Genomic DNA, 288358 nt, shown 5'->3' with positions numbered 1-288358 from the left:
TTGCATCAAAATGCCGATGCGTTAAGCCGGAAAGTTAGAGTGATTGTTACCAGTGATGTGTCTATTGAAGAATTGAGGGAGACACAGCAAAGAGATGTTGAATGTCAGAAGTATGAAACTTTGCCAGAATTTTCTGTTGAAGATGGAATTTTGTATCGAAGACCCCCTTGGGTAAACAAGTGGTAATTCCAAAAGAACTACATCCCAAGACAATAGCACAATGTCACTGTGGTGTGCATACTGTAAGACCTTCGGTACATACACCATCAGATTATTTGACTTGTCGCTCTAACGAAGTAGGCGAGTGTCAGCAATATGTCTCGTGGTCTTATCGTGGCGTGTTTATCTTCTGCCGTTAGGTCAGATGATAGAAATGCCACTTGCACGCTTAGAGTAGCAGATTGATGGTGACCAGCTTTAAACAGAACTTGATTAATTTTCACACACATTTATTAAAATAATAACAAGAATAAAAATAACTTAACTTGGTTCTGGATGCTATTTACAATTGACAATCTGAAGTTCCTTTGGTCTTGGTACGTTAATCTTATTCTCACATATCTCTGATACTTGACAAAGTGTCTATACATTTCTCTTCATGGCTATGTACAGGAATATGATAATCTTATTAGGCGCAGACTGAAACTTGACTATAGACTAATGCAGACTAATGCAGACTGACTAATCGGAGGTCTGTACACTCGTTATAATACCTCGAGCGTTCAGGTATCACTGCGCAAGTGTGATCTGTGAGGAGAAAAGGTTCTACATTTGTAGCAATCTCATTGGCTGCGTTACATATTAATACGCGGATCGGGAGAAGCAGAATTTGGTCCGTCTTTATGGCAGCGCCATCTCATAGTGCGGAGACGGACAAGCGCTGTGCCTGCACTGTTGTGCTTAGCGGGGCGCGCTCTATTGAGAAAGTTGTGTATGCGCTGCCTACGCGGAACTATGTACACAACAGTCACAATAGCCTGCAAGCATGTCATAATGGTCTTTGTGCCACCAATTGTCAAATAGCTGCCCACTATTTCTGGGAAGGCAGATGGCGAGACGTACAAAAGTATATACAAAATTGCTTGCCCTGTGTTTGGAGGTCATTGCCGACTCGAACAAAGGTACCTTTACAGCAAATGCCAGGAGCCATTTCTTCTTGGGCTTCAGTAGCAGAAGATATCGTTGGTCCTTTCCCTTTGAGTCCACAAAATAACAGATATATATTGTCCATCATAGATCATTTTTCCAGGTTCTTAATTCTCATTCCCGCAGAAACTGTAGCTCATGCATTTGTCACCCACTTGGAACCCCTATGGAAGCCCTGAAGCTGTACTTACAGATCAAGGCATGAATTTTATGTCAGCATTGTTTACAGAAGTCTGTTGGTTGTTGTGAATCAAAAAGTGGAGAAGGACACCGTTTCACTCAAAAGCGAATGGACGCCTAGAACGAGTCCACCGCACCGTTACGTGCATGCTCTTTTACTATGTCAATAAAAATCACTCTGACTGGGACAGGTATGTCCAATACATCACATCAGCATATAATAGCTGTTTCCATGAAGCTACAGGATATTCCCCTTATGAAGCGGTATATGGCCGACCTATAAATTCACCTTTTGAGATTGACAAACTGCCCCCTGGAATTAAATGCAAAGACGTGAAAAGTTTGGCACAACATCTAAAAGCGATTTGGAAGAAAGTAAGAGGGAACAATGCAAAAGCCACTGCTCAACAGTTAAAGAGGGATATTCAGAAAGCAAAAATGCCTGAGTACAAGGTAGGAGATCTAGTTATGTTATGCAATCCAGTAGTAAAAAAGGGAAGAATAAAGAAGTTTACACCTACGTATGAAGGACTGTACTGTATCAAATGGCTTACTTCACCGGTAAATGCGGAAATTCAGTTAGCATAATGCACAGTGATTGTTCATTTTGACAGGTTGAAGTTGTATATGGGTTCCGAGCCACCCCCACTCGATAGCGAAACAGGAAGGCAAGAAAGAAGGTAGTACAACTGCCAAGACTGCAACATAAATATGCTCTAAGCTTAGAACACCCCTATGGGTTATGCTCCAGGTATTAGGTCCAATATGACATATAATCAGCTGGAAAAGTCCTGAGTGACGCAAGAGAATTAATTGCCAGAAGCTGCCGTCATTGCTATGTATTTATTTAAGTTGAGCATGGTAGTTGTAAGTATACATAAGAATTGGCAACCATTGGTAATATAATTTAGGATGTCACATGTTAATGGAAGTGATTGGAGTTTTTGTAATCATTTTGTCAGATATCGTTTAATGTCTCCAGTAATGTTGTCATAGCAGCAGAGAACTGGAAACACAAACACTCATTAGTAACAGAGTTAAAGGGAAAAGTTGTCCTTGTCAGTGGAACACGCAGAGATAGGAATCAATTAATCTTGTATATGTCAAATGGATTTACACTTCACCTGTTGACTCGGTGAATAGTAAACAGAAACAGCTGTTAAAGCTCTACCATAATAACATATTAGAAATACGTCTTTGTAACTGGCTTTAGATCAGCGACAACATGCTGCTATCTACCTACAGTTTGAAATACGCCATGGTACGTGTATGTTTATACTAAGCACTCACCAATAACAGTGTTAAAGAGGGAAAAAACAATTCGGATAACAAACCAGAGAGACAGTGGTTTCAATTAGCAAGAATACACCAAATGTGTTACTTTACAAGTGAAAGGAGTCCTCCCTAAGTGCTATTTTATTGCTTTCTTAAATAAGGCATTGAAAAGACGACAAGGTAAGTTTCATGATACTACGTGTTTCTGTATATTAAATGCCAACAAGGAAGTCGCATAGTTAATGTCAGGCACAGTCTGTTTACAAAGCGCAAGCCTCGTCCCTCCCTGCCAGCTGGCGACGCAACCTCCCCACCAAGTGAGTGGCCATTAGGATTTTGCCCCTTCCTGCCACTTTGTGAAAGCCCCCCCCCCCCCACATCAGATGGCCCCTCTACCACCCCGCTTCCAGCTGCCTAAGTCAACGTCTTGTCATGTCTTTCTTCTGCACAGAGATGGTCCTGATCACTCCTCTCCCATTCCCTGTCTTTGCCCTGCTGGCCACATGCCTTGGCCATGCTGAAGTAAGCCACCCAGCTGTGCTCCTGCATCTGCGATCTTACAGTTGCAGTGCAACCAGTAAGTATAAGAAGATAGTTATGACAATAAATCCATCTGCCTAATATGGCCCTATAGATTTCACTAGTTTTACCCAGGGATAGAAACCTATTCATGTCATCTATTTGAATTCTAAGCAAAAAATAAATAAATAAAGAGAGAGAGAGAGAGAGAGAGAGAGATAGAGAGAGAGAGAGAGAGAGAGAGACAGAGAGAGAGAGAGAGAGAGAGAGAGATAGTGTGAGAGAGAGAGAGAGAGAGAGAGGAGGAGGAGGAGAAGTGATATTTATTCTGTGAGCGACCACTGTGTGGGAACCACGTTAGCCAGAAGGAACAGGTTTGAGATGCCAACGTGTAATACAGTAAAGTACAGTAGAAACCAAGTTAATGTTAATTCAGAGTAACAGCCCTAACATTAGTGTCCAGTTCAGACGTTATTAGCTACTAGTTCCAAGTAAATGATATCTGAGAGAGTCAAGTCATCATTACAGTCCATGCAGAAGTATAAAAATCTATAAATTACATACATTTAAGAAGAACGGAGTATCTAAGTGAGTAAATGAATCGTGATAGTTTCAAGAACTTTAACAATCGAGTTATCTGAGTCCCTTGAAAAGAAGATCCTTTGTGAATAACTGTCATGACCACCCTCAGCTAGGTCTTAGTGACTGCCCAGAGGGACTTGACACCATCCAGCCTCCCCACATACAAAAGCTCTATTCTGCTGTCCACCCTTGCCACCCCCCATTGGGGCCAGACCATGCCACCTGCTTTGTATCTGGCCCCAGACAAAAGAAACAACTATTGAGAAAGACCACACCCTGTATTCCTGCAGCATCTGAGCCATGTCGCATAGTGCAGTATACAATGTTGGTGAAAGCAAAAATACCCAAAACATCTACACTTTATATGCAACCACTTCTACCTTTGCTAATATTACTACTACTGAAAATAATTTTTAATCTGTTGTCACAGCATCATTGAGAGTGTTTTATGCATGTACTAACCAGGGGTTGTAAGGAAGGGAAAGATTAAAGCCCCAATTGGACACCCTGCAAGTAACCTTCAACAGAGTAATAGTCAGAATAAAATCTAAAACTTCCACATACTTCCGTTTGGAAAGAGACAGCCTCTACTAGCATCAAACCCCTGACCTGCAAGGAGTCACTTGAGAAGTCATTCTCGCCTCTATCTGCGATATTAAGTACCCAAGTTACATTGATAATCACCGTTAGTGCTATAAAACAATCACTAGACCCTCCTTTCACAGAAAATTGTCCTGGAGTTCTTAACACTCAACACCCTGCTGTAGTGAGGTACAGTAGAACGGACGTACCTCGACGCAGACGTCAGCACTGCTGCCACTCTGGTTCAAGCCAGTCATATCTGTAACGTTAACCCTCTGCAATCATACGAGCACTTCACCTGCTGCATCTCCAGTGCTCCAAGCAGCACTGATTCTCAACACAGAATTCTTAACCACTATATGATGAATCCTTTGAATAACTTTACACACATTTTCAATTCTAAGGAACTTACTTTTGTCATATACCATCTATACATGACAAATGAACTCTAATTTTATGACAAACAAAAACACCAACAGGTAAGTTGTATCAGTGTCAGCAAGAGGCAACCAGTACTGATGTCAATGAGTACTAGGAACCAAGTAGGTGAGAAAGTTCACAAAAGAAACAACAAACAAAACACACCACAAAAGGCTAGGGGACTGCCAACAATCAACCTTACGTAGCTATGAGACCAGAAGTACAAATAACGCAGGAAATATTATACCAAATGTTTAATAATATTAAAGAAGGTAATGGCAATTATTGATCTGATAACTGAAGGAGACATAGAACCACTTAAAATTAAAACCCTGCCAAAACACTGTACTATTTCGCAGCATTACTAGTAACATTAGCATAACATATCGACAGCACACCTGTAGGTGGATATTCCAGAGACATATCATTCGGTATGGAGATGAAAACAAGAGCATACAAAGAATAACAGAGACCTTTTACACTTATTCTGCTAAGAAATGTAACTGGAGAATAAGGAAGTTTTGTATAAGGGAAATAATATTTTGTACTTTTGCTCCTGTCGTGGTTTTGCTCCCACTTGTGTCACTATGATGGGTTGCCAATTACTTATGTTTATGTATTGTTTCTTCTTGTCCAAACTAGTTTGGACAAGAAGAGAATAGAAGCTTTTGAAATGTGGTGCTACAGACGAATGCTGAGGATTAGATGGGTAGATCACATAACTAATGAGGAAGTATTGAGTAGGATTGGGGAGAAGAGAAGTTTGTGGCATAACTTGACTAGAAGAAGGGATCGGTTGCTAGGACATGTTCTGAGGCATCAAGGGATCACCAATTTAGTATTGGAGGGCAGCGTGGAGGGTAATAATCGTAGAGGGAGACCAAGAGATGAGTACACTAAGCAGATTCAGAAGGATGTAGGTTTCAGTAGTTACTGGGAGATGAAGAAGCTTGCACAGGATAGAGTAGCATGGAGAGCTGCATCAAACCAGTCTCAGGACTGAAGACCACAACAACAACATGTATTGTTTTTACTATTATTCATTTTGTCTATGTTTTATTATCAGTTATTGGAGAGTTTTGCTAGAACTTTACCAGAACCAGTATTTTAGTATTTGTGTCAATAAATCTAGTGTTTCCATGTGTCACTGTGTCACTAGAATGATGAGGATAATTATTTAACTCATAGGATTCCAAGTATGCCAGAGTAATTTCCCGAGCATTGCCCATTATTTAAGTGTTTATTAATAATGTTCTCGGTAAGAAACTATTTTGGAAGGGTAATTTAAGATGTAACCATGTCTTATTTCATTTGTATTTGGACGTTTATTTGGAGGGACATGCCACATGCCTCCCACCATGATAGTTAATGTAAACGGTGTGAATAATGCCCAAAGGACTATCAAATTTTGGCCATATACCTTGTCTGTTGGATGAACCAGAGAACCATGTCCACAAGGGCACGTACCTGGCTTGATGTGACCAGCTGTGGTGCAGATCCCGAGCCATCTATGTCATTCCTTCACTTTTCAGTTTTGCGACATAGTCCATTCTAACCACTTTCATCTTTCAATTTTCAACAGAACAACGCCTTTTGGAGTTTATTATCTGGGTGTATTCCAACACAAAACTATTCAGTTCAGGTGAACTAACACAGTTAGACTTTAACCTTTCATGTCGAAGAAGATTTCATGAGAACAGTGTTCCATGCTCTCTGACAACCGCTGATCAGGCACTATCAGATGAGAACCACGTCTAGCACACAGCTAACTGCCAGTAAGCAGAAAGCTCAGTTCAAAACTTGTGCATTCTTTGACATTATTCTTCCATTGTATTATCTGGAGGATCTCTGATTACTGAAGTAGTATTATTTAACTGTATGACATATCCCAGGACACTGCGATATACCCAAGGATATATGGAGTTTTAAGAAACTAGCTGGGCCCAATGAGGCCAGCACCTACAAGTTATAGAGATGGCGAGTTTAGTCACAAATGGTGTGAAGATGAAGACAGCGAATTTAGTGGCACAGTAAAGTTTCTTTTTTATGTGTGACATGTCGAGTTTGAAGAAGAAGTATGTAGCAGCTATCTTGGTATCGCAGCATTGTTGTATACACAGTTAAGTAGGCAATGCCTTCATGTCAACGATGCGCCATGCACTATACCTTCATAAAGGAAAAGTCCTTCAGTAATTACGCTCCATTTAGTCATTTCTAATTCGATTCCTTGTGCCTTCTGTTTCCTCTGTGGAAGTCTCTAGATTCTCATTGAGTTTTGTTTTTCTCCTCTTGTTATCAACAGCATTGACATCCAACAACACAATCTTTATATCCGAGAATAGGAACCCAAACCTAGCTTGTGAACCTATCTGTTCCAACAGAAAAAGTAATTCCTCCCGTGCCATGTACCTTGCACGTTGCGGTTAGCACCCACAGAGCACCCAGCTGATCAATTTACTCTTTCAGTTTTCAGTTTCATAAATCAATTGCCTATCTATCTCTTTCATCTATGTGTCAGTGCCTTTTATCTCTAAATTCGACTACTACAGTCTAGCAAACCGTTCTTATTGTGATGTTATCACGCCACTAATAACCTTTCATGCCACTATGGCTTACTCCCTTAGTATTCGTGCCCATTTACCCATGTTTTTCCTACTGGATAGCTCATTCGTGGTACCTCCATCAACTAATTTGCCTGCTTTGTCCAATATATCAAATGATTGCCTCTTAACATCAATTGATGACCTCTTAAAACATGAGGAAGGACAAATTTCTTACAATCGCCTGTTAACACACCTAAATGAATGGCAGACAGCCACTACATACCACCATTATGCCCAGTGCCATGGTAACCCTGGTCACTGCTATTTTTATTATTGTTCTGATATGGAACTTGTATAAAAAGGGATTTTGCAAATGGTTAAGACCGTACCCTCCAAGGGTTCCAGAACCCCAGCCTCAGGGTGAATATCGCCCATGACTCAAAGGAAAAACCTATCAGGCATGTGCCCTCCCTTAGTTTTAATAGTTCAACTGTGTTATCTACCAATTTGAAAACTTGTGCAGTATAGTGAAGTGCTCCCCCTAGTGCTAAGCCCCTTTTTAAATGTGTATGAAATGTGTGAACCTCCACTCATACCCCACTGCACTGAGTTCCGGTGAATGGGATTGGCCAGTGCCACACCCCCTTCTACCCAGCAGCTCATGCGCTGCCCGCTGAGGACAATACACTGCGCCGCATCGCGCCACTCGTCTCTGCAAGCAACTTCAGTGGATATGAACGTATTTCAAAATTATCTAAAAAACCAAAGACATTTGGCATGTTTGCCTGATTCAAACTATTTTAATATTTTATTCACATTTGTCAACTCATATAATTTTGTTTTGATGTGTTATAATGATCATACCTTGTTTGTGTATACACATAATGTTGTTGACATATGTAAGCCCCTTTGTGACCCCTAGGAGGTCTTAAAGTATCTATACCCACCCGTAGTTTAAGGTCCCTCCCGTCTTCTGTGGGAATCTTTAACAGTCAAATAACCACTTTGTTTTGCAAACTAAAATTGTTTACATTTATGTACCAATTACATTGAGCAAATTCACATACATTCTCCGCTCCACTGGAAGGGGGAGGAGTGTAAGGTTGAGCCAGATAGTAGGGGATTTTACTTTATTTTTATTTGCTTTCAAAAGTTACTTTATTCTCTGGCTATGGACAAGCAGTAGCTGGCAGCTTTGGCTGCCTGTAATTTTCCTATCTCACAGTCCAGCTACAGCAAGTCAGCACTGGGGTAGGCAATCTCCATCATGCACCTCCCTTGTGTACTGATGAGGTAACGCCGTCTATGTGACACCGAGTAGGTCACGCTCTGGAAATTTCCATGCTGCCCTCACACGGGTTCCTTGGCTTGTGACCACTCAGGGCGGAGGAGACCGCGTGGCCATGCTGGATGTACTCTGCCACCCTCCGCCAAGGCTCTCTCTCTCGATCATGCGCTCTGTAGCAGTAAACATATCCTGCCCTTCCCGGTGCTGCGGCACTGTGGACTTTGTTTTTCAGTAGCTGCCACGCCAGTCGGACTTGTCCAAATGGCAGACACTGTTTTCCTTAACTATGCAAACTACGTTTCCCCCCTGACTACACCCTGGCTCACCCTCGCCTCCTTAGGCCTGACTATGTGACCCATTTCAATACTGTTTTACTAATAAAAGACCTAGTAACTAAAACCAACCTAATGGTTTATTCCTGCCCACCATTTTCCACTCCGGCTATCCCATACAACAGTGTCTATTCAATATGTATTGCATTATTCTGCCATAACTGTGAATGGTGTGGTTCGGTTTTTATTGCTCATAGATATTCAACAGTAAACTATTGTAGCTGTTTGTTGTTTGCTTGCAACCTATTAATGAGGCTTATCAAAGTTAACCAGTAGTGGACAGGCCATATAATTTTGTATTATCAGGGGGTGTGGGGGTGGGGGTGATGTGAACAGTGAAAGCAAAGAACCATGAAATGCAAGTGTGCACCTGTTGGCTACACCATTTAAAGTAGCCAGTGCTGAACTTCACCCCCCAGCCCCTCCCCCCATTTTTCAGTCAGTATAGCAACGCAGTATGTTGACACCGAGGACAATCAATGAGGAAATAAAGCAGACGAATGTCACAACATGATCCAGCCAGTGCTACACCCACAATATTCCAGTCTTTTTTCAGGCATCAAGGGTGGCCCACATACCTTTGACGTCTCGATCAATATGAAAACAGTGACAGTCTCCATGCATAAGCTCAAACTGGCATTGGTCTTTCATGACCCTTGAGCTACATACACCATGAATCCAGGTGCCCCACTCTTCTATCAACACGTAATTGGCCAATCATGAAGTGGTGGTCTGGCAGTCATCACATTCACTGTCCATGACTTTGAGCCTGAAGATATCAAAGTGAACATACCAATGATGAACTCTTAGTAGATGCATGCTACAATGCCCTTGATACTCACACTCACTCACTCCACCAATCACTCACAGCCTCATCCATGCCTACCAACTGCCATCATATGTTGATCATGCAGCTTTTTGCTCATCTCTGTTGATAGATAGCATGCTTACCATCATTGCACTGGCACAGGCTTCCCACTAGCTGTTACCTCATACTGCACCATTGACTCTGCCTCCAACACTGCCTCCACTGTTGTGCTCACAGTCACCACCTGTTCCCAGTGTATCCTTCGTTGGCTGCCACCAGTGACCCCCCCCCCCCCCCTCCCCAATCACTTGACACTTTTATTTATTTATTTATTTATTTATTTATTCGTAATGTGAATATCTAGATTCCTAATCCATATAAGAGCCGTATCATCAGCTTTCATGAAGTCGCTCCAACTCCCCTGGTAGGAACACTAGGGGCAATCATCTCTAATGTGCTTGACTGTCTGGTTTGGAGCTCCACAGTCACAAACCAGAGACTCTGTAGCACCCCATTTGTAAAGAGAGTCTGTGCATCAGCCAAGCCCAGTGCGAACTCTGTTCAATTTGACCCACAGTTGCCTGTCGAATTCTGTGCCAGCAGTATCACAGCTATACTTTTGGGACCACTCACGCTCTTCAGGTTTTCAATAAGTTGACAGCTCTGGTCCCCCAGTATTACTGGCATCTTGCTGTTCTGGTTGTCATAATGGTGGGTTTCTTGAACAGGTTCATAAACTTGCTATATCTACCTGTATGGCTAATTCCAGGTTCTCCTGTAGCTTGTGGTATTCTTTAAGCAAGGCCTTGCTTCTGCAGATTGCAGAGGAAGCCAATAAACTGGTGTTGGCTGGATTGCCCCAGTTATCAACCACATAGTGTGGTTCAACTGGATGTCGATCAAGTTGGCGTGGCAACAGTTTAGCTGCACTGGGGCACAATACTCAACCACTGCAGTAGATGTGCGTGCAAGGTATCTGCTGAAGCTCCCCGTGTCATTCCACACAATTTTTGAATAATACTATTATGAGTTTTTATCTTGGCAGCAGTGTTTGAAAGATGTTTTCTACATGAAAGGGTGAGGTCAAGGGTGACATCAAGATACTTAGATACTTGTTATGGTACTTGGCTCTATATCATTTGTACAGCACCACCGCCAGTCCCTAGAAACAAAGAAACTGTCTGGCTATATACTGCATCACAGCCAGCCATGACATGACTGGTCACATACACCTGCATATGGTTTCTTTGTAAATACAGTTGCAGTCACGTAAATATAAAACTAAATAACTAAAGAAACAGGAGCAATCTTCGAAGTGACGGCTTTCCTACTAATTTAGTAGGCTATCTTTAGTCAATGTGAGGCATGGCAGTCATGTGTCTGTCCACTATGCACACTCACCACACTCTTCATGAATAAATCAAGAAATTAAAATAATGAAGGGGAGAAGTAATCAGGTGTAATCATATCTAGATGCAAAAAAGAGATTTGGTGAAAACAGCATTGGTATCTGATTGGAGACCCACAAGATATTTGAGTTTTAATTCAGCATAGTTATCTGAATTCATGAGGACTGGAGGTGAGTAGGGCCCACTACAGTTTAGTAGCAAGACAGTTTTGGCCCCAAAATGCAAGCCACCAGTGTTATGGACAGCCATGCCACCCTGAATGTTCAAATACTGGTGGGGCTATTTTAACTAAAAATACTGCATGGTTTGCAGAAGTGGATACTCCTCCAGGATGACCCGGTGGAAGAGTTCAAGATAGCATAGAAGGACAGAGGAAAAATAGGGCAGGCAAAAGTTACACATTGCCAAAGTAGGAGGCAGGAGATAACTTGTCAGATATCACTCTGAGACTGTCTCCTCTGAAGCAATTGATGTAAGTTAGCATAATATTAAAAGGATTAAGAAATCTTCAAGTGGATGGTGCAACATCACTGATGTCCAGGATGAGGAGCAGTGGAGACTGATGAGCCTTTGATAGGAAGGATGCAGCTTGATGTTGATAAAGTATATTTATATTGGTGGCAACTTCTGCAGACTTAGAAAATATCAAACAATGCACAACTCTTATGCCAGGCATGATACCATAATTTCAGTTCATTTCGGTAAGTTGGATGTTTTGACCATTCCAGGGTTTATTTTCTCTGTGTTGTGATTTTATCATCGCTGTTGACCACTTGGTTGTGACCATAAGATTATTCTATAGTTTTGTACATGGGAGAATATTGGATTTTTACATGACAGTAATTCCGAAACTATGCTGGTGTTGTAGTAGGATGTCCCACATGATAGGTAGCAACAAACATATGTCGCAAAGCATAGTAGAGATGTGACAGCTCAGCAGCATGATTTTGTGCATGAGTAACATTTTTTTAGAGTTGGTATTGTTAGTTCAAGCATAAGAAGTTATGCTCCTGTGAGCTCTGTGAATTCTGATCAAAACCTGTGTAATTTTGTACAATTGCTGTAACACTGCAGGTATGATCAGGTGAGTTTAACGACTCAATGATGTGCTATTGGACTTAGAAGCTGCAGAAACTAAAGGTAGGTCAGCTGTTCACTAGAGCCACACAACCCTGTTAAACTTCTGCTTTCTGATGCAGGCACTTTGTTGTAATAAGTCAAGACAAATCATTTTTCAGGTTTTTTGTTGAAAAGATAGTAAGACCAGTCACATAGAAGTAGCAGAATGTCAAAGTTGTGATGTCATAAAAGCAGCAATAATTTGGGAAAGCAAAATACAATTGACATAAAATGTGAGCATGTCACTAGTACATTATTACTGTAAAAGACTATCACAAGCAAACCGATGGCTCTAAACTCTAGTTGTACTGTACATAACAGACTGTAATGCCACAGCACTGTGAGCGCATGTTATTGTAACATTTTGTAGTCTTTATTAATATGTATAACAATGTGTTATTTGCTGTTTGTACATGCTCTGATTATTAATTTATGTATGTTAGTAGGGTTGCAAATAGGTTTTCTTAGGGTGACTGGTATGGACCCACAATTGTATGTCACTAGATGTAAGAAGCAGCCCTGCCTACGCTACAATGCAAAGCAGTAAATGGGCATGTTTTCCTGCTCCAGCTCTTGTGTCTTATTTGTCCACTCCCACAGTGGATCATTGATTCTGTGTCAAGTAGGAGAAGTGTTTGTCAGACTGTCAAACTCATCTGGCTCTCATCTTTTGTACCGGAAGGGGGTCTGTGGATGTTGTCAGTTGCAGTGATACTGAAGTACTGCTGGTATAGTTGACCGACCTGGCTACAAGTCATAGAATAGAAGGCTTTGTGCAGAAAAGGAGCAATGACCTGGTTGTGTACTGTCCGTGCCGTCCATGCAGGATGCACATTAGACTGGGTGACTATACTGCATACAAGAGGAAGTGGAAACTTCGAGGTTGAAGGAAACAGGGTTGTAGATATGTACAGTGGGAGACAGTGCAGACAACATACAACATGATATGATATGGAATAATATTATGTTATTACTCAAATGGTATGTAATAACAAGGCATGTCTGTGCAAGTCAAAACAATACATTTTATTAACTATACACAATCAGCACCAAAGATAGTCCATTGTGGAGAAAGATCGATTGTCCGATTGTCAGTGGGGTTAACATGGTGCAAGGGGAAACTACAGCCGTAATTTTTCCTGAGGGCATGCAGCTTTACTGCATAATTAAATGGTAATGGCATCCTCTTGGGTAAAATATTCTTGAGGTAAAATAGTCCCATATTTGGATCTCCGGGCGGGGACTACTCAAGAGGACATCGTTATCAGGAGAAAGAAAACTGGCATTCTACGGGTCGGAGCGTGGAATGTCAGATCCCTTAATTGGACAGGTAGGTTAGAAAATTTAAAAAGCGAAATGGATAGGTTAAAGTTAGATATAGTGGGAATTAGTGAAGTTCGGTGGCAGGAGGAACAAGACTTTTGGTCAGGTGATTGGTTTGTTTGGGGGAGGAGACCAGACAGCGAGGTCATCGGTCTTATCGGATTAGTGAAGGACGGGGAAGGAAGTTGGCCATGCCCTTTCAAAGGGACCATCCCGGCATTTGTCTGGAGTGATTTAGGGAAATCACGGAAAACCTAAATCAGGATGGCCGGATGCGGGATTGAACTGTCGTCCTCCCGAATGCGAGTCCGGCGTGCTAACCACTGCGCCACCTCGCTCGTTTGGTCAGGTGAATACAGGGTTATAAATACAAAATCAAATAGGGGTAATGCAGGAGTAGGTTTAATAATGAATAAAAAATAGGAGTGCGGGTAAGCTACTACAAACAGCATAGTGAATGCATTATTGTGGCCAAGATAGACATGAAGCCCGCCTACTACAGTTATACAAGTTTATATGCCAACTAGCTCTGCAGATGATGAAGAAATTGATGAAATGTATGATGAGGTAAAAGAAATTATTGAGGTAGTGAAGGGAGATGAAAATTTAATAGTCATGGGTGACTGGAATTCAACAGTAGGAAAAGGAAGAGAAGGAAACATAGTAGGTGAATATGGATTGGGGCTAAGAAATGAAAGGGGAAGCCAACTGGTAGAGTTTTGCACAGAGCATAACTTAATCATAGCTAACACTTTGTTCAAGAATCATGAAAGAAGGTTGTATACATGGAAGAACCCTGGAGATACTAAAAGGTTTCAGATAGATTATATAATGGTAAGACAGAGATTTAGGAACCAGGTTTTAAATTGTAAGACATTTCCAGGGGCAGATGTGGACTCTTACCACAATCTATTGGTTATGAACTGTAGATTAAAACTAAAGAAACTGCAAAAAGGTGGGAATTTAAGGATATGGGACCTGGATAAACTGAGTAAACCAGAGTTGTACAGAATTTCAGGGAGAGTATAAGGGAACAATTGACAGGAATGGGGGAAAGAAGTACAGAAGAAGAAGAATGGGAACCTCTGAGGGATGAAATAGTGAAGGCAGCAGAGGATCAAGTAGGTAAAAAGACAAGGGCTAGTAGAAATCCTTGGGTAACAGAAGAAGTACTGAATTTAATTGATGAAAGGAGAAAATATAAAAATGCAGTAAATGAAGCAGACAAAAAGGAATACAAACGTCTCAAAAAGGAGATCGACAGGAAGTGCAAAATGGCTAAGCAGGGATGGCTAGAGGACAAATGTAAGGATGTAGAGGCTTATCTCATGAGGCGTAAGATAGATACTGCCTACAGGAAAATTAAAGAGACCTTTGGAGAAAAGAAAACCACTTGCATGAATATCAAGAGCTCAGATGGAAACCCAGTTCTAAGCAAAGATAGGAAAGCAGAAAGGTGGAAGGAGTATATAGAGGGTCTATACTGGGGCAATGTTCCTGAGGACAATATTATGGAAATGGAAGAGGAGGTAGATGAAGATGAAATGGGAGATACGATATTGCATGAAGAGTTTGACAGAGCACTGAAAGACCTATGTCGGAACAAGACTGTGGGAGAAGACAACATTCCATTAGAACTACTGACGGCCTTTGGAGAGCCAGTCCTGACAAAACTCTACCATCTGGTGAGCAAGTTGTATGAGACAGGCGAAATACCCTCAGACTTCAAGAAGAATATAATAATTCCAATCCCAAAGAAAGTAGGTGTTAACAGATGTGAAAATTACTGAACTATCAGTTTAACAAGTCACAGCTGCAAAATACTAACGTAATTCTTTACAGACGAATGGAAAAACTGGCAGAAGCTGACCTTGGGGAAGATCAGTTTGGATTCCGAAGAAATGTTGGAACACATGAGGCAATACTGACCCTACGACTTACCTTAGAAGGAAGATTAAGGAAAGGCAAACCTACATTTCTAAATGATTTATGGAAAATCTCATATAAGATGTGAAACAAATACTAACAAAGAGATAGAGGGGCTCGCCAGTACTTACCTCAGCTCAGTACAGCCGATAGATACACATAAAACAGAACTGAAAATTTACATTCCTAGCTTTCGGAGCTTTGTTCCTTCATCAGGGAGGAGAGAGGGGAAAAAAGGGAAGAAGGGAAAGTGGATTCAGTTACTCACAACCCAGGTTATGAAGCAACAGGGAAAGGTAAACCGGGAGGGTAGCAAGGATGGAGGCATGGTTGTCAGAGGGAAGCCAAAGATATTCTACTCTAAGTACTGTGCCAGCTTCAAACCAAAGAGGATGCATACAGAAGTAAAGAGGTATATAGTATAAAGATAAACACAACTAGTAGGATGAAAAGATGCGTGAATGGCTAAAGAGGAAAGGGAAAGAGGAGAAGACTGAAGAGTGAATGGGAGTGAGGTTGTTTAACGTAGGTTCAGTCCAGGGGGATGGCGGGATGAAAGGATGTGTTGGAGTGCAAGTTCCCATCTCCGCAGTTCAGAGGGACTGGTGTTGGGTGGGAGAAGCCAAATGGCACATACGGTGTAGCAGGTTCCTAGGTCCCTAGAATTATGCTGAAGGGCATGCTCCGCTACTGGGTATTGGGCATCTCCTAGGCGGACAGTTCGTCTGTGTCCGTTCATGCGCTCAGCCAGTTTGGTTGTTGTCATGCCGATGTAAAAGGCTGTGCAGTGCAGGCATGTCAGTTGATAAATGGCATGTGTAGTTTCACACGTAGCCCTGCCTTGAATTGTGTATGTTTTACCAGTAGGGGGGCTGGAGTAGGTGGTTGTGGGGGGATGCATGGGGCAGGTTTTGCAGCGGGGTCGGTTACAGGAGTAGGAACCACTGGGTAGAGAAGGTAGTCTGGGAATATTGTAGGGTTTAACAAGGATGTTACGGAGGTTAGGGGGGCGACGAAAGGCAACTCTGGGTGGTGTGGTATGTATACATACATTCCTCCCCGTCCAACAACAATGTTCCTACCCCCAGACCACACAGAAGCATCCCCCTTGTCACCCAATATTATCCTGGTCTCGAAAACATCAACAAATTACTCTGCCAGGGATATGACTTTCTCAAGTCAGCCCCTGAAATGAGATCATCCCTTGACAAAATTCTCCCCACACCACCCAGAGTTGCCTTTCGTCGCCCCCCTAACCTCCGTAACATCCTTGTTAAACCCTACAATATTCCCAGACTACCTTCTCTACCCAGTGGTTCCTACCCCTGTAACCGACCCCGCTGCAAAACCTGCCCCATGCATCCCCCCACAACCACCTACTCCAGCCCCCCTACTGGTAAAACATACACAATTCAAGGCAGGGCTACGTGTGAAACTACACATGTCATTTATCAACTGACATGCCTGCACTGCACAGCCTTTTACATCGGCATGACAACAACCAAACTGGCTGAGCGCATGAACGGACACAGACGAACTGTCCGCCTAGGAGATGCCCAATACCCAGTAGCGGAGCATGCCCTTCAGCATAATTCTAGGGACCTAGGAACCTGCTACACCGTATGTGCCATTTGGCTTCTCCCACCCAACACCAGTCCCTCTGAACTGCGGAGATGGGAACTTGCACTCCAACACATCCTTTCATCCCGCCATCCCCCTGGACTGAACCTACGTTAAACAACCTCACTCCCATTCACTCTTCAGTCTTCTCCTCTTTCCCTTTCCTCTTTAGCCATTCACGCATCTTTTCATCCTACTAGTTGTGTTTATCTTTATACTATATACCTCTTTACTTCTGTATGCATCCTCTTTGGTTTGAAGCTGGCACAGTACTTAGAGTAGAATATCTTTGGCTTCCCTCTGACAACCATGCCTCCATCCTTGCTACCCTCCCGGTTTACCTTTCCCTGTTGCTTCATAACCTGGGTTGTGAGTAACTGAATCCACTTTCCCTTCTTCCCTTTTTTCCCCTCTCTCCTCCCTGATGAAGGAACAAAGCTCCGAAAGCTAGGAATGTAAATTTTCAGTTCTGTTTTATGTGTATCTATCGGCTGTACTGAGCTGAGGTAAGTACTGGCCAGCCCCTCTATCTCTTTGTTAGTATTTGTTTCAAACCTAAGTTTCTAGCATTTGTAGACTTAGAGAAAGCTTTTGACAATGGTGACTGGAATACTCTCTTTCAAATTCTAAAGGTGGCAGGGGTAAAATATAGGGAGCAAAAGGCTATTTACAATTTGTACAGAAACCAGATGGCAGTTGTAAGAATCAAGGGGCATGAAAGGGAAGCAGTGGTTGGGAAGGGAGTGAGACAGGGTTGTAGCCTCTCCCCGATGTTATTCAATCTGTATATTGAGCAAGCAGTAAAGCAAACGAAAGAAAAGTTCGGAGTAGGTATTATAATCCATGGAGAAGAAATAAAAACTTTGAGGTTCACCGATGACGTTGTAATTCTGTCAGAGACAGTAAAAGGACTTGGGAGTGCAATTGAATGGAATGGACATTGTCTTGAAAGGAGGATATAAGATGAACATCAATAAAAGCGAAATGAGGATAATGGAATGTAGTACAATTAAGTCGGGTGATGCTGAGGGAATTAGATTAGGAAATGAGACACTTCTGATGATGGTCGAGGTAGAGAGGACATAAAATGTAGACTGGCAATGGCAAGGAAAGCATTTCTGAAGAAGAGAAATTTGTTAACATTGTGTCAGGAAGTCGTTTCTGAAAGTATTTGTATGGAGTGTAGCCATGTATGGAAGTGAAACATGGACGATAACTAGTTTGAACAAAAAGAGAATAGAAGCTTTCGAAATGTGGTGCTACAGAAGAATGCTGAAGATTAGATGGGTAGATCACATAACTAATGAGGAGGTATTGAATAGAATTGGGGAGAAGAGGAGTTTGTGGCACAACTTGACTAGAAGAAGGGATCGGTTGGTAGGACATGTTCTGAGGCATCAAGTGATCACCAATTTAGTACTGGAGGGCAGCGTGGAGGGTAAAAATCGTAGAGGGAGACCAAGAGATGAATAGATGAATACACTAAGCAGATTCAGAAGGATGTAGGCTGCAGTAGGTACTGGGAGATGAAGAGACTTGCACAGGATAGAGTAGCATGGATAGCTGCATCAAACCAGTCTCAGGACTGAAGACCACAACAACACAACAGGGTGCAATAAGGTGATATCCGTCTATCTGTGCAATGGTGCACTAGTGAGTGATGTGCCATGGATGTCAAACAAGACAGCTAGATGTGTCAGAGGTGCAGTGTTCAGGCTCCCATTGCAGATAATCAAGGTGGTAATCTAGCAGGTATGCAGGTGGATGCTGAGTCTGGACATAGCAGGACCGGTGTGGAGTCTCGGTTTTCAAGGGCTTTCTGGGAGGATCAGCTTTCAGTTAGTTGTCCTCATGGTCCTTAACTGCAATGGTGGAGGGCTGTGATGTTCTAGGGACAGTGATTGTGGAGAAACCATTAGGGGATGGGTATAATGTGATAGCTGCCATGTCCCCATCATTGGGTAGTTCATAGGAGCGTGTGAAATGCTGCCTAATGAAACCATTCCCAGCACCGTATTCAGGATGTTGACCTCCAATGAGCAGGAACTTTTCAAAAAGTTTGATACTAAGGTCATTGGAACAGAAGGCTTTGATGTCAAGTTGTACTATGAAGTCATTGACAGCCATGGCGTGTCTGGTCCAGACCGCCTGTTGGATGGAGGAATTTGAAGTGTTGTCAATGGACGGGTCATCCTGAAACCTCCAAACAGGTTCTACCCTGTTATTATAGGTTATCTGGCTTGAGGTGATTGCAATCTGATTGAAAAGAATTACACCAGATGTGTTTTGCTCTTATTTTCAAAGCATCGTCTGTGGTTATTGGTGTTTCTTTCCACAATCTGCTCATTCCCTTCTTGCTAGCAGTAGTTGACTTCGACAGGCTTCATTTCACATCTGCACTTGGCAATGTTTGGCATTCTGCATTATTTACTGTGCTGCACTATCTACAATTGACTTTCTTAACTGTTCTTCATTCTTCACTGCCACAGTGTTTATGCCAGGAGTAGGCATAAACACAAGAATGAAAAACAGTTAAGAAAGTCAATCGTAAATAGTGCAGCACAAGAAATAATGCAGAATGACAAAAACTGCCGAGTGCACATGTGAACTGTAGTCTGTCAACACCAACCACTGCTAGCAAGAAGGGAATGAGCAGATTATATAAAGAAACACCAATAACCACAGCAGATGCTTTGTAAATGAAAGCAAAACATATCTGGTGTAATTCTTTTTAATTAGATTGCAGTCAGCTCAATACAGATAACCTATAACAACAGATGTTAAAAGATGCTGAGGAAGATGGCCACAAAAGCAAACATATTAGTTTTACTCTATTGATAGAAGCTATATTGCATCTTCCATTCATTAGTATTTCAAGCATATGTGTGTCACATTTTAGAACTTCATACAACCCTGTATAAGGAGGCTGTAAAGTGAACTGAATCATATCATTGCAAAGCATGTAGGTCATTTTTGTGGGCTGTGCTTATGCATAATGCTACCCACGGTAAAACTTGTGTTCAGCAACCACTATGCTACATAAGGGTAACATTTAGTGAGCAAGTCCATCATTCTACAAGGCTCTTGCTTTGAGAGTAATAAGCAGTAGTGCCACAAAGGTTACATAGTTTACTGAACAGGCCAGATTTAAATTGTCATCCTTGCTAGGTGGTCATGGACAGTAGACACCTGTACTAGGAAATCCAAGGCTCTGGCTGTTGACTCTGTTGCCATGTCTCAGAACTACCCATTACATTAAGTGGTCAATGATTGGAAGGATGTATTGGTAACCCTCAGATTCAGGGAGGGGTCTGACCATGTCAAGGTGCACATGTTGACGGTACAGCATTGTGACATACGTTGCTTGTAAATTGTGCAATGTAATCCACGTGGCAGAAACTTCTGGAGCACAAGTCTTTCAGTGGGTTACAGATTAAGTCTACTACTGGTCAGTTATTTCCTGAAGAAAGCTTTGGCCAGCACTCGAGTTTTGGGAATATCTGACTTTAATAAAAACTTCATGGTGCCAACTGTTGCATTGAATAGTGGTGTTGCTGCCATGTTGCTTCAGGGGGGAAAATGCAGGCCACTGGCATATGTGACATGGGGTCTATCAGAATCATAAAAAAAGATACAGGTCCTCACAGTCCTCTTTGCCTTGGAGAAGTTCATGTTTTACTTTGAGCATAAACAGCTTGAGCTAGTAACTGATAAACCAGGCTTTGAGCAGGATGCTGGTGAGGCTTCGGAAAATTGGTTGTATTGCTCATTGGGCAGTATGCATTTCTGCTTCCAAACTTCAGGTGAAACATAAATGTTGGTCTGAAAACCAGATCCCAGACACCTTGAATCAGATATTTCAGGAAGATGCATCCAGCTTCAATTCTGATAACCTGGAACAGCCTTCAGAAAGGACCACTGCTGTTTGTACTGAGATTGCATTGCTGTTTGGTAATTTGAAGCAGGAGCAGGGGCAAGGTCCTGAGATGGCAACATTTTGGAGCAACTGGACCAAGGAGGGATAGTTGATTGGTATTCCATTTCAAGGGGACTATTGGATTATTAGACTTGATATGATGACCAGATGAAGATCTGCTTCCCAAATTGTCTGATACTGGCGGTGTTCAATCATTTCCGTAGGCTGTGCAGAAAGCACTCAGAAGATTAAAGAATGCCTTATATGGAGTGGTCTTTTGAAGGATGTTAAAATATTGATCGGGCAATGTGATTTGTGCAAGACAGCAAACCTCAATTCCAATATCCACCAGGAGTTTTTAAGCTGCACCTGGGAAAGAAAATTTTTACTGGCTACATAGTATCCTTATCAAATTATATACATTCAGAAGACTTGTCTAGCTGATATCCCATAAGTGAGTCACTGCTGCTGTGACCACTTAATATCTTATGGGTATTTTCACCGGCTTTTGTCTGCCCATGCTCTTGCTCTCTGATAATGCAGCAGCATTTCTCCCATTTAAGAGATTTTGTTCTGATCATATAATCTCTCATGTGACTATGGTACCTTATTTACCACAGCAATCCTTTGCTGAACACATCAACTGGAATCTGAAGTGTGCATTAATTATTTACCACTCTCATAATCATTCAAGGTGGTATGGCTCACTCAGGTGGATGGCCTTCACTTTTAATACTGCAGTTTATGAGATGCATAAGACCAAACTGGCCAAGCTTGTGTTGGACTACCTCATCAATTCCCCAGCTGTTGCTGTCCCCCTCCGAGAGAAGAGCTACAGCAGGACGTATGGCGCTGCTGTAGCTGATGGGCATATAGCTGTTGTTTGATGGTTGATTCCATGCATTTTGGAGGTGACCAGCTGTGATAGAATATGATTGGCAAATACAGTGCACTAATATAAGTGTGATTTGTGTGTGACCAGGCAGATCAGATAGAGCTGTCAGGCACTGCCTCTATTAGTTGGGGACTTTGGATGCTTATCAGCACATGACTGATGCATTTTTATGGTGGAGAACAAGCAACACTTCAATGCATGAAATTGTGAGCACTATGTTTGCATGTAAATAGTTATGATTTGCATTGGGACAGGTGGCTCACTTATTTGCTTGATGTTGCTGTGTGTGACTTTGCCTTCAAGTTTTGTATTATTACTGGGCACAAGACACCCACATGATTAGGAATTTTGTGTATGTTTTAAGAATGACAGAAAAACAACTTCATGTTTCATTATATGGTTTGTTTAATGCAATGTTTTAAATTGAGGGGGTTGGAGCAACAGTGGTCTAACCGTCTCCAATACGGAAAATGAGATACTGGTGCCGTCTGTTGTCTAGTGAGGTGAACTACCTTTCTATCATGTGGCATAGACCAATATCACCTTGTACATGTTATTTAGAAGTCACTAATTTCTTCCGTCAAACAAACTTCCGTTTTGTTTGAGTGCAACATTGGTCCAACCTCAAACAGCCAATGAGAGGTCAGTATCTGGATCATGTGTAATAATATCAAGTATGTCTGACAACCAGGGCAAGAGTGATGTCTCAAGCAATGAAAATAATGAAGAAACAGTGGAAAACTGTGGAAGGAAAAGGGCAAGGTGTATACATTCCTGGGACAGGAATATAAAGAAGAGGAAAAAGAAATGTTTCAGTGAAGAACTATGCGAAACAGTGTTCAAAAGGTTTTGGAATATGTGTGACTTTAGTTTACAAAATGCGTATAGTAGTGGGTGTGTGAAAGTAAACCTAGGGAAGAAAATATATGGTGCAAGTGGAAATGAGATCAGGAGACAACACACCCATGAGTATTATATTTCGTTATATGGTAGTGATAAAAGAGTTTGCAAACAAGTATTCATATCTTTGATTGGAATCAGTAATGGTAGACTTTTGAGGGCAGTTTCACAGAAACAGACTGAGGGAACACCAAAACAAGATGGTCATGGAAGACATGGAAATAGACCCAATAAAACTAGTGATCATCAGTCCAATTTAGTTGTAAATCATATTAATAGTTTTCCATTGTGTGAAAGTCATTATTCGAGAGCTTCTGCTCCAAACAGAAAATATCTGCTTGAAGGTATGATGTGTAAACTTTATGTTACTTGGATGAAACAGGAACATAACCCTAAGATATTGATAGTGAGTATATTTACAGGGATATTTTAAATACAAAATTCAAATTCTCTTTTTTCTCAACATCTACTGACACATGCAAGGTGTGTGATTCATTGCGCATAAAACTTTCACACATGGAGGAAGATGTTGAAAAAGCTAACGTCCAAAAAGAGTTGGATTTGCATCAATTAAAAGTGCAACAGGCATATAATAATATAAAGACTGATACAGCTTATTCTAAAGACCACAGTTCTGTGAAAGTGATAGCATTTGATTTACAATAAACTCTGCTTACTCCCCATCTACACACTCGTGAAGTTTTCTGCAAGAGACAGTTGTGGACTTATAACTTTTGTGTGCATGATTGTACTTCAGATGATGTGAACATGTATGTATGGCCAGAACATATTGCAGGATGGGGTGCTGATGAAATAATACCATGAAATTACAATGAAATGAATAGCCTTAGCTGCATACAAGCGTTGATATAAGTCAACAGGGACAGTTAAAAATGTCTACCCTGACCAGGACTTGAACCGGAGATCTCCTGCTTACATGGCAGATCCTCTATCCATCTGAGCCACTGAGGACACAGAGGATAGTGTGACTGCAGGGACTTATCTCTGGCATGCCTCCCGTGAGACGCACATTTGCAACTTATTGTCCCGCACAATATTCATAGTGCCCCTGCCCATCATACTCATTACTCGTGGCCTTACTGCTGATTCCTGTAATAGTTCGGGCACTGTTTGTGCATCCACACAGAAGAAGATGGTCAAATGGCCGGTGAGCCTTAACTATATAGATATGAAGATGGTATCTAAATAATATCATGTTTAATTAAATATACATCCAACAATCTTCAAAATATTGATAAATTAATGGTGTATTCTGATAACTGTTTTGCTCAAAATAAAAATATATCCTTAGTATGTTTTTGGTTGCAACTTATTCACAAACAATATGCTAAGAAAGTAGTTCACAAGTATCTAGTATCAGGTCATAGCTACCTACCCTGTGATAGGGACTTTGGAGTCATAGAGAAGAAAAAGAGATTGAAAAATATGTGTATACACCTGCTAGGTGGGTAGATCCAAAAAATACTAGGAAAGATAAAAGAAAATTTAATGTAACTGAAATGCAACAGGTTGATTTCATAAGTTCAAAGCTTTAACTGACAAAATAACTAATCATAAATTTACTGAGGATAAAGAACCTGTTGCTTTCAGTCGCATTTCAATGCTGAAAATCTCTGCTGAACAACCATGTGTCAGGTACTGTTATTCAGATGGTATAGAGCAAGGTGCACATGTGAATATCGTTAAAGGACAAAGGAGACTGAATAAACACACCCTTGAACTACAACGTGTTCAGCTAGTACCAAAATATTCCAACCCAAGGCCAATAAACCCAAAGAAACTTAAAGATACTAATGACATTTTGAAATATGTTCCACCTATTCGCCATTCATTTTACAATAGTCTGGTATCTCAAAATAGAAGTGAGGAAGAGGAAAATATACAACATATTGTGGAGGATGACAGTGAAGACATTTTTGATATTCCTGATTATGTATAGTAGGCCTACTGTGTAATCTTGCAAAACACATACTGAAAAAGTATACTGAAAAAGAAAGCTCTTGCTTGTAATGATAAGCTTATAATCTTAATATTTTACTGACAGAACCACTTTGTGTAATGTGTTGTTACTTGAAATTCATATTAAAACTTGTAAAATAACTATTAGGATGAACATATGATTAATTACATTACATTTATTCAAATAACACTTTTTCTTCTTTCTCATATGCACAAAAATGTCAGTGCAACAGTGGTCTAACCAAGAAAACGAGTTGCAGGTGACTCATAAAAACTGCACTTTTTCTAAAACTAATTCACAAAAGACTTTATAACATTGTGGTTAAGTTAACCAATCATCATGGAATACACCACTATGAAAAAGTGGGATTTCCAAATTCCAAGAAAAACCACAATTGTATAACTTTGACCTTCTGTTTTTTTATTTCTTAAAAAAGTGTCTTAGACCACTGTTGCACTGACTCCATCAGTTGTTTATTTGCTGGCTCACCTATTCGAGTAGCATTGATTTTCCTGTAACCACCATTCAAATAAGTGATGAGAATTAAATTGTTTCTTCACGATTGTGATTTGAAGTAAGTCTTACTGAAAGATTCTAGCTAGGCTGTAATTTCTGATTAGTTTAGATTGGCTGATTATTGTGAGTCAAGGATAAGAGCTAATATGTTTTAAATTTGTTTAAGTTTAGTATTTTAGATCTGGTTTAAAGAAAGCTGCCTTAGGATTTTCCTGTTTAAAGCATTTTCTTTTTAAAATCCATGGCACTTATGACTGCAGTTCTTTTATTAAAGGTTATATGGTTCATTTACTGATTGCTAAGTTTTATTAATTATAGTTTTTTATTACAGAAAGATTGACCAAGTAAGTTTTGGTTCTTTTAAAGCAGATTTCTAGTTACTGTCGGCTTCATGTGTTAGTGCTATGTTCTGTAATGACTTCATAGGAAGTGGGTGAGGATAGTAATGAGACCAACAACACTGTGAACAATGTAACAACACTGTGTTGTTCCATTTCTGTAGACCGGTGCGTTCATCCCATCCAGATTCTCAGTCTGAGTTTCAGCTCCTTACAGCCATCTGGTGGGTTTTGAGAGCACCATCTGTGAACTTGTGTTTTTGTTGTGTGTAAGGAAGATGGAACAGCTGAATTCAGAGCAACATTATTCCATCAAATTTTGTGTTAAACTTGGGGAATCTGTGAGTGTGACCTTTGAAAAGATGAAACAAGCCTCTGAGGAGCATTCCTTATCAAAAGCACAAGTGTTTTTCTGGCACAAATCATTTTTGAAAGCCTGAGAGCATGCTGAAGATGAACCTTGCTCAGGGAGAACTTAAACTTAAAAAACTAATGAAAATGTCAAACTGATTTGCTTTTTTGACAGTAGGTATATCACACATTAAGAATTTGTTCCTTCAGAACATACAGAAAACCAAATGTTTTACAAAGATGTCCTTGAAAGGGTCTGGAAAAGTATGAATTGAGTGAGGCTAGACATTGCAGACAAGTGGATGTTGCTTCATGACACTCCATGTCAATGGTTACTTCCATCAGATTTTTGACCTCAAAAGGCATCCCTGTTGTTCCACAGCACCTCTATTCAGCTGATCTGAGTGCTTGTGGCTTTTTTATTTTCCCAAAATAGAAAAGTGTCTTAAAAGGACATCATTTTTGGACTCTGGAGAACATTCAAAAGAATGATACCGACAAGCCTTGAAGCCTTGAAGCCTTTTAGCACTTCTACCAAAACTGGGACCAACAACTCCACCAGTGTATAGCTGCCAAAGGGAATTTCTTTGAAGAGGACAATATTGTTGTATGAAAAAAATTAAATCTTTGGTAGATAAAAAAATCAGTCTCTCTACTTTTCTCACACACCTCATATAACAGTTTTAGATTTCTCATAAGCTTTGTATTTGTCAATTTATTTGTGAAGACAGCTGTCAGGAATGCAGTATGCGCTGTTTGATTGTGAACACTATGCCGTCCATTACATCTGCAATGCCAATGTTATTTGAATTTGTTGTAAATTGTGCAAGCTATAATATAGTATATTTGTTTGTTGTAATTTACAGATTTATTTGTAATTTATTGCAAAATAAATGTGTGGGTATTGTCCATTATCCTTTCAGACTGAGTGCAGTTGGCAATTTAGTTCAATGGTATTAAAGCTAAAGCTCAATATACAATCACTGACTTGACAAAAGATTCATACTTAAAGACTGGAAAGTTGCACAGGTCATTCCAATATTCAAGAAAGGAAACAGGAGTAACCTACTGAATTACAGACCCTTATTACTGATGTGGGTTTGTAGTAGGATTGTGTTTGAACATCATGAATTACTTCAAAGAAAATGATCTATTGACACATAGTTGGCATGGATTCAGGAAATATTGTTCTTGTGCAATGCAGCTAGCTCCTGTTTCTCATGAAGTAATGAATGCTATCAAACAGGGGCTCTCAAATTGACTTCATATCTCTACATTTCCAGAAAGCTTTCGGTACGATTCCTCACAAGCAAGCTCTATTCAAATTGTTTGCATATGGAGTATCCTCGCAGTTATATGATTGGAATCATGATTTACTGTCAGAAAGGTCACAATTCATAGTAACTGATGGAGAGTCATTGAGAAAAACATAAGCAATACCTGGCATTCCCGAAGAAAGTCTTATAGGCCCTTGCTGTTTCCCATCTACATAAATGATTTAGAAGACAACTGAACAGCCATCTTAGATAATTTCCAGATGATGCTGCCATTTACTGTTTTATAGAGTCAACAGAAGATTGAAAACTATTACAAAATGATTTAGGCAAAATATCTGTATGGAGTAGAAATTGACACTAAATAATAAAAAGTGTGAGGTCATCCACATGAAAACTAAAAGGAATCCATCAAATTGTGGGTTTATGATAAATCACACAAGTCTAAAGGCTGTCAATTAAACTGAATACCTAAGGATAACAATTACGAACAGCTTTAATTGGAATGAGCACATATATAATGTGTGGAAGGAGAGCTAATGGCTGTATTTTATTGGCAGAACACTTATAACATGCACCAAATCCACTAAAGAGACTGTCTGTCAGTCTTCTGCTAGAGTAATGCTGTGCAGTATGGGATCATTACCAGATAGGGTTGATTAAAGACATCAAAAACGTTCAAAGACGGGCAGGTCATTTTGTATTATTGTGAAACAGGGGAGAGAATGTCATGCATATGATAGATGATTTGGGGTAGCAATCATTAAAACAAAGGTAGTCTTCATTGCTGTGAGATTTTTTCACAAAATTTCAATCTCCAACTTTCTCCTCTATCTGCAGAAATAGTGTGAAAGTCATTCGATTTCCCCTCTGACACACACTTAAGTGTGAGTTGTAGTGTAGTCATGTTGATGTAGATGTAGATATACTTTTGATCATGGCCTGATTCCCAGGACACTGATATCACCAAGAAAATTGGTTACTAGGTTTAAAACATTCTCATTTTAATAGCTTTTAGGTGTATGTGTTTTGCTCCATAGAGTCTATGTCGACTTAGTCAGGTAACTATATTATCAGGAGCAGCTTGCACAGGCCTTGAATTTTTATATACTTTTACAATTTTGCAGTTAAATATCTTTGAGAATTTAAAAAATTGTCTTTGAGCTTCATGTTACATACTGATACCATCATTCCCTTGCCTGGCTGCAGGCTCCGCTGGTGGATTCCGCCGCAATTCCTGTTGGTCCGGTAGTTGTGCTAGCAAATCTTGTTAGGCTGTTCCATGCTGCATCAACTAATTCAGAGTGCAACTTCCCATTACTGGCAATAAATATTCATGTGACTTAGTTTAGTAAGGTAAGACTGGTCACAAAGCATCACACTACAACAAGAGTTGGGTCTCACATAGCGTTACAATAGACTTTGCATCAGGATCTATTCCAGGTTCAACCAAATTAGCGTGGCCTGTCATTAAAACTATTGAGTCTTTCAAAAGGTGCACAATGAAAGAGTGCTGTGGTGTCACCAGTTACTTGTTTGGGGGTAAGGTGGCACAGTTGTGCTGCAAAAGTGAGAGCAGACAGTTGGGACAGCCATTCCAAGGGATCACTTGCTGGATGATCTGGAATGGAGGGCACATTGGCAGAATGTAGGCAGCCAAAGTAAGAGAGAGGTGGCTAATTAGTTGTCCACAGATTTATCATCATCATCAGTTTCACTTCTGCTGCTGGATAAAAGCCTCCTCTAGACTTTTCCATGGATTATGGTCTTCAGTTTGAGCTTGTGCTTCATTTGTAACAACCTTATCATTCATGGGACATTAAACCTTATCTTCGTTACTTCCTTTCCATTAAGTTCTCCCTGTCATTGCTCTATTTATCTGTACTTGCGGCAAACAGTACAATATCATCAGCAAATGAAGATGATTCAGATATATTGCAGTAATACATATACCTTCTTTGTTTCCTGAAAACTACCTCTTGGGCTGCTGAGTGTAGTTTTGGTGACATGGAGTCTCCTTGCCTGACTCTTCTTTCATTTTTGAAGTTGTCACTGTCCTGTTTGGGTGTATAAAAGCTGTAATATTGGCTGAAAACAGTTCCTTGTTTCTCAAGGGCTGCCATTGGAAGCTAATCTAATCTATTGTTGTTACTGAGTCAAAACCTTTCTGAAAATCTACGAATTCCAGACAAAATAGTGGATCATACTCATTTTATTTATATTTCTAGTTCATGGCTTGAAAGTGGTCCATTGTGTTATATCAATTTCCAAATCCAGCTTCTTGCTTTGGCCAATTAAAATTTTTTTTTTGCTATAGCCAACGTATTCATCCTGAGAGATTCAGCAACTGTACTGATATTTAAAATAATTCTCATTTATTTTTTAGTCTCAGTTGCACATTTTTAATCACATTCCACATTCCATGTTTTGATCACTCTGGATCATCTTCAGATCTAAAACAAAGTAAAATCTAAATATGTACCATCCAACATTTCACAGTAAGTACAAAAGAATTGCACATATATGTAAAATTTACGTAAGTAGTTGTGTCAGCAACCCGTCTTGTTTGTTCACAATCTCACATCAGAGTACTGTGTTTTGCTGCTGTGGTTGATGTTTTACATAGATATCTGGTGGTGGTAGGGGAGAGGGGCGAGGGAAATGGGGAAAAAGGAATGGGGAAAAATGGAGTGAGGGTGATTGTGGAACTGGAAAGGAAGCAAGGAGGTAGAGCGGTAGAGAGGTCTTGCTAAAAAATTCAAAAAAGTATAATTATGTACAAATTCTTGTTGAAATGTTAACAGGGTAAATAATGAGTGTCTAGGTTTAGACACTCATTATTTACATAGCTTGAAATAGCACAATTATAAAATGGATTGAGGTGGCCTGAGAGTGGAGAAAGAAGGAGGGTGTTGGGGAGGAAGGGTGGGGGGTTATAATAGGAATGTTATGGACTTAACAAGAAAGGGTCTTATACTTCTACATCTACATTGATACTCCGCAAGCCACCCAACGGTGTGTGGCGGAGGGCACTTTACGTGCCACTGTCATTGCCTCCCTTTCCTGTTCCAGTCGCGTATGGTTCGCGGGAAGAACGACTGTCTGAAAGCCTCCGTGCGTGCTCTAATCTCTCTAATTTTACATTCGTGATCTCCTCGGGAGGTATAAGTAGGGGGAAGCAATATATTCGATACCTCATCCAGAAACGCACCCTCTCGAAACCTGGCGAGCAAGCTACACCGCGATGCAGAGCGCCTCTCTTGCAGAGTCTGCCACTTGAGTTTATTAAACATCTCCGTAACGCTATCACGGTTACCAAATAACCCGGTGACGAAACGCACCGCTCTTCTTTGGATCTTCTCTATCTCCTCCGTCAACCCGACCTGGTACGGATCCCACACTGATGAGCAATACTCAAGTATAGGTCGAACGAGTGTTTTGTAAGCCACCTCCTTTGTTGATGGACTACATTTTCTAAGCACTCTCCCAATGAATCTCAACCTGGTACCCGCCTTATGTCTTAACACCACTTAATTCAGTTCTAGCCACTCTTCGCAATTACATTTGTGTAATTTTATGATCTTTACCTCTTTTATTATTTATACATCCATTGCTCTACATATTTAATACATTGATGGAAAACAAATTGCAACACTAAGAAGGAGTTGCATGACATAAACATAAGATGGCAGACATGTTTCTACATCTGAAAGATGATGTCTATTCCAATTTCACACCAGTTGCATTACAATGGTGCCAGTAGTGCCACTATGGGAATGCAAATCAGGTTCACTTTAAACACACGCTGTACTAGTCATGAGCGTGTGATGAAGCAAACTAGGATAACTTTACTTCCCCTCTTGTTTTGCCATCTGCCTCCTTTGAACTCATTTTTTCAGTTTTAACTAATTACTATTAACATACGTGAGTAGTACAACAATATCATGTCAGCTGTTTCAAAAAGCTACCTAAGCTGCTTAAAGACAATCTGAAAATGCTGTTCACATTGGTAGACAGTACCCTGGATATACATGGCATCCACAATAATGACACCATATCCGTATGTCCAATAAGCCATCTACAAGAACATACAGACTTGGCCAGTGACTTGATTTGGATCCCTCCAGCCTCTCCAAAAATATGCCAATGCATGTGTAATTATCATCAAATACTTGTCTCATTTCCCCGAGGACACTTTATGGCACATCATCCATGACGAGCACCTGGGAGACAAATTCCCCTTTATAGCTCTGGTGGAGGTTACGTGCTCTTATGGACCCAGTGATGATGCCTTATATTGCTCTTGGACATTATGGTTGGTCAAACTGTCACCTGACCTCCAGCTGCAGCTACTATCACACGTCACAGAGCTGTTAGACACTTGACTCCAGCTTGATGATCACGCTTATCACATCATTTGCTATCATTAACTCCTGCCTGCAACAAGTTGCTCCCAGACAGACAAGTTTTGTAACTGGACTTCAACTCCCTCAATGCAAGTACAGCAGAGGTCCTGTGGGATATCATACAATGCCTTATAGCGCCATGCTGCCACCTGGGGGCCAGCCCTTGGCACTACTTGTTACCAATGCCCCCTCCCCTGCAGCCACTGATACACAATCTGCCACTGCTAGTCACCATCAGAGTACAACAGATGGTGCGGGTGACACCCAACTCACTCAGCACCCGGTCTACAATGTTTGGCTGGTTTCATGTGATGTTCAGTGATGCCATGAGAAACTGTTGACCTCTCTGCGCATAGCAACCATACCCATTACGCAGGCTGGTTTAGGTGCTTTGTTACATTTTGCTACAACAGAGTACTGTCTTCAGAGTCAGTCATCATCCTCAGTGCCTTCTTTCACCGGCAGACTTCGTGTGTTTGAGCGAGCAAATAATATACATTCCTCGTCAACATAGGCATAGATTTGAGTGTTGTCCCTCCCTCCTTCCCTACTTCAAACTTTCACCTGACATTGATGATTCTTCAAGCAGCAATATCACTGTCCACAATGCCACTGACTCTTGTCTTCAGCTAACACAGGATCTACAGTTCTCTTCAAGTTTCCATGTGGCTGATGTGGAGGATTCTGTCCTTGGGATTGATTTTTGTTGAACTTTTCAATCTCTACCCTGACCTACATTCTGCTGCCTTACTCCACCACGCATCAAGCATGTGCCTTCTCGGCTCCTTCACCTCTTACCTTCCCTCATCTGCAGTTCAGGGGTGCCCCCTAGTTTGGGCTACCTCTAAGTGCTCCCACCTGACAGCTAACCCCATCAGCTCATTGCAGGAGCTCATGACTCAGCATCAAGACACTGATGCCCTCCACATCAACAACAACATCCTCCATCAGCTGACTGCCGACATGTCAGCTAACCTGGTGCATGCTCTCCACATGGTTGATGACCTCACTGCTTCACAGCTGCTTCCTGTCGAGGGTTCCAGTTCCATATTCAGTGCTTCTTCACTGCTACCATCACTGCAGACACTTCATGTCAGTGACTCACAAACTGTTGCTGTTCCATGTGAAGATTCCCTCCTACGTTCTGTAGCTATGCACACAGCACTCCCAAGAATTACAAAGACCCTCACTGGCATCATATCTAATAGTATCTGCCATAGGTTATCCATGACAGAAGGTCCTCCCATCTGTTACAAAGCTAGGCATCTTATAGCTAAAAGGCTTTGACACGTGAAGGCTGCTGTGCAAGAACTTTGAGATGCAGGTATTATGCACCCATCTGACAGCAACTGGTCATCACCCATACACCTGTTTCCTAAGAAGGCTGGTACCTTAAGTTGTGCAGAGACTATTGCAAGCATAATGCATGTACTGTTATGGACAACCGTCCAATCACTCACATTCATGACTTTGTGCAGCAGCTAGACGGCATGCTGTTCTTTAATGTTATTTACTGACAGAAAGCCTACCACAAGATACGAATGCACAAAGATGATATTTCAACTACTACCATCACACTATTTGGCCTGTTTGAATACTGCTTTACCCCAATTGGTCTGAAGGTCATTGCCCAAACATGCCAACGGTTTATCAGTTCTGTACTGTCTTCATTACCTTTTTGCTACACTTACCTAGATGACATCCTCATCTTCTCTGCCTCTTCCGAAGAGCACAAGTGGCACTTATATCAGGTGGTGAAAATTTTCTCAGACTACGGTATAGAGATCAACCGCAACAAGTCACACTTTGATGCCATAGTGTTGCCTCCCTCGGCCACACCGTCACTTCCAAAGGAGTCTGTCTGACTTCCAACTGCATAGCTTTCATTAATGAACTACTTCTATCCAAAACTTTTCATGCCCTCAGATGGTTTCTTGGCATGGTGAACTTTTTCTGATTACTTTGCATCTTTTCAAAAATCTTCTCTCTTCACAACACAAATAGTTAGCATCTGATAGAGAATTGTTAGTGATCTACAAGTCTGTTCGTTACTTCTGTGTGGAAGTGCAAGAGTTCACAATGTTCACCGATCATCAACTGCTTGCTGCTGCTCTCCTTAACCTAGTGATGGATCTCCCACCACTCTGTTCCTGGAAGATGGACCTCATGTGCCAATGCTCCACAGACTTCTGCTACATTAAAGGAGCTGACAATGTCATGGCTGGTTATACGTAGCTTGTGCAAGTCATTTCCTCCCATTTTACTTAAATGAATTAGCTCTCCTGCAAATGCAAGACCGTGACATCCAAAACTTGTTAAATGATACCTCTTCCGCTTTGACACTGCAACCACATCACCTTCCAAGTTTTGTGCAACACATCTAAGGGTACACCTCCACCTGTGGTTCCCATATCTCTACAGCATAGGATTTTTTCCACTATACGTGAGCTGGTGAACCCTGGCATCAACACAAACATGTGCCTTGTAACCAAATGTCTTATCTGACCATGAATTAAAAGTGAATTTCGTGCTTTGGTTAAGGTGTGTTAACTCACCAACACAGCAAAGTTGGTCAACATGCCCAACCACCTCAGGGACACTGCTAAAGGTCAGTTTCATCATGTACATGTTGACTTCCTACATTTACATCTACATAGATACTCTACAAGTCACTGTACAGTGCGTGGTAGAGAGTACTCTGTACCACTACTAGTCATTTCATTTCCTGTTCCATTCACAAATAGACCGAGGGAAAAACAACTGTCCATATGCCTCCATATGAGCCCTAATTTCTTGTATCTAATCTTTGTGGTCCTTATGTGCAATGTATGTTGGCAGCAGTAGAATCATCCAGCCATCACTTTCAGATGTCAGTTCTCTAAATTTTCTCAATAGTATTTCTCAAAAAAATGTCACCTTCCCTCCAGGGAAGAGTTCCCGAAGCATCTCTGTAATACTTATGTGTTGTTTGAACTTACAGGTAACACCTCTGAACTGCTTTGATGTCTTCCTTCAATCTGTAACACCTCTGAACTGCTTTGATGTCTTCCTTCAATCTGACCTGAAATGGACTGCAAATGCTAGAACAGTACTCAAGAACAGCTTGCACCAGCACCTATATGCAGTCTCCTTTACAAGTAAACCACTCTTTCCTAAAATTCTCCCAAATAACTGAAGTCAACCATTCACCTTCCCTACTACAGTTCTCACATGCCCGTTCCAGTTCATATTACTTTGAAACATTATGCCCAGATATTTAAAATGGCTTTATTGCATCAAGTGGGACACTAGTAATGCTGTATCTGAACATCACAGGATTGTTCCTCCTAGTCAACTGCATGAACTTACATTTTTCCACATCAATGGGAAATTTTGTCCAAGTCATCTTGTATCTTCCCACAGTCACTCAACATCAACACCTTACCATACACTACAGCATTGTCAGCAAACAACTGCAGACTGCTGCCCAAGCTGGCTGCCAAATCATTTATGTATATAAACAACAACAGAGGTCCTATCACACTTCCCTGGGGCAGTCCCGATGATGACCTTGTCTCTGATGAACATTTGCTGTCAAGGACAACATACTGGGTTCTATTACATAAGTCTTTGAGCCACTCACATATCTGTTAACTTATTCCCTATGCTCATACCTCCATTAACAATCTGCAATGGGGCACTGTTTCAAATGCTTTCTGGATATCTAGAAATATGGAGTCTGCCTGTTGCCCTTCATCCATAGTTCACAGTACATCATGTGAGAAAAGGGCAAGCTGAGTTTTGAATAAGTTGTGTTTTCTAAAACCATGCTGATATTTGGCATAAGCTTCTCAGTCTCAAGTAAGTTTATTACATTCGAACTGAGAATATGTTCAAGGATTCTGCACCAAACCACAGTTAGGGATATTGGTCTGTAATTTGGAGAGTTCATTCTTTTATCCTTCTTATATACTAGAGTCACCAGCTCTTTTTTCCAATTGCTTGGGACTTTGTGCTGGGTGAGAGATTCACGATAAATGTAAGCTAGATAAGGGGTAATGCTGTAGAGTACTCTTTGTGAAATTGAATTGGGATTCCACCCAGACCTGGTGATTTATTTGCTTTCAAATCTTTCAGTTGTTTCTCTACACAAGGGATGCTTATCACTAAGTCATCCATATGGGAATCAGTTTGATGGGCGAATGATGGTATATTTGTACAACTCTCCTGCGTGAACATTTTTTTAAATGTTAAAACTTCATCTTCTGTTTTGCTATCTTCAACTGCCACAACAGACTGGTCAATGAGGAACTGAATGGAAGTCTTAGACTCACTTAGTGATTTAACATAAGACCTTATAGTTCCACTCCTCTCTTCTGATGGTTTTACATACATTCTCTCTATGAATGACTGTTCCAGTAGATGAGTGGAAGCAATGCCCCTGACAATATTCTGGCAGACTCAGTCACGTGAGCTTTCATTAATACATGGCTAGCCCACTTTGGCTGCCCCTCTTTCATCGTGATCCTTGTGCAGTGGCAACAAATTCCACACAATCTCATACCACCTTCAGAGCAATGAGTTGGTCAAGCATTGGCACCGCACTTTGAAAGCAGCCCTGATGTGTCATGGCAGATCCTGGTCCAAAGGGCTACCTTGGGTGTTGCTCAGTGTACGTACCACTTTCAAGGATGATCAAAACTCTTCATTGGCTGAGCTCCTGCTTGGTGAACCCTGTAATGTTATGTGAGCCTCACTGCCCTTTTTTTAACTAATTTGTGCCTGATTTTATTCTTGAAGCTCAGTAATTTATGTAAATGTAAATGTGATTCAAAAAGTACTTGAAGTGAAGTGAAGCACAGCTGGACAGCAAGCAACTCTGTAGAGTGCAAACCTCGCAATGACAGTAGTTGTGAATCTTTGAGTATGGACTAAAAATAAATAAATAAATAAAATTTTAAAAACCAATTGATGTAAAAAAAAAAAAAAAAAAAAAAAAAAAAAAAAAAAAAAAAAAAAAAAAAAAAGAGGAGGACTGTTAATCTGTATCTTGTGGAAAGGAGGTGAATGGCTCTGAGCACTATGAGACTTAACTTCTGAGTCATCAGTCTCCTAGAACTTAGAACTACTTAAACCTAACTAACCTAAGGACATCACACACATCCATGCCTGAGGCAGGATTCGAATCTGTGACCTTAGCAGTCGCGCGGTTCCAGACTGTAGCACCTAGATCTGCTCGGCCACCCCGGCTGCCAAAGGAGGTGAACTTCATTGTCATTGCCATCTATCAATCGACAGAATTGTAAGTGTACAAAGTTCACTAAAATACAGGAAAGGAAATGCATTCTCTATAGTTTTCATTCAATACCTCTCATAATTTCTTAATTACAGTATATGGATTGTGATCTTGTACAATAGTATGGTGCTGAACTCCACTGATCAATTTTGAAGTAGCAGGACGTGTAGTTTGAAGGAAGTTTGTGTGCTAAGCAATCACCTTTTCTCGCGAAAAGCAGATTGCTGTTTGATCGTATTTACTTACAACAGAGGTCCCTTAGGTATGATAAGCTATGAAAACTTGGGCTCAAAGCTATCCGCAATATGGCCAAGTAACCAACAGAGTCATACTTTAAATCTTAAAGAACAATAACTTCCTCCAAATTATAATACATCACCAACTGGTGCAGAAGCTGATCATTTAAGAAGGCAGCAACCAAAATTCAGGTACCACTTATGACTTAAAGTAAAGTCTCAATCAAAATCAATCTCTCTCCTCCTCTCCAAACAGGTATATAAATATTCATATTATTAAGATAAAAGTCATTTTATATTGGCACCTGAACAGGTACTATTTACCAAGGCATTCTTGATTGAATCAAAAGCTTGTTGACAATCGTCGGTCCAGTTACAATGGACATTTTTCTTTAGCAATGATAACAAAGGTGTACTATTTAAAATCTGTCGAGACAAAATTTTTGAAAAAATGAGCACATGTCAAGGAATCCTTGTAGCTGCCTTTTGGTAGTAAATCTTGGAAAATTTCTAATGGCAGTAATCTTTTGAGGATCAGGTTTTATTCCAGAGGGTGAAATAATGTGACCTAAAAATATGATTTCTGATCTTGCAAATCGCGACTTTTGAAGATTTGCAGTCACTCCAAATTCTCTGAATTTCTGAAATATATGCTGTATAAGGTGAAGATGCTCTTCCCAAGTATTTGTGGCAATGAAGAGATCATCAACGTAAATGGTAACTTGATCAACTAAGTCATCATCTAACACATGAGTCAAAGCGGATATGAATACACCTGAACTAACGTTCAATCCAAAGGGCATAACTCAGAACTGGTAAGAATGTCCTGCAAAGATAAATGCAGTATTTTTCTAGATTCTTTATGTAGTTGCATCTGCCAATCCCCCCCATGAACCATGGACCTTGCCGTTGGTGGGAAGGCTTGCGTGCCTCAGCGACACAGATGGCTGTACCGTAGGTGCAACCACAACGGAGGGGTATCTGTTGAGAGGAAAGACAAACGTGTGGTTCCTGAAGAGGGGCAGTAGCCTTTTCAGTAGTTCCAGGGGCAACAGTCTGGATGATTGACTGATCTGGCCTTGTAACACTAACCAAAACGGCCTTGCTGTGCTGGTACTGCGAATGGCTGAAAGCAAGGGGAAACTACGGCCACAATTTTTCCCTAGGGCATGCAGCTTTACTGTATGGTTAAATGATGATGGCGTCCTCTTGGGTAAAATATTCCGGAGGTAGAATAGTCCCCCATTTGGATCTCCAGGCGAGGACTACTCAAGAGGACGTCATTATCAGGAAAAAGAAAACTGGCATTCTACAGATCGGAGCGTGGAATGTCAGATCCCTTAATCGGACAGGTAGGTTAGAAAATTTAAAAAGCGAAATGGATAGGTTAGAGTTAGATATAGTGGGAATTAGTGAAGTTCGGTGGCAGGAGGAACAAGACTTTTGGTCAGGTGATTGGTTTGTTTGGGGGAGGAGACCAGACAGCGAGGTCATCAGTCTCATCAGATTAGTGAAGGACGGGGAAGGAAGTTGGCCATGCCCTTTCAAAGGGACCATCCCGGCATTTGCCTGGAGCGATTTAGGGAAATCACGGAAAACCTAAATCAGGATGGCCAGATGCGGGATTGAACTGTCATCCTCCCGAATGCGAGTCCGGCGTGCTAACCACTGCGCCACCTCGCTCGTTTGGTCAGGTGAATACAGGGTTATAAATACAAAATCAAATAGGGGTAATGCAGGAGTAGGTTTAATAATGAATAAAAAATAGGAGTGCGGGTAAGCTACTACAAACAGCATAGTGAATGCATTATTGTGGCCAAGATAGACATGAAGCCCACGCCTACTACAGTAGTACAAGTTTATATGCCAACTAGCTCTGCAAATGATGAAGAAATTGATGAAATGTATGATGAGATAAAAGAGATTATTCAGATAGTGAAGGGAGATGAAAATTTAATAGTCATGGGTGACTGGCATTCAAGAGTAGAAAAAGGGAGAGAAGGAAACATAGTAGGTGAATATGGATTGGGGCTAAGAAACGAAAGAGGAAGCCACCTGGTAGAGTTTTGCACAGAGCATAACTTAATCATAGCTAACACTTGGTTCAAGAATCAGGAAAGAAGGTTGTATACATGGAAGAATCCTGGAAATACTAGAAGGTATCAGATAGATTATATAATGGTAAGACAGAGATTTAGGAACCAGGTTTTAAATTGTAAGACATTTCCAGGGGCAGATGTGGACTCTTACCACAATCTATTGGTTATGAACTGTAGATTAAAACTGAAGAAACTGCAAAAAGGCGGGAATTTAAGGAGATGGGACCTGGATAAACTGAGTAAACCAGAGGTTGTACAGAGTTTCAGGGAGAGCATAAGGGAACAATTGACAGGAATGGGGCAAAGAAATACAGAAGAAGAAGAATGGGTAGCTCTGAGGGATGAAGTAGTGAAGGCAGCAGAGGACCAAGTAGGTAAAAAGATGAGGGCTAGTAGAAATCCTTGGGTAACAGAAGAAGTATTGAATTTAATTGATGAAAGGAGAAAGTATAAAACTGCAGTAAATGAAGCAGGCAAAAAGGAATACAAACGTCTCAAAAAGGAGATTGACAGGAAGTGCAAAATGGCTAAGCAGGGATGGCTAGAGGACAAATGTAAGGATGTAGATGCTTATCTCACTAGGGGTAAGATAGATACTGCCTACCGAAAAATTAAAGGGACCTTTGGAGAAAAGAGAACCACTTGTATGAATATCAAGAGCTCAGATGGAAACCCAGTTCTAAGTAAAGAAGGGAAACAGAAAGGTGGAAGGAGTATATAGAGGGTCTATACAAGGGCGATGTACTTGAGGACGATATTATGGAAATGGAAGAGGATGTAGATGAAGATGACATGTGAGATACAATACTTCATGAAGAGTTTGACAGAGCACTGAAAGACCTGGGTCGAAACAAGGCCCCGGGAGTAGACAACATTCCATTAGAACTACTGATGGCCATGAGAGAGCCATTCCTGACAAAACCCTACCATCTGGTGAGCAAGATGTATGAGACAGGCGAAATACCCTCAGACTTCAAGAAGAATATAATAATTTCAATCCCAAAGAAAGCAGGTGTTAACAGATGTGAAAATTACCAAACTATCAGTGTAATAAGTCACAGCTGCAAAATACTAACACAAATTCTTTCTTCGAAGTAGAGAAGATATAAAATGTCGACCGTGCAATGGCAAGGAAAGCATTTCTGAATAAGAGATATTTGTTAACATTGAGTATAGATTTAAGTGTCAGGAAGTTGTTTCTGAAAGTATTTGTATGGAGTGTAGCCATGTATGAAAGTGTAACGTGGATGATAAATAGTTTGGAAAAGAAAAGAATAGAAGCTTTTGAAATGTGGTGCTACAGAAGAATGCTGAAGATTAGATGGGTAGATCACATAACTAACGAGGTGGTATTGAATAGAACTGGGGAGAAGAGGAGTTTGTGGCACTGGTTAGTAGGACATGTTCTGAGGCATCAAGGGATCACAAATTTAGCTTTGGAGGGCAAGAGATGAATACACTAAGCAGATTCAGAAGGATGTAGGTTGCAGTAAGTACTGGGAGATGAAGAAGCTTGCACAGGATAGGGTAGCATGGAGAGCTGCATCAAACCAGTCTCAGGACTGAAGACCACAACAACAACAACCTGCCAATATGAAATTTTTAGGTCAATGCTGGTCAGATATCTTACATCATAAAATTTCTGTAGGTGTTCATCTATGGCCTCAGGACGAGTTCTGACTGGAACAATAATTTTGTTTATATTCGTAGCATCAAGAACTAATCGTACAGTATTATCAGTCTTGGGTATAGTTAGCAAGGGGCTACTATATGGTGAATTGGATGGTTCAATCACCTTCCATGATAACATTTTTCTAATTTCAGTTTTTGCAGCATACCTTCTCAAAAATGGTATCGAATAGGTGGTGTGACAGAAAGTGAGATGGGGTATAACCTCCATTCTGTGCTGAAAGACTCGAATTATTCCAGGTGTTGTCAAGAAAACAGGTCTGAAGTCAAAAAAGATTTGAAATAATTCTTGTTGAAGCATGACAACCCCTGGTACTTCTAACTGAGTTTGTCAAGGATTCTGCTCCCCTTTCTCTATCTGATAGTCCAACATTAGTCAAGCGTGCTGCACTAACATTGCCCACATATGCTCCCGCTTTTACGTACTCACCCTTGTAAGTTCATCCACAAGGAACTCAACTAGTATGAGTCTGCTATGCCCCATGATGACTTGGTTTGGGCATCTTTTCAGCACCCATACTTGGGAATGTACAGGGTACTTCATCGTACAGACAATATGGTGGACATTTACCTCAATGGACATGCCAAACTGTATCACTAAACAGAGTCAAACCAGCATGGACACACAACGAGGACCCCCTCCAGCCTCAGATCTGGATGAGCTTGTTCCTTGTGCTGCCCCCTCTGAGTGTGCCCTCAGGCTCAAGTGTTGCATATGTCTCCTCCTAGTGCTCTTTCTCCCAAGTTCCCCAATATAGAGGTTCCACTGACCCTCTTACTGTGAGTGCTAAAAGAGATGAGTGTTGTGTGTGTAAAATGCACTTCCCCACATCATTGCCACCCACTCTATCAAGTGAGGCCAAATTTAAGTCGAAGTTTCACCACCTGCATTGAGGGCCTCTCCCACCAATTACATGATGTCATGCTCTTTACGATCTATGCATCCTCGTGCTGTCTATGACTCAATCATTAGCCACATCACACTCCTCCCTTATCACCTTCCAGTGATGCCAATAATGAGAACTTTTTGGCTATGACTGACACCAGTGGCCATCTTACGGTTATCATACCCTTCATCTCATGCTCTCCCTGTAAGGCGAGCAATCAAATGATTCTACTTACCTGTGCAGAATGTCCCCTTCAGCATCGAGTCACCGCAACACTCCATGAGAAAGGGTCCAGTCATATCTCCCCCTAGGACCAGCTGTGACGTGACCAGTCAGGCAGACATTCAAGACTCTAACCAGACATTGCCTCTCCCCGCTGTCCACTTCACCAACACTTCTCGTCCTCCCCTGTGCTCCACACAGTTGGGGGAGGAGGGAGGAGCAGGGCTCTGTGGTGACTATCATTAGTTACGCCACTGATAATTTCTAGAGATTTAGCTGAAGTTCTTTGAGTGGACACTAGTAGGTTTCATCTTCTCTTGTTTACTGTTGTTTATGTCTCTTGCTTCAGTGTATCATGTAATAAAACCTCAATCTTACTATCAAGTGGTCAATCATTCCATTCTCCAGGAATATAAGACCTGATTTCCCACAGGGACATGTCTGATCCATTTTCATAGATCTTTCGTGAGGTATGGCTCGACTATGGGAGTGCAGTATACAGATTAGTGAGAATTTATTACCTGTCGATAACTGATACTACCCACCATGAGGGGGATCAGGCTGGCCACAGGTGCTTACAGGGCAAGTCCCATAATCTGTCTCTGCAGTGAGACTGGGGAACTGCTACTCACCGTCTGGTGGCATCTCCTCACAGTGCATCGAACTTGTAAGATCCTCGCTGCTCTCAATTCATGAGCATACCATATGGTTGCTTGTTCAATTATCAAACACATTTTTCTCAAATCATATGAGCAACAAGGCCACTAGGAATCCATCTGAGGCATGTGCTGTCACTTGTTGTGGGGCAAGTAGAAACTCAGATCCAATATTGGAAAAACTGCCCCCTTGGATACTGCTGTGACCCACAGCAGTTTTAGATTTATTGAGGTACAGGGATGGCTGCACTCCTGCATCCATTTTAAAACAATATTTTACATGAGTACCACAACTGTAATCTAAACAGGATAACTCCATTGGCTGCCCTGTTGTTTTCCCAAGATCCATCACTGTGTTCAGTGCCAAGTTATATGTTCTGAGTGCCTTAACTCCCTACTCACTGTTTTGCTTACTGATAATGATTCTGAATGCATATTGAAATCTTTGGTGAGTAAAGCACATTAATTGTGCATGTGGGAAAACTAGCCAGTGGCTTGCATCTCCTAGTATGGACTAGGACAAATTTTCAAGCACATATGTCTTAAGTTTGTATTTCAAGTTGATTTTATCATGTATTAGATGTTTCACATCAGTTGCCAAGAGGTCAAGGCTCTTTATGACTGATTACTTCACTATTTTCTGTGCCGCAAAAAGGCTAAGTGGTGAATAGTGAAAGTCTTGCTTGTCCTCGTATCAAATGAAGCAAACTCCAGTGTGGAATACCAACAACATGGAAAGGATGGATTGCTACTCAACACCTACATAAGACCTTCCACACATTTACATGGAATAACAACTCCTACATACTGTCACAAGGCACTAAGGCTGGAATGCGAGTGCTTCTGACTTGAGCAGCAATCTAATGGTGTAAACTGTAGGGGGTAAGCAAGATGCACAGGGCAGGGAGGGGGAAGGGGTAGGAGGGTAGGGGTGGGCAAAGGCGCTAGTGCTCCATGTGTGGGAGCATGCAGGACATGATAGGAGCAAGATAAAGTAGCTAGGTGCAGCATCGGGAAGCTGTGTGGGGGAGGGGTGGCAGCAAAGCGAGGGGAGAGAACCAGAGAACAGTAAAGGACTTGTTGGTGCACTGGTGGGGTAGAAAGTGTATGTGTAATGTATTGGGAACAGGGAAAGAAATAGACAGGTGGAGGACAGGGACTAGTGAAGGATGAAGCCAGGAGGTTATGGGAACAAAGGTTATGTTTTGGGGAGAGTCTCCACTTGTGCAGTTCAGAAAAGCTAGTGTTGGTGGGAAGGATCTAGATAGCACAGGCTGTGAAGTAGACATTAAAGTGAAGCAAATTATGTTTGGCAGCATGTTTAGATACTGCTTTGGCCAGCTGTCTTGTAGCCACAGTCTGGTGGTGGCCATTCATCCCATCTTTTTAGTTATGCCAACAAGGAAGGTGTCACTGTGGTTGCAGCTAAATCTGTCAACCACATCATCAGTTTCACAGGTGGCCCTGCCTTTGATGTGATAGGAGATGCCACTGATATGAATGAAGTAGTTGGTAGTGGGAGAATACCGGGTGATCAAAAAGTCAGTATAAATTTGAAAACTTAATAAACCACGGGGTAAAAATTGACACGCATGCTTGGAATGACATGGGGTTTTATTAGAAAAAAAAAAGTTCACAAAATGACCGACAGATGGAGCTAGACAGCAAAACATCAGTGACTGCAGATGACAATCATGTATAAAAGGAGCTGTAATGAGAGAGAGAATCAGATGCACCAGCAGTCGCAGCATATTGACGTTACCTGAAAAGGCACTTTTAGTGAAGCTGTATTATTAGAAAGGGGAATGTGCTAGTTCAGCGTTACGATCCTATCGCCATAGGAAGGGGATTCGAATCGGTAAAGGTCCGTTGAAAAATGCAGCTGTGGCGAGAATGATTTCGAAGTTCGAAGCCACGGGTTATTTAGACGATAGACCCCATAGTGGCCAACCAAGCACAAAGCATAATGCTGCTGAGACAGTTCAGGAAGAAATGGAGCCTGTAGCGGGTTCATCTATGTGTGGGGAAGTCAGCACTTGTGCAGTCGCACGTCGCATCGGCATTCCATACACTACTGTTTGGTTGGCACTTAGGCGTACCCTCCGATGCTATCTGTACAAAATCCATCGGCATCATGAACTGTTATCTGATGATTTAGTGAAGCAGAGGGCATTTGCGGTGTGGGCATTTCAAAAGATTGCAGAAGATGACGATTGGTTGAGTAACGTGTTGTGGATCGATGAAGCTCATTTCACGCTCCGAGGTTCTGTCAATGCCCACAACTGCAGAATTTGGGCCACCGAAAATCCTAGAACTGTCATGGAAACTCCATTGCATGACGAAAAAGTCATGGTATGGGTTGGACTTACCACATCTACCGTTATCGGGCCTTTTTTCTTCTTCAAGGAAATGCGTGATTCTGGTTTTGTAACTGCTACCGTGACGGGTGAGAGGTACGCTGATATGTTACAGAATCGCATCATCCCCAGTCTGGCTGATAAACACCTCCTGGAACGTGCAATGTTTATGCAGGATGGTGCTCCACCCATATTGCTAGATGCGTGAAAGATCTCTTGCGCGCGTCGTTTGGTGATGATTGTGTGCTCAGCCGCCACTTTGGTCATGCTTGGCCTCCCAGGTTCCCAGACCTCAGTCCGTGCAATTATTGGCTTTGGGGTTGCCTGAAGTCACAAGTGTATTGTGATCAACTGACATCTCTAGGGATGCTGAAAGACAACATCCGATGCCAATGCCTCACCATAACTCCGGACATGCTTTACAGTGCTGTTCACAACATTATTCCTCAACTACAGCTATTGCTGAGGAATGGTGGTGGACATATTGAGCATTTCCTGTAAAGATCATCATCTTTGCTTTGTCTTACTTTGTTCTGCTAATTATTGCTATTCTGATCAGATGAATCTGTTGGACATTTTTTGAACTTTTGTATTTTTTTGGTTCTAATAAAACCCCATGTCATTCAAAGCATGTGTGTCAATTTGTAACTCTCTATCTACATTATTCAATGATTTATTCAGTTTTCAAATTTATACTGACTTTTTGATCATCCGGTATACGGGACAGGTCTTACTTCCAGGTCTATTGCAAGGATATGAGCCATGAGGAAAGTGACGAGAATAGGGGTGGAGTGGGGACCAACAAGGATATTGTGTAAGTTGGGTGGTCAGCAGAATACCACTGTGGGAGGGTTTCTCACAAGACAGAATGAGAGATAGTCAAAACCTTGGCAGAGAGCGCGATTCATTTCTCCAGTCCTGGGTGTACTGAGTCTGGAAAGGAGTGCTCCTTTGTGGTCAGACTGTGGGTATGTGGTGATAGCACGTGGGTGGTGAGACAAGGCACAGGAGATCTGTTTCTGGACAAGGTTGGGAGAGTAATTTCAGTTTCTGAGTTCACGCTCATATATTTGGAGAGGGACTACTCATCACTACAGATGTGACAATCATGGGTGACTAGACTGTGTGGAAGAGACTTCTTGCTGTGGAATGGGCGACAGCTGTTGAAATAGAGGTGTTATTGGTAGCTGTTAGATTTGATGTGATGTGATGTGATGGTGGTTCTTGATGTAATCATCCTTGAGATGAGAGTCAATATCGAGAAAGGTAGCATGTTGTGCTGAGGAGGACCAGATGAAGCAAATGGGGGAGAAGGTGTTGAGCTACTGGGGGAATGTGGGTAGGATGTCCTCACCTCAGTCCAAGTCATGAAGATGTCATCAGTGAATTTGAAATAGGTGAGAGGTTTCGGATTTTGGGTGATTAGGAAGGAGTCCTCTAATGGCACACAAATGCATTACACAGGATGGTGCCATGCAGTTGACCATTGCTGAATCATGGATCTGTCAGTAACAGCTTCAAAGGTGAAGTTAATTCTGGGTGGAGTTATAGATTGTCATGGTGACCAGGAAGGAGATTGTAGGTTTAGAGTCATTTAAGGGTTGGAAAGGGTAGTATTCAATAGCAGCAAGGCCATAGGCATTTGGAGTGTTAGTGTAGAGGTAGGTGGTATCAACAGATAAGTGCTAGGTGCTGGATGGTAAAGGGACAGCAACTGTGGAGAGTCAGTGGAGGAAATGGTCATGTCTTTTATATGGGATGGTAGGTTATGGATAATAGGCTGGTGGCATTGGTCCACATGGGTAGAGATTTTCTCTACTGGGGCACAGTAACAAACCACAATGGGGAGTCATGGGTGGTTGGGTTTACAAACATGTAGAAGACAGGAGTTTGGGGGGTGGTGAGGGTGAGCAGAGATGTGGACTCTGGGGAGAGGTTCTGGGATGGACCTAAGGATTTAACAAAGGACAGGAGATTCTGCTAAATTTCTGGAATGGGCTCACTGTGGCAGGACTTATAGGTGGATGTACTGGAGAGATGGTGGAGGCCTTCTGACAGATGGCTTGCAGTTCATAGCCACAGTGGCAGAGCCTCTGTCAGCAGATAGAACTATAAGGTTGGTCTATGTTTTTAGATAGTGAATTGCTATTTCTTCAGCAGATATGTGGTTGGTTTCAATGTTGAGGGATTTGGGGAATGATGGGGAGGCAAGGTTCGAAATTAGGGAATTCTGGAAAGTTGATGGAGTGTGATTTTGGGTACTGCATGCACAGAACATTTATTAATGTAAATCAGTAATTATTATAAGAAACAAAATCTGTTTGTCATAATTGCTTGAGCCTGCTGATGAACTTTTGCATAACTGGTAGGGAGTATGCATACATGAATTAGAAGAAAGGAAGATTATGGTTAGAAACTCCCTTAAAACACTGAGTTCATTAGTGGCAATGTACAAACTCAGGATAGACAAGGATGGAGGGAGCAAACTAGCTCTGGTCATTTCAGAGGAATGATCCGAGCATTTACCTTAAATAATGTTAGGAAAAAAACTTTAAATTTATTCTCTCTCTCTCTCTCTTCGATATTCAGTTTACATAAGCAATTAATAGTCTTCATCTTATAGTTGTGTAATTTTTTTAATGCTAGCAACTTTATATTACAGTTCCCTGATACTTACAATATTTTAATATTGTGCCAGACAACTGTGATACAAAGATATACAGTAAAAAAATAAATGTTATCCACGTTGAAAGTCACTTAAAATGTACAAAAATACAAATCTGTGGCAAATTAACTTCATTAATGTAAATTTCTACCATTTTTTAAGAAAGACATTTATTGTATAGTACAAAATGATTTAAGTAAACTTGTAACAAACATGAGGCATTCTATGGCATTGCCTCTGAACACCTTCAAATACATACAAAACTAAAATATGTACTTTGTCATAAAATATGAACACGAACAACAAATAAGATGTAGCTGTTGTGTCTTTGCAACAATCTCTCAACAAATTTACAAGCATACAAATTAATCTGGATTCTCCAGAACTATTACTTAATATATAAAAACAAAATATTTCTCAAAACATTATCTCTCACAAAAGAGAGCCAACACTAATGACAGCTAAAAGTTGAATAATCTCTGGTATAATCACACATAGAGCTTTCAAGTCACATGCCCAAACAGTGGGCCACAAAAGAATTCAGTCTCATATCTGTGAAACCATTAATGAACCTACAATATTTATTTTCTCTTAGCATTCACACAATAGATATGGAATAATTGATATGTAGGTTTCTTTGAATAAGTGACTATGTTGGCGTTATTTTCCTTGAGAGACCCCGACGAAATACAGCAGTTTAAGAAAAACATTATTTGAATCACATTAAAAGTAAATTGTGCATTACACCTAATTTCTTTTGTTTTTGTGCCGACTTCTAGGGATAATGCTTTTTCAACACTATAATGTTAAATTAACAGTACATAAATGCATAAAAGCATCAGGCAATTTGTCAGTTGCATAAACAGCAGGAAATAAACATGCAGCCCACAAATGACTTCCCAGAACAATCAGTTGATTTTATATCAGGAAATAACAAGTGAAAAATTGTATGTTTTAAAAGAAAAATACAGTTCTGTAGTACAGTTTCTCCAAAATTGTTTTTTTATAATAATCATTTCATTGATTTCCATGAAAATGGCTTTTCTTTTATAAATTTGTATACTGAACAGATTATCTCTTCTAAGTAAGTTATGCCATGAACATCACAAATATTCTCAGGGCAACACAATGCCTCATTTTCTTTATTTGTTACTACTTACTTCTAAAAGCACCTAGAAAGAGATGCATCAGTCAGGTAATTAGAACAATCACAATTCAACATAGACTGTCAAGACTTTAACAACTTATCTTTGAGGACAACCGTGTATTGAAATTTGCCTGCATAGTTTTACAGTGACTATCATTCTTTGATTACTAGAAGTAAAAAAGCAACTGTAACAGAATGTCCTTGTTACACTTGTTTTGCCTATTAAAAGATGGTGTTTTGTATTCTAGGAACTTCTGAGCATACACCATTAATGCACTTTTGTGGATGTAAGTGGAAAGAAGCTAAAAAATAACAGTAAATATGTATGTGGAAAAAAAAAAGGATGAAGAAGAAGAATACTCCCATGAAACTTAATCTTAGTGGCTAATGGTAGGTGAGCATTCACATGAGATTGTTGTGTGCATGTACCCACACCGCATCACTGATCAATAGATGCTTCATGTGTAAAGACAATGTGAGAATTTATCGAGTACTACATGACAGAGTTCACTGTACTCCACTGTCATGAATAAGCCTTCATCTGATGATGTACTCTGAAGAATATGTAAACTCATAAAGGCATGTGCTTAATGCCTCAGTAGTTACAGTATTAAGAAGAATAAAGTATACACCAGTAGTTCCACTACATATCTTTCAAATTCTATAAAATTAATATACAGCAATAACATTGTGATATGCCCTTTATTTACTAGATTGCCCTCACATGTTCAAGACTTAGTTATACAAGGAAAGTGTTTCCAAAAGTAATGACACAAACTTTAAAAATAGTTGCTGTAGTTGGGAGCAAAACCCAGATAATCAGCCAATGTGGGGGATCTTATTAATTATGTAATGGAGATATGTATTAACAACTTGTGTGAATGACAGTTCACTCCTGGCACCTGAACTTTTCACAAAAAAATGCCTGTCACTAGTGATCAACATTAAACACCTTCTCCATCTAACACCTGTAACAGCACTATTACTGATTATGAGAGATCATCAAATTTTTCTTTTCTTTTCTCTTTTTCAAAAAATTCGATGAAATAAACAGCCATGCAGACATTTGTTCCAATAATTATTCTGAAAAAGCTTTTCACAATAATGCCTATCCTTGCTTTCATATGGTGACACTATACTACAGTGAAGTATAACAGTGATATGTAATATATACAGCAGTAGTATAAACAGTCACAAAATATCTCTCAAAAATAAAAGAAGCATTGTAATAAAAAGGAAAAGGATTACAAGGTAGTGAAAACTAATGACATAGAATTAAGATTACAACTGTGTCAGAAGCACAAGTGATTCACTTTACTTGCTGTCCCACCATTTGAGGTGAGTTTCAGAAATGGGCACCACTGCTGACTTTTGCCAGCAATCAGTAGCGTATTGGCACCCACTGTCCCGTGTTCTCGTCCCGTCGGTAGTACCGTGGCCTATTGTCCCTGAACACCGTGATTGCTGGGAAGGGATGCTCTTGGATGTACTTCAGTGTTGCACGTATCTTAACATTGAGAAAAACTCTGTCAGTTAAATGTTCATGAGGAACATCTTGGGTGAAACACAAAAATGTATGGAATAACAGTACACAACAACATTATATGTTTTAGTGTTGAGCAGTCATCAGGCACATAAATGACATTAAAATCAATGCTAAGCTACTGAGCAATGTCCTCATTTAGAACTATCTATTTAAGACACACATATACACACACTGCTACACTGTCCCGATGCATCAGCTCGACTGGGCTGAGGAGCTTTGTCAGCTGGAATGAGTGAAAGGAATAAGAAGGTGAAAGGAATAAAAAGGTGAAGGGGAAAGGAAGGGTTGAAAAGGAAGGTGGCAGACAGGGAAACGAATAGGAGTGTGGCACCAATGATTCAACCTTGGTGCAGGTACTCAACATTAAATGAGGCACATAATGAATTGGAGGAATGGGTTGAGGGGTGTGGGAGGAATGGATTGAGAGTTGTGGGAGGGGAGGTAGAAAAGGGATATGATCAGTGAGCAGGAGATTGGGAACAAGCATGGCATAATGATGGACCAGAATATTTTATAGATTGGGTTTTGGGGGAAGGGAGTGTATAACAACCTGGGAGAGGTGGCAGAAACATCTTTCTCATCTCTTCTAGAGTGGTATTCCACTACCTACCCAATCTCTGGAATATCCTGGTTCATCCTTATGTTATATGTACTCATAACTCCTTGCCAAATGGCTTGTATTCATGAGGAAAACCTATTCTATCCACCAACACTGTACATCCATTCCAGTCCATTAATACACACCCAGTGTTGACTCTGATGTTTCTCTTTTCTATCTCCCCCACCCCAAACATACTCCATCACATTCTTACCCTGGTCCCTTGTTGCCTCTCTCTCCTTTTGCTCCACCACTCCCTCCCCCTCCCATCTTCCTTCCGCCTCTCTCCCAGTCCATTTGGCAACCCTCTCACCCTCCAGGCCACATTGCTGGGAAAATGTAGCCAATGGGGACAATACTGACATGCATGTATATGCATGTTTTTGTTAGTTAGTTCTGAAGGACATTTTGTGAATGTTCCAAAATGATTTCAATCTTGTATGTGTGCCTGAAAACAGCCAAATGTCTTTGCTATCGGGTAATTTGTTGCTTTGCCTCTTATCATTGTTTATAAAAATATGAAAATGATCTGAAAATTACAAACAAAATCATATAAATACAAGGAAAATTGAAAGGATCCATTACTGAGAATGAGTGAAGCATGTTACAGAATGCTTTTTTACTCTCTTCAGAAGCTCCTTTATGACCACTTTAACTCTGCTGGGGACACTTTCAATGAGGTGCCTGAATGTCAGTGGGGAATGGCAGTGCATTTTTCCTCAAGAACTGGAACCAGAGAAGTTCATGATGTTGGAGTATGGAGTGAAGTTGATTTTCTGACTCATCCCACTGTCAGGTCAGGACTTTGCGCAGGACAGTCCATTTCAGAAATGTTATTGTCCACAATCCAGTGGCTCACAGATGTAGCTTTATGAACCAGTGCTTTGTCATCCTGACACAAACAATCATCATCTCTGGTGTGTTCCTTAACAGTATGAAGTACACAATGCTGTTAAATGTGTTCATATCCTTTTGCATTTAATGATTTCTTAAGAACAGTAAGAGGATCACACCCGGACCATGAAAAACATTCCCATTCTGTAACACCATCACCTCTGTACTTCATTGTTGTCACTACACAAAACATCAGGTTCTTCAGGCATTTGCCAAACTCAAACACTTCCAATAGACTGCCACATCTTATAGTGTGATTCATCACTACAAATCACTCATTTCTGGTCATCCACTGTCCAGTGGCATCACTCTTTACATCACTTCAAGCATCACTTAGCACTGACTGCAGAAGTGTGCAGCCTATGAGGAGTTTTGCAACTATTGTACCCCATTCTTTTTAACTCCCTATGCATGTCATTGTACCAACTATACTGCTGGTAGCACTTTGAAACTCAGAAACGATTCCTTTCACTGACTTCATGTGATTTTGTACAACTGACCTCCACAGTCCTTGATAGTCCTTGCCCATCAGTATATGAGGCATGCCTCGTCTTGGTTAAGCTGGGGTTGTTTCTTCACATTTCCGCTTCATAATCACATCACCAATCATCAGCTAGAGCAGATTTAAAAAAAAAAAAAAAATTGAAATGTCCCTGCTGCACCTGTCAATCAGATGACATCCAGTGAATAGTCCATATTCGAGGCCACTGAGCTATCCTGAAGGAGCCATTCTATTATTCTGGTTCTTTACTGACAACACGATTCTCCCTCTCACGACATCTAGTGGTCAATTCCAAATTTCATAGGGCTGTCCAGATACTTTTTACCAGGTAGTGTAAATCATGCAACACTAAATCAATTGTGACTCTCTTAAGAAAAAAAAAAATCCTATAGAACATTACTCTCAGGATTTACAATGAAAATATCCCAGCTAATAAACATCCGTCACATCTGTACTGTGATACAATGAGTGTGGTGGCACAGTAATGAAAGAGTGCACTCGTATTTGGGGGGAAGGCAGTTAAAATGCTCATCTGCCCATTCAAATTTAGTTTTTCTGTGATTTCTCTAGAGTGCTTAAGGTGAATGCCAGGCTGTATTTGGTTGGAGTCCAGGTAGTGAGTACACATAACCACAAAACTTGCAGCACCTGAAGAACATAGCTGGGTCAGTATATTGTGCATAAAATGGAAACAACAAATTAGCAGAACACGTGGAAACACATGATTAATTACACTATTAATTACCAGAACTTCAAAATTCACACTGCTGAATATTTGTTCATACATATACCCAGATATAAACTGCACAGCACTAATATGATAGTCAATGCAAAGAACTTAATAGAAGAATTAATTTGATGTTTTGATAGTAATGTTGAATCTATTGTAACAGCAAAACAACAGTTGTGCTGTAACTGTAAAAATGTCAAAGAAAGCATACTGAACAAGAAGATAATATGCAAATTTTTAGTTATGTAAACACAGATGATGTGACTTACCGAACGAAAGTTCTGGCAGGTCGATAGACACACAAACAAACACAAACATACACACAAAATTCAAGCTTTCGCAACAAACTGTTGCCTCTTCAGGAAAGTGGGAAGGAGAGGGAAAGACGAAAAGATGTGGGTTTTAAGGGAGAGGGTAAGGAGTCATTCCAATCCCGGGAGCGGAAAGACTTACCTTAGGGGGAAAAAAGGAAAAAAGGACAGGTATACACTCGCACACACACACACACACATATCCATCCGCACATACACAGACACAAGCAGACATTTGTAAAGGCCTTTGCAAATGTCTGCTTGTGTCTGTGTATGTGCGGATGGATATGTGTGTGTGTGCGAGTGTATACCTGTCCTTTTTTCCCCCTAAGGTAAGTCTTTCCGCTCCCGGGATTGGAATGACTCCTTACCCTCTCCCTTAAAACCCACATCTTTTTGTCTTTCCCTCTCCTTCCCTCTTTCCTGATGAGGCAACAGTTTGTTGCGAAAGCTTGAACTTTGTGTATATGTTTGTGTGTCTTTCGACCTGCCAGCGCTTTCGTTTGGTAAGTCACATCATCTTTGTTTTTCGATAAATTTTTCCCACGTGGAATGTTTCCCTCTATTTTTTTATATATAGTGTCGATATTAATTAGAGATTTAAATTATTCTTTAGTATTTTATTCATCATCAGCAACTGTAATTGTATTTATCAAAATAATCAGCAACGAGTTGCACAAAAGAACTTTTATTTCCCTAACCAGTTTCAGGCACTTAGTGCCCTTCTTCAGAAGGCTATAACTATTGCATTATTTGTGAGTGTCAACAAGATGCACACAGCATACTGCTGTTGTCATGTTGTTCATATTTGCCTGTACAAAAATGGTACAAAGAATCCAAACAAGTGCAGACACTATACCAGAACTTCACTTGTTGTTTCACTTCCTTATACAATCTTTGTACAGGCACAATGAACCACATGACCATAGCAATGTGCTGTATGCACCTTACTGTTGAAACTCACAAATAATTTGATAGTTATAACCTTCTGAAGAAGGGCACTAAGTGCCTGAACCTGGTTCTCTCTCCCCTTGGAAGGTCCAATGGTACCGACAAGCTGCTGTATCATCCTCAGCCCACAGGCGTCACTGGATGTGGATATGGAGAGTATTGTGGTCAGCACATCACTCTCCCAGCTGTAAGTCAGTTTACGAGACCGGAGCTGCTACTTCTCAATCAGGCAGCTCCTCAGTTTGCCTCACAAGGGCTGAGTGCACCTCACTTGCCAACAGCCCTCGGCCGACTGCATAGTCACCCATCCAAGCGCTAGCCCAACCTGACAGTGCTTAACTTTGGCGATCTGATGGGAACTGGTGTTACCACTGCAGCAAGGCCATTGGCTGAACCTGGCTAGGGAAATAAAATTTATTTTGCACAGCTGGTTGCTAATTATTCTGATGAATAATATTATTCTGCATATACTGAAAATTCTGTGCACTTGTTTTGCATAGTATGTACACATTATGTCCATATATAGAAATATTTTCTTGTTTCTTCCTTTCTATGTCATGAAACATGTAGCTATTTCACATATATTAGACAATATTTATAAAATGTCAATTGTCTATGAATGAATAATGAAATTCGATTAAATAAATTGTTGTTAACAAGAGGCAGAAAGTGACTACCAGAAGTAACTGCTGATAACTATGGCAATTTTAAGAAAAATTTAAGTATTATACCAATAGCTAAAAAGTGAGCTGCTTCTGAAACCTAATAAATTGAAAACATACAGTAGGTAGTTAAGTCCCATGAAGTAAATAGAGAGCATCAGCATCTTTTTATCAAAGGTATTTGAATGACTATTCTCTGAAACAATGACTTTTTCAACAACTTAAAATATTTGGGATAGCCTACTGCATTGGAGCTGAGGCTGCGAGATTTGTTACCTACTGATGAGTCATACAAAGGCTGAGTGTTATGTTAAAATGGTAAACATTAGAGTTTTTTGCACTATTTAAAGTTTCAAAATTATATCTCTTGAGGCAAAAGCAACTAGAAGCGTGTTGCTCATACACCACCAAACTGCATAATTCTCTGTTTCACTGTTCCAGTGAGATTCACTGTTCTAGGTGGAAGAGGTGGCGAGGGGATGGGAGGGTTGGAAAAAAAAACTTTCCATTTGTCCATTTGTCAGGTTTTGTTCCTTCTACCTTACAACTCCAGTTGCTTTTGTAGATGAAATAGCTCTTATGCAAAATCTCTAATAACAATCAAACAACTGCTAGTGCAGCCTGCTATTAATTCAGCTTTACAAGTCAAAAACAAATAGGAAAATGTTGATTTATGATCAAATATGTTGAATTTGTTCTACCACTTCTTTCCATATCCTATGCTTTTTGGGTTGCCCAATGCGTAACACAATATAAATATTTGCTGGGAATTTTTAGTTTCTCCCAGCATACTCAATAATCTATGGTTGACAGCAAGACAAAATTTCACTGATCATTGAATTTTTGTACATACACATAGCATAATGACAAACCTGCATTACAAAGTGTGGTGGCTCTACTTCAGGTGATGTGCTTAAATGTTGCAGTATAAGTTCATCCGGTTGTTCGAGCCACAAGTCAACTCCACGCAGAGGGTCATAATTGAATGGTCCAATTCTTAACAGACCCAGATTGGAGTCATAAATATCCAGCACCTGCAAATTAATATCACTACATTAGGATACGTTCACTGCAACCTTTATTACTTTCTGTAAATGAAATATCTCATCTGTTATAACAAGTAATAAATTCTGGCGGAATGATTTTCAGAGCACTAAACATATTTACTTGCAGAGACAAGTGATATCTTTGACTTTTTTCAAAAAATGGTTCAAATGGCTCTAAGCACTATGCGACTTAATATCTGAGGTCATCAGTTGCCTAGACTTAGAACTACTTAAACCTAACTAACCTAAGGACAGCACACAACACCCAGCCATCACGAGGCAGAGAAAATCCCTGACCCCGCCAGGAATCAAACCCGGGAACCCGGGTATCTAAATGTCAATGTATGCCTTACAGCAATGACAAAAGGAACTGAAATCATAGCATATTATAATAAAGTGTTTAATTTTGACAAATTAAAGGGAAAAAAGAAGGAAAAGAAAGTTTGCAAGAGTGTGTTAATAAAAAAAAATAATTAAAACAACATAAAGGGTAAAACATTTAGGATCCTGTATCAAGAGAGAGATGCTGAAGGGAAAGAACTGAACAAGAAGTTTGTTCTCCAGCACAGAAGGCTCAAAGCCAACACAGATGGTAACAACCGATAAAAGAAATACTAATGGTTATGAGACTGATATGCTAGATAATTAATAAGTTCTTTTTTTTTTTAGAGAAACAGATGAGAAAAGGAAAATCAGATAGGAAAAAGTCTAAGGATTAGATAAGGCAAAAGATGAAAAAAAAGAAGGAAGATAAGTGCCTAATTCTTCATGGATGATCATGTCAGTAGTGACAAAGAACACACTTTTTTCAGACAAGAATGAGGAAAGAAATCTGCCGTGTCATTTTCATATGAACCATTGTATGAAATTATGTAAGCAGGCCACAAATCACATGTACCAGGATTTCCAGACTTGGATTTGAAGCTCATTGTCCTTGAACGCATGTCTAATCTGCTAACTGTGCTTCCTCACTCGATAAGAATGAGCAGAAGACCTAAAATGAGACAGAAATGAAAGAAAGAAAGAAAACCAAAATGGTAAAACAAAGACCACACCATTCAGACTAGAGAGAGGAGAAATCACTGAGCAAACAATGATGCATCCAAGGCAGAATATAGAATCGACTAGAATTAAAGTTTTTTATTTTCCTGGTTAATTTATCTAACACTAAAATAGAGGAATTCTTCCTAAGTGTAGATGAAAACACTGGGAAAATGGACCATTAATATGAAATCCATTTTATTTACTTGGACTGGAATTGCACCAAGTCACAGAACAGCAGTAATTTCTATGGTTATGATGGTATGGAAACATTAAATATGGCATGCCAGAAGGTTTGGTGCTTGGCTCCCTCCTATTCTTGGCGTACATGAACAATTTATAAATGATATTGGAGTACCCTTAAGAAACTGTCACGTTTGTTGATGACACAGGTACACTGATAATGGGTGTAAACACATTCATATCTGTCAAAGCAAAAGAATAATGGAACAGGTCTATAACTGGTTCACTGCAGATAACTCACCTTCACCTTATGTAGACTCATTGTGGAATTTCAGACTAATTAAAATTACTATCAGGTATCAGGAGTAGAAATCAATGGGCAACACTTTTTTTTTTTAATGTGTATGAAATTTCTAGGCATCCAAATACACAATGAACTGAGATGCAGCAATGTCTGGATAAGTTGACTAAAAAGCTCAATCCTGTAGGACTGCATTTTAAATTATTGTATTGACCTGCAAATGAAATTGCTAGAACATTTTGCAGAAGCCTCTTCAGAGCTCTAAAGATTCTTCCACTCATGTGCAAAATATATTTACCCTCTGAATGTATTTATAATCAATCAGAAAAGTGCATTTAAAATGAAACGTGAAATTCACCAACACAATTCTGTAAGTAAAAATAATTTCCAAATAGACCATGCACCCTTGTGTAGGGTACATGATGTCATTTTATATTCTGGCACAAAAGCTGGTAGACATCAAACAAGGAAACATAAAATCCTCAGATATTCAAAAAGAAAGTAAAAGACTGTATCTTATTAGCTCCTCCTCCTCCTATAATTTAGTACAATATTTGGAGTTGAGGCACCAAGATGCAAAATTCTGTTAATACTAATGTACACATTATGCAGGTTTTAACTTTTCCAATATTAGACAGCTGACAATGGTCCCTGAAATCAGTAAAGTTATATGAATGCATAGTATGGAGTACACATAAAAAAGGGGAGTAGACTATTTCAGAGTAACTCTTCTTGGGAAGAGAGAGAGAGAGAGAGAGAGAGAGAGAGAGAGAGAGAGAGAGAGTTTGTGTAAGTAATCTGCACAAAATTGCTGATGTAAGCAGTGCAGCATTGGTCATAATTTGTTGTATGGCTTCTTTCTGTTTCATTTATGTTTAGAGTATGGGAAGAATCATGGCTTAAACACATCTGCATGTGTTATAATTAATCTAATCTTGCCCTTGTGATTTCTACACAGAAGTGATACATAGGAGACAGTATGAGTCAAATTACAGTCAAATTACATTAGCTCCATGGCATGTAGCTATTGTCAGTTGTCCAAGGAGGTGGTTGCGTCAAATACATCCATCATGTATGAACAACAAAGTGTAATTTGTTTTCTATGGAGCAAGGGGTGAATGCCCATGAAAATTCACAGGGAAGTGCAGCCTACCTGTGGGCAAAATGTCTTGCTTTGTGAAGTGTGAGGTGGTGGTGTTGTGAATTTGCATGACAATGAGCATTTGGCAAGGCTGCATTTGTTGCAGACTGATGACAATACTGGATGCAATGTTGAAAGTAGAGTGCTGTGTATACCTCAATGGTGTTTCCTAGAAGCTTGACATTTTGTATGAGAATGTTTACAAAACCATTCATGGGTCCTTAGGGTACAAGAAATTTTCATATCAGTGGGTGCTTAAGTAGTTGGATGACATGATGAAATGCAAGTGAATGGTTGTTTCACTGAATCATCTGCAATGGTATGCCGAGTTGGGTGACCATTTCTTGGACCTCTTTGTCACTTCCAATGAAATGTGAGTACTGAATTCAGTGCTGGTATTAAAGCAGCAGAGCACCAGGAGGAAACATTCGGGTTCAATAGAAACAAAAAAATAAAATTCTGTTCAGTGCCATCTGCTGGGAAGGTGACGTTAATGATCTTGTGGAATCACTGAGGACCACTCTCCAGTATTTCATGACACTACATGCCACCATCAATGTCAACAGTTATTGTTCCACAGTATCACACACACGGGCTGCCATCAGGATTAAGTGCTGAGATATTCTCAATGTGCACAATGAGCTTAATCCTCCATGACAATGCAAGGCCACACGTGGCAAACAAAATGGCCGACAAACTCCAGTCATTTCACTAGGAGAGTATCGACTAGTCTGGACTACCCACTACACAATCTGGACCTCATCCCTAGTGATTTACATGTTTTCCTGGCAGGGCAGTGATTAATATGCAACAGTGAAGCCAAGATAGCAGTCTGACAGTGGTTCCACAGTCAGACAGATGAATTCTGGCACAGGGGCATATCAAATTTAGTGCTGTGATGGGGCAAATGTTTGAACTGGTGTGGGGAATATGCAGAAAATAGTATAAGATAAACAGAATAGTACATGCATTTGTAATTACCTGTATGTACCTTATTTTGGCTAATGAAAAATTAAGGCAAAGACTTTCTGATTCAACCCTGTAGTGTGTTCCCAGATTCATCATTTAAAGCTGATTATTGCAACTTTGTAAGTAGTCTTTCTCAGAATAGTTTGTGTCTATCTCAAGCATCTGCCAGTTCAGTTTTTTCAGCATCTCCATGATGTTCTCCTGTATTTCAAAGAAACCTGTGACCATTCATGCTCTCCTTCTTAATACACATTCAATGTTCCATGTTAGTCCTGTTTGGTATGAATCCCACATACTTGAACAACACTGTAGAATGGGTTGCATGAGTGTTTTATAAGCAATCTCCTTTGTAGAAGGATTGTATTTACCCTACTATTCTACCAATGATCAAAGTCTGCCACCTGTTTTACCTATGACTGGGCGTATGTCGCTGTTACACCCTAATCCTACCGTGTTATTTATCTTTGGTTCACACATTACACTTAGTTTCAATATACTTAACATGTATAGTACATCAAATTATATATTAATGGAACAAGCAGCCACTGCAAGCTACTTCTGAAAACTATATCAACAACCAGTTAAGCTCACATTTATAATAATGGGAATTAAATCTAGATAACTTCTTTTTCCCTTTGCTTTTTCATAGTTTTTATTTTTATTTATTTTTTTAAACATGGCACTTATTCCCTGATGTCTCAACAGTTGTCCTACCATCCTATTACTTCTTCTGTCACTGTTTTCCATATATTTCTTTCTTCATCAATTCTCCGGAGAACCACCTCATCCCTTACCTTACCAGTCCACCTAATTTTCAGTGTTCTTCTGTAGCACCAGATCTCAAATGCTTCAACTGTCTTCTGTTCCACTTTTCCCACGGTCCATGATTTACTACCATACAACACTATACTCAAAATGTATGTTCAAATTAAGATCTTTGTTTGATACCAGTTGACTTCCCTCCGCCAGGAATGCCCTTTTTGCCAGTGCTAGACTGCTTTTTATGTCATCCTTGCTCCATCCATCATGGGTTACTGAGCTGTCTAACTAGAAGAATTCCTTAACTTCATCTGCTTCATGAGCCCCAGTTTTGATTTTAGGTTTCTTGCTATTCTCATTTCTGCTACTTCTCATTACTTTCATCTTTCTTCAATTTACCCTCAATCCATATTCTGTACTCATTGGATTCTTTATTCCATTGAACAGATACTGTAATTATTCTTCACTTTTGCTGAGCATACCAATGTCATCAGTGAATCTTATTATTGATATCCTTGCACCCTGAATTTTAATCCCTCTCTTGAAATTTCCCCATATTTCTTCAAGTATAGATTGAACAGTAGGAGCAAAAGACTAGATCCTTGTCTTACACCCTTTTAAATCCAGGCATTTTGCTCTTGGTCCTCTGGTATTATTGTTCCCTCTTGATTCTTGTACATATTGCATATTATGAACCTTTCCCTACTGCTTACCTCTATTTTTCTCAGAATTTTGAACATATTGCACCACTTAAGACTGTCAAACACTTTCCCAAATCAACAAATCCTATGTACATATCTTGATTCTTCTTCAATCTTTTCTTTTCCATTCATCTGTGTATTATTCTTGTCAGCAACTTGAATGCTCAAGCTATTAAGCTGATCATGTGATAATCTCACACTTTGTAGCTCTTGTTATCTTCGGAATTGTGTGGATGGTGTTCTTCCAAAAGTCTGATGGTATGTCGCCAGTCTCATACATTCTACATGCCAATGTGAATAGTGATTTTGTTGCCAACAATTTTTATAAATTCCATTTGAATGTCATCTATCCCTCCGGCCCTTTTTGCTCTTAAATCATCCACAGGCCTTTTAAATTCTAATTCTACTAATGAATCTCCTATATCTTCCCCTTGATTCCTGTTTCTTCTTCCATCACACCATCAAACAAGTCTTTACTAAATTGTGGTCTGAGTCTATATGTGCTCCTGAGTACACTTTGTAAGTCTGACCATGATGTAATCTAACTGGAATCTTCCTGTGTCTCTCAGCCTTCTCCAAGTATACCTTTTCCTCCTCCTGTGATTCTTGAACAGAGTATTTACTTTTTGAAAGATTTCATAATGCCTTCAACTGCCATTCTCTTTATTTCATGTACAATTGTACAGTTTTGGTCTTAGGCCATTTTAAGGTATTTTATGAGTGATTTTTTTTAGTAGTAAATTATTCCATGTGTGTCGTTACTCCTAGGATTCCATGTTATGCTCATAAAATAAAACCAAGATGTTTTATGCCATTTTAAGAGCGCGTTAGTGCAAAGAGCTTTACAACAACTGCTTGAAAGTAATATGCTCCTAAAATAGTATAAAACATCTTGGATTTATTTTATGAGCATTACATGGAATCAGAGGAGCAACAACGTGCATGGCATAATTTACTACTAAAAAATCATCCACAAAAACTTGAAAATGACTTAAGGCCGAAATTGTACATGAAATAAAGAGAATGGCAGTTGAAGGCATCATGAAGTCTTTCAAAAGTTCTTCGCAGCTGCAGACACTATCATATTGAAAATTATGGAGTATTCACTGTTACCAACAGAAATTTATTGAAGAACTCAGTCTTTTTTACTCTCTCATTCCTACTTTGAAGCCCATATTCTCCCATAACCCTTTCTTCTACTCATTCCCCTCACAATTGCATTTCAATCCTCCATGACTATTAAAGTTTCATCTCTTTTTTTACATACTGAATTACCCATTAAATATCCTCATTTCTTTCTCTCTCTCTTCACCTTCTGCTTGTGACTTCAGCATGTAAACCTGCACTATTGTTGTCAATGTTAGTTTGCTGTCAGTTCTGATGAGAATAATCCTACTACTACTACCACCACAACCACCACCACCACCACCACCACCACCACCACCTCACATTTCTCTGAAAGAGATACATTTTCTCACACATGAGCTGCATTTTTCCATTCACTCCAGTGTGAAAGGCAGTATCCAGAATTAATGCAGTCCAGGAAACTGTCACCCTCCTCAGTAAACTACTGCAGATGATTCTGTGACACTGTCATTCATGCGCCTTTCATCATGTTATCCAACTTCTTAGGCACCCACCAATATGAAACCCTCTGGTACCTCAAGGATCCATGAATGATGTCAGAAACACTCCCATACAAAATTCCAAGCTCCTGGGAAATGTCCTTGCAGCCACACACAACTGCATCCACATGAGAAGCACTGCTGTCAGTCAATGACGAGAGAGTTACTTACACCACATTTACTTCAACTGATCACAATATCCAGTGTTATCCAGACATGGCACAAAGTATAAGTAGGATTGATGGAAGACAAGTTGTTTTATAAGACATACCTGCTGGCCACCCCTCAGATGCCTGGCAATCCGCAGAGCCAGGTCGGGGCCCTTGTCTGGAAAAGTTGCTGGGAACAGTTCACCAGTCTTTGTGATAACACCTGAAATATAAGAAATATGGTAACCTCAATTTGTCGGAAGTTCAGGAACATTCAGGAACAGAGCCCTACAGTAGTTAGTTTTATTTTACTCCAGATCTTTAACTGTAATAACAAAACCTGTTTTGTCAAACTGAAGTAAAAACTGAATACCAATGATATTTATTGCAAAAGGCAAGAAAACACTGAGAGAATAATGCTTTCCTTTTCGTGTTCCCATTTTAATTTTGGTGAATAAATATTAGAAAATTTTGAAAAGTGTAGGTTCTTTCTCATTCTCTTCTCCCCCCTACCGTCCCCCATTCAAACACACCCCAGCCTGCTGATTTACAAAATATTTACAATGCATGAATCAAGCTGCATAAAGATTCAATAGTAATAAAATTACAAATTTTTTTAAGAAAAAGGTTCTGATTAATGTTTGAAATAAAATAACAAAAAGTTCTCTAGGCTCAACAACACTAATTCTGAATTCAGATTATTAAACCACTTTCTAAAATAATCATTTTAAGAATATACATTCAGAAAGTAATAGTGTTTCTATTAGAATATTTTGGTACTAGGATTCATAAGTGTCAAAATTCAACATACATATTCTTCTTCAATAAGTTATTATCTTTGCTGTGAAACTGTTTTGTTGAATATGGCCTTTATATGTGTTAGTTTGTGAGTGGTGCAGTGATGTTGATTAACAGGTTCAAATATTGTGCAGAACATGATGAATAAATTAATGAATGAATTACAAATGACAGCAAAAAATCTGAAAATATAATATAATTGGATAGATACAAAAATCTACTCACTAGGTGGTGACAGCAAAAAATGCACAAAGGTTAAGGAATTGTGTAAGCTTTTGGTGCTAGTGGCTCATTCTTCTGGCAGAAGGGCAGAAGAGGAAGGAAGAGGCATGAAGCAAAATGACTGGTGAGGTTTAAGGACTGTTGAGAGTTACAGAAAAGTCCTCCAGTAAGTCTCCCCTGACCTGGGGTTCTGGACAATTTTTCTGTAACTCTCCCCATTTCCTAAATCTCCTGAGTCCATTTCCTTCATCCCCCTTCCTTTTTCCTTCAACCCCTCTACCAGACGAAGAAGCCACTGGCTCCAGAAGCTTGCAAGATTGCTTCACCTTAGTGTGCTTTTTGCTGCCACCACCTGGTGAGTAGATTTTTTTATTCATCCAATTATAATATGTTTTTAAAAAATTATTTTCATTGATATATTAACCCTCAAGCAGGCATGCCTATGTATAAAGTGCACCAATCACAAATAACAATTGTCTTGTACCAATCCACTGTTGTTTTACAATTATGAGCTCCTACCTGTTGCTTCATTATTGCTCTGTCTAACACAGTGGTAAGTTGTGTTGTCATATATCCAAGCGAGCAACAGTAATATAAAATAAACAGTGAGCTGGGTGAGAAAAAAATTATGAGCTGTGCAAGAAAAAGCCCCAGATTCTGTAATAGCAGCACAATCCCACAATGAGTCAGTTGTCTCCAAGATAATTAGTAATCGAATAAGTGTTCAGCTGGGGTCTGCTGAACTGCACTGTTTAATTCCCTGAGTGGGTCATTACTGTGGGATAACACTTGAGTGATACAATGAAAGTTTATGTTATTACTGCTTAATTTATCAGTTATTTAGGTCATATAAAATAAGTTTATTTTATCACTGCTTAATTAAACCTAGATTAAACGGTGAGTTTGATAGTACAAGTTTATCTTGGTAACATAGAGCCAGCTATTTTTTACATGTGTAAAAACTGTGCCATGTGCCTATTCATGTTACAAAAATTGGTGCACCCACCTGAGGGTTAACAAAGAATTTGAGAGAGATGCTTTTTGTTTGTTTGTTTGTTTGTTTGTTTGTTTGTTTGTTTGTAAGTAATGCATGACCTACTTTATATAAACACAATGTTACTGATTACTGAAAAAGCACTATTTGCAAGACAGTGTGTACTCCTCTACATTAATAACCAACAATGGCAGTCATACTGACCAACACCATACACTATAGGCCAGTGTATGCCACTCCTGATGGTTGTATTAAGTTCCCCCACACATGCCAGTGTCAGGTCTATCTCCACTGGCTGCCGGTGAAATGCATCTGGAACATGTAAAAGTACCACATATGTGCATAGCAAACATGTAGTATTACTTTTGTCTGATTGACTGCTTTACTACTATCTTTGTATTGGTTGTTTACTGACACACTCTAGATCCTTGTGGGTCTATCACAGTTGGATCAATGAAGTTAGAAATAAATAAAATAAAAAAATAAATACATAAATCAGTAGTGAGGGCATTTTTAAATAATGTGAAATGCAAAATTTAATACTTATAGTAATAACACAAAAATGCTGATAAACTGAGATATATGGTTTCATTCTGCTTCTTACTACAAAATGTAAAAAACCCACCCCCATCATGGGGAAACTTAAAGCCTAGTTCTGTGTCAATCACATGACTGTACTTGTAAGCTGTTTCAGTCAGTTAGGCATCTCTATCGAGTTTCATCTGTGTAGTCTGCTCACGTTAATGATACCAAAAATTTTCAGTCAGGAGAAATTGATGGAACACGAAGCAGTTTACTTCTGCTCTGACAGCATTAGTGCATGGGCACAAAAAGAATAGGAAGTATGTTATTGCTGTGTTTGGAAGATAAAATCATTTTGGTGAGTGATATACCTAACAGGGGTGTTTTTATTGAAATATCTTTACTTTATTATCTGCATTTAACAGAATTTACAGTTGTGCTGATTTGTGGATGATTTTCAACACCCAGATATTCACAAGGTAAGGTAATAATCTTTTACATGGTCATTTGAGGGATGATAAAACTAGGTGCATGACTTAGGTATAACTATTCATAGACCACAACATAATTATGATCTCTGTCTTTTTAAGAAATGATGTTTTGGAAAATAATTATTACGTTTCTTAAAACAAATAAATATTGGAGATAAATAATACCACTCTCTATGACGAATTATGAAAATCTGTCATAGGTGCACTGAAACAGATTAAAATCTGTCTGTCTGTCAAAATGTCTATTGATACAAACATTAACACATAATGATTTTTATACAATTCATCAAGATAACTCATGCAAGTACAATTAACAATTATAGAATACACTAAAGATACATTAATTAACTGCAAATATTGCACGATGCCAATGAAAATTCTGTAAATAATTTATTCTGCGGATACCATAATTTGTAAACTGTTTTTAGATTAACCTAGTGGCTATGTTGTTTAACTTACTTGTTGCAGCTATAATTATCTTTATGCATGGTTACATTATAAACCGCATAGCAAAACATGATGGTTTACCACCATATGATGATAATTGTTCATACTGTATATAGTAGCTTTTTCTGTTTCCACAACTGTATCAGAATCACATTCCATCTTATGTTGTAAAAAATGTAACATTACCTATAAGAGCTTCTATCCATATTAAACTGGAATAGAAATAATGGAAGGAGAAAATATAATCCCTCAGCAAATAAACTGAACCATTGAGCAGTTGACAGTCACCACATAAACGAGACTAAAAATATTGCTGAGCTTTGTGACACTGGCCTTGTTACACACACACACACACACACACACACACACACACACACACACACAAACACACAAACACACACACACACACACAAACACACACACAAACACACACACACACACACACACACACACACAAAACGCATAGTACTGCCTGAATGGATCAGTATAAAAAACAGTTGAGACTGTGGTCTTTAATGACATATTTTAAACATGACTGTAAACATTGTAATTAGTTATTTATCTCGTGTTTCAAAACAAAATATTTTCTAATGTCAGAGACACTTTATATACTGTACTGAAGGAAATGGTTATGTTTGAGTTATTTGGTGCTTACGCATGATATTGTAAAATAAGTCTTCAGAGTAGTGTCGGCTGTCGGAGAATCCACCAACGAGCTGCAGCTCGAGCCTGCCCTCTGCAAAGCCCATGCCGACTTCCTGAACTCGCTGCACCATAGTGGCAGCACATTCTTCTGTTCCTGCTCCATCTAGATGAGCTAGGGCCACAGCACCTGAACCTGGCACAGAAAAACAGGCTTTGTTGCAGAACTTTTATAATTCCTTCAAAATAGCAACATATCACACAAACAATGCCAATACAAACAAAACTGAAAATAACTATATTATGAATTGACATCACTGCATTGTTACCATGACATTACCACCAACACCACCACAATTTCTGAAACTGTATGCAGCATACTAATAAGGAGTTGACAACATCCTTATTACAATGAATTGATTTCATGCCAATTTTCAGTTTTTCAATGGTGTATTCATTAATTATGTTACTGTTAAAATGACCATAGCATTGGTGGAAATCAGTTTCTTAGTTATTGCATGTTCTATGGATCATATTTTTAAAAAAATTACTATGGTGTGTAACATATTAGTAGGTTTGAAATCAAATTACATTTTCTCTGTGAAAAATAGGATGCATACTGGCAATTTACTTAACTGGATTTTTACTTTTATCATAATCTGCAACGATATTCAAAAAATGTAAACCAACCATACACAGACTTTATTCGTTCAGAACTTCATCTACGGAGTAGATGGAGAAGCTAAAGAAAGTTTGATGTAAGTAGTTTCATTTTATAGCACCATTATGCAGAGCATTACAAAATAACAAATGCAATATATGCACTTTGTAAAAGAACAGCTAATGCACACAGATCATAAAGAAAATGTTGGTGTTCAAAAATGTTCAGACATAGAGCACTGTACAAAGTGCACAGAGTTAGTATCCTATGACTACAATATTAGCTTTAAAGCTTGAAATTAATGTGAAACTAGAAATGGAATATAAAGAATAGATGCTAAATACACCACACACAATTATGACCTCTTCCAACACTATGGTCCTTGTTATCATCATTTTCAATAAACACATTCTGTGGCTTGAGGTTTAGACAAAAATTATGAAGTACTACTACTATGTGCATGACATAGGCACTACATTATGTTGGCAGCTCTATATTATGACTGAGTGGTACTGAGAAACAGAATTATGTTTTCGACCCATATAGAAGTGAATATCTGAGAAACTGGCAAGACATCTTTTCATAAAAGTTTGTAAATACAATGTGAGGCTACAGATAGAAATAAAACTGGTTCAAGACACAAAGGAATTACATTAGCTGCCAGTGGTCACTGATTAAATCAATATGGAAAGTTGAAAAACTGTGCTGGACGGGGATTCAAACTCAGGTTTCCTGCTTACTAGGCAGCTGCACTGAGTACTGCACCATCCGGACACAGTGGTCATTGCAACTGAATGGCTTATCCTAGCACGCTTCCTGTCAAACCCATTAATTCCTTTGTGTCTTGATTCATGGTGCCTGCAGGATCAAAATGGTATCTAATAAAACTGGTTCACATGAACGTCAGGAGCATGCACACAACCTGCAATCTCAAAACTGATGACAGTGTGGTTCAAGCCCTTCTGGTTCTCAGCATTTCAATTTATCTTTTTCTCATTCTTGTGTCTCGCTAATCTTTTTCCTTACCCTGCTCATCACTTTTCTTGTCCTTTCATTCGCATTGCCTGTCATTAACTTCAGAGTATTCTTTCCCTCTCGGAGCGCAAGTAAGAACATTTTGCAACACAAATACATTGCTCGCAGTATTTTGAGACCCTAACAATGACACTGTCAACAATAAACTAGTCTCAAAAGCTAATTTATCAATAAAGCAGCAAATGTCTGTTATATTTTGAAACCTGTAGCAATGAGTTTATCAGATAAATGTTTGTTCACAAAATATATGTTTTTACATCACTAATGAGAGGATGGCTTACCTGAATGTCTCAGCACAACAATGATGCATGTTGTAGCATCATCAGACCCCAAGATAGTCACATTTTCTGCAAAATAAATACCACAAAGCATTTATATATGATAAAGAGAAGGCATTAAAATATTGCATGTACAAAAATTTAAATTTGCAGTAGTCTTCTGAAATTCATTTCTAACAAGAGCGTTGTAGTAAATCATACATATGTGAAGAACGTAATGTAATATAAATAAGGTTATTGAAATAAATAAAACAGTCAGGAAGATGTTAGCTGAATCAAATGTCCAACTTGCCTCATAATGACAGGTGGGCTACCCTATCTTTTATATTTATAATTTTTCCTCCTCTTCATCTCCTCTCAATAAGAACATTTATATGACACTTTCAGCCCTCTACATGTTAATGTTTCTATGATCCTCACTGCTAATGATACAGTATGACTACAGAGATCATCATGTGGGTATTACATTAATTCTGCAGTTAATTGCTTGACAAATATTATCGTCAGCTATGCAGCTGAAATGACTCACTACACGGATACTCTACATTGCACTTAGTTAAATGATCAGCTCACTGCAATCCCGCTTCTACTGTAAATACCTTTATACTGACCATTCGTTATTTGACTAAATATGCAGTACAATCTGATTAGCATGTATCTGACATGGGTTAGCACCATCACAAAGCAATTACTAAAGAATGGGTGTCGTTGAAGTCCTGTTACATTGATGGCAAGCAAACGTTCGCAAACCACCTGTATTGCCTCAAAAAACAATTGCATCTTAAATATTGAAGGACAGATGTCCACACTGTCACAATGTGTTGAAATACAGCAACGGCAACCGATGAAAATTTGTACCCAACCAGAGTTCGAACATGGACCTCCTGCTTACTAGGCCAACGCTCTGGCCATTGCACTATTGGGACACAATGGCCAACTTGCTTGTAGGGCCTCTCCACTCGTACAAACGTTCCTTGTAAGATGCAAATTCCCATCTTTGCCGCATACAGTACTCCCCTCCCCCCCTCCCCTCCGATCTCCATCCATTATTCCTCTCGCTCACAGCCACACTGTATTCCTGCAAGGGTTCGGTCGATGACGTGCGTCTAGCACTGAGAACTTTCGATGGCCCGTCGAGACCTGTATAATTATACAGGATGTTTCAGGAGGAATAGTAAATGTTGTAGGACGTGGTAGTATAGAAAGAAATGCCATATAACATGTATCCAAGTTTTATTGAGTACACGCAGTTGGGTTCAATGCATTTTCATTTCGTTTGTTGGTCTTTACATTACCCCATTGTCTCTACTTCCTTGAAAATGAGCTTCCAGCATTATTGGAAGAGGTTCCTTTGGCTACAAGAATGCATATTTTCCACCAGCATGACTGGACTCCTGCACATTCTAGTTGTCAGGTAACACATTATCCAAACCTAACATTTCCCAGAAGATGGATCAGTAGATATGGGCACTTTTCTTGGCCACCAAGGTCCCCGGACCTGGGCCTTATCACTCTGGATTTTTGACCGTGGGGTGGTTGAAACAATAAGTCTACACAGAAAAAGTAAACCTAAGAGCCGATTTGATCGTTCGTATTACGAATAGTGCAGCCCTCATAAAAGAGTGGAAAGGCAACCTCAGAAGAGCTACACGTGATGTTATCAAGAGAAGTCAAAAGTGCATTGAAGTTGGTGAAGGAATTTTTGAAAATCAACTTGAACATCCTATTTTGCCTTTGCTTTGAGTTTGTTAGGGTTACACACTAACAGTTGTATCTCTGTACTCAATAAAAAGTAGACACATTTATATGGATTTTTTTATGCAATTCGTCTATACTACCACCTGCTAAAACATCTACTATTCCTCCTGAAACACCCTGTAATGCATTTATTTGTGGTGTTTGTTCTTTTGGAATGTCCGAAAGAAAACACACACACACACACACACACACACACACACACACACACACACACACACACACACACGCACACACACATATTTCTGCCTTAAGTGCTATTGGGAAGATGTCTGGTAACTCAGTGATAGTGACAGACTGCAGCTGCATTAACCTACTCATTTCACTAGATATATTTGTAATTTTCTGAACAATTCATCTTTAATAAGTGACAGCGATTTGGAAAATTTACATTGGCGAGATGGTTACTTTATCCTTTAATTACAGTGTCTCTCATCATTTACTTTAAGGGAAACCTGCTTCTTTGTGCCCTAGCCTATACTACAGCAAAGAGCAAATGCTCACATTATTGATACTGGATGTGCTACTGCAACTTTAGCCAAAGAATCAAATCCCTCTGGATAAGTATATTTCAACTGAAATGGTTTTGCTCCTCCTCTACCGTCATTGAAAATGATCACAACCAAATTAAGTATAGGAGTCCTACAAAATCCTTGAGTTCATACTGCAGTGCTGTGGAGGTGAAATGGTTCAAATGGCTTTGAGCACTATGGGACTTAACTTCTGAGGTCATCAGTCCCCTAGAACTTAGAACTACTTAAACCTAACTAACCCAAGGACATCACGCACATCCATGCCCGAGGCAGGATTCGAACCTGCGACTGTATCAGTCGCGCTGTTGCAGACTGTAGCGCCTAGAACCGCTCGGCCACCCCGGACGGCTGTGGAGGTGAAAAATGTAGTTGTTCACAATTATCAGATGACAGATGGAGTTTGTCAGATTCCATTAATTATGACTACAGTATTAATTATTGGTTCATTGGCGCTTTTCTGCCGTTTACTGTAACTGGTTTTTGGATGTTAGAGCTGGAAGAATAGAAACATCAGATTTTCGCAATATGGAATATTCTAATTCACTTTAAGTCTTCACGTTTCGAGCAACGGCAGAATATCCGCCAGAAGAGCTGACAAGAAGCCAGGTCATGCCTGTCTTCTGGTGGGTGGGCCAATGACAGTGATCTCAATAACATTATTGTATAGCAAAGATACGTTGCCAAATCAGCCAGTGGAGAAGCTCCAAAATTGTGAATCGCGTCTGGTGAATACGCTTTCAAGGTTTCTGTCCGATTAGGAAAGTAAAACACAAATAATTGTCGCCGTTATTTAACTATGACGTTTCGTTTGCACTCAGTGCATCGATTACAAGTAATTACACTCTAGCCCCTAAACGTAGTTATCGAAATCCGAATAAGACTCACTGACATGTAATGAGGACATTCCGGCCCTTGCCACCCTCAACTTTGAGACGAAGCTATAGTCACTTCCGAGGCCACTGTGGTGTTTCAAAAGTCTAGTCAGGAAACATCACGTTTCTTTACCGCTTGAGCGACGCGCAGGTAAGAAATGTTAATATGTATATTTATATATTTGTAGTATGTTAAGTGGATACTTGTGATTTAAAAAGATTTTGTTTCTTTTCTTTCATGTCGAGCGTGGCAGCAAGATGATCCAGTGGGGACTCCATACGCGGCGGACGAGAGCTAACCACTATTGCATCGTAGTCGACGGCCGGCGACTGGCAGAACCGTTGAAACATCATGCTGACCATTACTAAAGGATTTTTTTATATAAAATGAAAAGGAGTTCAATGTTGAATGTGGAATGATAAAGTTTGTAACTGGATGTCAATTGGTTATCAACTGTTAAATAAACTTCGAGTTGGAAGTTGGAACAGTCAGTTGACTCTGTTGTTACGACATACATCGTAATTATTACTTATGCGTGAAATTTACAAATTTTATTAAAATTCACACTTCTTGAAGAGATTCTGGCAGAATTGTATCAGGAGTGTGGACGATCTTTATTAACTAACTAGTTTAAAGTTTTATTAATGAGAAGTCGACACGTATTGACATTTTGAAAATAATCGATACTGTTAAGTGTATTAAAATTCTGTTTTAAAACTTTATCGGCGATTGTGATCAAGAAGATCGGTTTTAAAGTGGAATATTTCGTACAATGAGAACAGGATTGATTCTTTAGTGACATTAATTAATTATTTAAGGAAAATTAGGAGAATTTCAATTTATTCTGGCAAAAATATAAAGGAGTGTCAAGCCGCACAAGGAACATATAGAAACTCTGTGACTTGGTTGAACTGTCAAAAATTTTTTTACGATAAAACTTTTCTACAACAGGGACCGATGAATTTTGCTGCGTCTATCCTTATCTTCCAGGTTGAATCTGCTACAGCTGAATGTTTTTCTTTATGGATTTTTCAAGTAACTGGGAAAAGAACTTATAATTTCTACTGCGGTGGACCGTCGAAATTGGGTACACGGTTGGGCTGTTGTGAAGCCTGTTGGTTTGCAGATTGCCTTTCTTTCCCCTGCTGCAGACATCGCTGCTGAGTCGCTGCGACAGGACCGGCGCCGGCCAGTGTGGCCGTGCGGTTCTAGGCGCTACAGTCTGGAACCGCGTAACCGCTAAGGTCGCGGGTTCGAATCTTGCCTCGGGCATGGATGTGTGTGATGTCCTTAGGTTAGTTAGGTTTAAGTAGTTCTAAGTTCTAGGGGACTGATGACCTCAGAAGTTAAGTCCCATAGTGCTCAGAGACATTTGAACATTTTTGAACAGGATCGGCGGTTCAGAGCACCACTCACAGAACACATCAGCAAGTACCCTTCTTGGTAGGGTAACTGAAACTTGGCAACAACGCAAAATATGTTTGGCAACTCTGTGTCCGACGAGTTACTTCCCTGACGGCACAGAACTATCCTGCTAAATTCACTTGATATTATCGTGTCATTTCAATTGAATAATGTGATTTTCTCTTGAGATGTGGGATAAGGGTATCAGTTAATCCTTTGAGTCCACCAAAGTCTTCCACGCGGGAAATACAACTTCTCTCGTCTCTTATGTTGCGATTTATCTGTCATAGCGGCGACTGGGCCACTAAGTAAGCCCTAGCTCCCGCACCTCTTCGCTAGCTACGAGATAATGTGCTAGCCTACCAGGTTCCAGCTGCTTTCGTTCGACTTTCGAGGCTCGCTGAAGGCCAAGTTTTTAATTCCTTTGTAGCACAGCTACACGCAGACAGTTAGAAACTTAATAAGGGAATCATAAGACAACGCTCGAGCAAAATTCGTTTTGCTACTTTCAGTACCCCTTAGAGTCAGAGCGAGAGCCTTATGGTACTGCAAAATTCGTAATGCCACTTTTGTTTTCTGCCGACATATTTTTCGTTGTTGTGAATACATAATTTAATCTATGAACTATAATACTTGAGTATGATACAGGACATGAAGTAAATACAGACCTTCTCGAAGTCAAAAGTCGGTAATATCCTAGTAATTCGTGTTAAAATAGGCACAATAGGTTTACAGACACTTAATGCTTTATTAAGATAAACTGCCATTGTGACGTTTCTATAGTAAGTTGAATTTAATTCGTATTAGTACACTGAATATTTTAATTGCGTTTTCCACTAGTTTATTGAACACAATAGTAATCATCAAAAAGAAATGAATCAGCTAACGTCACAATATCTAAAACAATCTGACAACACTAAAGTAATTTACGAATTCTACTCCTGTAGAAACCTACTGGTTCTAACGATGTCATTAAACCAGTATAGTTTGAAGAGCATTTTCGTCTAGAAATGAGTTGTCTTGCCAGTTGATCGATCAAGAGCAGGGAAGGTAAAATTTTACGAGTACGTGATCAGAGGAACAAGTGCCTGAGAGATGACTTCCCTATCAACAGAAGTGCCTGAGACTTCCCTGTCAATCTCCTGCATAGCTTTGTTTCTCAAATCAACAGAGTGTGTTATCGTGCAGTAGCACACGTGATATAGTTTTGTCGGTCGATTTTCTTACACTGCGACACAAAGGTGTCTCAATTGTTGGCAACAAATTCCAGCTGTGATGGACACGTCCTCGGGGAAGAACACTTATGGAGCTATCACATGGAAAATATTATGTTCACACCACTCTTTGCTCAAGTTTAGGTCTTTTAATAGGGCTCAACCTTTCATTTCTAGTTAGGAAGCTAACGATAAAGGCATGACAACTCGTCACCAGTAACAGTATTGCATAGGAACGCTCAATGAGCGACCTGGTGACATTCAAGCAAAACTGCAATAGTCGTTACTCTGTTGGTTTTTGTTGTTTCTTCTGAACCTTGCCTGTTGAATGCAAATGTCGCATGATGGTTAAATGGTACTCCATCACTTATATCAGTAGTCGAGACTTCCTTATGTGGAAAACCATTCATGCCAGAACGATCTTTGTTGAAACAAGAATATCTTTTCTTGGCGTATTTTTCCCTAAATCACTCGCGCTACACACAGTTCAAATCTTTCGAGCTGCCTCCTCAGCAATCACCTATCTATTATACCGAAAGTGAATGATGTGCTGCAGATGTGACACCTCTCTCCACTTGCGACCCATTTTTACAATGCTTAACTGTAGTTCATGATTTTGAAGCATGTGATCTTCAAAGCTTAACTGCAAGATGATAACTAGAACTTCAAATTCGAGCATGACAGCTGATACATACCCTGACAACGTCGCGCCGTGTTCACCTGGGCGGCGCCCGATTACAGGTGGCCGGTAGCCGCTACAGCGCGAGGAAACGCTCGAGCGTAAGTTGTTCTGATCGCGACGCAGCCAAGAACTGTCCTGCGGAATTGTTTCTGGAAGTATTTGTTATTAATGGTGGGTAGAAAGTGAAGCGAATTATCTTCGATGTTCAATCATACTCGCAACTTTAGACGATGGTCGAAATGTGGTTAAAAAAGTAAGAGATACAGTCGGACGCGAACATGCGACTAAAGTTGAGAATGCACGACCATTAGACCACGGGCTCACACAACACATCATCTCGGAAGTAGACAACAGGTCCTCTTGACACTTCCACATCTTACAGTGTTGCCAGATTGTGCAGATGGCCGGACTTAAGCATTGCCAGGGGCGGTCGGTTTTATTGGCCACCTTAAGTGAACGACTCGGACTTAATCTCTGTAGCGGCCGGCCGGCGGTCAGTTTTTATGTCTAAACTGTACAGTATCCCCAGTTAATCTTATTTGGTATGGACAGCATAGACTTGAGTAATATTCTAGGATTGGTTGCGTGAGTGATTTCTAAGTAATCTCCTTTGCAGAGTCATTGCATTTCCCCATTATTCTAGTACCGAACTGAAGTCTACCACCTGCTTTACCCACAGTGAGCCTATGTGTTCATTCCATTTTATATTCCAACAGAGTATTACACAAGGTCTGACTGAATATTTATGCACCTTCTGTCAGACAGTACTTCATTACACATAACTACATCATCTGTAAAAGGTCTGAGATTACTACGATGGTCACTCCAAAAGAAATGCACACTATTTTTTTCTAAATCCATCTTTTATTCTACATGTTTGAAAGTTTTACAGTGTGTAGCTACATCCTTCAGGAACAATATTTTCATTTCTTCACATAATTTCCATCCCTCTAAACTGTTTTACGCCATCTTGGGACCAGTGCCTGTATACCCACATGGTAAAATTCTGGACCACTGTTTGGCAGTGTGCAGCCGGGCACAAGGCAGTCATCATCTTCAAACCTTGTTCCACGAAGAGAGTCTTTCAGTTTCCCAAAGAGATGATAGTCACATGGAGCCAGGTCAGGACTGTAAGGCGGGTGTTTCAGTGTTGTCCATCCGAGTTTTGTGATCGCTTCCATGGTTTTTTGACTGACATGTGGCCGTGCATTGTCGTTCTACAGCAAAACATCCTGCTTTTGCCGATGTGGTCGAACACGACTCAAATCGAGCTTGACGTTTCTTCAGTGTCATCACATATGCATCAGAATTTATGGCGGTTCCACTTGGCAAGATGTCCACAAGCAAGAGTCCTTCGGAATCGAGAAACACCATAGTCATAACTTTTCCAGCAGAAGGTATGGTTTTGAATTTTTTTTTCTTGGGTGAATTTGCATGATGCCACTCCAATGATTGCCTCTTTGTCTCTGGTGAAAAATGATAGAGCCATGTTTCATCACCTGTCACAGTTCTTCCAAGAAATTCATCTCCACCATTCTCGTACTGTTCCAAAAGTCCGCTGCATACCGTTTTTTCTTGTTTTTTTTTGTGAGCCACTGTGTCCGCAGCTCGTGGTCGTGCGGTAGCGTTCTCGCTTCCCGCGCCTGGGTTCGATTCCCGGCGGAGTCAGGGATTTTCTCTGCCTCATGATGACTGAGTGTTGTGTGATGTCCTTAGGTTAGTTAGGTTTAAGTAGTTCTAGGTTCTAGGGGACTGATGACCATAGATGTTAAGTCCCATAGTGCTCAGAGCCATTTTTTGAGCCACTGTCAACATCCTGGGAACCCACCTGGGACAAATCTTTTTAACGCTAACACTTTCAGTATTCTGAAAACACTTCCTTCCCCTATCCCAACGTAACGAGACAATTCGTTCACTGTGATACGCCTGTCAGCAGTCACCAATTCGTTAACTCTCTGCACATTGTCTGGAGTGCGTGCATTATGAGGCCTGCCGCTGCGAGGACAATCCTAAATATTGCCGTGCCGCTTTCATCACGTAACCTGCTTGCCCACCGACTAACTGTACTGTGATCGACAGCAGCATCTCCATACACCTTTTTCAACCTCTTGTGGATGTTGCCCACTATCTCGTTCTCACAGCACAGTAATTCTGACAGCACGTTGCTTCTGACGAACGTCCAGTGTAGCAGCCATCTTGAAGACATGCTGTGACAGCGCCACTCACGGGAAGAGGTTGAACTAAGTTTGAAAACAAACGGGAAGGATGTATCTACACACTGTAAAACTTTCACACATGCAGAATGAAAACTATATTTTTACAAAAATAGTGTGCATTTCTTTTGGAGTGACCCTCGTATTACTATTGTCCGCAAGTTCATTAATATACCGCGTGGACAGCAAAGGTCCCTACACACTTCCGTGGGGCACACCTGAAGTTACTGCTCCATGAAAGGTAGCTTGCTGCGTCCTACATATCAAAAATCCACATCCAGTCATTTTTAATTATAGGCACAGATGTGGTACAAAGTCAAATACTTTTCAGAAACCAAAATATACTGCATCTACTTGACTGCCTTGATCCAAAGCTTTCAATATGTCATGTGACAAAATGTGAATTGTGCTTCACATGATCGATGTTTTCGGGAAACAGTGGCTGGCATGGAGGATTTCACTCAGTTCGACATGGCTCATTACGGTTGAGGTCAGAATATAGTCTAAGATTCTGCAGCAAACCGATGTCAAGAATACTGGACGGCAGTTTTGTGGATCACATGTACTATCCTTCTTGTAAATGGGTGTGACCAGTGTTTTCTTCCAACTGCCGTGCACAGTTTCTTGTTCGTGGAATCTACGACAGATTATAGTTAATAGATGGGGCAGCTCAGCTGCAAATTCAGTATAGAATATTATAGAGATTTCATGGGGGCCCGCAGCTTTGCTGAATTTTAACGATATCAGCTGTTTCTCAACGCTACTGGCAGTAATATTTATTTCATTCGTCTTTTCAGTGGTGGGAGGGTTAAATTGGGGCAATTCTCCTATGTTTTCCTTTGTAAAGGAACATTTGTAAACGGAGTTAAGCATTTCAACTTTTACTTCGCTATCTTCAGTTTCCGTCTTTGTCTCATCCGTGAGTGCCACTAATAGCCCATGTACACGACCAAAATTTCTTTGGATTTTGTGAAAGATCATTTGACTAAATTCAGCTACGGTAGTCACTGAAGGCCTTCACGCTTTTCTCAGTTGACAGGCAAACACGTTTCATTCCGCATCTCCTTATATTTTGCTTAACATCTATTATGCAGTGGTCTGTTTCCGTAGAACTATCTTTACAGTAACTGTATACCAAGGAGGTTCCCTCCCATTATGAACTGTTATACTGGATACACATCTATTCAGTGCGTGGTCAACTATTTTTTTAAACTTGAGCCATATTCAATAAAATTTTTCTGCGTTTGTGACCGCGTTGCCAATGTATATGAAACTACCGACGTGTCGGTTCCTGTTGCAAGCGACCTTCTTCAGGGTGTTTACGTGTACATGCTCCTGCCCTATGTTACAAATTTCAACTTCGTCATTGAGATATGACATTACTCGTCTTAGTTGTTCTTTGTATTTTGGTAACAACCGCTTCATGATCACCGATACCAGTTTCGATGAGGACATCCTATTTGTTGCCATTAGATCTAATTTTTTCCATCATGTGTGATGTTGCACACTACCTGTTCTATGTAGTTTTCAGAGAAGGCATTTACTAATGTTCATAGGGTGTCTTGTCATGCCCACCACTAAGAAAACTGTAAATTTTCCAAATTGATTGTCGGAAGATTAAAGTCTCTACCAATGTAGTTTGGACAGGAAGAGAATAGAAGCTTTCGAAATGTGGTGCTACAGAAGAATGCTGAAGATTAGATGGGTAGATCACCTAACTAATGTGGAGGTATTGAATAGAATAGGGGAGGAGTTTGTGGCACAACTTGACAAGAAGAAGGGACCGGTTGGTAGGCCATGTTCTGAGGCATCAAGGAATCATAAATTTAGCATTGGAGGGCAGCGTGGAGGGTAAAAATCGTATAGGGAGACCAAGAGATGAATACATTAAGCAGATTCAGAAGGATGTAGGTTGCAGTAAGTACCAGGAGATGAAGAAGCTTGCACAAGATAGAGTAGCATGGAGAGCTGCATCAAACCAGTCTCAGGACTGAAGAACACAACAACAACAACATTTCCTCGTTAAATTTTTAGTAAATTGTTCTTCAGGTTGATCATAGTTTTTGGGTAAATAATTAAGTCATTTCACTAAATGTGTAACAGGCCATAAGTGCCATGGTTTATGAATGTTTAAATTTTGAAGTAACTTGTTTTCACATAAATGGTAATCTTAAAAAAGTGTTGATGGTTTTATTTGTTATGTCTTGTTTAAATGTGCCAAATAAATGTTCACTGCAACTGTCGATGGTGGTTGCCTGATGTGTTACTTGGTCCAGTCCTAACACCCCACAGCCTATTGTGCTGAGCTTGTGTCGTCGTGTAAAAGGTTGAATTCCATGCTGTGCCGACACATCGGTGTGCATTTGTGTTGTAGAAAGAAGATACTGGCCACCCATAACAACATCCTCTCCCTTGCTTCCTTACAGTACAAGACTTTTACAGTACCCAAAAGTCCTTGTCCATCAGGACAAAAAACCACTAAAAGGTTATACATCTTTGAATAAAACAGCTGGATGCATGGATTCCAATCCAATATGATGCAGCTGGCAGCTTCTGTGGTCAATGTGCAGTTGCGCAACAGGTGGCCGACCAAGTGTTATCTTCAAGTAAAAATAAAGGACTCAATATACATGAAACAGTTTATTAACACCCAAGATGATTACTCATGTCTGTGGTTGCCCTGTCCACAAGGTTGTTTGCAGAAAACGACGTACTCTGCATATATCGTACTAGTGAAATATGATTACCATGTAGGTAGCAACGTAATCTAACTTAAAAATACTAAGTACGTAGAGAAATCAATCTTTTGAGATGCAGTTAATTTTTTGTACTTGTCAAATTTAGTTATTCGGCAATGACACATTTTCAAACTTACTGAACCAGTTACATCAAACTGGCAATTTAAGAATCTTTCTCCCTCTTAGAAAAATTTCTGTGTACATACATGGTCGCAGTCTAAGGAAACCACAGAAAACCCAAAACTGTGCAGCGGATCTCAGTATAGGGTGGTGTGGTGGGAGAGGAGAGTGGTTTTTTTTTTCTTTCTTTTGTTATGGTTTTAGGGCGCAAAACTGCTACGGTCATTAGCGCCTGGACTGTGACTGAGGAAAAGGTAAAAAAATGAAACTGGAAACCAGCAGCAATGGGAACAAAACTCAAAAAATTGGGGAAGCTAAAAACAGAAGGAAAGCTTAAAAAACCACTATAGATGGGGGGTTGTTTGTCCCCAAAAAGAGCTTCAAATGACTGACATCTCACTGGCACTAATAAACTCGAGAACGCGATCGGCTGAGAGCGTGTCATCTACTAAAATGGAAGATATATCAGGCGACAGCTGTAGACGGGCGCGTAACGGAGTAAAATAGGGGCACTCAAGTAAAAGGTGTCTCACTGTCCACAGCTGAGAGCAGTGGGGACAGAGTGGGGGAGGATCGCCACTTAAAAGATGTCGATGGCTAAAAAGACAGTGCCCTATCCAGAGTCTAGTTAAAATTACCTCCTCCCGACGACGAGTTCGGGAGGAAGAGGTCCAAGCACAGGGAAGAGCTTTCACGTCCCGCAATTTATTATTGGGAAGTGTCGACCAATGTGCATGCCATAAAAGAGCAACACGACGACATAGAAGACTCCGCATATCGGCGAAGGGAATCATGCGAATGGATGGCTGAAGAAGAGAGATTGCAGCCTTGGCCGCTATATCTGCCGCCTCATTTCCACAGATACCAACAGATCCAGAGGAACGCCACAGAGATGCACCCCAAGTGGAGCAGGTGGAGGCAGTCCTGAATCCAGTGGACCAGAGGGTGGACAGGGTAGAGAGCTTGGAGACTGAGGAGAGAGCTGAGCGAATCTGAGCAGATAACATACCGTATCCGCTGATGGCGACGGATGTATTGGACAGCCTGGAGAACAGCGTAAAGCTCCGCAGTAAAAACCGAACACTGGTCGGGAAGCCGAAATCTATTGGGGGTGTCGCCAACAATATAGGCACTCCAAACGATGTTTTTGAGCCATCAGTGTAAACAAATGTGGCATTCTTCATTTGTGCGCATAGAGCAGCAAATGCCCGACGATAAACAAGAGAAGCGGTACCATCCTCGGGAAACTGACAGAGGTCACGGAGCAGGCAGGTCCGGGGCCGGAGCCAAGGTGGTGCTGTACCCCAAGTTGTCAAGAAAGTTTTAGGAAAGTGGAAGGGAAGAGAATGGAGAGCAGAGTGGTGCAGTCTACTCACTGTCGTGTGGTACTGTGACGGCGAGCTCGCGCTGGCGCACGTAGAGCAGTCCGGCAGGGCCCACAACCTTGTTGGGGATGGCGACGAACTGCTGGGCCGAGTCCTTGTAGATGGGGTGTGCCTGCAGCAGCGACCGCGTATCCGGCGGTGGCTCGTCCTGCAGCACCCCGCTCAGCACCAGCACCATGCTGCAACAGCTGAGGAGAGCGAGGGTCTTCAGCAGGCGGCCATGCGTAGCTCTAGAGGTCGGCAGCGGGGCGAGTACGAGGCGAGTGAGAGGCTAGTATTGAGGGTTGCATACATCGGAAATCAAGGCGCCGCCGCTACGCCAGTGCCTTACCTGCTTCCTTCCGTCTTGCTGTGCACTGAGGTGACAAGTCATGGGATAGCAATATGCACATATACAGATTGCGCTAGTATCGCGTACACAAGGTATAAAATGGCAGTGTATTGGCAGAGATGTTATTTTTACTCAGGTGATTCACGTGAAAACGCTTTCGACGCGGTTATGACTGCAATATGGGAATTAACAGACTTCAAAGGCAGTGCCATAATTGGAGCTTGTAATGGTTCTCTATTTACGTGACCATTACGACACTCCAACTCCAGTTCAAATGGTTCAAATGGCTCTGAGCACTATGGGACTTAACATCTGTGGTCATCAGTCCCCTAGAACTTAGAACTACTTAAACCTAACTAACCTAAGGACATCACACACATCCATGCCCGAGGCAGGATTCGAACCTGCGACCGTAGCAGTCGCGCGGTACCGGACTGCGCGCCTAGAACCGCTAGACCACCGCGGCCGGCCAACCCCAGTTCTCGATACCAGTAATATTGTACTACTTTTCTGCGAAGTAACAGACATTTTTGTGACAACATTCACATTTGGTTTTATTAATGTATAGGTACTCCGATGTATCGATATATTACAGTGATATGGTTCTTGAGTGTATTCATTTCTGTGAGACTGTCACAATCTTTGACTTACTTGTAACCGTTTTGGTGCGAATGCGGACACAGAGCAGTCTTTGTTTCACTTTGCAGAAGTTGTTATTTCGCTTTGTAAAAGAACAGCCAAGTCTTGTGTTTGGTTACAGTGGAAATTAAATATATGAAGATTGATGCAAAACTGTTTTCTTGATGATGTGACAATTAAGAAGAAGTATATCTGAATTAGACGGCTGGTGTGGCCATGCGGTTCTAGGTGCTTCAGTCCGGAACCGCGTGACCGCTACCGTCGCAGGTTCGAATCCCGCCTCGGGCATGGATGTGTGTGATGTCCTTAGGTTAGTTAGGTTTAAGTACACTCCTGGAAATGGAAAAAAGAACACATTGACACCGGTGTGTCAGACCCACCATACTTGCTCCGGACGCTGCGAGAGGGCTGTACAAGCAATGATCACACGCACGGCACAGCGGACACACCAGGAACCGCGGTGTTGGCCGTCGAATGGCGCTAGCTGCGCAGCATTTGTGCACCGCCGCCGTCAGTGTCAGCCACTTTGCCATGGCATACGGAGCTCCATCGCAGTCTCTAACACTGGTAGCATGCCGCGACAGCGTGGACGTGAACCGTATGTGCAGTTGACGGACTTTGAGCGAGGGCGTATAGTGGGCATGCGGGAGGCCGGGTGGACGTACCGCCGAATTGCTCAACACGTGGGGCGTGAGGTCTCCACAGTACATCGATGTTGTCGCCAGTGGTCGGCGGAAGGTGCACGTGCCCGTCGACCTGGGACCGGACCGCAGCGACGCACGGATGCACGCCAAGACTGTAGGATCCTACGCAGTGCCGTAGGGGACCGCACCGCCACTTCCCAGCAAATTAGGGACACTGTTGCTCCAGGGGTATCGGCGAGGACCATTCGCAACCGTCTCCATGAAGCTGGGCTACGGTCCCGCACACCGTTAGGCCGTCTTCCGCTCACGCCCCAACATCGTGCAGCCCGCCTCCAGTGGTGTCGCGACAGGCGTGAATGGAGGGACGAATGGAGACGTGTCGTCTTCAGCGATGAGAGTCGCTTCTGCCTTGGTGCCAATGTTGGTCGTATGCGTGTTTGGCGCCGTGCAGGTGAGCGCCACAATCAGGACTGCATACGACCGAGGCACACAGGGCCAACACCCGGCATCATGGTGTGGGGAGCGATCTCCTACACTGGCCGTACACCACTGGTGATCGTCGAGGGGACACTGAATAGTGCACGGTACATTCAAACCGTCATCGAACCCATCGTTCTACCATTCCTAGACCGGCAAGGGAACTTGCTGTTCCAACAGGACAATGCACGTCCGCATGTATCCCGTGCCACCCAACGTGCTCTAGAAGGTGTAAGTCAACTACCCTGGCCAGCAAGATCTCCGGATCTGTCCCCCATTGAGCATGTTTGGGACTAGATGAAGCGTCGTCTCACGCGGTCTGCACGTCCAGCACGAACGCTGGTCCAACTGAGGCGCCAGGTGGAAATGGCATGGCAAGCCGTTCCACCGGACTACATCCAGCATCTCTACGATCGTCTCCATGGGAGAATAGCAGCCTGCATTGCTGCGAAAGGTGGATATACACTGTACTAGTGCCGACATTGTGCATGCTCTGTTGCCTGTGTCTATGTGCCTGTGGTTCTGTCAGTGTGATCATGTGATGTATCTGACCCCAGGAATGTGTCAATAAAGTTTCCCCTTCCTGGGACAATGAATTCACGGTGTTCTTATTTCAATTTCCAGGAGTGTAGTTCTAAGTTCTAGGGGACTGATGACCACTGATGTTAAGTCCCATAGTGCTCACAGCCATTTGAACCATGTATGTGAATTTACAAGGAGTTTAATAAAAATGTGGATTGTGAACACCGAGTCAAAAATTATTTCTACCATACCATTGTTCTGATCTGGGATTGTTTGATCATTAGGAACTTCCTGAAAAACGCATTTGTTAGGTCTTCAAAAATTGCTAATATACGGATCTGGACCTTCTAGCAGTCAATGTAGAATCACCCTAGAATCAACAAGATGAGCCATAACAACTTCGACGAAATCTACGTGGGAATCCATTCAATATAAGTGCCAAAATTAATTACTTTTTTTACAGTGACTTCATTATTTTCAGTCTGACGATACCACCCACAGGCAATAACTTTGTTGTTGCCCGATAAAGCGAGCATATGCTGCGTGAGCAACATTATTAATCTGATTTCTTACCTACTTTGCAAGTGGTGGTATTGTTAGAAGCTAGCCACATGGGACATCCCATTTGGGAAATCGGTTTATGAATTCAGTTTTCCGAGATCCACAGTGTCAACAGTGTGCTGACACTATCAGATTTCAGGCATTACCTCCCACCGCAGACAACACTTTGGCTGACGGCCTTCACTTAACAACCGAGAGCAGCAGCGTTTGCACAGAGTTGTCAGTGCTAACAGGCAAGCAACACTGCCTGAAATAACAGCAGAAATCAATGTGGGATGTACAACGGACGTATCCGTTAGGGCAATGTGGTGAAATTTTGCGTTAAGGGGAGGCACCAGTGAAATTTCAACCCGACCGTAAAAAAATCACAGGGGAGTAAAAATTTGAGTCATAATATATCTTGGCATGCCGAATTAAGCGGGTAAATCCAATTTGTAAAACAAAGATTTAACCAAAAACTTTAAAACTAACGGAGGAGTAGCATTTTTTTTGTTTCAGTCATTTTAAATTTTTTCTAAGAAGTTGAAGTACTATGACCTTTTTAACACTCTATGCAAACGAAAAATGTAGATAAATTATAAAAAAAATGTTTTTATAATACATGACAAGAATTTAGCGTAAACTAGAATTACTAAAACATTCAACAATGTTTGGCTCAGTATGAAGGAAGAATAAATAAAAGACGATCCGATAGTTTGGTGACAAGTGTCATGAACAACTGAAGGAGGCTACGATAAAAATACTTGCAGAGTATTACAAAAAAGCAGTATATGGATATAAAGGTGTGTATAAACATACTTTTCGATATGATTGACATTTTACAGCTACAATGGTCTCAACTAATTTACTATTTTCAGAATATGAAAGCTGCAACATAAGCATTAATATATTATTGCGCTTACAATGACAAAAAAAAAAAAAAAATCCTCAGCATTGTCACTGCCCGAAAGGTGATTCATCACGCTGTTATTATCAATCAGCATTGGTAAAGACATTGAGTCTGGGTCTCATGCTTCCAATATAAAAACACCTATAAATCAACTTTATTTAAATAAAATATTGCCTCTTTCTACTAGCTTAAGTGAGGGAAAATGGAAATGTCGTGTGGTTAGGTCCTCCCGTCGGGTAGACTGGTCGCCTGGTGCAAGTCTTTTGAGATGACGCCACTTCGTCGACTTGCGCGTCGATGGGGATGAGATGATGATGATGAAGAGAACACACCGCCCAATCCCTGAGCGGAGAAAATCTCCGACCCAGCCGGAAATCGAACCCGGGGCCCTTGACATGACAGTCCGTCACACTGACCACTCAGCACTCAGCTGTCGGGGCGCTTAAGCGATGATTCACTACTAACAAGATGGGCTCTATGTGTAACTAAAAATGTTAATGAGAGTTTACACAGTGTTTTATGGAGTAGGTGTCCCATAGAGACCTATTTTCTGCAATGAGAGTGAAAGTAGCGGTTTCTATCAGTATTTGTAAATATAATGTTGGCTCTCACCGAGTTATTTTAGAAATAAGGACAAAATGAGGACTCAATGTCCTAACGAACAGCACAAGCATCAGCGAAAAAGGTCAAAGTAGCATTGCACCAAGCGGAAGAGGAATATTCGAAAAAACAGAAGCAAGTGGGTCGAAAAACTGACTCTACCAAACATCAAAGAGAAGAAGCTATATTGGAACGTGATGATGTGATCTATGACGCAGAACTGTTTTGATGTAATTGCGTATTATTCACATATATACGGTGTGCATGTGATGTAATACATAAGCTGAAAATAAAGAACATAATTTTCAAACATATCGAGTCGTCTTATTTATTTTTCCTTCATACGTGGCCAAACATTGTATAATGTAGTAGTAATTCTATTTTGTGCTAAATTCTTGTCACGTATTATAAAAACAATTTTTTTTTATAATTTATCTACACTTTTCGTTTGTACATAGTGTTAAAAAGGGCACAAACTTCAATTTCTTAGAAGAAATGAAAATGGCCGAAACGAAAAAATGCTACTTCTCCGTTAATTTTAAACTTTTATTGCTCAAACTGTTTTTGTCAATAAAACGAGTGGTAACCAACAACTCCATGTAAGGGTCTGAAAATTAATGATTTTTTCAAAACTCAAAAATCCGAGAGTATGAAAAATTTTTTTATTTAGCAAATTAGATTTACCCACTTGATTCAGAATGCCAAGATATGATTTGAAACAAATTTTCAGCCCCTTGTGATTTTTTTACGATCGGGTTGAAATTCACGGTACCTCCCCTTAATGAGCTAAGGCAGCAGACGACCGACGCGAGTGCCTTTGCTAACAGCACGACATCGCCTGCAGCACCTCTCCTGGGCTCGTGACCTTATCGGGGGGTTCCTAGACGACAGCAATACCGTGGCCTGGTCAGCTGGTAACTGCTGAGGTCAGTTGGTAACTGCTGATGGCAGGTTTCGAGCGCGGCGCAGGCCCCACGAAGCCATGGACTCATGGTGACAACAAAGCACTGTGCAACTGGTGGTGGCTCCATAATGGTGTGGGTTGTTTCCATGGAACGGACTGGGTCTTCTGGTACAACTGAACCGATGACTGACTGGAAATGTTTGTGTTCGGCTATTTGGAGACCATTTGCAGTCATGCATAGACTTTGTATTCCCTAACATCGATGAAAATTTTATGGATGACAATGCACCATGTCACCAGACAACAATTGTTCGCGAATTGTTTGAAGAACACCTGGAAAACTCGAGCGAATGGTTTGGCCACGCAGATCGCCTGACAGGAGTGCCATCGAACATTTACGGGAAGTAATTTCGTGCACAAAATCCTGCACTGACAACACTTTCGCAATTGTGGACTGCTATAGAGGCAGCATTGCCCAATATTTGGGGGGGGGAGCACTTCCTGCGAATCGTTGAGTCCATGCTACATTGAGTTGCTATACTGCGCCAGGCAGGAGGATGTATGGCGCGATATTAGGAGGTATCCCGTGACGCTTGTCGCCTCGCTGTAGTTCGCGATCATGACGAGTCTACGAACGATGGCGCTGCGGTCGCTTCATAGTCGACGACTCGTTTCCTGTTACTGGGGCGTGCAGGAATGTAATGCCAGTCGTGACTTGGTACTAACGCTGAATGCAATGACGGACTGTCGGGATTAGATGGCTTCCAACAAAGCTGTTCTGTGAGATTGTGGAAGATGAAAATTAAGTCACGCAATGTATACAACAAACAGGAAGAGTGATGTCTGGAGAAGTTCGATGCTACAGTCCACACTTTAGACAAAAAGTATACGAAGTTCGTTCAGCGTAAACAAAGTGGTTGTATTCTTGTTTATTCTACCACCACCATAAGAAAATATATGTGCTCTGTCCAACAAAAACCGGGCACAGAGCAACGTCACTTTTATGTACCTGCGACCAAAAAGCGCCTATTTCTGTACTTTTTCACTAATAACGAGTTGTCTAGCTTATCGCTCACTTCTGCAACTTTTTCGAAGACCGCTGTAAATTAATCTTAATAATTAATCACCATTTAGAAAATACACTTCATTGTCGTGTCCCGTTTCCTTGTGCTGTCGCCGCACATACGGTAACGTGTCGAAAGGGTGTGCACGTAAACATAATTCTTAGACATTCTCTGAATGGATATTAAATATTAAAATAAATTTACAGCAGTCTTCTAAAAAGTTTGTCCCATTTATCTTGACCACCCTAAATAACTGTTTGTCCAGATGCAAATTACAAAATGTTTCAAGGAAATGTTCTTTAGGCGTCAAGGGGGCATCAATCAGCATGATTGCCTTTGTTTTTTCACAAAGATATGAACAGCTGTACGACTTTTTTGAATGGCGCCCTGTATTTTTTAATCGGTAATTCATTTCCTCTCCTAGAGACCTATTCAAAAATGTATCACAGTGTACCATTCACGGAAAAACAACGTTATTAATTAAATAACACAACATCGATTTTAACACTCCCAGCGCTTAGTGCAGGTTCTCGGGGTAATGGGACACATCCACGTGCTGACGTTGACAGAGAACAAATGTAAACATACGTAGAATGCACACCCGTCATTCCGTCAACCATCGTCAGTTGAAGAGTTGTGTGAGTAGAATGTACACCAACGAAGAGAAGGTAGAAATGCTACTCATCTATGGGGAATGTAAGTTAGCAGCACAGTAATTGCAATACTGTTTTCTTATGTACGGGTACATTTAGTATAGTAGTTTAGTCCTTTTAAATAATGTTGTGTAGAGTAGGCATACAGCAAAGACTGTCCTTCCTACAAACTGCATCGACATAACTTTTATTATTATTGTTGTTGTTGTTGCTGAGCAGCGTAACTGTACAGAGAGCCTTCCCGACGAATTTTTTCTCGTCTTGTTGCGACGCTTCAGGAAACGGGAAGTTTCAGCCCACGACAACGCAATCGTCGTAACACTCGCACAGACGAAGCTGCCGAAGTTACTGTTCTTGCTTCCGTTGCTATGAATCCACATGTGAGTACATGACAGCTTGAACACGAGATTGGCATTCCTAAAACCAGTGTACATCGAATTCTTACAGTCACCGCTTCCATCCTTACCATGTACACCTACATCAAGAGTTGCATGGGAATGATTTCCATAATCGTGTACAGTCCTGTCAGTGAGCACAGCAGCAAATCCTCGCCAACCCGAACTACTTCTCTTCTTCTTTTATTATCACTATGGGACTTTACATCTATGGTCATCAGTCGAACTTCTTCTCCAATGTTCTATTTACTGATGAATGTTCTTTCTCAAACAAGGGCCAGGTAAATACAAGGAACATGAATTATTGGTCCAGTGACATCCCACGATGGCTTCGACTGGTGGAACGTCAGCGTCAGTGGAGAGCTAACGTCTGGACTGGGATGCTTGGTACAATTATTGCCCCTTATTTCATCAGTAGTAGTCTAAACGGCACAGCGTATGCCAACTTTCTCAGACGAATTCTTCCTCTTCTTCTGGATGAAGTGCCGCTAAGAACCAGAATGCTTATGTGGTATCAACACGATGGATGTCCAGCACATAATGCCTTGCGTGCAAGTCGTGTTCTAAACCGAAGGTATCCTGCCAGACGGATTGGTCGAGGAGAAACAGTTACTTGGCCTGCTAGATCTCCTAATTGAAATCCTCAGAACTTTTTTCTTGGGGGTAGCATTAAAGACGTTGTCTATCACAATATTTCAACAACTCCAGAGGATATGATCGAACGTATCGTGCTTGCTTGTAATTCTCTTCAGCAGGCAACACTGGAAGAAGTAAATGATTCTTTCATTCAACGAGGGAATCAGTGTATCGGTGTCCAGGGTCACCGCTTTGAGCACCTTTGAATGTGCTACTCCTGGGCAATGGTACAGGAGAGTCAAATTCAATTTTATATTATGTTTTTACTTGGTCTTCGTTTGTTTTCTGACAACACCAGCAAGTGGACGAGTTTGTGATCCCGGGCTCAAAGTCAGTGTTGTGTTACGTAATTAATAACGTTCTGTTTCAGTGAATGGTACACTGTGATACATTTTTGAATAGGTCTTTAGGAGAGGAAATGAATTACCGAATAAAAAATACAGGGTGCCATTTGAAAAAGTCATACCGCTGTTCATATCTTTGTAAAATACAAAAGCAATCATGCTGATTGATGTCCCCCTGATGGCTAAAGAACATTTGCTTGAAACATTTTGTAATTGCATTTGGACAAACACTTATTTTGGGTGGTCAAGATAAATGGGACACCCTGTGTGTACACACACACACACACACACACACACACACACACACACACACACACATACACACACACACGAGGGGCGTTTGAAAAGTCCGTGCAGCATCCTAGAGATGGCACCATCGGCGCGTATCGAGGTCATGTTTAGTAAGTAGCATGTTTGGAAACAACGCACACCAAGTTTCAGCCATATTGGTCTATTTCTGTGTGTTTGGCATTCGTGTGAATCAAGGAAGTCGAGTGATTGTCAAAAAATGGACGAAAAAGAATTTCGTGTGGTTACTTTATGAAAGGCAAAAAGCCTTAGGAGACTAAAGAGAAGCTTGATAAACGTTACGGTGACTATGCACCTTCGATTAGAACAGTCTATAAGTGGTTTCAAAATTTTCGAAGTGGCCATATGGGCACAAGCGATGTTGAACGTTCTGGACGCCCTGTAAGGCTACGACTCCAGAAATCATTGTTAAAACCCATGATATGGCGATGGATGACAGAAGTGTTCAGGTGAGTGAGATTGCTAGTGATGTGAGCATCTCGAATGAACGGGTACATAATATTTTGCATAAACATTTGGACATGAGAAAGCTATCCGCAAGATGGGTTCCGCGATTCACACGCTTGACGAAAAACGGAATCGTGTGAAGTGTTGCAAGGATGGTTTGCAGCTGTTCACTAAGAATCCGCAGGACTTTAAGCGTCATTTCGTGACTGTGGATGAATCATGGATACTTTACTATAATACTGAGCCAAAGAACAATCTAAACAATGGGTTACCTAGGGAGAATCTACACCAAAAAAGGCGAAGACCATTCCTTCGGCCGGAAAGGTTATGGTGACTGTCTTTTGGGATTCGCAAGGGATAATACTCATCGACTATCTGGAAAACGGTAAAACTATTACAGGTGCATATTATTCATCGTTATTGGACCGCTTGAAACCGAACTGCAAGAAAAATCCCGCCGATTGGACCGCAAAAAAGACATTTTCCATCACGAAAATGCACCAGCACACACTTCAGCAGTTGTGTCCGCAAAATTAATGGAAATAGGATTCCAACTCGTTTCACATCCCCCCTATTCTCCAGACTTGGCTCCCTCGGAGCTGGCGCGACAAAGATTTTATTCAAATGAGGAGGTCATTGCAGCAACTAATAGCTATTTTGCAGACTTGGACAATTCCTATTATTCGGAAAGGATCGACAAATTAGAACAGCGCTCGACGAAGTTTATAAGTCAAAAAGGAGATTATGCCGAAAAATAAAAAAAGGTTTACGCCAAACACGTAAGTAATTTTTATTTTTGCGCGGACTTTTCAAACGCCCATCGTATAAGTAAATGGGCTGCGGTGGAGATTCGCGAGTCCGGTCTCCGAACACATGGAGGCGGCGAGTTTGGACATGACGACAGATGACTCGCTTACGACATTAAAGCGAGTATACAGAGCTCATTTCCGATCTCTAATTACCACTAATGCAGCATACAATGAATTCAAGCGTACCAGCTCCACAACAGTCCACTTCATCTCTCAAAATCCTTGAACGCCATGCACTATGAGTTGCCTGCCACATCCGTTTACCTTCACCAACATGGGTCCTCTACAATCTCAACGAAATTCCCGCTTTACCGTGATCATATTAGGCAGCTCACAACCTCCCTGTTGAGCGCCCTAAATCCACACACGCACACACACACACACACACACACACACACACACACACACACACACACACACACACACACACACAAACTCGACAGCAACAATACCATTCTTTCCCAATTTCTAATCTCAGTTCTCGTCCGAACGTAGCCTGACAGATTTCAACAATCCTAGACTTTTTATTTCACCCCTTCCCTCGTCTCTCTCTCTCTTTCTGACACACGCACGCGCGCGCACACACACACACACACACACACACACACACACACACACACACACACACATACACACAGAAATTCAACCGATTTCATCTCACAGATGGTGAATTCCACCCTGATATTTATCCTACCTATCTGCTCTCTCCCCCTCTTCTCTCACCATCACTTTTGAATATTTCCCTAGTCCTTTTCTCTTCCTATCATGGCCCAGCCCACTCTCCAGTCTTCTTCTCCATTTCTGTCTCCTACCATCCATTCACATCCAACTACCTCCATCACCACCTTACAACATACAGCGCCTCTGTGGTCTCTCTCTTGCCATTTTATGGTGCTTAATTTATCGTTCAGCAGATGCTGCTACCTTTAGAGAAAGTAAATATTTTGGTACCGGTATTATAGAGTGCAACAGCCTTGCTGCAGTGGATGGTTCAAATGGCTCTGAGCACTATGAGACTTAACTTCTGACGTAATCAGTCCCCTAGAACTTAGAACTACTTAAACCTAACTAACCTAAGGACATCATACACATCTACACCTGAGACACGATTCGAGACTGCGACCGTAGCGGTCGCGCGGTTCCGGACTGAAGCGCCTAGAACCGCTCGGCCATTACGGCCGGCGCCACAGTGGATACACCGGTTCCCGTCAGATCACCGAAGTTAAGCGCTGTTGCCATTTTTCGGGTTGCACTCAGCCTCGTGATGCCGATTGAGGAGCTACTCGACCGAATAGTAGCGGCTCTGGTCAAAGAAAACCATCATAACGACTGGGAGAGTGGTGTGCTGACCACACGTCCCTCCTATCCGCATCCTCAGCTGAGGATGATACGGCGGTCGGATGGTCCCGATGGGCCACTTGTCGCCTGAAGACTGAGTGCTGTATTATAGAGTGCACGAAATACTTTTTAAAAATTACAATGTCTGTACCCAATAAGTGTTACCCGATATGGATATAGTAAAATTTGTAACACGCAAAAATGCCATTATTTGTGTACTGTTTTAACTTCCATAAAGAGCAGAGAATTACATTATAAATTTGAAAACGATCATTGATCATATATGAGCGCGCAAGTAAAGCACCGATAAAGTTGCGGGTAGGAGGAAGCCAGCAATGGAAGCAGATTTACGACAGATTACTATGCTGACACAATGCATTGTAGCCACTATTAAATAGTACCCGGACTGCCATGCTGCGAGAGATGGAAAAAAGGACAAAGCGACGAGAATCCATGAAGCCTGAAGGTGGTCGCCGCTGCGCCACTAATCGCTTTGAATTATATCTCCAACCTAATTTACATTCATTTTCATTTGAGAATATAGCGAATGGGTCAAAAGTAAATTATGTTGATGTTGCATACCTTATTGAAATACAGGGTGTACCCAAAATGATCATCCGACTTGGCACGACTATATTTCTGGAACCAACAAACATATACAATTAATTTTGTTTCTTGATGGATGGGAAACTCAAAAAAAAAAAAAAATGTTTTTCATACCTTTTCATAGGTGTTCAATATGCCCCCCTTGAGATGCACGGCATATGTCAATGCGGCATTCAAATTGTTCCCACACTGCCGCGAGCATGTCTTGAGTCACAACTTCCACAGCTGCTGCTATGTGATCTCTCAGTTCATTCATTGTTGCTGGTAACGGAGGCACATAAACAGAGTTTTTTACAAACCCCCACACGAAATAACCACATACAGTCAGATCCGGTGACCTTGAAGGCCAGTAACGTAAGGCTGAATCATTTAGTCCAGTGGGACCGATCCATCATTCAGTAATCCTTTGATTTAAAAATTCCTGCACTTCCCGATGCCAGTGTGGCGGTGCCCCAATCTCTTGGTAAAACTAGAGAGTTTGCTCTTTCGAGCACTACACTGTTCACGCACATATCTCAAATAACATAATAGTTATGATTTTTTTAATCGGATGGCTCTTTTTAATACACCTGTACCTAATTCCCACCAACAGCAGTGCTCCATAGCGAAATGATTCTCATCAGTATACTACACTACTGGCCATTAAAATTGTTACACCAAGAAGAAATGTAGATGATAAACGGGTGTTCATTGGACAAATATATTATACTAGAACTGACATGTGATTACATTTTCACGCAATTTGGGTGCATAGATCCTGAGAAATCAGTACCCAGACCAACCACCTCTGGTCGAAATAACGGACCTGATACGCCTGGGCATTGAGTCAAACAGAGCTTCGATGGCGTGTACAGGTACAGCTGCCCATGCAGCTTCAACACGATACCACAGTTCATCAAGAGTAGTGACTGGCATATTGTGACAAGCCAGTTGCTCGGTCACCCTTGACCAGACGTTTTCAATTGGTGAGAGATCTGGAGAATGTGCTGGCCAGGACAGCAGTCGAACATTTTCTGTATCCAGAAAGGCCCCCACAGGACCTGCAACATGCGGTCGTGCATTATCCTGCTGAAACGTAGGGTTTCGCAGGGATCGAATGAAGGGTAAAGCCACGGGTCGTAACACATCTGAAATGTTACGTCCACTGTTCAAAGTGCCGTCAATGCGAACAGGAGGTGACCGACACGTGTAACCAATGGCACCTCATACCATTACGCCGGGTGATACGCCAGTATGGCGATGACGAATACACACTTCCAATGTGCGTTCACCGCGATGTCGCCAAACACGGATGCGACCATCATGATGCTGTAAACTGAACCCGAATTCATCCGAAAAAATGACGTTTTGCCATTCGTGCACCCAGGTTCGTCATTGAGTACACCATTGCAGGCGCACCTGTCTGTAATGCAGCGCCAAGGGTAACAGCAGCCATGGTCTCCGAGCTGATAGTCCATGCTGCTGTAAACGTCGTCGAACTGTTCGTGCAGATGGTTGTTGTCTTGCAAACGTCCCCATCTCTTGGCCCAGGGATCGAGACGTGGCTGCACGATTCGTTACAGCCATGCGTGTAAGATGCCTGTCATCTCGACTGCTAGTGATACGAGGCCGTTGGGACCCAGCACGGCGTTTCCTATTACCCTCCTGAACCCATCGATTCCATATTCTGCTATCAGTCATTGGATGTCGACCAACGCGAGCAGCAATGTCGCGATACGATAAATCGCAATCGCGATAGGCTTTAATCTTACCTTTATCAAAGTCGGAAACATGATGGTACACATTTCTCCTCCTTACACGAGGCATCACAATGACGTTTCACCAGGCAACACCGGTCAACTGCTGTTTGTGTATGAGAAATCGGTTGGAAACTTTCCTCATGTCAGCACGTTGTAGGTGGCGCCACTTGCGCCAACCTTGTGTGAATGCTCTGAAAAACTAATCATTTGCATATCATAGCATCTTCTTCCTGTCGGTTAAATTTCGCGTCTGTGGCACGTCATCTTCAAGGTGTAGAAATTTTAATGGCCAGTAGTGTATACTCTGAGACAATGTTATTACTCCACATTAATTAGGCAAAAGAGCGTTCTAAAACTTGCGTCGGACAATTGGTTGAAAGCTAGATTGCAGGAAAGTGGTGGATAGGCGCTGATCTATGTTTCGAATCATAGAGGGGAAGAGGGGGAGGGGTGGGTGAAGATTTCACAGTTTATATCCCCCCCCCCCTCCTCCTCCTCAGAAATAGAACTTGCAGTCAATCCCATTTTTAACGTGCCATGATGACTACATTTTAAAAATAATTACATTAAAATCTTGTTGTAGACTTTGTAGACCTCATGAAAGCTTACGACTCCGTAGACAGGGAAACGGTCTACAGTACTGTAAAAGAATTAGACACAAGGAAAAAGAGCTTTCGCAATAATTACAGAAACACTGACAGAAACAAAGTTCAAAATAAGATTCTGTGAGGAAATTTCAAAACTATTTGGAACTGGTGTAATGCAAGGTGATGGTCTCCCGCCATTCCTCTTCAACTGTGTTTTGGAAAGGGTAGTAAGGGAATGGAATCTTATACTTCATGAAAAATGCATCCAAGAAATCAGATTGGTATGTAAAAATCCGAACGTCAAACTCAATTGTCCAGCCTTTGCAGATGATCAGTAATATTTTCCGAAAACGTCGATGCGGCAAGTGAGCAAATCAATTTGTTGAAAGAGATGACGGAAAAGACTAGATTACAAACTTGTTTTGAGAAGACGGAATTTATAACAAATATTTAATATAATACAAAATTCCTAAGCATCGTGTAGGGTAGAAACAACAGGTGAACAAGTGTTTAGGGGAGATAATACAGCCTAACGGTCTAGCAAAGAAAAACAGAGCCCAGAAAATGGAAATGGCTTGTCGAAATAAAATATACAACACTGCTAAAAGCGGAGTGTCTTTCTGCAATGGAATGGTTTTTCCAGGCAAAATGGGAGAAACTGAAGAGTAAAACAAAAGAAAGGAAGGTTCTATCGATAATTCTCGGTCCAAGAAAAGTTGGGAATACGCGATGAGAAGTAGTTACGAAGTAATCTACACCCAAACCGAAAATAAATCTGATGCCCACAGGTAAAGGGGATTTTGTTGTTGAGGCCACTTGGTCTGAATGAATCTGGAAAGACTGACTACGAAAAGTATTTGACCATTTCTACAATCAGGAAACTGAAAAACGACCTAGCAGAAATTAATGTTGCAAAAGAAGAAATTCTATGCAGACTATCTTCTCGAAACAAGATTAGGAAGTTCGGGAGTTTTCAGGAAAACTTCAGAAAGCGCATCATGGCACGGGCAGATGAAAGAACAAAAGAACACTGTGAAAGAATGAAGAAATAATGGAAAAACCGAAAATCAGGAAATATGATACAATCATGAGGGAGTTAATTCACATGGCCCGTAAATGGCGGAAATTGAAGAAATAAGAAGAAGAAGTACAACAACAACAACAACAACAACAACAAAAAAAACAATAAAATATAAAACAGCACGGCAAGTGCCATAGACCGATTTCCCAGAAACTTCGCTCAGCGAAAGAGGGGTCAAAATAAGCGAACACGTGCATTGGTTTATCCGTAAATATTCGACCGTTTCTGCTCAACGACAGCCGAAGTTTTCGAGGTGCTGGATGTGACTATCAACGAGAAAGCAGTCCACTCGAAGCAGTAGAACAGTGCCTAGCGTCGCGGCTTCACACTTCGGCGCTCCGTGTTCGAAACCCGATTATTAATTTTACCTTAGTTTTTCACTTATCTGCCCATGTCCGTAGAAGATTACTACACGAATGTTTTACAGTGTATGTTGAAATAACATTGTCCTTGTTCCTCTACAAATTCTGCGTCCGGTGAATGAAGGAGATAAAAGAAAAAAGAAACAATTAACAAATGGAAAAATATTTGAAGTTGTTGTTGGTGAAATTCCTGTAGTGTATCTTGATTCATAACAAACGCCAGTTTTCGGAAAAGTGATCTGTTACGTGTCGTTTGCCGCGAAAATTGACAACGCATGAAATCTTCAGCAACGTTAATGACTTTTCTTTCCCGAGGAACATCAATGCCGAGAAATGACGCTGTGGCAAACCTACCCTCACGCGATGGTCTTAGTGTTAACCATTCGTATGTTTCGAATGTTTCTATAGTCGGTATCATCCAAGGGAATGCACCAAATATTCCTGAAGAATAAATATAAAAATAAAATATAGAAATTGAGAATTGATGTAAGAATGAAATATAAGATTTTTTTTGAGTCCTCAGTATTCTGACTGGTTTGATGCGGCCCGCCACGAATTCCCCTTCTGTGCCAAGCTCTTCATCTCAGAGTAGCACTTGCAACCTACGTCCTCAATTATTTGTTGAATGGATTCCAATCTCTGTCTCCCTCTACAGTTTTTGCCCTCTACAACTCCCTCTAGTACCGTGGAAGTTATTCGCTGATGTCTTAACAGATGTCCTATCATCCTGTCCTTTCTTCTTGCCACTGTTTTCCACATATTCCTTTCCTCCCCGGTTCTGCGCAGAACCACCTCGTTACTTCGCTTATCGGTTCACCTAATTGTCAACATTCGTCTATAGCTCCACATCTCAAATGTTTCAATTCTCTTCTGTTCCGGTTTTCCCACAGTCAATGTTTCAGTGGCATACAATTGCTGAGCATTTTAATTGAAAGCCGCTGTCTGGTATCGACGAATAAATACGATGTAATACATGCACGCATGTCCCAAGAACCATTGCGTAGTTGTTATTAACAATACAGGCACTACAATATCTAAAATTTTTTATAAAGGTTCTTTTTTTTCCATATTCCCTCAGTCAACTTCCTGTGGTTCGTCGGATCCACCTGTGGACTCAGGAGTCGCGTCGAGTGCGTTGTCGGCCACAGGAATTGCCATCCAGTGAAGGTGCGCCTTTTGCTGGCTGCTGGGATGTTTTATGCAGAAGTCCAACCAACTGAAAACCGTCCTGTGTTACACACAGCTCGTAATTTCTCAAATTCTTTGCCAATTTCCAGACTCTTTGGTTTCATTCTAGTTTATACCGCGAAAATAAGAACTTCTCCCGCATCTCGTGGTCGTGCGGTAGCGTTCTCGCTTCCCACGCCCGGGTTCCCGGGTTCGATTCCCGGCGGGGTCAGGGATTTTCTCTGCCTCGTGATGGCTGGATGTTGTGTGATGTCCTTAGGTTAGTTAGGTTTAAGTAGTTCTAAGTTCTAGGGGACTGATGACCATAGATGTTAAGTCCAATAGTGCTCAGAGCCATTTGAACCATTTCAGAACTTCGGAAATTTATATGTGTAAAACATAATTGCTTTTCATAAAATGTTGCTCTTGGTGGATTTAAAGTCCTATAATCATTTTAATGATTGTGGTAATTATTTACTCCCTGTTGTTGTTGTTGTTGTTGTTGTCTTCAGTCCAGAGACTGGTTTGATGCAGCTCTCCATGCTACTCTATCATCTGCAAGCTTCATCTTCCAGTACCTACTGCATCCTACATCCTGTATCTATTTAGTGTATTCATCTCTTGGTCTCCCTCTACGATTTTTACTCTCCACGCTGTCCTCCAACGCTAAATTTGTGATCCCTTGATGCCTCAGAACATGTCCAACCAACCGGTCCCTTCTTTTCAAGTTGTGCCACAAACTCCTCTTCTCCCCTATTCTGTTCAATACCTCCATATTAGTTATGTGATCTACCCATCTAATCTTCAGCATTCTTCTGTAGCACCACATGTCAAAAGCTTCTATTCTCTTCTTGTTCAAACTATTTATCGTCCATGTTTCACTTTCGTACATCGTTACACTCCATACAAAAACTTTCAGAAATGACTTCCTGACACTTAAATCTACACTCGATGATAATAAATTTCTCTTCTTCAGAAAAGCTTTCCTTGCCATTGCCAGTCTACATTTTATATCGTCTCTACTTCGACCATCATCAGTTATTTTGCTCCCCAAATAGCAAAACTCGTTTACTACTTTAAGCGTCCCATTTCCTAATTTAATTCCCGCACCATCACCCGACTTAATTCGACTACATTCCATTATCCTCCTTTTATTTTTGTTGATGTTTATCTTATATCCTCGCTTCAAGACACTGTCCATTCCGTTCAACTGCTCTTCCAAGTCCTTTGCTGTCTCTGACAGAATTACATTGTCATCGGTGAACCTCAAAGTTTTTATTTCTTCTCCATGGATTTTAATACCTGCTACGAATTTTTCTTTTGTTTCCTTTACTGATTGCTCAATATACAGATTGAATAACATCGGGGAGAGGCTACAACCCTGTCTCACTCCCTTCCCAACCACTGCCTCCCTTTCATGCCCCTCGACTCTTATAACTGCCATTTGGTTTCTGTACAAATTGTAAATAGCCTTTCGCTCCCTGTATTTTACGCCTGCCGCCTTTAGAATTTGAAAGAGTATTCCAGTCAACATTGTCAAAAGCTTTCTCTAAGTCTACAAATGCTAGAAACGTAGGTTTGCCTTTCCTTAATCTTTCTTATAAGGTAAGTCATAACATCAGTATTGCCTCACGTGTTCCAATATTTCTACGGAATCCAAACTGATCTTCCCCGAGGTCGGCTTCTACCAGTTTTTCCATTCGTCTGTAAACAATTCGTGTTATTATTTTGCAACCGTGGCTTATTAACCTGATAGTTCGGTAATTTCCACATCTGTAAACATCTGCTTTCTTTGGAATTGGAATTTTTTACATTCTTCTTGAAGTCTGAGGGTATTTCGCCTGTCTCATACATCTTGCTCACCAGATGGTAGGGTTTTGCCAGGACTGGCTCTCCCAAGGCCGTCAGTAGTTCTAATGGAATGTTGTCTACTCCCGGGGCCCTTGTTTCGACTCAGATCTTTCAGTGCTCTGTCAAACTGTTCAAGCAGTGTCGTATCTCCCATTTCATCTTCATCTACATCTACATCCTCTTCCATTTCCATAATATGGTCCTCAAGTACGTCGCCCTAGTATAACCCTCTATATACTCCTTCCACACCGAGCGAGGTGGCGCAGTAGTTAGCACACTGGACTCGCATTCGGGAGGACGACGGTTCAATCCCGTCTCCGGCCATCCCGATTTAGGTTTTCCGTGATTTCCCTAACTCGTTTCAGGCAAATGCCGGGATGGTTCCTTTGAAAGGGCACGGCCGATTTCCTTCCCAATCCTTCCCTAACCCGAGCTTGCGCTCCGTCTCTACTGACCTCGTTGTCGACGGGACGTTAAACACTAGCCACCACCACCACTCCTTCCACCTTTCTGTTTTCACTTCTTTGGTTAGAACTGAGTTTCCATCTGAGGATATTCATACAAGTGGTTCTCTTCTCTGCAAAGGTCTCGTTAATTTTCCTCTAGGGAGTATCTATCTTACCCCTAGTGAGATAAGTCTCTACATCCTTACATTTGTCCTCTAGCTATCCCTGCTTAGTCATTTTATACTTCCTGTCGATCTCATTTTTGAGACGTTTATTTACTACCTAGTTACAGATATCTGTTTGTTTGCATGTAGCAAATTGAAGGAGAGTTCATCAGTGAATTGTTCTACTTCAGTTTTTCCCCTTAGTCTTGTTACTGATTTCACAGACGTAATGCATCCAAGTGTACTTGGAACCTGTCATTGCCAATCTTTCTTTAGTTCAATCGTGTATTCAAAAGTCACTGGAGAAGTTGTTTCGGATTTATAATTTTTCGTTGTCGTGCTAACCACTAACTCAGTATTCCGGCGAGTACAACGTCGAGTGCTGTAGTTGATGAATTTCGTCCTTATCTCGAAGTCCGACTGCTGGGATATAAAAAGATGAAGATCCACTAAACGCAACGGAGATTTTTAAATACACGACTCCTTACACATGTATTTTACGGAAAGGATATGCTGTGTAACGGAAATTGGACAAAGTGGATCGCAGTCATTATAAAATTGTTATACCTCGCGTAGCGGGATGGTGGTATCCACTAAAACGCTTAGGACGAGTGTGGAACAGCACGGCGCATGGCGGTTGTGATAAACGCCGAACACAACCTAACTAGCAGAGTCCGGAAGCAGGCCAGGGACAAAACGGAACTATAAGACTGCAACAGCACGAAAGATTCACAGACTGGAATGCAAACAGAATTGAACACCGAGCACACTACGAGGAGTACAGGCCGTTCAGTCGATCGCAAATGTCTTGCCGTAGACTCAAGAGGAACACTCCACTTGTAACTTGAAGATACCACCAGTACAGAGCAAGTTAGAGAGCAAAGTTCTTCATAGTGAAACATGCGAAGTGGTTGCAAATGTCCGATACTTTATGAAGAGAAAAGTTATGCTAGGTGCTCTACTTAAATCAAAACCTACATTGAAACTAGTAGCCGAAGTAACTGATTTATCGTTTACTTCCGTTCCGCGAATCAAGAAGTAACTGCAAAGAGTGCAGACAGGTGAATGTTCGACATTTTCAACACTTCATAAGGAAATTGCCAGAAGATCTTCGATGGCTAGTTTAGACAATTTTAATGAGAATGTCGTTCGCCACATAGCAACACGGTGACAATTATTGAACTATATGCGAAAAAAACCATAAATTAGCTACAAACTACGACGTGCACACACTTTATTCAACATGTAAGAGTCACTGTAGATATTCGTATTTAGGTTATGACATGTTCGATTGCCTGTCATCATTACCGATGATTTGGCGCAGACGAATAGCGAAATCCTGCATGGCCCGCTGAAGTGTCGGAACATCGATGCTCAGGAGGACCTCAGCTCAGCAATGGTTTTGCGGTTATTGCTGTACGCCTTGTTTTTAAATATAGCCCCACAAAAAGGAGTCGCATGTTTTCAGATCCGGAGAATATGGCGGCCAATCGATACCCACGCTAGTGGCCTCCGGGTACCACAGAGCCAGAATGCGACTACCAAAGCGCTCCTCCAGGATACCAAACACTCTCCTGCTTCCATGCCGGCCGCTGTCGCCGAGCGGTTCTAGGCGCTTCAGTCCGGAACCGCGCGACCGCTACGGTCTCAGGTTCGAACAGTTCTGCACGACGTTTGCAGCAGCATGGACTATGAGCTCGGAGACCATGGCTGCGGTTACCCTTGACGCTGCATCACAGACAGGAGCGCCTACGTTGGTGTACTCAACGACGAATCTGGTTGCACGAATGGCAAAACGTCATTTTTTCGGATGAATCCAGGTTCCGTTTACAGCATCATGATGGACGCATCCGTGTTTGGCGACATCGCCGTAAACGCACATTGGAAGCGTGTATTCGTCATCGACATACTAGCATATCACCCGGCGTGATGGTATAGGGTGCCATTGGTTACACGTCTCGGTCATCTCTTGTTCGCACTGACGGCATTTTAAGCAGTTGACGTTACATTTCAGATGTGTTACGACCGCGGCTCTACCCTTCATTCGATCCCTGCGAAACCCTACATTTCAGTAGGATAATGCACGACCGCATGTCGCACGTCCTGTGGGGGCCTTTCTGGATACAGAAAATGTTCGACTGCTGCCCTGGCCAGCACATTTTCCAGATCTCTCACCAATTGGAAACGTCTGGTCAATGGTGGCCGAGCAACTGGCTCGTCACAATACGTCAGTCACTACTCTTGATGAACTGTGGTATCGTGTTGAAGCTGCATGGGCCGCTGTAGCTGTACACGCCATCCAAGCTCTGTTTGACTCAATACCCAGGCGTATCAAGGCTGTTATTACGGCCAGAGGTGGTTGTTCTGGGTACTGATTTCTCACGATCTATGTACCCAAACTGCGTGAAAATGTAATCACATGTCAGTTCTAGTATAATATATTTGTCCAATGAATACCCGTTTTATCTTCTGCATTTCTTCTTGGTGTAGCAATTTTAATAACCAGTAGTGTATCACTTGTAGCAAAGATTAAAAAATTATTATCTTGCAGGCACAATGTTCGATATTCAAAACAGCACAAGTTGTTCTTAAACTTTAAGGACTTTATTTGTCCTAGATGACGATTCTGTCTGGAGCTCTTGTACGCTCCACATCATATTGACCCTAGTGTGAGGGCGCTGTTGTTGCTGAGAGGGGAGGCGTGGTCTTCTGGAGTGCCTCTCACTGACTGCTACAGAGTGCAGCTAGCTCTCGCTAATGTCTGTGGTATAGATTCGCGTTGACGGTTCTGCTGTAGCACCGAGACCTCTGGGCGACGCCACATTGAGTTTCATGATCAAAACACAATTGAACCGTTTTGTTTTTCTCCCTCGGAAAATTACAGTGTAACCCTCAGGGGGTAATCATCCCCAGAGGTGGTAGGTCTGCTCAGTAAATTTCGCATCCTGTATCAAGCACACATTGAATCATGTTTTCTTCCCGCTATACTGCACACGCAAAATAAGTTAAATTCGCTTGTTCTTGTCACTCCTGATTGACGCTAAGTTCTAAATGTTTCAGTGCATCACAGCGTAAATATTTCAGTCGTCATACGACGGTTGTTCAGTAAGTAATGCAACACGTTTTTTTCTGGAAGCAGGTTGGTTTTATTCGGGACTCAAATACACAATATTATACCCCACTTTTTCGGCTACAAAACCCTGTTTGTAACATAATCTCCATTCACTGCGACGGCCTTACGCCACCCTACTGGGAGGGCCTGTATGCCCCCTGCTACCACTCTGCTAGTCGACATCAGAGCTAAGCCTTGTTACATCTGTAACCTTCCCATCATTCACGTACTGCTTCCCGCGAAGGGCATCCAGCATTGGTCCAAACAGTTGGAAGTCGGGAGTTGCGGCATCTGGGGTGTAGTGTGGATGAGTATGGACAGTGCGATGAAGTTTTGTGAGCTCCTCTTGGTTGTGCAGACTTGCGTCTAGCTTTACATTCTCATGGAGAAGGGGAACTTTGTGTTTTTGTGGCGACGAACGCGCTGAGGCCGTTTCTTAAGTTTCCTAAGGGTAGCGCAACACGTTCCCGAGTTGACCGTTCTACCGTGAGGGATTAAATCACGCAGAATAACCTCTTCCGAGTCCCAGCAGACCTTTGCCATAATTTTACCGGCTCAGGGTGCGGCTTTGAACTTTTTCATCGGAGGACAGACGGTGTGGCGCCACTTCATACACTCATGCTCATAAATTAAGGATAATTGCAGAATGTGCTGACAAACAACGTTGCACTACACAAAACTGGCGCTGATAGCACAGGCACATAGGGAACACACACGACACAGATCTGTAAGTCCACGGCATTGGTGATAAGTTGAAAAAACCGTCCCGAAACACATGTGCTACATAACGCCACTGTTTCCTGCACATGTACCCCGAGATCAATATGGGATATGATATCATGCATATGTACACAGGCCACACAACGGGTTGGCATACTCTGGATCAGGTGGTCGAGCAGCTGCTGGGGTATAGCCTCCCATAATTGCACCAGTGCCTGTCGGAGCTCCTGAAGTGTCCTAGGGGTTTGAAGACGTGCAGCTATACATCGACCGAGAGCATCCCAGGCGTGCTCGATGGGGTTTAGGTCTGGAGAACAGGCAAGCCAATCCATTCCCCTGATACCTTCTGCTTCAGGGTGCTCCTCCACGATGGCTGCTCGGTGGGGTCGTGCGTTATCATCCATCAGGAGGAACGTGGGAGACACTGCACCCCTGGAAAAGCGGACATACTGGTGCAAAATTACGTCCCGATACACCTGACCTGTTACAGTTCCTCTGTGAAAGACATGCAGGGATGTACGTGCACCAATCATAATCCCGCCCCACACCATCAAACCACGACCTCCATGCACGTCCCTTTCAAGGACATTAAGGGGTTGGTATCTGGTTCCTGGTTCATGCCAGATGAAAACCCGGCAAGAATCACTATTCAGACTATACCTGGACTCGTCCGTGAACATAACCTGGGACCACTGTTCCAATGACCATGTACTGTGTTCTTGCTACCACGCTTTACGGGCTCTCCTGTGACAAGCGGTCATTGGAATGCTCCTTGCAGGTCTCTGGGTGAATAAACCATGTCTGATCAGTCGTCTGTAGACTGTGTGTCTGGAGACAACTGTTCCAGTGGCTGCGGTAAGGTCCAAAGCAAGGCCACCTGCAGTACTCCATGGCCGTCTGCGGGCGCTGATTGTGAGATATCGCTCTTCTTGTGGTGTTGCACACTGTGGACGTCCCGTACTGTAGCGCTTGGACACGTTTACTGTCTGGTGGAATCGTTGCCATAATCTTGAGATCACACTTTGTGGCACACGGAGGGCCCGTGCTACGACCTGCTGTGTTTGACAAGCCTCCAGTCGCCCTAGTATTCTACCCCTCATAACGTCATCAATGTGTGTTCTTTGAGCCATTTTCAACACACAGTCACCGTTCGCACGTCTGAAAACGTATGCACACTTACTCGCTGCACCGTCCTCTGACATGCACCAACACACCTCTGCGTATGTGGACTGCAGCCAGCGCCACCGTGCGACGACCGCAGGTCAAACGCACCGCATGGTTATACCCCGAGGTGATTTAAAACCGCAAACTGCCCACCAGAGCGTTGTTTCACCATGTATCACCATTATCCTTAATTTATGAGCATGAGTGTAGGTAGCCGTGTTACTTCCAGTTCGGAGTGATGATCCCATGTTTCATCGCCTGTGACCATGTCTGTCCCAAAATTGTCAGATCATTCTCATAACACACAAGCAATTTCACACAAATGATCCTTTGTTGTTCTTTATAGTCTTCTCTTAGACAGCGAGGAACCCCGCAGACACACACCTTTGAGTACCCCAACTGGTGGACGAGTGTGTCTGCGCTTAACAACAGAGACGTCCAATTGAGCACCGAGGTGTCTGTCTGCGATCTGCCGTTCACCTCGAATGAGAGTGTCCGCACGTTCCAACACTGGAGGAGTTACAGCCGCGTGTGGTACGCGGGAGATCGGACAGGTTTTCGCGACATTGTCTGACGGTGATAAGCACCTCGCCCAATGACTCACCGCGCTTTTGTTCACTACCACCGACTCACTGTGCTTTTGTTCACTTTCAGGTGTCTGTAGAGATTCTGTGAACGCCTATGAATATCTGCTCTGGTTTTCCTCCAAAAGAAACTCAATAACAGCTCTCTGCTTGGAAAGCACCTCCGTAACAGACGCCATTTTGAAGGCTGCGTATAGCGGCGCCACCTATCGGAGCTGTAAGAGGCTCTAGTGGCTGAAGTGAAAATATTCCCCGATGGCGTACAACAAATTCCGCTCATTTTCAACCAAAATTGGCCGAGAAAAAAAGTGTTGCATTACTTATTGAACTCCTTTCCTACATGACGTTCTTTGTTTTAAATTTATCGGAGAATTTTTTTTAGAGCAGGTGGAGGATAACTGCGAAATGCGAGCGCAGCCAGATGGCCACAGATCACCGGGGAAGGGCCCCTTACCGCCCTAACAGGAGGTTTGGGGTGGAAGGCAGGGGAGGGGGCTGTTTGTGATTAAACGGCCCGCCGCGATATTGCGCTGTGAGGGATTGAGTTGTCAGCGCTAACTAACGGCCCGGCGTCCGGTTGCAGCCCCTGCGAATGGTGGCGCCTCGCCACAGCGCTACCAGAAACCACCACAACGTCGCGGACCACACCGCTGGCTGCAAACCCATACATGGTCTGTCTCCGTCCTGTTCCTAAGTTTCTCATCGTTCAGTTCGATAGCCTTTTCACTCCGCGGCCACTCGACCTGTACGTTTGATGAAGCGATAAATCAAATCAAACAAAATGTCGCAGGGTTAATAATGCGAGAGGAGCGAGTACCAGAGCGGAGTTCGCCTTAAGACGTAGCAAGCCCGAAACACGAAATTCCTTTTCCTGTAATTTTTTTCACTGAAGAAGATCTTGCTTTCAGTAGCCACGCCAACGTCAAAATGGTGGACAGCGAAGTGACTGAAAGCGGTAGGAGATCACTCGGGACGTGAACGTGTTCGTCGACGAGGAGCTGATCGAGTGTACTGACGTCACAGCGTGGAATTTCACGTTCCGTTAGTTTCGAAGCGTCGAAGGAAGAATCTGCCAAGTCGGATTGTTTTGCTGCGTAGAAAGGAACTTGGCTAAGGAGACGCAACATCCGTTTTACGTCACAAGCGGAACTGAGGACACGCCATATTAGATTAAGTCGATAGCTGAATTCCGTATTTGGCGGTTTTTATATTGTGAAGTACGTGCTATGAATATAAGCTGTTTTCAGAGCACTGAAACATTATGTATGTCTCGAAAATGCGTCGTTTTTGGTACAATGTGTTACAACAAAATGACGAGAACTTACGTATTACGAGTTAAAGGCTTTTCATATTATAACTTGTGTACTACGAAAATATGCCGTTCCAATGCCACGACATACTGATGATCTGTCAAAAGCGCATCGTTTCTGACGCAATTCATTATTTGAGGGGTGATCAACAACTAATGCAACACTTTTTTTTTCCTTGGCCAGTTTAGGCTGAAAAATATGGAATTTGTTGTGGGACATCATGTGATATTCCAGCTTCAGCTCCTATAGTTCCTTGAACTCCCGGTAGATGGCGCCGCTAGCCTTCAAAATGACGTCTGCAACGGATGTGCGTTGCAAGCAGAGACCGGACAACGAATCTGGTTGGTTGATTCGGATGAGGGTACCAAACAGTGAGGTCATCGGTCCTATAGGATTAGGGAAGAATGGGGAAGGAAGCTGGCCGTGCCCTTTCAGAGGAACCATCCCGCATTTGCCTGAAGCGACTTACGAAAATCACGGAAAATCTAAATCAGGATGGCCGGACGCGGGTTTGAATTGTCGTCCTGCCGAATGCGAGGCCAGTGTGCTAACTATTGTGCCACCTCGAATTTCTTTTGGCGGAAAACAAATTCATATGCACTTGCAGAATGGCTACGGAGATATGGCAGTGAACAAAAGCTCGGTGAGTCGTTGGGCAAGGCGTCTGTCATCATTGGACTGTTCTTCCTCATCCATCCTACAGCCCCAATATCACACCCTTCGACTTCCATATGTTTGGTACTACGAAGGATGCACTCTCGTGAAACATTACGTAGATGATGGCGAGGCTAGTGATGCAGCAAGATGTTGGCCCTGACGTCGATGCGTAGATAGGTACTGTGCTTGCATACAAGTCCGCTGGGTAACGTGGCGTATGACCGTCGTATTGAACGGATATTATGTTGAAAAATAGGATTCGGTAGCCAAAAGAGTGAGGAATTATATAATGTATTGGAATCCTGAATAAAACCTATCTGATTTCAGAAAACAATGTGTTGCATTACTTACTGAACACCCCTCGTACTTCAATATCAAATAATAATATATATACAGGGTGTTTTCGTAAGAGCGTGCAAAAATGAAACAGGACATAAAGAACGCTCCACTGAACAATTTGATGTAGGAACCTGGAGTCGGAGAAGCCAGATTAACGAGATACGGAAGTAAACTTGTCAGCCGCTTTGTCTAGTATAACTGTTTCCCAGCTTATTTACGAGTAGCGTGCGTACAACTTTACACCTACTGTGAATTCTTCGTTACCTGCGAGAAAACTAGGTGGACGGGCCTGATTACCAGAAAGTCATGATGCAGGTTTTGTTTACTTTACTTGTCCATAAGGTGGCTTTGTTGTCTCCTATTTAAATTATGCCATGACAGAACGTGCTATTAACCAACGACAGACCCATTTATTACTCACAAGGGAACCTCCCCATCGCACCCCCCTCAGATTTAGTTATAAGTTGGCACAGTGGATAGGCCTTGAAAAACTGAACACAGATCAATTGAGAAAACAGGAAGAAGTTGTGTGGAACTATGAAAAAAATTAGTAAAATATACAAACTGAGTAGTCCATGCGCCACATAAGCAACATCAAGGAAAAGTGAGCTCAGGAGCGCCGTGGTCCCGTGGTTCGCGTGAGTAGCTGCGGATCGAGAGATCCTGGGTTCAAGTCTGCCCTCGACTGAAATTTTTACTTCCTTTATTTTCGCAAAGTTATGATCTGTCCGTTCGTTCACTGACGTCTCTGTTCACTGCAATAAGTTTAGTGTCTGTGTTTTGCGACTGCACCGCGAAACCGTGCGATTAGTAGGCGAAAGGACGTGCCTCTCCAATGGGAACCGAAAACATTTGATCGCAAGGTCATAGGTCAACCAATTCCTCCACAGGAAAACACGTCTGATATATTCTATACGACACTGGTGACGGCATGTGCGTCACATGACAGGAATATGTTGTCGACCCACCTAATTTGTACATGGGTGAAAAGATTCTTCTACCTTGCCCCATTTAGGTTTTCTTGTGGATGTGATAATCACTCGCAAAAAAGTGATGAAAACATAAGAGTTTGTCACATAAACTGAAAATAAAAAAATATACTTTTCACTCGAGGGAAGACTTGAACCTAGGACTTCTCGTTCCGTAGCTGCTCTCGCTAACCACACGACCACGGCGCTCCTAGACTCCCATTGTCCTTGATGGTGCCTATCTTCGCATGGACTACTCAGTTTGTATATTTTACTAATTTTTTTCATAGTTCCACACAACTTCTTCCTGTTTTCTCGATTGATCTGTGTTCAGTTTTTCAAGGCCTATCCACTGTGCCAACTTATAACTAAATCTGAGGGGGGTGCGATGGGGAGGTTCCCTTGTCAGTGCTAGTCAGAGACGTACAGTACAATACGATGGAGCAGTAACAGTAGGGTATTTCCTGGTCACTGCCTTGAAAGGGGAGATCCTATTCCATAGTCTGCGAGGTCACCTGAACTGAATTCCCGTGAAACCTATGGGGATACCTAAAGTCACTTGTGTATGAGACTCCAGTGGATTTGGAGACGGAATTAGCTGCCAGAATTGTAGCTGCCGCGATGTGATTCGAAACATACCAGTGATATCAGTCAGGGTGCGTCAGAATCTTGTTTGCCGATGTCACGCTTGCATTGAGGTTGATGGCAGCCACTTTCAGCACATTTTGTAAGATACAGTACAAATTGTACGTTCATTGCGTCAATGATGGTATCTGCAGTTAACTAACGTAAATCAAAACGTACACAGTAATGCGATTTGATTCCTATTATCTTCTTAAGCTGGCTCCTCTGAGCCCAGGTTCCCTGCCTCAAATTGTTCAGTGGAACATTCTGTATGACCTGTACCACTTTTGCACGCACTTACGATAACGCCCTGTATGGTTACAGCCTTTAGACCGGTACTACACTATCAAATTTCTTTGTCAAAGATTTGATCAAAGATGTGATCAAATATTCCGTCAAATATATTTGACAAAGATCTTTGACGTAGCGCTAGAAGGGGTGTTACACTGTCATCATATTTTTCGTCAAAGTTCAAGATGGCTGATAACAACAACTTGTTACTAACCGCAGCAGTTGCATGTGCCACAATTGCACTATGTGCACATACGGAAGAGAAGCGGGGGAAAAAAAAGGAAACATACCTGGGTGAAGCCGTGGGTTTTACGACGACACGATAAAAGCGTTCAACAAAACTTGTTACATGAGCTTATAGTGGAGGACGTCAAGTCGTACATCAATTACTTAAGAATGGATGAGCATACATTTCCGTATCTGCTCAGTGAAGTGTATCCTCACATCACAAAGCGCAATATTCACTTAAGAACTGCTACATCTGCAGAAGACAGGCTCACTGTGACACTCCGATTCCTTGCTACAGGAGAGGGTTAGGTTAGGTTAGGTGTCCAATCTTCTTAATCTATTTTTGTATTCAGGGTGCCCCACGTTGTAAAGCGCCTCATCAGCTTCATACATCTCTTATTAATTTTGTAGTTGTCGGCACACACCAATTGTATTTACCGGCAATGTTTATAAAAACACTACAGCCGACAGGACGCTGCAGCGATGCTAGCGCTCCATGTGGTAACATGTCACACTGCAGTGAACAGAAGACAAGCGACTTCTTTGATCAAATCTACAGCGAGGCCCTAGATCTGATTAAATATTGGACGACATTTGACAAAGTTCCCTATTACACCATCAAATATCTTTGACAAAGATTTTTGACAAAGAAATTTGATAGTGTAATACCGGCCTTAGACCAAGGGCGGGCAAACGTTGCACGCGGCTCGTGAGCGCACAGCGCTGCACGTGTGCTGCTCGCGTGCGATCGTCGACCGGGGCAGTGGCGACAGCCGGCAGGTTGCGGCAGTGTAGTGCCAGGCTTAAGCTGCGGACGTTGATGCGTAGCGACCACTACGTAGTGAACGTTGTATTTCAAGAACCGGAAAATGCAGAGTGAAACAAGGAAACGGAGAAGTGGAGATTTGCTATATTTTAAAAAGGAAAGGGAGAATCATTTTTTCTTTGTGCAAAAACGTGAAAATTCAAAATGTTTAATATGTGGCAGTATTCTCGCTGGCCAGCGGAAGTTTAGTATTGAAGGCCATTATAACAAATTTCACAAGGACGAGTACAATTTATTGTCGGATTCTGAGCGTATTGGGAAATTGAGCTTAAGAAGAGCGATCTGACGATACTAGATGAATCTGTCGTAGTTGCTGTGGTCACGAGAGATCTGCGACTTCCTTTCGTCATGTCTCTCATCTAACTGATTTAACATTTTATGGAGCACTGATTTCAATTTTTCAGGACGACAACAATAACAGCCCAGCAGTACGAGCAAGTTATAAGATTGCGCTTAATATAGCGAGAGGTGGAAAACCATTTGCTGAATTAGCATGTGTCGGTTAAGAGCAAACATCAGAGATGAAAATTTAAGTAACTGTTTGCGTTTGTCTGTATGTAGAAATTTTGCTCCACTCCACCTGTGATAATTAAATAAAACGTATCGTAGGTAATAGATACTCTTTCAAAACACATCTTTCAAGCACTCCGACTAATCTTATTTCTACATTCAATAGAGCAAGCTAGGAAACAAACGCATTGCAGAGGAAGGAGTGGGCAGAAGGTATGGTGTGTGTGTGTAGGGGGGAGGGGGGTGGGGGGGGGGGGGGTAAGCTGGTGGCCAGCTTGCCCCTGTGTGCACGCAGAACACCTGTTAACTGCACGCGTGCAAGTGCACCGCACACGTGCAGGATTCCTGCCTGCTCCTGCTTTAGACATTTATATGCGTAGTGTAACATATAACTAATACGCCAGTTCTGATGTACAGTAGAGCCTCGTTTATCGGATCTTCGGTTTCCGACCTTCTGTGTTTATCCGACCCTTTCACAGCGCCGGCCGTGCGCCAGCCGACGGCAGGTCAGCGACTAACGTGTTGTTTGTTGATACTCATTTCATTGTCGCCGTCTGCTACTCCTCACTCCTCAATGCTAACGTAGATCTGTAGTGGAGTGGACGTGTTGCACTTCGTTTATTGTAAAAATTTGTGGTGATGGATTCAAAACGGATAAAGGTGGTCGTTTCAATGGAAGAAAAACTTAAAGCTTTAAAAAGAATAGACAATGGTGAAACTTTATTAAAAGTGGCACAAGATTATAACGTCGGGAAAACAACAGTCGGAGACTGGAAAAGGAACCGCAATGAAACTGAGAAGTGGTGTTCTCAGCGAGTAACCTCGGCTGTTTTGGGAAGATCGGAAAACCATGAAAAATGTGATTATGAAAAAGTAAGTGAAGCTTTGTTTCTGTGGTTTACTCAACAGAGATAAAGGTGTACCCATGTCGGGACCTATTTTGCAGGAAACAGCCTTAAAGTTTCGTAACGAATTAAACGAAGGTGAACCTGATTTCACAGCTAGTGTAGGCTGGCTCGATAGATGGAAGAAAAGATACGGAATTCGGCAACTTAATGTCTGTGGTGCAAAGCTTTCAGCAAATTTTGAAGCTGTTCAATTGTTTAGGAATAAACTTCACAGGGTATTGGACAAGGAAAACTTAACAGGCGATCAAATTTTTAACTGCGACGAGACTGGTCTCAATTACAAAATGTTACCGGAAAAAACATTAGCGTCAAAGGTCGAAAAGGCAGCGCCAGGCTACAAACGTAGCAAAGAAAGAGTGACAATTCTTACAAGCAGTAACGCCATAGAAAATTTGAAAATGGAACTGTCTATGATAGGTAAGCAAAAAAAAAAACAAAAACGAGAGCATTTAAAAATGTATCTAAAAGTGTTTTACCGGTGAAATATTACAACCAAAAAAATACTTAGATGAGCTCAGACATTTTTAAAGAATGGTTTTTTTACGATTTGGTGCCACAAACTGAAAGCCAACAACTTGCCCCGCAAAGCACTGTTGCTTCTAGACAGTGCCACTTGTCATCCTAATGAAGATGAACTTCAAGATCAAGATATAGAGGCCACGTTTTTGCCTCCAACTGTCCACTTGGCGACTTGCGTGTCTATGTGGATGAAATGAGGATGATAAGGACAACACAACACTCAGTCCCTGAGCAGAGAAAATCTCCGACCCAGCCTGGAATCCAACCCGGACCGTTAGACATGACACTCCTCTGACCACTCAGCTACCAGGGGCGGACACCCTGACAGGTGACACGTACTGCAAGACACCCTAGATATGCTCAATAACGTGCCGTAACACGAAGTGGCATGGACTCGGCTAAAGTATCAAGAAGTGCTGGAGGTAATTGACACAATGAATCCTGTAGGGCTGTCCTTAAATCCGTAAGAGTACGAGAAGTTGGACATCTCTTCTGAACAGTACGTTGCAAGACACCCTAGATATGCTCAATAACGCTCATGTCTGGGGAGTTCGGTGGCCAGTGTTTAAACTCAAAGAATGTTCCCGGAATCACTCTGTAGCAAATCTGGGCGTGTGGGCGATGCATTGTCCTGGTGGAATTCCCCAAGTGAACAATGGACACGAGTGGATGCAAGGGATCAGACAGGGTGCTTATGTACGTATCACCTGTCAGAGTGTCCGCCCCTGGTAGCTGAGTGGTCAGCGGAATGTCATGTCTAACCGTCCGGGTTGGATTCCAGGCTGGGTCGGAGATTTTCTCTGCTCAGGGACTGAGTGTTGTGTTGTCCGTATCCTCATTTCATCCACATAGATACGCAAGTCGCCAAGTGGCGTCAAGTCGAAAGACTTGCACCGGGCGAACGGTCTACCCGACCGGAGGCTCTAGCCACACGGCATTTCCATTTACCTGTCAAGAGTCGTGTCTAGACGTATGAGGGGTCCCATATCACTCCAACTGCACACGCCCCACACCACTACAGAGCCTCCACCAGTTTCAATAGCTCCCTTCTGACATGCAGGGTCCACGGATTCATGAGGTTCTTTCCATACCCATACACGTCCATCCGCTCGATTTAATTTGAAACGAGACGCGTCCGACCAGGCAACATGTTTCCAGTCATCAACAGTCCAATGTCGCTGTAGATGGGCCCAGGCCAGAGGTAAAGTTTTGTGTCGTGCAGTCATCAAATGGCTCTGAGCACTATGGGACTTAACTACTGAGGTCATCAGTCCCCTAGAACTTAGAACTTCTTAAACCTAACTAACCTAAGGACATCACACACATCCATGCCCGAGGCAGGATTCGAACCTGCGACCGTAGCGGTCACGCGGTTCCAAACTGAAGCGCTTAGAACCGCACGACCACACCGACCGGCCTGCAGTCATCAAGGCTACACGAGTGGGCCTTCTGCTCTGAAAGGCCATATCGATGATGTCTCGTTGAGTGGTTCGTACGCTGACATTTGTTGATGGCCCAGCACTGAAATCTGCAGCAATTTGCGGAAAGGTTGCACTTCTGTCTCGTTGAACGAGACTCTTCAGTCTTCGTTGGTCCCATTCTTGCAGGATCTTTTTTCGGCCGCAGCGATGTCAGAGGTTTGATGTTTTACCGGTTTCCTGATATTCATGGTACACTCGTGAAATGAAATGGTCGTAAAGGGAAATCCCCACTTCACCGCTACCTCGGAGATGCTGTGTCCCATCTCTCGTGCGCTGACTACAACACCACGTTCAAACTCACTTAAATCTTGATAAGCTCCCATTGTAGCAGCAGCAACCGATCTAACAACTGCGCCAGACGCTTGTTGTCTTATATAGGTTGACTGCAGCGCCGTGTTTTGCCTCTTCTCATATCTGTGTATTTGAATAGACATACCTACATCACTTTCTTTAGCGCTTCAGTGTATATAAAATTTGACACTTATTGTAGCATCATTATTACATTTAACGTTTCTAACATGTCATGCTTATTACTCAAAGTTCGTCCGAGGCATGAAGTTACCTAAGCTCTACAGGAAAGAACCTGTGGCGCCCGGAGTTATTTTTAGGACTCTGTACATAGGCCGATAAGAACGGAACCCTTACAGGATAACTCTGTTGTCCGTCCGTCCGTCTTCCTGTCTGTCCGACTGTTAAAAGCCCTTTTTGCCAGAAATCAGTAGACATGTCACGTCTAAATTTATGACCTGCACTACGATCTATGGTCCCTTGGCGGTGCAAAAAATTGAAGCTTCTACGTCAATGCAATCGAAAGATGCGGCCATTTGTGTTACATATTTTGATACTCGCAAACTCAATTATCAAAACCAGTAGGGTACCTCCTGTCGACGTCGAATTATGAAATTTGGCAAGATGGAATGTTTAAGAGTACGGTACAGGTAAAAGAAAAAAATTTGTAATTATAACACATGAAAAAACTTTTGTCATTTGTTATAAGACTTCAAAACTTAAATTAAAAAATTGTCGAAAGTCTTGGAATCCCTTGGATCAATATCTTGCCAGTATCAATGTCGATAACGGGCAATTATCGTCGTAATTATAGATTCCCAAAATGGATGAACTGCCTGTGTGCGTAACTAAGTTTGTACGAAACCCTCAGTGTGCGAGTTCTACTGTCACCTATCCAACATTTTTTTCCTTTCATATTTATATTTCCATTCATCCATTCAGTCAAAGACCCCTCAAAACTATGAGCCATGTACTGAAAGTGCTGTTTTTTCTTTCCCCTTCTACTAGACAGTGCTATAGGTTACCAGAAAGTTGTATCACAACATGTACATGTCACTTAAATCCCCCAGCATTTCTACAAATTTTCCTTCGCTGCTCCAGTCCGCACATATACATCACAAATGTTTCAGACTTGAATAGGTCTCTGGAATAATATAGTTTCATTTGATTGAAGGACGTACAACTAAGTTTCAGTCAGGATCTCGCATTTCATTTTATGTTAGGGTGCTATTCCAATACAGTTGGAGAGCCTCTGCAATGCTGTTTGCGTTTAGGCCAAATACCAAGTGGGCTGAGGGATGAATAGAAAGATGGATTGAGGAGGGATACGTGCTATGGTAGTCCACGCAGTTGTGCAAAGTTACTGTTCCAAGGCGGTGTAATGGTTAGCGCATCTGCCTAGTAACCAAGAGACCTGGATTCGAACCCCATCCTTGGTATAAATTTTCATTTGTCGCTTGCTCTCGAGTTTCCATATGCAGGGTGGAGAAAAATTGTGTCACGAAATTTTAGCCCTGGATAGCTGATGCCGATAGGAACTAAAATTACTAATGTTGTGTAGGTAGACAACGCACAATTTTTAAGCTACGGAAACCTGGCGCCACGCGCTTCGGTTGGCCGCGGGATTGCCCTGTTGCCGAATGTTCTGGACAATGCTGCAGATCACGATGTATATAAAGCGACTCGCACGCTCGGTGGTAGCGCGCCACTCTGGGGACGAATCCGCCAGGGTTCCGACACATCCATTATAGTTTCATGACTAGACGTACTGGGAACAAACCCATCAACATCTGTTAGTTCGTGTACAAGAAGTCTTTTACAAATTGTATCGGCCCTGAAATGGGCCTTTTTTGTAGCTAGGACATTGTTTACTAAAAGCAGGTGCTCGAACTGGCGACACTCTGACGTGACATAAGCTTGGTAACGTCGAATGGTGTTTTGGCGAACTCCTTCAAGGATTCCTGGCGTTGACATGATGTGATTGGCGGCATGTAGAATGCGATCCATTAATTTCTCCTAGTTTCTAGGTGGTTCGTGTCCGGGTGGGTGAACTAGAACCTTGAAGAATCCCTACAGGAAAAAGTCCGGTGGCATGAGTTCTGGTGATTGCGGGGGCCATGTCCTACGAGCATCTCTGCCAATTACCAGGCCGTCGAAGAGTTCATTTAAATACCTGCGCACAGCCTGGATGAGGTATCGAATATATTGCTTCCCCCTACTTATATCTCCCGGGGAGATCACGAATGTAAAATTAGAGAGATTCGAGCGTGCACGGAGGCTTTCCGGCAGTCGTTCTTCCCGCGAACCATACGCGACTGGAACAGGAAAGGGAGCTAATGATAGTGGCACGTAAAGTGCCCTCCGCCACACACCGTTGGGTGGCTTGCGGAGTATAAATGTACATGTAAATGTAGCATGACTGTTACGTGCGGGCACCCCATCATGATGAAATCACATGCATAGCCGTATGTCCAGATGAACGTCTGCCAGAAGGCTAGGTAGAGTTTCTTGCAAAAAGTGAAGGTAATTTGCCCCGGAAGTCGAGGAGGTAGACGCACCGGGCCAATCAGATGGTCACCCACAATGCCTGCCCAAATGTTGAGCGAAAATCGTTCCTGGGGTCTGTGGACGTACGTGACGTGAGGATATCCCCTTGCCCAGTAATGAACGTTTCGAGTGTTGTCAAGGCCGTCCCTATGGAAGGTGCACTCGTTGGTACACTACACAATGACGGAGAAGTCGCGATTTGTGCAACATGTCGCAGAAACCACTAGCAAAACCCTAGCCTGTGTTCGTAGTCCGCCACAGGATTTAGGTCTTGGACAGGGTGGAAACTAAATGGATGCCGGCTGTCATCCCTCAAAACGTACCAGACTAACAGATGAGTGACCCCCATGTCGTGTCCAACTGCTCGAGTACTTGTCATAGGTGCTTCCTCGAAGCACTCGAGAACACACTCTTCAAATGCAGCATTCCGTCGTGTTCGAGGTCTTCCAGCATCACCATCATATTCCGCTAATGAGCCTGTTTCGCCAAGTCGCCGGTGAATTGCTGTAAACGTTTGCGCGTGTGGGTAGCGTCTTGCTGGGTACCATTCCTCATACAACCGTCGAGCTTCATGCGCATTACCGTCGGCTAGTCCATAAACAAAAACCCTGTCTCATTGTTCTTCAAACTAATACTATGCCGCAATATTTATGGTATGACTAGATTGCAAATGACGTGTGTGCGCTCCGAAGCGAAGCTTACGTGTGAATGCCTCTGGCGTGAGGTGCAGACAAAGAGCAAGACCTATTCGACACGTGTGTATCACGTTTGTATCACGTTGGGGCAGTGATGAGGCGAGGGACGTTTGTGTGTGTGAACAGACATCCATAGCGCTGCCCGTCAACCGATGAACGGCAACAGGGCAACCCCACAGCCAATCGGAGCGCGTGGCGCCAAGTTTCCACAGTTTAAAAATGCTGCGTTGTCGACCTACACAACATTAGTAATTTTGGTTCCTACTGGCATCACGTATCCAGGGTTAAAATTTCGTGACACACTTTTTCTACACACTGTATACGAGGAGCTGTCAAGAAATAACCGGAATTGTTTACTTAGTGGAAAATACTGCTCACCTTTATTCAAATTCCATTACAGACCTTCAAAGTAGTCTCCATTTGACACTATACAACGATTCCAGCGTTCAGTCCAATGTTCAAAACACTCCTTGAAGCCCCTTTCCGTTAGTATATTGAGTACACCCGAAATTTGATTGTTTAGCTCTCGATCGCTCTGAAAATAACGATCCCAAAGCTCTTTATTCAGTGCAGGAAATAGGTGGAAGTCACAGGGCCCTAGGTTCGGTGAATAAGGTGGATGTGGCATCACCTCAGGGCGTAATTCAGTGGTTATTTCTTGAGTCTTGAAGGTGAGATGAGCCACTGCATGATCCTGAATAAGGATACATCCCATCTGAGCAAGATGTGGGCTTTTTTTGTTGCAATGTTCCTTCTCAGTGGCCCCTTCAATACATCACAATAGTAATTCGCAGTAGCAGTATGTTGCTCATCTACCACATGATCATAGACAACGTGCTGTGGCCTTCTCCACCAGACATCACGGCGCCTAGAGTATCAGCAACCAAAATGACAGCCTGCAGCCGCGGGTTGCCCGCTTCGCAGGCACACCGAAGCACTACACAACCGACAGGCAATATTAATGAACGGCCACAACAACAACAACACAGCAAAGACACCAGCGGCCACCAGGGGCCACTACCGGCCCACATAAACATAAGGAAGAGGTCGCTACAGATCCCAGAACTATTTTCACACGTCAAACCACGTGATGGAAAATAGTTCCGAGGTACTCATCCGCCGAAGCGCTATACGGCCAGCGCTCGGCCGCACATCGGCAGTTCATCGACCGCCAGCAGACGTGGATAGCTGCCGCCCCAGGCAGCCCGGCTTGGATCTTCTCGCTGATCTCTGGATTAGGCTTGGTATATCGGATAAGTCTCTGGCGGTGACTAGTAGGAAATTATTTCAGTTGTTTTCTATATGATTCTTGTATTTAGTTGTGATTCGAAGACGGATCACTGTTTTGTGTTGGTGTTATACTCGGAGAATTTGTTTTGGTTAATTGAACAGTCCAATAAATTGTTTTTGGACTTTGATCGTTAGTTTCTTCTGCTTATGCAGACATATCACAATGCGTTGCTTACCGAAGAAGAAAAGATGCATGACTTTTCCTGCACTTGGTTGAGCTTTGGTCTTTTTGGGTCTTGGATTTGAAAGAGGTCTCCATTGGGCACTGTCCTGTTTTGTCTCTGGATCATAACGATGAAACCACGACTTCTCACATGTGAGGACTTTCTCCAAGAGATTTGGTTCTCGCTGAAGCATTCCCACCCATTGCTGACACGCCATCACACGGTAAGCCTTCTGTTCGTCACTGATCATTCGAGGCACCCACTTTGCTGCAACGTTTCTATACCGTAGAACATTCCATGCAATGTCTTCAGCGATCCATAGGATATATTCATAATCTCCAAGATCTTTGTTAACGATAAACGATCGTCTTCCGGAAAAATGACGAATTGTGTTGATATTGGTTTCAGTCCTCGAGTTTGAGGTCCTTTCTGGGGTGCAGGCGGTCTGCAAGGTCATTTTTACCCTCCCAAAATAGTTTATGCTACTCAAAAACTTGTTTTCCCTATGGTCTGCTACATATTTCCAATGTTTTTTTATGGAGGTTTGTTAAGAACAACGCAAAATCTAACTGACGCATCCTGCTGCAACTTGAGATCCATGTTGGGCACAGTAAACATGCCTGTACACTTTCCCTGATTTCCTCCAACTGCGTACCGCCAGGCAACTGACGTGTGTCATATTATATTAGTCAGGGTCAGACCTATCTGGTACTGCCAACACAATCACAAGCGCGGGCGCAATAAAAATAATTCCGGTTACTTTTGACATCTCCTGGTGTATCATAGAAACTTGTTGTTTCGTGTGATATCAATAACAGTTATGGCAAAGCCTAATCAAAAATTTCGCATTCAAAGGTCTTTATGAAGATCATAAAAAAATCAACGAACGCAGACTATTACGCAAAATTCTTATTTCTTTTTACAATACTGTTCTCTAACCACTCAGTGTAAACAAACTAGGTGGCTCATCTCTGAGACGCCATTGCCCGAACGATAACAAACGACAAACTTTAAAGCAGGTCCACAGTGTTGGCATCTAGTGGCCGCCTGTGAAAACCTAATTGGAGGCTCCGCTACCTTGCCGCTAGGTGTCTCACTGGTCGCTCTGCTGAGGACACGGTGGCGCCTCCCCGGTGGGCTGTCAGATAGCGTAATGAGCGCCGCTTCGTGTCGCGTAGTGTCCGATACGGTTGATGGACGGCGCCGCGCGACCCGCCGTACCTAGCAGTAGCAGCACCGAGGGCGCTGCACTACAGCAGTAGCGATCTAGAACACCACTAACGAGTGGGAGAGCATATTCATCCAAAAACCTCACGGTTAAAACCCAGGTCGCTCGCCAGACTTCACATTAAGGACAGGGTAACAAGGTTTACCTACGAGGATTGTGCATAAGTTCGTAGCGTTTTTGTTTTGTGTGGTGGTATTTCGCTTGCTATGGGTTTATTCATCGATTGTAATTTTTTATTTGTAGTTCACTGTTGCTATTTGAGTTAATATATTGTCAGTGGAGCTGTGGACGATAGAAGATGGAGTGCAAAGCGGAGAAATCGGAGCATTTCCGATATATTCTCCTGTTTGAATTCAATAGAGGGGTGACAGCAGCGGAGGTACCCAGAAACATTTGCGCCGTCTATGGGGATAATGCCATTGCACAGAGCATGGGAAGAAAATGATTTTCTCGTTTTGAGGAATATCGTTTCGACATTAGTGGCTCTCCACATTCAGGAAGACCTTCAGCATTTGACAAAGGTCGTTTAACCGCATTCATCCACAATCATCAACGTCTGTGTGCTCGAGAACTGCAAATGTGATGGGACTGTGTTAATCCCACCATCGTGCGACATTTGCTTGCATGTAATGCGAAAGGTTCGAAAATCGAGTGTATGGGTACCGCATGCTCTAAGCCAAAAACACAAAAATCAATGGGTGGTCATATGTGCATCTCTTGCTTGTCATCAATTGGCTCGTGAACAACACTGACAGTTCCTATCCTGTATTTTTACTGCTGACGAGGAACTGTCTTTATGGTAACATAAGGAAAAGAGGTTGAGCCTAAATAAAGCAGCAACTCCCCATACAAAGACCTTTCCTGACGAAAATGCGCCCCCGATACGGCTCGCCGAGATCTTCACCTCAAAATCAAGTGATTTCTACAGCCGCGGAATCTAAAAGTTATCGCAGCATTGGCAGACTGTTTTAAACAGTGAAGGAGAATATATTATTGACGACAAGTCTCTGTTCTGTGTATCTATTGTGTTTATTAAACTTATGGAAGAACGTCACGAACTTATCCACCAATCCAGTAACATGTCGTTACTTGTCCGTAGAGTGGTCACTTCTACCTTCCATCTGACAGACAATTTGGATTAAAAAAGAAGGTAACCGAGAAAACCGACAGAGTTTACATTCCCAAAGAGTATGCAGAAATGATCGTTTCAGTATACACTCTAGGAAAGTATACTGTTACTATGGTGAATACAAGTGCCATTTCTGATTTCAGAGTCTGGTGGCCTTGTTACCATAAAAGGGTATGCCTGTCTTTAGAAAGTGTGTCCAGAAGTGTATCTAAGGATGGACGAGTCAGCTTCAACACTGTCTCGTTTTTGTTGTTCGAGTACAACTCAGCGAACCCAGGCGCCGTCGAACAAGAGAATACACTGACAACATTATGTAAACATGTGTTTCCAGTTCACTTGCCAGCAGTCCGAATTATCCAACAGTCTACGTTACCTGTGTATCCATAAGAACGTGTGTGAATTAATGCAAAGAAGCTCGAAGATGTTAGGAAAGTAATGAAGTTTATTCCACATGAAGTACCTGAGCTTTATGTTGCTATTTTGAAATGCCCAACAACATCAGAGGACTGTGAGCGAAACATTGCAGTGTGTATTTTAACGTATTTAAATATACTGTATCACACAAAATTATGTTTAAAAACATGTAAAGTGTCGTTTCTTACACAAATAGTGTAATACATTATTATTTGTCTTATTTCTTGGAAGAAGCTGCCACGTCCTCCAAACAAATTGAAATAATATGTCACTCTTTTTACTTGAAATCGTTTATTTTTCTTATTTTTTATACAGAATGTATTATACTTTATAGTGTAACGAATCATTATTGTATCTTATTCATTGGAGGAAGGAATAAGTTCACCAAACAAATTCAGGAAATTTGACGCTCTTCACTATTTTATTTTTCTGTTCAGTCATCCCATAGTCCCCCATCCATTAAAAATCATTCCAGGCTAAAATTGTTAATAACTATTAAAATAAGAAAATCCAATTGACATAACCTACCTTTTCCAATTCCCAATTCAACTGTAACACCTTGAAGGCATCACGCAACGTACGTCAAATTGGCATGGAGTATACTTCGATGCACGGTCGTGTAAATCATTAGCATTTAGGTGTAACCACACAACATATGTGCAAGTTGCTTCGTCTACATTCTTTGTACAGGAAACGATTACACAGTTGGTTTATCGTTTATGATATGCACTTGTATGTTTGTTAGCGAAAAGATCGAGTTATGGATGGCGTAATTACAAGAGGCAGGTAAGACCGTGGAGCATCTGACTGAGCTTCCCTGTACTGTGGTACTGCTGCTCGCAGTGTTTGGGGTCTCATGACTGTCATGCGAGTATCGAAACTATTGGATCAGGAGGGCCATACTCAACACCATGCAGGATCTCAACGGCCGCACGCGACTAGTGCACGAGAGGTTAGACACAATGACGTCTCGGCAGTGCAGGATCATACAACCATGTCACATTCGTAGAGTCAGAAATTCGCCTTGTGTTGCTGCGAGATAAGCAAACACATGAAGAGTGCGATGGCATCTGGAACCCAATGTACAGTCAGCATGGTCCTCATTGTTGCAGTAGCAGAAAGAGTCGCGCCGACATTGCTGCGGCCAACAACCACTCTGCATTCAAGACAGGCCAGTTATCCTGGTGTAGTGAGTCTAATTGTCTGTTGTGTAGATAGTGATGTTGAGAGACATGTTAAATTTTTATAAGTGAACAAGGCCAGATGAAATCCTTATCGGTTTGGATACAAAAATTTGTGGTTGAAGTAACGCTGTTTTAACCATAATATACTAAAATACCAAATTAAGATAACCTGAAGATGCCAAAATAAGGCGAAACGCGTCGTTGAAAAATAAAAAACTAAAATTGCAACCAAGACTGTTATCAGCCAATACTGTTAAGCACTGGTTTGCTGTATGCCACATATGGATTGGAAGAATTACTATAGACCCTTTGAACAAAAGAATGTCTAGTAAGTACAAGAAAGCATAGGTTACACTTGGCTACAAGAATGGTAGCTGGAGTTCTCGACAAAATTACAGTCCAGTATCTTTGCTATGGATTTGTTGTAGAATATTAGTTGTATTTGTTTGGTGCATACGTTTGTAGCTTTTTCCCAAAAGTTTAATAAACACAAAAAATACACATTACAGGGAATTTAGTCATCAATAATATATTTTCCTTCGCTATTTATGACAGTCTGCCAACGCTGGGGTAACTTTTCGATTGCGCAGTTGCAAGGAACAAGAAAACGCGCAGCAATTTGGCGACCGCGCCAGGACAGTGTCGTGTGGAGACTCTCCCCACCCCCCCGTCAGGTGGCGTCGCGCCGCGGCTACTGGCTGCATTATTCAGGAGCCGGCCCCTCAATGGCGGCTTATTATCTGACGGGACGTGCCCGCAGCCGCTGCATATTTATGTGCAGTCGCCGCGGCGTCGCCTGGTCTGACCTCTGACCGACCCTCCAGCTCAGAGTCAGACCGACTCCAGTGAGCGCTTCCGCCCCGCTATCGTCAGGTCTCTATCTGGGGCCGCCCCCGGCATGCGCCCCGTCCGCGCTCCAGGGGATGAACACGGTCCCGTATGCTTCATTACCGCCACATCCTGTTTACAGTCGGCAGCCCAGCTGTGCAAATGAATATACACTGCTAGTCATTATAATCAGAAGGCCAGATAGTACCCCATCTGATGAAAAGTATCTGGACACCAAATGGTCTACATTAATGTGGGTGGGTCCACTTTGTGCTGTTATGACAGCTTGAACTTTGCTAGAGAAACTTTCAGTGAGGTTTCTGAAAGAGTGTGGAGAAATGGCAGTCCATTCTTCCTCAAGAGCCGAAACCAGAGAAGGTACTGACATTGGACTCTGTGATTCAGAGTGAAGTCATCGTTCCAACTTATCCCAAAGGTGATTCACTGGGTTCAGGCCCAGACTCTGGACAGGGCAATCTATTCCAGGAATATTATTGCCCGCAAACTGTTGTCTCAAGGTGCTACCTTATGGCAGGGTGTAATGTCAAGTTTGTTACGCTGCTCGCTTATTTCCAGATCCGTATCGATCTTAGTGCTGAGTTTTCACTCAGACGGCGCTTTGGCGTTAGGCGGTTGTTTCCGTGTGTGATCGCTGGCCGGGGTTAGCTGGAGGCGTGTTAGGTGGAGAGTTGGCTGCCTTGGCGTGAAGGCAGTTCGGCTCGGCTGGGGTTGTTGTTTGTGTCTGGACGCCGAGTGGGGCCCGATGGGAAGACCGGACCGTGATTTTACGGTTAAGCCTGTGGACAGCGCTGTGGTGTGCCGTTTAACTTGATTCGCAAGGGGAGCAAAATCTCGCCTGTTGTAGTTTGTCGAGCCTGAGTTTGAAATACCTTCTATGTGCGGCGGGATGTCATTTCGTCGTCCTGTCTCTCCGTCGCTGGGATTGCTATCCTCGTTTACCGTCCCATGGATGTATATCGATGGGCTACGCTGCTCTCTGTACTCTACTAGACGCTGGTGATGGAAGTGCGTCGTTCAGCGGCACGTTAGTCTGGGTGCTTTATGTTTGATCTTCAAGCGCATAGTCTTCGAGTGGCACTCCTTAGAGTTTGCCTTGCGCAGTTAGATTGGTATTTATTTTGTCTTGTGGTGCTTCCGCTTTCCGTCAACGAAGGTTAAGTTTGATTCGGCACTCCGTACGACGCTTGGCACCTCAGCAGGCGGGTCGGAGCCACCTTCGCGACTAAACGGAAGCCTTTGGACTGAGAGGTCTTGTGTTTTGCATATTGTTCATAAATTGTTGTTTTGGTATTAAGTTGGATGAGGTTATGGATTTCCCGGGATTTGGTCTGTTGTCCGGCCCGGACTAGGTCTCGTTATTTTAAAGGTCGGTCCTTGTTCTGGCTTAGTACGATTTTGGTTTACTGCCTGGTGGTTCTGATAGTATGCCGGGTCGCTGTGGTTGTGTTGCATTTTGTATGGGGCTGTGTGCTCGGAGCCGTGGAGTACCATTTCTGTGAACTGCTTCACTGGGGAGTACTGATCGGGCAATTCTTGGTTTTCTTTGTATGCAATAATTTTATTACTTTGAAGTAACATTATCACTTAAATGATTTAATTCTTGTTGCGTTAATTGCAACTTGGGTACTGAAAAATTTAGTAGTGTAATCACGCAAGATTTAATAGTGGCACATGCCCCTTTACCTTTCGTAATCTGTAAATTACCGAAAGGCCTTAAGCTCATACTCATAGGATGTGATTTTCTTAAATTATTGTATTTTTATGTCATGTTATTGTTTTTTTTTAAATTTGCTGATAAATGGTGTACTGTTCCAAGTATTAAAATGTTTCAGATAGCTATTACATGGATGGAACGCGCGGAACCGCAACGGAGAGAGTAGGTGCGTGCCTTACGTGTCCGTTGTTGGCGCGGCCTGGTGTCCGTTGTTTGTTTTGGTGCACCTGAGTTAAGTATTGTGTTGCCTCCTCCCTTGCGGCCCCGTCGCGTTCTTCTCATGAACATTTCCTTCAAGACACTTTAGTTACTTGTATGCTAGTATTATTTTAATTTCTTACATTGGTAAAATTGTGCGGCCTTCTTTATGCACACTGTTTGTCATAATGTCTCATATATCATGATGTGCGTGTATAATGGTGCAATAAATGGATTATTGTTATTTCTGTTGGCGCGCTTCATGCCTCCTTTCTTGTCCCTATTGGTACGCCATCCTTGTACTTGTGTTGGTAGCCCATAACAATGTTGATACAAGTAGTCATCATATACGAAATGTTTCTCTACGGTACACAGTACACAACCTTGGAAAGGTGTTCATATCAGTGCGCATTTAGCGTTTTCTTAAGCGCAATAACGGGACAACACCCTAACCACGAAAGCCAGTCACATACTGATGCACCACCTCCTCAGTACTTCACTGTTGCCACCACACACGACGCCAGGTAATGTTTTCCAGGCATTTGCTAACTCTAAACCCTTCCGTAGCATTGCCACAGGTACAGCGTGACTCTTGGCTCCAAATGACTCGATTCCAGTCCTCCACAGTTCATTGGCGTCGTTCTTTACAGCACTTCAAGAGTCGCTTAGCAACGACTACAGAAATGTGAGGCTTATTAGGAGCTGCTCGACCATTACGCCCCATTCTTGCTAACTCCCTGCAAACAGTCAATGTGCTAACTGGTTTGCTTGTAACACCTTGGAAGGCACGAGTGATTCCCACCACTAATTTCACGTGTGACCTTTTACAGTCACACTCTAAAATACTCGATAGTCCATGTCCGTCAGTACACGAAATCTGCCTGCCCTTGCTTCAGCTCTGACTGTTCGTTCGACTTTCCACTCCACAGTAACATCACCAGCAAGCGACTTAAACGAGTTCAGAACGGCTGAAATGTCCTCGAAGGATTTGTTACTCGGCTGACGACGAATGGCTTGTACGCGTTTGAAGTCACTTCTGGTTGGTCAGTTCCGCTTCTCTACTGACAGCACAATACTTCCTGCCGCCTTTCATACTGACTCGTGTGCCTGTCTCACCACCTAATGGTTTTGGTGAGGAAGACAGAATGAGGATCGAAGTAGCTGGTTCCCCACTTTTCTGTTAAAATCTTTTAAAGAGTTAATACACTGAGGAGCCAGAGAAACTGGTACCCCTGCGTAACATCTTGTAGGGTCCCTGCAAGCACGCAGAAATGCCACAGCGCGACGTTGCATGGGCTCGCTTAATGTATGAAGTAGTGCTGGAGGCAACTGACAACATGAATTCTGCAGGGCAGTCCATAAATCCGTAAGAGTACGAGGGGGTGGTGTTCTCTTCTGAAGAGAACGTTGCAAGGCATCTCAGACATGCTCAATAATGTTCATGTGGTTAGCGGAATTGGTTAAACTCACGAGAGTATTCCTGGAGCCACTCCGTACCAATTTTGGACGTGTGAGGTGTCGCATTGTTCTGCTGGAATTGCCCAAGTCCGTCGGAATGCACAATGGGCATGAATGGATGCAGGTGATCAGACAGGATGCTCACATGTGTGTCACCTGTCAGAATCGCATCTAGCCGTATCAGCGGTCCCGTATCACTCCAACTGTACACGCTCCACACCACTACAGAGCCTCCATCAGCCTGAATAGTGCCCTGCTGACATGGAGAATGCATGGATTCATGATGTTATCTCCATACCCGTACACGTCCATCAGCTCGATACAGTTTGAAACGAGACTCGTCCTACCAGTCAACATGGTTCCAGTCATCAACAGTCCAATGTCGGAGTTGGTGGGCCCACGCGAGGGGTGCCATCATCAACGGCACACGAGTAGACCTTCGGTTCTGAAAGCCCATATCCATGACGCTTCTTTGAACGGTTTGCATGATGACACTTGTTAATGTACACTCCTGGAAATGGAAAAAAGAACACATTGACACCGGTGTGTCAGACCCACCATACTTGCTCCGGACACTGCGAGAGGGCTGTACAAGCAATGATCACACGCACGGCACAGCGGACACACCAGGAACCGCGGTGTTGGCCGTCGAATGGCGCTAGCTGCGCAGCATTTGTGCACCGCCGCCGTCAGTGTCAGCCAGTTTGCCGTGGCATACGGAGCTCCATCGCAGTCTTTAACACTGGTAGCATGCCGCGACAGCGTGGACGTGAACCGTATGTGCAGTTGACGGACTTTGAGCGAGGGCGTATAGTGGGCATGCGGGAGGCCGGGTGGACGTACCGCCGAATTGCTCAACACGTGGGGCGTGAGGTCTCCACAGTACATCGATGTTGTCGCCAGTGGTCGGCGGAAGGTGCACGTGCCCGTCGACCAGGGACCGGACCGCAGCGACGCACGGATGCACGCCAAGACCGTAGGATCCTACGCAGTGCCATAGGGGACCGCACCGCCACTTTCCAGCAAATTAGGGACACTGTTGCTCCTGGGGTATCGGCGAGGACCATTCGCAACCGTCTCCATGAAGCTGGGCTACGGTCCCGCACACCGTTAGGCCGTCTTCCGCTCACGCCCCAACATCGTGCAGCCCGCCTCCAGTGGTGTCGCAACAGGCGTGAATGGAGGGACGAATGGAGACGTGTCGTCTTCAGCGATGAGAGTCGCTTCTGCCTTGGTGCCAATGATGGTCGTATGCGTGTTTGGCGCCGTGCAGGTGAGCGCCACAATCAGGACTGCATACGACCGAGGCACACAGGGCCAACACCCGGCATCATGGTGTGGGGAGCGATCTCCTACACTGGCCGTACACCACTGGTGATCGTCGAGGGGACACTGAATAGTGCACGGTACATCCAAACCGTCATCGAACCCATCGTTCTACCATTCCTAGACCGGCAAGGGAACTTGCTGTTCCAACAGGACAATGCACGTCCGCATGTATCCCGTGCCACCCAACGTGCTCTAGAAGGTGTAAGTCAACTACCCTGGCCAGCAAGATCTCCGGATCTGTCCCCCATTGAGCATGTTTGGGACTGGATGAAGCGTCGTCTCACGCGGTCTGCACGTCCAGCACGAACGCTGGTCCAACTGAGGCGCCAGGTGGAAATGGCATGGCAAGCCAGCATCTCTACGATCGTCTCCATGGGAGAATAGCAGCCTGCATTGCTGCGAAAGGTGGATGTACACTGTACTAGTGCCGACATTGTGCATGCTCTGTTGCCTGTGTCTATGTGCCTGTGGTTCTGTCAGTGTGATCATGTGATGTATCTGACCCCAGGAATGTGTCAATAAAGTTTCCCCTTCCTGGGACAATGAATTCACGGTGTTCTTATTTAAATTTCCAGGAGTGTACTTAAATCTGCAGCAATTTGTAGAAGGGCTGCACTTCTGTCTCGTTGAACGATTCTCTTCAGTCGTCTTGCAGGATCTTTTTCCGGCCGCAGCGGTATCGGAGATTTGATGTTTTACCGGATTCCTGATATTCACGGTACACTTGTGAAATACTCCTACGAGAAAATCGCCACTTCATCGCTACCTCGGAGATCCTGTCCCCCATCGCTCGTGCACCGACTATAACACGACGTTCAAACTCACTTAAATTTTGATAACCTGGCACTGCAGCAGCAGTTACCGATCTAACAACTGCGCCAGACACTTGTTATCTTACACAGGCGTTGCCGACCGCAGCGTCGTCTTCTGCCTGTTTACATATCTTTGTATTTGAATACAAACGCCTGTATCATTTTATTTGCTGCTTCAGTGTATATTCGCCTTTTCTGTGCTCCAACAGTAGCATTTTTCCGGTGGTTTATACATAAATGACATGATCAAGTAATGGAATGAGGAAATACTAAATAATCGAAAGAATAAAACTAGTAAGGACTGTTATAAGAAAATCTTACGAATCTGAGGTTTGGACAGCAAACAAGCTAGATAGAAATCGAATATGGCGTTGGAAATTAAATTTCTCAGATCAGTTAAAGGATGTAAACCAGAAGACACATTAAGAAACGACGATACTAGGAATGAGCTTAAAATATTTGCAAAAGCAGAAATCGAAAGAATATGTAACCAGAACGCAACAAGGCAGATACCCTAAAAAGTTTTGCAATATGTACTCAAAGCAGTAACGACCCAGGATACGATGGAGCTAAGACGCTCAAACCGGAAACGGTTCAAGTGTTTCAAATGGCTCTAAGCACTATGGGACTTAACATCTGAGGTCATCAGTCCCCTAGAGTTAGAACTACTTAAACCTAACTAACCTAAGGACATCACACACATCCATGCCCTAGGCAGGATTCGAACCTGCGACAGTAGCGGTCGCGCGGTTCCAGACTGTAGCGCCTAGAACCGCTCGGTCACACCGGCCGGTTGGACAGTCACATCCACTACATATTTATGAGTATACATGCGGAGCGAATTAGAGTGGAAGACTCACAAAGATAACCACAGGATAAGAGAGAAGAACGTAGCTTACGAAACTCTCGTTCGGCCGATAGTTGAATACCGGTCGTCCATCTGAGTCCAGAAACATACGGGTTTTATAGCGGAAATAGAGAAGATGGAAAGAACAGCAGCACGTTTCGTCACAGGTTCGTTTAGTAAGAGCGAAAGTGTTACTGAGATGTATACTAACTCCAGGGGTAGATACTACAACAGAGACATTTTGCACCAGGCAGTCACTTATTGTGAAAATACTGACAAGGGGAGGCCACGACGTTTGGAACGCGGATTTACTGCAAACTTCGTACGCTCGTAGTATTCCATTAGGGCAGCAAAATGTGTAAGCAGTAGCGCGTACCTCTCAAGCGTTATTGAGAAAATCGCAAGATAATTTCAGTCGCCAAATATATACCTGTGCGAGGCCGTTTTTACCATGAAGCGGCGGCAGCCGAGTGCATCCCGGCACGGTAGCTCAGCGTGTTCGGTCAGAGACCCGGTTGGCCTCTGTAATAAAAAAAAACTGAGTGGAAAGATCAACAAACGAACTTGAACGGATATCATGTGACGTCCGCAACGATCAAACACAACGACAAAAAAATAAATAAATAAAAAATAAAAAAGTTAGCGTTCAAGTCCCGTAATCGCGAGATCGAGTACCGTTCGTCAGTTTTTTTTCTAACACAGCCATTTTCTCTACTATTTATATTACAGTTTATCTAATGGGAAAAATAAGTGTAATCGGATGAACTTTTATTAAATTTGCAATTTTATTTGGCAGTCTACAAATTTTTATCATCACAAATAATACAATATTCATAACTATCGACTAGAAAATGACCAAACGCATAAAGTGATACTGAAAATGTATGCTTGTTCGCGATTTGAGAAATCCCTTATACCTCGAAGGAGCCCGAAACGACTTGTTACCTCCAAGTTTTGGCCGGCACAGACGGCATTCGAAAGATGTACAATTAATCGTCGCTTTCGACATTACCAGTACAAGTTGCAGGATGGTATTTTTCGTAAAAACATGGAAAACATAAAAGTTAAATGGCACGTATGTTTCCGCATTCGCAAGGTCTTTTGAGGTTTTCTGTGGAAAAGCAAACCTCGTTAACATTTTCAAAAAACTTTCTTTGAGCCGATAATTTGGAAGCAAACCATGCATAACGCAGCATTTCCTTAAATATCTGCGCTGATAATTTGTTATGCAGTACCGAATGTATTTTAATAGCGTCTCCATGAGAAGAAATTTCTCGTTCTCTTTCGATTAAATACGAACAATTTTGAAGTAACGGACAAGCATACATTTTCAGCATCACTTTATGCGTTTGGTAGTTACGAATATTATATTATGTGTGATAATAAAAATTTGTAGACTGCCAAATAACATTGTAAATTTAATAAAAGTTCATGCGATTACACTTACTTTTCCCATTAGATCAATTGTAATATAAATAGTAAAGAAAATGACTGTGTTAGAAATAAAAAAGAATTGACGAATGGGACTCGATCCAGCGATTATGGGGCTTGAACGCTAACTACTCTGCTGCCGCTGCTTCGTGATAATAACGGCCACGCACAGGTTTATATTTGGCGACGGAAATTATCTTGCGATTTTCTCAATAACGCTTGAGAAGTACGTGCTACTGCTTACACATTTTGTTGTCCTCATGGAGTACTACGAGTGTACGAAGTTTGCAGTAAATCCGCGTTCCAAACGTCGTGGCCTCCCCTTGTGAGAGCGTCTTACCTAGAGGAGTTAAAGTAAATATACCACTTTCTCCTAAACGTATCTCGCAAAAACTCTATGAAGGTAAAACTAGCGATATTCCGAGGAGGCTTAACAACAATCTTCCTTTCTTCGCACCAGTAGCGACTGGAACAGACCAGGGGGAGGGGGGAGTGATAGTGTACACAAAGTACCCTCCGCCGCACAGCATAAGCACGTTTTCTACTTCTAGAAAACTCAGTTCAACCAAATCATTATAAATCGTGATTCCGAACCGAAAGAACCTGAATTTAAAATTAAAAGGATTTATATGTGTTCGAAGCACGCTTATAGCGAACTACGACGTTGGTCTGCTTACATTGACGGAAAAAAACCGCAGCACCAATGTTCTACCAAGAAGGAGTCATTCGACATAAACGCAAATTGGTAGACATGTTTCTTCATCTGAAAGATGATGTCTATTCAAATTTTGCGCCAGTCGCATAAAGGGGGGGGGGGGGGGGGATAGTAGCGCCACTATGAGGATGAAAATCAGGTTTGCTTTAAATACACGCCGTAAGGGTCACGAACATTACTTACCTTTGAGACTGGACATGGTGAGTTGATGTTTCTCAAGACTGCCTTGAAGGTGACAAAAAAAATATCTCTTTATATTCGATGAATTATTCTGATACAACTCTACCCTTGAATGACGTTTACTAATTTTCTATCTTCATAGTTGCAGAATCTATGCGCAAAGTAGTTTCATACAATAGCTATGCCATGAGCGCATAATTATTCTTTGTAATACTCTCTCTGGTGGTTGTTAGAAAAAAGCTTCCGAGATTGTCTTCAAGCCGATTAGCCTGAGCATTGTTTGAAGAATTGTAATCTGAATATTGAGATTTATGACAAAAGATAACTGATACGAAATTGTACGATTAAAAGGGATATATATATATATATATTGCTCCTTCACACAAAATGGTTCAAATGGCTCTGAGCACTATGGGACTCAACTGCTGAGGTCATTAGTCCCCTAGAACTTAGAACTAGTTAAACCTAACTAACCTAAGGACATCACAAACATCCATGCCCGAGGCAGGATTCGAACCTGCGACCGTAGCGGTCTTGCGGTTCCTGACTGCAGCGCCTTTAACCGCACGGCCACTTCGGCCGGCTTCACACAAAAGGTGTGTAACAATTTACATTATTTGACATTTGAGAATTAATTATATTCATCGATATATTGCGTAGTTATTAATCAGAAGGGAACTTCCGAAAGACTGGATACGAACCTGCATTTAATAGTCCAAGAGCTCCATTACTTCTTCGGAAGGTTAAACTTCATCAAAACCAAATATCCGCTTGATCTGAGGTTTCCCGACTGATTATACAACGCTCCCAAAAATACGAGGCATTTTATTTGTACAGATTAGCAGACTGCCGCAAAGCACGAGCCTGCAGAGAAGAAGAATCATCGCCTGATTTCATTCTAACAAGTAAAATTTCTGAATCATTTTGAGTGACTGAGTTATGACTGTGTTTCCTATTATGAATGATTGATTGCTCGAACGAACTGAGAACTACATAACTACATAATTACATAGATAGGAGGAAAAATTACAACGCCACGATCAATACCTCACTGAGTTTGAACGAGGTCACCTAATACGGCTACGAGAAGCTGGATGTTCCTTCTGCGATATTGCAGAAAGACTTGGCAGGAACGTACCAATAGGAATGTACCACTGTACATAACTGCTGGCAGCAGTGGTCACGAGATTGTACGGTCGCAAGAGGACCGGGCTAAGAATGGCCACGTGGCACTACCGAGACGGAAGACCATCATGTTCGGCGTATGGCATCGGTGCTTCGTACTGCGTCTGCAGCAGCAATCTGAGCAGCAGTTGGCACCACAGTGATACAATGAACTGTTACAAATCGGTTACTTCATAGACGCCCTGTAGCGTGCATTCCACTGACCCCAAACCACCGCCATCTGGTACTACAGTGGCGCCAAGCGAGAGCTCATTGGAAGGCAACGTAGAGGTCTGTTGTGTTTTCTGGCGACAGCTGGTTCTGCTTCGGTGCCAGTAATGGCCGTCTGTTGATTAGGAGGAGGCCAGTTGACTGCCTGCAACCAGCGTGTCTGAGTGTTAGACACAATGGACTTACACCTGGAGCTATGGTCTGCAGTGCGATTTGGTATGACAGCAGGAGCACTCACGTGGTTATCCCACTCAACCCGACTGCAAATCGGTAAGTCAATCTGGTGATTCGACCAATTGTGCTGCCATTTATGAACAGAATTCCACGGGGTGTTCAAATGGCTCTGAGCACTATGGGACTTATCTTCTGAGGTCATCAGTCCCCTAGAACTTAGAACTACTTAAACCTAACTAACCTAAGGACATCACCCATGCCTGAGGCAGGATTTGAACCTGCGACCGCAGCGGTCGCGCGGTTCCAGACTGAAGCGCTTGGAACCGCTCGGCCACACCAGCCGGCCTCCACCGGATGTTTTCCAGCACCATATCGTCCACATACCGCTGCTGTAACCCAACATTTTCTACATAGGATCGACATTTTGCCTGGGACTGCTCGATCACAAGATCCCTCTTCAGTCGTGCACATATGGAGCATAATAGGACCACAATTCCAGCGTCATCATCCAAAAACAGCATTAACTGTCCCTGTATTCAGCGACCAAGTGCAACAGTCATGGAATTCTATCCAGCAACTGTACAAAACAATGCATGCCCGTTTGCGTGCTTGCATTCAATGGTCTGCACTTGTATTCGTATTTGCATTGGCTTATCTCGCGCTTGCATTAACCTATGATATTGTAATCTTAATCACTTAAACATGTTACGTAGACTAATATAGTCCCGAAATTTCATTACTCTACATCAATTATTTTTTGCTTTTGCGGTTTTTTTTCTCGTCAGTGTGTGTTCTGATTCATTCACGATTACAGGAGTTCGAGGGGGTCAAGGTGACGCACTTGCTCCCCCTCCCCCCCCCCCCCTATCCTCTGCCTGCCGAAATCTGGACTGCAGAGGTTTTATTCATTACCAGATTCTCGTACAATTCTGTAAGTGAGTAGAGGTTCAAAATGGCTCTGAGCACTATCCGACTTAATTTCTGAGGTCATCAGTCGCCTAGAACTTAGAAATAATTAAACCTAACTGACCTAAGGACATCACACACATCCATGTCCGAGGCAGGATTCGAACCTGCGACCGTAGCGGTCGCTCGGCTCCAGATTGTAGCGCCTAGAACCGCACGGCCACTCCGACCGGCTAGTGAGTAGTGGATAACCATTAACAGGTAATACAGTTTTTCGTGTCGCGTAAAAAATTTATTTCTTGTGGCGTGACACGTCTCATAACTGACCAACTCGTTTATACGAAAAAAATGGCAATTTTAGTCCTGCCTCGACGCCCCTTCGACAAATTTCTGTGGGCGCCCATGGTGTAGATAGAGTTGTTTTGGAACAACTTCAAACACAAAAAGCATTGCTTGTTAAGTACACACACGAATGACCTGTGGACTAAGCAGTCGTGCTCAAACGTTAAGTAAATGGGAGATACCACTAACCCGAAGTCTGGTGTGTCTGGTGTGTGATTTGCTGGGCACTGTGGTACTGGAGATGGGACGCTCTCGCATTCCACCGACCTCTGAACTGACTTAATCAGACAGTTTTACTGGACCAACAGCTTAACGTGGATTCCGAACCAGTTGATATTTTTTTCATTAACCAATCAATACCAGAAGAAGATGGGATGAAAGACGAATTATCACAGGACCGAACTGGAATCGGAACGGGAAAATATTAATTTTTTTAATCTCCCCCTTGTCTAGTGAGCCACCGGATTAAATATTCACCATTACTGGGCAGAGAGCTATTTCCGCACTTGTGGCGTTTGCCAGATATATTTCGATATGCTTAAAACAGTGGAGAGAAGTGAGACATGCGTAGTCATTCAGTGCACCATTGTATTGTATGTTAACCGGGGACCTTGAAACGACGGAGAGGATCCGTCCCCGCCGCAGCCGCAGTGGTCCAGAACCCCACGACGACTACCGCAGTCCACTTCACCCCTCCGCCGCCCCACACCGAACCCAGGGTTCTTGTGCGGCGGACCCCCCCAGGGAAAGTCTCACACCAGACGAGTGTAACCCCTATGTTTGCGTGTTAGAGTAATGGTGGTGTAAGCGTACGTGGAGAACTTGTTTGCGCAGCAATCGCCGACATACTGTAGCTGAGGCGGGATAAGGGGAACCAGCCCGCATTCGCCGAGGCAGATGGAAAACCGCCTAAAAACCATCCACAGACTGGCCAGCTCACCGGACCTCGACACAAATCCGCCGGGCGGATTCGTGCCGGGGACCAGGCGCTCCTTCCCGCCCGGAAAGCCGTGCGTTAGACCGTACGGCCAACCGGACAGGATGTTCAGTGCACCATACTGGGCTATTTTACAAAAGAGCAATGTCAGGTGACACCATGATTTTTGGCGTCTTGGAACCGTTGCTGTTAAAAATGTCTTGACGCCACGCTTCCTTATCACTCGATTCTGCTCGTCTTTCTTCTGTCATTTTAATGAGATGCCAACCCAGCGCTAGCACCCACGTGAAACTGCGCGCTAGCTGGAGAGCTCGATCACGGCCGTGTTCCCGGAGCACGTGTCTGGCGTACGGTGGTGGGGGAGTCGCATGCGCGCGCAGGCGTGCGGTCAGCACAGTCGGCTGTGTGATCACGCGTGCCCCACGATGTCCCCAACTCTAATTCATGAACGCCCGCTAGCGCGCGCCTCGTCACGCCCGTTAACCTACAAATCCAGTTAAGGCATACACCGAAGCTGTCATCATCGCTGGTACACTTAAAGCACCTGCCAGGGTGTCAAGCAAAGTGGACAGAAACTTTTATCTTCAGCTCCGCCTCGTGAAAAAAGAAAGTAAAAAGAAACGGGGAAAAAAACAGTCCAGTTTCTTCTGTGAGCGGCATGTTGCGGCTCTGCCGTAACACAGTAGGCACGCTGTTTGTTCTGCTGCATCAACACTGAAGAGCCAAAGAAACTGGTACATCTGCCTAATATCGTGTAGGGCCCCGCGAGCACGCAGAAGTGCCGCAACACGACCTAACATGGACTCGCCTAATTTCTGAAGTAGCGCTGGAGGGAACTGACACCGCGAAACCTGCAGAGCTGTCCATAAATCCGTAAGAGTACGAGGGGGTCGAGATCTCTTCTGAACTGCACTTGCAAAGCATCCCAGATATAATCAATAATGTTCATGTCGGGGGAGTTTGGTGGCCGGCAGAAGTGTTTAAACTCAGAGGAGTGTTTCTGGAGACACACTGTAGCAATTCTGGACGTATCTTGTGTCTCACTGCCCTGCTGTAATTGCGCAATTCCGCTGGAATGCACAATGGACATGAATGGATGAAGGTGATCAGACAGGACGCGTACATACGTGTCACCTATCAGAGCCGAATCTAGACATATCATGGGCCCCATATCATTCCAACTGCACACGCCACACACCATTACACAGCCCCCACCAGCTTGAACAGTCCCCTACTGACATGCTGAGTCCATGCGTCCATTAGGTGGTCTCCATACCAGTACACGTCCATCCGCTCGATACAATTTGAAGCGAGATCGTCCGACCACTTGTTGATGGCTAGCATTGAAATCAGCAGCAATTTGTGGAAGGGTTGCACTCATGACACGTTGAACCATTCTCTTCAGTCGTCGTTGGTCCCGTTCTTGCGCCGGCCGGGGAGGCCGAGCGGTTCTAGGCGCTTCAGTCTGGAACCGCGCGACCGCTACGGTCGCAGGTTTGAATCCTGCCTCGGGCATGGATGTGTGTGAAGTCCTTAGGTTAGTTAGGTTTAAGTTGTTCTAAGTTCTAGGGGACTGATGACCTCAGCTGTTAAGTCCCATAGTGCTCAGAGCCATTTGAACCATTTTTTGAACCCGTTCTTGCAGGATCTGTTTCCGGCAGCAGCGATGTCGGAGATTTCATGTTTTACCGAATCCCTTATATTCACAGTACACTCGTGAAATGGTCGTACTGGCAAACCCCTACTTCATGCTACCTCGGAGATCATGTGTCCCACCGCTCGTGCACCGACTATAACACCACGTTCAAACTTAAATCTTGATAACCTGCCATTGAAGCAGCATTAACCGACCTAAGAGCTGCGCCAGATACGTGTTGTCATATATAGGCGTTGCCGACCGCAGCGCGGTATTCTGCTTGTTTGCATATCTCTGTATTTGAATCGCATGCCTATACCAGTTTCTTTGGAGCTTCTGTTTATGTCTGTATAATTGTAAATAATATACGCATTTTGCTTTTATTTCTAATGTGTGTGTTTCATAATATGTCGTTGTTGTAGTTGTGGTGGTGGTGGTCTTCAGTCCGGAGGCTGGTTTGATGCAGCTCTCCATGCTACTCTATCCTGTGCAAGCTTCTTCATCTCCACGTACCTACTGCAGCGTACATCCTTCTGAATCTACTTGGTGTATTCATCTCTTGGTCTCCCTCTACGATTTTTACCCTCCACACTGCCCTCCAGTACTAAATTGGTGATCCCATGATGCCTCAGAACATGTCCTACCAACCGATCCCTTCTTCTAGTCAACTTGTGCCACAAACTCCTCTTCTCCCCACTTCTATTCAATACCTCCTCATTAGTTATGTGATCTACCCATCTAGTATTCAGCATTCTTCTGTACCACATTTCGAAAGCTTCTATTCTCTTCTTGTCTAAAATATTTATCGTCCATGTTTCACTTCCATACATGCCTACACACCATACAAATACTTCCAGAAACGATTTCCTGACCCTTAAATGTATACTCGATGTTAACAAATTTCTCTTCTTCAGAAACGCTTTCCTTGCCATTGCCAGTCTACATTTTATATCATCTCTATTTCGACCACCATCAGTTATTTTGCTCCCCAAATAGCAAAACTCCTTTACTACTTTAAGTGTCTCATTTCCTAATCTAATTCCCTCAGCATCACCCGACTTAATTCGACTACATTCCATTATACTCGTTTTGCTTTTGTTGATGTTCATCTTATACCCTCCTTTCAAGACACTGTCCATTCCGTTCAACTGCTCTTCCACGTCCTTTGCTGTCTCTGACAGAATTACAATGTCATCGGCAAACCTCGAAGTTTTAATTTCTTCTCCATGGACTTTAATACCTACTCCAAATTTTTCTTTTGTTTTCTTTACTGCTTGCTCAATATAGAGATTGAATAACATCGGGGAGAGGCTACAACCCTGTCTCACTCCCTTCCCAACCACTGCTTCCCTTTCATGTCCCTTGAGTCTTATAACTGCCATCTGGTTTCTGTACAAATTGTAAATAGCCTTTCGCTCCCTGTATTTTACCCCTGCCACCTTCAGAATTTTTAATAATAAAATAACAATATTCGAATTCATCCGACATCGTGTCCAGCAGTGTAGCTTACTTGCCGCTCGGAGCGCTGCTCTCGCAGTGCGTAACAACTGTGGCCTGAAGGCTACGTACGGCATCTGCCTGTTGTTCTGTTGGCGCTGGTGGCTCGGCGAGGAGCTCGTGGCGGCGCTATGCGCGTGGGAGTGGGAGTGGGAGGGGCCGCTACAAGTCTCCCGTTCCCCCTCCCCTGCCCCCCCCCCTCCTTCCAGAACTCCGCAGCCGAGCAGGCAGCCCGCGTAATTGAACGCCGAGACGTGGGAACCTGGCGCTGGCGTCCCGGGAACTGCCGGCCAGCGCTGCAGCGCCGCCGTGGCTTTCCGGGCACAACGGCTGCACCTTGCGGCACGGCGCTCACGTCCCGGGTAGTATAAACACAGCCAGTCTTCTGCCATTAGCGCCACTGGCCGGACTCACTTCTGCAGATTCGCAACCAGTGTTGTTGTTGTTGTTGTCTTCAGTCCTGAGACTGGTTTGATGCAGCTCTCCATGCTACTCTATCCTGTGCAATCCTCTTCATTTCCCAGTACCTACCGCAACCTACATCCTTCTGAATCTGCTTAGTGTATTCATCTCTTGGTCTCCCTCTACGACTTTTACCCTCCACGCTGCCCTCCAATACTAAATTGGTGATTCCTTGATGCCTCAGAACATGTTCTACCAACCGTTCCCTTCTTCTAGTCAACTTGTGCCACAAACTCCTCTTCTCCCCACTTCTATTCAATACCTCCTCGTTAGTTATGTGATCTACCCATCTAATCTTCAGCATTCTTCTGTAGCACCACATTTCGAAAGCTTCTATTCTCTTCTTGTCCAAACTATTTATCGTCCATGTTTCACTTCCATACATAAGGAAAGCGTTTCTGAAGAAGAGAAATTTGTTAACATCGAGTATAGATTTAAGTATCAGGAAGTCATTTCTGAAAGTATCTGAATGGAGTGTAGCCAACCAGTGATAAAACTGAAAAAAAAGTCACTAATGCTCGCTCCCACCCCCCCCCCCCCCTCCCCTCCCTCTCGCTCTCCAAACGTACGCACACGAACAAAAGTTCTGCACCACTCCTTTATTTCGACATCCATGACACAGAAAACAATAACTGGCTCTGAAGCATGCGTAACCGAGCGAGGTGGCGCAATCGTTACACACTGGATTTGCTTTTGGGAGGGATAGCGTTTCAAACCCGCGTCCGGCCATCCAGATTCGGGTTTCCGTGATTTCCCTAAATCGCTCCAGACAAATGCCGGAATGGTTGGTTTGAAAGTGCACGGCACATTTCCTTCCCCAACCTTGACACTGTGCCGAGCTTGTCCTCTGTCTTTAATGATCTCGATGTCGAATGGACGTTATACCCATCCTGCCTTCTTTTTGGGGCACGCGTATATATTCACTTGTAATGCGTCCGTATCATCAAATCAAAAGCCGAACATTTGTATAATGACAAAATCATCTGTTTCCCTAACAGTTCTCTTTTCTCCACGGCACTTCTGAGCAACGATAGTACATGGTGGAACGTCCTCTTGCTGGGATGCTAAAAATGGTTCAAATGACTCTAAGCACTATGGGATTTAACATCTGAGGTCATCAGCCCCCTAGACTTAGAACCTAACCAACCTAAGGACATAACACACATCCATGCCCGAGGCAGGATTCGAACCTGCGACCGTAGCAGCAGAGCGGTTCCGGACTGAAGCACCTAGAACCACTCGGCCACAGCGGCCGGCTTTGCTGGGATGCCACCTTGAATCCGTCGTGTCATATCATCAATGAGATCATCAATCCAAATTGGCCCACTCTTTAATGATGATTCAGCGAAAGTAGCGCAGAGTACGTGGTCCTTGTCAGATTGCAGAAACAGCTCGTTTCAGTAGATCCTACACATGTTCGATTGGGTTCAAATCCGGAGAAGAGGCAGGCACTCCCTTCTGATTATCCTAGCATACTGAAGGAATGTGCTCACAAGAACAATGCGATGAGCACGCGCGTTGTCATCCATGAAGGTGAATTTACCACCAAACGGTCGAAGATAGCGCCCCACTATTGGTTGTAGAACGTCATCTCTGTATTACTGAACAGCGAGTCTGCCCTCAACACGAGGGGTGAGTTCTGCCCCAGAACATTGCTACTCCATCAGCTTATTTGATATTACCGGGTGGTCTCCAAGCACATTGTTTACAATTATCAGGGTACAAACAGATCCGGTTTACCACCGTAAACAACACCCGACGCCAATCCTAGGTCATCCGTTCTGCCCAACTGTAACGGAGACCATGGAGTTTTGGTGTACGACGTGGTGCTCGCCTTGGCCGTCGAGAATGGAAATTCGCATCATGCCATGTTCTTCCAACGGTTTGATGCAATGACGTCATGTAGCCTTCTTAAACCCTGCACTCATTTCTAGAGCACTCATCCCACGGTTCCTTTTCCTCAAATGTCATACATATCGATCATCCTCTGCACCTCTGGAAGGTGGACGCCCTGTGCGCCGTAAGTCATCAACATTGCCGATCAATTGGAACCAATCCCATCTTCGCATCAGATCATCTTGAAACCCGTGCGGACGACGAGCACCTTCCGCCACTAACAATTCTTTTGCTCGTAAAGTCATAATGCCGATACGTCGCATTTGTGACATGATGGATGTCCACCACACTGTTCAACGGACGTCTCTAACATGTGCTTTACTTCGAACTGAAATGCTCATGCGTGTTTGCTGATGTGGTCTTCAGAGTGAAAACTCGTCGATACAGGCAACTCTCTACGTTAATCTATCTTGTGCAAGCCTCTTATCTCTGCATAGCTATTGTCAGCTATGTTCATTGGAACGTGCTTACTGCATTGAAGCCCTGGTCTCTCTCTACAATCTTAACCCACCCCACACTTTCCTCCATTTAAAAACTGACGACTCTTCGACGCCTCAGAATGTCTCCTATCAACTGCTACCTTCGTTTAGTCAAGTTGTACCACAAACTTCCTTTCTCCTCAGTTCTATTCAGTACTGTCTCATTGATTACACGATTTACCCACCTAATCTTGGCACTCTTCCGTAGCACCACATTCCAAACGCTTCTATTCTGTTCTTGCCTGAACTCGATGTTGTCTTTGCTGTTGTGGTCTTCAGTCAAAAGACTGGTTTGATGCAACTCTCCATGTTACTCTATCCTGTGCAAGACTCATCATCTCCGAGTAACTACTGGAACCTACATCCTTCTGACTCTACTTACCGTACTCATCTCTTGGTCTCCCTTACGATTTTTACCCCAATACTTCCTTCCAATACTAAACTGGTAATCCCTTGATGCCTCAGAATGCTTCCTACCAACCGATCCCTTCTTCTAGTCAAGTTGTACCACAAATTCCTCTTCTACCCAGTTCTGTTCAGTACCTCGTCATTAATTACATGATCTGCCACCAGTAAACCATCTCTGGAGATTGATTTGCGGGCAGTCTTACGCCGCGAAGTTCTATCGCTTTGGGACACTGAATGGCGCAATCTGCCCACGCCAAACAAACTCCATCCAATCAAGGCGACGGCGACTGTGTGGCGGTCGTCCATGCGGGTCTCCCGCCAGGAGTCTGTTGTCCTCTGCCGGCTGCGCATTGGGCACACTCGGCTGACGCACGGCCACTTATAGCGCCGTGAGGACCCACCTCTATGTCGCTGCGGCTCCGTTTTATCTGTGGTCCACATTTTAGCTGTGCTCAGGCAGACGTTCGCACTGCCTGACACGCTCCCTGCCCTTTTAACAGATGACCCTGCTATGGCTGGCTTAGTTTTGCGTTTTATTCGAGCAGGGGGTTTTTATAATTTAATCTGAGTGTTTCTGGTTTTTTTTATGTTGATTCTGGCTTTTGGCCTCCGATTTTAAACTGAGTTTTTAATCTGTTCTCGGTGGTTGGTTTTTCCTTTTTTTTTTCTCTATGGTCGGCCAACCACCGTCACACACTGTGTGATTTTAATTTGTTTTGTCTGATCTCTGTCGGAGTATTTCTTGTCCCGTGTCGTCTGACGTCTTTCCTGCTGTTCGTTTTTATTCTCTTTGGGCGGTTTTAATTTTTTGGAAAAAGGGACCGATGACCGTCGCAGTCTGGTCCCTTTAATCCCACAAACCAACCAACCAATCTGCCCATCTAATCTTCAAAATTCTTCTGTGGTACCACATTTCAAAAGCTTCTATTATCTTCTTGTCTAAACTGTTTATCGTCCATGTTTCAGTTCCACACATGGCTACACTCCACACAAATACTTTCACGGAAGACTTCCTGACACTTAAATCTTTACTCATTGTTAGCAAATTTCTCTTTTCAGAGACGCTTTTCTTGCCACTGCCACTGCCTCTCTAATTTGACCATCATCAGTTATTTTGCTCCGAAATCCTTATCGTCCACGTTTCACTTCCCAACAAGCCTGCACCTTTAAAAAGGACTTTCTACCACTTAAATTTATATTCGATGTTATACTGCCCTTTTTCAGAAAATTTTTCTGGCACTGACAATCTGCATTATATCATCTCAAATTCGGTCATCATCGATTATTTTTCTGCCCAATTAGGAAAACTCATCTAAAACTTTTAGTGTCTCATTTCCTAAAATATAACCGTCAGTATTGCCTGATTTTATTCCACTACATTTGTTAACCTTTTTTTTACTATTGTGGATATTCACCATAGAGCCTCTGTTCAAGACCATTCTCTTCAACGGACTGTCTGTCTCTGACAAAATTAGGGAACACCATCAGCTAACCTCAAAGTTCTACTTCTTCTCACTGAACTTTAATTTCTACTCCAATTCGTAATTCTACAGCTACACCTTGAGCTGTGTTGCAGTGCTTGGAGTTTCAGGAGATCTCATTGCTTGAAGTGCAGTTCTTTTCGATATTGATTTTTCACAATCATTTTCTTCTTTTCTAGCACAGGGAATGGTATGTTTTTATTTTCAATTGATACATTTGGATCCATAGATGAGGCACAAATGAACAAATCTGCAATGTAGCAAGACTCTGTTTCTCTAGAGTTTGCCACAGTAGCCAGTGATTCACAAATAAAGTGAGGTATCCGCAAGCCGTGAAGGGCCTTCTTTGACCAGACACAAATGGTAAACTACTGATAGTTGCGATTAAGTTGTGTATCAGCATGAGGGAGTGTCCTTGTGGGAATTAGGGGCGAGTGCTGGGCAGGTATACTGTAACCAAGTCCATATTACGAAATTCGCGTGCCAGCGGAGTAATGCTTTCCTGGAGCTCCAGAAGAACAGCACGAGGAAGAGGCCGAACGGTATTTTGCAACGTTCTGTAAATTGTCACATCCGCCTTGAACGCAGGACAACCCGAAACCATCGCCGCGCCGAAGAAGAGGCATAATTCCCCGTGAACAGCCTGTGTTAGAAATCCGTACACCAAATTCTTGGAGGGGCGCGCACCCCTCCCCCTTGCGCACCATCCCCACTCCTCCTTGCGAATACGTATAACACTTGACATGTACTGGGCGTAAACGCATGCAGTTGGAAGTACACGATACTAGAAGCAAAAAAGTCTCAGCAAACATGCGCTCTAAAACGTATATCTTAAGCACTATGTCTACTCCTTAATCTTTGATATCGTGAAATAAATCTCTTCTAATGCACGCAATTTATTTTCCATATTTTCCAGATTGTCCAGTAAACATGGACTCTAAAATGCATAACTTAAACGCTATAAGCACTTGGTCAGTAGAAGCGAGGTGTTTCACAGTAGCGAAGATGAAGGGCTCATAGCTCTTAAGGTATGCCCATGTTAAGAGACTTTTTTGCTTGTAGTATCGTGTACTTTCAACTGTATGCGTTTTTACCATCAATTATGATACACTCTGTATAAATAAAATTTACTTAACTTCGAGAGCTCTAATGATCCCACCTAGTCCGAAACGAATCCAGTGGCATGATCTTTGACATATTTTTTTCTCGAAAACGGGAGCTTAGTGACATAATCTCGTCAACAGCTCTGAGCACTATGGGACTTAACATATGAGCTCATCAGTCCCCTACAACTTAGAACTACTTAAACCTAACTAACCTAAGGACATCACACACATCCATGAGCGAGACAGCATTAGAACCTGCGACCGTAGCGGTCGCGCTGTTCCAGACTGAAGCGCCTAGAACCGCTCGGCCACAGCGGTCGGCACATCTACTTTCGAGTGATCGACAAGTTCATCGAAGTTCGTAGTAATCGGTGGGTCGCAATGTCTGACCTCGTCTTGCTCGTGCTGCACAAAGTAGGAGTCTACAGAATTACAGACGAGTGCATCAAATCTTGTACAGCACAAACCACGTATACCATTCAAGAGCGCATTGTGGAGCACCAATGGCATACTCGTCTCCTGCAAGTCAGCAGATCCATCGCATTTCTGCTGGTCATTCGATGGACTGTAATGAAACGAAAATTATGGCTCATAATAGAACTTCTGGGACACTTTATCAGCAAGAAGACAGAGGAAATACGATTGTATCAGTCGGTGAACAATTGGGATGAGGGTTCGCAGTTAGATACTACAAGGAAACTGTCATCATCAAACTTGATCCCTGCATAACTGACCACTCTCTGCGATTTTACAGAAAGAAGATGATGCATCTGTTGCCGGTAAGCTGAGCTTTTCACTGTCAGTACGATGCACAATCGAGGAAACGCACGTACTTGCAGCGGATGCGCTCAGCTAAGCCTGAACACCGAACCGTTTGGTGTATTATGCGAAAGTTCGTGATTTCACGCCCAAATAAGGAAATACCAGGAAATGGAGTGTTGCATCGCCGCGATACCGGTATGGAAGAGGCAAAGAGAAAAGATAAGCAGTAGTTGTGAAGGGACTGAAACTAGGTTGTAGCCTGTCCCCAATGTTATCCAGTTTGCTCATTTAGCAAGCAGTAAAGGCAACTATCAGTAGTTTACCATTTGTGTCTGGTCAAAGAAGGCCCTTCACGGCTTGCGGATACCTCACTTTATTTGTGAATCACTGGCTACTGTAGCAAACTCTAGAGAAACAGTCTTGCTACATTGCAGATTTGTTCATTTGTGCCTCATCTATGGATCCAAATGTATCAATTGAAAATAAAAACATACCATTCCCTGTGCTAGAAAAGAAGAAAATGATTGTGAAAAATCAATATCGAAAAGAACTGCACTCCAAGAAAAGAGATCTTCTGAAACTCCATGCACTGGAACACAGCTCAAGGTATAGTTGTAGAATTACGAATTCAGCAGTCCAGTTAGCATAACCATTCAATGATTTGTCAAACTGGGGGAAGGAGGGGGGATAAGACTCCTCTTACTTCGTAGGCTGTTCAGCTGATTGTACTGGGCTGTATGTCATTGCTTCGGGAAGTTTCCCATATTTCTCTTGTCGAATGCTGGCCTGGGTTACACTTTACCAACAGATCTATGAAAAAGTAGCTTTGAAGACACATTTTATTAATGATAATAGTCAGTTTTAAAAAATAGGAGGCATTAAAATTTAAATAAAAATCTAAATGTTCGTTTGTTTAAAATCTCAAATCTCCGAAAGTTCTTAACCGATTGCTTTGGAACTTCGAAACAATGTTGCATTGGAATACGCCGTGTTTTTAGATGCCTACTTGTAACACATAAATGCATATTTAATACAGAAGGGGGAAAAGCTTTTACCAAAAATCTTGAGAAGTATTTGACCGATTTACTTCAAATATTTACTCGATACTCAAACATTCGAATCGACAGATTCCATCGTTCATGAAGGTTTGTAACATCATCACGGAATCACCCTGTATCTAAATGACAACGGCGGACGCTTCATGAGGTTGCTGAGTGTGGCGAAATGCAGGAAGACCTGAAGACGATCGAAGCTTGATGCAGAATTTGACAGCTGAACCCCAACACAAACAAATGTAATGTTGTGTGATTCACGATTCCAGAACAATCTTTGAAAGCAGCTACGTGCATGTAGCATATAGGATTAGGTTTAGCGATTTAATGGAACAACCACATGAAATTCATCGCACAAAACCAGATCCCAGACTGAGGTTTATTCCTCGGAAATGGTAGTCCACCCACAACAGACGTAGCTTACGAAACCCTCGTTCGGCCAATACTTCAATATTTCTCGTCAGTATGGGATCCAGACTAGATAGGACCGACAGAGGGAATTTGTGGTAGCCACCGGAGGGCGCGCCTTTCGCCATAGGTTCGTTTAGTAAACGCGAAACCGTCACCGAGGTGCTCAGCTAAAACCAGTGGCAGACGCTGCAAAAGGGCCAACACGAATAACACAGAAGTAGGTATCCTCGTAATAGCATAAAGCAGCTTAAACCACATAATAAAAGCTAGTCTTCCGGTCCAGACCGTATACCACTTAGGTTCCTTTCAGAGTATGCTGATGCAGTAGCTCCACACTTAATCATATACAACCGTTTGCTATACGAAACATCCGTACCCAAAGACTGGAAAGTTGCACAGGTCACTCCAATATTCAAGAAAAGTGGTAGGAGCAATTCACTAAATTACAGGCCCGTATCACTGAAGTCGATATGCAGCAGGATTTTAGAACATATATTGTGTTCGAGTATTATGAATTACCTCGCTTAAAACGGTCTGCTGACACACAGTCGCCGGCCGGAGTGGCCGTGCGGTTCTAGGCGCTGCAGTCTGGAGCCGAGCGACCGCTCCGGTCGCATGTTCGAATCTTGCCTCGGGCATGGATGTGTGTGATGTCCTTAGGTTAGTTAGGTTTAATTAGTTCTAAGTTCTAGGCGACTGATGACCTCAGAAGTTAAGTCGCATAGTGCTCAGAACCATTTGAACCATTTTTTTTGACACACAGTCAACACGGATTTATAAAACATCGTTTTTCTGTAACACAACTAGATCTTTACACGCACCAAGTCTTGAGTGCTATTGACAAGGGCTTTCAAATTGATTCCGTATTTCTGGATTCCCGGAAGGCTTTTGACACTGTAACACACGAGCGGCTTATGGTGAAATTGCGTGTTTAAGGAATGTCGTCTCAGTCATGTGACTGGATTCGTGATTTCCTGCCTGAGAGGTCACAGTTCGTAGTAATTAGCGGAAAGTCAATGAGTAAAACAGAAGTGATTTCTGGCGTTCCTCGAGATAGAGCTATGGGCCCTCTGCTGTTCCTCATCCATATAAATGATTTAGGAGACAATCCGAGCGGCCGTCTTGCATTTTTGCAGTTGATGCTGTCGTTTATCGACTAGTAAAGTCATCAGAACATCAAAAGAAATTGCAACACGATTTAGAAAAAATATCTTTATGATGCGAAAATTGGCAATTGACCCAGATAACGAAAAGTGTTAGGTCATACACATGAGTGCAACAAGGAATCCGTTAAACTTAGGTTACACGATAAATGAGTCAAACATAAAGGCAGTAAATTCGACTAACTATCTAGGGATTACAATTAGGAACATTTTAAATTGGAATGGACACATACAAAACATTGTGGGGAAGGCAAACCAAAGAATGCGTTTTATTAGCAGAACACTTCGAAAATGCAACAGATCTACTAAAAAGATTGCCTGCACCAAGCTTGTCCGTCTTGTTTTGGAGTATTGCTGCGCGGTGTGGTATCCTTACCAGACATGATTAACGGGGTACATCGAGAAAGTTCAAAGAACAGCAGTACGTTTTGTATTATTGCGAAATGGGGGAGAGAGTGTCACGGACGTGATACAGGCTGTGGGGTGCACATAGATAAAACAAAGGCGGTTTTCGCTGCAGCGGAATCTTCTCACGAAATTTTAATCACGAACTTTTTGATCCGAATGCGAAAACATTTTGTTGACGCCGACCTACATAGGGAGAAACGATCATCATAATAAAGTAACGGAAATCAGACCTCGCACGGAAACATATAGGTGTTAGTTTTTCCGCGAGCCGTTCGAGAGTGGAATAATAGGGAATTACTGTGAAAGTGATTCGATGAACCCTCTGCCAGGTACTTAAGTGTGATTTGCAGAGTATAAATGTAGATGCACATGTAGAGCCGTTCTGCATCGCGATGTAGTGGTGTATGTTCCTAGAAGATTGAGCCAATACATTGCTTCATCCTACCTATATCTCGCGAAAAGACTAGGAAGGTAAAATTACAGAATTTCACGAGGAGGCTTATTAGCAATCGTTCTTCCCGCGAACCATTCATCACTGGAACACGAAATGGAAGTGACAGCGCTACATAAAGTACCCTCCACCATACACTGAGACTTGCGGAGGTAGATATAGATTCATTGGCAGTGCTGCAGTAATTCGCTTTACTTCCCGATTAGATAGCGTCTGGTTTAGTATAATGGAGCAAAAGCAATACGGATTGTGACATTTAAAACAGCAGGCCATCTCCTTAACACTTGGAATGTTTCCGCGAAAACAGAGCACTAAGAAAATATCAGGATACAAATGGTCTTCCGTCTTGGAACAAAAATTTCGGCGCTTCTGAGAACTGTAAGAGATGAGTTACAAGAAGAGGTCAGGCTCTGCGACAGACCTGTTACGAAGGGCTTCGGCTTACTAGTCGGCGGCCACCCGAAAGTATTTCGTCTCGAGGGGAAAAAAGCTGAGGTCATAGGTTATCCATGTTGGAGAAAGAGGAGTCGTTGTAACACTGAAAAATAACCGTATCAAGCCCGAATACGAATACTTTCCGAGAAATCAAAAAATTATTGACTGCGAGGCGTTGGAGATATCCCTGAAGAGGAAATTTGGAAATTTGTGGCGAGTTCCTACGGGACCAAACTGCTGAGGTCATCGGTCCCTAGGCTTACACATTACTTAATCTAACTTAAACTAACTTACGCTAAGGACAACATACACAACCATGCCCGAGGGAGGACTCGAACCTCCGACGGGGGAAGCGATGCGAATCGTTGCAAGCCGCCCGAGACCACGCGGCTGCCTGAAGAGGAATGCCCTTGCTAATACTCCCATTAGCACGGAAATGATATTAATGAAGATCTTACACTACTTGGCAATCTCAACTGATCTACACCACTAATTCTTCGATTTTTTGTTAAGTATTATTCACCATGCTTGATGGGGGCGTCCGCAGAAATTTATGCAAAATGAAATCGCCATATTTTACATAGGAACAGTTGATCATTTTTTCTTGTTGATTAGGTTCAAATGGCTCTGAGCACTATGGGACTTAACATCTGAGGGCATAAGTCCCCTAGAGCTCAGAACTACTTAAACCTAACTAACCTAAGAACATAACACACATCCATGCCCGAGGCAGGATTCGAACATGCGACCGTAGCGGTCGCGCGGTTCCAGACTGTAGCGCCTAGAACCGCTCGGCCACACCAGCCGGACTCCTATTGATTATTAACAAAACCAATCCACAAAAACGCCGGTATTAATTCTCCTCAAACAGAAAATAAACTTTATAATGTTGATATGAAACTTCCTGGCAGATTAAAACTGTGTGCCGGATGGAGACTCGAACTCGGGACCTTTGCCTTTCGCGGGCAAGTGCTCTAACAACTGAGCTACTCAAGCACGACTCACGTCCCGTCCTCACGGCTTTACTTCTGCCAGTATCTCGTCTCCTACCTTCCAAACTTTACAGAAGCTCTCCTTTACAAGCTTCTGTAAAGTTTGGAAGGTAGGAGACGAGATACTGGCAGAAGTAAAGCTGTGAGGACGGGGCGTGAGTCGTGCTTGAGTAGCTCAGTTGTTAGAGCACTTGCCCGCGAAAGGCAAAGGTCCCGAGTTCGGGTCTCCATCTGGCACACAGTTTTAATCTGCGAGGAAGTTTCATATCAGCGCACACTCCGCTGCAGAGTGAAAATCTCATTCTGGAAACATCCCCCAGGCTGTGGCTAAGCCATGTCTCCGCAATATCCTTTCTCTCAGGAGTGCTAGTTCTGCGGGGTTCGCAGGAGAGCTTCTGTAAAGTTTGGAAGGTAGGAGACGAGATAGTGGCAGAAGTAAAGCTGTGAGGACGGGGCGTGAGTCGTGCTTGGGTAGCTCAGTTGGTAGAGCACTTGCCCGCGAAAGGCAAAGGTCCCAAGTTCGAGTCTCGGTTCGGCACACAGTTTTAATCTGCCAGGAAGTTTCATATCAGTGCACACTCCGCTACAGAGTGAAAATCTCATTCTGTATAATGTTTATTCAGCTTTCGTCACCTATAAGTGTTTGCTTGCAAAACTTCACATCTGATCATGTTCATGGATTTCACTGCATTACTAGCGAATCCGGCAACGTCTCGCAACTGCTAAGTATGTATGGGAACTATATATATATATATATATATATATATATATATATATATATATATATATATATGCTTCTCCTCACTCTCTCTGTCCGTCACCTCCCCCTCCCCCCCCCCCCCCATCCTCTCAGTCCATCTCCTCCTCCTCCTCTTTCACACTACCTCCTCCTTCACGTTTTCTCTGTCCCTTCCTTCACGTTTTCTCTGTCCCTCTACTCTTTCCCTTTTGTATGTCCATTTCCTTCCCCTTTATATGCCCATGTACTGCTCCCCAACTCTCAGATCTTGAGTCTTGTTTACTGTTACTGCTAATTCAAATTCAGTAGTGGTATGCTAATCGTAAGGTGATACGCCACACAATACAACTTTTCTGTTTTCTGTGAAAACCAACTGGGAGGAAGAAACGAAAACATCGCATTGTTGTGTATACAATTTATTTTTAACGCAGAGAAGATTGTCGGTCTCCAGAAATGTCGTATACGTGAGCACCAAACATGATACAGAAGTCTACAATAGGTCGACGTCAGAGATAATGCCCTATAGCTTTGTGCGTCTGTTCAACGACCCTTCTTGGAAACAGGAATGATCTGCGCTTTTTTTTTTTCTTATCGTTTAGCAACGCTTCGCCCTTCTAGCGACCTATAGTAGACTGTTGCTAGGAGGGAGAGCAAGTTCTTTCACGTACTCTACGTAGAACCGCACTGGAATCTCGTGAGACACAGTCGCCTTTCCTCAGCTGTGTGCAGTTTCAGGTGCTTCTCCATACCACGGTCACTTAAGGAAGCGTCCGGGTGTGGGCTAGAAGCGCTGCGGAACCGTGCAGTACTGGAACGGCTGCGCTGGAGGCGAGTGCGGCCTGCTCCAGGCTGGAACTCGGCAGCTCTGGAACCGGTTCCGCGGAGAAACGCTGCGCCCTGGGCGTAGAGCGGCCGCGAGCCTCCAGCTGGGCGGTGTTGGGCAATCCCGGGAGGCGCGGATCGCGACTGCCAACTTCTGTCTTCCTAGACCGACTGCCCGCAGCTCGCCGCCGTGTGTACAATGTCAGTATACAGCTGAGGTGACAAAATACGTGAGATAGCGGTATGCACATACACAGGTGGCAGTAGTGTCGTGTACACAACTTATAAAAAGGTAGTGCATTGACGGAGCAGTCATTAGTGCTCAGACCAGGTGTCTCCAAACTACGGCCCGCGGGCCGAAAGCGGCCCGCGTTAGCTGGCTGGACTTCCCCGGTATCCGGCCCGCCTAATATTTGAGGTGATACCTATACTGCCAACTATTGAGTTTCGAGGCCTATCGCGACCAATACGATAGCTGGCGCTTCAGAGACTCATACATTTCTAATCGTTCCCATCCCGTAAACTTGGAGTAATTCTGAGACTGCTTAGTCTCATAATGACGTTTTATATTGTATTCTTTGAAGACTGATATTGCTTCATTGCAAATAATACACATTGGTTTGTTGCTTGACTCGAAATATTGACATCCCCACTGCTCTTTAAAAATTCTACATTCACTGTCAACTTTTCGTTTCTTTTCCATATTTGTACGGAAGTTCGCAGAAGATTGTAACCTGAAAATAAAATTGTACCATTATATACTAATAAAACTGGGGAGTAGTCTGCCTAAACAAAATGCAATGGATTTAATTTTAAGGTACTTTAATTACTAAATTAAATACTCCCAATTACACTGAAGTTCCACTAAAAATACAGTGAAAAAATACTCAAGTCGTGTTATACGTATTTAGATTTTCAGATTTTCCTTGTCTCTTCGAATACAGACTTTGAATTGTCCCACACTTCGTCGTCTCACCTACTAGTACAGCGCAAAAACACTAAAAAAACTCGTGAGACACTCGCAACATAGACACAATCACGCAACAGAACTGTCAAATATATGCTCTGGTTCTGCTACTCGCTACAACACAACATAACTAAACTTATTGTTGCGCCGCTTGAAATAACAATGCGTTGACATACTCTACCTCTGTTACGTCTTGCAGTAATAATGTTGCTAACAATGATTTTGAGATTTCGTTAACTTTGCAGGACGCTTTCGTGAATAATGTGTAGTGACATACTTTTTTGTCGGTGAAATTCGCCAGAACAAAATACGCCAGAATGTCAGTCAGGTACGACCGCCAGTCAAAATTATGTAATTAAATAAAAATCGTAGTTCGTTTCAGTGCTAGCTATTACCACAACCTTAGATTTTTGCGATTTCGTGTTTCCTTTAGCCTTACATTACGGTGATCATGGAGTGCTTGGGTACTTTAATCCCACTAGGTAGATCTTGGCCCATATGACTCCGTGGAGGAGTCAATGTGGCCCGCGGACTAAAAAGTTTGGAGACCGCTGGCTCAGACGATTCATGCAAAAAGGTTTCCGACGTGATTATAGCCGCACGACAGGAGTTAACGGGTTCTGAAAGCGTATTGGTAGCTGGAGCTAACGCATAGGACTTCCATTTCGGAAATCAGTATTCCGCCATCGACAGTGTCAAGAGTGTGCCGAGAATGCCACATTTCAGGCATTAGCTCTCACCACGGACAACGCAGTGGTCGACGGACCGAGAGCAGCAGCGTTTGAGTAGAGCTGTCAGTGCTAACAGACAAACAACACTGTGTGAAATAGCCGCAGAAATCAATGTGGGGCGTACGACGAACGTATTCCTTAGCACAGCGCGGCGAAATTGGGCGTTAAGGGCAATGGAAGCAGACGACCGACGCGAGTGTCTTCGCTAACAGCACGACATCGCCTGAATTGCTTCTCCTGGGCTCGTGACGACAGCGGTTGGACCGTAGACGATAAGAAAAAACCTTGACCTGCTCAGATGAATCCCGATTTTACTTCGTAAGATGTAATAGTAGGGTTCGAGTGAGGCGCGGAACCATGAAGCCATGGACCCTAGTTGTCAAAACGCACTGTGCAATGTTTATGCCATGCATCCGTGACTGTACAATTAAAACATATGCATTAAGGTGACAAGTCATGGAATAGCGATAGGGAGATATACAGATGGCGGTAGTGTCGCGTACACAAGGTATAAAAGGGCAGTGCAGTGGCAGAGCTGTGGTTTCCGTTCAGGTGATTCATGTGAAAAGGCTTTGCGACGTGATTACGGCCGCCCGAGGAAATTAACAGGCTTATGGTAATTGGAGCTGGAAGCATGGGATTTCATTTCGGAAATCGTTATGGAAGTTGTTATTCCGAGATCAGCAGTGTCGAGAGTATGCCGAGAATACAAAGTTTCAGGCATTACCCCTCAGCCCAGACAACGCAGTGACTGAGAGCCTTCACTTAACGACTGAGAACACCGGCGTTTGTAACGCCGGTAATGCATATCCTCCTATTTCCATCCATACTATAATTTTTTTTCCTTATTTTGTTACCTGAATATATGCATTTATGTCAATGTATAATTGGTTTGTTTTGTAAATATTATTTATATTTTTACGCTGGCTCTGGCCTAGGGAAAACTATGCTATCGAACGCTTACATCGATAGGTCGTGTGGAGAACCAAAGTGTTTAGGATCTTCGGTAGTGTAAACTCTGCCGCATGGAGCGCAGGCAGAGAGAGTCTGGCTGGTGTAGTGCGGTGGAGCAAGTGTGTTGTGTGACGCTTCCGCGAGTTGCTGCGCTTTCGGGGTTTGGTTTGGCAGCAGGTAATTGCGCTCGACTTGCTATGATAGTTTCTGACACGGTGTCGCGGACGGGAAGCATTAGCTGGCGCACATCATGAGCCCGTTAGGCCTGGTGACCGTGTCGAGAAGAAGGCGCGCTAACATCCAGCTTCTGCAACAGCGACGGCCGACAATGAGTGACTGTCGCCACCTCCCCGATCGACGACTACAAAACCTTCAATCAACCAACAAGGAAGACTAAAAGCACGTAAAGTTTTAGAACTGTATGGCAGACCTCAGCTTTTCAAACTGTTCAACTTGCCTCAAAAATTACAGCAACAGAGAATGCCGAGAATACAAAGTTTCAGGCATTACCCCTCAGCCCAGACAACGCAGTGACTGAGAGCCTTCACTTAACGACTGAGAACACTGAACACTGAACCTTTGTTGCTCATTGTACCAATTGCATTACCAAGCAGGGTCCCTTCCTTTTCCGGAATGAACCAGAGTGTTGTTGTAATTCAGACGCCAGCATTAAAGTAATATCATTCCATTTCACTGCTTTAATTTCAAAGTTCAGTTAAAGTATTCATAGCTGGCTACAATATTTAGATTACACAAGCACAAATTAAGAGTGCAAGTTTTGTTACCATATTTTAGCTTACCTGTGACTGCAGCTCAGCTTGGTACGTACTAAATTTTACTATTGTTAATTGTTCAGAATCATTTAATTCAAGTTCAAAGTTAAATCTCTTATTTCTTAACTGCGTGAATTCAAGTAGCTTTTGAAATGATTGTAGAGGTAGCCTAAGACTAACCTTATTTTATTGAATTTAGTAGTGCTTTAGAAACAAAGTTCACTATTAATTTCAGTCACTAAATTAACTTTCAATTTTCCGGTTTTATTAATTCTTTTGCTAAATTAAGTCAGAGTGTAGCGAAATTTATTACTTCTGACAAACATTCAGTTTTCACACAGCGCGTGTCAACCTTCAGTTGCCACGCTTTTAGTGCTAATTATATGTGCATTAATCTTTTATTTTCAGTTATTATAGTAGTTGTCCATAGGACTGGCGACCGTAATTTTCCCCAAATCTCAAATATCTAATTAACGCCAATTAATTGTTAATGTAACGACCGCATATTTACTTTCTTTATTAAGTTCACCCTTTTCTAAAAATTAATTTTCACCAATTTCATTTGCATTTTTCCTTTCATTTAGATGTAACCCTTTCCTCCCTCTTTACCGACAAATTAACTTCGGTTACGCTTGCTTTTCCCAAATTTCCATTAGGTGCACGCGGTTTAATTTTTCGTTGTCATTAAGGTCGATAAGTGAGGGGGAGGTTAAACGTTTACATAATTTGTCAGTGCTAACAGACAAGCAACACTGCGTGAAATAACTGCAGAAATCCGTGTGGGACGTGCGACGAACATATCAGTTATGACAGTGCGGCGAAATCTGGCGTTAATAAGCAATGGCAGCAGACAACCGACGCGAGTGCCATTGCTATCAGCGCGACATCCCTGCAGTGCCTCTCCTGGGCTCGTGACCACAGCAGTAGAATCCTAGACGTCTATAAAACCTCAACCTGGTCAGACGAATCCCGATTTGAGTTGGTAAGAGCTGATAGTAGGATTCGAGGGGCAGACCCCACGAAGACATAGACCCAAGTTGTCAACAAGGTACAGTGCAACCTGGTGGTAGCTCCATAGTGGTGTGTGCTCTGTTTACATGGAGTGTACTGGGTCCTCTGGTCCAACTGAACCGATCATTGACTGGAAACGGCTATGTTCGGCTACTTGGAGAACATTTGCAGGCATTCGTCGATTTCATGTTCCCAAACAACGATGGAATTTTTATGGATGACAATTCGCCATGTCACCGGGCATTGAAGAGTACTCTGGACAATTCTAACGAATGGTTTGGCCACTCAGATCCCCCGACATGAATTCTGCCGAACATTTATGTGACAAAATCGTGCGCCAGCAACACTTACAGAATTATGGACGTCTGTAGAGGCAGCACAGCTAAATATTTTTTGCAGGCGACTTCCAAGGACATGTTGAGTCCATGCCTCGTCGAGATGCTGCACTATGACAGGAAAAAGGAGGTCCGACACGATATCTACATCTACATGGTTGCCGGCCGGAGTGGCCGTGCGGTTCTAGGCGCTACAGTCTGGAGCCGAACGACCCCTACGGTCGCAGGTTCGAATCCTGCCTCGGGCATGGATGTGTGTGGTGTCCTTAGGTTAGTTAGGTTTAATTAGTTCTAAGTTCTAGGTGACTGATCACCTCAGACGTTAAGTCGCATAGTGCTCAGAGCCATTTGTTTGCAGGTCATCTACACCTACATGATTACTCTGCGATTCACACTTAAGTACCTGGCAGAGGGTTCATCGAACCATTTTCATACTACTTCTCTACCTTTCCATTCTCGAATGGCGCGTGAGAAAAAGGAACACCTAAATCTTTCCGTTCGAGCTCTGATTTCTCTTATTTTATTATTATAATCATTTCTCCTTATGTTGGTGGGTGTCAACAAAATATTTTCGCATTCGGAAGAGAGGGTTGGTGATTGAAGTTTGGTAAATAGATTCCGCGGCAAAGAAAACGGTCTTTATTTCAGTGACTGCCACCCCAACTCGCGTATCATATCAGTGACTCTCTCACCCCTATTGACAATAACAAGAAACGAGCTGCCCTTCTTTGCACTTTCTCGATGTCCTCCGTCAATCCTACCTGGTAAGGATCCCACATCGCGCAGCAATATTCCAGCAGAGGTCGGACAAGTATAAAGTAGGCTGTCTCTTGAGTGGGTTTGTCGCATCTTCTAAGTGTTCTGCCAACAAAGCGCAGTCTTTGTTTTGCCTTCCCCGCAATATTATCTATGTGGTCTTTCCAATTTAAGTTGCTCGTAATTGCAATTCCTAGGTATTTAGTCGAATTGGCAGCCCTTGTATTTTAGGAGTACTCCACTGCTTCTGTCACCTCAGTATAAACCCTGGTTTGCACGACTACCTTTCTGGTTCAAAAATGGTTCAAATGGCTCTGAGCCCTATGGGACTTAGCATCTGAGGGCATCAGTCCCCTAGAACTTAGAACTACTTAAACCTAACTAACCTAAGGACATCACACACATCCATACCCGAGGCAGGATTCGAAACTGCGACCTTAGTGGTCGCGCGGTTCCAGACTAAAGCGCCTAGAACCGCTCGCCACACCGGCCGGCCCCTTTCTTGTTCAGATCGATTACCTGAACGGATGGCAGATGGACCAAGAACGCTCTCTGCTGGAATCCAAGAGAGAGGAAAAGACCCAGATTGAATGCTTGGAGGTCACTGGAGAATGCTCTTGTCCAGTACTGGGTGTCCAGAGCCTGATGACAGTGGTGGTGTACCAGATACTCTAGCTGTGGTGAAGAGAGATTATTAAGCAACATTCGTCAGAAGAATCGCAAAGAAATGTGATTTACTCGCGAAGAATCTTTATTACAAAACATTCTTAGTATCTGATGAAAAACAAAAAATACTGTAGGAGTGATACTCTCCTGCCATCCCAGGGAATATGGTTGGGACTAGGAGAATTATGACACAAAAAGAAGCTCTGGTCTCGTGGTATCGCCCGAAGATCGAGGTGCCAAAGCGAGGTTTCTATCTCGCAACGCAACCACAAGAGGAAACCGTCGCTGCAGGCCACATCATCGAATGAGTGACACCGGCGCAGCCACGCCCACACGACGCCGCCGCATCCGCTCGTCTATTGACGGCCGAGCACAGACCGTTCAGACCCAGTCTGCAGACATCGACTAAGACGACAGCACCATCTTCTAATAGGCCAGCCGTGTGACCAGTGTAGTGAGGAGAACTCAATGTGGAAGTTATCTCAAATGTACTATGAGTGAAGAGACTTGTAATTTGTCTGTACCATGTGGTACACCAACGTTCAGAGACAGTTGTTAATACTCATGACATTGCTATGGAAATGGATTGCACGAGATTAAGTAATTCTCCTTATCTATGTTATAATAAAGTGAACTAATATTTTTGGTGTGACGTCATAAGCGCATGACTGCGCGTGAGACCGCTCACTAAGTTTTCATATATTTTTAGGTTTCAGATACATATTTTAACGGTTTTTGTGATAATATTTACTATATAAGTGACTTATTAGTGGGTTCTTCATTCACCTTCGCCTTTCTTGTGTTGTGACCTGATATTCGTGAGTGTTTCGTATCGAGCAACTTAACCTCTTACCTGTGTTTACATTCCGCGCTGACCAGTTGCAGCTGTAGCGGCGCATCGAAAGCTAAGTACTAGTTAACTGTTTGTGTATAGTGGTTTATTTAGGAAATTTAGTAGTCTTTAAACCGGTGTTCTTGGTGTTTTCTGGTGAAATAATTTCAGAAGAAATTTTTGGGAACTGCTTTCACTTTCGTTAGTGTGTCATTAGACGTTTGATTTTCTTTCTGTGTTAGTCTTCTGTTATATTCTCATTTGCTGTTGATTAATACTGTTAATAATAGTAGTTACTTCCCTTGTAGAGTAAGTTTGTGATTGTTTTAGTCAGTTTTTTAACATCTTATCGTACTAGCGGAACTTAGATAAAGTAGTTCTCTTGTTTCAATAACTGCAAAATTTTACCATGAGTGAGAAGTGTGGGCTTTGCCGTAGGTTCGTGCGTAGTGGATTGCGGTGTGAGACTTGTTCGAAGTTTTTTCATTGGAGGGAATGCAGTGGGGAAGCCAGTGGGCATTCTGGTGCGATCCTCTCCTGGAACTGCAGGTTATGTAGCAAGAGTAAGTTGATAGAGGAGCAGGAGCGTAAGATTTGTGCCCTTCAGGTGCAGTTGAAAAACGCACAGGAGGAGCTAGATAGGACGAGGAGGGAGAAGGGGGTTGGGGAATGGGAGCTGGCTGTTGGCAAGAGATCTGCTAGGAGAAGGAGATTTTCAGATAGTTCTACTATTGGTGTTTGCAATAGATATGACCATTGTCAGAGTTTAGTGGAGAGAAATCTCTAGTAGCTGAAGATGTAGAAAGTATGCAGCAGACCTCAGCAGTTACGGTGACTAGGACAGTTGTAAAGTCTAAGAGAAAGAAGAAGGTTCTGTTGTTAGGTAGTTCTCATGGTAGAGGTGTAGGCCAGCAGTTGCAGGAAGTGTTGGGGAGTGAGTACCAGGGCACCAGCATTGTGAAGCCTAATGCAGGATTGGATCAGGTGACTGTTAACATAGGGGGGTTATGTAGAGATTTTACTAAAGAGAATCAGGTAGTGATTGTGGGTGGGGCTGGTAATAGTATTGATAGGGATGGGGAGTATGACATAGATGGTGACCTGAGAAAGATAGCCACTCAGACTGGCAACACGAATGTGCATTTCGTGGAACTGTTTCAGTGTCACGATCGGCCTCATCTTAATGCAGCCGTCAAGCGTAATAACATGAGACTTGGGGGTGCGCGGATGACAGAAGGCATGAGTCACATTTCAGTGGTGTCGGTGGAGTCTATCAGCAGGACGGATTTCACTAGACATGGCCTGTACCTCAACGGGTATGGAAAGGGGAGGTTGGAAAAGCTTATAGGTGACAGCATAGGTGGGGGTGGTGGGATCACTCATGGGAAAATTCCTGTACTAGTGGGTGTTAGAGCTGCACCTTTTTTAGATTGAAGTCAGCTGATAGGTATTCCTACTTAATGGAAGTCTCTCTAACAAAGAAACCACGTTCGACAAAGCTTAGGTATCCGAGTAATGAGGGAATTAGTGTATTTCATCAAAATATACAAGGTATTAGAGATAAAGTTAGTGAACTGCTTATAGATGTTGACTCTGAAATTATTGGTATATCTGAACACTTCTTAAATAAGGAGATAGCCCGCAGCTCGTGGTCGCACGGTAGCGTTCTCGCTTCCCACGCACGGGTTCCCGGGTTCGATTCCCGGCGGGGTCAGGGATTTTCTCTGCCTCGTGACGGCTGGGTGTTGTGTGATGTCCTTAGGTTAGTTAGGTTTAAGTAGTTCTAAGTTCTAGGGGACTGATGACCATAGATGTTAAGTCCCATAGTACTCAGAGCCATTTGAACCAAATAAGGAGATAATTCAGAGGAATGAAGGCTTTCACGACCGGGTGACATGGCTGTTGATATACTTTCCGGGATGTGAGGTCGTGGTCCAAGAACTTTTCTGCTCCTTAGGTTTCGTCCAGAACTGCGCTGGACTTCCTCATAGGCGCTGCTCCGCTAAGTCGGCAAGACTCAGCGGAGCAGCGCCTCTGAGGAAGTCCAGCGCAGTTCTGGACGAAACGTAAGGAGCAGAAAAGTTCTTGGACCACGACCTCACATCCCGGAAAGTATATCAACAGCCATAATTCAGAGGCTTCCTTTACCAGGATACAGGTTGACTGGCAGCTTTTCTAGGAGCTCTTTGCGGTGTTGGGGAGTAGCCATGTTTGTGAAAAACAGTATCCCATTTGAGTCAATTGATGTTTCAAAGTACTGCACTGAAAAAGTGTTTGAATGTTGTGCAGGTGTGGTTAAATTTAGTGGAGTTAAACTTCTAACTGTTGTTATTTATAGATCCCCAGACTCCAATTTCACAACATTTTTGCTAAAGCTAGAGGTGGTTATTGGTTCACTTTATAGGAAATACAAAAAGTTAGTTATATGTGGTGACTTCAATATTAATTGTGTAAGTGATTGTACAAGGAAAAGGCTGCGGGTAGACCTCCTTAATTCATATAATCTTATGCAAACCGTATTCTTTCCAACGAGAGTGCAAGAGAACAGTAGAACAACCGTAGGCAACAGTTTTGTTCATTCCTCATTACTAGAAGGGCATTCTGTTAGCAAAAAAGTGAATGGCCTTTCAGATCATGATGCACAAGTTTTAACTCTAAAAGATTTTTGTGCTGCAACACATGTTAAATATAGTTATCAACTTTTTAGGAAAGCTGATCCAGTTGCTATAAAGACCTTTGTAAACCTTATCAAGGAACAAAAGTGGCAAGATGTTTATAGTGCTGATACAGTAGACGATAAATATAATGCTTTCCTCAAGACTTTTCTCGTGCTCTTTGAAAGTTGCTTTCCGTTAGAGCGTTCAAAACAGGGTACTAGCACAAACAGGCAGCCTGGATGGCTGACTAGAGGGATAAGAATATCTTGTAGAACAAAGTGACAATTATATCAAAGCGTTAGAAACAGTCAAAATCGAAATGCAGCAGCCCATTACCAACAGTATTGTAAGGTGCTTAAAAAGTTATTAGGAAGGCAAAAAATATGTGGTATGCAGATAGAATAGGCAAGTCTCAGGATAAAATTAAAACCATATGGTCAGTCGTAAAGGAAGTGGCTGGTCTGCAGAGAGAGGTCGAGGATATAGAATCAGTGCGTAGTGGGAATGTCCGTGTTACTGGTAAGTCACATATGTGTACAGTATTTAATAATCACTTTCTGAATATAGCAGGTTAACTAAATAGAAACCTAGTCCCAACAGGGAATCATATAGCGCTCGTAGAAAAAAGTGTTCCGAGACTGTTACCTGAAATGCTCCTCCATAATACTGACAAGAGGGAGATTGAGTTAATAATTAAATCACTAAAGACCAAGAACTCTCATGGATATGACGGGGTATCTAGCAGAATACTGAAGTATTGTTCTATGTATGTTAGCTCAGTACTTAGCCATATCTGTAACTTTTCCTTTAGGAGTGGTCGGTTTTCTGGCCGATTAAAGTACACAGTAGTGAAGCCACTTTATAAAAAGGGAGGCAGGGATAATGTTGACAATTATAGACCTATTTCTATGCCATCGGTGTTTGCTAAAGTTATCGAGAAGGTTGTATATACAAGGTTACTGAAGCATTTAAATTCACATAATTTGCTGTCAAATGTACAGTTTGGTTTTAGAAACGGTTTAACAATTGAAAATGCTATATTCTCTTTTCTCTGTGAGGTTTTGGACGGATTAAATAAAAGGTTGCGAACGCTAGGTGTTTTCTTTTATTTAACAAAGGCTTTTGACTGTGTTGACCACAAAATATTACTGCAGGAGTTGGACCATTATGGAGTAAGGGGAGTAGCTTACAATTGGTTCGCCTCTTACTTTAAGAACAGAAAGCAGAAGGTAATTCTCCGCAATATTGAGAGTGGTAGTGATGTTCAGTCGCAATGGGGGCACTGTTAAGTGGGGCTGTTCCACAAGGGTCGGTGCTAGGGCCGCTGCTGTTTCTTATTTATATAAATGATATGCCTTCTAGTATTACAGGTGATTCAAAAATATTCCTGTTTGCTGATGACACCAGCTTGGTAGTGAAGGATCTTGTGTGTAATATTGAAACATTATCAAATAATGTAGTTCATGAAATAAGTTCGTGGCTTGTGGAAAATAATCTGATGCTAAATCACAGTAAGACTCAGTTTTTACAATTTCTAACTCACAATTCAACAAGAACTGATATTTTGATCAGACAGAATGGGCATATTATAAGCGAGACGGAACAGTTCAAGTTCCTAGGCGTTCGGATAGATAGTAAGCTGTTGTGGAAAGCCCATGTTCAGGATCTTGGTCAGAAACTAATGCTGCTTTATTTACCATTAGAACAGTATCTGAAATAAGTGACAGTTCAACACGAAAAGTAGTCTACTTGGCATATTTTCATACGCTTATGTCATATCGTATTATTTTTTGGGGTAATTCTTCTGATTCAAAAAGGGTATTTTTGGCTCAAAAACGCGCTGTTCGAGCTATATGTGGTGAAAGTTCGAGAACCTCTTGTCGACCCTTATTCAATAGTCTGGGAATTCTGACATTGCCCTCACAGTATGTATTTTCTTTAATGTCGTTTGTTGTTAGCAATATTAGCTTATTCCCAAGAGTTAGCAGCTTTCACTCAGTTAATACTAGGCAGAAATCAAACCTGCATTTGGAATGCACTTCCTTGACTCTTGTGCAGAAAGGGGTGCAGTATTCTGCTGCATCCATTTTCAATAAGCTACCACAAGAACTCAAAAATCTTAGCAGTAGCCCAAACGCTTTTAAGTCTAAACTGAAGAGTTTCCTCATGGCTCACTCCTCCTATTCTGTCGAGGAGCTCCTGGAAGAGCTGAAAAATTAAGCAAATTCCAGTGTTACATTGTTCATTTTCTTTATTTAAATTTACGAATTGTCGCCTGAATACGTTTCTTGTCTTTCATTTTATCTGTTTCTACTATCGTGATACAACTTCATGTATTGACTCGTTCCATGACCATGGAGACTTCTCCTTAATTTGGTCCCACGGAACAATAAATAAATAAATAAATAAATAAATAAATAAATAAATAAATAAATAAATGTGTTATAGTATCCACTTGGGCTACTCCTGGAGCAAACCAAAAAACGCACCGTTGTACCGGCGATGGTATTTTCGCCTGGGACAATGGCTGTTTTAAAGGTGAGGCAATTTCAACCATATTGTGAGGTAACGGGCGCGTCGTTTGGTTTCCAGAAAGGTTTTTCAACAGAAAATGCCATATATGCTTTCACCAGTCAAATTTTGAATGATCTGAATAACCGAACACCACCCATTGGGATTTTTTGTGATCTCTCAAAGGCTTTTGATTGTGTAAATCATGAAATTCTGCTACACAAGCTCAAGTATTGTGGCATGAGTGGGACAGTGCACAAATGGTTTAATTCGTACCTAACTGGAAGAGTGCAGAAAGTTGAAATAAGTAGTTCTCGTAACATGCAAAGATCAGCACATTCCTCAAACTGGGGAACTATCAAGAATGGGGTTCCACAAGGGTCAGTCTTGGGTCCTTTGTTGTTCTTATTATATATTAATGGCTTGCCATTCTATATTCATGAAGAGGCAAAGTTAGTTCTCTTTGCTGATGATACAAATATAGTAATCACACCTGAGAAACAAGAATTAACTGATGAAATTGTCAATAATGTCTTTCAGAAAATTACTAAGTGGTTCATTGTAAACGGACTCTCACTGAATTTTGATAAGACACAGTACATACAGTTCCGTACAGTGAATGGTATGCCGCCATTAATAAATATAGACCTTAATCAGAAGCATATAGCTAAGGTAGAATATTCCAAATTTTTAGGTATGTCCATTGATGAGAGATTAAATTGGAAGAAACACATTGATGATCTGCTGAAACGTTTGAGTTCAGCTACTTATGCAATAAGGGTCATTGCAAATTTTGGTGATAAACATCTTAGTAAATTAGCTTACTACGCCTATTTTCACTCATTGCTTTCATATGGCATCATATTTTGGGGTAATTCATCACTGAGGAATAAAGTATTTATTGCACAAAAGCGTGTAATCAGAATAATAGCTGGAGTCCACCCAAGATCATCCTGCAGACATTTATTTAAGGATCTAGGGATATTCACAGTAGCTTCTCAGTATATATACTCTCTTATGAAATTTGTTATTAACAACCAAACCCAATTCAAAAGTAATAGCAGTGTGCATAACTACAATACTAGGAGAAAGGACGATCTTCACTATTCAAGATTAAATCTAACTTTGGCACAGAAAGGGGTGAATTATACTGGCACTAAAGTCTTTGGTCACTTAACAAATAGTATCAAAAGTCTGACAGATAACCAACAAGTATTTAAGAAGAAATTAAAAGAATTTCTGAATGACAACTCCTTCTACTCCATAGAGGAATTTTTAGATATAAATTAAGAAAAAAAAGAAAAAAAAACAAAAATATTAAAAAAATAAAAAAATAAAAATAAAAAATAAAGAAAAACAAAAAAACATAAAAAATAAAGTTGTTATATCAACTTAAGTATGTTGTTAAATTAACCTAATTATGTCATGTATTGGAAAATTCGACTCGTTCCACATCATTACGAAATATCGTATTCATGATCCATGGAACTAGTATTAATCTAATCTAATCTAATCTAATCGTGGCGCCCTGAAAATATTCTAAGTTCGGAGTTGGCGTGGCCGCACTGGGGCCTCTCGGCGGGCTGCAGCTCGTCGGCTGCCGCGTAGTGCTGAACGGTAGCCAGGGTCCCAGCAAACCATCTGGCTGGGAATTCCATGGTGACGCTGTGTTGATGAAAGAGACTTGTATGCCGAGAGTGCCAAAGACGGCGGACTTTGTGAAACCATCATGGCAGACATTTCACAGCTCATGTAGAAATTAATAATAGCTAGAGGAATCATGATGCCTTAAAAAGAAGCATGTACATTACCATTACTTGCATGACGATTCTGATGGTGTAATCAAATTTTCAATATATTTATTAGTTTAAAGTTTAGTATCTGACTGTAAATTGTACAAGTAACACGCAGCAACGAATTTCCGAAATCTAAACGGTTCATCCGATTTTGTTGATCGACGTGTCTTTAGAAAGCTATTAGTGTAAATCTAAATTGGTATAAATTACAAGCATGTAACTTGAATAGTACATGAGTTATTGGAGCTCAAATTGGCCGAATACTATCGATCGCGTCCGGCCATAAGTACTCCACAGTTACACGAAGAAACGGTAGCAGCATGCTTATAAATATATTTATTCATCTATATCTTTGTTTATATCCGATATATACTATTCATGAAGAAATTGGTCAATTATTTACTGAGTTTTAGGATGCACAGAGACATTAGGCTACTGGCTTACTTTCGCTCTATTCCTTTGATATATGTTTCTTTAATTTGTTTATGTATTTAATAATGTGTTCTGGACAGTACGGGAGAGGATACGAGAGGCAGTTCTGAACAGTGCGGCGCGAGGGACAGTCGCTGGAAAGACTTGGGGAGTGGAGCAGTTTGCGCGAGGTCGTGAGAGAGAGAGAAATATTTCGTAGTGGCTTCTGCAGTGAAGACGTAGTATGCGTTTAGAAGTGAATATTTCGCGAGCTATATTGTTGCTCATAACTAATTATGTGAAGTAGGAATCTATTGTTTCCCTGTTATTCAACTTATATTTTATTTAATTGCTGTACCATCGACACCAATAAGTGTTTTAAAGTAATAAAGGGCATTCTGAAAGGTACTTCTGCTATCGTACCCATCATTTAAAGTCGTTAAAATAGTACCTGCAGAATATATTTAATTGCAATCTTTCATGTATAAATGTTTATGTTACATTCAAAATTCGCAATTGCCGCGTGATAGGAACGTTCGACCACTCCATTCTTATGTATATTCATATTGTATACTGTAGACTCAGCAGTATTTGGCTTGTAATGCGACAACTACGTATCCCAGCCCTTAGATACCAAAATCGACCAAAACCTCCAATATTTCAAATGGCACTACAGATATTTAGGTTATGACATGTTCGATATGCCTGCCAGCCTTGGGGATGATGTGGCGCAGACGAATAGCGAAATTGTGCATGATCCGCTGAAGTGTTAGATCATCGATGCTGTCAATGACTTCCTGAATGGCTGTTTTCAGCTCATAAATGGTTCTGCAGTTATTGCTATACACCTTGTCTTAAATGTTACCCCATAAAAAGGAGTTGCATGTGTTCAGATCTGGAGAATATGGCGGCCAATCGAGGCCGATGCCAGTGGCTTCTGGGTACCCCAGAGCCAGAATGCGGTCCCCAAAGCGCTCCTCCAGCACCTCAAAAACTCTCCTGCGTCGATGTGATCGAGCTTCGTCTTACGTGAACCACATCTTGTCGAAATCAGGGTCACTTTGGATAATGGGGTCGAAATAATCTTCCAAAACGTTCACGAACCGTTCGGTAGTCACTGTGTCATCAAGCAGTATCGCACTGATTATTCTGTGACTGGACATTGCACACCACACAGTCACCCGTTGAGGGTGAAGAGACTTCTCGGTCGCGAAATGCGGATTCTCATTCTCGCGAATGGACCAATTTTTCTTATTGACAAACCCATCCAAATGAATTTGAGCTTCGTCCCTAAACCAAACCATACTAATTCCTATTATTCTCCGTGGCCAACCGTGCAGTTTGAACGTCCTAACGCAAACCGTTCAGAACTTGTGACGACTTATTTCATATAGTTGCATTCTTATCACCCTATACATATAGACTGACATGCCAAAATATTACGACCACCTCCTTCGTAGCGTGCTGAACACCATTGGAACGCGATACAGTGGTGATGATGCGTGACATGGATTCGACAAGTCCTTGGTACGTTCCCAGAGGTATGTGCAAGCGTATGTTTACGCAGAAGTCACACGGTGCCAATAAATTACGAGATGGTAGTTAGTTGGTGAGGAATTGGAGCCCAGTAGCATCCCAGGTATCTTCTGTTCGGATCAAGAGAATCTGATGGCCAAGATATCAGCGTTCAGGTCATTGAGATGCTCCTCAAACCACAGTAGCACGCTTCTGGCCTTTTGATACGGACAGTTATCCTGTTGGAAGATGCCATCGCCTTCTGGGAAGACAGCAAGCACGAAGGGATACAGGTTGCTGCAATAACGTCCATGTTGGGCGCTCCGAAACACTCGCGCCTGCACCAGCGTGGTGCTCTGTCCTCAGATCTCCCACACATCGTCGGCTTTATTGGACCTGTGGTTTTACCATTCAAGCATTCAAGCATTTCAAACAGTGCCTTCCTCTTAACTAAGTCGTTATTGTTTTTTAACGTTACAAAAAAAAAAATGTTCAAATAGCTCTGAGCACTATGGGACTTAACTTCTGAGGTCATCAGTCCCCTAGAACTTAGAACTACTTAAACCTAACTAACCTAAGGACATCATACGCATCCATGCCCGAGGCAGGATTTGAACCTGCGGCCGTAGCGGTCTCGCGGTTCCAGACTGAAGCGCCTAGAACCGCTCGTCCACACCGGCCGGCGAAAATAGAGGAATTAAGGTTTACCGACAGTCAGTCTTTCACGCATACCGCTACCTAATGGAACAGGGACGAGGGTAAATAATGGTGATAGCAGAAGTACCCTCCAAACGTACCTTATAGCAGCATGCATGGTGTACACAGTAGAATAGACAGTCCTGTCACATGATAACGATTGACCGTTTCCTTCTAAAACAAAATGTATCAATTAACCATAGCTCAGATTTTTTTGACGTAATTATTCCGGCAGCTCTGGTGCGGTTCACCACAATATCCTATCTCGCGACGGTATGTTCATCTCAAAGTAGCACTTAAACGTTCTCAATCAGGTTTGATATAAATGGTGATGCGTGTCTTACCCTACACCACCATATAAATACGCCTCCAACTAGTGCCAGAGAAGTTGTTGAAATGTTCCAATGTATGTGAATTCCTAAGGGACCAAACTGCTAGGGTCATCGGTCCCTAAACTTACACAATACTTAAATTAACTTCTGTTAAGAACAACACACACATCCATGCTCGAGGGTGGACTCAAAACTCCGGCGGGAGGGGCCGCGCAATCCGTGCCATGTCGCCTAAACCGCGTGGCCACACCGCGCGGCGAGAAGTTGTTCCCTGACGTCTTAACACATATCCTGTCGTTCTAACGCTTCTTCTAGTCAGTTTTCTACATATTCTGCGGTGAACCTCCTCGTTTGGCATCCTATCAGACCACTCAGTTTTCCTTCTATAACACCACATCCCAAACGCATCAATTCTCTTCTTTCCCGACTTTCCCACAGTTCGTGGCCCATTTCCTTTAAGTTCCGCTCTAGACGTACACTCACAGAAATTTCTTGCCCAAATAGAGAATTACGTTTGATGCTAGAAGAGTTCTTTTGACGACGAATGCCCATTTTTCCTGTGAGAGCCTGCTTCTTGTGGCCTTGTTTCGGTCGTTTCGAGCTGTTTTGCTCACAAAGTAGCAGAACTGCTCCACTTACACTATGTGTCCACAATATTGATGTTAAATTTGTTGCTAATTTCATTTCTGTTGTTTCTTTGGTTTCCTCTAACTCCATGCCATAATCTGCGCCTCATTCCATTCAACAAGTCCTGAATTCTGGCGCACTTTCACGAGGGATGGTACTTTCAAAGCTAATATTATCGTCGATGTCGTTTGACTCTTAATTTTAATCTGCTTTTGAACTGTTTTTCCTTCAGTGATTCTTCGATATACAAATTGAACGTTAGAGGGAAAGAACTACATCTCTGCTTTAGGATCCGAGATCTTGTCTCATAGTCTTCCATTCGTACTGTTCCCTTTTGTTTCATATACATCTTATGTACTGCCTTTATTTTTCTAAAGCGTATATCTATTTTACTGAGAATTTCAAACAGCTTGTCTCACTTTATGTTGTCGAACGCCTTTTCTAGGTCGGCACATCCTACGAAATTGTCCTGATTTTCCCTTAATGTTGTCAAGCATAATGTCAAAACTGCCTGTCAGGTGCATGTTACACGTACTAAATGCAAATATCTGAGAAATTAGTGTGAGAAGCACCATTATTAGCACGTGGAAACAATCGTCAGACACGTGTTTGAAAATGCGAAGACGGCTCAAGGCACAATCGCTAGAACAAAAACGAAGTCAGTCTGTGTGTGTGTGTGTGTGTGTGTGTGTGTGTGTGTGTGTGTGTGTGAGAGAGAGAGAGAGAGAGAGAGAGAGAGAGAGAGAGAGAGAACAAAAAACAGCAAGAAGATCTTAAAATGAAAAGCTTCCTGTTGGGAGAGAATTTTGGAGACCATACTCTGAATTCCTGTAACCTTCGCTTGCTGCAGACCTGTTAGAAAATTTGGAAAGTATCTGTCTTCCAGCTTGCAAAGCTAAGCCAGTTGGAGAATGGTCACCAGATATATGTGTTGTCAAGGTGCGAAAACGAGTGGTGCACGTTAAAATCCGGCCAACACACACAAGCACACTCGTACTACACACCTCAAACACATTCATCTTGGCGACGCTATTGTCATTATCGACAACGTGGGGAAAAAAACCACAAGCAACATGACGTAATAGCACAACAGCGATTTTCCGTGAAGATAATTGCGTAGGAGGCTTGTTTTTCTCAGCAACTGTGTGCGAGGCTATTTTTCGCAAATGACGGAATCATGGGCAGGACAAGCAGAAGACACAGACTCTGTGTCAGCAGCTTCTCTGACAATGATACAGATACTTATGTTCTGCGATAGGTTTTAGCATTCCACACTAACACAACGTAGCCATAGGGATAAAAGGGTCTAACCTACCAGTAACTAAAATTGAATTGCATTAAACTAAAAAAAGGTCGTCTTCCAAATATCTCTAAGTATCAATAGAAGTGGGAAATTCTGGACAAAAGATGCGTTAGCGGAATACCTAGTAGATGTTTGCCTGTCTACATCTACATGTGCACTCCGCAATCTGCCACACGATGTGTGGTTGAGGATACATGGCATAGGCTACCAATATTTGCACATCTTCCCCCCCCCCCCCCCGCCCCCCTCGTCACAGACCCCTGACTCCCTTCCCTACTGCCTCTCCCCCTTTTCTATACCGTTTGTTGATGGTACTATAGAAAAGTGGTTCCCAAACTTTTACTCTAACAGAATTCTTTGAGAATTCTGGTACCTTGTTTATTTCGAAGGTTAATAAAATAGTTAAAAAATACGAAAAACCTGTTTCATTCAGTGATTACTTCAAATTCTCAATCACGACTAACAACGCAGAAAACATAATAGACTTAAAAAAATAATTAATATCCTCAACAGAAGCCGACCTCAGGGAAGATCAGTTTGGATTCTGTAGAAATATTGGAACACGTGAGGCAATACTGACCCTACGACTTATCTTACAAGCTAGATTGAGGAAAGGCAAACCTACATTTCTGCCATTTGTAGACTTAGAGAAAGCTTTTGACAATGTTGACTGGAATACTCTCTTTCAAATTTTGAAGGTGACAGGGGTAAAATACAGGGAGCGAAAGGCTATTTACAATTTGTACAGAAACAAGATGGCAGTTATAAGAGTCGAGGGACATGACAGGGAAGCAGTGGTTGGGAAGGGAGTGAGACAGGGTTGTAGCCTCTCCCCGATGTTATTCAATCTGTATATTGAGCAAGCAATAAAGGAAACAAAAGAAAAGTTCGGAGTAGGTATTAAAATCCATGGAGAAGAAATAAAAACTTCGAGGTTCGCCGATGACATAGTAATTCTGTCAGAGATGTCAAAGGACTTGGAAGAGCAGTTGAACGGAATGGACAGTGTCTTGAAAGGAGGATATAAGATGAACATCAACAAAAGCAAAACGAGGATAGTGGAATGTAGTCGAATTAAGTCATGTGATGCTGAGGGAATTAGATTAGGAAGTGAGAAACTTAAAGGAGTTTTGCTATTTAGGGAGCAAAATAAATGATGACGGTCGAAGTAGGGAGGATATAAAATGTAGACTGGCAATGTCAAGGAAAGCGTTTCTTAAAAAGAGAAATTTGTTAACATCGAGTATAGATTTCATTTCTGAAAGTATTTGTATGGAGTGTAGCCATGTATGGAAGTGAAACATGGACGATAAATAGTTTGGACAAGAAGAGCATAGAAGCTTTCGAAATGTGGTGCTACAGAAGAATTCTGAAGATTAGATGAATAGATCACATAACTAATGAGGAGGTATTGAATAGGATTGGGGAGAAGAGGAGTTTGTGGCAAAACTTGACTAGAAGAAGGGATCGGTTGGTAGGGCATATTCTGAGGCATCAAGGGATCACCAATTTAGTATTGGAGGGCAGCGTGGAGGGTAAAAATCGTAGGCGGAGACCAAGAGATAAATACACTAAGCAGATTCAGAAGGATGTAGGCTGCAGTAGGTACTGGGAGATGAAGAAGCTTGCACAGGTAGAGTAGCATCGAGAGCTGCATCAAACCAGTCTCAGGACTGAAGACCACAACAACGTCGAAGAAAATGGCATGTTAAGGTTGGTTGGTTGATTCGGGGGAGGGGACCAAACAGCGAGGTCATTGTTCCCATCGAAAACCTAAATGAGGATGGCCGGAGACGGGTTTGAACCGTGGTCCTCCCGACTGCGAGTCCAGCGCACTAAACATTGCGTCACCTTGCTCGGTCGCCATATTATTAATAGTTTTTCGCGGAACACTAATTCACAGTTTGGGAAACTCTGCTCTAGAAGAATCTCTGTCGATACCTCTCTGTATGAGAGTGAATTTCTCTAGCTTTACCATTGTGGCCATTACTGGCGGTGAACAAAAGAAGGAATACGCCCAGACCGGGAAGAGTTAACGAAATGTAACTTCACGGGTTAACAGGGCACGTGCTGTTATACTAGTGATTGCAAAAAGGGCTCAGACTGACAAAGATCTTGGCAATACGACCCCGCTTATCAGTACGATGTTGTACCACATATGACCTGCATGCATGTACTGATTCAGTTGGGGAAGGGTCTCATCAATCCGTTGTCTTCTGTCCTGAGGAAAGCTGGTCCACAACTGTTGCAACTGGCCCTTGATGTCCTGCATACTGCCACTGGGCGGAGTTGGCGCCAGAGCTGTTTTGCCGCGGCAGACCTGGGGACCTCGTCGGCCACAGGAGTTCAACATCAGCAGGCAGTTCAAAGAGAAACGCACCGTGACTGGAAGAGCACTGTTCTGCAGAAAAATGGCACCATCATTCTGTAGCATGAGACGTAACACAAGAGGACGCAGGATGCTACAGTAGCCCATTACAAACCGCATTGTAAGATGCTTAGAAATGTCATCAGGAAGGCAAAGAGTATGCGGTACGCAAATACAATAGCTAATAGAATTAAAACCATGTGGTCAGTCAGTCGTGAAGGAAGTGTCTGGTCAGCAGCACAAGGTCGACGATATAAAGTCAGTTCGTAGGAAGAATATTTCTGTTACTGGTAAGTCAGATACATGTATGCTATTTAAAAATCACTTTGTGAGCATTGCAGGTGAATTAAATAAAAACTTAGTTTCTACAAGGAATCATATATCTCTCTTGGAAAATGCCTTTCCGAGAGTGGTATCTGAAATACTCGTCTGTGATACTGACAAGGGGGAGATTGAATGTAATTCCATCTTCTGGCTGGAGTGTGGGACTACGGCTGGTCCATATCCAATAAAACACTACCAATCGCCGTTATTTAGATTCAATTTATAGGCCCAAAAATAAAAATAAAACAAATAACGGCGACTGGTGTTGTTTTATTGGAGGGGGAGATTGAGGCAATAATTAAATTACTCAAGACTAAGGACTCTCATGGATACGATGGAGTGCCTAGCAGAATATTAAAATATTGTGCAGAACATAATAGTCCTGTACTGAGCCATACTTGTAATTTTTCCTTTAAGAATGGTCAGTTTCTTGAACTGTTAAAATACGCAGTAGTAAAGCTGCTCTATAAAAAGGGAGAAAGGGATAATTTAGACAAATTTAGACATTTATTCTATGCCGTCAGTGTAAGGTGAAGTTATTGAAAAGGCTGTCTATGTAAGGATAATTGATCATTTTATTTCACATAATTTGCTATTAAGAATACAGTTCGGTTTTAGAACTGATTTAACAAGTGAAAATGCTATATTGTCTCTTCTCTGTGACGTAGTGCATGGACTAAACAAAATATTTTGAAGCTAGGCATCTTATTTGATTTAACGTTGTGTGCAGTGACGTATCACTATATAAATGTGCGATCCGATGGCAGTGTGTGGGTATGGGGAATTCCCGGTGAACGTCATCAGCCAGCGTGTGTAGTGCCAACAGTAAAATTCGGAGGCGGTGGTGTTATGGTGTCGTCGTGTTTGCAGGGGACTTGCAGCCCTTGTTGTTTTGCGTGGCACTATCACACCACATGTCTACATTGATGTTTTACGCACCTTCTTGCTTCCCACTGTTGAAGAGCAGTGGGGGAATGGCGATTGCATCTTTCAACACGATCGAGCACCTGTTCATAATGCACGGCCTGTGGTGGAGCGGTTACACGACAATAACATCCATGTAATGGACTGGCCTGCACAGAGTCCTGACCTGAATCCTATAGAACACCTTTCAGATGTTTTGCAACGCCGACTTCGTGCCAGGTCTCACTGACTGACATCGATACCTCTCCTGCGCGGCACTCCGTGAAGAATGGGCTGCCATTCCCTGAGAAGCCTTCCAGCACCTGACTGAACGTATGCCTGCGAGAGTGGAAGCTGTCATCAGGGCTAAGGATGGGCCAATATCATATTGAATTCCAGCATTACCGATGGAGGGCGCCACGAACTTGTAAGTCATTTTCAGCCAGGTGTCCGGATACTTTTGATCATATAGTGTAGATTAGTGGTTTGGTCACATGGTAAAAATGCGTTAGAAGAATTCTTTCGTTATCTAAATGATACAAATGCAAATATCCAGTTTACCATGGATATTGAAAATGACAACACGATATCCTTATTGGATGTTTTAGTTATGAGATTCACTGATGGAAGTTTGAAACATAAGGTCTTTCAGAAAACCACAAATACGAATAAATATTTGCAGAAGAACTCCAACCATCGTCAACAACAAAAGAGACGTGTATTAAAAATCTTGTTGACAGGGCCAAAAGAATTTGCACACTGGGACACTTAAGACGCCGAATTAAAATATCTGAAGCAGGCTTTAGAGAGAAATGGCTACTCAGGCAAAGAAGTAAATAAAGTTCTGCGACAAAACAGTAGTCTAAGGAAAACGATAAAAAAAACAGCGATAGAAGAACACGGCCCCTGTCCCTATTATCAAAAAAGTGACTAGATCGCGATTTTACAGAAACGTGACAGACCGGGTTTTAGCCAATTAAAAAAGTATGTTCAGCAACCGGAGCTGTAAAGGATAAACGCCCATCTCTGTTGGTATGTGGGGTATAATCAGATATCGTATACGTGTGGTAAGATCTACATTGGAAATACCAAGACAGGCGTGAATACAAGACTGAAAGAACATAAACGTCTTTGCTGACTAGGGAAAAGAGAAAAATCAGCTGCAGCAGAGCATGCTCTTCATTCGCTAAATCATGAAGTCTACTGAAACCAAAATTTTATCTACAATAACAATCTATTATCCATAGTTATAGCGAGAAAGCCATCGAAATATGCAGAGTGAGCACTGATAAGACCGAAAACCTGCAGGACGGGATTCCTGACTGGAAATTGAGGAAAAAAGGTGCTATGAACATGTGTCCGCAAATCCATCGTTACAACAGTAGACGGTGCTGATGAAAGAAAGTTCCTCTGACCACGTACCGTGTGTTCCTTGTGTGTTGCAGGTTTTGTGATTGATGCAGCGTATTACAAGCAGCAGAATCGTCCGGTATTCATGCCGAGAACAAACCGTAATGGTGTTTGTGTTTGGCCAAGAAGATGGAAACGGTCGGGAGGCAGAACCCGGTCCTCCAGATCTGATGTACGCACAGTCCCCCACCTCCCTGCACATTCGTCTGTCTGGAAAGACCCATAATCACACAAACGCACAAAAAGTGCAAGAAACGTTGTGTGATGTGGTCGATGTCTGTGAGGGTACTTGTTTGGTGCAGCCTTACCGCCTCTAGACCGTTTCCATGTGTTTGGCCGTGCGCAAACACTATCTCGGTTTGTTCCCGACATGAATACCGGACCATTCTGCCGCTTACAGTATGCCGCGTCAATCACACAGCCTGCAGCACACAAGGAACACACGACACGTGGTTAGGGGTACTTTCAATCGTCAGCGCCCTCCACCGTGGCAACCATGCATTTCCGGACACACGTTCGTAGGACCCTTTTTTCTCAATTTCCAGTTAGAAATCCGTCCCTGGAGTTAGTCAGGAATAGAAAAGCAACTGGAATCACTCAATAGAGGAAAGTCCACTGGACCTGACGGGATACCAATTCGATTCTACACAGGGTACGCGAAAGAACTTGCACCCTTCTAACAGCCGTGTACCGCAAGTCTCTAGAGGAACGGAGGGTTCCAAATGATTGGAAAAGATCACAGGTAGTCCCAGTCTTCAAGAAGGGTCGTCGAGCAGATGCGCAAAACTATAGACCTATATCTCTGACGTCGATCTGTTGTAGAATTTTAGAACATGTTTTTTGCTCGAGTATCATGTCGTTTTTGGAAACCCAGAATCTACTATGTAGGAATCAACATGGATTCCGGAAACAGCGATCGTGTGAGACCCAACTCGCTTTATTTGTTCATGAGACCCAGAAAATATTAGATGCAGGCTCCCAGGTAGATGCTATTTTTCTTGACTTCCGGAAGGCGTTCGATACAGTTCCGCACTGTCGCCTGATAAACAAAGTAAGAGCCTACGGAATATCAGACCAGCTGTGTGGCTGGATTGAAGACTTTTTAGCAAACAGAACACAGCATGTTGTTATCAATGGAGAGACGTCTACAGACGTTAAAGTAACCTCTGGCGTGCCACAGGGGAGTGTTATGGGACTATTGCTTTTCACAATATATATAAATGACCTAGTAGATAGTGTCGGAAGTTCCATGCGGCTTTTCGCGGATGATGCTGTAGTATACAGAGAAGTTGCAGCATTAGAAAATTGTAGCGAAATGCAGGAAGATCTGCAGCGGATAGGCACTTTGTGCAGGGAGTGGCAACTGTCCCTTAACATAGACAAATGTAATGTATTGCGAATACATAGAAAGAAGGATCCTTTATTGTATGATTATATGATAGCGGAACAAACACTGGTAGCAGTTACTTCTGTAAAATATCTGGGAGTATGCCTACAGAACGATTTGAAGTGGAATGATCATATAAAATTAATTGTTGGTAAGGCGGGTACCAGGTTGAGATTCATTGGGAGAGTGCTTAGAAAATGTAGTCCATCAACAAAGGAGGTGGCTTACAAAACACTCGTTCGACCTATACTTGAGTATTGCTCATCAGTGTGGGATCCGTACCAGATCGGTTTGACGGAGGAGATAGAGAAGGTCCAAAGAAGAGCGGCGCGTTTCGTCACAGGGTTATTTGGTAACCGTGATAGCGTTACGGAGATGTTTAATAAACTCAAGTGGCAGACTCTGCAAGAGAGGCGCTCTGCATCGCGGTGTAGCTTGCTCGCCAGGTTTCGAGAGGGTGCGTTTCTGGATGAGGTATCGAATATATTGCTTCCTCCTACTTATACTGCCCGAGGAGATCACGAATGTAAAATTAGAGAGATTAGACCGCGCACGGAGGCTTTCAGACAGTCGTTCTTCCCGCGAACCATACGCGACTGGAACAGGAAAGGGAGGTAATGACAGTGGCACGTAAAGTGCCCTCCGCCACACACCGTTGGGTGGCTTGCGGAGTGTAAATGTAGATGTAGATTAATGTTCGCCCTTAATAAGCATGGGCATAATTTTTGCAGACAAGAAACCATGAAACTTAGTGGCTCAGAAGAATCGGCAGATAAGTTTTATCTCCTTCCAGAAGAATGCTGAAGATTAGATGGGTAGATCACATAACTAATGAGGAGGTATTGAATAGAATTGGAGAGAAGAGAAATTTGTGGCACAACTTGACTAGAAGAAGGGATCGGTGGTAGGGCATATTATGAGGCATCAAGGGATCACCAATTTGGTATTGGAGGGCAGCGTGGAAGGTAAAAATCATAGAGAGAGACCAAGAGATAAATACACTAAACATATTCAGAAGGACGTAGGTTGCAGTAGGTACTGGGAGATGAAGAAGCTTGCTCAGGATAGAGTAGCATGGAGACCTGCATCAAACCAGTCTCTGCACCGAAAACCACAACAACAAGTCACAATCGATAGTTAGTTTTATCTCAGACAAGGATTATCTCTGCTCATCAAGTATAAATTAGGTCACGCCAATTTTTCACAGTATTTAAATCGCTCTCCGATTTCCGACTCGTCAGTCGACAAGACACAGTGTCGTCGCCAGGAGCACCTCCGAATATGTCCAGCACAGTTCTGGGCGAAAAGTCAGGAGCCATAAAGTTGTTTGGACCACGGCCGTTCAACTCGGAAGGCTCACCAGTAGCTTCGGTGTAGTAATACGTCCCTTGGGTCGTTATGGAACTCAGGTTCTCAGAATTTTGTAATCAGGGTTCTCCGCTACGGTGAACGTCTTTCTTCGATCTAATGTCTCCCAATGCAAATGATAGAGCTCTGGCACACTCTCATGCTGATTAAAGAAATTCTTGACGATCTGTGCAGTCTTTCTACGAATCTTTTCTGTGTGTTCAGTTACTTCATAAAATACAAAAAAGTTTACATTCCACCACACTTACAACATTGCCAGAAGTGAGAAGGGGTTTGTAATTTCCCTATCGATGGGTTTTATGCAGCCCGCAATGCCTTTAAAAACCACACACCTGGTTTTCATATTCTCTCGGTCGCTACGCGCAAAGTATGTCTTACAGAAAAAAATGACCAAGTTTCTGCAGGCAATTATGTGTAATTAAATTTTGCTCGGGGATACGTTTGCGCAGGAGGCTCTGGTTTTCAAGTTACTCACGAAAAACGCGTTTGAAGGTCACTTTTGTACGTTTTTCTTGAATAATTCGAAAACATCGGCCTCTAACAAAAACGTCTTACCGTACAAAATTTAACTACATTAAATTTCCTGCAAAAAGATTATAGTCATTTTTTCTGTACGACGTGTAGCGAGAGAGAGAACATGAAAATCTTGTGTGTGGTATTTGAATATGTTGGAGACTGCTTAAATCCCATCGGTAGGGGCAGCTGAATCACCCCGTGTACCTGTTTTGGACTACAGCTACATTGACTGAGATAACCCTTACAAAAGGTATTTAGGAACAATCGATTTTATAAATCACACACTCAGATTATAAAGAAAAGAATAATATGACCATTATACTAATGAAAATCTTGGGATCAATTTTCAGAGTGTTACTTAGGACTTTGAGACAAATGAAACACTGCTACGCACACATTTACATCAGCGATGTACTTCATTTCAAGTTTAATGCGCTGGTGAGACCTCGATTGCGTTACAGTATGATGTACCGCACTGGCATTAGTTAATACCAAATCAGAAAATAATTAAAAAAAGATAATGCTGCACCGTTGTGCTACAATGTGTGAGCCATGTGTCCAACAATGACTAATACAGCGCCTGTTCCTTGAGGATAAATTTATGTTACGATGTTACGGAGTATACAAAAAATGGAAATGAGCGTATGGCATTGTTGCCCGGGAGGCCCCCTTCGAGGGAATTCGGCCGCCGTATTGCAAGTCTTTGTAGGTGACGCCACATCGGCGACTTGTGAGTCAATGATGATGAAAATGATGGAGACGCAACATCCAGACCCCTGCCGGGAATCGAACCCGGGCCTCCTGCGTGGTAGGCGGTAACGCTACCGCAACACTACGGAGGCGGACGCGGAGTACAAAGTCTGCAGCATCCACCTCCCCCACCTTACCATCCCTTCTCCCAATAAGAAGTTAACAGAGGCAGGGCAACTTTTTCGAATCAGTTATCGTTCGTTCTTGAACGAAATGCGCGCTGCTGAGTAGTAAACGTTACTTAAGAGAAATATTTTCTTACAGCCCTGTCCACCGGGCTAACTAGCCTTCGAAATTCCCCTTCTGAGCTACTCACTTCGTGCATGACCCATCTACTCCCAAAAAGTGAAACATCAACCATTAACAGATGTCCATGAAAACTCTGTAAAGCTCTTGAAACATTCACTGAGAGGTCGAAAATGTCGTACTCCCTCCTTCGGAAAACGTCTGTGTTGACTGCAAAGTCATCAAATACCAAGAAAATTCTGTAGTTCGTCAGGCAGATAGGGTTGAGCGAGATCCTGAGCAATCTGACTCGAATGTGCTTTCGTTCCTGAATATTCCAGCAATATGAAAAGAAAACAATGTTCACCGTACGAACATAATGCAGGAGTTGTTTGAGCTACAGCGACGTGAAACTTTGGTGAACTTTTTCTGTATACCAATACGTCAAGATTTCCAGCAAAACGAGTATGTGGATCTCCTCTAATCGTCCGCATACCATACGACAATATGAGCAATTTAAAGTGACAGCATAAAACGTGCGGAAAGAAGACGGGTAAGAAATATACTACGACTACATAACGGTCGGCAGTAGTGTGAGGTGAGCATACCTTCACCCCCCACCCACCGAAGATCGTGGTCTGCGAGACGACATGGGACAGTGGTACTATGCGCTGTCTAGGTGCTAACATAAATCTGTCGTAATCACCAGATGTACTACACTACTGGCCATTAAAATTGCTACACCAAGACGAAATGCAGATGATGAGCTGGTATTATTCATTGAACAAATATATTATACTAGAACTGACATGTGACATGTGATTACATTTTCACGCAATTTGGGTGCATAGATCATGAGAAATCTATACCCAGAATAACCACCTCTGGCCGTAGTAACGGCCTTGATACGCCTGGGCATTGAGTCAAACAGAGCTTGGATGACTTGTACATGTACAGCTGCCCATGCAGCTTCAACACGCTACCACAGTTCATCAAGAGTAGTGACTGGCGTATTGTGACGAGCCAGTTGCTCGTCCACCATTGACCAGACGTTTTCAGTTTGTGAGATATCTGGAGAATGGGCTGGCCAGGGCAGCAGTCGAACATTTTCTGTATCCAGAAAGGCCCGTTACAGGACCTGCAACATGCGGTCGTGCATTATCCTGCTGAAATGTAGGGTTTCGCACGGATTGAATGAAGGGTAGAGCCACGGGTCGTAACACATCTGAAATGTAACGTCCACTGTTAAAAGTGCCGTCAATGCGAACAAGAGGTGACCGAGACGTGTAACCAATGGCACCCCATACCATCACGCCGGGTGATACGCCAGTATGGCGATGACGAATACACGCTTCCAATGTGTGTTCACCGCGATGTCGCCAAACACGGATGCCACCATGAAGATGCTGTAAACAGAACCTGGATTCATCCGAAAAAATGACGGTTTGCCATTCGTGCACCCAGGTTCGTCGTTGAGTACACCATCGCAGGCGCTCCTGTCTGTGATGCAGCGTCAAGGGTAACTGCAGCCACGGTCTTCGAGCTGATAGTGTGGTGTCACCGCCAGACACCACACTTGCTAGGTGGTAGCCTTTAAATCGGCCGCGGTCCATTAGTATACGTCGGACCCGCGTGTCGCCACTGTCAGTAATTGCAGACCGAGCGCCACCACACGGCAGGTCTAGAGAGACGTCCTGGCACTCGCGCCAGTTGTACAGCCGACTTTGCTAGCGAAGCTACACTGACCGATACGCTCTCATTTGCCGAGACGATAGTTAGCATAGCCTTCAGCTGCGTCATTTGCTACGACCTAGCAAGGCGCCATAGCAGTTGATAATTAATATTATGAAGCATGTACCGTAACGAGAGATGTTCTACAATTGTGGATTAAAGTTAAGTATTACTTCATCTACGTACTTTATTTGCAATTCTCAAGATATTGTCCTGTTCCAGACCTCACGCCAGTCAGCGTGTAATTAAACGCGCGCATTTCGGCCTCCTCTAGAAACACAGTGTTGGCTCTTCTGCCAACACGACAGGTAGTCCATGCTGCTGCAAACGTCGTCGAACTGTTCGTGCAGATGGTTGTTGTCTTGCAAACGTCCCCATCTGTTGACTCAGGGTTCGAGAAGTGGCTGCACGATCCGTTACAGCTATGCGGATAAGATGCCTGTCATCTCGACTGCTAGTGATACGAGGCCGTTGGGATCCAGCACGGCGTTCCGTATTACCCTCCTGAACCCACCGATTCCATATTCTGCTAACAGTCATTGGATCTCGACAAACGCGAGCAGCAATGTCGCGATACGATAAACCGCAATCTCGATAGGCTACAATCCGATCTTTATCAAAGTCGAAAACGTGATGGTACGCATTGCTCCTCCTTACACGAGGCATCACAACAACGTTTCACCAGGCAACGCCGGTCAACTGCTGTTTGTGTATGAGAAATGGGTTGGAAACTTTCCTCATGTCAGCACGTTGTAGGTGTCGCCACCGGCGCCAACCTTTTGTGAATGCTCTGAAAAGCTAATCATTTGCAATTCACAGCATATTCTTCCTATCGGTTAAATTTCGCGTCTGTAGCACGTCATTTTCGTGGTGTAGCAATTTTAATGGCCAGTAGTGTATTTATGTGATATCGTGTTAGCAGTATGCTATGTATTTCAAATGTCAGTAAATTGTATGAATGAAATGTGTGACAAGTTCGTGATATTAAGCCGAGGCCTCTACATCCTTATGAGTTTATCCAAAAATTTGAAACTGTTCTCCACTTGGCGGACCCAGTGCAATAAGTGGAGACCGTAGCGCCAGAGGAAAACGGAACGGCTTCAGGAGCCGAGATGTGGAAACCACTGTGCTGCCAACCGCTATCATCAGCGAGGGTTAAGGGGTCACCTGCCTTATCGCCGCTATAACATGTATAACACAAAAATATCCTGCTGACGCGGGACGACTGATACTACCACTAGCCTTCAGAAAGACGTCGGAGAGCCAGAAAGGCGTAGCACGCTTCACTCGAATCTCTGGCATTCCGAGCAGTTCTCCGAAATACACTAAAGAAAAGGCAAGTGGAGCGCCTGCAAAATCTCAAGTTCACACGGAAGACGTACTATAACATGTCATTCCCGAGCCTGCTGAGAGAAAGATCACTGAATTGTATCTACAGGACTTTGAGCCAATAATGCCCCAGATCACTTCATGCAGAGCTACGCGCTTGACGAACGGCCAAGACTAATTTTTCTACGATCCACAGTGGTTCACCACCCTACCTATAGCTTCTCATACATGTTCAGTACAACATACGTAAAGAAACTGGAAACCATAGTATACCTAAAATATTTTGGAGAGCTTTCCGGAAGGATATAGATTGTCCTACCGCAGACTTCAAATTTCAGCGGTCGCCGTCTGATGGACAACCAATGGGTTGAGAATCTTGGCAACATACGGCTACTGTACAATTGTCTGTTTTTGCCATTTCACATTAAAGCAAGTAGGTCCCTTGACCATGAGTACTCTGCAATTTAGCTTTGTTGCTGTTCCTAGAAGCTTCGATTGCAACGATCCCTGCGGTCAAGAGACAGTAGAGACAATGTGTCATTAACCGTATTCAGAAACACAACTGCCTTTGTCTTCTTTTTCTGGTTAATTCAGTACCTGGTCTTCGAGAAAGTGATCCTCCGTTTGATCATCGCTGCCATACATACAGTACTGCTGCTGCTTTTGCACCACGAGGTGCGCCTATAGTCCTTACTAACAATATACTGCTACACGGACCAATTACAAGACTCCCTCCTATAAACAACGACAGGCGTCTCCCTTGCGCTCCGATTTGTCCTCGTTAAATGTTTGAGAAGTGAGTTCATCCCACTTCGTCTCACAGCGTGATAGTCGACGCAGCTGGATTGAGGATCACCGTGCCGGCCGTGTGGCTGAGTGGTTCTAGGCGCTGCTGCTACGGTCGCTGGTTCGAATCCTGGCTCGGGCATGGTTGTGTGTGATGTGCTTAGGTTAGTTAGGTTTAAGTAGTTCTAAGTTCTAGGGGACTGATGACCTCAGATATTAAGTTCCATAGTGCTCAGAGCCATTTTGAACCATTTGAGGTTCACCGTACAAATAGCCTGGTTGGCCTGCCTTCTCTATCGCTCACACTAACATATACACCTACACAAACTAGGCTCCCATATTGTCCCAAAAACAAAATAAAATTAGTTGCATCCCCCCCCCCTCCCCAGTTCCGACGAATAGCTTCAGGAGGTTTTCCAATGGTTGTAAGGGAAATACCGGAATTCGTTAATTCCTTTCAAATACTCTGAACTGGAAACCAATTTGTCCTGCTCCCACTTCATTGGAATTCGATTGAGGAAAAACGTCGCTCTCCAGATGGGCTGGATCTCAAGTAACTTGCCCTGTTCAAGCCTAGGGAATGAAAAGTAAAAATAAAATTAAAAATTCTATGTAGATTCCATACCAACATCATATCATCTTATATGCCTAAACTCAAGAAACAACACATACTCTTTGATGGCGTCTGTGATATTTGCGTAAGAGGGAACTCCCAAACACTGATCAGACAGATAGGAAAAACTTTTTCACCAGACAATCCCAACTTTTTCACCAGACAATCCCATCACAAGCAGGTACCATCTGGAAGTGTTTGGCAGGTGCAGATCTCAGGAACCTCAGCCACTATCTTCTTGTCCTGGACATCAGTGAAAGTAGTACAATGGAGGAGACCAAATAACCTCAACAATATGAGTAGGGTTCTAGATATCAGCAAACCGAAGATTACTCGAGACTGCTAAGAAAAACTTTTAGAGAAGATTATACTCTTCTAGCGAGGGGAAAGGTCCGTTACACCCCTGCAACGAAAGTAGGAAATAAATAAATCGAAGAATCCGGGCTGGCCAACAGATATATGGACACACTCAAGGCAAACTTTTCAGAACGCTAGAGGGGAGGTCCTCTAGTTTGAGACACTTCACTGCATGGTCTGCTACTGCTCGTTGATCCCCCTGTGACTTGGTTCTGAGCGCAATGTTCGTCAGTGAGTCCCAGCCAGAAGACGCCTGGCCTGGTCCAGCGCATCTGCAAACCGACTGCTGCCTCCCCAGTGGTTGTACCTTTCTCTGGGGTACAGAGTGACTCAGTGGCTGCCTAAGGTTGATCACTACCAGGCTAGTAGTTAAATGTACTAATGTACTCATGCAAGCGTGACCTGGCAATGTTCTGCTAGTTGCAAAGACATTACCAAAAATCTAAGGTGACTCTGAGAAAATTATTTACCAGATCCATACACAGTCTCTGTGCAGAAGCAGAGAAATCGTCGCTCCCCATCCGGCGACAGCTCCTCACGGTGTATCAGGCATGTAAGTTCCATGCAGCTACAAGTTGACCTGCGTATCACCCTGTTTCTCGACCATCTCTGGAACACCTTTTCTGCAGTCGTCCACGACCAACACTTCCGTTTAGGATCCGCGTTGCAAGGTGTGCTGGAGTCACTTGATCTGGAGCATGTACAGCCACAAATCCAGGGTTTTACTGCAGAGGCCCAGGGTGAGTTTCGATTTAGCGCAGTATAGGAGGAGGTTGCACTCCTCCTCCTATTTTAAAAGGAATTTTTCTTGACATGTTATAAGGGGCGTTCAAAAAGAAACGAGCCGGAGTCTGGAATGTGCATACCGGTGACAGGAGGGTAACATCGTGGCCCGTGTAACGAGGTGTGGTTGGTTGGTTGTTTGGGGAAGGAGACTCGACAGCGTGGTCATCGGTCTCATCGGATTAGGGAAGGATGGGGAAGGAAGTCGGCCGTGCCCTTTCAGAGTAGGAGGAGATTAGTGTTTAACGTCCCGTCGACAACGAGGTCATTAGAGACGGAGCGCAAGCTCGGGTGAGGGAAGGATGGGGAAGGAAATCGGCCGTGCCCTTGTAACGCCGGAAATGCATATCCTCCTATTACCATCTATTGTACTATAAATTTGTTTTCCTTAATTTTGTTACCTGAAGATATAACGTGTCTGTGTCTTTGTATATTGTAATTGTTTTACTATTTGTATATATATATGCATTTATGTCGATGTATAATTGGTTTGTCTTGTGAATATTATTTATATTTTACGCTGGGTCTTGCCTAGGGAAAACTGCTATCGAACGATTACATCGATAGGTCGTGTGAAGAATCAAAGTGTGTAGGATCTTTGGTAGTGTTAACTCTGTCGCGTGGATCGCGGGCAGAGGGAGTCTGGCTGGAGTAGCGAGTGGAGGAGGTGTGTTGTGTGAAGCTCCCGCGAGTTGCCGCGCTTTCGGGGTTTGGCAGCATGTAATTGCGCTCGACTTGCGATGATAGTTTCGGACATGGTGTCGCGGACGGGAAGCATTAGCTGGCGCACATCAAGAGCCCGTTTCGTCTGGTGACCGTGTCGAGAAGAAGGCGCGCCAACATCCAGCTTCTGCAACAGCGACGGCCGACAATGAGTGACTGTCGCCACCTCCTCGATCGACGACTTCAAACCTTCAATCAACCAACAAGGAAGACTAAAAGCACGTAAAGTTTCAGAACTGTATGGCAGACCTGAGCTTTTCAAACTGTTCCATTTGCCTCGCAAAATTACAGCAACTTAGCATGAACTTTTGTTGATCATTGTCCCAATTGCATTGCCAAGCAGGGTCCCTTCCTTTTCCGAAATGAACCCGAGTGTCGTTGAAATTCAAACGCCAGCATAATTCCATTTCACTGCTTTAATTTCAAAGTTCACTTTAAGTATCCATAGCTGGCTACAATACATAGATTACACAAGCACAAATTAAGAGTGCGAGTTTTGTTACCGTATTTTAGCTTACCTGTGACTGCAGCTCAACTTGGTACGTACTAAATTTTACCATTGTTAATTGTTCAGAATCATTTAATTCAAGCTCAAAGTAAAATCTCTTATTGCTAAATTGCGTAGATTCAAGATGCTTTTGAAATGATTGTTGAGGTAGTCCAAGACTAACCGTATTTTACTGAATTTCGATGTGCTTCAGAAAGAAAGCTCACTATTAATTTCAGTCACTAAATTAACTTTCAGTTTTCCGGTTTTATTAATTCTTTTGCTAAATTAAGTCAGAGTGCAGCGAAAGTTATTACTTCTGACAAACTTTCAGTTTTCACACTACACGTGTCAACCTTCAGTTGCCACGCTTCTAGTGCTAATTATATGTGTAATTACCTTTCTTTTTCAGTTACTATAGTAATTGTCCTTAGGACTGGCGACCGTAATTTCCCCCAAATCTCAAATATCTAATTACCGCTAGTTAATTGTTAACGTAACGGCCGCACATTTACTTTCTTCGTTAACTTTACCCCTTTTCAAAATTAATTTTCACCAGTTTCATTTGCATTTTTCCTTTCATTTAGATGTAACCCTTTCCTCCCTCTTTACCGACAGATTAACTTCGGTGACGATTGCTTTTTCCCAAATTTCCATTAGGTACACGCGGTTTGATTTTTCACTGTCATTAAGGTCGATAAGTGAGGGGGAGGTTACACCCTTTCAAAGGAACCATCCCGGCATTTGCCTGAAGCGATTTAGGGAAATCACGGAAAACCTAAATCAGGATGGCCGGAGACGGGATTGAACCGTCGTCCTCCCGAATGCGAATCCAGTAACGAGGTGTGGTTCCGACCAGAAGTTCACAGCCCGTCGCTAGCGCGTACGGGAGCACGTCACGTGACTATACAGAGCTAGCAGCAGCATGCGTCAATCGTCCAACGCTGCCAGTCAACAGAAGAGCAAAGAGGTGGTGTTCGTTTTCTGACAGCTGAGGGAGTACGAGGAACGGACATTCATCGACGAATGTCGCAAGTGTATGGCGAACACTGCATGTCCCTTGCAAGGGTCAAGGAGTGGCACAAGCGCTTCAGGGAAGGACGGGTGTCGTTAGCCGATTATGCACGGTTTGTAGCACCACACTGCATTACCGATGACATCGCCCAGCTGGTGGATGTACTCACTACCCAGGACCCCCGAGTGACAGTGAAAGCCATAGCCGCCGTGGTCGAACTGAGCGTCTGAAGTGTTCACACCATCATGAAGGAATGGCTGCACATGCGCAAAGTGTGTGTCCAATGGGTGTCCCACAGTCTTCAACCACACCAGGGAGCATGTCGAATGGCCCACTGTCTTGCTCATCTGCAGCGCTATGTTCCGGAAGGGAGTGCGTCCCTGGCACGAGTGGCGGCTAGAGATGAGTCATGGTGTCACCACTTCGAAACGAAACAAAACGACAAAGTCTGCAGTGGAAGCATCCAGGGTCACCACAACCAAAACAAGCCAAGGCCATCCACACGAGTGCAGGAAAGGTTATGCCGACGTTCCTCTTTGACCAAGATGGCCCTCTTCTGATTGGCCGAGCGGTTCTAGGCGCTTCAGTCAGGAACCGCGAGACCGCTGCGGTCGCAGGTTCGAATCCTGCCTCAGGCATGGATGTGTGGGATGTCCTTAGGTTAGTTAGGTTTAAGTAGTTCTAAGTTCTAGGGGACTGATGACCTCCCATAGTGCTCAGAGCCGATTGAACCACCTGAACCCCTTCTGATTCACTTCATGCAGCACGGGACAACAGTCAATGCCCAGCGTTACTCGCAAATCTTGATCACCCTTCGCCATGCGATCAAACCAAAACGACCAGGCAATCTCACCCATGGTGTCATTCTGCTCCACGGCAATGCAAAGCCTCATACAGGCAACACAGTCGCGGCACTCCTGCACGAATTCAAATGGGAGGTTCTCGGCCACCCTCCACACAGTCCGGACCTCTCTCCCTGTGATTACGCCATTTTTGGTCCTCTGAAAAAAGCTCTGAGAGGCAAACGATTCACCCCGGACGACGATGTCCAGCTGTATGCGCGGAACTGGTTAACATCGCAACCCCAGGAATTTCATGAGATAGCCGTTTACTGCATGGTGTCACAGTGGGACAAGTGTCTTAACAGCCAGGGTCTATACTTCAAACATACAGGCACTGGTTTCTGCAATTATGAGTGCGCAGCCCGTGACGTGCGGTAGCGTTCTCGCTTCCCACGCCCGGGTTCCCGGGTTCGATTCCCGGCGGGGTTAGGGATTTTCTCTGCCTCGTGATGACTGGGTGTTGTGTGCTGTCGTTAGGTTAGTTAGGTTTAAGTAGTTCTAAGTTCTAGGGGACTGATGACCATAGATGTTAAGTCCCATAGTGCTCAGAGCCATTTGAACCATTATTTGCAATTATGCCTCTGGCTCGTTTCTTTTTGAATGCCTCTTATATATGAGCCCCAAAGCTATGTAACTGTCTTTACAGATGGGTCTAAACAGGGGGATTCTGTTGGTTACTGTTTTGTTTTCTCGGATTGTGTCCCAAAGATCCGTTTGCTCAAGGCTTACTGTCTTCGACGCAGAATTGTGTGTGATTTTGCGGGCATGGAGCAAATGAGACGTTCCTACGGTGCTAAGTTTCTAATTTGTTCAGATTCTCTGAGGGCCTCTCACTCCCTATAGTGTTTGTACCCAGCAGATAAAGTAGTCCAGAATGTTGAGGATGCCCTCCTCAAACTACGACTGGGGAAGAAGGTGTTTTCTGTTGAGTACCAGGGCACATGGGTATTGCGGGGAATGAAAGGGCGGATATACCAGCCAAGGAGGCGTGTCGTGATTCCCAGTTATTTCAGTGTGCCATCCCCCTGCATGCTATAGTCTCGTTGTTGAGATAAAGAGTCTTGCGTCGGTAGGAGGATGAGTGGCTGGAAGTGACAGACAATAAGTCCGCCTAGAAAAGTCCACAAGGCGGCCATCTTCGCATAGGCCACAGCCCGGTGTCACATGGCTTCTTGTTCTGGCAAGAGGACGCTACAGTGTGTGGTGGTTGTGGCGTACAGATCACTGCGTCCACATTTGATTGGACTGTATTTTATTTACCGACCAGCGAACCAAGCGGATATGCCGACGGATGTGACCTCTACGAGGGTAATCCCAAAAGTAAGGTCTCCTATTTTTTTTATAAGTACATAGACCTGTTTATTTCTACAATGGTTTACATCAGTTTACAGCTTGAACATTTAGCTATTTTTCAACATAATCACCATTTCTGTCGATGCATTTTGTAGACGCAGTGGCAGTTTTTGAATGCCCATGTCATACCAGCTCGCCGCCATGCTGCTCAGAAAGTTATGAACCTCTTCTACTTGGTCTCAGATGTAAAGTGGTATGCCCAGGTTTCGTCACCCGTGACAACTGAGTCCAGAAAGTTGTCCTGTTCGGCTGCAAGGCGGTGAAGAAATGCGCGGGAAGCTTCAGCTCACTGCCGCATGTGGTCCTCAGTCAGCATGCGTGGCACCCATCTTGCGCACACCTTCCGGTAGTTCAATGTTTCCGTTAAAATTCTGTGAGCGGTGCTTCGGAAAACCTCAGGAACCAACGTGCAGAGATCATCCAGGGTGATCCGCCTATCTTCACGCATGCTTTGCTCAACCCTCAACACTGCCTCCTCAGAAATTGACGATCTCCCGCTGCTTTGTTCGTCGTGAATTTCGGTCCGACCAGCTGCAAACACTCTACACCACTTACGAACATTTTTGACATCCATGGTCGACTCACCATACTTCCGTCAATTGGCGATGGATTTCAATCGGCGCAGTGCCCTTTGCGTTCAAAAACCGAATAACTGGGCGCAATTCGCACTTGGCAGTAACATCCAACGGGAGCTCCATTCTCAACGGCTGCCAAGCCAAGATTGGGCGCCTCAGCGCGGTGTGAGCATGTTTGCACACAGCGCGTGAAGCACTCTTCATAACAGTGCGACCACAAACAGAGTTCTGTACTTATAAAAAAAAATATAGGAAACCTTACTTTTGGGATTACCCTCGTAATTTAAGTAACGTTCAAACTAACGTGTGGGTTGTCCAACACTTTTCCCAAGATTTTAGGGAGATGGTTTTAATGTGTTAACAGAGTGACTGGCTCACCCATGTTTTTTTGTAAGTGGTCAGCCAGTGACATTTCCCTGTGCCTTTCTTTTAGGTTTTAATCTCACGAACAGCTACTTTTATGTAATTCTGCAGGCTTTCGTGGCCATTGTCACCAAAGTTAAAATCTTCTGGGTTGTTAGGCAGCGTCATATTTCCTTTTAAAATAATCGACGTTTCGGGCCCCTCTGCTGGGATCTTCTTGAGGATGTTATGGTGTCCACTATTGCTAGAACACTGAGCCTGTACCAACACCTCGTGTGACGGCCGCGTGGCCCTGCCCTATTAGCTGCAAAAGCTAGTGGCCGCCCCTTGGCTTGCCTTGGCTCCCCGCGCGGCAGCTGACATTTCACCCCACTCTCGCAGCGGGGAGGCTAGGGACTAGGACTTCACCATAGAGAGGCTAGAGGCATCACTCACCGATCCCACCCAAAAGGCATGGGGCACAGTGGGACTACCTTCTACTACGCATCAAGCGGGCTTAAGAATACGGAGTGTTCTAGCAATAGCGGACACTGTAACATCCTGAAGAAGATCCCAGCACAGAGGTCGAAACGTCGACTGTTTTAGAAGGAAATATGACGTGGTCTAACAACCCAGAAGATTTTAACTTTAGCTACTTTTTATCTTTCTCCGTTGTTTTAGCCCAAATGAGATAGTGAGATTGTGTGGTCAATTCGAGTTCTCGACTGTGCAACTATTTTAGAAATTTTATCCATATTCGTTTGTTTTAATGAGTGTAAGGTCGCTGATAACCTCGCCGTTGACGGCACACACACACACACACACACACACACACACACACACACACACACACACACACACAGAGAGAGAGAGAGAGAGAGAGAGAGAGAGAGAGAATTATTAGCACACTGCGAATATCAGCTTTTCCCTTTTCCAATGACGTGCATAATAGAAAGTTGCAGTGACATGGGACTCCTGATATGTCTAGATACGACTGACAGGGTCAAAAATGGTTCAAATGGCTCTGAGCACAATGGGACTTAACATCTTTGGTCATCAGTCCCCTAGAACTTAGAACTACTTAAACCTAACTAACCTAAGGACATCACACAACACCCAGTCATCACGAGGCAGAGAAAATCCCTGACCCCGCCGGGAATCGAACCCGGGAACCCGGGCGTGGGAAGCGAGAACGCTACCGCACGACCACGAGCTCCGGACGACTGACAGGTGACACGTATGTAAGCATCCTGTCTGATCACCTGCATCCATTCATGTCCATTGTTCATTCCGACCGACTTGGGCAATTCCAGGAGGACAATGCGACACCCCATACATCCAGAAGCACTGTTCTGAATTTAAACACAGCCACTGGTCACCAAACTCCCCAGACATGAACATTATTGAGCATATCTGGGACGAATTGTTACGTGTTGTCCATCAGAGTTCTTCACCCCCTCGTACTCTTACGGATTTATGGACAGCCCTCTAGGATTCATGGTGTCAGTTCCCTCCAGCACTACTTCCGACTTTAGTCGAGTCCGTGCCACGTCATGTTGCTGCACTTTAGCGTGTTCGCGGGGTCCGTATACGACATTAGGCAGGTGTACCGGTTTCTTTGGCTCTTCAGTGTGTATTGTAGCAGTTGTTTCTAAATGTAGTCCAAGTTTCTTCGACCTATGTTACTTGCCAGCGACACAGTATGCGCCAGTTACTTTCATCCTTAACTTTTGCACACCACTGTACTAGTCTGTACAATACAAATCGAGATTTATGACATCTTTCACCAACCTTTCTGCACTAAATCACAGCATAAACATTATCTCGAATTCTCGACAAGGAATAAGTAACTAGAACAAGAAACATGGGCAATCAGCACTTGTCTGCTGAGACAGAGGGTAGATTGTGTTGTGTCTAGACAAGACAGCCTAGACACAATGAGAGGAAGCCGAAAGGCACGCGCTACGTTAAAGCAGGATGGCGTGAGGTCTGAAACAGGATACGTAATGAATGCTATAAAGAAAAGTACGTAGCTTCTGGAATACTTAACTTTAATCCATCCTTTTGGTACATCTGGAGATTGTGGCGATACAAGTGAGACTTTTTAGATACATGCAATGTTACTAATGGCGCCTTGCTAGGTCGTAGCCATTGACTTAGCTGAAGGCTATTCTAACTAGTGGTTCGGCTAATGAGCAATGCTTCGTCCATGTAGTCGCTAGCAAAGTCGTCCGTACAACTGGGTCGAGTGCTAGTCCGTATCTCGAGACCTGCCTTGTGGTGGCGCTCGGTCCGCGATCCCTGACAGTGGCGACACGCGGGTCCGACATGTACTAGTGGACCGCGGCCGATTTAAAGCTACCACCTAGCAAGTGTGGTGTCTGGCGGTGACACCACAGATTGTTTTGAGGCGTTATCAGTGCGTAGCTGTTGTTCACAGCACTGAAGATTGTAGAGTAATAACCGTTTACATTGCGTAATTCAGCAGAAAACAGTTGTCTTGCTCAGTGAGAGTGGAGTAAACGGCACACATCAAGGCAATGACTCACGTGTCTCTTGATTAGGTCACCGAGAATCCACTTATCCGTTTTCTTCGCTTTCGCTGTTTCTTGCAAGTGCTTCAGACCTGCTGGTCACCACAACCTCACCTCTGCTTGCATCGCTTCATCACTATCGAAGTGAAGGCCTCGAAAGTGTTCTTTAAGTTTTGGAAACATATAAAAATCGGATGGGGCAAAATGATACCGTATGGAGGATGATCGATGATAGTGAATAATACAATGAAGGCTTTCACGACCGGATGTTTCAGCTGCCGAGAATTCTTCCGTCAGCAAGACTCAGAACAACCAGAAGCACCTCCAAAGATGTCCAACGTAGCTTTGGACTAAACGTCAGAGATAGAAGAGTTCAATGGACCACGGCCATACAACCCGGAAGAATTCTCGGCTGATGATAGTGAACACAGGGGTTGGATTCTTCCGAATGTCACAGCGCTCGTGTGTAGTCTGGTATTATTAAGTTGAAGGAAAGGTGCTCCATGTGCGGACGAACTCTTCCAGCTGGAAACTCGATTATAGCACGCTATTTCTCAGCCCTCTAGCGGCAGAGGGCTGCAAATATGTGGACATGAAGCATGAAGATGCAGAATGTAAATAACATTTGTTTCATTTTAAAATCTGTAAGACTTTTCATGTAAAAAATTCAGTGACAGTACTTTCCAGCACGCCCTCGCATTTGTGATGAAAACTGAATAACGTGTTACAGAAGCCTGCTCGAAGAACTGTCTATACAAATGATGAAATATTGGAATTTGTGATTACACATCTGCCTCTCAAACCAGCAGCGCAGTTAATGGAATCAATACCAGGAATAAGAGTAATCATGATAATTACTTAAAGCTACTTACTTTCGCCCAGAAAGCTGTCCGTATTCAGACACACACGTTTTCAATAGTTTATCAGCAGATAGGGAAGTTCAGCTGGTAACAACGTACAGTTTAAGATGAGCCTAAAGGTTTCACTGGCAGTCAACTCTTTCTACTCCGCTGATGAATTTCTGGGAAGAACCAACAGACGTGCTTATCACTAACTGCATCTAATAACACAAATGCTATGTGACAGCTGATTTCTCCACAGATTCACTGCAGTAATGCGATCTGTGTTAATAACTCTTGCATAATGTTTTCGTTTCCAATGATGTTTGGCTACAATTACCTTGGGATTATCATATGATCTTTGATGTGTACAGACCTAAAAATGTGAGGTCAGGTTTTCAAATAATATACAAATGAAAATATTTATAAGATTTACTTCTCCATCATTTCTCTCAAGATCTGTGAAAGACAAATTAACAGATCAGTTATTTTATTGTACATTACGTATTTTTATATTTCTGACACACTGCTCATCCTTCAAGATGATCTCATTATGGACCTATGGAACAAGCACTGTATGTAATCAGTCTATTGTGTGTTTTCTAACGGTACTTTTAGTAACCATTTTATTTATCATTCCTTCTGCTGGTGTATTTCTGGTAATGAAGCATCATCAACAGAAAGAATTGTATCCGCAATATCCATGAAATATTGGAGTTTATTAAAGCGTAATTAGAATAGTAGTGGTCCTACTATTGAACCCTATGGTACATGTGCAATCATTTTTTTCCCTGTTACAAAAGTAATAATTATCTACCGTCGAGAAGGATTCTAACCGTGAGTGTGTACTCACTTCTAGCTAAGTACGGAGTTCACGTTACACAGTCCCACGGGACATTTGGCAGTGTTAAGAGATCGTCCTATTCTGATACATCGTGAATGTCTCACAGCTGCGTGACCGCCGTTCCGACCTTCATTTTCCGTCTGAGTTGAGGTTTTGCATTGATGTAAATCGCCAAAGGCCGCCGACGTTGCGACTCGCAGCACGTCGCCTGGGGAGATAAGCGCACAACACTTCCAAAGAGCCCTAGCGCAGACACACCAGCGTGAAGCCTCAGACAGAGCTGTCCACGGTCCAAGGACTGAGAACATGCGTGGTCTCCACTGCTTCGCGAGTGCACAGTTTTTAGATTGCGCCACACAACCAGCTTACTCGCACAGATAACACACAAATTATGTTCAAGAATGCAAATTTACAAAGTCGCTTCAACAAGTACCCATGTTTGAAGACAGATGGAGTTGTTAATGCATGACGGTGTTGCCACAAATTCTGCCATCTGCTGGACTACGCCAACACAAAAACGACACTAATTTATAAGTTATTGCTGACTGACAATCTTTTTACTAAACTGTACTACGTGATTTCCTCTATGCGGAAAAAGCGCAATATTTTTGTGAAGTCGGTTATGTATCAGATGTTTAGAGAATTTTTCAGCTGTTACTTATTCCAACGAACGTCAATCTGTCAGTTTCCATACAACTGTATTTTTATTTTGTTTCAAGATTTGTCTCAAGTAAGTACAATCAATTTCAAAACAATACTGCCTCATCTTCAGGTACCTATTAGGTGAGCTCGTCACTAAGAGCGCGGCGCTGTGATGGCGGCCTGCAATATCGGAACTTCGAATCTTTAACGCCAGACACCAAATAATTTAAATTACGGCTATAGCTGGTCAAAATGCAGAAGTAAGAGTAAGAAGTGACAAGTCAGCATTTGAGGGCACATTGTTGAGTACGATGTAGCTACGATCTCTTGCATGTCGAAATCAACTACTGTCGTATTTTGTCCCGCGTTGTGTTGGTCCAAGTCCATGGGTCACATTCATATTGCGAGGTTATCAGGGCTACTCTAATCCCATAACAATGCAGCTAATGTACATTAAACACACGTCGTAACTGTAGTTATCTGTGCAAGTTCGGTTTAATAAGTACCCGATATTACACTGTCCAACTTATTTCTTTTCTTTTTTAAAAAAGATGCTAGGACCATGTGCACCGCCAAAGATTTTGACTTTGCAAAACCTCTTTTTAAGAGATTTTTACTTTCCAAAACAAATTAATTCTTGTAACCCTACAAAAATTAGAAATTGTCAAGCTTTCTTAAATAGGCCTCTGTCTCGTTAATGGCCTTCATCTAAGCAGGACTTTACCTACCTTGTATTCATCATCGGGGAGCACCTTTTTACGCCAAAATCTCCAGTTGAATCACGGCAAATCACGGAAAACCTAGATGGGGATGGCTGGGCGCGGGTTTGAACTGTCATCCTCCCGAATGCGAGGTCAGTGTGCTTACCACTGCGCCACCTTGCTCGGTGCGCCAAGTTTTCTTCAGTTTCTTGTCGAAATGGTCCAATGTCTCAGTATGTTATAGTCCATTCATCGTTATTTGTCTTTTTCTTTGAAGTCTGTGAGTATGATTCACTTAGAATTCTTAAAAACTCGCTTCATTTTTTCTGGCCGATCCGTCTGTATTCGCCTTCTTTGGAGCAGATTCACCGGATGCATTCCATTATTTTGGTTATTGATTCGTTTCCCGTGCATAACGATCAGAGTACGTCTCATTGACGGTGTGAAAGATCCTTCGAATCTGGCTTAAATTGCTTACACAGCTTCGTCATGCGTTTTTGTCAGCCATAAGCAATCGCGGAGCCTATTAGCCCGATTATTACTGAGGGCGAAGGGTCACCATAAATAGCGTGCACAATTTTGCTTTTATCTAGTCACACGTTTCCGAATCGAGTCACTGAACAACACCACACTTTTGACGCGAAAACGTCTATTCAATCGTCGGTCGAACTCACTTGTGTGAGAAAATACCGGCATTTTCATTTGCTATTAACTACGAGACTAGTAATGGGCCTCAGTACGTGTTTTCCGCGCAGTATTTGTTTCGACTACGACGTCACCATACCAGTGCAGCCGCAAGCGAAAGTTATAAAGTGGTGTAGTGTGGAAACGCGTTTAGCTGGGACAATGATTCCGGCGTCACTGAAGAACTTGTGGAGCTACTAGGACCAGAATGAGACAAAAATACCCACAGGACTATAAGTGAAAATCGATATTTAATTGAAAATTACAAAGTAATGAAAGATATCGTCTCATATAGGAACAAATTTGCTCAGAATGATAGAAAACGCAATTCAGAGGAAAGTTCGAGTCGGAAGGAACGCAAAACGCCTAAAAAGTCCAGCACCGACTGAATTCGAGTAGTGCCGCAGCTATTTCGAATAGTGTATGAAAAAACGGAGAAAGTGATTACGTAGCTGAGCCATCCACCATAGAGCGGCCAACGACAACCCAAACTTGTGATTTGTCTATTCTGTAACCATTATATTATTCTGTGTATCCAGCGTATTGAAGAAATTGATAATTAAATTGCGTATTAAGACCAAACACCTGTCATGATTTCATCGCGACGTTGATTCGAATAATCTGCGGGGCGGACTCGAACCGTGCACTAAGATTTTTTTTTTTCCAATGAAAGTCAATTTTCTTATATCAGAATTTTTCATTTTATTTTATTTTGATGTTTCTCCCATTTACATATAATCGATTTCAAGTCCAAGAATCGAACGCTGCTAAGTTCCTTTAACAGTCGTTCCATCAAGGTAGGAGCCTATGACGCGTCCGCCAAAAATCTGGATAATTCGTGTCAAACAGCGTCTATTTTCTGCGTCGAAACGAAGGAGAGAGAGTAGAGGGCGTTTGACACGAATCATCAAGCTGTTTGGAGATGGACCTTCGAATGCCGTTAAATACCCAAGTGTTGTTCCATCAAGGAAGGCACTTCTAATGCGTCTACCCACAATTTGGTAATTCGTGTCAAACGCTACCTGCTCTCTTGTTTTCGTTTAGAACGCGGAAAGTAGACGATGTTTGACACGAATTATCCAACTGTTTGTGGTAGACGCATTATATGTGCCTTCCTTGATGGGACAACACTTGGGTACTTAACAGCATTCGAAGGCCCATCTCCTACAGCAACCACGTAATACAACTGAAAACCGATGTAGACGTCTACTGCTTTTCTAAGTATTTCAAAAAACTGCTCTTACTTGTATTAAACTGGAACTTTGTTTTCCTTGAATTAGATGAAATTTCCACGTTTGAAAAAGTTTCGTCAGGAAAATGCTTTGCGCAGCGAAAGTGGCAACACGGTAGGAGCCGACAAATAGGCACCAGGAGCAGATGAGATACCACAGATATTCTACAGAGATTATGCGAAACAACTTGCTCAGCTCCTAGCAGTAGTTGATCGTAGTCCGCTGGAGCAACGGAGGGTCCCTAGCGACTGAAAAAAAGGGCAGGCCATTCCCGTTTGCAAGAATATTCGTAGGGCAGGCGCACGTAATTATAGACCAACAGTGTTTACGTCAATCAGTTGTACAATTATGCAACATATTTTATGTTCACGTAGTATGGCGTTTTTGGAGAACGAAAATCCCTTCCATAAAAATCAACGTGCGTTCAGAAAACAAGAGATCTTGCGAAACTCAACGCGCGCTACAGTCTGGAGCCGAGCGACCGCTACAGTCGCAGGTTCGAATCCTGCCTCGGGCATGGATGTGTGCGATGTCCTTAGGTTAGTTAGGTTTAATTAGTTCTAAGTTCTAGGCGACTGATGACCTCAGATGTAAAATCCCATAGTGCTCAGAGCCATTTGAACCATTTTTGAAACTCAACGCGCTCTGTTTCCCCATGAGATCCACAGTGCAGTAGACAAAGGCGCTCAGATCAATTCCGTGTTCCCCTTTACTTCAGAAAATCATTTGACACCGTCCCGCACGAACGTTAGTGATAAAAATACGTGCACACCGAGTATCGGACCAAATTTGCGATTGGATTAAAGGCTTCCTTGCAGATAGAACTCACCACGTCGCGCTTAATAGAACAAAATCGATAGATGCGGAGGTGATTTCCGGAACATGTTGTGAAAAATTCAAATGGCGCTGAGCACTATGGGACTTAACTTCTAAGGTCATCAGTCCCCTAGAACTTAGAACTACTTAAACCTAACTAACCTAAGGACATCACACACATCCATGCCCGAGGCAGGATTTGAACCTGCGACCGTAGCGGTCGCGCGGTTCCATACTGTAGCGCCTAGAACCGCTCGGCCACTCCTGCCGGCTGAGGCGTTATCAGTGCGTAGCTGTTGTTCACAGCACTGAAGATTGTTGTACAACGACAATATCGATTAAAAATTGCTGGAAGCAGTATCTAACGTAAAATATCTTGGAGTAAGTATCCAGAGCGACGTTAAGTGGAATGAACAAACAAAAAAAAATCAACCTGGGATCTTTAACAGGTAATACTGACAGAAGAGGTAGAGAAGATCCAACGAAGAGCAGCGCATTTCGTCACGAGGTCGTTTAGTCAGCACGAGAGCGTTACGGAGATGCTCAACAAACTTCACTGGCAGACGCTACAAGAGAGGCGTTGTCCATCACGAAGAGGTTTACTACTGAAATTTCGAGAGAGTACTTTCCGAGAAGAGATGGACGACATATTACTTCCTCCCACATAAATCTCACGAAATGTGACCACGACGAGAAAATTCGAGAAATTAGAGCTGATAGAGGATTATCGACAATCATTCTCCCACGCCCCATCCGCGAATAGAACAGGGACAGGGGGGAGGGGGGGAGAGATAGTACCCTCCGTCGCTCACCATCAGGTAGCTTGCGGATTATTGATGTAGATGAGGATGTAGACAGCAGTAAAGCTCTTCTGCGCACTGCTGGAGGGAATAGTCCATCCCGATCGCTGTCAGATGCCATCAAATTTAGGTTAAAATTAACAGTAGACATCGCAATAATATTTCTTTATTTATCGGTTTCGGCTTATGTTAAAGCCATGTTCAGAACTGTACCATCGTGGTATGACGAGAAAACCGAGGAGCCGCCAGCACAAGCCGCAGGGGGCCAAAAATTCTGAAGACGGCGTTAACATAGGCCGAAACCGGTAAATAAACAAATATTATTGCGACCTTGTCTGTTGATTTTAACCTAAATATAGCACACGATCGCTGCATTCCGTAGACAATGTTGTCTAAATTTACCAAAAGATTTAAACAGGACTTCAGGCGTTGAAGGGAATTTACACTGATGAGCCAAAACATTACGACCACCTGCTTAATACCGTGATGGCCCAACCTGGGAACCCAATACAAAAGCGATTTTGCGTGAATTGTATTCGACAAGTCCTCGGTAGGTTTCTGAAGGCATGTGGTTCCAGATGTCTACACACAGCAATGCCCGTAAATTATGGACAGGCGGTTTTGCGGGCGAGAAACTGGCACACGATAGCTTCCCAAATAGGTTCAAATTCGGCGAAATTGGCAGCAAAGACATCAACGTGTGTTGACTATCATGCTCCTCAACCCACTGTGGCACCATTCTGGCCTTGTGCTACTGCCTGTTATCTTGCTGGAAGGTGCCATCGCCGCCGGGCAGGACTTCAAGCAAGAAGGGATGCAGCTGTTCCGCTGTAAAGTTCCTGTGCGTCACAGCTGTAGCGGTGCGTTCAATTACTACCGCAGGACCTGTGGAATACCAGATGAATGTCCCCCACAGCATAAAACTATCCACAGCGGTCTGCGTCCGTGGCGAAGTGTAAGAGGTGTGTTCAAAAAGTAAGGTGACTTTATATTTTTATGAAAAATATTTATTTATTCATCGGTATTCATGTTGTCCCCTTCAGAGGAATCCCCCCACAGACACAATACACGTGTGCTAACGCTTCTTCCAATCCTCGAAGCACTGTTCATAAGCACTTACTGGCACAGCCTTGAGTACTTCCAGCAATGCAGTTTTTGAAACGTTCCTGGCAGATTAAAACTGTGTGCCGGACCGAGACTCGAACTCGGGACCTTTGCCTTTCGCGGGCAAGTGCTCTACCAACTGAGCTACCCAAGCACGCCCCGTCCTCACAGCTTTACTTCCGCCAGTACCTCGTCTCCTACCTTCCAAACTTCACAGAAGCACTCCTGCGAACCTTGCAGAACTAGCACTCCTGGAAGAAAGGATATTGCGGAGACATGACTTAGCCACAGTCTTGGGGATGTTTCCAGAATGAGATTTTCACTCTGCAGCGGAGTGGTAGAGCACTTGCCCGCGAAAGGCAAGTTTTGAGTCTCGGTCCGGCACACAGTTTTAATCTGCCAGGAAAGTTTCATAACAGCGCACACTCCGCTGCAGAGTGAAAAATCTCATTCTGAATGCAGTTTTTATTTCTTCAGTCGTCGAAAATCTTCGTCCTTTCACAGGTCTCTTCAGCTTTAGGAACAGGAAAAAGTCGCAGGGGGGCCAAATCCGGTGAATATGGTGGCTGAGGCAAGATTGTCGTGTTGTTTTTGGCCAAAAAATCTCTCACAAGCAACGATGAATGTGCAAGTGCGTTGTCGTGATGCAAAAGCTATGAATTGTTTTTCCACAACACCAGACGTTTTTTGCGTATGCTTTCTCACAAACGGCGCATAACGTCAAGGTAATACTCCTTGTTGACCGTACGACCTTGAAGCAAAAATTCATGACGCACTCAGCCACGGTAATTGAAAAAAACAGTGAGAAAAACTTCGACATTTGATGGAACTTGGCGCGCTTTTTTCTGTCTTGGCTCTCCGGGATGCTTCCATTGGGACGATTGGGCTTTGGTTTCGACGCTATAACCGTAAACCCACGTTTCGTCACCAGTTACGGCCCTTTTGAGCAGATCAGGATCATCTTTGATGCCATTCAAGAGCTCCTGAGTAATGCTTATGCGAGGGTTCTTCTGATCAAAACCTCTTTATTTATCAAACAAACGAAGTATGCAGGACACCTGAAACTGTGAACCTATGTTTGGGACATGTGTACCAACGTAACAAAAAAAAAAGATTGGTAATCGAATGTACGTGCCCGCGCAATTTGAAAAGTCACCTAAATTTTTGAACAGCCCTCGTATGTTTCGTACAGCCGTTCGCCTGGATGAGTGAATATCCGGACACTTCCGTCGACTTGGTGTAACAGGAGACGTGGTTCATCTGACGAAACGACACGTTTCCATTGTCCCAGGATCGAATCTGAATAATCCAGTGCCCATTGCAATCGTAACTATGTTTTCGGGTCAACACAGGAACAGGTAAGAGTCGTCAGCTAAGGACCCCCACTTTCGACAGTGTGTGCTGAACGGCGTGCTCAGAAACACTTTCACCAGATCTGCCACAGATTGCCGCCTATCCCGCTTTTCAGATCAGACAAGTCTGTGACTTCAGTGTCCTTCAACCACTTTCCGTAGATGTTCACGATTCAAGCGCGCGAACAGTCGACCAGCTCCGCCCTTTCCGAGACGCTCATTTCCAGGTCCGGGCCATAACAATCTGCTCTTTATTAAAGTCGCTTGTGTCAGTCGATGTGCCTATTTGCTTCCCATATAGTCGCTAGAACGATTCCCCATTCCTCTTTGCTCCTGCTGTATACTCTCCTGACCGCCTCATTCGCTCGCAACGCCACCAGGCGCCATTAAAGGCTTGCACTGCGCTGTGGTCATAATGCTTAGACCCTTCAGTGACATTTTTTTCATGGCGTACGTTATTACTGGTGCGCTGCCCTTCCCTTCTCCTCCCCGGCAGAGTATACAGGGTGTTTCAAAAAGGACTTTAAAACTTTAAAAATTCATATAAATTTATTGAAAGAAGATATAGAGCTGGGTTTAGTATTATTTTGTAGGGAAACACATGAAGTTTTTTCAGCTTAAACTAATGATGATGTACGTGGATTCCGTTGATTATCCTGCACACATCCCATCAGAAGTCAATTTCTTCCCAAACTCGCTGTAGCAATGCAGGTGTACCTTGTTCAGTGGTGGCGTAAATTCTTGCTCTAACAAGGGGAGACCACGACGTTTGGAACGCGGATTTACTTCAAACTTCGAACACTCGTAGTACTCCATTAGGACAACAAAATGTGTAAGCAGTAGCGCGTACCTCTCAAGCGTTATTGAGAAAATCGCAAGATAATTTCCGCCGTCAAATATATACCTGTGCGAGGCCGTTTTTAACATGAAGCGGCGGCAGCCGAGTGGGTAGCCTTCAAGCCCTGTAATCGCTGGATAGAGTCCCTTTCGTCAGTTTTTTTTATTTCTAACACAGTCATTTTCTTTACCATTTATATTACAATTGATATAATGGGAAAAGTAAGTGTAATCGCATGAACTTTTATTAAATTTACAATGTTATTTGACAGTCTACAAATTTTTACTATCGCAAATAATATAATATTCATAACTATCGACAAGTTAACGACCAAACGCATAAAGTGATACTGAAAATGTGTGCATGTCGGTGGCTTCAAAAGTGTTCGTATTTAATCGAAAAAGAACGAGAAATTGCTTCTCGTGAAGACGCTATTAAAATACACTCGATACTGCATGATCAATTATCAGCGCCGATATTTGAGGAAATGCTGCGTTATGCATGGTTTGCTTCCAAATTATCGGCTGAAAGGGAGGTTTTTGAAAATGTTAACAGGTTTGTTTTTCCACGGAAAACCTCGAAAGACCTTGCGTATGCGGAAATAGCATTTATTCAATGCAGATGGTGCTGTATAACTTTGTTTTCCATGTTTTTACGAAAAATACCATCCTGCCATTGTACTCGTAATGTAGAAAGCAACGACTAATTGTATATCTTTCGAAAGCCGTCTGTGGCGGTCAAAACTTGGAGGTAACAAGTAGTTTCGGGCTCTTTCCAGGTATAAGGGATTTCTCAAATCACGGACAAGCATACATTTTCTGTATCACTTTATGCGTTTGGTCGTTTACTAGTCGATAGTTATGAATATTATATTATTTGTGATAATAAAAATTTGTAGACTGTCAAATAACATTGTAAATTTAATAAATAAAAGTTCATCCGATTACACGTATTTTTCTCATTATATCAATTGTAATATAAATGGTAAAGAAAATGACTGTGTTAGAAATAAAAAAAACTGAGGGACGGGACTCGATCCAGCGATTACGTGGCTTGAACGCTACTCACTCGGCTGCCGTCGCTTCATGTTAAAAACGGCGTCGCACAGGTATATATTTGACGACCGAAATTATCTTGCTATTTTCTCAATAACGCTTGAGAGGTACGCGCTACTGCTTACACATTTTGTTGTCCTAATGGAGTAATACGAGTGTACGAAGTTTGAAGTAAATCCGCGTTCCAAACGTCGTTAACTGCCACTAGCGCTCCTTAAGGTGCCATTCGTAACTAGCGAACAAAGCGGGATAAAAGTTGATCTATTTCCTTATAAATTGACACTACAATCACCTCTGTAGGTACCATGAATTAATTTATATGGGTTTTCAAAGTTGTAAAGTCCTTTTTGAAACACCCTGTATAATCTGCTTAGCAGTGTCATATTCCATGCGCACACAATACTGAGATAACATTCCCCAGAGCAACGTCACTCTAGCGAGGCGTCTTCGTCACAAACGACAGGCTAGGACTGCCTTCAAGGGCGGAGGAACAGCGCATACATTACATGCACAAAGCAGTCTTTATGTGCACTGTGAAGCGGTGAAAGCGAGTATAAGGCCCGTGCATCGGACGTCAGACAGTTTTGCATTATTCCATCGAGTCGTTCGGTCAACGAGAGGCAGAGAAACCGCAACGGTAAGCCGAGTCCGAATCGTCTGTAACGATGGAAGCCTTCAGTAGCAACAATGAACACTGCGTACTTTCAAGTAGCTAATGTGGAAACACCCACTTCGCACAGGTCGCATACATACAAAAGTTTTTAATTATCTATTTATCGCTGTTTGTTGTACATACGCAGCCAGCACATTGTTACATAAGTGATGCATCTGATCATTAGCAAATTTATGTAACGGGACTCTGATCACATTCCACGTTAAGACTTTAAAACACGACGCACCACGAAGGAGTTATCCGATTGGGCCCAAAACTGATAAATGTGGCGTACACGTACAAACAAATGATTCCATTTTGGGAAAAACTGGATGATTTGTTCGAGAGAAAGAGCTTCACAAATTGAGCAAGTCATTAAGGAGTCAGTCCACCTCCGGCTCTCATGCAAGCAGTTACTCGGCTTGGTATTGATTAAGAGAGTTGTCTGGTCTCTTCCCGAGGGATAACGTGCCAGATTCAATCCAATTGGCGCGTCTGATTCTTAAAATCCCGAGCTGGTTGGAGGGCCCTGCTCATAATGTTGCAAACGTTATAAATTGGGAAGAGATCCGGCGACCCTGCTGGCCAAGGTAGGGTTTGACAAGCACGAAGACAAACGGGAGAAACTCTCGCCATGCAAATTTAGGATGGCTTGCCCTTCGCGTAGAATATTGTCGACGTGCAGTTGAGCTATAAGGGTGCCGCGGGTGAGAGAAAAGAAAAAGGAGTCCCCGCTATGAAATAAAATAGCACTCCAGACCATTACTTTTGGTTGTTAGTCTTATGACGGGCTGCAGCCCAGCTGGAATCCCACCGCCGTCCGGGACGCCTCTAGACAGATCTTCACTGGTCATCGTGGCTCAGTTTGAAGCGGGGCTCATCACTGAAATTCTACTCCAGTCAATGATATTCTTGACCGAAAACATGTCTGGAACGTCTCCAGCCAGAGATGGAATACCAATCTGACTGTCGCCTGCCATCAGCCAGGAATGGCGGTCTGGTGTGCCATTTCTTCTCGTAGCAGGACCCCTTTGGTTTTCATCCATGGCATCCTTAGAGCACAGCGGTATATCGATGATATTCTACGCCCCATTTTGTTGCCCTTCATAGCAAGCCACCCTGGGCTTAGATTTCAGCAATATAATGCCCTCCCTCACACGGCGAGTGTTTCTAATGCTTGTCTCCGTGCTTGCCAAACCATACCTTGTCCAGCACGGTCGACAGATCTCTCCCCAGTTGAGGAACTTTGGGGCATTCCACACAGGGCCCTCCAACCAGCCGGGAGTTTGACAATGTAACGTGACAATTGAGCAGAATTTAGCTCGATATTCCTCAGGACGATATCCAACAACTATCAGTGCTGAGCCGAATAACTGTCTACGCAATGGCCAGTGGTAAATCGACGCGTTACTGACTTGCACAATTTTTGACGCTCTTTCTCTTGAATAAATCATCCAATTTGTCTTAAACTGTAATGAATTGTTTGTTTGTACATGTATAGCAAACGTACCGATTTCCGTCCCACTAGAATAATTTCTTTGGGTTGCGCACTTTTTTATCTTATTGTGTATAATCATAGCGTGTTTACAAAGTAACACAACCTTATGGGAGAAACGAGTAAGCCGGCCGAAGTGGCCGTGCGGTTAAAGGCGCTGCAGCCTGGAACCGCGAGACCGCTACGGTCGCAGGTTCGAATCCTGCCTCGGGCATGGATGTTTGTGATGTCCTTAGGTTAGTTAGGTTTAACTAGTTCTAAGTTCTAGGGGACTAATGACCTCAGCAGTTGAGTCCCATAGTGCTCCGAACCATTTTTTGAGAAACGGGTAAATATTTTTGAAGGCGATTTCCAACAGCTGTAACGTATATTTTAATGGCCATGGCACGCAGCTTTTTAACTGTATATTATTACAAACAACGGCTTCAGTATTGCACCATCATCATGGAACAAAAGTTCAATTATTAATTACATGTTGTAGTTTCTATCAATATGATAATTTTTGTAAGTCCTGTCCCACCTTAATTGATAAACACGTACAGAATCCAAGTGGTCTCTCTGCAAAGAAAGATGTCTGTGCAGTTACTAGTCACAGTTACAACTAATGATCACTCACGATGATGTACACATGGTACACTGCTGCATGCCACGCACTTAAAAAAAAGCTGTATTACAAATGGTATTTAAAGTGGCGCTCATTAAGGGAGTCACTTAACTGAATAAGACTTTGCATGTTTTAAACTCAGGTGGCCGAGCGGTTTGGAACAGCGCGACTGCTACGGTCACAGGTTCGAATCGTGCCTCGGGCAGGGATGTGTGTGATGTCCTTAGGTTAGTTAGGTTTAAGTAGTTCTAAGTTCTAGAGGACTGATGACCTCAGCTGTTAAGTCCCCTAGTGCTCAGAGCCATTTGAAACATTTTTTTGTTAAATCACAAGACAGACGAGTCTAAAGCCCTTTCGAATCATTTTTCCTCATTTCCTGCCTTCTGGAAATTCTGATACAGCCGTTTGAAGGCTGACTTGCTTGGCGCATCCTTACCAGAATTTTCTGTGACGGTGATCTGAGTCCAGGCGTAACTGACGCATCTGACGTGCTGGGTGACAATGAATACTCCCTGTTGTAAAGTTTCCTCATTTAAACAAGGACCATACCTGCAACAAAATGAAACATCATTTCAAAAGGTTGTGTCAGTGTTTGTACAACCTGAAGCTGATAACATAACACATGATGGTAACTAGCAGAAAACACAAGTCTTTTACGTTACACAGGGAAATAAGGAAAAAATTTGTTACGAAATTGAAATTACTACCCAATCATTGTTTATACGATGGGTTTCATAAGGTAAAGATTTAGCAATACATAAATAATAAAGTGAATAAATCCGATGTTGAGCCTTTGTGGTACAATTTGCAGAGGTGGGTGCATGATCGCTACCTGAATTTGCTACTATTTTGCAAGTAAAATGTTATACAGTTGTCTTCCAGTAACACTACAGTCACTGCAACTGGCAGAACGAATTACCCTAGAGCTTGAATAACAGGCGGTGATGCATTCAGTCGCCCTGGCTTGGCACCGTTGTGGACAGGTAAGTCCAGTGTGGATAGAATACAAATACTGCCCCTTTCACAAGCAAATCTTAACTGCTGCTTTTTGAAATACATCAGCTGGTGGGTTATATTGTGGCTCTTGTTCCGTAGAGATTCTTCTGATGCTCTGCCGCATTCACGTTAGTCTCTCAGTTACTCCATTCCTCCTGTAGCAAATCATTATGACTCAAGATCAGAGACTTAATTGGCCGTCTGAGGGAATTTCGTAAATTTAACGTTTTTGCCGCTCAGTCTGAGGCGCCTTGCCACGGTTCGCGCGGTTCGCCCCGTCGGAGGTTCGAGTTCTCCGTCGGGCGTGTGTGTGTGTGTGTGTCTAGTCCTTAGCGTTAAGTTAGTTTAAGATACATTAAGGGGTGTGTAAGCCTAGGGACCGATGGCCTCAGCATCGTGGCCCCACACCAACTTAATACGAATTTCCCAATTTGTGACATAGTTCGCTTCAACTTTACTTATGTTCCGTCTGACGGTCAGACAATCCAAAAGTAAAAATTGTCAATATACCATAATATTACACGCAACTGAGGAAAACAGGACTATAATAGTTGAATGAGGTTTCTTTACGTAGCGTAAACATCTATACATAACCGAGCAAGTGATTTATATGGGTCAAGGACTCTTTACGACTGCGAGAGACAGATTATCTCTCATTCGTGATTTAAAAACTCTGTGGGTAGAATGTGGAACATTGGTAAGTGTACAACAGAATAACTACTTCTGATTTAGAATAGCGCAGAGTAGGATCTCAGTGGAATTGTGATTAGCAGCATTGTTGTAAGTTGCCATCTTGAATACCGAATGTAATTTTGTTGAATTGTGATGACATTTCATCTCATACAAGAGGACGATGTAAACTGGAATGTAGTTACTAGGAAAATCATTTATGGAAAAGTATAGTTCCATCCATGGAAAAAGTACGTTCCGTTCTCTGATTATTTTAACTTCTCCCTTGTTTGCGGCTCGGAACAATATTTGGTGTGTCGTAACTCGTAGAGAACTTTGTATCCTGGGAAATCAGTAGAGCCTGCACCACGGTCATTTATGCTCTATTTTAACAGATTAAATTCTGGAAATTGATACATATGATTCCCATGTTGCAGTGTGAGCACGTCGTATCACCCAAGACGGCTTCCTCACGGCGTACGATTGTGCCTCTGATTATTTTAAGAATTTTCAGAACCACAGAGATTTTATTCCAGGTGGAGTAATTAATTTGATACCTGAAAGCGTGGGAGATAATTGTGTAAAAATATTGAGGAAGCGACTTCTCTCGCCCGAAGTTTTCCATTCAAGTAACTCTATATGATTCAGTCATAATAATTTAAATTTCGGAGGTAGAGGCAAGATAAATTTGGCGACAATGACAGGAAATTTGAAGTTAAACAACGGGCTTCCTACATTCTATTAGGCATGGTAATGTTTTTACATATTTTTGACCTCTCCTTGTTTGTAGATACAGTGTGCTATTACGAAACAGGAAACGATTAATCCGACAGTGTATGTCGATAATAGTTTATTGTATTTGTCAATGTCTATTCTTTAACAAAAGCTGGCACAAAATAATTAAGATTTTCTTTAAAAATCGTCACTGCTTATCTACACAGAATTGGGATGTTTTTTTTACTTCGCGCTGTATATCTATTGTGAAGGTTAATGTTTAATAGCTACAATTTTCCCTACTGTTACTAGGCTTCTGTTCTAGATGCATGTTTCTGTGATGTCAGACACGCCGTCGCACTTTTTCCACGCGTGAACGCCTGATCGGTGAGCAGTGCCACGGTTTTGCAGTATACCACGTCACGCCACTGCGCTACTGATTAATTCCTTGGCGGCCTTTGAAACTATTTACGTTTCGCCTGGCTCACTGGAGGTGGTTGAGTAACTTTATGTACCGCGCTTTATCAGTTACTGCTTCATTTTCTGGTACTCTAGCAGTAATTAAATTGTTGATGCAGTGTGTATCGTCTACTCAGCACTTTATCAGTCCGATTTGCTTTATTCGTCTGTCGCGCAATATGTTTTTGTCCTGGGATAGTTATCGGTGTGTCATAATTCTCCTTTCTTTTGTGACTCGTTTTGTGTTACCGCGGATAATAAGTATCGCTGTTTCTATGTGCAGGTTCGTTGGTTTCCTGATAGCATTGATTTCGCCGGTCTTACAGTGTGGAATCGTTGGTGTCATCATTCCATGTTCATATGTTTTATTAGTCCCCCGTATGAGATGTGTTATTTGTTGTGAAAGCTACGCAAGGGACCTGTTTTCTATGGAATGTTTTCAGTTCTTTGTGTTACCTTGCGTTTATATTTTATTTACTTATTTATTTTTTATTCATGTATTGCTTCCTGAAAACATTTCCTTTTGTGTGCCTAAGGCAGATCGCACATGACATTCAATACATTGTGTACCCTCCACAAATCTATACTTTCTCTTATTCTTAGCTTTTACAAAGCAAAACCAAAGCTTTTGATACAATATGACTAAACAATAAGTACACAAATGAAAGGAATCCCGTTTAGCTATAAACAAATTGTAATAAAAGTAAGTAATTAATAAAACAATAAACTGATGAGCTGCTTTTAATGTTTCCACGTTAGCAGAATTTTTTCAATGTCTCTTGGATTGCGGCCATGTCAGCGTATCTAGAGTTTTACCTCCAGCGAGTGGAAAAATCTTCTACAGTTGCGCTCAGATGTATATTTTATACTATCAATGATTAACACTATTTGTATACTTACAGGCCGGCCGCTGTGGCCGAGCGGCTCTAGGCGCTTCAGTCCGGAACCACGCGGCTGCTACGGACGATGTTCGAATCCTGCCTCGGGCATGGATGTGTGTGCTGTCCTTAGGTTAGTTAGGTTTACGTAGTTCTATGTCTAGGGGACTCATGACCTCAGATGTTAAGTCCCATAGTGCTTAGAGCCATATACTTACAGAATCAACAGCCCTCCCGTCTGTATGTGACTCAGTAAATCTCGATCCAGCACAGATCCATACGGGGTTTTACACATTACCTACCTGCACATAGATTATCTATCTACACCTATTGTTGCAATTATAATTAACCGCCAGATACTGTGCGCTTCGGCAGGACTAGAAGCATCACAATTCTACGCAGATAAAAATTCTATCCTATTACTAGTTAGTAATTTATGCTATGTTTGTATACAGAATAATTCTAATCGTTTGTTAAGAAGGTCTGGGGTGATTACTAGCATTAATAGATATAAAGTTTTCCTATGAACATACACACATGACAAAAGTTCTGCCTCAGTCCCACACGTCGTACAGCTGTGCTGCTGTTGTAACTCTTCCTGCACCAATCTAAAAAGTCACTATCGACGTAGTTTTGTAAACATACTGAAACGTCCCCTTTGAACAATTATACATGACTGTGCTTAAACTGACACACAATATTTTTTAGCGCAACGCAATCTGACTTTCAATAATCCCTACAAAATGGCCCTGACTAACATTAACCTATACCTTTCACAAATCACTTACCTCACAAAAATCTTCGTTACTCGAACTACTGCAATACAGCGAGCGCCACTACTGCCAGCTAAATAAAAGATTCAAACTACAGAAGGCACTAACTACTGATAGGCATAGTTAGCAAATGAAAGATTTTAATAGAGAACAAACAATGTATTTACCTTAATAGTGTTGAAAAATCACAATATACATAGCAGTTCATGACATCCAGTCTTACAAATTTCAAAACTCCGCCATCTCTCTCCCCACATCCACCACTGCTGGCGGCTCACCTCCAACTGCGTAACGCTACGCGCTGTTCACATCCAGCTGGCCAATACTACAATGGCAGACAACAATGCAAACTAGCCACAGACTGCACACAGCACAGCCAGTGATTTTCATACAGAGCGCTACGTAACGTTGCCAATAAGAAAACATAAACAGCCTACATACAATACACATAGTTACCACGAGCGCTACCTGGAGTAGAACGCCGCACTCGAATGGATCGCAATATTTCGGTTGGAAGTAAAGCACCAGTAGTGACGCATTAGAGACGTCTGTGGGAAAGTAGAGTGAGCATCCATCATACCACGAACGACAGTCGCGACCAATGATCGGGTCTGCATCATGACTTTTCGAGCAGAAGGCTTGCCGATCACGAAAGTTGCTCGACGTGTGTACCGGAGTCAAGGCGATGTGAAGTGGTCGTGGAATCGGATTCCGCTGACAGATAGTGTTGAGGACTTACACCGTACAGGTCGTCCACGTTTGATAAGTGCTTAGGATGATCGATACTTACGACTTTTGAGCAAAAGGAATTACGGGCTGAACGCTCCAGAACTGAATTCGAGGTTCGAAGAAACCACATGACATCATCTACCGTATAAACTGTTAGCAGAGATATGAACCTGCTTCCCCGACGACCATGGGGTGCCTCACGTCATACACATCACTATGGACTCCGTTACAGGCACGAAATCGTACCGAATGAACGCTCCAAGATAGGTGTCCATTGGTGTTCCCGGACGAAACACGGCTCTCTTTGTACCCCGATTATCGCAAACAACGTTTTTAGAGACTACCTAGAAATATCAAAACGCCTCCAACACTGTGCCCAATATGCGCAACAAGGTGATGGTAGAGGAGTGTGGCCGTAAAGCGATGTTCTGGGGTGACATTACGTGGGGCTACCGTACACATCTCGTGGCTGTTGTGGGCAATCTTACTGCCCTACGATACAGGGATGAGATTCTGCAACCAATGGTGGGACCGTATCGCCAACAATGATAGCAACTTCATCTTCTAACTCGCGTGGCAATCGAGCTGTTGTGAACTCGTTCCATCAACATGTCAGTATCACCAGAATGGAGTAGCCCCTCTGTTCCCCGCACATGAACCAAATCTAACACGTGTAGGATCGATGAAAACGAACTGTCTTTGGACTCCACGTACTCTGAGCGACTAACGCAGAATCGAGTGAGGGACGATTTGGGCCAGAGCTGGCTTGGTTGTCTCGTCGACGGTATGCCACGACGGATACAAACGTGCATCTGAGCGACGGAAGACGAGTTTGTCTTTACCCGAATGTTTGGTTTTTTGATTTGGAAATCCAGACACATTGCGAATGAGCATATACGCGTGCCTCAGAACCAATTTTTGTTTTCTGTGACACGAATTTCGAAATAAATGTGTGTATGGTCTGGAAAACCTTGTTACTGAACTACGTGCTAAAAGTTTACAGTACGTCCAGTTTTCACATCACAGGAGATTCTGAATGTGTGTGTCATGAACAGCGCAACATATTCGTGGCAAAGGCTCAATATGGAGTGGACAAACTTTCCTTGGAAACATACATCTTTTAGATTATATTTTTGTTATAACCACGCAACAGCTCATTTGTAAAACAAACTAGGATATAAAGGTTTTAAGGTGGTGAATTTATAAACGTATTTTGGAGGAGCTATGAAATCGTGCCTCACTGCATGGCAAGTAGACACTCTAGCACTGATATTTGTTGCTATCTCTCTATTATTATTATTAATTATTCTTAAATAAGGAGATAATTCAGAGGCTTCCTTTACCAGGATACAGGTTGGCTGGCAGCTTTTCTAGGAGCTCTTTGCGGTGTGGGGGAGTAGCCATGTATGTGAAAAACGGTATCCCATTTGAGTCAATTGATGTTTCAAAGTACTGCACTGAAAAGGTGTTTGAATGTTGTGCAGGTGTGGTTAAATTTAGTGGAGCTAAACTTCTTACTGTTGTTATTTATAGATCCCCAGACTCCGATTTCACAACATTTTTGCTAAAGCTAGAGGAGGTTCTTGGTTCACTTTATAGGAAATACAAAAAGTTAGTTATATGTAGTGACTTCAATATTAATTGTATAAGTGATTGTGCAAGGAAAAGGATGCTGGTAGACCTCCTTAATTCATATAATCTTATGCAAACCGTATTCTTTCCAACGAGAGTGCAAGGGAACAGTAGAACAACCATAGACAATATTTTTGTTCATTCGTCATTATTAGAAGGGCATTCTGTTAGCAAAAAAGTGAATGGCCTTTCAGATCATGATGCACAAATTTTAAGTCTAAAAGATTTTTGTGCTTCAACACATGTTAAATATAGTTACCAACTTTTTAGGAAAGCTGATCCAGTTGCTGTACAGACTTTTGTAAACCTTATCAAGGAACAAGATTGGCAAGATGTTTATAGTGCTGATACAGTAGACGATAAATATAATGCTTTCCTCAAGACTTTTCTCGTGCTCTTTGAAAGTTGCTTTCCGTTAGAACGTTTAAAACAGGGTACTAGCACAAACAGGCAGCCTGGGTGGCTGACTAAAGGGATAAGAATATCTTGTAGAACAAAGTGGCAATTATATCAAAACGTTAGAAACAGTCAAAATCTAAATGCAGCAGCCCATTACAAACAGTATTGTAAGGTGCTTAAAAAAGTTATTAGGAAGGCAAAAAGTATGTGGTATGCAGATAGAATAGCTAAGTCTCAGGATAAAATTAAAACCATATGGTCAGTCGTAAAGGAAGTGGCTGGTCTGCAGAGACAGGTCGAGGATATAGAATCAGTGCGTAGTGGGGATGTCCGTGTTGCTGATAAGTCGCATATATGTACAGTACTTAATAATCACTTTCTGAATATAGCAGGTGAACTAAATAGAAACCTAGTCCCAACAGGGAATCATATAGCGCTCTTAGAAAAAAGTGTTCCGAGACTGTTACCTGAAATGCTCCTCCATGATACTGACAAGAGGGAGATTGAGTTAATAATTAAATCACTAAAGACCAAGAACTCTAATGGATATGACGGGGTATCTAGCAGAATACTGAAGTATTGTTCCACGTATATTAGCTCAGTACTTAGCCATATCTGTAACTTTTCCTTTAGCAGTGGTCGGTTTCCTGACCGATTAAAGTACTCGGTAGTGAAGCCACTTTATAAAAAGGGAGACAGGGATAATGTTGACAATTATAGACCTATTTCTATGCCATCGGTGTTTGCTAAAGTTATCGAGAGGCTTGTATATACAAGGTTACTGCAGCATTTAAATTCACATAATTTGCTGTCAAATGTACAGTTTGGTTTTAGAAATGGCTTAACAACTGAAAATGCTATATTCTCTTTTCTCTGTGAGGTTTTGGACGGATTAAATAAAAGGTTGAGAACGTTAGGTGTTTTCTTTGATTTAACGAAGGCTTTTGACTGTGTTGACCACAAAATATTACTGCAGAAGTTGGAACATTATGGAGTAAGGGGAGTAGCTTACAATTGGTTCGCCTCCTACTTTAAGAACAGAAAGCAGAAGGTAATCCTCCGCAATATTGAGAGTGGTAATGATGTTCAGTCCCAATGGGGCACTGTTAAATGGGGCGTTCCCCAAGGGTCGGTGCTGGGGCCACTGCTGTTCCTTATTTATGTAAATGATATGCCTTCTAGTATTACAGGTGATTCAAAAATATTTCTGTTTGCTGATGACACCACCTTGGTAGTGAAGGATCTTGTGTGTAATATTGAAACATTATCAAATAATGTAGTTCATGAAGTAAGTTCGTGGCTTGTGGAAAATAATTTGATGCTAAATCACAGTAAGACTCAGTTTTTACAGTTTCTAACCCACAATTCAACAAGAACTGACATTTTAATCAGACAGAATGGGCATGTTATAAGCGAGACGGAACAGTTCAAGTTCCTAGGCGTACGGATAGATAGTAAGCTGTTGTGGAAAGCCCATGTTCAGGATCTTGTTCAGAAACTAAATGCCGCTTTATTTACCATTAGAACAGTATCTGAAATAAGTGACATTTCAACACGAAAAGTAGTATACTTCGCATATTTTCATACGCTTATGTCATATGGTATTATTTTTTGGGGTAATTCTTCTGATTCAAAAAGGGTATTTTTGGCTCAAAAACGGGCTGTTCGAGCTATGTATGGTGTAAGTTCGAAAACCTCTTGTCGACCCCTATTCAATAGTCTGGGAATTTTGACATTGCCCTCACAGTATGTATTTTCTTTAATGTCGTTTGTTGTTAGCAATATTAGCTTATTCCCAAGAGTTAGCAGCTTTCACTCAGTTAATACTAGGCAGAAATCAAATCTGCATGTGGAATGCACTTCCTTGACTCTTGTGCAGAAAGGAGTGCAGTATTCTGCTGCATCCATTTTCAATAAGCTACCACAAGAACTCAAAAATCTTAGCAGTAGCCCAAACACTTTTAAGTCTAAACTGAAGAGTTTCCTCATGGCTCACTCCTTCTATTCTGTCGAGGAGCTCCTGGAAGAGATAAAAAATTAAGCAAATTCCAGTGTTACATTCTTGATTTTCTTTATTTAAACTAACGACTTGTTTCATTTTATCTGTTTCTACAATCGTGTTATAATTTCATGTATTGACTCGTTCCATGACCATGGAGACTTCTCCTAAATGTGGTCCCACGGAACAATAAATAAATAAATAAAAAAAAAAAAATTTTATGGCCTTCATTGGACCACTGTAGTCAAAAATACAAAGTTCTAAACATGTTGTTACACATGGATACAATTTGGTTCGACAATAACTTAATATATTTAGATAATATAATTATTAGAGGCTATTCTTATATGAAAGGTGTTTTGCTCTTCTGTCTGCCCAATATTTCTTCATTCTTTCAGATATTTTCTTTCTTTCTTCATCTGAGACAACTCTTCCTGTACTCCTTTTATTGATTTCCATTTGTAGTCTGGTTTGCGGGTCTTGCAGTATTCTGGTTTTCTCTATCTTGTTTTTTAGGTCATCTACTGTAATTTGAAGTTCTTTTACATATTCCTTAATTTCTGTGATCCATTTAATGTCGCTCTTGCTATTCCACAATTTTTGTATTATTTTTTTACTAATTCTGTTTTCTGGAGTTCTCATCAGATGTCCAAAGAATGAGATGCGTTTCTTCCTGATTGTGCTCATGACTGGTTCTATTTTCTTATATACTGTTTCATTTGATGCTATTCTCCAATGTTCATTTATTTTATACTGTTTATTTATACATGTCCTAATTATTCTTCTTTCTATTTTTAGTATTCTGTCAATTTCTGCTGTATTAGTTGTTTTGAAGATAGTTTGAGCTGCATACGTTATTTCTGGTTGTGTAACTGTTTTATAGTGTTTTAATTTTGCATCTATAGATAGGCTTTTTTTGTTGTATGTAGTTTTGGTAATGTAATTTGCATAGTTCAGTTTTTTTATTCTATTTTGCCATGATGGCTTCTCATTTAGATTGTATGTTATTATTTCGCCTAAATATTTAAATTTATCAACAGTTTTGATTTCCTGTTCTCCTATTGTAATTTTGTTTGCAAGTGGTTTATCAGTTAGAATATCATTTGTGAAAACGGAGATTATGCTAAGGCCTACTTTCTCTGCTATTTCTTGTAGTGATTTCACTTGTTGCCTGGCTTCTTGAACGGTGTTGGCTAGGAGAGCAAGATCATCAGCGAATCCCAAGCAGTTTAAGCTAATATCATCTTTTGCACTTCCAATTCTTATCCTCTTTGGATTGTCCTTGTACCATTTTCTCATTATGTATTCCAGTGCACAGTTGAAAAGTAATGGTGATAGGCAGTCACCTTGTCTTAAGCCTGTTTTTATGAGGAATGGTTCCGAAATTTCTCCTCTAAACTTCACTTTTGATTTGGTGTTGGTTAGACTGAGTTGTATTATTTTAATTAGTTTTGGATGGAGTCCTAGATTTCTTAAAATTTTTAATACTGAATGTCTGTGGAGACAGTCATATGCCTTCTTAAAATCTGCAAATGTTATTGCCAGAGGTTTGTTCCGTTTCTGGTAGTATGCCATAATCAATTTTAAACTAATTATCTGCTCTGCACAGCTTCTCCATGGTCTGAAACCTCCCTGATATTCCCCTAACTCCTGTTCTAATTGCTCCTTGATTCTTTCATATAGGATCTTGGATAGAATTTTATATGTGCAATCTAGGAGAGAGATTCCTCTGTAGTTGTCTGGGTTGCTCTTATCTCCATTTTTGTGTAGTGGGTGGATGATAGCTGTTGTCCAATGTTCGGGAAATTGTTCTGTTACCCAAATTTTTGTTAGAGCCATGTGTAAGGAGGTCTTGACTGTGTCACTTGCATATTTCCACATTTCAACAAAAACCTGATCTTCTCCACATGCCTTACAATTTTTTTGTTCTTTAAGAATTTCTTCTACTTCTTGGAAAGTTGGAGGGTCTAGTTTGTTAGGTTTGGTTTTTATTGGGGTATTTATGTTGATTTGTAAGGGTTCTTTGGGTTCCTCGCAATTCAGAAGTTTGTAAAATGCTTTTGCCATGATTTCTGCATTTTCCTTGTTACTGTGTGTCATTCTACCTTCTTTTATTCTTCAGGACAAGTAACGTCTATTTGTTTAAATTCGGTTTCGTAGTTAGACAACTGTCATAGTCTTTTAATTTGCTCTTTAATGTACGTCGGGAAGTCTGTGTTGAGTAGTGCGTCGTCTTTCTTATTTTTTGCTATTAGCCGGTTTATTGTGTTACTTTCTGTATTAGCACGAAACGGCCCTTATGGAATTATCACCACCTGTGTCTGAATGTTGGACGGGCTTGTTCTTTGCATTATCGCCAACAAGTTCTTCAAATTTTCTCTACATTATGATACCTGCTGTGTTAAATGAAACCATTTTTATGGTGTATGGTGTTTTTATATGCAACAAAATATTTTTATATTATTGCTATATTTTGGTTGCCTTCTGGAATTCAGGTTTATAGCCTTAAACGTACGCTAATGCGAATAATGGCTAACTTGAAAGCCACACTGTAGGCGAAAATCTTGATACGTAAAATATAAATTATTCCGCTACGTAATAACAACAACTGGCTGTGGACCCTTTCACAAAGAAACATTATACCTAGGTATTTCCGAACAGATGTGAGGGCGTTATGCAAATGCTGTTGCAGCATGTCGATGTCCAACTGGAGTAGATGGCTCAAATGGCTCTGAGCACTATGGGACTCAACTGCTAAGGTCATTAGTCCCCTAGAACTTAGAACTAGTTAAACCTAACTAACCTAAGGACATCACAAACATCCATGTCCGAGGCAGGATTCGAACCTGCGACCGTAGCGGTCTTGCGGTTCCAGACTGAAGCGCCTTTAACCGCACGGCCACTTCGGCCGGCAACTGGAGTAGAGCCCACAGCACTTTTCACGTGTCTCCACCACAGAACGTCTATTAGACTGAATACGTGCTGAAAGTTGGAAATTTTGACGCGGGGGGGAGCCGTGCGGTCTAGGAAGACGACTTGTTACGGTTCGCCCTCCGCCACCCCCCTCCCCCCCCCCCCCTGGTTGCGGAGGTTCGAGTCCTTCAAAAATGGCTCTGAGCACTATGGGACTTAACATCTGAGGTCATCAGTCCCTTAGAACTACTTAAACTTAACTAACCTAAGGACATCACACACATCCATGTCCGAGGCAGGATTCGAACCTGCGACCGTAGCAGTCGCGCGGTTCCAGACTGAAGCGCCTAGAACGGCTCGGCCACAGTGGCCGGTTAACTGACATCCATGTCACTACTATACAGGTGAGGACGGGTTATAAACACGAAAACTGGCTTTGGCAAATGAACGTTCCGAGTGCAGCTCATGGTGTACAGAAGATGTCGTTTAATAAATATCTTAAGGCTGCGGAGCAACGAGGAATCAAGATTTTTATTCCTGAAACGGACTGGCCTGTCCAAATCCCGACCTGAACCCGATGGAACACCTTTGGAGTAAGTAAGAAGGTCGACGTCGCTCCAGACCATATTGAACCATACTATTTTTCTTTATTTTCTTTTCTTCAGGTGACTACAGGGTTATAAACACAAAATCAAATAGGGGTAATGCAGGAGTAGGTTTAATAATGAATAGGAAAATAGGAATGCGGGTAAGCTACTACAAACAGCATAGTGAACGCATTATTGTGGCCAAGATAGATACGAAGCCCACACCTACTACAGTAGTACAAGTTTATATGCCAACTAGCTCTGCAGATGACGAAGAAATTGAAGGAATGTATGATGAAATAAAAGAAATTATTCAGATTGTGAAGGGAGACGAAAATTTAATAGTCATGGGTGACTGGAATTCGAGTGTAGGAAAAGGGAGAGAAGGAAACATAGTAGGTGAATATGGATTGGGGGACAGAAATGAAAGAGGAAGCCGCCTGGTAGAATTTTGCACAGAGCATAACTTAATCATAACTAACACTTGGTTTAAGAATCATGAAAGAAGGTTGTATACATGGAAGAACCCTGGAGATACTAAAAGGTATCAGATAGATTATATAATGGTAAGACAGAGGTTTAGGAACCAGGTTTTAAATTGTAAGACATTTCCAGGGGCAGATGTGGACTCTGACCACAATCTATTGGTTATGACCTGTAGATTAAAACTGAAGAAACTGCAAAAAGGTGGGAATTTAAGGAGATGGGACCTGGATAAACTAAAAGAACCAGAGGTTGTACAGAGATTCAGGGAGAGCATAAGGGAGCAATTGACAGGAATGGGGGAAATAAATACAGTAGAAGAAGAATGGGTAGCTTTGAGGGATGAAGTAGTGAAGGCAGCAGAGGATCAAGTAGGTAAAAAGACGAGGGCTAGTAGAAATCCTTGGGTAACAGAAGAAATATTGAATTTAATTGATGAAAGGAGAAAATATAAAAATGCAGTAAGTGAAACAGGCAAAAAGGAATACAAACGTCTCAAAAATGAGATCGACAGGAAGTGCAAAATGGCTAAGCAGGGATGGCTAGAGGACAAATGTAAGGATGTAGAGGCCTATCTCACTAGGGGTAAGATAGATACCGCCTACAGGAAAATTAAAGAGACCTTTGGAGATAAGAGAACGACTTGTATGAATATCAAGAGCTCAGATGGAAACCCAGTTCTAAGCAAAGAAGGGAAAGCAGAAAGGTGGAAGGAGTATATAGAGGGTCTATACAAGGGCGATGTACTTGAGGACAATATTATGGAAATGGAAGAGGATGTAGATGAAGATGAAATGGGAGATACGATACTGCGTGAAGAGTTTGACAGAGCACTGAAAGACCTGAGTCGAAACAAGGCCCCCGGAGTAGACAATATTCCATTGGAACTACTGACGGCCGTGGGAGAGCCAGTCCTGACAAAACTCTACCATCTGGTGAGCAAGATGTATGAAACAGGCGAAATACCCTCAGACTTCAAGAAGAATATAATAATTCCAATCCCGAAGAAAGCAGGTGTTGACAGATGTGAAAATTACCGAACTATCAGCTTAATAAGTCACAGCTGCAAAATACTAACACGAATTCTTTACAGACGAATGGAAAAACTAGTAGAAGCCAACCTCGGGGAAGATCAGTTTGGATTCCGTAGAAACACTGGAACACATGAGGCAATACTGACCTTACGACTTATCTTAGAAGAAAGATTAAGGAAAGGCAAACCTACGTTTCTAGCATTTGTAGACTTAGAGAAAGCTTTTGACAATGTTGACTGGAATACTCTCTTTCAAATTCTAAAGGTGGCAGGGGTAAAATACAGGGAGCGAAAGGCTATTTACAATTTGTACAGAAACCAGATGGCAGTTATAAGAGTCGAGGGACATGAAAGGGTAGCAGTGGTTGGGAAGGGAGTAAGACAGGGTTGTAGCCTCTCCCCGATGTTGTTCAATCTGTATATTGAGCAAGCAGTAAAGGAAACAAAAGAAAAATTCGGGGTAGGTATTAAAATTCATGGAGAAGAAATAAAAACTTTGAGGTTCGCCGATGACATTGTAATTCTGTCAGAGACAGCAAAGGACTTGGAAGAGCAGTTGAATGGAATGGACAGTGTCTTGAAAGGAAGATATAAGATGAACATCAACAAAAGCAAAACAAGGATAATGGAATGTAGTCTAATTAAGTCGGGTGATGCTGAGGGAATTAGATTAGGAAATGAGGCACTTAAAGTAGTAAAGGAGTTTTGCTATTTGGGGAGCAAAATAACTGATGATGGTCGAAGTAGAGAGGATATAAAATGTTGGCTGGCAATGGCAAGGAAAGCGTTTCTGAGGAAGAGAAATTTGTTAACATCCAGTATTGATTTAAGTGTCAGGAAGTCATTTCTGAAAGTATTCGTATGGAGTGTAGCCATGTATGGAAGTGAAACATGGACGATAAATAGTTTGGACAAGAAGAGAATAGAAGCTTTCGAAATGTGGTGCTACAGAAGAATGCTGAAGATTAGATGGGTAGATCACATAACTAATGAGGAAGTATTGAATAGGATTGGGGAGAAGAGAAGTTTGTGGCACAACTTGACCAGAAGAAGGGATCGGTTGGTAGGACATGTTCTGAGGCATCAAGGGATCACCAATTTAGTATTGGAGGGCAGCGTGGAGGGTAAAAATCGTAGAGGGAGACCAAGAGATGAATACACTAAGCAGATTCAGAAGGATGTAGGTTGCAGTAGGTACTGGGAGATGAAAAAGCTTGCACAGGATAGAGTAGCATGGAGAGCTGCATCAAACCAGTCTCAGGACTGAAGACCACAACAACAACAACAACATAGATAAGCTATATGTAAACTGGATGAGCTATAAACCAAAGACAACTCCAAAAGTAAATTAACGAGTTGTTTTGTGGCAAGGATAATGTTTTGATACATCGTTAAATATCTGTATGAAACAAAATAAGAGATACGCTCTTCAACTTATTAATTCATGTATCTTCACCCGTTTGTTTCGGGAAGTGGTAGCATACGGACGTATGCTTGAATTCGTCGTACAAGCATTGTTAAAAATGTGCATTTTAACCGTTCATTAAAAGTATTACAAAAAGTTATTAGAAAACGATTATTTATCCGCAGCGTTATAAGCTCAACTCCTAACTGTTCATCATTTCACTCGCAACCGAGATCCTGCATCAAGAGGTTCGGTGCAGACAAGAATAATTAACGCTGTGTCTGGAGGAGCGTTCCTGCATCGACATTGTCGCACTCAACACTAAACACAATGGAATTAATGTCAAGGTCATGTCGCAGACTTGATAGGCACACATTGAACATGGTTCTAAAACACTGTGCTTCGTGTGTTTAAGAACGTATAGACAGATCGACAATTTCAATAGTTGCGGTGATTATTTCGTATCGCATACTACTAGAAGCGGCAGTACGTAATCCAAAAATGGCTCTGAGCACTATGGGACTTAACAGCTGAGCTCATCAGTCCCCTAGAACTTAGAACTACGTAAACCGAACTAACCTAAGGACATCATACACATCCATGCCCGAGGCAGGATTCGAACCTGCATACGTAATCCAAATTATGTTTATTGACCTGGAACGTAGTGATGTTCAAGGTCTGTTGATATTGGCATCAGCTTAAGTGTACAGATTCATAAATTACCTTCAAACTTTTCTCAACTATTCTTTCCAATTTTTTTTGATTTATTCAAGCAATTATTAATCCATTTCCATTTCCACATCCCCATTCAAGATCCCAGCATCCAATACTACTATCTTTATCGGTTTCGGCTCTTGAGGAAGAATAGTTTGCCATTCCTCCACAGACATTCAGAAAGCTTACTGAAACTGTCTCGAGCAGTATTAGGCCGTCCTGAAGGCGAAGGGAGCACACAGTCAATATTAACGTTCACTGGTAGGTGTTGGATGCTTTTAATCAGATGGTGTAGATGGAAACCTCGGTAACAAAGAAGGTTTCAGTCAGCCCTGCATCAGTGCTCAGAGAGCCTCATGGTTTAAGGCGAATATTTGCGAAAAGCAGGCAATTGAGATTCGAGCCCAGGTCTGCATAAAATTATCAGTTTCATTGCGTATTCATTCCAGGGGTAGATGGGAACGTTGGCATCAATTTTCTGGCTATGAACTGCAAATTAAAGCTACAGAAGTTACAGAGAGATAATAAATTAAGAAGATGGCAAATTGGTAGATTTAAAGTTTCACTTCGAATTCATTCCAGGCGTAGATGGGAACGTTGGCCTCAATTTGCTGGCTATGAACTGCACATTAAAGCTACAGAAATTACAGAGAGATAATAAATTAAGGAGATGACTAACTGATAGATTTAAAGAACCAGAGAACATTGAAAGTTTCAAAGAGAGCATTAGGCAACGATTGACTGAACCAGAGGAAAGAAATACAACAGAAAAGAACGAGTAGCTTTGAGGCGGGAAACACTGAAGACAGCAGAGTACCAAACAGATGAAAAGCAAATGCCTAGTAGAAATCCTTCAATATGACAGGAGATATTGCATTTAACTGAGGAAATGAAAGAATGTAAAGATGCAGCAAATGAATCATGTGAAAGTGAAAACAGGCGTTTAATAAATGAAGTTGGCAGAAAGTGCAATGTGGCTAGCTAAGCAGGAAACGTTAGATGACAAATTCAAGGCTGTAGAATCACGTATAACTAGGAGAAAGATATATACCGCCTACAGGAAGATTAAAGAGACCTTTGGAGAAAGGAGAAGCAACTGTATGAACATAAGAGCTTGGATGGAAAACCAGTACAAAGCAAAGAAAGGAAAGCTAAAAAGGAGGAAGGAATATGTAGATGGTCTACACAAGGGACACAAACTTGTAGACAGTTTCACATAAAGGGTAGAGGAAATACGTGAAGATGAGATGGGAGATATGTATTTAACTTGATCTGGGACATCAGGCCCTTTCTTACATCAGAACATGTTTCACGTACAGTACCTTTTTCACATCATAGTTACCTAAGAAATAACACTGTAATGTGACAAATAGTATTGAAATTATTTCAATGTCTCTAGTGACAACATAAGTAAATAATACTGATTACGTACTAACGAAGTTAATACTTGAAGTAATTCTACTACTGCTACTTCTGCCACTAATGATGATAATAACAATAACAATGAGAATAATAATAGTAATGACAGTGGCAGATGTGACACTGTGAGAAGAATATGACAGATCACTGAAAGACCTATGCTGAAACATGGTCCCGTGAGTATACGACATTCCCTCAAAACTGATGAACCCTTTGAAGAGAAGCCATGGCTAAACTATTCTCCACGGTGTGCATAGGGACAAGGGAAATACCCTCATACTCAAGAAGAATGTAATAATGCCAATTTCAGAGAAAGCAACTGTGAATATTGCCGAATTACACGTTTAATAAGTCATATTCACAAAATACTGACACGCATTCTTTATAGAGGATTGGAAAAATTGATAGAAGCCGACCTTATGGAAGATCAGTTTGGATTGCGGAGAAATGGAGGAACACGCGAGGCAATACTGACCCTTTGTCTTCTCTTAGAAGACAGGTTAAGGAAAGGCAAACTTACGTTCATTGCATTTGCAGACTTAGAGAAAGCTTTTGACAATGTTGATTGAAATACTCTTTGAAATTTTGAAGATAGCAGGGGTAAAATACAGGAAGTGAAAGGCTATTTACAACTTGTATAGAAACCAGATGGCAGTTATAATGGTCAAGGGGCATGAAAGCGATGCAGTGATTGAGAAGCGAGTGAGACAGGGTTGTAGCCTACCCCGATGTTATTCAATTCAATCTGTACTCTGAGCAAGCAGCTGAGAAAGCCAAAGAAAAAATTTGAGTATGAATTAAAGGTCAGCGAGAAGGAATACGCGCTTTGCGGTTTGCCGATGACACTGAAATTATGTCAGAGACAACAAGGGACTTGGAGGAGCGGTTTGAAGGTAATGGTCAATGACTTGAAAGGAGGATGTAAGATGAACATCAGTAAAAGCAAAACCATGATAATGGAATGTGGCTGAATTAGAGCAGGTGATGGCGAGAGAATTTGATCAGGAAACGAGACACTAAAAACAGTAAATGAGTTTTGCTATTTAGGCAGTAAAATACGAGTAATTGGTGATGGCCAAAGTAGGAACGATATAAAACGTAGGCTGGCAATAGCATGAAAAGTATTTCTGAAAAAAGAGGAATTTACTAATATCGAAGTAAGTGATAAGAAATCTTTTGTGAAAGTATTTGTATAGCGTGAAATACGGACGGTAAACGGTTTAAAAAAGAAAAGAATAGAAGCTCGTGAAATGTGATGTTACAGAAGAATGCTGAGAATTAAGTGGATAGGTCAAATAACTAATGAGGAGATACTGAATCGAATTGGGGAGAAAAGAAATTTATGGCACAACTTGACTAAAAGAAGGAATCGGTTGAGATCGTCGTCGAGGTTAAATACTGCACATGGAGGCGAAGGTCTGAATACAGTAAGCAGGTTCAAATGGATGTAGATTCCAGTAGTTGTTTGGAGATACGGATGAATACAGAACATAAATTAACGTGGAGAGCTGCATCAAACAAGTATTCGGGCGGCACCACAACAACATTCATATCATTGCCAAGTTTAGCGCTTCTGATCCATTTGCGGCGATGTAATTTTATGACATTGCATTTTCGCTGATTTCATCTACATCGATCAGTTGCTGTCATTTCAGTACATGGATATCAGCTCTCCGGATTAAGGACAGCACACTGATTTGATCAATGCACAGGACCTAGATGCACGATCCACTGTTTGAGAAGGTAATGTCAGAAAATAGGTGAACATCTAAATTAGGCAGGAGCCCCATGATGCGTGAACCACTTGGCGCGGCGAACTGCTGCAGATTCCTGTACCAGTGGTACACGCAGAGTGACCCTCACGAACAAAGCACCACCGTAGACGTCTCCGGTTAAAGGCGGTAAGTTGGAATATATCCTTTTACTAACAATGTTGCGAAAATCTGTTCCACGTATATCGCAACGAAGAGCGGCGCGTTCCGTCAAGGGATTATGTAGTTGCGCGAGAGCGTTACAGAGATAGTCACCAAACTCCAGTGGCGGACGCTACAAAATAAGTGTTGTGCATCACGAAGAGATTTACTATCGAAATTTCGAGAGAACACCTTAGGGAAAGGTCAGACAACATATTACTTCCTCCCACAAATCTCGCGTAACGACCACGACAAGAAAATTCGAAAAATTAGAGCTAATACAGAGGTTTAGCGATAATCGTTCTTCCCAGACGCCATTCGCGATTGTAACAGGGAAAGAAGGATCAGTTAATGGTACCACAAGTACCCCCGCCAGACACAGTTAGGTGGCTTGCGAAGTATAATGTAGATATACACTGAAGAGCAAAACAAACTGGTACACCGCCTAATATCGTGTAGAGCCCCCGCGAGCACGCAGAAGCGCCACAACACGACGTGGCATGGACTCGACCAACGTCTGAAGTAGTGCTGGAGGGAATTGACACTATGAATCCTGCAGGGCTGTCCATAAATCCGTAAGAGTACGATGGGGTGAAGATCTCTTCTGAACAGCACACTGCAAGGCATCCCAGATATACTTAAAAACGTTCATGTCTGTGGAGTTTAAGGGCCTGCGGAAGTGTTTAAAGTTCAGAAGTGTGTTCTTGGAACCACTCTGTAGCAATTCTGGACATGTGGGGTGTCGCGTTGTCCTGTTGTAATTGCCCAAGTCCGTCGGAATGCACAATGGACATGAATGGATGCATGCTTATGTAAGTGTCACCCGTCAGAGTTGTATTTAGACGTACCAGGGGTCCCATATCACTCCAAATGCCCACGTCCTACACCATTACAGAGCATCCACCAGCTTGAACAGCCCTTGTTGATATGCAGGGTCCATGGATTCATGAAGCTGTCTCCACACCCGTACACGTCCATCCGCTCGATACAATTTGAAACGAGACTCGTCCGACCAGGCAACGTGTTCCCAATCATCAACAGTCCAATGTCGGTGTTGACGGGCACAGGCGAGGCGTAAAGCTTTGGGTCGTGCAGTCATCAACGGTACACGAGTGGGCCTTCGCCTCCGAAAGCCCATATCGATGCTGTTTCGTTCAATGGTTCGGATGCTGACACTTGTTGATGGCCCACCATTGAAATCTGCAGCAATTTGTGGAGGGGTTGCACTTCTGTCATGTTGAAAGATGCTCTTCAATCGTCGTTGGTCCCGTTCATGCAAGATCTTTTTCCGACCACAGTGATGTCGGATATCTGATGTTTTACCGCATTCCTGATATTCACGGTACACTCGTGAAATAGTCGTACGGGAAAATCCCCACTTCTTCGCTACCTCGGAGATGGTGTGTCCCATCGCTCGTGCACCGATTATAGCAACACGTTCCATCTCACTTACATTTGATAACCTGCCATTGTGCCAGCAGTAACCAATCTAACAACTGCGCCAGACACTTATCTTATTTATTCGTTTCGCAACGCAGCGCCGTATTCTGCTTGTTTACATATCTCTGTATTTGAATACGCATGTTCAAAAAATGGTTCAAATGGCTCTGAGCACTATGGAAATTAACTTCTGTGGTCATCAGTCCCCTAGAACATAGAACTACTTAAACCTAACTAACCTAAGGACATCACACACATCCATGCCCGAGGCAGGATTCGAACCTGCGACCGTAGCAGTCCCGCGGTTCCGGACTGCGCGCCTAGAATACGCATGTCTATACGAGTTTCTTCAGTGTAGATGTATTGTAAACGACGTCCGAGCCGCCACGTAGCATCGTGTTCGGAGTGTGCTGTGCGTATACCCTTTTCATGTGACGGCACGTAAAATGTCTGAAAGTTATATTTCTGACAAAGGAGGGACACATCACTATTACATTAAATGATATGGCGCAAGTTTATCTCTAGCGCCGTAAGACACCTTTTCTGTTCGGGACGTTGAGATTATCATTGTCAGAGGTCATAGTTGGAAAACAGTAAGCTTAGTGACGCCGCACCGACTAATAGTTACAGTTAATGCAAATCCTCAGCTTTGCACGAGAATTGCTCAAAAATGGCTCTGAGCACTATGGGACTCAACTTCTGAGGTCATTAGTCCCCTACAACTTAGAACTAGTTAAACCTAACTAACCTATGAACATCACACACATCCATGCCCGAGACAGGATTCGAACCTGCGACCGTAGCGGTCTCGCGGTTCCAGACTGCAGCGCCTAGAACCGCACGGCCACTTCGGCCGGCACACGAGAATGGCAATAATGATCGGATTTGCTTAAATTATAAACTGCAGGCTGAATGGTCTACGTTGTAATTTGGAAACAACAGTGCGCTTATGGCATGTGATCGTTGCGTTACCAAACTGAACACATCCGACTAATTTAACAGGCTGAAAAATATATAAAAGATTTTTGAGTAGTGGAGTATGGTACTAAATATATCTCTGCTAAATACAACATACTGAATTTTGTGCATTTCATTGCTATTTCATTACAAAATTACAGTAAAATAATATACAAAGCCTTCTCATGTGAAGGCTGGAAAAGGAAAAAAATAAAAAAGAAAAAAAAACGAAGAGTGAGTTTTACATCGTTTTCGTATTCTTCAAAATTTGTGGTAAGCTCCTGTGGGACCAAACTGCTGAGGTCATCGGTCCCTAGGCTTACACACTACTTAATCTAACTTAAACTAACTTACGCTAAGGACGACACACACACTCATGCACGAGGGAGGACTCGAACCTCCGACGGGGGTAGTCGCGCGAACCGTGGCAAGGAGCCTCAGACCGCGAAGCAAAAACATTAAAGACACGAAATTCCCATAGACAGCAGCATATGCACAAGAGGAGAGCTTTCTGCAGTACAATTAATTTTTTGATCTTGAGTCATCATGATTTGCTACAGGAGGAATGGAGTAGCTGGGAGACTAAATGTGAATGCGGCGTAGGAGTAGAAGAATCGCCACGGAACAAGAGCCACAATATAACCCACCAGCTGATTTATTTCAAAAAGCAGCAGTTAAGATTTGCTTGTGAAAGCAATTTGTATTTTATCCACACTGGACTTACGTGTCCACAACTGTTCCAGGCCAGGGCGACTGAATGCATCACTGCCTGTTATTCAAGCTCTAAGGTAGTTCTACCAGTTGCAGTGGCTGTAGTGTTACTGGAAGAATTTATGTTACTTGAACCGCTAAAACAGTCCCCTGATCCCAGTCACAGGTTGAAAATCTATCGGCGATTATACATGAATACTGGCGAAATTTAAAAATTTAAAATACTGTCTTAATTTACTAATTAATAAGTACGATCTTACATTAAGGTTTCTTAAAACAGTAAGTCAAGTATTAAACTCAGAGGCAGTTTTTCTGTCCCGAAAAAGCGTAACTCATTGCGCGCAAATTACCCAGACTATATTCGTCGAGTATCTGATAACGAGAGCGCTTACGACTTCCCACAAACTTTTACATGTGAGAGTTTCATTCTTTAAAAAATCCAACTTCAATATATGAAACAGCTTCGACCATCTGATTACTTTACAACTGTGTCAGAAGGTGGTAAATATTTATCGTTAAGCAACCCTTTTATTAGTTTCGAATTATTACATAAATGAGAAAGTCAAAACCAAAGCTGGTAACTAAAAAAGTGATAATACCTTTACATGTTCATGTATGTCCTTCTTGACAAATAATGTACGGTGGCTAATGTGCGCTCCGTTTCAAGAGAAGATAGTTTTCCACGCATCTCAATGTATCTTTTGTACCGTAGGACGTTATAATTTAGTAGGTACATTCAGTGGTGTATTTGGATACTGTCTGCAAAATGTGTTGTTAATAGGGTTAGTAGTAAAGAAGTAGTAAATTAAAATGTCATGCCTACGCTCAAATTTTATTTTATGAACAGCGAAAATGTGGTAAGCAATAACGTTTTACCTCTTGATTATTTTGTGGGCTATGTTAACGAGAAAAATTTTCCTAAAGTTTTGCAATAATGTGTACAGTTTGTTGGAAGTCGACAAGTGCTCTCATTCTCAAATACTGGGTGAATATAGTCTGGGTAATTTTCGCGAAATGAGTCGCGCTGCTTCAGTTCATACACTGAAGCGCGGAAGAAACTAGTATAGGCGTGCGTATTCAAATACAGAGATTTGTAAAAAGGCAGAATAGGGCGCTGCGGTCGGCAACGCATATATAAAACGACAAATGTCTGGCGCAGTTGTTAGAGCGACGGGACACAGCGTCTCCGAGGTAGCGATGAAGTGGGGATTTTCCCGTACGACCATTTCACGAGTGTACCGCGAATATCAGGAATCCGGTAAAACATCAAATCTCCGACAACGCTGCGGACGGAAAAAGACCCTGCAAGAACGGGACCAACAACGAATGAAGCGAATCTTTCAACGTGACAGAGGTGCTACCCTTCCGCAGATTGCTGCATATTTCAATGCTGGACCATCAACAACTGTCAGCATGGGAGGCGTTCAACGGGACATCATCTATATGGGCTTCCGGAGCCGAAGGCCCACTCCTGTATCCTTGATGACTGCACGACCCAAAGCATTAAGCCTCGCCTATGCCTGTCGACACCGACATTGGACTGTTGATGACTGGCAACACGTTCCCTGGTGGGACGTGTCTCATTTCAAATTGTATCGAGCGGATAGACGTGTACGGGTATGGAGACAACTTCATGAATCGATGGACCGTGTATGACAGCAAAGGACTGTTCGAGCAGGGAGGCTCTGTAATGGTGCAGGGTGTGTGCAGTTTGAGTGATATGGGACCCCTGATACGGCTAGATACGACTGTGACAGGTGACACATCATTCATGTCCATTGCACATTCCGACAGACTTGGGAAATTCCAGCAGGACAATGCGACATCCACACGTCCAGAATTGCTGAAGGTGGCTCCAGGAACACTCTTCTGAGTTTAAATAACTCCTCTGGCCACCAAACTCCCCAGACATGAACATTATTGAGCGTATCTGGGATGACTTGGCAACATACTGTTCAGAAGTGATCTCCACTCCCTCGTACTCTTACGGATTTATGGGCAGCCCTGGAGGATTCATGGCGTCAGCTCCCTCCAGCAGCACTTCAGACATTAGTCGACTCAATGCCACGTCGTGTTATGACACTTCTGTGTGCTCGCGGGAGCCCTACACGATATTAGGCAGGTGTACCAGTTTCTTTGGCTCTTCAGTGTACAAACAGTCTATAACTTTAATATTTGAATGTGTTTAACTCTGAGCTCTGATTTTACCTCTTAGAGAGGAAATTATGACAGCCGTTGTGAGCGTGTGGGTTGGTATTCTGTCATTCTGCGCAACTGATTAATCTGAGATGTACCCTTTAACCTGTGGCTCCTGCAAGATGCAGTTTCCACCCCCACACTACTACAGAAGTCAGACAGACGCTCCTAACGTTCTAAAGAGAAATGTCTGAAAAACTTTGAGCAATAAATATCTTCTGGAGTCGTCCGCTGTAAGGAAATGACATAAAAATTCACAAAATTTCTTACGTAACTAGTGGGATACTTGGGTACTGGAGTAGTGCTAGTTGGTGTAAGAAAAACATGAAACTAACGAAAATTATTATTTATTTTGCTAAAGTTCTGAGAAAACACAATGGAACTTTTAGTTATGAATTGAACAAGTCATATCCTGGTTCTTTTCGGAATGTGAAGTTACCTCTCAAGGATAGGATTCGCTAATGAAATAACTATACAAAGTTTAATATTGTTATTGACTTGGCAGAATGGCTGAGAGCCGCGCCTGCTCAAGTTGAATAATTATCCGTTAGAATGTTGCTAGGTACGGTCGAGGCTGTCGTGTGTGAAATGCAGTGAAGTGTACTGTTGTGAAGGAAATATGGGGCTCGCAAGAGCTGTAGCGCCCAATACCGTAAGCTGCGATGACTGCTGTCTGCGCCGCACGCTGCTGACAAATAAGATAACTCTCGTTCTATCTGGATTGTCCAATCCAATCAAACTCTCCCTACGCCTTGATGAAGTCAAGGACTCCTATTCGCCCCTAGTCTAACTATTGGCGTGGTACACCGGTCAGATAACCAGTCCACCGCAATGCCACACAAAATTTCGCTCGCAGGCGTTTAACTATAACTCCGTCCGTTCACACCACACAATAAGTGTGGCGGCCAACACAGTGAACAACGCGTAATCGCAAGGACTCTATAGAGTCGCACTTCGATTCGCTCTCGACAGAGGTGCTCACCCAGTGAAGTACTGAGGAGAGACTTGTTCCTCGCTCTTTGAGTACACGTACGAGCGCGCACGCTTTCGTTACGTGTTCTCGCTCCAAGAGCGACAACGGAACGGCGCCTCTCCATGCCAAACGTGAAAGGGTAATCTTTCGGTCTCTTCCATTATTCCTTCAGCTTAAGGCGTCAGAAATATCGCCTGCAATTCAGCATTGCTCTTCTAAAACGGGAGAATGACGTTTCGTTTAAGGCGACCAATCCGGAAATCTGTAGTATCGGCGTTTGGCGTTTGCTGTCTCCCTGTGAAAATCTCAAACTGCGTGCTATGTGTAAAGAATGCGTAGGATGGCCGCTCCCACACAATGTAGCGGAATTTGCTTTTAAGGGAACACGGGGTCGTCCTTTCAATCGGGCAAACGCTGTCTGCTCTACGGGTGGTCACCGGCTGACGTAGATGGGTTGGGACCGGCCTCCTGGCGTGCGGTTGCCTCTCTCGAACTAAAAGCTTCTGTGACCGTCGTGTCTGGAATGTGTGTACGGCAGCCTCGAGTATTTCAACCACAATGCGCTCACTTGTTATTTGCATATCGTTTACATGAATTCGTACAACATTGACTTTATCTTATCGAGTTTGGATTCGAATGAAGCGTCTTGATTTGTGGAATATGATTGTGAGGGCGGAATATGTAAGCAATGAAGGTGAGGAGACCACGACGTCTTACACCGTTTAAATTTCTAAAATTCGACCAATAATTGTACGAAATACTGGAAATCAAATTTTTGTTGCCCCTGGAAGCCGTGACAGAGGCAACCTGGAGCTAGGTTTGGCTGAGTGGGTAATCGTTTTAGGCGCCTACTGATGGGGATCCAGTGAATGCTAGTGCTCCTCGTCTCATGACCTCGCTCACTACAGGAGGTTTGACGGCGGTCTGGCCTTTAGGTCAGCTCCGGAGGGCTGCGCCAGTGCGCCAACCGGGCAGGTTCCGGCAACTCCCACAACTCGCAAACAGGTCTGGCCGCGCAACAGCAGAGAGCCGCGACAGATGAGTGCGGTACAGTGGCGGCTAGTACGGGACGGGACAGGAGTGGGATGCGCTCAGTGCGCAGCCGGCTGCTGCAGACAGGCGGCCAGGGCTTTCCCTGCTGCGGGGCACAACTGCCTGCCGCCGCCGCCGCCGCTGCTCCTGCTTTCTACGACTCTCCGTAGCGCACAGCTTTCGCTGTTCGAGGCGCCCTCCGGGTCTCGCTCACGGTGTCTTCTCCAACCGCCGCCTCGTAGCACCGGCCACGGTGTCTTCACACACGACACCGTACGATTCGTGTATAAAGAAACCAGCAGGAATTTAATGTTACCGATTACGGATGTGAAGTCTATTTACGTCTACAACTACGTGCCTACTGTGCAATACACACTTAAGTGCCTGGAAGAGGTCTATTCGAACCACTTTCAGACTGATCAAATCTTCTTGAGCTTCCATCCTGGTAGCTGCGTCGAAAATCCGCCACGTTTCGATGAGTTTTATTCTCATCATCTTCACCAGGAGACTATGAGAATGCCACTCATCGAAACGTCGCGGATTTTCGACGCAGCTACCAGGATGGAAGCCCAAGGAGATTTGATCAGCAGTATACACCGGGAAAGCCTACATTCGCACCTTCAGACTATTTCTCTCCAACAGCGTACGGAAAAACGAAAACATTAAATCGTCTTGTAAGAGCTCAGTTTGCTCTAATTTTGTGATGGTGATCATTTCTCTCTGTGAAAATCGTCGTCAGCAAAATATTTTCACATTAAGAAGAGAAACCTCGAGATCGAAATTTCGTGAAAAGATCTCGCCGCAACGAAAAACGCCTTTGTTTGAACGATTGCATTCCACGTCGTTTATTACAGGGTGACAATTATTGAACTACACTAATCACCATTAAAATTGCTACACCACGAATATGACGTGCTACAGACGCGAAATTTAACCGACAGGAAGAAGATGCTGTGATATGCAAATGATTAGCTTTTCAGAGCATTCACACAAGGTTGGCGCCGGTGGCGACACCTACAACGTGCTGACATGGGGAAAGTTTCCAACCGATTTCTCATACACAAACAGCAGATGACCGGCGTTGCCTGGTGAAACGTCGTTGTGATGCCTCGTGTAAGAAGGAGAAATGCGTACCATCACGTTTCCGACTTTGATAAAGGTCGGATTGTAGCCTATCGCGATTGCGGTTTATCGTATCGCGACATTGCTGCTCGCGTTGTTCGAGATCCAATGACTGTTAGCAGAATATGGAATCGGTGGGTTCAGAAGGGTAATACGGAACGCCGTGCTGGATCCCGACGGCCTCGTATCACTAGCAGTAGACAGGCATCTTATCCGCATGGCTGTAACCGATCGTGCAGCTACGTCTCGATCCCTGAGTCAACAGATGGGGACGTTTGCAGACAACTACCATCTGCACGAAGAGTTCGACGACATTTGCAGCAGCATGGACTATCAGCTCGGAGACCATGGCTGCGGTTACCCTTGACGCTGCATCACAGACAAGAGCGCCTTCGATGGTGTACTCAAGGACGAACCTGGGTGCATGAATGGCAAAATGTCAGTTTTTCGGATGAATCCAGGTTCTGTTTACAGCATCATGATGGTCACATTCGTATTTGGCGACATAGCGGTGAACGCACATTGGAGGCGTGTATTCGTCATCGCCATACTGGCGTATCACCCGGCTTGATGGTATGGGGTGCCACTGGTTACACGTCTCGGTCACCTCTTGTTCGCATTGACGGCACTTTGAATAGTCGACGTTACATTTCAGATGTGTTACAACCCGTGGCTCTACCCTTCATTCGATCCCTGCGAAACCCTACGTTTCAGCAGGATAATGCACGACCGCATGTTGCAGGTCCTGTGGGGGCCTTTCTGGATACAGAAAATGTTCGACTGCTGCCCTGGTCAGCACGTTCTCCAGACCTCTCACCAATTGAAACGTCTGGTCAATGGTGGCCGAGCAACTGGCTCGTCACAATACGCCAGTCACTACTCTTGATGAACTGTGATATCGTGTTGAAGCTGCATGGGCAGCTGTACCTGTACACGCCATCCAAGCTCTGTTTGACTCATGCCCAGGCGTATCAAAGCCGTTATTACGGCCAGAGGTGGTTTTTCTGGGTACTGATTTCTCAGGATCTATGCACCCAAATTGCGTGAAAATGTAATCACATGTAAGTTCTAATATAATATATTTGTCCAATGAATACTCATTTATCATCTGCATTTTTTCTTGGTGTAGTAATTTTAATAACCAGCAGTGTATATTAACAAAAACTTAAATTTCTTACACACTGCGGCGTCCACATACTTTATTCAGTGTGTAAACGCCACTACAGATATTCGTATTTAGGTTATGAGATGTCCGATATGCCTGCCATCATTAGAGATGACATGGCGGAGACGAATAGTGAGATCATGCATGACCCGCTGAAGTGTCGGAACGTCGACGCTGTCGATGACCTCCTGAATGGCTGTTTTCAGATCGGAAATGGTTTTGGGGTTATTGCCGTACACCTTGTCTTTAATATAGACCCACAAAATGGAGTTACATGTGTTCAGATCCGGAGAATATGGCTGCCAATCGAGGCCCATGCCAGTGGCCTGATACCCCAGAGCCAGAATGCGGTCCCCAAAGTGCTCCTCCAGGAGACCAAACACTCTCCTGCGAGAGATGAAATCATCTTCCGAAAAGTTCAAGTACCGATCGGTAGTCACTGTGCCACCAAGGAATATCGCACCGATTATCCCATACTGCACAATATTACTCACCACACAGTCACCCGCTGAGGACGAAGAGACTTCTCGATCGCGAAATGCGGTTTCTCAATTCCCGATAAAGCCAATTTTGCTTATTGACGAACCTATCCAAATAAAACTAGTCTTCGTCGCTAAACCAAAAAACAATGCGCATACTAATTCCCACCATGCCCCGTGGCCAACCGTGCAGTTTGAAAGTCCTAACGCAAACCGTTCAGAAGTTATGACGATTTTATTTCATATACACTCCTGGAAATTGAAATAAGAACACCGTGAATTCATTGTCCCAGGAAGGGGAAACTTTATTGACACATTCCTGGGGTCAGATACATCACATGATCACACTGACAGAACCACAGGCACATAGACACAGGCAACAGAGCATGCACAATGTCGGCACTAGTACAGTGTATATCCACCTTTCGCAGCAATGCAGGCTGCTATTCTCCCATGGAGACGATCGTAGAGATGCTGAATGTAGTCCTGTGGAACGGCTTGCCATGCCATTTCCACCTGGCGCCTCAGTTGGACCAGCGTTCGTGCTGGACGTGCAGACCGCGTGAGACGACGCTTCATCCAGTCCCAAACATGCTCAATGGGGGACAGATCCGGAGATCTTGCTGGCCAGGGTAGTTGATTTACACCTTCTAGAGCACGTTGGGTGGCACGGGATACATGCGGACGTGCATTGTCCTGTTGGAACAGCAAGTTCCCTTGCCGGTCTAGGAATGGTAGAACGATGGGTTCGATGACGGTTTGGATGTACCGTGCACTATTCAGTGTCCCCTCGACGATCACCAGTGGTGTACGGCCAGTGTAGGAGATCGCTCCCCACACCATGATGCCGGGTGTTGGCCCTGTGTGCCTCGCTCATATGCAGTCCTGATTGTGGCGCTCACCTGCACGGCGCCAAACACGCATACGACCATCATTGGCACCAAGGCAGAAGCGACTCTCATCGCTGAAGACGACACGTCTCCATTCGTCCCTCCATTCACGCCTGTCGCGACACCACTGGAGGCGGGCTGCACGATGTTAGGGCGTGAGCGGAAGACGGCCTAACGGTGTGCGGGACCGTAGCCCAGCTTCATGGAGACGGTTGCGAATGGTCCTCGCCGAAACCCCAGGAGCAACAGTGTCCCTAATTTGCTGGGAAGTGGCGGTGCGGTCCCCTACGGCACTGCGTAGGATCCTACGGTCTTGGCGTGCATCCGTGCGTCGCTGCGGTCCGGTCCCAGGTGGACGGGCACGTGCACCTTCCGCCGACCACTGGCGACAACATCGATGTACTGTGGAGACCTCACGCCCCACGTGTTGAGCAATTCGGCGGTACGTCCACCCGGCCTCCCGCATGCCCACTATACGCCCTCGCTCATAGTCCGTCAACTGCACATACGGTTCACGTCCACGCTGTCGCGGCATGCTACCAGTGTTAAAGACTGCGATGGAGCTCCGTATGCCACGGCAAACTGGCTGACACTGACGGCGGCGGTGCACAAATGCTGCGCAGCTAGCGCCATTCGACGGCCAACACCGCGGTTCCTGGTGTGTCCGCTGTGCCGTGCGTGTGATCATTGCTTGTACAGCCCTTTCGCAGTGTCCGGAGCAAGTATGGTGGGTCTGACACACCGGTGTCAATGTGTTCTTTTTTCCATTTCCAGGAGTGTAGTTCAATAATTGTCACCCTGGATGCATGTCGGTGACCCTCGCTCCACTATTCCACGTTAATGGAAAAGAAGACCCCTTATTTGAATTTTTACCATATCCTCCGTCAGTTCTATCTGGTAAGGATCGCATACTGCACAGCAGTACTCTAGCAGAGGATGGACAAGCGCAGTGTAGGCAGTTTCTTTCGTAGACGTGTTGCATCTTCTAAGTCTTCTGCCAATAAAACTTAATCCATCGTTTCCCTTCCCAACAAGATTATCTGTGTGATCATTCCAACTTACGATGTTCGTAACTGAATTCCTAGTTATTTAGTAGAATTGACAGCCTTTAAATTTATGGTGTAATCGAAATTTAACGGATCTCTTTTTGTACTCATGTGGATGGCCTCACTTTTCCATATTGAGAGACAATTGCCACTTTTCGCACCATTTAGATACCGTTTCAAAGTAATTTGGAATTGGGTGTGATCTTCTGACGACTTCACTAGATGGTAAATGACAGTATCATCTACAAACAATCTAAGAGGGATTCTCAGATTATCTCCTAAATGTTTTATATAGATTAGGAGCAGCAGAGTACCTGCATTAGTTCCGTGAGGAACGCCAAACATTACTTTACTTGTACTCGATGACTTTCCGCCGATTACTACGTACTGTGACGTTTCTGAGAGGAAATCTCGGATCCACTCGCACAGTTGAAGCGATAGTCCACAGTAGCGGAATTTAGACACAAGTGTCTTGTGAGGAACAGTGTCAAAAGCGTTCTGGAACTCTAGAAATATGAAATCATTTTGAGATTCCATGTCGATAGCACTCATTACTTCGAGCGAATAAAGAGCTAGTTGTGTTTCACAAAAACGAAAGTTTCTGAATCCGTGCTGACTGTGTGACAATTATGGCCGACCGAAGTGGCCGTGCGGTTAAAGGCGCTGCAGTCTGGAACCGCAAGACCGCTACGGTCGCAGGTTCGAATCCTGCCTCGGGCATGGATGTTTGTGATGTCCTTAGGTTAGTTAGGTTTAACTAGTTCTAAGTTCTAGGGGACTAATGACCTCAGCAGTTGAGTCCCATAGTGCTCAGAGCCATTTGAACCATTTTTTTTTGACAATTATGTTCGAACATAATATATGGTCCAAAATCCTGCTGCATATCAACGCTAATGGTACCGGCCTGTAATTTAGTGGATTATTCTTTTGTTGAATATTGATGTGACATGTGCAACTTCAAGTCTTTAGGTACGGAACTTTCGACGAGCGTGTGGTTGTGTGTGACTTAAGCACGGAGCTATTGTATTAGCATACTCGGAAAGGAACCTGAGTGGTATAGAATCTGGACGGAAGACTTACTTTTATTAAGTGATTTAAGTCGCCTCACTTCTCCGAAGATCTCTATTTCCAAGTTACTCATGTCGGCAGCTCTTCCCGATTCGAGTCCTGGAATGCGGGGCTTGTCGTGAACCGATACGTCGGCGGTATTACTGAGTATGCGCAGCAAGTGGCTCAGCCACAGCGCTGCTCTATTGGTCGCCTACATCTTCCTTGTTTCCTGAGTCTACGGTCGTCAGCTTCTAATCACTTCGTCAAGGAGGCATTGCAAATTTCTGATTATGTATCTGCCTGAGAACAATTCTACACAGGCAATCATAAATCTCATTCCGTTGTCATTACCTCGCACATTCAGAATACTGCCACATTTCTTTTCATGAACGGCGATCTCGAATTGTTCCACCAGATCGAGTTTTTCCCCTTTATTTTCTCTGTACAAAATTTCTGTGTCTTTTCCTATTCCTTTCAGTGGATGGCCTGCTTCGTTTAAATGATTCGGAACAGCTAATTTGTGATTATTACTCAGTCTGAAAGCATCTTTATGCTGCTTGTATCTGCACGGAAACGTTCTTCGTATATGTCTAGTATACTTTTCATCACAGGATACGCACGAAGTTTTTTAAACTCTCCTTCTTTCGAACTTCTTTATCTTTTTACGGAAGTTATCGTTCAGGCGATACTTGACTGAACTGTTTGCTTGGAACGCTATTTTAGCTATCTTAGTGCGAATGTTTACTATAGTGTATGCATATGAAAGTGTTGTTGGCGCCTAAGTTTGGCATCATTAACACCTGAGACGTACGATCGTGCTACTTCAAATATAAACCGTTAAAAAATCCAACTGGCACTTCATGCACTCGTCTGGACATCTTATATACATTAAGTGAAACATTCTCAGCCAAAAGTAATGCAGCATTGCCTTAAATGAATGAAATGGAGGAAAGCCGGCCGCGGTGGCCGTGCGGTTCTAGGCGCTTCTGTCCGGAACGGCGTGACTGCCACGGTCACAGGTTCGAATCCTGCCTCGGGCATGGATTTGGGTGATGTCCTTAGGTTAGTTAGGTTTAAGTACTTCTAAGTTCTAGGGGACTGATGACCTCAGATGTTAAGTCCCATAGTGCTCAGAGCCATTTGAACCAAATGGAGGAAAATGCATTGTATTTTCCTCGCGAACGCATGGCTGTGTCTTCTCGTCGAAGTCTGAAGTCATCTGCTACGCTATGATAGTCGCATTGTGAAACAAAACAGCTACGAAACGCAAGCCGCGAGCCCGCACAATCTTTGGAAGTCCGGAGTGACGCAGAAAAACGATGTATTTGATGCGCGGCAAATTGAAAACGTAACCCGCACAATCGTGCGAGCCAGGTTGGAAGGAGTTATAAAATCCGTTGCGCATTGTGTGAGCAAAGTATATTCGACAGAAAGATATTTTTGGTAAGATACAAGCAGCATAAAGATGCGTTCAGACTGAGTAATTATGGCAAATTAGCTGTTGCGAATCATTTACACGAAGCAGGCCATCCCCTTAGAGGAATAAAAGAAGACGCAGAAATTTTGCACAGAGAGAAGAAAGGGAAGCTCGATCTGGTGGAACAATTCGAGGTCGCCGTTCATGAAACGTAGTAATACTCTGAATGTGCGATGTAATGACAACGGAATGAGATTTATTATCACCTGTGTAAAGTTGTTCTAAGGCAGATATATAATCAGAAATTTGCAATACCTCCTTGACGAAGTAGCTAGAAGCTGACGACCGTAGACTTAGGAAACGAGGAAGATGTAGGCGACCAATAGAACAGCGCTATGGCTGAACCAATGGCTGCGCTCACGCAGTAATACCGTCGACGTGTCGGTTCACGACGGGTCCAGGAGCCCACAGCAGATCAGCAGGACACGACTGTGCAGTGACCGGCGGAAGTCAATTGTATTGTATGGCGAGGACCCCTAGTCCAATGCCCGCCCAGCTAGCCGCGCGGTCTAACGCCCTGCTTCCCGAGCAGGAAGGCGTGCCGGTCCCCGGCACGAATCCGCCCGGCGGATTATTGTCGAGGTCTGGTGTGCCGGCCAGTCTGTGGGTGGTTTTTAAGGCGGTTTTCCATCTGCCTCGGCAAATGCGGGCTGGTTCCCCTCATTCCGCCACAGTTACACTGTGTCGGCGATTGCTGCGCAAACATTGTCTCCACGTACGCGTGCACCATAATTACTCTACCACGCAAACATTGGGGTTACACTCGTCTGGTATGAGACTCGTCTTGTATGAGAAGTTCCCAGGAGGGGGTCCACTGGGGGCCGAACCGCACAATACCGTGGGTTCGGTGAGGGATGGCGTGGGTGGATTGCTGTGGCCTGTTGTGGGGTTGTGAACCACTGAGGGCTATGGAGGGCCGAAGCTCCTCCGTCGTTTCTAGGTCCCCGGTTTAATACACGATACACCCACCCCTAACCGAGGGTGGTTTTATTACATTTTACTTTGTTAACGCAGCAGTTGTGTTGGCAGACTTTTTAGCGTTTTAACCTCTTGCGCCAAGGTTTACAAAATGATGACGAGAGCACTGTCTCTCGAAACGCGTTCTTGAGTTGTGTGAAGGACAAAAATTACGGTTGAAAGCTGCCAATTACTACTGTAAAACCAGCTTCTGTGTATGTATTCCGCAAGCCACCTTACGGTGTGCACCGGACGAGATTCTGGCACTACTATTATTCCCCCACACCCATTCTTTCCTTTTCGCAGGTGGCGCGTAAGCGGGAATAACGACAGTCGGCATTTCTCCGCATGGACTGTACTTCCTCTTCATCTCTCAGCTTTTCTCGGTGTCATCGCTGTTTCCATTTTACGCACAATATTTCTACGACTGACTCAGTCGAAGTCTTAAGGTGCGAGTATTTTGCTGGTGCGTGTACCAGCTACGTGTACTCCAATCAGACTGTCAACTATTCGCCATGTGGCGCCGCTGTTTAAACCTGAATTCGATTCCCGAAGCCCACTACATCCTCTGAAGCTCCTTTGTTTTTCAGAGCTCGAACTGATATTCCTTGAACAGCGAATTCTCTCGTCGTTTTCCAACTCTGGTGCACGTGATGGCCAACGAGATTTCAATAGATCGAATGCTGGATCCTGAGCGTTATTTAAATTGAAACCACCTCGCTCCTTTTTCTGACATCTTCGATAGTCCGAGAAACTTGCCGTTTGCACCACGCTACTGGTCTCATAGTATTTCATCCAGTAATTATAGCCGAGGGCGTGCTCGGCGACGGGTGATTTGCTCGGTTGTTCTGATCCGCTGTGTCGCTGATATCTCTTCCACCTCTCCTCGACTCTTATAACAACATCTTTCCGTACATAAGACAGGCAGATTCACATACAGCGCACTGTATACCTGGCGTTCGGAGACCTAGATCGTCTTTTAACATAATAACTTTGTTGACGAGAGTGAAATCCAGGGCGTATCAAAAAGTATCATCCGATTTTAAAAAATCAAAACTCTTATGTTATTTGAGATATGTGCGTGCACAATGTACTGTTGGATAGAGCAGCCTCTCGAGTTTTACATGGTTCTCGCCAGGTAGCAGCAGTGTGCGCCCACTTCAGCTCTAGTAAAAATGGTGTTGGGATAACAGAAAGCGTTTTGTGTTCCACATTTTGCGCAGTGCCTGTCAGTAATAACTGTTCAGCGTGACTTTCCTACTAGGTTTGGTGTGGATCGTCCTACAGCACAGAGCATGAGACGATGCCATGAACAATTCCGGGAAACACGTTGTTTGTGTAAAGACAAACCGCCGGGCCGTCCTCGAGCGTCTGACACAGACGTCGAACGCATCCGCCATAGTTTCACAAGGAGTCCACAGAAATCCGTCCGCCGTGCAGCTCGACAGCTCAACATGACCCCAACGTCCGTCTCGAGTGTGTTGCGTCGACGTTTACACATGAAACCGTACAGAACTTAGCCACTGCAAAATTTTTAAATCAAAGGATTACTGAACGATGGATCGGTCGCACTGGACCAAATGATTCAGCCTTACATTACTGGCCTCAAAGATCACCGGACCAGACTGTGTGTGATTATTTCTTGTGGGAGTTTATAAAAGACTCTGTTTATGTGCCTCCGTTACCAACAACAATGAATGAAGTGAGACATCGCATAACAGCAGTTGTGGAAGCTGTAACTGAAGACATGCTCGCTGCAGTGTGAGAACATTTTGAATACAGTATTGATATATGCCGTGCATCTCAAGGGGGGAATATTGAACAGCTATGAAAAGGTAGGAAAAAAACTGAGTTCTCCGTTCATCAAAAAACAAAATTCTGTGTATACGTTTATTAGTTTCAGAAATAGAGGCTTGTCAAATCGGATGCTTCTTTTTGATACACCTGTACACTGGACGCCATGTCAACGTTGGGGTCTGCCGATCTTCCTGGCTACTGGGCCAAATACTCTTTGCCTTCAGCTAACGTAAAAAGGCTGCTTTGTAATGATAAAAGACTAAATAGGTCTCTGAGTGCCGGGTGTGTATCGTACTGCATGCGAGTGTGGCATGTCTTATGTGGAGCAGAGTGTTGCTAGAACAACCGAGGAGGGACGAAACGGACATCACCCTCTCAATGGGCTGAAACAACCAAGCAAGTCAGCTGTCTCCGAGCACTGCTTCGAAAACGATGAGGAACTGAAGATGAGGCCACTGTCGACGTGCAGACGCCTAATTCCTGGGACATCGTAGTTAAGGAGTCTATAAAAAAAAAGGTCAAATACCTCTGAGCACTATGGGACTTAATATCTGAGGTCATCAGTCCCCTAGAACTTGGAAATACTGAAACCTGACTAACCTAAGGACATCACACACATCCATGCCCAAGGTAGGATTCGAACCTGCGACCGTAGCAGTCGCGCGTTTCCAGACTGAAGCGCCTAGAACCGCTCGGCCACACCGGCCGGCAAGTAGTCTATCGAAACAAATGTGTCGGAAAATATAATAAGCAGTGAGGCAGGTTGTAATTGAAATATGGCTTGCGGTCCGGGAATGAGTTTATTAAAACTGTGCTACCCATGCGTTTCACAGAATAATAGCGGGGGCTCTGAAAAACGAAAGAACATCAAAGGGTGTAGCGTGCGTCGGGTGTAGAACTCAGCTGTGGACAGCGGCGCTAGATGAACATTATAGTCCACAGTCTGACTGGAGTCCACACGGCGAGCACACGTAACAGCAAAATTCGCAGCACTTTAAGAAGGCGGCTCTGTCGGTCATCGAAATATTGGGCAAAACATGGGAACGACGTAATCTCATAGGTTTTCTCGGCGCGATTGATCGATGGCGTGCTTCCGAATGTTCTGCCGAGGTCTGGTTTCCATTTTATGCATAAAATGGGAGCACACCAACTCGACCGTATACCAGGAAGCACACCGTTAGTCTATTTTCTCTCGTTCCCCCGCCATCGTCTTTTCTTGAGACTTCTGCTGGAGGAACTGAATGCCACTCGTTTCTTCTCGGAACGCGCGTTCTCGGAATTTCAACAGTAGGCCTCTTGGTTACGCGCAATGCCTTTCTTGTAGTGTCTCTGCCACTGGAGTTTCATTAGCATCTACGTAACGCTGTCGCGCTTAATAAACGACACCGCGCTGTATTCTACGGGGAAGTATCGTCGTTGGAAGCCTTAAGGACGTGCGGGATGACTGACAAAACTTTCACTTGGTGTAATAATGGCAGCTGTCTGCAACTGCAAAAAATTGCCAGACAATATCCGTAACAAACAGAAATGTCTCGGTTATCTTACAGGTCAATAGCTGGAGCACATGACGTCGTTTACAAACATTCAGGACCTGCAGTGGGGATAAAAGACGGTTCATTTTAGCATAGGCTCTCATGTCCCGAAGCGTTTCTCTTTCCCGTTAAACGCAAAATACAACACACGTTCAAATCTCCAGCATTTTCGGCGCCATTGACTAGCTAGGGTATTACGTACGTCACTCATCTATGACCTGATGTTCCATGCACATTACAGGTTTGTGTACATGCCGTTCAGCTGAGTCTGTAATCTGTCCAGATACGAGGGTTGCCGAGAAAAGTAATACATCGAATTTTCTTTCTTCAACATTTCTTTACTGAATATCATCAGAATTACACACACGAAAGAATGGTGCTCTATCTACACACCCTATTTTTCCACGTAATCTCCATCCCGTTCTATGGCCTTCCTCCAGCGCGAAACGTCCGCAGCGCGTAGTCTAGTGACTAGCCTTGCTGCCTCTGGATCATGGGGTCCCGGGTTCGACTCCCGCCCGGGTTGGGGATTTTCTATGCCCGGGGACTGGGTGTTTGTGTTAGCATTTCATCATCGTCATCATAATTTGTGACAGTAGCTAGATTGAACTGAGTTGGCCTCAGTAAAAAATTGGATTGTGAGAAAAATTGGGACTTTGTACGGGCGCTGATGACCACGCAGATGAGCGCCCTACAAACTAAACATCATCATCATTAACATCCAACGCAAAACAAGGGCGTATATGCCCTGTCAGTACCAATCCTTGTCCTGGTGGCGGAGCCAGTGCTTCACTGTGTGAATCACCTCCTCATTGTCCTCAAAATGCCGAGTCGTAATGCGTCTGTCTTCGACGAATGACATCAGTTCGCTGCAGCATGTCCGGTGTGACAACCGTGGATGGCCTCCCCGACCGCTGCAAATCGTGTAACTCCACCAAACCGCCTTCTGACGACCTCACCCTACATGCCAAACGTGTAACTGTACTTCTGTCGACAGCAGATGCTCCATACACTTTGTACAAGCGTTTGTGAATATCCCCCACAGTTTCTTTCTCTGCAGTGAGACATTCAATTACGGCACGTTGCTTGTAACGTACATCACTTACAGACGCCATTTTGAAACTGTCCTGCAGCTACGCTATCTGTCGGAAGAGACGGAAACTTGATGTGGTAACTCAGAAAACGTCAAATAATACATTCGTAACGTTGAGCATTCGCAGCACTGTTTTCGGCTGAGAAAAAAAATACGATGCATTACTTTCTGGGCAACCGTCGTATGTTTGTACCTGCTATCGTGCTTGTGGTCTTTGTTCATACTGTACTACTGCACAGTAGTGATCATCCCCTAAGTACAGACTACAAGCTGTATGTATATTTCACTTTTAATGTGTTGCTGTTGATCATGGTCAGCTACAGGTTTGTGGAGCACGCCGTCATGGTGTTATCATGCGTCGAAGCTCGGTGCAACAGCAGAACAGCTCGACAGCTGCACGTATGAGGAACGTTTTCCATACAGCCAGTAACCTTCGCACTTCCTCTTTGCGACGTGGTTCAGCGGGTGACAGAGACTGGTACATGCACCACCAGCAGGTCCGACTGTAGTGGTCCACGGCGGTGCCGCACACCCGAGTCTGAAGGGGCTCTGCTGCACGCAGTGGACGAGGACAGGACGACGGGTATCAGAAACATAGCAGGTAGACCGAATGTGGATCACCAAACTGTCTGGCGTCTTCTGCATCAGCAGATCTGATAAATTTTTGGTATACGATAAATCGCACAAATCTAAGGGCTGTCAATTCAACTAAATACCTAGGCATTACAATTACGAGCAACTTAAATTGGAAAGACCACATAGTTAATATTGTGGAGAAGGCGAAACAAAGGCGGTCGGTGTGACCGAGCGGTTCTAGGCGCTTCAGTCTGGAACTGCGCGACCGCTACGGTCGCAGGTTCGAATCCTGCCTCGGGCATGGATGTGTGTGATGTCCTTGGGTTAGTTAAGTTTAAGTAGTTCTAAGTTGTTCTCGGGGATTGATGACCTCAGATGTTAAGTCCCATAGGGCTCAGAGCCATTTGAACCTTTTAGGCGACAAACACACTGCGCTTTGTTGGCAGAACACTTATAAGATGCGACAAACCCACTAAAGAGACAGCCTACATGACACTTGTCCGTCCTCTGCTGGAATATTGCTGCGCGTTGTGGGATCCTTACCAGGTAGGATTGACGGAGGACATCGAGAAAGTGCAAAGAAGGGCAGCCCGTTTCGTGTTATCGCGAAGTAGGGGTGAGAGTGTCACTGATATGATACGCGAGTTGGGGTGGCTGTCACTGAAACAAAGGCGGTTTTCTTTGCGGCGAGATCTATTTACGAAATTTCAATCACCAACTTTCTCTTCCGAATGCGAAAATATTTTGTTGACACCCACCTACGTAGAGAGAAATGATCATCATAATAAAAGAGAAATCAGAGCTCGAACGGAAAGATTTAGGTGTTCCTTTTTCCCACGCGCCATTCGAGAGTGGAATGGTAGAGAAGTAGTACGAGAATGGTTCGATGAACCGTCTGCCAGGCACGTAAGTGTGAATTTCAGATTAACCATGTAGATGTAGAGCAGCTACTGCAGTACCGCAACCCGAACGTACAGGAAATGCAGCCACAAGATTTTGCGTCATGAGCCCACTTCTGCAGTTGGTTCTGGCACTGTTGCGTGAAGGAGCCCGACTTCCCACGATGGATCCTTTTCCAGAGATGAAGGCAAGTTCACCAGGGAACGTCTTCTCAGTTCCCACAACACCCATGTGTGGATCGATGAAAACCCACATGCTGCTCACCCCCCTCGAAACCCCTCTCCCCTCCCCCTCGACTCCGCTTCCTCTATGAGCTTCAGGAACGATACGGTCATTTGGACAGGGTTCCTCGATGGATGTGCGATTGGGCCACACCTTCTTCCACCACGTCTCAAAGGTGCCGCGTACTTGCAGTTCATTGATGGCGAGCTGTATGGATTCTTGGAAGATGTTCCAATGCATGATCTTCAAAATATGTGGTTCCAGAACGATGGCGGACATCATTTTCACGTGCAGTCCGAGGTCACTCGGACGAGGGATTTGGGCGATGGTGGGTAGTTCGTGGTGGACCGACTGCTTGGCTTCCACATTCTCTCGACTTGAAGCCGCTAGACTATTACCTGCGGAGACACGTGAAATCCTTGATTTACGAGACCTCTGTGGCATGCGATCAAGGCCGACTGGTGCGGATTATGGCTACAGCTGATGCTGCGGTCTGATCATTCAACCCGGTGATTGGTGATCGTGTGTACCAGCACATGGTACAGAGGTACCGCACCTGCTTTAGGGCGCAAAAAACAACTGGGGTCATACGCGCCCAAGTCAGAACTATAGAACACGAACACAGAGAGGAGTTAATCGTCTATACGTCAGTCCCGATTGACAGAAGAGAAGATAGCTGAAAACAGGCACGTGGAAAAGGGGCTAAAACAGATACCATACAGCAACGGAAGTCCAAAACTAAAAATTAAATGGGCTTCGCCATATTGCTTCGGCGGATAGACCGCGCGTCATTCGCTAAAACGGCTGATAAATCAGACGGCAAAACCAAGTTGGAACGTAAATGGTTAAAAAAAAGGGGGCAGTCCATTAGGAACGGACAGTTAAAATTTGGGCACAATATGTATAAAGTGGTGGGGGAGCGCCACTTACCAAATGACGATGGCTAAAAAGGCAGTACCCAATACACAGCCAAGGTGCTGAGAGAGGCTTAATAAGCCGAAGCTTATTCCCGTGAAGCGAGGACCATTGGCGATGCCAAGTGGACAGCACCTCTTGACATATGGCAACGCATAGATCATCGGAAGGAATACAGGTACTCGCGGGCTGAGGTACAAGGACTGCAGCCTTGGCAGCAGCGACAGCAGCCTCGTTTCCTGGCAGCCCAACATGACTAGGAACCCACATAAACATGACACTGGATCCACCATGAGTGAGCAAGTGACAGTTTTCCTGGACCCGCTGCACTGAGGGATGAGCAGTGTACAGCGCACAGAGACTTTGAAGGGCACTGAGTGAGTCTAAACAGAGGACACAATTGAAAAGCCTATGTCGCCAGATGTACTTCGTGGCCTAACGCAGGGCGAAGAGCTCGGCTGTAAATACTGAGGAGTGTGCCAGAAGTCGATATAGAAAGACACAGGTGCCAATGACGAAGGCACACTCGACACCACAATCAGTCCGAGAGCCATCAGTGTATACAGAGGTACAATCGAGAAGTTTCATGCGAAGGTCGTGAAAGTGAAGGCGATAGACCGAGGCTGGAATAATGTCCTTAGGAAGCGAATGAATGCCAAGGTTAACATGGGCCGCTTCACGAAGCCAAGGTGGTGAAGGGTTCACACCCGCCGGGAAAGTCGCAGGTAGTGTGAAGTTAAGCCGCTGTAAGAAGTTTCCTATCGAGCATGAGCACCAGGAATTTCGTAGTTCAACGAACAGAAGGGCAACAGGCCCAAGATGGAGAGATGATGGGAGAAACCATTTAAGCCGCTAGATATTCATACAGACGGTGTTGTCAGTAGAGAAGCGAAAGCCAATGTCGACGCTCCAGGACTAAAGATGATCAAGACAGCGCTGAAGAGGCCGCTAAGTAAGACATGTCCGTGGAGAACTGCAGCAGATGGCAAAATCGTCAACAAAAAGAGAGCTGGAGATGCCCAGCGGGAGACAGGCCACTATAGGGTTAATGGAGATAGCAAAGAGGACGACGCTCAGGACGGAACCCCTAGGCACACAATAGGAGTAACTATCCAGAGCGACTTTAAGTGGAATGACCGGAATGACCACATACAGCAAATACGGTGGTTGCCCAGAAACTAATGCGCCGCATTTTTTCTGCGGAAATCCCAGACTCTGACCGTGTTTATCGATTTGGAAAAGGCCTACGACACCTGCTGGACAACACGCATATTGAAAACTCGGTCTTATAAAAATGCCCGACGAAAACAAGGCCGGCGCCCACGGAAGCCCCACCTATAGAGTGTACGGAGGATAGCAGTTCTCCAACAAGTGTCGTAGGCCTTTTCCAAATCGAAAAACACGGTCACAGTCTGGGATTACCGCAGAAAAACATACATGGCATGGGTGGACAACGTAACGAGATATAATCAACTGCAGAACGCTGTGCTCGAAATCCACACTGTGCATTCGTTAGTAAATGGCGAGAATCGAGCCACCACACCAGCCGGGCGTGAATCATACATTCCATTATGTTGCAAACGCATCTGGTAAGAGAGATGGGGCGGTAGCTAAAAGGAAGGTTTTTGTCCTTACCGGGCTTAGGTACGAGTATGACGGTGGCTTCACGCCAGCGTCCAGGAAATGTGCCCTCTGCCCAGATGTGGTTGAACGTGTTAAGAAGAAAATGCTTGCCGACAAGAGAAAGGTGCTGCAACATCTGAATGAGGATGGCGTCTGGCCCTGGGGTGGAGGATCGGGATGAACTGAGAGCATGATGTAGCTTCCTCATAGTAAAGGCGGCATTGTAGCACTCACGATTCGGAGAAGGGTATCGCCGGAGCCTCCTTCGCTCGTTTCCGATGGAGGAAGGCAGGGTGATAGCGGGAAGAGCTCGAAACTTCCGCAAAATGGCGGCCTAAGGTGTTACAGATAGCAATAGGATCCATGATGACGTCGTCAGCGATTATCAGGCCAGAAATTGGGGAATGGATCTTGGTTCCAGAGAGCCGTCGGAGGTTGGCCCACACGACAGAGGAAGGTGTGGAACTGTTAAAAGAGCTAGTGAATGAAATCTAGCTAGCTCTTCTGCTATCCCGAAGAACGCGACGACACTTTTCACGCATCTGTTTATAATAAATGCAGTTTGCCAGCGTAGGGTGACGGCTAAAAACCCGGAGAGCACGTCTCCGTATGCGAATTGCATCGCAGCATGCCTCAGTTCACCAAGGGACTGTACACGACGTGGTAAAGAGGAAGTGCGGGGGATGGAACAGTCTACAGCAGTAAGGATAAAGTTTGTGAGATATTCCACCTGGTCATCACAACTGCGGAAATCTCGTTCTTCGAAGGTCGCCAGGGAGGAGTAAAGCTGCCAGTCAGCCTTAGGAAGCTACCATTTATGTGTGCACGCAGATGGGGTAGGAGTCAGCAAACGGATAGCACATGAGAAATGGTCGCTCGGTTAGGTGTCAGAAAGAACGGACCACTAAAGACGAGGGGCAAGCTGGGCAGTGCACATGGAGAGGTACAAATGGGAATGTGTGTGCGAGGAGTTGGAAATGAAAGTGGGTGCTCCGGTTTTAAGGCAGAAGAGTTTAAGTTGGTTAAGAAGGTCAGCCAAGAGGGCACCTCTCTGACAGGTCCTGGGAGAACCCCAAAGGGGATGATGTCCATTAAAGTTACTGAGTAGCAAAAAGGGGGAGGTAGCTGGCCTATAAGTTGAAGGAAGTCTGCCCTGGTGACAGCGAATGATGGAAGGAAATATATAGTACAGAGGGAAAAAGGTGGGGAAGGAAAAGGCGAACTGCAACAGCTTGAAGATTGCTGGTCAGGGAGATGGGTTGACTATGAATGTCATCTCGTATGAGCAGCATGACGCCCCCAATGAGAGGGAATGTCGACATCAGGGGGAAGGTCAAAACGAATAGGTGAGAAATGTGAAAGCTCAAAGCGGTCATGAGGGTACAATTTCGATTCCTGAAGGCAGAGTACAAGGGAACGCTGCGACGCTAAAAGCAGATGTAAATCCTCTTGTGTGACCAAAGGCTGCGAATGTTCCATTGGAGGAGAACCATGATGTGGAAGAGACGTAGGGGTGTCACCTCTATGGCTGCCTTGTGACAGCTGGGGAAGAGGCGCTGCTACAGGGCACAGAAGCAGAAGGATCCTGCTCCACGGGGTCCACAGAAGCATCAGCTTGTATGGTCGGTCTGTGGAGTCCAACGCCAAAACACGGTTGTTGGTGCACACCGGCGACACCGAGGCTGGCCGGGTTAAGGTATCACGTGCCAACACCATCAAAGAGGATCTTCGATGTAGCGAAGGAGAAGACCGTTTACCTTTGGTGGACTTCTTCGAGCCTTTCCGGTTAGATGAAGACTCAGGTGTTGTTTGGCTGGAGGGAAGGAGGAAGTCTTCACTGGAGTACTCCTACTGTCCATTCCGGGCTACCGGTTGTGTAGCTGGTGGTTTCGCCCCTTGAGGCGAGAGTTTGACGGCTTATTGCACAGCTGGATGGGGGGATGGCGATGTTACCTTGACACTGGGCGATTTCACAACCACAGAGCTGAACTGGAGGTCGCATATCTGCGTGGCCATGTCCTTCATGGAGTGAGGGGTAACAAGAACAGAACTGTAGGTACCAGACGGGAGTATGCAGGGTTTGCGTCTAGCCAGTAACCTGTGAGCAACTGGATTAAGCACCTTTTCCTTTACTCAAATCTCTTGAATAGCCTGCTCATCAAGATACACTGGACACTCCCATGAGGAGGTGGCATGGCCGCCATTGGAGTTGACACAGCAGGAAGAAGGAGGTGGACAATCACCCTAGTGTGCATCCCTACCACAGGTTACACGTTTGGCTGGGTGTCGACAAGACGTGCTAGTGTGGTTGAAATGATGACACTGGTAGCAGCGCATCAGGTTCGAAATGTATGACTGGACGGTGATAATTTCATAGCCTGCTTTGAGCTTGGATGGAAGCACCACTCTATCAAAGGTGAGAAAGAAAGTGTGAGTGGTCACCAAGGAGGAATCTACCTTTTTCATTACACGATGAACAGCAATGACACCGAGATCAGAGAGGTAAGATTGTACTTCGGCCTCAGTTAGACCGTCGAGCAGCCTGGTGTAAATTACACCATGGGAAGAATTCAAAGTTCTATGGGCCTCGACACAAATAGGGTAACCGTGGAGAAACGAGGCAGCAAGCACTTGTTGTGCTTGAGAATCAGAAGTGGTCTCCAAAAGCAAAGTGCCATTCTGTAAACGAGAAGAGGATTTCACTAGGCCAGCAATTGCATCTATACCTTTCTGAATAATAAACGGATTCACCATGGCAAAGGACTGAATGTTTCAGTATGTGAGACCATGAGGAACTATGGTGTAGCAGGAAGGGTCTTTGAATCATTAGCCTCATTGCGTTTACGTTTTGTAGACGCTGAGTGGGAAGATGATTGACTCATCACGAAGAAATCCCACATGACTGCCAGCGTCTCCAATGGCACACTCCTTCCAACTGGGGGGGGGGGGGCACATTCACAAGGGGGCGCACCCACCTTAGGTGACTGTTCACATTTCAGGTCACACCTCCTGAACACCTGATGGAGGGACCATTTGGTAATTTGGGAAGGTTACAGCTCAGGAAATCACCCCTCCCTAGGCCTGGCCTGTACCAGGCGGTACGAGCGAACCCTACCTGTCGACCTGGGGATGGGAATTACGCGTTACCCAGTCACCTGTTACGCGTGGGCCAGCCTTCAGGAGCGCACAGGGAGGAAGAAGAAAAACGAGGATCCTCAAACGCAGAAGTGGAGGAACGAGAGGAGAAGGGAAACAAAGAAAGGAAAAGGGAGCGAAAAACAAAGGTGAGACTGTTCACAAGTCAGCCACAGAATGTGGAACATTCCCAAGAATACCCCAGACATGTTCCCCAAGGGAGGGGAAAAAGAATAAGAAGAGGATAGACATGCAGCACGGAAGGGAAAAAATGCTGTAAAGGCTGGGGCCCCGTGGTAGCCAAGCACGAACCCGGCAAAGAGTGGCGACCCCACTGGGGGGTTTGACGTCGGTAGTCGTCATATCGAGTCCTACCTATAAATGGATCCAAGAGACAAGTACCAGGAGTTACAGAGCAACGAGCGTTGTAGTATTCTGCGTGTAGCAGGAGAACGGTACGCTTCCAGATACAAGTTCTTGTGCTCAACTTCACCATCTTGGTCTCGCACTGAAAGCCCTCATAGTGTGTACAGGGAATTTAGTTACACACTGTATAGTATTATCCAGCTCTTGGATTCATTATAATGAAGAACGGCAACAGATACTGGACGAATTCGAAGACGCCAGGCTAAGATCGTAACAGGTTGGTATACCCCAAAGAAATGTGTGACACATGCTTGGGGAATTTAAAAATGGGAATCCTTGAAAGAAAGACGGCGTAGTTCTCATGAAACGCTAAGTTGGGTGAATTTAGCGAACTAGTTCTCGAGGTGTAATGTGCGACCGTTCTCTTGCCACCTCAATATGTATCACGTAGAAATACTGAGAGTAAGGTGCGAGATATTAGGGCGCGTAACGAGATACATAGACACTCATTTCTCCTTCGGTCTGTGCGCGAAATGACAATTAGAAAATCGATAATATTGATAAGGGTACCCTCCCTATAAAAGGGAGATGTACTTTAGGGCAGTTTTATGGAAATGGAAGAGAACGTAGATGAAGATAAGAAAGGAGAGATGATTCTGCGTGAAGAATTCGACAAAGCACTGAAAGACCTAAGTCGAAACAAGGCCCCAGGAATTGACAACATTGTTAACCTTGGGAGAACCAGCCACGACAAAACTCTTCCATCTGGTGAGCAAGATGTATGAGACAGGCGAAACACCTTTAGACTTCACGAAGAATATAATAATTCCAATTCCAAAGAAAGCTGGTACTGACAGGTGTCTTATTACCGGACTATCAGTTTAATAGGTCACAGTTGCAAAATATCTACACGAATTCTTTACAGACGAACGGAAAAACTGGTAGAAGCTGAACTCGGGGAAGATCAGTTTGGATTCCAAAGAAATATAGGTACACGCGAGGCAGTACTGACCCAACGACTTCTCAGAGAAGATAGGTTAAGAAAAGCCAAATCTACGTGTATAGCAATCGTAGCTTTTGACAATGTTGACTGGAATACTCCCTTTGAAATTCTGGAGGCAGCACAAGTAAAATACCGGAAGCGTAAGGCTGTTTACAATTTTTACAGAAACAAGACGGCGGTTATAAGAGTCGAAGGGCAAGAAAGGGAAGTAGTGGCTGAGTAGGGAATGAGACAGGATTGTAGCCTATCCTAGATGTTATTCAATCTGTACACTGAACAAGCAGTAAAGAAAACCAAAGAAAAGTTTGGAGTAAGAATTAAATTCCATGGAGAAGAAATAAAAAAAAATAGGTTTGCCGATGAATTGTAATTCTATCAGAGACAGTAAAAGACTTGGAGGAGCAGGTGAAGGGAATGGACAGTGACTGGGAAGGAGGATATAAGATGAACATCAACAAAAGCAAAACGAGGATAATGGAATATAGTCGAATTAAAGCGGGTGATCCTGAGGGAATTAGATTAGGAAAGGATATAAAATGTAGACTGGCAATGGCAAGGAAAGCGTTTCTGAAGGAGATATTTGTTAACATGAAGTATTGATTTAAGTGTCATGAAGTCCTTTCTGAAAGTATTTGTGTGGAGTGTAGCCACGTATGGAAGTGAAACATGGAGAACAAACAGTTTAGACAAGAAGACAAAAAAATGGTTCAAATGGCTCTGAGCACTATGGGACTCAACTGCCGTGGTCATAAGTCCCCTAGAACTTAGAACTACTTAAACCTAACTAACCTAAGGACATCACACACATCCATGCCCGAGGCAGGATGCGAACCTGCGACCGTAGCGGTCGTGCGATTCCAGACTGTAGCGCCTTTAACCGCTCGACCACTCCGGCCGGCAGACAAGAAGACAATAGAAGCTTTTGAAATGTGGTGCTATAGAAGAATGCTGAAGATTATATGGATGGAACATGTAACTATTGAGGAAGTACTGAATAGAACTGGGGAGAAATTTGTGGTACAATGTGACTAGAAGAATGGATCGGTTGATAGTACACATCCTGAGGCATCAAGCGATCACCAATTTAGCACTGGATGGAAGCGTTGGGGGGAGGGGGGGAGGATAAAAATCGTATGACTGAGACCAAGAGATGAATACAGTAAGCAGATTCAGAAGGATGCAGTTTGCAATAATTACTCGGAGATGAAGAAGCTTGCACAGTATAGAGTAGCATGGAGGGCTGGATCAAACCAGTCTCTGGACTGAAGACCACAACAACAACACCCTCCGCCACGCACAGTAAAGTGATTTACGGACTGTATATGTAGCACTAGAAAAGCTTCGTTCTTATTTGGATCATCCCTTCTCTCTATTAATTCTTCCTGCCAAGTTCTCAGACTGACAAGCAATACTGAAGAATCGGTCTGGATGAATTACATTCCCTCAGGATTATGACAATGAATCCAAGCCTCGCATGTGCTTTCCTGCAGCTACTTTATAAGGTTGTCGTACTTTATGTCACTTCGGACGTTTACCCCAAGGTACACTCCCTGACAAGAAGAACTGAATCACCCAGAAGGGAAGGCGGACACGAAATGAAACTTCACGGGTTGAGAGGACATGTTACGTTATTATATTGATTACAAAATCGTGTCAAACGTACAAAGAACTTTTCAGTATCAGCCCACGAATCGGTATGAGGTTGCACCCCCTCTGGCCTGGAAAGGTGCACAGATTCGGCTGGGAAGGGTGCCATGAAACCGTTGAATCCTCTCCTGAGACACGCTGTCCGACAACTGTGTTATCTGGCCTACCGTGTCCTAGATGCCGGCACTGGGACGGATATGACATCAGAGGCGGTCACACTCACGTTCTATCGGGTACAAATGTGGGAACATCACCACCACGCTAACAGTTCATAGTAACACGTGCCATGAGTTCAGTTTTCGGAATTTTAACTATTTTCGAACATTAGACCCATTGCTCTCTTCTACGGAAGTTCGTGATTCCATTCCCAAATGTTTGTCACGCCGTGTAAGGAGGAAATACGTTTTTGCACCCCAGCGATACCGGTGTAAATGGGACACAAATGGGTGAAATAATTATAAATCAGATACCACTGTAATGTAACTGGTACCCGCACATAGCTGAGCGCGTTAGCAGACCGCTTTCGGAATTCGGGGAGGCGCGCCAGCGCGGGATCGCGTACGCCAAGCGGATTGACAACGAGAGGCAATTTGCCGGCCAGCCTGGATGAGGTTTTTAGGCGGTTTCCCATATCTGGCTTTGTAAATACCAGGCTGGCACCTACGCCCCGCCTTATTTACACCATTCGCAAAAATTTAGAAGACCTCCGCACTGTTTCACGGGATACAACATTAGACGCGACAGAAGATAAGCTGCAAATATTCCGTCTGGGTGGGAGTGGCAACAGGAAGGGCATCCGGACACCCACACCATTAACAGTGCCACATCTAGTAGTTAACGTGACGAATCCGTGAAGAAACATGACAAAAGTCAGGTAAAGTAAGGAGAAGAAAAAGACTGGAATGTAAATGTTAACTGTGTGGTCCATTGTTATTAATGGTGGGCTTACAGTAAACATGGTTAAAACCGATATAGGTATTTTACTTCTGAATAGCCGGTATTTTTGATATTAGTTCAGTCTCGCTATTAACACGTTTTTTTATTTTTTTACTAATGAGCGAGTAAGAAACCGAAATATCAATTAGTCGTGGCAGCAGTAATACAACCTTTCTTTTTAATAAAACTTTAACATGAGTAATATTTTTTCGTAAAATTTGCATTGGTTTGAAATACAGTGTTTCTACAGAAAATAGGAAAAGCAGCCAGTGCTATTTTAATAACAACGCCTAACGAAACGAGCAACAAACACATGGCATAAGAATTGGTGTAGCATTGCTGAAACAATGATGTCCCTGTTGCCGCGTGACGTAGCTTGAGGTACGCGAGTACGTGCGGTGTGCAAAACTGGCCCCCACCTGCTCTACACGCTAGTTTCTCCCTGTCGTCGCCTCACATCCGTTGTATCGCAAAATGCCACCACTCCTAGTCTGGAAATATTTTTAGGAAGTGTCGTAGTAGCAATAAAGTACTAAGCTTAATTTGCTCTAAAAGATTAAAATATGGTCTCTGGATGAAATAATATAAAAGGAAGGAAACTGAAGTAACGGCAATACTCTACTGGTCATTAAAATTGCTACACCAACCAGAAATGCGGATGATAAACGGGTATTCATTGGAGAAATATACTCTACTAGAACTGACATGTCATTACATTTTCACGCAATTTGGGTGCTTGGATCGTGAGAAATCAGTACTCAAAAATGGTTCAAATGGCTCTGAGCACTATGGGACTTAACTACTGCGGTCATCAGTCCCCTAGAACTTAGAACTACTTAAACCTAACTAACCTAAGGTCATCACAAACATCCATGCCCGAGGCAGGATTCGAACCTGCGACCGTAGCGGTCGCGCGGTTCCAGACTAGCGCGTAGAACCGCTCAGCCACTAGGTCGGCAATCAGTACTCAGAACAACCACCTCTGGCCGTAATAACGGCCTTGATACGCCTGGGCATTGGGCCAAACAGAGCTTGGATGGCGTGTACAGGTATAGCTGCCCATGCAGCTTCAACACAATATCACAGTTCATCAAGATTACTGACTGGCGTATTGTGACGAGCCAGTTGCTCGGCCACCATTGACCAGACGTTTTCAGTTGGAGAGAGATCTGGAGAATGTGCTGGCCAGGGCAGCAGTCGAACATTTTCTGTATCCAGAAAGGCCCGTACAGGACCTGCAACATGCGGTCGTGCATTAACCTGCTGAAATCCAGGGTTTCGCAGGGATCGAACGAAGAGTAGAGACACGTGTCTTAACACATGTGAAATGTAACGTCCACTGTTCAAAGTGCCGTCAATGCGAAAAAGAGGTGACCGAGACGCGTAACCAATGGCACCCCACACCATCACGCCGGATGATACGCCAGTATGGCGATGACGAATACACGCTTCCAATGTGCGTTCACCGCGATGTCGCCAAACACGGATGCGACCATCATGATACTGTAAACAGGACCTGGATTCATCCGAAAAAATGTTTTGCCATTCGTGCACCCAGGTTCGTCGTTGAGTACACCATCGCAGGCGCTCCTGTCTGTGATGCAGTGTCAAAGCTAACCGCAGCCATGGTCTCCGAGCTGATATTCCATGCTGCTGCAAACGTCGTCGAACTGTTCGTGCAGATGGTTGTCGTCTTGCAAACGTCCCCATCTATTGACTCAGGGATCGAGACGTGGCAGCACGATCCGTTACAGTTATGTGGATAAGATGCCTGTCATCTCGACTGCTAGTTATACGAGGCCTTTGGGATCCAGCACGGCGTTCCGTATTACCCTCCTGAACCCACCGATTCCATATTCTGCTAACAGTCATTGGATGTCGACCAACGCGAGCAGCAATGTCGCGATACGATAAAACGCAATCGCGATAGGCTACAATCCGACCTTTATCAAAGTCGGAAACGTGATGGTACGCATTTCTCCTCCTTACACGAGGCATAACAACGTTTCACCAGGCAACGCCGGTCAGCTGCTGTTTGTGTATGAGAAATCGGTTGCGAACTTTCCTCATGTCAGCAGGTTGTAGGTGTCGCCACAGACACCAACCGTGTTGAATGCTCTGAAAAGCTAAACATTTGCATATCACAGCATCTTCTTCCTGTCGGTTAAACTTCGCGTCTGTAGCACGTCATCTTCGTGGTGTAGCAATTTTAATGGCCAGCAGTGTACATTAAAATTAGATGTATGGTTTATGTCTGCCCTTTCGGACATCTGTTCCCTCGCATTCATATTAATGATTCTCCTCAATGTGCAATGGATCCACCTTCTTCAGTGCGAATGCAGAAGCACGTGTGACCTCCTTCGGGAATCTCAGAACAGAGGTCATGGAGGGATTGGACAGAGACTGCGCATATGCGGCGCTCGGTAGGAGTGTGGGTCGGCTGTGAGCCGTGCCGAGACAGCCTGCCCATTTGCGCTAACTCTCTGTCCCGGATGGCACAGGGTTAACGCTTGTCAGAAGATGCCGAGTTCGAATCCCTGTCCGGCACACACTTTTACTCGTCGCTGCTGATTCTGCGTGATGTACCGATGCGGGCAACATTAGTAACCCCTTCCCTTTCCTTTCTCCACCTTCAATTTACATGAAGTAAACTAAAAACTTAGCAGCAGTACATTCATAGCGTACAATGAAAATAGAAAGTAGTTGATCTGCTGCCTAAATCTACATTATATGCCTCTATCTACTTGTAACCATTGAAAGCAGACGAATTAACACGATTATTAAGAGTTTTTAAACAATTTTTACGCTTTGGCACTGACTATTCATAATGCCCAAACAGTGGTATGATCCCCGATTGGAACATAATATTTGAGCAGATTTTCAAAAAATTGGAATCAAGAGGCGAACACTGGCGATTTTTGTAGTTTTCAACCAGTTACTAAGTTTTGTTTATTTGCCTGTTTAACTTAATATTTTAATTCTTTGTATCTTGAAACTGAGTCAAATTTTTCGACTTTTGTTCGATTTCTACGTTCATTACAGGGAAAAACTGAAAATCGGGTATTTCAGAAACCGGTTATTTTGAGCGGTTTTGACAGTCAGGTTAAACTGGCGTGAGGTAAAAGCTATATAATCGAAAATCGTTTGTCTCAGCGATAACAGTCATCCTTAGGTTGTAGTGTTTTGTACCCGATAGAAGACGAGTGTGACCAGATGTGACGTCATATCCGTCGCAGCGAAGCCCACAAGAAAGACAGGCCGCGGCGCGTACGTCACGAAGGTAGACCGGAGCTCGCTCGCTCAACTCAGCAGACAAAATGCGTTTCAACACCTGTTAACTCGTAACTAGGTGTGTACGTACAAACGAGAATTCCATATTCTACTGGAATCCGGTGTTATGGAGTCTTACTGTTATTAGTCCTACAATGATCGAAGTCCATAGACCTACTGATAATCTGTTATGTCTGTACTGAGTACAATAAAATTAAAAGCATTCCAAAATGATTATCAGTTGTATAAGGCACTACTACTTGTATGAAATGAGGACTGTTAGGCACAAGAGACTAAATGCTATAAACACGCCGTTACACCATTTATATCGAATACTGATCTTAAATTAAATTTTGTTGTAGTACTGTTAATCAGTGAGACTTCATAATAGCAGATTCCAGTAGAAGATACAATGCTCATTCGTACGCACACACCCAGCTGCGAGTTAACAGGTTTAGAAACGCATTTTGTCGCAAAGCTGAGCGAGCGAGCGAGTTCGGACCTACCCTCGTGACTTGAGGGCCGCGGCCTGTCTTTCTCGTGGGCCTCGCGTCGCAGAGCCAGCATCCAGGATATCGAGTTACAAAAGTTGTGGGTCATGAAATTTTAAACATTTTTATTATCTGAGATCCAGCAACCGTGCGTTAACTTAATTACAGGATGTAGATACATCCTATAATTAAGGTGTGCGTCAGCTTGTCTCAGGAAAGAATTCAGCGGCTTCATGACACCGAGAGGACTCAACTGCTTCACGACACCCTGCCCAACAAAATGTGTGCACCCTTCCAGGCCAGATAGGGTGCAGCGTCATACCGATAAGTGGGCTGATACTGCAAAGTTCTTTGTACGTTTGACACGAGTTTGTAATCAATATAATAAAATCACATGTCCTCTCAACTTGTGAAGTTTCATTTCATGTCGTCATCATTTGGGCGCTTCAGGTTTTCTTGTCAACGCCCGAAGTGACGTAAAATAAGACGACCTCATAAAGCAGGAAAGCACATGCGAGGTTGAGATTCATTGTCAGAATCCTGAGGGAATGTAATTCATCCACAAAAAAGGTGGCCCGCATAACACTCGTTTCAACACACGCTGTTTCCTTCGACTGTTCTGTGATTTGGTCGTGCGCCAGTTGTGAATACCAACTCGACTGCCACACATACCCTCCGTAGTGTCGACGTCAAGGGTAATCCCCAATATGCTGACAGCAAATAGTAGAAGGCTATAAAGGCTGAGTGATAGACAATATTCTATGCGGATCGTAAAACGGTTTTACTGCCTCTGTCATGTGCATTCCAATGAAATCGCTTGCCAAGAGAGACGCGGGCGCATTCTAAAACAAGCAATCATTTTCTCCTCGTTCCGTTCGCGCTTGGGTATCGCTAAGGAACGATGGCTTGCGGTGGATAGCAGAATTCCCCCGCGCACTGCAGGATGGGTTCACAAACAGCTATGTAGGTCCGGGGAGCTACGCTGATTTCCCAAACCAAAGATTTCCTGTAGTTCTCGCGGCTCCTGTCCGAGGTTAGTGTGACTGCACGTAACGACACTTCTGATCCAGACATTCGAACGTGTTCCATCGATATTGCGACGTGCTCCACCGACAACACCGCGACGTAACAACGTCAGTGATGTATGGTGACTGCCACTCAGTAGGACTGTGTGTGTGTGTGTGTGTGTGTGTGTGTGTGTGTGTGTGTGTGTGTGTGTTGTTTTGAAAGTTCTTGGCAGATGAAACCTGTCTGCCGGGTCATCCATTTCAAACTTGATTACTGTGATGAAACCTTGGTCCTTTACGTCCATTATGTTACATAACTTCACAGTAGGCCATCGATTATTAAAGGAAAGTCGATCACGACCAACAGCAGCAGACTTTTGACCCCAACCTAAATTGATACTGCGTAAATTCTATTTTTTTATTCGTAAGACATGTTAATAACAACAGCACTACATTACTGATTGCTTGCCCATTCCATACACACCATACAGCCCTTCTGAAACTGTATATCAAAATTCCTATAGGAAGTCCGTATTTCGCATGTTGAAACCGGCTAAATTCGTCAACCCCTATTTTGCTACCCTGAATAACGACTAAAGATCACAATGCATAATAGGTTTCAAAGGGGTCTTGTTCGTTTGCTAACTTCGAAATTGTGTGAATCATCAAATCACTGATCTGTTGTGTGACTGTATCCTGAAAATCTTTTAAAACTTGTTTTTGCTCTTGTTTTATGTTGTTAATGTCTTGTGTGACTATGGTAAGGTTTTGCGACAAACCGTCCAATTTTGTATTTATGTCTGCACTCAAACTGTTGTTATTGGTGTTAGTATTTTTTATTTCTATGCTCAAGCTATCGAGTTTTTGAAGTATAGCGGCAAGTGCGCTGTTTTGGTTGCTATCTAATGTACTTTGGTTGTTGACAACTATACTCTGCAAATCAACAGTTGAATTTCGTGTAATGGGTGACGGTAAAGTGTCGTCAAAAATCATGTTATGTGCGCTTTCTATGTTTTCCTGTGCGCACAGAATGTTGCTCGCGGAGATACGTGATGTAGTTTCATCTATTGTCATCAACGTATCATCAAAGTTAGAACTCTGTGAATATTCACTAGCACTTGTTACTTCGGTTATGTTCATCTGTGAACTACTTAATACTTCTGAGTGTGGAAGACATGGCCATTTTTTGTGCCATTTTGCTTGAATATTAAAATTAAAATTTTGAAAACTAGAAAATTGAAATATATTATTTTTGTGAATTTAAACATAAGATTTTTGTTTCGTCAAGCGTTAAATGGCTACTTTTATGACGCACGAAATGTTGTGACACAAAAACTTCAAACTTTTCACTCGCTACTCATTACGAAAAATTTCTGAAAAATTCACTACAATGCATTTAGGAAAGGAAATTAAGGAAAGGTACTTCTAATTATTACGCAGGAGACGCTACCAAGCAAGTGGTTGCGTAGCGGTCTACCTTTGCTGCGATGAAACAAACAGCGTATTTTCAAAATCTACCGCATTTTCCGGTTTCTCTTTGCTTCCGTTTTGAATTGGTTTTCTCCACAAGAATTTTTGGTTCTGGTTATTTTGCTCCCATTTATGATGCAATAGTCAAATTCAAAAGTAACGTTCATTCAACTGATGCTAGAGAACAAAAGATCAAAGTGCGTCAGGTGAATTAATATTCATAAAATACTGATCATAGTGTAATTGTGTCTAACTTCGGAAATATTGCAGACTCGCAAAATATACGACCAGTCATCCTTGAAGATGAGATATTTTACACGTTTCGGAAGAATTACATTTATTTTATTTGCTAAAATGGCAGACCGACTTAGGGAAGAAACAGATGAGTCAAATATTATTCTTACCGCATTAATAAACATTACTATTAATTGATATACAAAAGAAACAATCTAAAAATTATTGTAAATTAAAATAGCGCTAGCCATCAGGCAGCTTATTTATACTGTGAAGTACATATTTATACCACGTCTTTGTGACCTCACATCCCTTAAACTAGTGGGGAAAGACGTGTTTATATATATAAACTTTTATGAGAGGCCACAGGCAGTTCAGTGAGAGTTATAATGTTAAGGAAGGTCGCTGTGAACTATAATACTTGCATTCTGTCATTGGCTTTCAAAGTTAGGTTGCCACAATTGCCAAAACGTGGCCGATATGCCTGTTGGTACTGCGATTGTGTATGTAAACAGTGTTTACGTAACAAATGTAATTGCATGTAGTCACGTTTTGACTTACTGCTTGCTACGTGGACCACAGTGCCAGCGCAAGAGAACCCTGGGACCTAACTTCAGGAATGGACTGCAAACAGTTTAATTCATCACTGTTTGTTGATGTAATCCATCAGAATGGATTTGTGACGCAATAGTATGGGAGCTCAGAATTTATTTGTTTACTGTGCTCGAGTGAAGAATAAGCCACAATCACCAAATTACACTGAAGCGCCAAAGAAACTGGTATAGGGATGCGTATTCAAATACAGAGATATGTAAACAGGCAGAATACGGCGCTGCGGTCGGCAACGCCTATATAAGACAAGTGTCTGGCGCAGTTGTTAGATCGTTTACTGCAGCTATAGTGACAGGTTATCAAGATTTAAGTTTGAACGTGGTGTTACAGTTGGCGCACGGGACACAGCTTCTCCGAGGTAGCGATAAAGTGGGCATTTTCCCGTACGACCATTTCACGGGTGTACCGTGAATATCGCGAATCAGGTAAAACATCAGATCTCCGACATTGCTGCGGCCAGAAAAAGAGCCTGCAAGAACGGGACCACGACGACTGAAGAGAATCGTTCAACGTGACAGAAGTGCAATCCTTCCGGAAACTGCTGCAGATTTCAATGCTGGGCCGCCAACAAGTTTCAGCGCGCGAACAATTCAATGAAACATCATCGATATGGGCTTTCGGAGGTGAAGGCCCGCTCGTGTACTCTTGATGACTGTACGACACATAGCGTTACGCCTCGCGTGGATCCGTCAGCACCGACATCCAACTGTTGATGACTTGAGACATGTTCCCTGGTCGGACGAGTCTCGTTTCAAATTGTATCGAGCAGATGAACTTGTACGGGTATGGAAACAACCTCACGAATCCATGGACCCTGCATGTCAGCACGGAACTGTTCAAGCTGGTGAAGGCTCTGTAATGGTGTGGGGAGGGTGCAGTTTGAGTGATGTGGGACCCCTGATACGTCTAGATACAACTCTGACAGGTGACACGTACGTAAGCATGCATCCATTCATGTCCATTGTGCATTCCGACGGGCAATTCCAGCAGGACAATGAGACACCCCACACGTCCAGAATTGCCACAGAGTGGTTGGTTGGTTGGTTTGGGGGGATTAAAGGGACCAGACTGCTACGGTCATCGGTCCCTTGTTCCAAAGACAAAGAACACCCACAGAGAATAAAAACGAGGAACAGAAGAGATCACAGACGATACAGAACAAGAGAAACAGACAAGGACAAGACAAAACGAACTAAAACCACACAGAGTGTGACGGTGGTTGGCCGACCATAGAAAGAAATAAGGAAAAGCCAACCACGTAGAAACACATTAAAAAATCAGTGGAAAATCATAGGCCAAAGGCCAGAATCAACACAAAACGATAAAATAAAACAGAAACACTCAGAGTAAATGATAAAATCCCCCTGCCCGAATAAAACGTAAAACTAAGTCAGCCATAGTGGAGTCGTCCGTTAAAAGGGCAGGGAGCGTAGCAGGCAGCGCAAATGTCTGCCTGACCACAGCTAAAAGGGGGCAGGCCAGCAAAATGTGGGCCACTGTCAAAGCTGCCCCACAGCGACATAGAGGAGGGTCCTCCCGGCGCAGTAAATAACTGTGTGTCAGCCGGGAGTGGCCAATGCGGAGCCGGCAAAGAACTACTGAGTCCCTGCGAGTGGCTCGCAGGGATGACCGCCACACAGCCGTCGTCTCCTTGACAGCACGGAGTTTATTGGACATTGTCAGTTCGCGCCATTCATCGTCCCATACCGCCAAGATTTTGCGGCGGAAGACTGCCCTCAAATCAGTCTCTGGGAGACCAAGGTCCAGAGATGGCTTGCTGGTGGCCTCTTTCGCCAGGCGGTCAACATGTTCGTTACCCGGGATACCGACATGACCGGGGGTCCACACAAAGACCACAGAGCGGCCGCAACAGGCAAGAGTATGCAGAGACTCGTGGATAGCCATCACCAGACGAGATCGAGGGAAACACTGGTCGAGAGCTAGTAAACCGCTCAGGGAATCGCTACAGATAACGAAGGACTCACCTGAGCAGGAGCGGATATACTCTAGGGCACGAAAGATGGCGACCAATTCAGCAGTGTAAACGCTGCAGCCGTCCTGCAAGGAACGTTGTTCGGAACGGTCCCCTAGAGTGAGCGCATACCCGACACGACCAGCAACCATCGAACCGTCAGTGTAGACAATACCAGAGCCCTGATACGTGGCCAGGATAGAATAAAAGCGGCGGCGGAAGGCCTCTGGAGGGACTGAGTCCTTCGGGCCCTGTGCCAGGTCCAGCCGAAGGCAAGGGCGACGAACACACCATGGGGGTGTATGCAAAGTAGCACGGAAAGTAGGTGGAACAGTGAAAACCTGAAGCCCAGAGAGAAGCTCTTTGACGCGGACCGCTATTGTACAACCAGACCGGGGCCGACGATCTGGCAGATGGACGACCGATGGCGGGAACAGGAGACGATAATTTGGATGCCCGGGCGAGCTTAGAACATGGGCAGCATAAGCGGCCAGCAAACGTTGGCGTCGGAACCGCAGGGGAGGTACACCGGCCTCCACTAGTACGCTGTCCACGGGGCTGGTGCGGAAAGCACCAGTGGCAAGGCGTATCCCGCTGTGGAGAATTGGGTCCAGCACCCGCAACGCAGACGGGGATGCTGAGCCATATGCCAGGCACCCATAATCCAGACGGGACTGGATTAACGCCTGGGAGAGCCGTACCAGGGTAGAGCGGTCGGCTCCCCAGCGGGTGTGGCTCAAACATCGGAGTGCATTGAGATGCCGCCAACACGTCTGTTTGAGCTGCCGGATATGAGGCAGCCAAGTCAACCGGGCATCGAAAACCACCCCCAAAAACCTGTGGGTCTCCACCACAGCAAGGAGTTCGTCGGCAAGATAAAGCCGCGGCTCAGGATGGACTGTTCGGCGCCGGCAGAAACGCATAACGCGGGTCTTGGCTGCCGAAAACTGAAACCCATGCGCTACAGCCCAAGACTGCGCCTTACGGATAGCGCCCTGTAGCTGACGTTCAACAGCTGCAATGCCAGTAGAGCTGTAATAAAGGCAGAAGTCGTCAGCATACAGGGAAGCAGAGACAGAATTACCCACGGCCGCAGCAAGCCCGTTAATGGCTATTAAAAACAGACAGACACTTAAAACAGAGCCCTGTGGCACACCGTTCTCCTGGACGTGGGAGGAACTATACGAGGCCGCGACTTGCACGCGGAAGGTACGACACGACAAAAAATTGCGGATAAAAATCGGCAGAGGACCCCGAAGACCCCATCCATGAAGCGTAGAAAGATTGTGATGACGCCATGTCGTATCGTACGCCTTCCGCATGTCGAAAAAGACAGCGACCAGGTGCTGACGGCGGGCAAAGGCAGTACGGATGGCAGTCTCCAGGCTCACCAGATTGTCGGTGGCGGAGCGGCCTTTACGGAACCCACCCTGAGACGGAGCCAGAAGGCCCCGAGACTCCAGTACCCAATGCAAGCGCCGGCTCACCATCCGTTCGAGAAGCTTGCACATAACGTTGGTGAGGCTAATGGGACGGTAGCTGTCCACCTCCAGAGGGGTCTTTCCAGGTTTCAAAACGGGGATGACAATGCCTTCCCGCCATTGCGACGGAAACGCCCCCTCGACCCAAAGACGGTTGTAAAGATCGAGAAGGCGCCGCTGGCAGTCCACTGAAAGGTGTTGCAGCATCTGACAGTGGATGCCATCTGGCCCAGGAGCGGTATCAGGGCAAGCAGCTAGGGCACTGCGAAATTCCCACTCACTGAATGGAGCATTGTAAGATTCCGGGTGGTTGGTGCGAAACGAAAGGCTCCGACGTTCCAGCCGCTCTTTAATGGAGCGGAAGGCCTGGGGGTAATTCGCAGAAGCGGAACTCGTAGCAAAATGCTCTGCTAAGCGATTTGCAATGACGTCGGAGTCGGTACACACGGCTCCATTCAGTGAGAGCGCAGGGACGCTGGCAGGGGTCCGATAGCCGTAGACGCGTCGAATCTTGGCCCAGACCTGCGAAGGAGTGACATGGAGGCCAATGGTGGACACATACCGCTCCCAGCACTCCTTCTTGCCTTGGCGGACAAGGAGGCGGGCCCGCGCACGCAGCCGTTTGAAGGCGATAAGGTGCGCTAAGGAGGGATGTCGCTTGTGACGCTGGAGCGCCCGCCGGCGATCTTTAATCGCTTCAGCGATCTCAGGCGACCACCAAGGCACAGCCTTCCGCCGAGGGGACCCACAGGAATGGGGAATGGCAGATGCGGCGGCAGTAACGATGCCGGTGGTGACCGATTGAACCACCGCATCAATGTCATCGGTAGAGAGGCTCAAAAGCGGCAGTGGAGGAGAACAAGTCCCAGTCAGCCTTATTCAGAGCCCATCTGCTAGGGCGCCCAGAAGAGTGACGCTGTGGTAGTGACAAAAAGATCGGAAAGTGGTCACTACCACACAGGTCGTCATGCACACTCCATTGGACAGACGGTAAGAGGCTATGGCTACAGATTGAAAGGTCAATGGCGGAGTAGGTGCCATGCGCCACACTGAAGTGTGTGAAGGCACCATCATTTAACAGCGAGAGATCGAGCTGCGACAATAAATGCTCAACGATGGCGCCTCGACCTGTTGCCACGGACCCACCCCACAGAGGGTTATGGGCGTTGAAGTCGCCCAATAGCAAGAAAGGTGGCGGCAATTGGGCGACCAGTGCAGCCAGGACATGCTGCGAGACATCACCATCCGGTGGAATGTAAAGACTGCAGACGGTAACAGCCTGTGGCGTCCACACGCGTACAGCGACAGCCTCTAAAGGCGTCTGGAGAGGGACAGACTCGCTGTGCAGAGTGTGAAGAACATATATGCAGACGCCACCAGACACCCTTTCATAAGCTGCTCGGTTCCTATAATAACCCCGATAGCCACGGAGGGCGGGGGTTCGCATTGCTGGAAACCAAGTTTCCTGGAGAGCAATGCAGAAGAAAGGGTGAAGGCTGATAAGTTGGCGGAGCTCAGCTAGATGGTGGAAGAAACCGCTGCAGTTCCACTGGAGGATGGTGTTGTCCATGGCTGGGAAAGGCGTGACGGGACTGGGAAGGCAGATTACGCCGCTGGGTCACCTGCTGCCTCCAAGTGAGCACCTGCGCCAGTGCTTTCCATGGCACCGGAGGGACTGGCGAGATCAAGGTCCTCAGCGGACGCCAGGATCTCCACCTCGTCCTCAGACGCAGAGTTTGAGGGTGGCGGTGGGACAGGTGCCACCGCAATGTCAGGTTGCTTGGGAGCCTTTTTCTTCAACGGCTTCGCACGCTGTGCCTTGGGAGGGTCTGGCTGGGAGGGCCCCACTGGGTCAGTCTCAGGGACGGACGACGACCGTGAAGCCCTATGACCAGCGACCGGTTGTTGTTTCAAAACTTTTCGTGGGTCCGCTTTGACACTGGGCAAAGCCTGGGAAGGGAGGGCCCCAAGGGACCCCTTCCTGGCTGGAGTGGCCAAAGAAGCCCTACGGTTCTCCGGCTGGGAAGGGGGGACGATTGTCCCCGATGGTTGGGGTGGTGTTGCTCCTGGAGTAGATGGAGCAACAGTGGGCGAAGTGCCCCCCACAACCAAGGGGGCCGGTGCATTGAGACATAGCTGAGAGGCAGCAATACGTGACGACACGGGAGAGGATCGGACTGCTTGTGCAGCAGCGGCATAGGTGGATGTCATGGGCACGGGATGTAGCCGCTCATATTTCCGCATTGCCGCGGTGTAGGTCAGGCGGTCCAGGGTCTTATATTCCATTATCTTCCTTTCCTTCTGGAAGATCCGACAGTCCGGTGAGCAGGGGGAATGGTGTTCTCCACAGTTAACACAAATGGGAGGCGGAGCACATGGAGTATCAGGATGCGAAGGACGTCCGCAATCCCGACACGTGATGCTGGAAGTACAGCGAGATGACATGTGCCCGAACTTCCAGCATTTAAAACACCGCATCGGAGGAGGGATATATGGTTTCACATCACAACGGTAAACCATCACCTTAACCTTTTCGGGTAAGACATCACCCTCAAAGGCCAAGATGAAGGCACCGGTGGCTACCTGATTATCCCTCGGACCCCGATGGACGCGCCGGACGAAGTGAACACCTCGTCGTTCGAGGTTGGCGCGTAATTCATCGTCGGACTGCAGAAGAAGATCCCTGTGGAATATAATACCCTGGACCATGTTGAGACTCTTATGCGGCGTGATGCTAACGGAAACATCCCCCAACTTGTCACAATTGAGCAACCTCCGTGACTGGGCAGAGGATGCCGTTTTGATGAGCACAGAACCAGAGCGCATCTTGGACAGGCCCTCCACCTCCCCGAACTTGTCCTCTAAATGCTCCACAAAAAACTGGGGCTTGGTCGACATGAAAGATTCTCCATCAACCCGCGTACACACGAGGTACCGGGGTGAATATTCTCCACTGCCTTCTTTAGCAAGTCGTTCCTCCCATGGAGTAGCTAGGGAGGGAAACGATCTCTGATCCAATTTCTTCACGTTGAGGTTAGACCTCGATCGCTTAGAGACTGCTGGTGGAGGCCCACCAGCGATAGATGATGTACCACGCTTCATTGCGGGTCATCCGCCCTGATGCCACCTACTCCGACCAAGGGCCCTCCCCACGGGCGCCACCCAGCCACAGCAAAGGCCACCTGGCAGGATGGCCATTGCCGGGAGTCCTGATGCCCCAGGGAGATGGGCATCTACTCCTTGGCATACGTGGGGAGTGAACGGCGCAGGCATCAGTAGAGCGATCCCTGTGTTGTCAGGGGGCTACAACCAAGAGGGTACATGGCGACCCCACCACAACGGACTGGCTACCGTGCTGGATCTTAGGTGCAAAAATGGCCAAGGTCGTCGTCACAGTTAAAAGAAACACTGCAGAGTGCAGCGTGGTAATCGCCCAAGAGATCGAAAACGAGCGGGACACCATTGCAACGACGAGAAAGACGGCTATAGGTCTAATTGCACGAAGGATACAGTGCACCACGTAAGGTGCCCTTCCCCAATTGGCTCGCTCTTCGGAATAATTTAGATAGATGGAGGTCAAACCCGAGAGGGGACCATCACATAAGGCCGAAACGTTGGAGACTCCTTTTAGTCGCCTCTTACGACAGGCAGGAATACCGCGGGCCTATTCTAACCCCCGAACCCGCAGGGGGGGCCACAGAGTGGCCCCAAGAACACTCTTTTGAGTATAACACTTCCGCTGGCCAACAAACTCCCAAGACATGAACATTATTGCCTTGCAACGTGCTGTTCAGAAGAGATTTCCACCCCATCGCACTCTTACGGATTTAAGTACAGTCCTGCAGGATTCATGGTGTCAATCCCTCCAGCACTACTTCAGACATTAGTCTACTCCTTACCACGTCGTGTTGCGGCATCCCTGCGTGCTATGCCACGTCGTGTTGCGGCTTTCCTGTGTTTTCGCCGGGGTCCTACATGGTATTAGGTAGGTGTAACAGTTTGTTTAGCTCTTCGGTGTATATAATCTTTCATGGTTTAGGTTGTGTCCAATCAATCGACCCCTTCTTTCTATCAAGTTGTGCCACACATTTCATTTCTCCCCAGTTAGATTCAGAACCTCTTCATTAAATATCCGAACTATCCACCTAATCTTCAGCATTCGTCTTAACACCACACTTCAAAATCTTCTATCTCTTCCTGTATGGACTACTTGTGGTCCATGTTTCATTTCCGTACAAGGCTACAGAAACTCTTATTCCCGTTGCCAGTCTGCATTTTATATTCTCTCTGCTTCAGCCGTTGTAAGTTATTTTGCTGGCAAAATAGCAAAACTTATCTGCTACTTTATTTGTCTCATTTACTAACTGAAATCCTTCAGCATCGCCTGATTTCACTGGACTAAATTCCATTACCTTGACTTCACTTTTGTTGATGTACAAGCAGTTTTTCAGACGTTATCAGTTCCGTTACACCACTCTTCCAAGTTCTTTGCAGTCTTTGACAGAATTGCGATGTCGATGAGTAACCTTAAAGTTTAAATTCTTATCCTGAACTTTAATTCACTTTCCAAATTACTCTTTCCGTTCCCTTGATGTTTGATCAGTGTACAGATTGAATTACATCGGGGATAGGCTACAACCCTGTCTCAATGCCTTCTCAAACACTGCTTCCTTTCCTGTCCCTCGACTGTTATAACTGCCGTCTGGTTTCTGTACTCGTTCGAAACAATATTTCGGTCCCTGTATTTTATCGCTGCTACCTTCCGAATTTCAAAGAGTGTTGTCCTATCCACACCGTCAAAAGCTTTCTCTAAATCTATAAAAACTATAAACGTACGTTTCCCTTTTCTCAACCTATCTTCTAAATTAAGACCTAGTTTCAGAATTGCTTTTACGGCACCCAAACTGGTCTTCCCCGAGATCAGCTTCTACCTGACTTTCCATTTTTCCGTAAATAATTCGTCAGTATTTTGCAACCATGATTCATTACTTTGATGGTTCGGTAATATTTCTGAGGAACTACTGTCTGCCGTAGGGATCTTCTTTGGACTTAGGTCTTTCTGTGGTCTATCAAATTTTTTTCGCAACATCGTCTCTCCCATTTCAAATTCATTTACTTCCTCTTCCATTCCTGTGAGGCCGTGTTGAAGAGAAATGTCACCGAATTTATGTGAAAACTCTTACAGATCTTTAAATAAAACAAACTTTGTTAACATTCTACGTTTTTATTCTTCATGTGTACATATTTATTTTTCAGCATGGTCACCCTGGCGTCGAATACATTTCTCTCAACAAGAGACTACCTCATTGATACCGTTACTTTACAATGTTTGACTTTGCTGACACAGCCACAACCTCACCTCTGCTTGCACCGCTTCACCACTATGAAAGTGAAGTCTTCGAAGGTGTTCTTTAAATTTTGGAAACAGATGAAAACCAAATAAGACCAAGTCAGGTCTGTATGTAGGTTGATCGGTGACAGTCAACCCAAGGCGTAGGATTGTTACAGATGTAGCGCTCGTACGTAGACCGGCATTATCATGCTGAAGCACAAGGTGCTCCATGCGTGGTCGAACTCTTCTGCGGTTGGAAACTCCATTACAGAAAGCTGTTTTCACGTTCCGGTATACACTCCTGGAAATTGAAATAAGAACACCGTGAATTCATTGTCCCAGGAAGGGGAAACTTTATTGACACATTCCTGGGGTCAGATACATCACATGATCACACTGACAGAACCACAGGCACAGAGACACAGGCAACAGAGCATGCACAATGTCGGCACTAGTACAGTGTATATCCACCTTTCGCAGCAATGCAGGCTGCTATTCTCCCATGGAGACGATCGTAGAGATGCTGGATGTAGTCCTGTGGAACGGCTTGCCATGCCATTTCCACCTGGCGCCTCAGTTGGACCAGCGTTCGTGCTGGACATGCAGACCGCGTGAGACGACGCTTCATCCAGTCCCAAACATGCTCAATGGGGGACAGATCCGGAGATCTTGCTGGCCAGGGTAGTTGACTTACACCTTCTAGAGCACGTTGGGTGGCACGGGATACATGCGGACGTGCATTGTCCTGTTGGAACAGCAAGTTCCCTTGCCGGTCTAGGAATGGTAGAACGATGGGTTCGATGACGGTTTGGATGTACCGTGCACTATTCAGTGTCCCCTCGACGATCACCAGTGGTGTACGGCCAGTGTAGGAGATCGCTCCCCACACCATGATGCCGGGTGTTGGCCCTGTGTGCCTCGGTCGTATGCAGTCCTGATTGTGGCGCTCACCTGCACGGCGCCAAACACGCATACGACCATCATTGGCACCAAGGCAGAAGCGACTCTCATCGCTGAAGACGACACGTCTCCATTCGTCCCTCCATTCACGCCTGTCGCGACACCACTGGAGGCGGGCTGCACGATGTTGGGGCGTGAGCGGAAGACGGCCTAACGGTGTGCGGGACCGTAGCCCAGCTTCATGGAGACGGTTGCGAATGGTCCTCGCCGATACCCCAGGAGCAACAGTGTCCCTAATTTGCTGGGAAGTGGCGGTGCGGTCCCCTACGGCACTGCGTAGGATCCTACGGTCTTGGCGTGCATCCGTGCGTCGCTGCGGTCCGGTCCCAAGTCGACGGGCACGTGCACCTTCCGCCGACCACTGGCGACAACATCGATGTACTGTGGAGACCTCACGCCCCACGTGTTGAGCAATTCGGCGGCACGTCCACCCGGCCTCCCGCATGCCCACTATACGCCCTCGCTCAAAGTCCGTCAACTGCACATACGGTACACGTCCACGCTGTCGCGGCATGCTACCAGTGTTAAAGACTGCGATGGAGCTCCGTATGCCACGGCAAACTGGCTGACACTGACGGCGGCGGTGCACAAATGCTGCGCAGCTAGCGTCATTCGACGGCCAACACCGCGGTTCCTGGTGTGTCCGCTGTGCCGTGCGTGTGATCATTGCTTGTACAGCCCTCTCGCAGTGTCCGGAGCAAGTATGGTGGGTCTGACACACCGGTGTCAATGTGTTCTTTTTTCCATTTCCAGGAGTGTAGTTACGTTGACACCGTTGTGTTACACGCTGCAATTTTGAGCCATCTAGCGGCAGAGGGTTGCAAGTTGGGGCAGCGAAGTGGGAAGTCGTCACAAAGCGAAAAAAGTAGTCCAACTAAAACATTCATATTTCTTTACGTACTACACGAATATGTAATAAAAAATGGGGGTTCCTATTTAAAAGAACGCAGTTGATATCCATTTGACCTAAGGCAGCGCCATCTAGCGGGCCAACCACAGCGCCATCTGGTTTCCCCCTTCAAGCTAGACAAGTTTCGTTCTTCGTAGTTTTTTCGTTTGACGCTTATTTCGTGAGATATTTGGCCCGGTCACGATCAATGGACCACCCTGTATATACAGCTACAGAACATTCCAGTACAATGATTCTTGCCATTTGTGGATACTTCTAGAATGTTCTCGAACCGAATACAGAAATTAAAATTTCACAGTTCAGGTGAGCTTTGAAATCACGACCCTGCATGCAACACCCCCCCACCCCCCCATCCCACCGCCGCCGCCGCCGCTGTCCCAATTTTGAACGGCGCTCCTGGCGCGCCCACTACTGAGCGTTTCTCCATCACGCCGCCACCTTGGCCGTCACGCCGCATTTGTGTAGTACTGTCTTTTTTCTTCTTCTTCTGCAGCCCTGGAGCTCGTCCTTGTTAGCACGTCTGCTGTGGCGTTAATTGCGGCCATTGCGGGGAGCAGCTCGGCTCTAGCACGCTCGCCGCCCAGACAAGGGACACTGGCCGGGAACAGACAAGACAGGCAGACAGAGAGAGACGGGCGGCGGGCGGAAACAGCTCTCGCCAATTAGGCGACCCCAGCCAGGCTCACACCGTAACTCGGCCACTTGCCGGCGCAGGCGCCGTGCATTACAATACCGACCGGGTCTCGCTGTACTGCCTGCCACTCCGGTCCGGTGCTCGTTTGCTCTCTAATGGCCTCTCAAACTGCAACATGGTGAGAGCGTCGCGTTACGAAAGGTCGAATCGGCATGCTCCGACATGCATATGCTCAGCATTTCAGGGCAACCTCCAAAGCAAGGAAGAATAACGCCATCCACATTCGGCACACAAGGAAAGACTACGCAACGGGTTTCTCGTTCAGAAATCGCATTTGAATATTATTTTTGAGGAAATTATGATATGCACCTTTTAAGAAAGCCAAACTGCCACCAGCTCATGTTACAACTGTACAGCGGCAGGTTCGTGACCTATCGGGACTGTAGTTTATCATCCTGCGACATTTCTGTCGGTGTTGATCGGGATCTTACGCCTGTTATGCGAATATGGGATCTATGGGTTCAGGAGGGACACTCAACACATTGCTCTTAACGGAATAAAACGATGTAGGGAGGTACCACAAGGAAGTATGATAGGATCGTTACTATGTGATCTGGTAGAAATGGTCGGCAGCTCTTCAAGACTGCTCGCATATGATGTGGTTGTCTATACGAGGGTAACAAGGCCAGAGACCCATGGATTTGCAGAATGACCTGCAGAGGATTGACGAATGGTGCAGGCACTGGCAGCTGACCCTGAAAGAAAATAATGTAGCAGATTGTGCACACATGGAAAAAAAAACCACTACTGTACAACTTCACTGTTGACGAGAATTTTCTGGAAACAGTTCAAAACTTCAAATGTGTGTGAAATCTTATGGGACTTAACTGCCAAGGTCATCAGTCCCTAAGCCCGAGGGAGGACTCGAACCTCCGCCGGGATCAGCCGCACAGTCCATGACTGCAGCGCCCTAGACGCTCGGCTAATCCCGTGCGGCCTGGAAACAGTACCTGCAGCAAAATATCTATGAGTAACTATCCAGAGCGACTTTAAGTGGAATGACCACATAAAGCAAATACGAGGGTTGCACAGAAATTAATGCGCCGCATTTTTTTTTTTTTCTCTCACGAAAACAATGCTACGAATGCGAAACGTTACGAATGTATTATCTGAAGTTTCCTCAGTGAACGCGCCAAGTTTCCGTCACTTCCAACAGATAGCGTAGCTCCAGGACAGTTTCAAAATGGCGTCTGTAGGTGATGTAAGTTACAAGCAACGTGCCGCCATTTAATTTCTCACTGCAGAGAAAGAAACTGTGGGGAATGTTCACAAACGCGTGTGCAAAGTGTATGGAGTATCTGCTGTCGACAGAAGTACAGTTAGTCGCTGGGCACGGAGGGTGAGGTCATCAGAAGGCGGTTCGGCGGAGGTCCACGATTTGCACCGGTCGGGGAGACCATCCACGGCTGTCACACCTGACACACTTGACCTAGCCCCCTCGGACTTCCACTTCTTTCGGCCATTAAAGGATGCCTTTCGTGGAAGACATTTTGAGACAATGAGGAGGTGGTTCACACAATGAAGCACTGGCTCTGCTACCAGAACAATAACTGGTAGCGACAGGGCATACACGCCCTTGTTTCGCGCTGGAGGAAGGCCATACATAGAACGGGATGCAGATTATGTGGAGAAATAGGGTGTGTATATAAAACACCATTCTTTCGTGTGTGTAATTCTGGTTCATGGTTCAAATGGCTCTGAGCACTGTGGGACTTAACTGCTGTGGTCATCAGTCCCCTAGAACTTAGAACTACTTAAACCTAACTAACCTAAAGACATCACACACATCCATGCCCGAGGCAGGATTCGAACCTGCGACCGTAGCGGTGGCGCGGTTCCAGACTGTAGCGCCTAGAACCGCTCGGCCACTGCGGCCGGCGTGTAGTTCTCATTATGTCCAATAAAGAATTGTTGAAGAAAAAATGCGATGCGGTTGTCTGTAAGAGGGTAGCAACGGCGGAACACACATCGATTTACAGAATGACCTGTGGAGCATTGATGAATGGTGCAGGCTCTGGCAGTTGACCTTGAAAGTAAATAAATGTAACATATAATTGCGTAGGCTTCCGCGGCCAGAGTCAGTCAACATAAAAGTTTTCTGGGTTTGGTACCGCGTCATAATGTAAAGACTACTGCTGCTATAGAAAAGCCAACGCTTCGGCCACGATTGCAGCGGCCTTCTTCTGGGTCTAATAATGCGGTACCAAACCCAGAAAACTTTTATGTTGACTAAATGTAACATATTATGCATACGTAGGAGAAGAAATGCACTACTGTACAACTTCACTATTGATGAGAAACTGCTGGAAACAGTACCTGCAGCATAATATCTAGAGCGACTTTTAAGTGGAATGACCACATAAAGCAAGTATTAGCAAAAGGCAGATCCCAGACTCAGTATCTTAAGGAAATGTAACTCATTCGCGAAGGAAGTGGCTAACAAGGCGCTTGTTCGACCGATTCTTATGTATTATTTATCAGTGTGGGATCCTTACCAGGTAGGACTGATAGAAAAGCTTGAGAAGATCCAAAGAAGAGCGATGCGTTTCGTCACGGGGTCAAGAGAGCGTTACGGATATGCTCAACAAACTCCAGTGGTAGACGCCAGAACAGAGGCATTGTGCATCACGAGGATGCTTTCCATTGTAATTTCGGAGAGCATTTTCCGGGAAGAGTTGGAGAGCGTATTACTTCCTCCTGCATACTCCTCACGAAAAAGCACTACGAGAATTGGAGCTAATACTGAGGCTTATCGTCATTCTTCCCACGCGCCTTTTGCGAATGGAACACAGAAGGGGGCATCAGTTAGTGATACCAGAGGTACCCTTTGCCACACGCCGTCAAGTGGCTTGCGGAGTATGATGTACGTGGAGACGCAGGATGTGAGCTATACCACAAGACGAGCGCCCGAGAGGACAGTCATGTTGTTCCCTCGGGCTCACAGGATCGTACGGACACGTCATGTAAATCGAGTCAGGCAGTGTACTTGTTTGCAGCAAGACATGTATTCAAACGGACAGCGCGGCGACGTCTGAAGTACCACAGACGTTGGATATGGCATGAAGGTGCATGGAAGGAGGAATAAGGATGTAGTGGCGCAGCAGAGTACCTAGATTGGTTAGTAGTGGGTGGGAACAGGGTGCTGGGACTGGTTTTTGGGATTAGTGTATCGGATCCGAAGAGAAGAAGGTGTGTGAAGCAGATGAGTTGGTACACTGAAGAAGGTAAGTGGATGCAGAAGGCGAGGAGGAGCGCATGTCTTTCCAGAATTTTAAGGGACAGATTCAGGCTCCTACAAGGAGTCCACTGTCTTATGCCGTTTTCGCATCCGTCATACCAGGGTCACCCATTATTTTCTCTTGTGTAAAAAGCCACCCCCACAATGTGGTCGTGGGGCCAGACTGATAGTATCCCATATATTCAAGCAATGTCCCCTTCTTTTGGCCCTTCGCACCAAGTATAGCCTTCCAGATTCCTTGTCTTTAATATTAGCGTACGATTCGTGGATGGTTGAACTTGTCCTTAATTTCGTAAGTGAAAGTGGTTTTTATTTTCAGTTATAAGGGTTTGCTTTACTCCTGGAGCAGGGGTAGGGTGGTTGTGGTTGGGGCCTCTCTCCGTGTTTTCTGGGACTGGGACCCATAACCATTCCCCCGTGCAAAGACAGCTCTTTTATCCCTAAGTTTTTCCAGTTTTTAGATTTGGCCTACTGTTTTATGCCTTCTACTCTGTGTATTTTTAGCTTCCTCGCTTTATAGTTTGAACCCTCTGACTGGATCCGCCCACTTTTAGCGGACACTCTATCTTACGCAAGTAACTTTTGATGAACTCGTCGTTTCATCCCATAACCCCGTCAATCAGTCATGTGCCTATGAAGGAAATTTCTTTTCAACTGGTATAAAAATATATTTTCAAACAAAATTAATTACATCCAGGCAATGTTGGCATAGGTTACGATGGGGTGGATCAGGCATTTATAGGTGAGGATAATGGTAAGGATGTAGACCCCAGATGCGGCCTCTTAGTAGTTTTAGTTGGTTTCGGGCTTTGTGTTGGATAGTAAGGAAATGTGAGTTCCATGTTAGTTTTCTGTCGAGGTTTAGTCCTAAATACTTTACTGTTTAGTCAGAAGGATGGGTTGATTGAAGATGCAGAGAGAGAAATCTGGACGATGGAAACACAAGCGGTGCGACCAAAGATGGTGGCTTGGCTTTTCTGTGGATTTACTTGAAGTTTCCATATATTACACCACTCGACTGGGACATTCAGGTGATGTTTGTAAATTCCTTTGCCAACGCACTGCCCTTTTATACCTTGTGTACGCGCTACTATCGCCATCTGTACGTGTGCATACCGATATCCCATGACTTTTGTCTCCTCAGTGTAAGATGGCTGTTCAGATTGTCTTCTAAACCATGTATATAAATTAGAAACAGGAGAGGGCCTATACCATTTCCTTTTTAAACGCCAGACAACACTTCTGTTTCACTCCACGATTTTCCGCCAGTTACCAAGAAATGTGACCCTTCTGAAAATCAAGAGTCCAGTCGCACAACTGCAACGATACTTCGTAGGTACCCAATGAGATCAGAAGCCCCTTGTGAGGGACGGTATCAAAGGCCCTGTCGAAATCTAGAAATATGGAACCAATTTGAGATCTCCTGTCGATGGTAATGATTCAAAGACAGCTTACAACGAGACTCAGCGGCTGAGATTCCACGTCCAGCGTCTGGATCCCTTCGTGAATGGCCGGCTGAAATCGTCCATGAGTCGGAAGAAAGCAAGGACAATAGCGCGGTATCAAACGCAGGCGTCGATTCATTGGTAGGATACAGGCAAACCGGTTTGTCTACAACGGAGGCTGCTCACAAAACACCTGTACGGGATATACAACAATGTTGCACAATCCGTTTAATGAACACGTACCACAGGACGTGGAACGCCTGCAGCCAGTGGTTACAGGTGCGTTACACTCGAGTGAGATGGTTGCAGACACGGTGCTTAATCTTAACTGGTACACATACAGAGAGCTTTACAACAAATTGACTAGGAGAAGAGAAAGAGTATCAGAGAATAGTTGATTTGGCAACAGAAGAAGTAAAGGGGGTAAAAATTGTATGCTCGACTTCGGCAAACAGGTCCAAGTGGACGGCGGTTGCAGTTGTTATTAGCACAGGATGGGCCAGCCTGGACAGCTGGACTAAAACAGTCTCTGGACGAAGGCTATAACAACAACTTAACATGAATTTCTGTTGTGACAAATATTTATGATGAAGAATACGCTCACGCAAATGAATGGTTCGGATTCATTGATAAACTTCACGCCTCTACACATCGAAGGGAGGCAATGTGATTATAGGAGAATCATATATGGGTCTAGGCTTATATAATATATCTACATTTATACTCTACAAACCATTGTGAATTGCACGGCAGAGGGTACTTCCCAGTGAACTACAAATTGTGGTTGCGCCCTCTTCCATTTGCATATGTAGCGCGGGAAGAGTTTCTGCCTAAAACCGTCTGTGCGCGCCGTAAATACTCGAATATTGTCATCGCAGTCCCTAAGGGAACGATACGTAGGGGATTGTACATATCCCAGATTCCTCACTTGAAACTGGTTGCTGTAATTCTGCAAGTGCCCTTCACAGGGCGGGGTAGGGGGGGGGGGGGAGGCGGTTATCTTCAGGCGTCTGTTAGTTTATGTGTTTTAGCATTTGTGATCACTCTTGCTGCAGTCCTCTGTATACGTCCAACACCACCTGTTAACCCCTTTTGGTACGAGTCCCACGCAAACGAACGGTAGTCTAGGATGGGTCGCACGAGTGTTTCGCAAGGAATTTCCTTTGCAGACTGACTGCATTCTCCCCCTATCCTACAAAGAACTGAACTCTTCCGCCTGTTGTACCCACAACTGAGATGATGTTATCGCTCCATTCCATATTTCTGCAAACAGTTACGCTAAGGTATTTGGACGAACTGATGTTCCAGTCACAGAATTCTTCGATTCTGTCTTTTGTGAAGTGCCAAATTTTATGTTTCTGAACATTTAAAGCAACTTGCCAACTTTGCACCTGCTTGTTGACTTTCCAAATTTAATTGAATATTTGAGAGGCTTTTTCAGGCTCTACTTCACTGTAGACAAATGCATTGTATGCAAAGAAGTCGGAAGTTGCGATTAAACTTTTCTTTACAGTCATTAATATTGAACATGAACAGAAGAGTCCCAAAACACTTCCCTGGGGCGCGCCTGAAATTACATCAATTTCTGTCAATGACTACACATCTCAGATAACATACTGCGACCTTGCTACCAAAAAATCAGTCCAGTCACAAATTTCGCTTGATACCCCATACCATCACACTTCTGATAGCAAGCGCAGATGTGGAACTGAGTCAAAACCTTTTTTTTGGAAATCGAGGAATACTGCATCTACCTGATGGCCTTGGTCCATAGCTTTCAGGATGCCATGTGGCAAAAACTGCCAGTTGAATTCCACGTGATCGAGGTTTTCGGAATCCAAGGAGGCTGGCATGGAGGAAGCCATTCTATTCGAGATATCACACTATGTTTTACCTCAAAATATATTCTAAGATTCAACAACAAATCGATGTCATTGATTGCATACACTTTCTTTTCATTTTAAGGTGGATTACACATTTCAATGGTTGTATCATCATCATCATATACAATAACACAATTACCGAAGAAGCACATCCATTAAATATCTGCGTAAATGCGTCCGGTGCGATTTAAACATAAAGCTAATCCCTAGAAAAGCAGATGTCACACTGATATCCATTGGAGGAATCCTCAGGCAATGTTGTCCTCCCACAAATGATGTAGATTATAATACTCTAGTTTGACCGGTACGTTCATATTCTTCGTCACTGTGGAACCCATTTTAGAAGGAATTGTTACAGGAAACAGAGATGGTCCACATAAAGGCAAGGCGCTTCGTCCTAGTGTGGAAGCATAGCAGAGATGATAGCCAAGCCAACGGCAGACGCTATAAGAGGCATTAATTATGTGATCTACTCTTTAAATTTCGAGAGCGTATTTTCTTAGAAGTGTTGATATAATGCTTTGTCCTGCGTATATCTCGTGAAAAGTTCATGAGGGCAAAATCAGAGAGTTTCGTTCTCTGCGCGCAGCATCTGCGACTGGAATAGGGAAGTGACAATTGGTCCACGAAGCCCTCTCCACCACGCACCAGACGGCGACTAGATAGAAAAGAGGCACATGAAGAAGCAGAGCAGTGCAGTGTGCTGAGTGTTCCATGTTCAAAGATTTGGATGTCAGTACGTCCACGCATCATCATGCCTCCCCACACAATAACACTTCGGCCACCAAAACGATCATGTTCGACAATGTTCCGCGGTGCGTTCTGTGGTCTCACCTCTAGTCATATGAGGGTTCGTCCAGCATTCTAGAACAGGATCGTTTTGGTGGTCCAGCTGTTATGGTGGGCAGAAGCATGATGCATGGGTGCACTGACCTCCAAATCACTGAACACGGCATATTCACCGGTGAACATTATTCTGAAGCTGTACTCCTTATCCATATGCGTCTTTTCAGAGGTGTATCCGACCCTGACTTCGTTGTTATGGATGACAAGGCGCGACCGCACCGAACACAACAGGTGGACGAGATCTTCGAACGAGAGGATATTCGGCGAACTGACTCGGCTGCCCGCTCACCTGACTGAAATCCACAACGACATTTCACCAGTTGTCAACTGCGCTGGTGGAGGAATGGCACTTTCTACCACAAGAACTCGTTAACAACGTTACAGCCAGCGTGGGAGTGCATTGCAGAGCATGTATTGCCGTCTACGGTGACCACACACCATATTAAGAACCATGTCGCTCCTTTTATGATGTTCAGTGGACCATCACAAATCGCGGTAACATCGGTTTAATTATTGTTTTGAATAAACGTGTCATTTCTGCTCGTCTCGCTGTGTACTATCAGCTACCTTCAGAACGATACTGTAGTAGTTCTACGTACGGTCTAAGTTTGTTCGAGCTATGTCACTTGAGTGTGATACATCAAGAGAAAGTTTCCGTCGTCCTTCAGTTTTTCACAACAGTGTAGTTACGGATTATGATGCGCATTGTTTGCGTTCGCAGGCAGTGAAGTGCAAATTTTGGGGCCGCAAAAAGACTTAAACAATTATCCGTTGTGCATTAGCGGAGATCTTGTGTGTTAGGCCCCTGTTCGATAGACTGTTCACTCACGAACGGGAGGCTGGGATAGTTAGTAAAGCCCAGTTCATTCAGAACCCGTTAACAAGAGTGCCACCACAACATGTGTAGTCTATTTTGAAGACAGCGATTTGACGAGGCGGTCGTGTGTCGTCTTGAAGAGTGTCTGTGACAGCGCTTGACGAAAACTTTAACTGTGCGGTGTTCGAGTGAATGGTCCGTTTCACGACTACATCTAACGAGTGTAAACAGACACACGGAGTTTTCGCTTTTCAGCTGTGAGTGAAATACGCGAGGGATTGCGGACGAAATTCCCCTGACTGCAAGCCGAGGAGTGGAGCTGTGGCAGACGCGGAACCAAGCCGCGAGTGCGTCACGGCATCCATCGACATGGCGGTGTAGGAAGTGCGTCGGTGTAGCGAGGCGCCAGAGACACAACGCTGTGCAGAGCGGAGCAGGGGAAGGCGAGCGGGCCCACCTGTTGCTGGCTGTGGCTTGTAGCGCAGCTGCGGGCGTGGCTGGCCTAAGAGTGCGCGTGGCTCATCTCAGCGCGGCGTGACGTGTGACGCGACGCGGGGCGGAGCGCAGCGACGTAAGGTGTTTCCGGCAGCGCGGCGCGTGCAGTACTGGCCGCTGACACGGACGGTCGGGTGTGGTCGGGCGCGCTCGGCGCCGCTCGGCCGCCTCCGCCTGCGCTGCGCGGCGAGGCGTGCGCTATGGCACAGCGGCCGGCCGCAGAGGGCAGCAGCGGTCACGGCGAGGCGGACACGCCCCCGCGCGGCGTCGCGACGCGGCAACGCCGGCGCCGGGCGCCACCGACAGCATCACACAGCCGCGTTCCTCGCCGGCGCCCCAACTGCAATAAAACAAAAGGCTGCTCCCGCAACGTGTCATAATTCTGCGACTCGTCCGAAAACGCCCGAGCCTACACGCCACTGCCAATTACAGTGACACGCCTGTACATTACTATACCCGTAAGAACGCCGGAACTGGCAACAGAAGCATAAATTCTACAGTAGTGGTTCCAAACCTGGAGGTAATTACTCCCTGAGAAGTAAGATTAAATTTTATGAGGGATAAACAGAAGAGAGTTCGATTGTGTTTCGATCACAAAACACAATCATTTTTAATAGATTATTACTATTATTACTGTTGTAATACCAATTACATACACTGAGAAGAGGAAAATCATGAGATACCTCCTAATATCGTGTCGGACCTCCTTTTGTGCAACGCACCAACTCGACGTACCACAGACTCGATAAGTCGTTGCATGTCCC

General features: G+C 43.6%; 2 protein-coding genes across 2 annotated transcripts; both read right to left on the bottom strand.

Moving 5' to 3' along the window:
- Positions 1 to 18911: 18911 nt before the first annotated feature.
- LOC126474312 (heat shock protein 67B1-like) lies at positions 18912 to 20043 on the bottom strand. Its single transcript, XM_050101778.1, has 2 exons — positions 19903 to 20043; positions 18912 to 19265 (listed from the first exon to the last, which is right to left on the bottom strand). Exons 1-2 carry the CDS (start codon positions 20041 to 20043, stop codon positions 18912 to 18914), a joined length of 495 nt encoding a protein of 164 aa, XP_049957735.1.
- Positions 20044 to 47687: 27644 nt separating this feature from the next.
- Positions 47688 to 287691, bottom strand: LOC126473695 (protein N-terminal asparagine amidohydrolase). Its single transcript, XM_050100934.1, has 8 exons — positions 287557 to 287691; positions 81990 to 82186; positions 69085 to 69150; positions 67121 to 67303; positions 65210 to 65317; positions 63114 to 63214; positions 55949 to 56110; positions 47688 to 50389 (listed from the first exon to the last, which is right to left on the bottom strand). The coding sequence occupies exons 2-8, from the start codon at positions 82174 to 82176 to the stop codon at positions 50264 to 50266; spliced, it is 933 nt and encodes a 310-aa protein (XP_049956891.1). The 5' UTR covers positions 82177 to 82186; positions 287557 to 287691; the 3' UTR covers positions 47688 to 50263.
- Positions 287692 to 288358: the final 667 nt, after the last annotated feature.

The sequence above is a fragment of the Schistocerca serialis genome, chromosome 4 (genome assembly GCF_023864345.2).
Source record: "Schistocerca serialis cubense isolate TAMUIC-IGC-003099 chromosome 4, iqSchSeri2.2, whole genome shotgun sequence".
Taxonomy (NCBI): domain Eukaryota; kingdom Metazoa; phylum Arthropoda; class Insecta; order Orthoptera; family Acrididae; genus Schistocerca; species Schistocerca serialis.
This window is presented reverse-complemented; position numbering and strand designations above follow the sequence as displayed.

Bases quoted from the DNA above. Each gene is read 5' to 3' on its own strand.
- LOC126474312 (XM_050101778.1), bottom strand. From the start codon at position 20,043: ATGACCTACATGCTTTGCAATGATATGATTCAGTTCACTTTACAGCCT. The intron at 19,266-19,902 runs GTAAAACTAATA...TGGAGGTTTCAG, and splicing joins ATATAGCTTCTATCAATAGA to GATGACCCGTCCATTGACAA.
- LOC126473695 (XM_050100934.1), bottom strand. From the start codon at position 82,176: ATGGTGCTGGTGCTGAGCGGGGTGCTGCAGGACGAGCCACCGCCGGAT. The intron at 56,111-63,113 runs GTATGTCTTATA...ATTAATTTGCAG, and splicing joins ATCTGAGGGGTGGCCAGCAG to GTGCTGGATATTTATGACTC. The intron at 50,390-55,948 runs GTTTGTCATTAT...CTCAATGTTAAG, and splicing joins CACCACACTTTGTAATGCAG to ATACGTGCAACACTGAAGTA.